We start from the raw sequence: 288358 nt of genomic DNA, 5'->3' as shown, positions 1-288358 counted from the left end.
AATTCTACTCAAAATTCCACCAAATAATTTGTCACTATTGTCAAACTAATTCTAAAGTTCATGTGAAAAAGACAAAAGACCTCAAATTGTTAATGTAACATGGAAGAAGAACAAAGTTAGAGAATTGACTCTACCTGATTTTAAGGTTTACTATAAATCTATAGTAATCAAGATAATGTGAAAAATTAAAAAAAAAATAGAAAAAAATAGAAAAATGAAACAGAATAGAGAGCCCAGAAATAAACCCACAAATATAGTCAACCAATCTTTGCCAAAGAAGCAAAGACAATTCAATGGAGGAAGTACGGTCTATTTAAGAAATAGTGCTGGAACAACTTTTCATCCTCATGCAAAGAAAATGAATCTAGATACAGGCCTTACACCCTTCACAAAAATTAACTCAAAATGGATCATAGAGCTAAGTGTAAAACAAAAAAAAAGCATTATTTTTAGGAAAAAAATCTAGGTAACCTTAGGTTTGACAGTGACCTTTTAGATATAACACCTAAAACATAATCAATGAATAAAATAATTGATAAGTTACACTTCAATAAAATTAGAACTTCTAAATTGCAAAAAAAAAAAAAAAAAAAAAAAAACCATGGTTTAGAGAGTGAAAGACAAGCCAGAGAGTGAGAGAAAATATTTGCAAAACATATATGTGATAACAAACTTGTATCTGAAATATACAAAGAAATCTTAAAATTGAGCAATAAGAAAACAATTCAATTTTTAAAAAAATAAGCATAGGATCTGAACAGGCATGTCACCAAAGAATGTACACAGATGGCAAATAAGAATATTAAAAGATGTTCAACATCATATGTCACTAGGGAATTGCAAATTAAAAAAAAAAAAACAAGGAGATACCATTATAAACTATTTTAAATGGCTAAATCAAAAAAAAATCTGATAATGCAAAATGCTGACAAGGATGTAGAGTAGCAAAAACTCTCACCCCCTGATGTTGGGGATACAAAATGGAAAAAGCATTTGGATGATAGTTTGGCAGTCACTTATAGAGTGAAAGATAGGCTTACAGTATAATCCATCAATTATGCTCCTAGGTTTTTCTCTAAATGAGTTGGAAAATTTTATCCACACAAATACCTGCCCATGAGTCTTTACAGCAGTTTTATTCACAGTTTCCAAAAACTGTAAGAAATCAAGATGTCCTTCAAAAGGGGAAATGGATAAACAAACTGTGTTGCATTCCTATAATAGAATATTATTCAGCAATAAAAATAAATCTATTAAAGCTATAATAAAACAGGGAAGAAGCTTAAATGCATATTGCTTAATAAAAAATAGTAAAAATGATACATATCTTGTCATTCCAACTACATAACATTCAGGAAGAGGTAAAACTAGAGACGGTAAAGAGATCCGTAGTTATAAAAGGTTTTAAGGAGAATAGAAATGAACAGTTGGCACACAGAGGATTTTTAGATCAGTGAAACTATTTTGTATACTACTGTACTGGTAGATATTATGCATTTGTCAAACCCATAGAACTGGACAACACAAAAAAATGAATCCTATGGACATTCTGGACTTCAGCTAATAGTGTATCATGATTAGTTCACCATTTGTAACAAATGTATTTCAATAATGCAAGATATTAATAAGGCAAAGCCTGAGAGGGGAGAGAAGGAGTATATGGGAATTCTTTGCACTGTTTGTTCAATTTTCTGTAAATACAAAACTGCTTTAAAAATAAAGACTGTTAACTTTTAAAATAAAATAAAACAAAAGCATGGGGGTCCAACCAAAGGCCCAAGTTGTTAGTATATCATAGTCTCATTTCTTCAAAAGAACATGGTTTCTTCATCATGACACTCAGTTACCACGGTTAATCAATACTCTAATGCTACACTCATCAGAAGAGCATCATTTACTGGGAGACCAATACTTTGAAGTGAGTAGAATATACAAGGACTCTGACAAAAAAAAAATTATAACATTCTATTCTTTGTGAGATTCCTGCCATGAAATAATTTTCATTTTTAAAGTTCATTTGTTTTGAGACAGTGAGAGAGATAGGGAGGGTCAGAGAGAGAGAGACAGAATCCCAAGAAGTCTCCATGCTCTCAGCAGAGAGCCTGATGTGGGGCTTGACCCCACAAATCGTGAAATCATGACCTGAACTGAGATCAACAGTTACACACTTAACCAAATGAGCCACGCAGGCATCCCGGAAATAATTTTAACTTTTAAAATATTTAAAATATAACCAGGCAAGGAAATAACTTCAAGTCCAATGTAGCTTGAGGTCAGTGCAAAATTACTAGTGGCAAGACTGATTCCAATATAAATTTCAGCTCAGGTCATGATCTCACAGTTTGTGGGCTCAAGCCCATATCGGGTTCTCTGCTGTCAGCACGGAGCCTGCTTTGGATCCTCTGTCCCCCAATCTCTCTGCATCTCCACCACTCATGCTTTCTTTCTCAAAAATAAATAAACATTAAAAAAAACTTTTTGTAGACATAAAGTGAATCACAACATTGTGCTGGAATTCTTAGAAACCTCAAGTGAGACAGATGCGGTATACATTGTTAGGTTTGTTTTTTTTTTTTTTATCTTCATGAGGACATCTCTATTACCCTGATACAAAATTTAATTAGATGAGCAGTGTTATAAGATTAAAAGCAGATATGCGTGCACATAAAAATGCACATTCCTAGAGACCAACTACTTGCTTTTCAAAGTGACTCAGCCTAGGATATATGTCTCTGGAAAATAGCAGCAATTTGATATGCACCTCATGCACCGCCTTTTATTTTTCCCTATGGCATAAGGACAGTTGTCAGGTTGGAGACCTTGCCATAATGCACAGAGCGACATTAGTATCTGACTTATGTCCATCAGTGATAGCAAGTGAGGTTCCTTTTTGATTTCATTCAAGAAGAGTCTATGTTATTTAGTAGGAAAGTTTCATAGCCTGAGAGAAGAGCTTTCTTAGGTATGGCTCTATATATGCTATCAAGTCTCACAAATATTGCTATCATCTGTACCAAAGGGTTGAGGGCTAAAAAGAAGTCAATTAATTATTTGGCCTCCCTGACCCCTAATTCATAAATTATGATTTTCCTAATGCTGTCCTAGTTTTTAGAGAGGCAGCGTTAGTTAAAAATACCATATAAATCTAACTTAGTTTTATAGAAATAGTCTGCAGTAGAGTTGACATCTGACCTCTTTAGTCTGTAAACTTCTGTAGTCAGTAAGTGTAGTAAACTACACTTTCCCCAAAGGAATATAAAATGTACTTAGAGAACTGGTAAAGCATACAAGAAGAGATGGCAAATACTTGGGATGCCTGTAGTATGTACACTAAAAAGAGAAACTACAGCCAAAAATTATCTCCTGCTTTTTTTAAAGAAAAATAAGACAAATTATAACATTTAATGTGCTCCTACAAAGTATTAGGCACTGTCACATAATTTGCCTCAATTAGAGCCTCAGTATTCCTGTGGAGAAATATCATCACTATTTTACTGTTGAGGAAGCTCAAGCCCAGAGAGATTAAAGAAAAAGAAGAAGAAGAAGGAATAGGAGAAGGAGGAGATTAAAAACAAGATGAAGAAGGAAGAAGAAGAAGAAGAAGAAGAAGAAGAAGAAGAAGAAGAAAAAGAAGGCAGCAATGGAGTAGGAGAAGAGGGAGAAGGAGAGGACAGGTGAAGTGGAGGAGGGGAGGAGGAGGAAGAAGAGGAGGAAGGGAAGGAGATGAAGGAAGAGGAGAAGAAAAGGGAGAAGAAAAAGAAGGAAAAAAAGAAGAACAAGAACGATCATTATTACCACCTAAGTGTGAAGTCTAGATGTCATCTCTTATGAATAAACCACACTGCCTCTGAATGGCATTGAATTCCCAGTCTTCTGTCTTTAGTATCTCTTCAAGATCTAGTCCTCATTTCCTATTAGCCATTTCCTTTGAATTTATTTCCCAGACCCCATTTTTACATATTTTACTCACTAGGAGAATGGGGTTAGGCCAGTTAATCTTGATCTATTCATTGTCTTAGAGAGGTGACAGGTAAGGGGGACAAATAGAAGGCAGGTGACCAAGTCTAATCTCCTTGTCATCTGGACCTTCAGGTAAATTGACCAATGATATTCTCTAGGAAGAAGAGACTTATGTGGGAAATGCCCTTAATATGATCTCTCTGGATACATATTATCTTTATTAAATAGGATGAAAGAACTATGAGGCATGGCGCTGAAGAGAATGTTGTATAAGCCTACACTTCTCTTTAAATGCCTCCTGCTGTCTGAGGAACTCCATGAACCTGACTTAGAAATCTCATCTTTTCTGGGCCTGAAGCACATTTCCAATACAGGAAGGAACTACGTGGGGATCTGCCTTTGAAGTTAAAGATTTCTTTCTGCTTTGTGTGAGCCTCTTGGTAGCAAATATTCTGGAAATTTTAAGTAAAACTTAATATACATTTCTAATTCGTGTCTGGGTTGGTAATCTAAACCCATGTATTATCTTACTCACCAAATTGACTATTACTTACATATACCCATAGTTGGTAGAGTATAATGGGGAAGAACTAGTAGATTGGGAATTCTAGAGTAGTTGTACAAATTCTATAATTATGGATGACTGGTGTGTCTGCATCTCTGTTTCCATGTCATCCCTCGACACCAAGGCTGGGTCTCTGAAAATTCAATTTATGTGATTCTCTACAGTAGCAACCATTGGATTGTAGGCTGGTAGACTAAGTAAGTGGTGGCATATCCCTATCAGCGGATAGCAGAAGAAAGTCAACATTGTGGAATTAAGCTCCAAGAAAATTTCAGTCAGGCACCTTAGAGCTATTCAATTTTATTGTAGTGGGAATTGGATTCTGGCAAATATGATGTGAGTAGACTGCTCACTACATTGCTCATTGCTCTGGGTCAGTCTCAGCCTATCAATAACCAATGCTGTGGTTGGACCAGCTTTCATGGTTCTTATTTTGATTGCAAGATGTCCTTCAGCACCAACCATCATAAAACTTTGAAAAAAATAAAAATATATTAGTTACAGAACCTGAAAATTGCATAGAACCCCTGGGGCCACACAATGAAGTTGCAGGTAGAGAGAGAGAGAGAGAACGGGCCAGTGGTTGTGATTTTATTGGGGTGGAGGGTGGGGGCCTAGGGTTTCAAGAGTTCATTCTTCATTGGTGAATTTAGAACGTAAGAGTGGTAATTTAAGCTTCAGAAGAGAGAGAGAGAGAAACAAAACAAAACAAGTGATCCAAATGTTCAGTTTTCAAGATTAACCAAGATCCCTAAAACAAAGGAAACTCAGTGAGGACTTGGGTGTTTTTTGTTATTGTTATGTTGTTGTTTTTGGGTTTTTTTAGTTGTGTGGCTGGCAAGTGTTTATTTGAGATAGTAGTTTTTGAAATGGATACCTCTTAAAAGAAAAAGAACAACTGTCAGGCTGAAAGAGCAGACCTAGGCCAGCCAACTAGTAACTATGTCCCCGACATGGCCTCAGAAAGAAGTTCCCACTCAAACCTCAGACCACGCCTCCTCCCCTTGAGTAACTTATGTTTTCTAAGAAAGCAGACTACCGATTGATGCATTCTTCCGAAGTCTAAGGTGGGAGGAAGGGGAGTGTGAGAGGCATGGAAAGTGTGACTAAAAGAGGGAGGGCATCTCTCAGGTAGGGGCCAGAGGCAGGAGCCCTCAACCCTGTCCAGGCTTAGAATGACCTGGGAGCATTTTACCCCTCCCCAAACCAATTAAATCAGAATCTCTGGGGATGGTGTTTGGTGCTAGGTATTTATATAGCACAGCAAGGCTGACAGCCAATGGTTAATAGGTGACCAGTGAGAAACGTTCTGTATACACCAAGCCCAAACATGTTAGAGACCCTCAGACACAGTGGTTCTTAAACTTCAGGTGCATCAGAATCTCCTGGAAGACTTGTTCAAACACAGATTGCTGAGCCCCACCCCCAGAGTTTCTGATTCAGTGGGTCTGTGACCACCAGGCCCAACATTTGCATTTTTAATAAGTTCCAGGTGAGCTGATAATTGCTGATCTGGGACCACACCTTGGCAGCCATTGTTCTATCCTTCCCCAGCCAATCAGCTGAGGCCACGACCCTTCCCCAGCCAATCGGCTAAGGCCAAGATCCCTATAAAACCTTTGTGCTCTTGAAACCCTCTCCCTCTCCCTCTCCCTCTCCCTCTCCCTCTCCCTCTCCCTCTCCCTCTCCCTCTCCCTCTCCCTCTCCCTCTCCCTCTCCCTCTCCCTCTCCCTCTCCCTCTCCCTCTCCCTCTCCCTCTCCCTCTCCCTCTCCCTCTCCCCTCCCCTCTCCCTCTCCCCCCCCCCCCCCCCCCCCCCCCCCCCCCCCCCCCCCCCCCCGTATCTCACTGCTGTGTCATTGCAGGTAGGGGATTGAGCTCGAGGTAGCTCGAATAAAGGCTCTCTGCCTTTGCATCGGACACGGCTCCCTGGTGGTCTTTGGGGATCACGGATTCTGGGCATAACAAGGCCTTACACTACACTCACCTTCAACAACTCATTTGTGAAGATTTGGCCCTCACATTTACTGCTTAAGAAGTTCAGATTTCTAAGCCTTGGAGGGAAGTAATGGCTTTGAAAATCAGAAATAGATAAGGACTACCAGCAGCTTATCGGTCTTTTTAAAAAAAAAACAGATTTACTTATGATTTGACATTTTCTAAAACTAATATTAAAATTAGCTCTGCATTCCTGGCCCCTTTATACAGGCCTCCAAATTAAGCATAGTGATAGTTTATTTAGATATTTATTGCACTATCTATGTCCTTTGGATCCTCTGAGAAACAGATGCCAGGATGGAATTCGATGTGCAAGGTATTTGTTGGGGGAGACACTTGTGGAAGAAGCAGAAGTAAACAGGGAATGGTTTAAGACGGCAGTAAGACTCTAACTCTCCTGAAGGGAGATGGGGAAAGAAGGGTTGCTGAAAAATTCATATGTTGAAGCCCTATCTCTCAATGTAGTAGTATTTGGAGGTGGGTCCTTTGGGAGGTAATTAGGTTTAGAAGGGGTCATGAGCATGTGGTCTCTGTGATAGGATTAATGTCCTTATAAGAAGAAGACACCAGAGCTTCCTTCATCATGTGAGGATATATGGAGAAAGCATCCATCTGTAAGACAGGAAGAGGGCCTCCTCTGGGCACCAAATTGGCTGGCACCTTGATCTTCAACTTCTCAGATTCCAGAACTATAATAAGTAAATTTCTGTGGGTGCCTGGGTGGCTCAGTCAGTTGAGCATCCAACTCTTTATTTCTGCTCAGATCATGATCCCAGGGTTGTGGAATCAAGCCCTGTGTCAGGCTCCATGCTCAGCATGGAGCCTGGTTAAGATTCTCTATCTCTCTCTCTCCCTCCCTCCACCCTTGTGTTCTCTCTCTCTCTCAAAAAAAAAAAAAGAAGAAGAAGAAGAAGAAAGAGAGAGGGAGGGAGGAGGAAAGCGGGAAGGAAGGAAGCAAAGATAGAAATTCCTGCTGTTAAAGCCCCCTAGTCTATGGTATCCCTGTATAGAAGACTGAGCAAAGTGATACGATTTAAGTAGGAAGAGCCTCAGGCTGCAGCAAAGTTCTGAGAAAGTTTCAGTCATGGTGATGGTAAATCAGCAAGCAAAACTTGTTCAGTAGAACCTCTCATTGGGCAGTAATGGGCCAGAGGTGTAACCCTGCTGGGCCCAGTTTGGCTGCAAGAGCCTTGGAGAACTGTGGTAATTATTTCTATTGTTTACTTATAATCTTCATTTATAAGTTCCACCACATTTTATCTAATTTTTAATTATATGTTAGATACGTGTGTAAAAGAATTGTAGAACCTGCAGTAATATTATTTTCCACAGGAAAGTGATTTCTTTGCCACTGCTAGCAAATAAGGTGATATGATGGTAACCTTAGCCACTTAGGAGTTGAGCTTAGGTTGGGTTGTAGTTTTAGTAAGATTCTGTTCACTTAGGTTTTTCCCTATTTCTCATCCATGGCCTTTCTGGGTTTTTGATTGTTGAGTTCAATGGTTTTTTATCTCCTTAGCCATGAATATTTCCAGATTGGGTTCTGTCTTTTGGATTTAGAGTTTAGCTCCTTAGCCTCCACCCACAGGCCTTTGAGTCTGGCGCATATCTTAAGGAGGCATTTTGTACTTGAAGCAGGTCCCCTTGTCTAATGGGGCTTTGATTCCTAAGCACCAAAGGCTGAAAGGGATTTTACTTTACCCTTTTAAATGTTTCAGACCTAGCCTTCCAGCATTCTGCTCTACCCCAAATCTTAAGAAATCTCTCATGGAGAATGCCAGGTGTGCGTCTGGGGCTCCTCTAGTTAGCAGTCTGTTATGCCAGCTTTCACAACCATGGATCCCATTGTTTCTCTGTTCCCTAGCAGACGCCCACTACTTCGGTCATGTCTGATACTTAGTCCATGCCCAGAACTGACAGATGCCTCCAGTGAAGAAAGCGGTTGGTTATTGTCATTGCCCTGATCAAGTGGAATTTTAATTTATTTAGTCCTTTCCCTAGGTGTGTTTTTAAACGGGTTTAAAATGTGATTTTGGTAACATACCAGTTTTCTAATTGTTACAATGAATCATGGTCTCAGTTGATTAATCAATTTATTATATTATGCTTTTTGGATTCTGAGACATAGAAATACATTTCTCTCTCTCTCTGAGATCATAAAGGAATTTCCCCATGTTTTATTCTCATATGTAAAAAGGTTTATTATTTTTACATTTAAATTTTTAGTCTAGTTGGAATTTGTTCCTCTGTGCAGTGTGAGGCATAGATCAAAATTAGTTTCAAATGCAATTCCAGTTTTGTCAATACTCTTTATTGGATAATTCCAGCATTTTCTTACCTAAGTTGAGATGCTGCTTTTATATTGTAGTAAATACCCGTATATATTTTGGTCTATTTTTGGAATTCTATGTGTTTACATTGGCTTTTCTGTTTGCTAATGAAAGTGTACACTGAGCCTTAATAGGCATGTCAGTCCCCGGAAGATACAGTCTTTCCCTCATTTTGCTTCTACTTCAGAATTTCCCAAGTTTTTCTTATTAGTCTATTTTTCCATATGAACTATAGATATAAAAGAACAAAAATAGCATTTTATTGTGGTCTCATAAAATAACTTAAGGAAAATTGATACCTTTATGATGGTGAATCTTCTTAGCTAAAAATATTATATTTATTTCCATATGTTCAAGAATTCTTTTGTGTCCTTTAGTAGTGCTTTAAAACATTCCATGCATATATCTTTCACTTTTCTTATTTACTGTATTTCTAGGAGTTTGATTTTTGTTGTTGTTGGGGTAAATGGTGAATTGTCTTTCATTTTTCCTTCTAAATGGTACACAGAAAAGCTGTTGATGTCTATGCTAATTTAATAGTTGAGTCTAACTTGTTAGATTTAGGTGCTTCACTTGGATGTCACACCTACAGAATTAGAAATAATTATATTATTATACAAATAATAAGAGTTTTAATTTTTTTCTGCATTTATTTTTAATTTTTAACTTCATTCTCCTATCTGAATGCATTGTATAATACCACTGATAAAAAGTGATAAAATAACAGTGTTAGGATCCTACTTTTCTTAGGAAATGTTCCATTGTTTTCTCATTAAGCATTCTGGTTTGGCAAGTGAGATAAATATGTTTTACAGGTTTAGAAGGATTTATCTACTTCTATTTCTTGAAAATTTTATCTTTTTTATTATTGAGTATTACAAATATATAAGAAGGTACAAAAACATAAATGCATGTGCTGGTAAATGAATTGCCACAAAACAAAACCTATATAACTATCAGCAGGGTCAAAGGAAAAATAATTGCCAACTTTTAAGAGCACTGTTCACATACTCTCTCAATCACTACCCCTCTTTTATTACTAAAGTTGAATACAATTCTCACTTCTAACTGTGTGGTTTAGTATTGCTTATAAGTAATTTTTAGGGTTTACTTCTTTTCTTGACATTAAATTTGTAGGATTCATGCATGTGGTTGAGTTCATTTTTACTGCTCTATAATATTGATTTTATAAATTTACTACAGTTGATATACCTCATTTACTGTTGATGGATATTTGGGACGTTTTCAATTTGAGGATATTATAAAAATGCCACTATGAATATGCTTATATACATTGTCTAGGTAGTCATGTGTGTGAGTGCATGTCTGGGAGTAGAATTGCTGGATCTTAAGGAATACATACACTCAGTTTTAGTTGGTTCATTCAAATATATAGTTTCCTTAGGTGGTTATAAAATATTCACTCCCATCAGCAATTTATGAGAATTCCAACTGCTCATGTCCATAGCAAAACTTGCACTTGTAGAGTTAAGTACATTTAAAAAAAAAAAACTTTTTCAATGTTTATTTATTTTTGAGAGAGAGAGAGAGAGACAGACAGACAGAGTGAGCTGAGGAGAGGTAGAGAGAGAGGAAGACACAGAATCCAAAGCAGGCTCCAGGCTCCGAGCTGTCAACACAGAGCTCTGTAATGATAAAAAGAACACCTGGTCAAAAATATATATTTATCCTATATATGCAGTACCCAACAATACAGTCTTAATCACATGAAGTAAAAATTGACAGAATTAATAGAATTGATAAATTGACATGATAAGGTGATATTTTAACATACTCCTCCTAAACTAATAAGTCATAGAGTCTAAAAAGATGAGTAGGAGTAGAAAAAATTTCAGTAACATGATTAACAAGTTTGATCCAATAGACATAAAATCCTGTTACTGAAATATTGACATACACATTTTTCTTAAGAACATTTGGAATATTTACAAGTGGATTTGAGGTATCATATACACATACTTCCAATGTAAACATTAATTAATAGTAATAATGAAGAAAAACAGTTTTTAAGTATAAATATTTCTTATATGATTACAATAGAAAATGATGTACAGAAGAGTGAAATGTCAGCAGTAAATATTTTCTGATTCTCAAATTCTCCTTGTTGCCACTCTCAGTGGTAAATAATATGAGTAGTTCCCGCTGTATTTTTTCAGAAATGTATAATTTTGTATGCTAAGAACTAATATAACACACTGTAAGTTTTTATTGACTTCCTTTATTTTTATAAAAACAGGTCACTTTATACAAATGATAACTCTATTTTTTTTTACCTAAGATATAGTATATCTATTATAATTATATATGTATGTCTTATATATATATATATATATATATACTTTATGTACATATGTTGATATTTCAATATATGTTGGATCTTAGATGAAAAAAAGCAATTTGCACAATATGTTTTGTGTATACACACATATTATTGTTTTTATAGCTGAATAGGGATTCATTACATATTTTTTTAATGTTTATTAATTTATTTTGAGAGAGAGAGATTGGGAATGAGCACAAATGGGGGAGGGGCAGAGAAAGAGGGAGAGAATGCTTGTAGGGCAGATCCCAATGTGGAGCTCTATCCCACAGAGAGATCATAACCTGAGACGAAATCAAGAGTGGGATGCTTAACCAACTGAGTCGCCCAGGTGTCCCATAGATTTTCATTACATATTATGTCATAATCATAATCATCTACTATAGAGTAAGGGGTAGGGAGCATCTAAATCAAGCCATTTAGAGAGCAGTTCATCCACTTTGTCACTTAAAATGTTTCTCTCAAAATTCAGGAAATAAATATATTAAGGCAGAAAATCAAGGGGACTGTACAAATGAATTCAGTCTAAAAGCTTAGATGAACTACTTATCTATGAATATATGTGATGTAGTACTTGTATGACACATGAAACAGGACAAATCCACAATTTGCTTATTAATTCCCTGCTTAAACATTGACTTTCTGACACAACTTGATAAAACACAAGCTCCTAATAGATTTTTCAAAATTGAATCTGCATAACTTTCCATCTGAGTCTGTGTTATTCCAGAACCACAGCCCTACTAAATGAATGGTATTTCCCTGGATGCATCATTCTCTATGGCTCCATGATTCCACATGTTCCCCCCCCGCCCCCGCCACCCCTGCTACCCCAACTGCGTGGAATGCTTCTCAGAAAAGTTTCCTCTTGACAGACTCCTATAAACCTTTCAATTGACCCCTGTAATATCACCTGCATTGACTCTTTGATGTCCCTTCACAAAGATTTTTATGGTTTTTATTTGCTCCACCTGACCTCCATTGTTATTTTTCTATTATTTACATTATTAAATATTATTATTATTATATAAACCTGGTAAGTAATTAATTATCCTTCCCCTTTATTCTGAATCCTTACAGCATGGGAATTGGCTCTTATTAATCTTTGTATCTATATTGCCCAGCACAGTGCCTTACTAAAAAATTGACAAGACATATGGAATCTGAATGAATAATTGAACACATTTACAGTTCTGGTGTAATATTTCACGTTCCCTGATGTTCTGCTCTTTCCTCAACCAGTATCGATTGGGTGGTCTCATTAACCAATCCTGTGAAAAAAAATCCAATTTCTTAAAAATGCTTCTTAAACTTCTTCAATCATATTAGAAACTCTAAACACTTCTGCAATATCCTCATTTATTCTTAAGAACAATCTTCAGTAATTTCCTTCCTTAAGATGCTAATTGTTTTTCACATCCTATGAATCAGAGTTGCTTTTCTCACCTTACCATCAAAGTTACTCACAGTTGCTTCCATAAGGAATATATTACCAGCCTAAAAGCCTTTGCATTGTCCCTGCTCTACTTACCATGCTGTGTCTTCAGTGACTTCTGATGTAAGAAGTACCTTGAGTTTCTCCATTCAGTGAGATTCTCCTTCCTTCATAAAGTATTCTTTATAAATCCAAGCTTTAATTTTTCTATGAGCAATGTGTATATTTCATTAATATAAAAGAACGAAAACATCACTTTGTTTTATAGATTGCCACTGCTGCTTGGCAATTCTTAGTAAGAATCAAAAACTACCTTGGACCAACAATCAGCTCAGTAAACAGGATATATGGATAAAGGCATGTATTTAGATGTTCATTATAATAGTAAAAAATTTAGAGATAGCTCAAACATGCAACGTAGGAACTGTTTTAATACCATTGCAGATGTAGTTTCCTGTTTTTCCTGTTTTTCTTTATTTTCCAAATATTCTGTAGTAAACATGTACTTTTTTATAACGAAAAGAAAATCCAATTTCAATTTAAAAATAATAGGAAAGGGGCAGCTCAGTCAGTTAAGTGTTCAACTCTTGATTTCCGCTCAGGTCATGATCTCACAGTTCATGAGTTTGATCCCTGTGTCAGGCTCTGCACTGACAGTGTGAAACCTGCTTGGGATTCTCTCTCACTCTCTCTCTCTCCGTCCCTCCCCCTGCTTGCTCGCTCTCTCTCTCTCTCTCTCTCTCCCTCTCAAAAATAAATAAATAAACAAATAAATAAATAAATAAATAATTAAAAATAATATGAGAAAAAATTTGTCATTAGTAAAAACACACAAATACAATCTCACTCATAATTTTTTCGGCTTTCACCAATGCACAGTGTTTGTTTATTCATACCACAGAGTATATTTTTATAGACACATGTGTATTATCTGGACTATTTTCTGCAATTATGCAGAAATTGCTTCATCTCTCACTTTCATTGTGACCTCTTTGTCTGTGTAATGCCAATGGCAAAACATCTTTGTAGTGAATTCACTTTGCATTAAAAATCCAAACAATCCAAACTATCACTAAAGAGACCAAACATTTGCCAGTTTTATTTTCTTTTCTTTACCTTCCAATATTGTTCAGTTATTTTGTGACAATCTTTGTCGAATCTGTTTTATTGTGGAAGACTCCAAATGTTTAGAGGCGATCAATTTGCGGGTTCTCTTTATTGCAAAGATACAAAAGCAGCAAAGGAAAGTGCAGTTTGGTGTCTAGACATCATTGTTCGAGGCGGAAGTCCCAAAATCTTTGAGATTTCTGAAATCTATTCCTGTGACTTTAAGAAATCTATTTTTAAAAATGTTAAGTGCCCATACAGAGCTTACAAGCAAGGTATTTCTCTAGCAACTAAAACTCTTATCCTTAGAAATACTATCACTTAGTGATAGCTGAGAGTTAATGGAGGTTAATGAATTATTAAGAGTTATTATTTACTAAAATAAAAACAAATCCCATGATGCACCATTATAAAAGCCATTGATACTTTTTGCATACTTATTAGAAGGAGGATATGTTTCTTATCATTAAACATAAGCTCGTTTATATTTGTGTACTCTTCGGGTTCTAAAATAGGTTAACTTCTGCTGATATTATGTTCCAGCTATGAATTTCTTTGTTAGGGTTTTATTGTTTGCTGTAAAATTCCTAAGTTACAGAATTGCTAGGCTGGGATTTGGCCTCCTTGAAACAGTAGAATCCAGATGGCATATAGAGGAATTGATACTCAATTACTGAGGAGAAATAGAAATTCGGTACTCACTGAAGGTCGTTAACAACTAGATTGGAGCCATGTTATTACTCCTGGCCAATGAACTGTGAGCAGAACTAACATGTCACTTCTTGGCAGGTGTGGTTAAGAACCTCTTACATCTCTCTTTTGTCCCTGCTGTCATAACCGTGGAGACGGCAAACTTCAGATAGCCAAGTGAAAAGATGGGGAAAGCCGATCTATATGAAATTTTAGAGGTTTATTTGACTCCACAGCAGACCAAACCTGACCCAATATATCCGTGCTTTAGAATTAATATGATCCCTGCAATTAACTTACTAGAAGTTGCATATATTAAGGTAGTGACACAGTCATTAAATTTAATCAAGGCTCTGCCAAGAGATTTGACTAGAAAAACACATATTAAGGTAAGATGGAGTCATTTCTCAAAATCTGATGCAAATATAAGTATCCCACCCAAAATTATTAAACCAGTTTTCTTCATTTTCAGTACCCTACGTCATTGAGAGTCCTGAATGAAGGAAATGGAATATAAGAAAGCAATACAGTACACAGATTTGGGTACCAATGTAAATAATGTGTCATTAATCTGAAGTATAACTAAAGGAGAATACCAGGAAAGGACACGGTTACAACCGAAAGGGAAGGGAAAGCTTTTGCAAAGTAAATAAACATGAATCGTGCAAAGCAGAGACTACCGTTTCCTTTTCACAGACGAAGGCCTTTAGGATCAGAGGACTCTAGACATTGGCAAGGATCATACAATTATAAATATATCAGTTGGTCCTACGTATTTAAGCTAATTATACTCAGTGCAGATAAGGATCCAGTTGAATCAGAGCAACCAAGCTCCCTTGAAATAGCAGGTAAAACCTCTGGCAAAGTGATAGTATAAAACTCAGAGGGAGAACAGATGTGCTGCGGGAGAACATGCTGTTTTTATAGGCACTAAAGTTTTTCTTAAAATAAATACAGTCATTTAAAGTGTTTGAGTCATGGCTGGAGAAGTACCACATGGAAGTGCTAGAACAATTAAAGAGTCCTGTGGGAAAAGGAGACAACTGGGAGAGATTATCTGTGGCGCAAATCTTGAATATACAAATTAAATTGTCTGTGAATAGTGGATTGAAACCTCTCTGAAACTGGTTCCGTAATAACACAGGGTTTTATAATACACAAATCCTCGTCTATGAGGAAGACTGATCAAAGGGAGTTGGAAAAATAAAAGTCACATTTCAGCTCCCATTCAATACCATCAGTCTTTGTCAATGCAGTATGAGTGGTTGGTTTATTTCTAACTCTGCATGGCTAGTGTCCTCACTCTATGGACAACCAAATGGGAAAGGTTTTAGTAGGATGGTTTCAAAAATTATAAGGGCCCTTGGGTTTGAACCTGCACTCTATTTGTTATTTGGGTATCTTTGCATAAGTGTCTTAGTGAGTGAAACGTTGTTTCCTTATTCAAACAGAAATAATAATTTCTTACTCATAGAGTTCTTGTGAAAATTAAAAGCAATTGGGTTTATAAACTATTAGCCTCACAGTAGAAGCTCAATATTAGTTGTCTTTCTTCTTTTATGCAAAAAGGAAGCTCATACGGTCAAGGTAAAAGGCCTCAGGAGTTAAGTCCTGAAGTAATTTTACATATTTAATATTTTGGTCCTATAGATTTACATATTGGATGACTTGTAGAGTCCCTAGTAAGAGATCCTTTAGAGATTACAGTTCTCTTAAGATATTTTAATATTTTATTGAAAATTTAAAACAGTATTTAATGTCATTCATGCTGTTTTTGGAGACTATAGCAATATTTATTTCTAAAATGGACATATAACCTTTTCAGGATAAATTCAATGCACTGTTGTACTTGTAGGTTCACTTGATGTCTAATATCATAAATCTGAAATGTTTCTACTACTCAAATAAAAACATTCCCCCGCCAGTCTCTGTAAATGTGAACTTCACCCTACCAGTTACTAAGAGCAAAATTTACTTTTCTTTTTATTTCATATTCCAAAACCAAATGAAAAGCTTAGTCCTTTCAATACCTTCAAAATAGTGGAGTCTTACTAATTTTCATCAAATCTTCTGTTGGCTCTAAAGTATAAGTCATCACTGAATTTCATGTGGATTTTTTGCAATTGTCCTGAGTGGTTTTGCTTTCACGTAGACTCCCTCTACAGTCTATTCTCAAATGACAAATCAGGGAAATAGTTTAGAAACAAACCGGATTACATCAGGCCACACGGCATGGAAGACTCCTTAGCCTTCCATCGTGTTCTAAATAACAGCTCCTGTCATTGCAATGGCCAGGGAGACCCCTACTGATCTGGCTTCTCATTACCTCCAGTCCCCATCTGCCAGACTCTTTTCCTCACCCAGTCCAGGCATTCTGGCCTTCCTGATGAACCTCAAAAAGAACAGTCTGTTCATCTATAAATTCCAGAACGTTCTTTCCCAGCTTTTTCTACAGTTCGCCCTCTTGCACTTCTACTCACATACTGTCTTCTGAGTGAAACTTTCCCTTCTACACTTTATAAAATAAAATAGCAACAAAAGCAACCCCATCTCAGGAATCCCTATCCTCCTGATCCTACTTTATTTTCTCCATTGCATTTATTACCGTTTGAAATTCTAATTACTTATTTACTTCCTGACTCCCCATTTATTTTGTGTCTTTCTATATCCTCACTGACTAGAACAGTATTGAGTACATACGTTTTCAAAAAATGTTGGTTGAAAGAGGAAAGAAGAAATTAAAAAAAAAAGTTTTATTTCCTTTTCTGTGTCTTTGGATTTCAGAAGAGAAACATGCTTCGGAGGTCATGATCTCTTTCTAGCATAGTCTTTCTAAGATTTCTTGTGTTTTTACAGAAAGAATACATCTACTGTTCTAATAAAGCCTCAAGACTTTTCTCCCCAAAACATTTAGAGCAAACTGAGCCTTGAAGGAATAATGTAATCTTAGCAGTTTGCCAAGATATTTTGCTGATTCTGCAAAGTATAACCCCTCCCATGAAGGGACCACTGACGGTTCTAAGTCTGGATTACCTCATTGGACATTAAATAACATGTCAAGTACACTAGGAGTCTTGTGTCCCTAGAAACATGAGGACCAATAGTTATTTTCTGTCCTGTGGAAATTTTACAGAGTCCTAGGGGACTTATTTATCTTGTCAATAGTAATCAATATTTGTAACAAATTAGCAGGCACAAATATAAATGTGATATTCAGCAAAACAATATTGGACGAAGGAACATTGAAAAGTAGCTATCTGTCTTCCATGTCCTAAGAGGAGAACTAGCATTGTTATAAAGAATTTGCAAATATTAATTTTACAACAACCTTACGAGGTAAGTATTAGCTTTTCTATTTAACAGGTAAAGAAAGACTCTGGATAAAGCAAAGCATTTGATCTGTGAATGTACACAAAGAATATATTAGAGTTGGGAATCAATCCAGCATCAATCTGAGTTCACAGCCCATGAATGCTCTTAAATATGCCATCTTGTTTTGGAAGTCTTGCCTGCAGTATCCCTTTAAACCCAATGAAATAATTGGCCTGACTGTAAGAGACACTCTGAAAGTATATTAGAAAATACATTGTTTTGCTGTTAAAATGAGACATGGTTAACACTGGTGTAAAGCAAAATAATCCAGAATAAGGTTTCCCTATGTGGTAACTTAGGTTCAAAAGAATTCAATCTTCTATCAAGGTGATCACTCCCATAACTCCTGAAATGTAACATGATGTAAATAAGCTAGGAATTACCTCTCATCATTTTATAGAACGAGGTTCTGCAGAGTTCATGCTGAATCAGAGAATGAACTCTTTGTAGCACTCATTAATTTTAAGGATTATTACAATCATTAGTTTCTGTCAATTCACAAGTGCTTTAAGTGAGTCTAAGGTATCTGAATTTTTCAGGTGGTGTTACATTTACATTTGTCTTAAAAATGTAGTGCTTTATCATCCTACCTGACATGTGTTTGGCTTTGCCCACACACAGCCTTTGGCAGTATGCATAGGATTAGAAAGTTTTTTTGTTTTTTTGTTTTTTCAAAACAGTAGATTATCTCCTGATCTTTTCAGTAGGATACTGTTTTTGCCTATGGAAACTTAATAAACCTTTTTTAACTAACAAGGTTAAAAATTGTAACATAATAGATGGTGCTTTACTCAGAATTGCTTTGCAAACTGGCAGAACTAGTATCCAAATCCAAGCTTGAATGCTCTAAACTTGCATTCACTGCCCTTCACGCAGTTCTTTCTGTGACTCGGTTTTATTTTTTATCCACCAAAATAAAAATAATGTCCATTTCATTTAGTAGACAAGACTGTGGTGAGGCTCCGATAAAATGAAACACATTTCTACACGTTTTTTGTTTGTGTTTTACAAATAAAAGATGCTTTTGGTCACAAGGAAACTACCAGTAGATTAAAAGAGGAAGTACCTGGGACGCCTGGGTGGCTCAGTCGGTTGGGCATCTGACTTCGGCTCAGGACACGATCTCGGGGTCCGTGAGTTCGAGCCCCGTGTCGGGCTCTGTGCTGACAGCTCAGAGCCTGGAACCTGTTTCAGATTTTACGTCTCCCTCTTCCTATGACCCTCCCCTGTTCATGCTCTCTCTCTCTCTGTCTCAAAAATAAATGTTAAAAAAAAAAAAAAAAAAGAGGAAGTACCAAATTGTTTAGGCTGCTTACGGAACTGCCTCTGCAACACCTTTCATCATCCCCAAAACTATGATTGCATTGCAACGTCTTAACCAAGCATTCCAGTGGGAGTCCATATTTGGCAAATGAAACTCCTAGTTAAAAGGCCTTACTTTTGGAGAACAAACTCTCATTACATAATAATTCTCCCACAGCAGGCCCTTCCTCAAAACTTACTAAATTCTGCCTTTTTTAAATTACCATTTTATGGGTTTCACATACATAGCAGAGGGAAGGTGATGGAATTCAGTCCTATCCGTGTGGCTCTGAATGGTAATTGCACATAGTCAATGAATATCCATTACTAGCATATTGCTTTCATTTCCCCAGTAAAGTGGGAAAGCTAAACCCAGGCAGTGTCACATATTGGAAGCTACAGAAATACATTTCTTAATATAGTAGAAGTTTGGAAGGAAAATAACTTGACTACTGCACATTCAAGCTTTTAACCTGGGTTAGTACATAATTCGAGACCAGATGTGAGAAAGTTCTTTGCATAATTTATTGTGTCTTTCTAGTGCCAAGACAGGGTAAAAGCATGGAAAGACAAGTAAAAGTGCAAGAGATAGAAACCCTCTATAAAAAAGTAGCACGAAAAACTAAATTTTGAATGAACTTCAACAAGGTATGATTCCTGTACAATGTACTCCATTCATTTAAAGTGCACAGTTTGGGGGCACCTGGGTGGCTCAGTTGGTTAGGTGTCCAACTTAGGCTCAGTCATCATCTCACGGTCTGTGAGTTCCAGCCCAATGGTGGACCCTGTGCCGACAGCTCAGAGCCTGAAGCCTGCTTTGGATTCTGTGTCTCCCTCTCTCTCTGTCCCTCACTCTCTCTCTCTCTCTCTCTCTCTCAGTAAATAGACATAAAAAAAATTAAAGTGCACAGTTTAATGAGTTCTAAAACATGTATTTACTCACAGAAAAGTCAAGATATATAATAGTTTATATTATCCCAAAAGCCTCCTTATACTCTTTTATAGTACATCCTTCTGTCTGCTCTCAGACACATACACACACAACACACACACATGCACATGCAACCTGTCAATCTGCTTCTGTCAGTATAGATTACATTATGTTTTTTTATGATTTTATATAAGTGGAGTATTCATTCTCTTGTGTCTGGCCTCTTTCCTTTAGCATAATAAATTCTAAATTTATTCACATTGTTGTTATCAGTGGTGGTTTGTTGCTTTTTTATTGTTGAGTAGAATTCAATCATGTAGATATTATGTATTTTTCCATTTAATTCTTAATAGACATTCACCATTTGATAAATTATTTCTACTTCTTAGCTATCATGAACAAAGCTTTGAGGAACATTTATATACAAATCTTCACGTGAATATATGTTTTAATTTATTGGGGGAAATGCCTACATATTAAATAGATTTCAATTTTAAGAAACTTCCAGTTAATTTTCTAAAGCTTTTGACAGTTTTAAATTGGTTCCAGTATTGAATGAGAATTACAATTGTTCTATATCTACATCAATGCTTGGTATACTCAGTTTTTATCATTTTAACCCTTCTAATGAGTATATGGTGGTAACTCACTGTGTTTTTCTTTTATTTTTTAAAACATTTTATCACTGTATAACATACATATTGAAAATGTAAAAGTGTTAAGTACACAGCGGGATTAATTTTCATAAGGTGAACATATAATATAACCATTGACCAGCCAGGTCAAAAAAGTGGATTATGTTAGGGTACATATAAGATAATTTGTTGAAGTGGGGCGCCTGGGTGGCTCAGTTGGTTGAGAGACCGACTTTGGCTCAGGTCATGATCTCACGGTTTGTGAGTTCAAGCCCCGTGTTGGGCTCTGTGCTGACAGCTCAGAGCCTGGAGCCTGCTTCTGATTCTGTGTCTCCCTCTCTCTGCCCCTGCCCCACTCATGCTGTGTCTCTCTCTGTCTCAGAAATAAATAAACATAAAAAAAATTAAAAATAAATAAATAAAAGATAATTTGTTGAAGTGATAAGTGATGTCAGTAAAAAAGAGTAAGGATTTGACAATGATGGGGGTGCTATTTTCATTCAGATAGGGAAAGTCTCTCTAAGGAAATGATGATGGAACAAAGGATACCTGCAATTCATTCTTAAATCTGGAGTAAGACAGTCTCAAGCAGGGGGAATGGCAAGGACAAAGGCCTAGAGGCTGGCGTGCTCTGGGCATATTCCATAAGCAGCAACTTACACTCTTCCTTCCTTTATGTATATCCATAGTTCCATGTAATAACATTTCTCTTCTGCCCGAAGGACTTCCTTTAATAGTTTTTGTTGTATGGGTCTGTTGTTGATGAATGAGTCATTCCTTCCAGCTTTTATGTCTGGAAATGTCATTTTTCTTTTCTTTTTAAAGATATTTTTGCTGGGTTAGGAATTATAGGTTGACAGTTTTCATTTGTTTGTGCTAAAATCTTGCTCATTGCTTTCTCACTTGCATTGTTTTCCACAAGAAATCTGATGTCATATTTGATTTTCTGGGTATCTTTTATCTGGCTGTTCTAAAATAATTTCTCTTTATGGGTGTCTGGGTGGCTCAGTCATTTAGGCATATGACTCTTAATTTCAGCTCAGCTCATGATCTTTCAGGTTTGTGAGTTTGAACCCCATGCCAGGCTCCTTGCTGACAGAGCGGAGCCTGCTGGGGATTCTCTCTCTCCCTCTCTCTTTATCCCTCCCGGACTTGCTTGCACTTTCTCTCTCTCTCCCTCTCTCTCTTTTTTTCTCTCTCTCTGTCTCTCAAAATAAATGGATAAGCATTTAAAAGTAAATAAAAATAAAACCATTTCTCTTTATCAATGGTTTTGAAAAATCTGATTATGATATGCCTTATTGGAATTTTCCTTGTATTTCTTGTGTTTGGAGTTTCTTGAGTTTATGGGTATGTGGACTTACAGTTTTATTCAAATTTCTTCAAATAGGAAACTATTTCTTCACATAATTTTTGTCTCCCTCCATCCTTTGAGGGCATTCCTTACATGTCTGTTAGGTCACTTATATCACTATTCACTGATGCTCTATATGTTATTATTATTATTATTATTATTATTATTATTTTCTTAATTTTACTTTTGTACTGTGTTTGGTTTTAGACAGTTTCTCTTGCTATGTCTTCAAGTTCAATAATCTTTTCTTTTTTAATATTGAATCTACTGTTAATCCCATTCAAGTTATTTTCATCTCACAGTTTTTGGTTTTCATTTGCAGAAGTTGGATTTTTTAAAAAATATTTTCTATGTATTATTTAATTTTATGAGTGCGTAGAATCAATCATAATTGTTTTAATGTTCTCATCTATTAATTCTACCATCTGTAGCAGTTATGGGTTAGTTTCAATTGTTTGATTTTTCTCCTCATTATGAGTCATATTTTCCTGCCTCTGTGTATGTCTGGTAACCTTTGATGTTGTGATTTTACCTTGCGAGGTACTGAGTATTTGTGTATTCCCATAAATATTTTAAGTTTTGTTCTGATGCACAGTTAATGTACTTGGAAACAGTTTAATCCTGTTAGATTTTGCTTTTAAGGTTTGTTAGGTAGGACTGGAGCATTGTTCCCACTAGAATCAATTATTCTTTATTCCGGAGGCAAATCTCTCCTGCTTCCTCTCCTTAGTGCCCCATAAGTCAGGAGGATAGCCAGTTTGGATGATGGAAACAAGTACTATTCTCAGCTCCCTTATTGAGCTCTGAGCACTATTATCTCTATTGCTGGTTCTTTCCCTGAACTTGATTAAATTTTCTCAAACACAGGCTAATCTGTACTCAGCTGAATGCTCAAGGTTAGCTGAATGCTAACCTAGAATGAGGTATTATGGAAAATAAGGTCACTTAACCCTCTCTTTTTAAATACTCATCTCAACTCACAACATGTAACACACAAACATCCATATATTACGTTAAATAAAATTTCTAAATAATTACATGGAGTGAAATTTATTTTCTAATATACTTTAAAATAACTCATTAAACATTTATTAATTTTTAATATGCAAATTTTCTTTTGGTAGGTTGGAGACAATTTTTTCCCAACTCAGTATTTGTAAGCCTTTGGAAGAATTTAGGTCCTACCTATATGATTAATGGATAGAATACACTTTTTGTGTGATACAAGAGTTTAGGTCACTATCCTGATCTTTAAGAAGTAAAAAGACACATCAAGAAAGTACAAGACATCATAAAACATGGTAGCTACGTGATAGAGAATATAAACCAGATATAAGGGTTGGTTTTCAGCCTGATGAGGTCATTGTAGGTTGAAGTGGTTTCAAAAGAAACGAAAAACATTGAGTGGACTTTCTATAGAAAAGTATGAATGGGAAACTAAAAAAGACAGTTAGAAGGAGGGAGTTCTGTGTGGGTTGTGATGAGTAAGATTGGGGACAGGGTGAGGAGGTAGATTGGGCATCATAATAGGAAAATGCTGGCCTCATCTGAGTGAATAAAATGAGTGGCCTGCCAATCCTATTTTAGCATATTATATAATATAAAAATACTTCTAAAAATAAATACTGCTCTTGGTAGTGTAGTCCAAAATAATGTAACGGTCTAAGAGGACAAGATAGTACAGAAAACAGACACAAAAATACATAGAAATTTGGAGTTTCTTGGAGTCATTTGGTTCAACTTCACATTCAGTGCAAAAAATCCCCACCACAACGCACCAGAAAATGGGTCCTCCTTATTCTTTGTCTGACAGTAGGGGGTTTGCTACCTCACAAGGTAGACTATTCGTGTCTTTGCGATGTCCCATTATTTACAAAGCACTTTTTTTTGTTTTTGTTTTTGTTTTGTTTTTTAGAGAGAGAGAGAGAGAAAACAAAAAGAACAAGTAGGTGAGGGGCAGAGAGAGGGGGAAAGAGAATTGTAAGCAGCCTCCATAGAGTGCAGAGCCTGATGCGGGGGTCAATCTCACAACCCCTAGATCATGACCTGAGCTGAAATCAAGAGTCAGATGCTTAACTGACAGAGCCACCCAGGTGCCCCTACAAAACATTTTTACGTAGTGGCCTTCCTTGTAAGCCCCTGTTGGGTCTACATCTGACCACTTAGTATGGGATGTTTCTTCTGTCTCATAGTCCCTCTATTTTTGTTTGTTTGTTTTTTAACAACTATCATAATTTTAAATGTCTTCCACTCATTAGACTAGTTGTAACTGGTTTTCAAACCTTGATTGTTCTTTTAACAGTCTACATTTTTTATCTGTCTCTCTTAACATGTATCATAGACCTCACACATAACCTGAGGTATAGCCAGATCACTGCAGAGCACAGTAGAATAGTTGCCTCCATTAATCTGGTCACTAAATGCCTATTAATGTAGCAGAAGCCAGCAATAGTTTTTATGATGATCACATTCTGCAATTGATCTTTATTTTGAGATAGCATAATACAGTGGTAAGGCCATAAACTTTGGAATTATGCAAACCTATCTTGTCATTCTGCTATGCACAAACTGTAGGGCAAGTACTTTAACTGAATTTAATTTCCTTTCCAGTAAAATGGGGCTAATACCCCATAGCTTATAGAGCTGTTCTAAAAATAAATTTAGATAAGATATTTATTATGACAATCATATGCTGAATAAATGTTAGTAAATTTTTCTTCTGCTTCAATGTGCTTACAAACAGCTGCAGTGAGACCTCAAGCAGATCTTGATAAATAGGTTGAACAAAACAAGGCCAATCACAGAGCATTGGAACATGGCACTAGATGGTTTCCACCTGCCCGACACTGATCTATAAATCACCACCCTGGGTATAGACACATAAGTAGGCTCACGTCCATCCAGTGCACTATCAGCTGGCCCACATTGCTCTGGCTCGTCCTCAAAGACAGCTGAGAAAGTTGTCAAATGGCTTTCTAAAATCCAGATGCATTATGCCTAGGGCATTTTTCTCATCTAGCAGTCTGGTAGCTGTATCAAAAAAGAAAATAAATTTAGTTTGTCATGTTTCATTTACTGAGATCACGCTGAGCCCAAATGTTATGTGCTTCCTTTTGCAAGTGTTCACAGACCATCTGTTTTGTAATCTGGACTAGACATTTTCGGGAGTTTACATTAGGTGCCATAATTTTGGCCATCCTTAGTGTTTACCTTTTTAGAAACCAAGGAGTTTCTAAAAAGTTTCCATCTGTAGTTTCCTGGTTTCTTTTCCTGGTTTCTTTCTAGAGACTTCAGACATTCTACTTCATAACTTCTGCAGTTAGTAAGAACTTTCAGATTAAAGGTTATTCTCCTTCCAAAGGAAAATGAAAGCAAAATAGAAGCTCGGTCCCTCCGCTTGATATCTATTGGCTATTAACCTTAACTTCAATCTCTAGATTTATTCCTTTCTTGTTCATTTTAATCTGAACACAGCCTCCTAAATCTTTCTATTTTTCTTAGTGTTTTGTCTTAGCCCATTCTTGGATTTGGAACCCTCTTTGCCTAGTGTTATAGTTCTACAACATGATTTTGTATTTTTTACTACCTGCTTGATATCCCTTCTTTTTGAACTCAAAGCTCACTGGAAAGCTTTCTTCTTCTTCTTTTTTTAATGGGTAAAATGATGCGTGTAGCTTTAACTTTTCATACTCTGATCGCTAGTGATTACATCACCTGCTTTTTTTTTTTTCCTTAGAATGCAATACATTTCCCCTGAGTCTTAGTCCCTTATAAAGTCTCTACCTAAGGGATTACACCTTTTTTTTTCTCCAAGAAATGACATTTGTTTTTCTAAACTCACAGATACTGCCCCTGAATAGGAGTAGTATTCCCTTCCTTGGATATTAAGAATTCTCAAATGACATTGTTTTTTTTAAACCAACATTCCCTTGACTTTAACTGTATCAATGAGTTCATTTGTTCAAAGTATCCATGTATACACTTTATACTTGAAACTAATATAACACTGTATGTTAATTATACTTCAACAAGAAAAATAGTCAAGTATCCATATATAAATGTATTCCTTCATTAACATACTGTAAGATAAGGGTAATAATAATAATAATAGTTATAGGAATAATAGTTATAGGAATGTTTCCTTTGTGCCATAGATATTTTAAGCATTTAACATATATTTCTGCACATCTTCTCCCCAAAAAACCCTACCTCTCTGAACTGTACCTCAGTTAGTTATCTTTCAGTCTGAGACTTAGCAAGTTTAAATTATATACCTAAAGTCATAATCAAATAAATGGTGCTGCTAAGACCAAGGTGACTTAGCCTGACTTCAGAGTCCACAGGCTTATGTCTCTATTAAAGAGTTGATCACTTTTTTAGACCTCTAATTTTTAATAGAATAAGATTATAGATATTTGAAGCTCTCATATAACTTTTTTTCTCCTCTCCAGTTTGTAAGGTTGGAAAATTTTGCCCATATTATTTTCCCACATTACTCTGTGTGTGTGTGTGTGTGTGTGTGTGTGTGTATGTGTTAGTGTGTGTAACACTATTTTCTAAATTTTAACATACACAAATAAAGTACATTAGATTTCCATCCATGTATCACTTTGGTTCTAATTGTCTGATATAAGTTGTCTTATGTTTTCCAAACTTTGTTCTAGATCTCTCCTGTCTGACTTGTAGCCCATTGAGTTTTATGGTGCTTAATGTAGCAGAAGAAAATGTATTTAACTATGACTTTTGAAAATTAAAAAAAATGTTTTCATACTTTTCCCATATCTTCTTTCAGATAGCCATACATGGATGACATCTTATTAAATTTTTAAATCATCTTGGTCAGTTACATTTATATTACTATGTAGTGACCACATTATCTCTAGTATTGCTTCTGTTTTAATGTCTCTTTTGTCCGATAGTAATATAGCTAAATTAACTTTATTTTGGTACATATTTTCCTACTTATGTTTTATTTTATATTTACATATAATAATACATATATTATTATATGTATGCTTCTTAAACACAGTATACAGGAGAATTTTGCAAAGTTTACCTTCAGTTCACCACAATTTTCCAAAATTTACTCTCAGTTCACCACAATTTTGCAAAATCATCCTGTATACTGTATATCTTTGCTATATTGATATCAGACATTCAAACATTTTAAGGTAATTTTAGACTTACAAAAGGCTTGCAAAATATTCTAGAGATGTCCTATATGACTTTCATCAAGAATCCCCTAACTGAAATCTTATATAAGCATAGCATAATTACCAAAACTGTGAAATTAACATTAAAATAATGAAATAATTAAATCAATCTGACAACTTCTCAATCTCCCCTTGTATTTCCTATTTCATACTTTTGAAGAGTACTGGTCAGCCATTTTGTACAATGTACCTCAATATGGGTTTGTCTGATGTCTTCTCATGATGAAATTCAAATTTTGTGTTTCTGGGATGCATACCACCAAGGTGAATACCATGCTTTCTCAGTGTCATACCTGGAGGTACATGATTGCATTATGTCTTATTACTGATGACATTCACCTGATCACATAGAGTAGTATCTGCCTGTTTTCTGCACTGCGACTTTATTCATGTTACCATTCCATTGCCACTAACATTCCTGCATGCTTCCCTTTTCTAGTCAAATCCTACTCCCACCCCTACTCAAATTCCTCACAATCACAGATGATTTTTCTTTCCCTCTGGTTATACCTTTTCCAGAATGTTGCATAAAAATAATTATACAATTTTGGAAAATTCTTGGCCATTGTGTCTTCAAATAGTTTTTCTTTTCTTTTACTCTTCTTCTCAGATTCTAAATATGCATATATTAAACTCTGAATATTGTTTAACAGGTCTTACTTTGTTCTCCACCCCCCTGCCTTATCTTTTTTCTTGGTATTTAGCTTGGGTAATGTCTAGTGACCTATATTCAAGTATACTGTTTCTATTCTCAGTTGTATTGAGTTTACTGATGAATGCATCAAAAACCTTCTTCACTTCAAACACTGTTTGTTTGTTTTTTTAATTTTTAAAGCTTATTTATTTATTTTGAAAGAGGGAGCAGTAGCCAGGAAAGAGCAGAAAGAGGGAATCCCAAGCAGGCTCCGCACTGTGAGTGTGGAGTCTCACAAAGGCTCAAAAGCACAAACCGTGAGATCATGACCTGAGCCAAAACCAAGTCAGATGCATAACCAACTGAGCCACTCAGGTGCCCCTATAACACTGTTCTTAATTTCTAGCATTTTCATCTGATTCTTTCTTATAGTTTCCATCTCTCTGTTGAAATTACCTGTTTGATCTTATAGATTTTCCACTAGAGCTTTTAATACATTATTTATAGTTACTTTAAGTTCCATGTTAGAAATGTCCAATATATATGTCATATCTAAATCTTGTTAAATCTTGTTCTAATGATTACTTTGTCACTAGGGAGTAGTTTTTGGGTTTGGTTTGTGTATGTACGTGTGTGTGTGTGTGTGTGTGTGTATACTTATGTAAGTCTGTGTATACACTTATATAATGTATATATAATTTCTAAAAGCCAAACATCTTCTGCAGAACAGAAGAGACTGAGGTAAACAATTTTTATTCCTGAACATAGGCATGATCTTCTTTCTTCTAAGCCTTAAGTATAGCCTGTGGAATTAGTTAGGAGTTGTGCTCTGTTTGAGATTTATTGTTGCTTGTTTATCCTCAATTCACCAGAAACTTCAAGTTTTTCTGACGTTACCTAGTATTTAGACTGATGGCTAGTTTGTTAGAGTTCTTTCTTAACATCTGCTTCACCTTCAGCCTTAGGGACTATAATTCAGAGTGGGTCCCTTCCCATGCTTCTGTCCTCCTTGCCCTTTCTCAGCGCTATCCCATAGTCATTTGTTACTTTCATGCTTATCAACCTGAAGTGGTGTGTGTGTGGTTGAGTAGGTAGGCACTACCTCCATAGGTCATGGGTGTGGCCTGGTCACTTCTCCTGCCTCTCTGCATGTGATTTCTCTGGGCTCACACCTATTTCTTTCCCACTCAGAGGGGGTAAACTCCTCCTCCCTCCTCCTGTTTTTCCCTCTTCCCAGCTGCAGTGGGTTTCTAGGATGAATGTTTGTTACCTGTCCTCCTCCCCCCACCCACAGAGATGTAAAATTTGCCCCATAAAAGAGACAGAGGAGAAGGGTCTTGGGACACCTGGGTGGCTTAGTTGGTTAAGCATCAGACTCTTGATTTCGGCTCAGGTCATGATCTCATGGCTCCTGAGATCAAGCCCTGTGTGGGGCTCTGCGCTAACACTGCAGAGTCTGCTTGGGATTCTCTCTCTCCCTCTCTCTCTACCCCTCCCAGCTCATGCTCTCTCTCTCTCTCTTTCTCTCTCTCAATAAATAAACAAATAAACTTAATTTTTTTTTTAAATAAAGAAAAGAAAAGGGTCTTGGCACTTCCTGTGTCCCTCCTTCACTGCTGCATGGCTGCCATTTCCCTCTCCCAGGACAGTACCACAACAGCACATTTTCTTACAACTTTCTCCAATCCTTTCTCTGAGTACTCAGTGGGGTTTATGAAAAAAAAAACCCTGAAAAAGGCTCAGATTCCCCAAGTTATGTGGCCCCCAGGGTTCCCACCCTCTTGCCGGTACATGGAGGGCCTCTACCAAATTTTCCAACCTCTCTACTTAACTCTTGTTATCTGCATCTTGTTGTGTGTACCCCAAATAAGTAAATATGTGTCTCATATGCCCCTACATTGGGTTCCTGCCTCTAGATTTTGGACGAGCTAGCTGCCAATAATCTAGACTCGGGTTCAAGAAAATTCATGGCTTGCATATGTCCAGCTTTTTTTGTTTCTTTGTATGGGTGGAAGTGATATTCTTTCTTACTTTCTAGATCCCTGAGAGGAAACCAGAAATCCTCCCAAAACCCTTGATTTTTTTCATTCCCACAAACGGCTTTCAAGTGTCTTTAAGTTACTTTCTCTGAAGGACTTATGTGTTGTTTTTGTTACTTGTGCTCTTAACTTAAGAAATGTGATTGGGGGGTGCCTGGATGGCTCAGCTGGTCAATTGTCCAACTCTTAGTTTTTACTCAAGTCATGATCTCATGGTTCATGAATTCGAGACCACAGAGCCTGCTTGGGATTCTCTCTCCCTCTCTCTCTGCCCTTCCCCTGTTCCTCTCTTTTTCTCTCTCTCAAAATAAATAAGTAAACTGAAAAAATAGAAATGTGCTTGGGAATTATTATTAGTATTTGTCCATCTAAGAACATTTTTTTCCTAGGTTGCTTAGTTAGATATAGGTAAGAATTAGGGACAGATAACTAGATGATAGGTGATAGGCATTTAAAGACTATATGTTTAGTTGAATCTATGCATAGACTTGGAAAGGAGGACAGGGATAGTACTTACCTTTATCAATTAACCATCAATTTAGTCTTTGTGCCCAGTGATGCAATGAATGGACATTTCAGTCAAAGGTAAACTACTTGCCACATTTTCCTGATTTTGTTGATGTTTATACTTGTTAATGTATTCATGTTTATTTAGTTTTAGTTTTTGAGTTTCTGCTTATTCATCTGTCAAAAGACTTTTGATTGATTTTAGAAATAATGTTTTGTGTTTGTAAATCTGACTTTAGTAATGATATGGCTATAAGCCATGAAGTTTAGAACATTTTGGCAATATCATCATAATAAAAAGTTTGTTCATTTATTCAACTAGGTAATGAATGTATAGTGAATATTTATTAAACTCCTCCCTTTTAGCACGTAACATTCTTGGCAAAGAGAATTTGGAAGTGACAAAGAGTCAAGGCTACAGGACTGATAGAGCTTCCATTTTAATTATGCAGAATGATTAAAGAAAAAAAAAACAAATGGATACATAAAGTTTTCTTATAAAGGCTTAGTGCAATTAATAAAATAAATTTGTGTAATAACCTTTGGGATTACTTTTTCAGTTAGCCACAGAAGGACTCTTGGATAGGATAATATTTGTGTGTGTGTATATATATGTGTATATATATATATATATATACATATATGTGTGTGTGTGTGTGTGTGTGTGTGTGTGTGTGTATGTTATAGACTATGATCAGTAAAGGGCTTGAAATAAGGGGATATTTTTTCTATTTCCACTCTAAGTCATTTAAAACTATTCAAGATAATCATTCATGTTAATCATGGAACATACCATAAGCTGGTGTGATCTATATGATTTGCTTTTATCTTCACATAATTTTAATATGATTCCCATAAAGTAAGGTAAATGGGATTCAACTTCTTTGTGCAATTAGAAAACACAGAAGATGTTCCAATCAATCAAAGCACTTGATTGCTCTTTATTACAAGAGGGGAAAGAGATGTTACTTCATGGTCCATTGCTAATGGGTTGTTCCACTGCGGTGGTTAATAGCATGAGTTTCTTCTACATCTAATTTAAGGTTTCTGAATTAAATAGATTAAAAGATTAGTGGGAGCTCAGTGATGTATTAGTATGTGTGCAACCAATTATGTCTCTTTTTAACTTCATTTTATCACAATCTGAGTTCGTATAAAAAAAACTTTTTGATTTGGTTTATGAAGGTCAATTTTCAACCACATTGCTCATAGTACAACAAAACTATTTCATGGGATCAGTGTCCTCTGGCACCTTTGATTACCTGGGTTGGCTATCAAGAACAGTAAAGATTAGTTAAAATAAATAACATACAAATAGACACGCATCATTTGTGGAGGTTGGAGTTTTAAATTCTAGTCCCACATATATTCCCAATGAATTAAGTGTCTCTAGTTACATTATTTGATATTTCCCATTTATTTTCTACATTACTTATTAAAACTACCAGAACTCATTACCCCAGGAGCCTGCTATAATTTAAAAGATTTTCAGGTTCTAAGGCTAGTCAAACACTGGGGAAATTTGTGATATCGAAGACCTTAGGTCTTGGGAAATAGGTAATATTCTTATCCATTCCTGACTTTACAAAATTTTTTATAAATTTCCAGTTTATAATAAAGTCCCATTGCTTTTTCCATCTCACCACAATAATCAGAACAACATAAAGGTGGGTGGGTGGTAAAATATTTTAGTAGGTAACTTGCTTTTGGAAACATTACCTGGGAAATTTGATATTCCACAAAATGATGGTCAGATTCCTTGGCACCCAGGTCATAGTAATCCGTTTTTAATCTTTCTCAATCCATATTCAAGTAGCTCTAAGTGAAAGTAACATAGAAAAGCCATTATGCAGATATACCCATTAAGAGTCACCTTTCTTTAAAGGCCAGTGTACATGTGTATTGGAGGGGGAGGGGTTCAAAATGCTTGTTTAAATCGTCTGATCTTACAGTTCTGTTTATAATTAATGTCAGAACTCTTGTTTTTACTCATATTATAACTCAGCATCTCAAGATCTGAGATTCTGTGCTAGTACAGTTCTGTCTTTACCATGATATTTACAGAGTAGCTATTATATGTAAGTCCCTGTGTTTATAGAATTTGTACTTGTAATACTCAAACCATAAACAGTAATCCTGGGATATAAAAATGTTTATTTATCCAAATAATTATGAAAGATATCCAGGTGTATAACAGTCCTGAGGCAATTACTTATTTTGTAAACTTCAGTTATTTGGATCTGAGAAATTTTAGGGAATTTTAGCCTAGAATATTTCAAGAAGTTTTTTAACTCAATAATTTAGGAAAATTCCAGTAAAAAAAGAATTATTTGAGAAGATAAAACAATTTTAGGAAGATTACATATAAACTTGCTTAACTGACAACTTGTTTCATAATCATATTAATTGATGACACTAACCTGACAAACAGGCTTGCTTTCTTCAGTTAACAGATCTGCTCTTCAAAATATTGGCTATTCTTCAGTCATGGGTTCACAGAGTTACGTACTTGGTTAACCTAGAGCATGAACCGCTATTTTCTGATTAGAGTAAAACCTTAGTTTGCGAGAATAATTTGTTCTGGAAACATGTTTATAATCCAAAGCACTCATATACCACAGTGAATTTCAAGAACCATTGACTCAATTGTGATCATGTAACATTCAGCATCAACTACTTGTATTGCAAGACGTCGCTCATTTATCAAGTTAAAATTTATTAGAAATGTTTGCTCATCTTGGGAACACTTGCATAACAAGTTACTTGCAATTCAAGGTTTTATTGTTCTCTTTTGAGTTCATTGTTATTCTCAGAGGTTCTCAACTTCCTTTGAAGGCTCTTCCTTCTCTTCTATCACCCTGCAATATTAAATATTTTACCAGTTTCTTTTTTCTTTCAGTATTCTTGAAAGATTCATCCACTCACATGTTTTGCCTATCACATATGTGTTAATGACAGAACATGTACACTAATCACTCTCAAAACTGCATCTCCAGACTAGATCTCTTTTCTTTAAATTTTTAAAAAAAATTTTAATTTATTTTTGAGACAGAGACAGAGCATGAGCAGGGGAGGGGGAGAGAGAGGGAGACACAGAATCTGAAGCAGGCTCCAGGCTCTGAGCTGTCAGCACAGAGCCTGACGTGGGGCTCGAACTCACGGACTGTGAGATCATGAACTGAGCTGAAGTCAGACGCTTAACCGACTGAGCCACCCAGGCACCCCTAGATCTCTTTTTTGATATCTAAATCCTTAGTATTTTCTACATATCTTTACAGGAATATCACACAGACATTTCAAAAAGGACTATGCACAAAACTCTACTCATGGTCTTTCCCCAAACCTCCATTTCTCCTCCATTTCTTATCTTGGTGAATTCCTACTAACAGTCATTTTCAACTCTAAGGCTTCACATTCACTCATACCCGAGGCTTAAAATAGATTTCTTAGGCACTTCTATATTTCAAATGTTATTCTTTTTTGAGACTCTAATTTACTTTTGTTTGGACCATTGCAATAATCACCTAACTGGTCTTCTTGCTCTTAATGGCTGAAGATACCACAGTGCTGCTAAGTTGATCTTTACTAAATAAAAACCATCTCATGTTATTCATCTATTTTAAATCCTTCAGTGATTTCCTGTTTTCTATTGGATAAATTTCAAACTGTTTCTACAATGCCTTGGCTTATTAATTTATTTTTAATAAAGCAGGCATTTTCTATGTTTAGGCACTGTCCTAGATTCTGGGGACATAGAAATGAACAAATCATGAATCTGACCGTTACTTACATCTCTAGACTTCCTTTTCCTGCATTTTTCGCTCCAGCCATGCTGAAATCTCTGCTATCCCTGAAAAGCAACATGATCTGCAAAATGTCTGTGGTCACATGCTTCTTCTTCATGTGATATTTTTCTCATTCACAGATCCATCTACCTACTCAACCTCTAATTATATTCTAAGACTTGGATTAACTAATACCTTCTCCAGAAAATAAAAAAGGGCTGATAAATTGCAAAAAAAAAAAAGTGGTGGAAGAATCATGGAGCTCTCAGATTAGTAGAATGGATAACTCCATCTTCTATGTTTCTCTAGTATTATGAACTTTCCTCTATTGTGGCACCATGTTTCAGGACAAAACACCATTCCAAAGATATTTATAGAATTAAGTTTATGACATGAAATCATGCATGTATAGTAGGAAAAAGCAGAATCATGGCATGTCTTGATTCCCAAGAGAATCACTCATTTAGGTACCAGAAAAGCTCTCCTTAATGTGTACCAAAGCCAAGTACACAGTGTGCAGAGAGTACACTAACAGAACATCTCTGTGGCCCTTCCAGATTTGTATCAACAACTGAGCATATTCACATTAATAAAAGCCATGTAGTAAAGGCTAATATAAAAATGACTTAGCTTTGAGTGTGCATTCTTAATTGAATTATATAATTTTTTATTATTGTGCACTTTCACATCTCTAGTGTAATGTCATTTTGGTCTTCAGATGACCGATTACAGCTAGGCTTCTGTACTTGTGGTTGACCTTGCGAGGCTTCATTGCTTCCTCTGTACTCCACACACCTGCAACACTTTCTTCATCTTATGTGTTCACATATGAATCTATCTTCTACTCTTAAGCTTTTCACTCCTTTTAGGCAAAGACAATATCTTGTTTGTTTATGTGATTATGACACTTAGAAAAAGTCTTAAAAATACACAGAGCTTAATGTTTTATGTTGAATAAATGACAAGTCATCTGTGAATATTTATTGAGCACTCATTATATGGCAGTCTCTGTATTAGGTTCTAGGGATACAACAGTAAAGAAAAACAAAGTTCATGCCCTCATGGGTATTAACACTCCAGTTTTTAAAGAATAAAGTGGGAAGTTTGCAAATTTGCAAAACAGAAGCTTTGCTACTGCTATTCTTTCAGTATCTTGTAAACTGCCCTAGATCACCCCTTGAAAAATTTATGTTTTTATTACTTTAATGTAGGATTGGTTTTGCTTATTTACATGCTACTCCATTTGTGATCTTCCTATGGTTATTGTCTCATTGAGAAGCCTTTTGGTTCGGGGCTCCTGAGTGGCTAAGTTGGTTAAGCATCTGACTTCAGCTTAGGTGATGATCTCATGGTTGGTGGGTTCAAGTGCTGCATTGGACTCTGTGCTGACAGCTCAGAGACTGGAGCCTGCTTCGGATTCTGTGTCTCCCTCTTTCTGCCCCTCCCCTGCTTGTGTTCTGCCTCTCTCTCTCTCTCGCTCTCTCTCTCTCTCTCTCTCAAAAATAAATAAATATTAAGAAAAAAAAGAGAAGCCTCTTGGTTCTTCATAAACAGGGCCACTGTTTATTGCTGTGTACATTGTGCACTTCACATTCACAAAGACTGTGTTGTGATTGGCACTCTTGAAGTTGTACAAATCAACATTTAAGCTTATTAACTTAGCAGACTATCAGAATCACCAGGAGAACTTCAAGTTACAGATCTCTTGACCCCATCTCTTAAAAATCTGATTTGGTATGTCTGGAATATAACCTGATACGTGATGTATTTTAAAGCCATGCCCCCTTCCCTCTATCCTTTCAATCCCTCCATCCCCATCTCATGATTTTGATGACCCACTGTGTCTGGAAACCTCTACTTTAAGCGGCTGATGGTCAGCTTTATGGGGACTCCCTAGAAGATCACTGTAACAATTCTGGCTATATTGTGTAATGCTCACTCTATTTCAAGCCTAAAATGCCTCTAGTATGAATTTAAATTAGCTTTGATCTCCATACATCTACCCAAGATAGACTACTCAAAAACAACTTTAACACATTTTTATGCCCCAGTCTCCATATTTAGTCATGAAGCCATTGATTTGGCCACCATCATGAATTTCAAATTCTCCTTTTATCTCATTTCTCATAGCCCCTGCCCTAGTTAATTCTGATTTGTGCCTTTCCAAAACTCTTCCAATTATTTCTTAACAGTTCTCTCTGCTCTACTCCCAGGACATCTCTAATCCAGTTCCTACATTTCCTCATGAGTGATTTATCTAAAAAATAAACCTCATCGCCACCCCCAAGCTTAAAAATATTAATTGGTTCCCCATTGTCTATAGCATTAAGTCTAAACTCTCTGACATGAAATCTAAGGTCAGTCTCAATCTAGTTGAATCTCTTTTTCTATTATGTCTCTAAATATTATATTTACCCTCTATTTGGTCTAGTGCAAGCTATTAGCTGTTCCCTAAATACATTATGCATTCTCCTCATTCTTTGTTTATGTTATTTCCTCTGCCTGAATGCCACCTTCTGTTTTACATTTTCCCCTCATCCATCAAGGGACAATTAAAATGTTACTTCCACTTCTTGGCTCCACTGTGACTTTTCTTGGATTTTTTTTTTTTTTTCTGTAGATTCATATAGAACTTGATGGCATGGGCACATGCTCATAATTTAAGTGTTAAAATAAAAAAAATATCCAAAGCTATAATTACTATACTAATCTAATTTTATAATAATTTTACACATACCCACAAATATAGATACCCAGTGTGGTGGACTGTGCTGTGACAATTTGGCTTAACTGGGAACTATGTGGTTCTAGTTTAGTATTTGATGAAGAGGAATTTAAGCAAATTTGGAAAGCACAAATGAAGTAGCAGTCATTCTGCTCTGAAATTCTTTTTTGAGGTCATATGCAGTGATGGGCAGGCACAGATTGCTTGGCCATTTCCAGTTTGTCCTCATTCTCCTCTGCTTTTCTTATAGGTCTTCTGATAACAGACATTTGTTTGTAAACCTACTACAAACAGGTAATGAGTTTATTACCTCCCATTATGGAACTTTAACTCCATAACGTCCTCCCTGTCTTATTTCACTCATATTGACTATGTTCCAAAAGTGACCTTGACTAACACATACAAGAAGAGAGAGAGGGAGGAAGACGGGAAGGGGATGCGGAAGCAGCTCTGAAGAGTATATATACAAGAATACTAAATGTGTATCTCTCAAAAAAGGCAACATACACATTAATTCAAAAGTGACTTTGTGACCCAGGTTGATCTAGTCTTATAATTCGCAAGAATTCTGTTTCCCATTAGGCAGTCTATATGTGACTCTTTGTTTTTGATTACCAAAAGGAGAGTACTTCCACCAGAGGACCACCAATGATTCCTCTTAATGGGAAGTTCAGTCTTCTTTCTGGCCAGTTTGGGATCTTCCAGAGACAGCATGAATAGTCAGACAGGAGATCACCGCGGGTGGAGGTGATTGACTATGATCATCAAAAAATTGTACAGTGAGACAAAGAAGAGAAATAAGATGTGAGCCAAAGTGATCTTCAGTGTACCTTATTGTGCCACACTCACCTACAGAGTCAAGACTGTTCAATGTCTGCAACCCTCATCAATTAAAGTTTGAGTCACTCACCAAGAAGAGCCCCCAACCCACTGAGATGCTAACTGAAGAGAAGGCAACAGATGCATGGAAAAGGATGTGGTGAAGTCAAGACATGGACAGACCCGCAAGACCAGTTGTGGAAATAATGACTTCAACCACTACCCACTTTCATTTTATTTTCAATGCACTTTTCCCCTTGTTTCCCACGGTCTTATATCAGGTGTATTGATGATTATTTCTACAATGTAGCCAGAAAATAGGTTACAAAATTTGAGATAGTATCATGAAATCTAAAGAGAAATGGACATCTATTCCAGAGCTAGTCCAGAGACAGTCCAGAGAGTCTGAGCACTGAGTTGTACAAATGATCTGATTAGATTTTGGGTTTTGTCTCATTGGAGATATGAAATATTAAACATTTAGAGGCTCCCATCAAAGTAAGACTGTTTCTCCAAATTAAATGTTTATAATTCTAATAGGAAAAAAGCATTTAATGGAATATAAAAGAAATGTTTCAACTTTTCTCTTTAAAAAAAAATCTCGTTACAGAATTACAGTTCCATTTAGGTTTCTTTTAATGTAATCTTTAAAGAATATTTTCATAGCCTTCTAGTATTTGTGACTATTGACAATACTACCATTCTCAACTCTCTCCCTTACCACATAAGTATTGTCTTGGTATCTTTAATTATTTTTCTAGTCTACTGGCAACTTAAAACCCTCTCCCCTCATTGGCAGCAGATACTGGATTAAAGTTCTTCAGGTAGAAAAACTGCTTTCATTTGTGTCACTCCCCAGTGCTGAAGACTCTAAGACGTCTACCCTACTCTTGCTGCAGAGATGGTTGGAGTTGTTTTAGTGGCTTCAGTCTTAGGGTAGATGACACATCCTTCAGCAGAGAGACCAAGCCCTGGGTTCTGTGAAGGAAGGAAATAAGACATACAAACTAAGATTAAGTCTTGTGAAGACTGCTTTGCTGAACAAAGAATTATTTTATTTTTAAAGTTTATTTATTTATTTTGAGAGAAAGAGAAAGCAAGAACACACAAGCATGGGGAGGGGCAGAGAGAGAGAACTCCAAGCAGGCTCCGCACCATTAGTCTGCCCCAATAAGGGGCCCAAACTCATGAAACTTGAGATCATGACCTGAGCTGAAATCAAGTCAGATGCTTAACTGACTGAGCCAGTCAGGTGTCCCAAAGAATTGTTTTGAAAGAAGTAGCAGTTGAAAACCCTTTAGGGCAGTATCTTATCTGACATAAAGAGAGGGAGACAGTGTGGCCCACCCAGAAATGGAAGACCACAATCTCAAAAATAAATCTGACCATGTCTTTTATTTCTTCAAAATTAAACATTATTAATATGTACCAAACCATAAAAGTATGTGTGCTTTAAGAAGATGAGATACTCCCTATGCTTATGTAACATCTGCACTTCACAGTCTCAGCAGCAAGCACCGCTCTGACTTTGAAGTCTGGAACTTCGAAAATGTGCAGTCATTTGATACTACCACCTTCTTTTCTGAATCTGCCAAGCAGTTTCTTCCTAAAGGTAGGTGCATCATATATACATTGAAACAGTTTTTTAAAAGTGAAGTTAGGACAAGAGTCAATTAGAGGTTTCTGCTTTTGATTTTTATTTCAAATGCTTATTCCTATTTCTGACCCTTGTTCTTTACTTTTTACTTAGCTTTAGGGAAAAATGAGCGCGGGAGTTAAAATTGAAATTGCACTAGTAAAGTCACTCCGACCTTAGAGCTTGAAAGGGATGTTGGCATTTAGTGACACTGACTTTGGACTTATCTGTCTCTGTTCCCTTTTATTCATTTTTGGAAGTGCTCAATCTTTTTTGAGACTTTCCCTTGAAAAACTCTCTCCTGCTTCCCCTATTCACTTATCCCATCCCCAAGTATAAACACAAAACTCCACCATATTAGACCTATCCTTGACCATGAAAATGACTTTTGAAACATTTTCACGATTCCTGAGTATTAGCAGAGGTTTACTTGAGCCCTGAAAAGTGGCATTGGCTGTGACTGCTCTCAAGTATAGATCTGATTATTTTCAGTCATTAAAAAAAAATTCTAGACAAGGGCAGATTCTCTTTCAAATCCTACCTGCTGTGCAAGCATGACAAAAGATTGAACGGATGGGAATGCGCTGAAGCAGTCCAAATTCATCCTTTGACCTCTGAGCTCAACTGGCTGTCATGCACAAATTTGATTTTTGCTAGAAAGATCCATTTTTCCATCCCTCAAAGGAAAAAACTAATGAGACTGAATGAGTTGAGGAATTATTTCTTGAATGATTTTTCACAAGTGATGTATAGCAAATCTAGAAGTTTTCTTTTCAATACATATTTTTGTTGGGCAATTTGGGGACTGAGGACAAACCATAGAACTTTTCCTGCTTTAGAAAATAAAATACATGTTATAGAACCCAACCACATGGGCAGCATGGTATAGTGGAAAGTGTCTTAAACTCTTGAGTTTGAAGATGTAGCCTAAAATCCTAGAATGCTGACTGTACCACTTCATAGACATGTCATCTTTTTCTCAGCTTGTTTCCTCTTTTTACCCTAAGAAGGTATAAGAATCCATCCTGCCCAATCTCTCTCCATACAGGAATTTTCCTGAAAAGGGAAGTGATTTATTCAGCCACAAAGGGTTAAGCACACATGAGTGAGGCTCTTACTTTATTCTAATGAATTTTAATTGAGTTAAACATTACAGCATGCACATATGAAATTTGTACAAGTTGTCATATAATATTTGCTTAAATTCCATAACAAGGAAATTTATTTGCAAGGTAAAATTGTAAAAAAAGGACAAGTCTGAGCTCAATAAATGGGGGAAGACTTCATGAAAGAACAGGACTTAGTCTGTGTTTTTAATTCTTGGTAGAATTTTCTGAGGTGAGACTAGAGGCCATTGTGAGATGATGAAAACTATACTGACATTGAGGTAAACACTGGTTTGAAAACAACTCTTCCATTTGCTAGCTGTACAGAAAAGTCATTTAAAACTATTTGATATTCAATGTTCTCATTTATTAAAAGAAGAAAAGATAACTACCTCACAAAATAATTGAGAGTATTTAACAAGATGATGCATACAGAAGAGGCTAGTGCTGTGCCTGGCACATATCAGGTACTCAATGCTTTGTTCATTTCAGGAGGAGGCAAACATAGAAGGAAAGACATGACAGTGGTAACAAGAATATCATACTTAGAGAAGAGTACAGAAGCTAGACTGGCTCAAGAAGAAGAATCATCACTTGAGACAGTGAGCTATAGTGAGGAGAAGACATTTTCTTTTGCATCATAGAGACCCAATATGACCTGCCTAAACTGATGCTCACGTCTTTGTGGAGTTGCCAATGGAATCTAAGTTTCTCAATTTTTCTACCTAATTTTGAATCCTTAGTTTCTTATCTGTTGAATTCACTTGAGCTGGTTGTGGTGATGCCAGCATAAAGCCAGACCAACAGATCAATCGAGCCAAAAAATTGATAAAGACAGAGAAGAAAAAATACAAGTGGCGATTGATTATGGGTTGTTGAATGAATAGATACGTGAATTCAGTAAGAGTGTTTGATATATTAAAGGCATACATTGGTTCAGTATACATTTATTTTTATTTTGAGGTCACGTATTAATTAGCTTTGCTAAACCATGCTGCGGTGACAAATGGTCCCCAAATCTCTAGACTTACAATAGTATTTATTTCCCACTCATATCTATCCATTGCAGTTTGATTTCAGTTCACTTTATTTGTGTTCTAATTCTGGGGCCCAAGTTGTGGAAGCAATCTGGTGGCAGAAAGGCAAAGAGTTAAGGCCATTCAATACAATTGCCCTTCATGTTCTACTAACAGGGGTGTTTTGGGCACTTCTGCCTCCATTGCACAGGCCAAAGAAAGTCATGTGGAGCAGGGACATACACTCCTGCCACAAGGGGACACTTCAAGTCAATGGAGCATGAAGTATGATCCTCCTACAAAGAAGAAAATGAACAATCAGGACCAAAAATGCAATCTAGACAGACCACAAATTTCTGAATTAAGGTTCTTTAAGAATTAACCTACAATTATTTTGCCCCCATTCTGAAGTGGAAAATAGATAGCCAAAAACCAACATGCTATTTGCACTTTTCTCAGGCCACCTTTATTTCACAGATGTACAAAATTGCAATTACCTTTCTTACCTGCTTGCCCTTCTATGGGGCACATCAGAAGCTAATGTCCATTCCTAGTCCATCTTTCAGTCAGACAAGGGGGCAGGCATGTGCTCATTCCCTGAGATTGCGTCTTGGATATGCATATTATTGTTCAGAAAGTTGAGTGGGCTTCACAGAATCCAGATTTATTGGTAAATTCTAGATGCTTCACTTAATATATTTCAGGATGCATTGTGGCATGCATTGTAGTGGCCATGTATTTAAAGAATTGACTCAAATAAGATGCAAAGAGTGTAATGGGTAAATCAGTAAGTGTCCAGGGGCTTTGGAAAGTGTGACTGTCATTATTTCCTGAGCAATGAGTGAGCTAGGTTTGTTTTTATTTTCACATATCCTTTTGAGCAGTCTCCATCTGTAGCTAATGTTATAAAGCCAGTGTCTGAGACATCTTTGTTTTTATTGAGGCAATATATCTGAGTCCTCTCTTTATCTTAAGTAATCCAGTACCCCTGAAAGATGATGCTGGGACTCTGAAAGAAAAAAAATCTGATAAGATAACAGCTTACAATGACATTTATATAATTGCCCCTGTCAGAACTCATTTCTGGCTGCCTATGTGAAAGCTTACTTCACTGTTGTAGCTAGGAAACAGGGGAAGCAAATAGCTGCTTCTCTTTGGCTCCCACTTTCTGAACTACTTATGCATAAAGGAAAGCTTTTCATCCAGGAATCCTGTACTTAAAATCATACATAGATTTGCCTCCTAAAATCCCAATTTTCTTTGAAACATAATTAGAAGGACCTGTCATTGAGACCAAATTGTCTTTATTTATACCCAACAAGTTTCTCTATAACCAGTAAAACCCCTCATATACTTCTCCTTCCAATTTGTGTATTATAGAGGTCCTCAAACATTTTGACTGAATTTTTAATTTCAAGTCAGTTGGGTTCACACTAGAATGGTAGATGACATGTCCCCCACTAGAGCTAGCAGGAATTTTCTGCAATTTGCAGGACTTATCTAGAAGCAGTTGCCATGAATCCCCATCTGAAGATTTGAGGCAGCTTTTCCTTGTTCCATTCTCCAATCCACACTCTCTATGTTCTTATTCCAGGGACCTCAAGACTCTATAGAAATTGAGAGTCTGCCTCAATGCTCTATCTTTGAACTAGAAAGACCCATCTATATATTATGTGAGAGATGACCAGTAAGGAGGAAAAAGATCCGCCCAAAACTGTTTCTAATATTCTACCTAGTTCAGTCTGATTTTGTTCACTGTAAAGTTTAATTTTATTTCAAAGTTTTGTTTGTCTTCTTATCCCCTGAATATTGTTTGTTTCCATGACTCCTGCTGGAATTGAGGTCTATTTACCTCTGGTTTTCACTTCCTAGAAGCCTTGGGGAAGCCATATTTATTCTAGACTCTGAGAAACACACCCTAGCACCAGTCCACGTGGTATTTGACCAGTAGCCTAGTTAGGTCAACTGAAAGCAAGACTAGACAATATCATTCCTTAAAAAGTTGAGGTCTTGAAGAAAAAAATCTCGCTTGCTTTCATTCATTTGGTCTTCATTGTGTCACATTAAGGTCAGCCAAGCAGTGAATTACTCAGGATAATCTTGCAACCTCTGTGTGACTTGGACAAAGTTAGCTTTAAGGAGTTTTCACTGCACTTTGGAAAAATATAATATTTGGGGGAGGGTCATCTAACATGGTCAGACAAAGGACACATACTGGTAACTTAATTCCCCCATGAAATATTTTTCACTGTGATGAATGAGATCCCAGAGAACAAAGACTGTCTTACTCATTTATAGTCACAAACTATAAAACACTTTCTGGACTACAGTGAGTACTTAATAAATGCCTGTGATATGAATAATGGATAAATGAATAAATTCAAAAAGAATACATTATTATACATTACTATAATACCATCAATATTTATCATTTATTATTATTATTTTTTAAAACTGAGTTGAATCCTCAGCAGCTTTTTTTTTTTAAGTTTATTTATTTTTGAGACAGAGAGAGACAGAGCATGAACGGGGGAGGGGCAGAGAGAGGGAGACACAGAATTGCAAGCAGGCTCCAGGCTCTGAGCCATCAGCCCAGAGCCCGACGCGGGGCTCGAACTCACGGACCGCGAGATCGTGACCTGAGCTGAAGTCGGAAGCTTAACCGACTGAGTCACCCAGGCGCCCCTATCATTTATTATTTACTAAGCTAACAAACTGTGAAAATGGGGCAAGAAGCCTGAAATCCATTATTCTTCATGGAATTGAATATTTTCAACCACCTTACAAGATGAGAACTATTTTATCTTCATTGTGTCAATAATAAAAATAGAGATTTTTTATTTGCTTGTGTGAATCTTATTACAGGGCCTCACATACTGTTATTCTGTGAAGTAAATATTTCTGAATGGAAAACAAAGGGAAGCAAGGAAGCAGGGAAAAAAGGAAGGAAGGAAGGAAGGAGGGAGGGAAGGAAGGAAGGATGACAGAAGTAGAAGGTAGCAGAGCCAGTGTACCAACCAGATCTGTTTTCAAAGCTTTTTTTCTTGTGGTTTTTTTTTTCAAAGATGTACATTGACTCAATATATAATTTTAGGTATATATTATTTGCAAAGATTCTGGAAACTGGGATTGTAATGGTATAGAAAATGGAACTTCTACCCTGAAGGAATTTCCAATCTACTAGGAAAAACGGTCAATCAACAAGAGGAATAGAATAAATTCAAAATATATTCTTGTATTTTGGAATAAAAGGAAAAGCAGACATGAGATCAAAAATCAAGGCCTTTTGCATGTCTAAGTGTATATAAGTCAACCCTAAGGAAAGCTGTAAAGTCAGAAATCAGCGATAGCTGTCTTAGTGTCCAGCAACTTCTCTTCCTGCTTTTTCTCCCCTTAGAGGCAGGTTCATCATCCACTTCTCTCTGCCTTTTTCAAAATTCCCCTCTTAAAAAGGGATATATTATTAGTATTGACACACAATGTGAATTTAAGTCATTATGCTCCTTCTTCATAGTGTATAAATATTTAAAGCCCATCCCCATCTGTGGACTTTAAGTCATCTGCAAGAAGGTGGATGGGATTTCTATGCAGTGAGCACCTTTCTACTCCACTGAAGATATCATAGTGCCCAAAGAGTCATAGTCTCTGCCAATATGTAAACCTAAAATTAGTTGAGACAATACTATTAAAAAACAGAGGATCATGGCCCTACAGTTCTGATTTGTTGTTTAGCTGATATTTATTCCTCAAATCCTGATTTTAGTGTGGCAAAACTCAATTGCTTTGGAAAATACCACATAGGAAACACCCATAGGCATCCCCTGAAAGTAACTACTATTTAGGTATGCACTTCCTTCAAATTTTATAGGTGTCTATAAGAGGATATGATAAAATTGAGGTTATGATATAGACATGAATATTTTTACCATTTTATGGCTATCAATATTTGATAACATGAGTATATATTAATTTATTTAACTGTTCTTCAATTGATGTTCTCTTAAATCATTTTCATAATTACTCTCATAAGTAGCACTGAAATGAGCATCCTTATTTATGAAACTGTGTACATGTGCCTGATTATTTCTTTGCCATACATACCTAGAAGCAGTTCTCTCTATATGTTATGCAAACCTTGGATAAACCTAAAATTATTTCAAAATAAAACGTTAAAAAAGTTATGTCAAATTACATGTATGTATATATATATATATATATATATATATATATATATACACACACACACACACACACATAATTACTTGGGTGTTTTCTTACACTTTTCTGATTATTTCTTTCAATAAATGTAGTTAGTGTCCTACAAGAACACTCCTAAAATAAGTAAATGAGTAATGTTGTATTTGGCTCATAGGAAATATTCAGAACTATTTCAGGAATAATTAATAAATGGATATAGAAAGAAAAGATTTTGTTCACAATGACTGGTCAGAAATTCATACCATCTTATATTTTTTCTTTTTCTCTGTCACCTTCCACATCTACCTGTATTGATGCATGACTCTTTTTTTTTCCACATAATTTACAGATAAAGTCAATAATATGAGAAATGTGTTCCTTCTGCTTGCAACCACAGCTCCCTGAATAGTTCCACTAATGGAAAATTAGTGACAAAAAATTACTGCTTTGGAAATAATAATACATCAAAGCTATATGACTCCTCTGTTGGGACAAAATCCTATGTCATATGTTAGATTTTCTCTGTTCTGCCTAGAGTTCCTATCTGAGAATTTCTTATGTTCATCTCATATTAAAGAAGATTTAAAATAGAACCTCTGGCCTATTCTATAAGAAAAAAGTGTGCATTATCACCACTTTTATGATACTTCCCAAACTTCTGTGGGACTCCAACATGTGAGTAGCTTGCAAAACACTTAGAATGCTTTCTGACAGTGTCAGATGAAGAAAAGAAACACTAAGCAATGTCTCTGGAAGCCAAAGGCCAAGCCCCATGGTTTCAAAATCTGTCTCTCTGGCTCTTGAAGCCCTTGAACTCTGAGAAATATTTCATTTTTGCTCCTTGTTCCTCTCTGAATCTAAGCTGTTGAACCTGCAGTCATTGTACAACTACTTTCCTTCTTTCCTTTGCCTGTTGTTATTAAAAGACCAGTTACTTTTCATTGGAAGGAGTTTCAATGAAATGTGACTGTTTACCATGGAAAATAATAAGCCATATACACATTCCTCTTCCTCTTTGTGCCTTTTTAATAAAGATGAGAGTCAGAATTTCAGATGCTCTACAAGCCAGGTATGAGTCGTTGACTTATTTAACTCTTCCTGTGAAGAAAATGTTCTTGTAGGATCAAGGCAACTTCCTTCATTTCTGATGACTATCAGGCAGCAGCAGAAATCCAAATAATAATCTAACAATTAAATGAATTATGGGGCGCCTGGGTGGCTCAGTCGGTTAAGTGTACGACTTCAGCTCAGGTCATGATCTCATAGTTTGTGGGTTCAAGCCCCGCATCGGGCTCTGTGGGGACAGCTCGGAGACTGGAGACCGCTTTGGATTCTGTGTCTCCCTCTCTCTCTGCCCCTCCCCTACTCGTACTCTATCTCTCTCTCAAAACTGAATAAATATGAAAAAAACTGTTAACAGTTAAATTAATTAGAATGTAGATATGCCCAGAAACAGAGAAAGGGCCTTCACAGAGATACACTGTGATGCATTTGAATAGATTATCTCCCTAGATTATTATGTTGTGTGTGTGTTTTTTTTATTGTTTGTTAAACATAAACACCTTTTTCTTTTCTCCTTCAAGAATCCTAGGAGCAAAATGTTACCCTCCTTTCAGTGAGGTAATAGTCCCAGAGTGACTCTGCATAAGAAACCTGACTGAAATACTTAAACTACTTTTTTTCCTGACATATCACCTCTTTCTTACATTTAAGGGCCTGAATTCTAGTACAAGTTGAGCTGTAATTCACTAATATGAATATGAACCTTGATTTTCAATGTTGAAGCTACCATTATCAAACTTCAAGGTTTATTTATATTTTAATATAGCTTAATTCGACGTGATAGTACCTTTAGTAGATTTTTTTTTTCCTTTCCAGAGTTCATCCACTCTTCTTCTTATCACCATATCCAGTTTTCCTCTGGAGAACTTCTCCTTCCCCTTACTTTACACTTACCATGTTCGGCTGAGGAAGTTCACTCTACACTTTGCTTCAGAGGCAGCCGTTTGACTGAGCAGCATATCTTCCTATTTGCTCTGATTGTACAGTGAGAGGTACAAGATGCAATCAGAGTAAACAGGAAATAATGAGGCATTGCCTAGGAATTCTGGGCAATGTCCCATGACATTGTCTTTTCCATGGGACTTGAGACTAAGAACTTATAAAATCAATAGCAATCTACTGAGTTTCCAGGGTCTATTCTTGAAACCAGAAAATGAACCCAGCTAAGCAAAAGAGAGACTCAACGGAGACAAAATAAATCCTGATGTAATCATTTGAGTTCCTATATCCCGTCATGCTTGAAGATAGAATACTTTGGAAAATCTCAGTTGTGTAAGCCAACAACTGCTTTTTTATGCTGTAGCCAGGGTATCAGTTTGGATGTTTTTCAATGGGAGTAAAAAAACTATTGCTGCAAATAATTTAAATAATAGATACAACCTATTGACTCATTTACTTTAAAAGTATAAAGGTAGGAAGAGTTTTAGGTTTGTTTCATTTTGGTGGTCAGTGGTGTCAAAACCCACTTTCTGTTGATGTATCTTATCTCTTTTCCATAATAACAGGTTCATACAAACACTCTCTTCCTTAAAATAATAAGATGGACAGTGAAATTTGATTTGTATGTTTTCTTGTCCAAGGCAAAAGTGATCTATATTTCTAGTAAATCTGTCAGAAAAGCATTTTTTAAAAATAAAATTCCACATTTTTGTCCCATTGACCAAGTTTTGTGCAATACTTATTCTCAGACAACCCCTGTATCCAAAGGAATACCAATGCTGGTAGGCTTAGAAATAGATTTCCTAAAGCATTAACTGTGGTTTTGTGGTTTTAAAAAAAAATCTGATCTCATCCACCCAGTTGCTGGAGTGGATCAGTGTACCTTCCTTACATGGGTATACATAATGAGGTGGGAGGGAGGTGAAAGAAGTGTTGGAAAGACAACCACAATGCTCCTCACAACCAGGTGAATATGTCACTTACAGTTTCACTTACCTCTTCGAGAGCTGTAGATAAAATCTGGGGGGCAAACTGGACACCCACACTTGCTCTATATCCTTATTCTCCTTGCTCTGACCAAAAGCTTCAGGCAACTCAGATAAACTTAAATGAGATAAAGGGGGATGATTGTATATAGAAAGAAGCTTTCTGGATAGTGGACTGGAAGCCAAATAGGATAGGAAAAGTTTTTGGAATCTGAAAGCTGAGGTCAATCCTGGGATCTATTCTCTACCCTGTCCCTTGGCCAGCCAGAGTCCGATAGATCTTGAAGCTTCATTAGGGTTTCAGGCAGTCTCGATCCTAGTAAGGTTTGAACATCCCTCTTTAGTAGGGAGGGATATTAGCTTCACCCTTAATCATCATCTACAATCCTGCTTCTGTGATGTGCAGTGTTCATCGGAGACCATATCGTACCAGTTAACCTTAATCCCTGAACAGAATAGGCTGGAACAAGAATACTTTATCCAGCTAATAAGTATTGGAACTAAGGAACCACGTTCTATGCCGTTAGAAACCAGATTTGTAAGTTACACCAAGTAGAGATGCTGAGGAGCTAAAGTCATGGTACAGCAGAAATTACAAACTTGGTGGAAGAAATTTATCTACCAAGAAAACAATAAAGAAGAGACCATAGAAAAGTAAGGAGAAGGGATCTTGTTATCTTGGAAGAAAAGGTGGAGAAAGGGGCTGTCCAATGATTTTCTCCTTCCTACAAAATAGAATTGTACTGAGGTCTCTAAATTCTTAAAATACCTCTACCCTTACTCTATACATATTTGCTAAAGCTCTTCAGCTAAACTGGATGACATTGTCTTTTAATGATGAATAATCTTAATTTAGACAAACCTCCTCATGACAAATTCCAAAAGTAAATATATAGAAGATTGATGCCTCCTGGGGACTGCTCTCTGACAATCTTAAAGAAAAAAATAACACTGACAGAATCATAAAAGCCTTAGCTGGGAAGAAAGTCAGAAAGCCATATAATTGATGGTCTGAAATGAAAACAAAAACTAGTAGTTACTTTGCTTATAACATTTCATATGACCTTATCTTATCCTTGTAACAACCATATGACATATATATTATTATCTGTTTTTTTACAGATGAAAAACTAGATTCAAGAAGCTTAAGAACTTGCATGGAGGAAAGTGGTGAAGTAAAAGTTTCCTCCATAACGTAGGGGGAGCCCGAGTCTGTACCTTTTCTCTTTCTCTTTCTGCCTTTCAGAATAAAGACCAGGAATCTTCCTAATTCTAAGTATCTTTGATTTTGCCATTTTATTATTCACACAAAAAGTATGAAGCATTCCAGGCAGAGGCAAAAGTAAGTGCAAAGGCATGTCTGTGTGTGATGGCCAAGCATTTGAGAAAACTATAAAATTCGATTTCTAGAATAAATGGTACCAAAAAAGTGTAGTTGCCGATGAAGCCAGAGAGGTGGGGAGGAGGTTTAGTTCATGGGTTCCTTTTATGGTGTTCTAATCTTCTTAGATGTGTCTGTAGATGATATAAATCCGCTCAAAGGTTTTAGAAAGGAGAGTTCTGGAAATCACCATTAAAAGCGTGTGTGTGTGTGTGTGTGAGCTATAAACTCACATTAAACAACCATACATACATCTGGAGAGACAAACAAAACAGCGCCTTGGAATTTTGAGGTAAGACAAAAGAAGCTAAAATGATGCAATGCTATTTCTATGTACTGAACTTTATTTCCATACATAGAGATTTGGGAGCAGAGGCTCATACACGTGTGATAACACTGCAATCTTCACAAGTGACTCCAGGCCTTTTTTGGATAAATTTTTTGTATAATTCCAATAAATTTCCCAGCAAGTTTACAAAACAAAATTCCTTAGAGAACAAGCGTCCACTTGATGAATACATGTGAAAATATCTTGCTCCCAAGACCCAGGTAACTTGGGTATTCAATTCCCATTTAACCTGCAAGCTGACTCCTTGGGCTCTGCCTCTCTAGACACTTGCCAGTATGTAGATGGATGGATTGGTTTCAGATGGGGAGATCCAGTAATGCTGTCCTGAACTCTGCAAACAAGGGCAGACATTTGTAAGAGGTGTAGCCCTCCAGGAAAACATGCGCCTCTTTATCCTGTCTGTGACTCTCAGCAACTGAAAAAGCAGAACGTTTCCTAGGTTTGGTTAGAGAGCAGATTGTCATTTGGCTAGAAGGTGTCAGCTGTCTGCGGGAGAGCTATTGATATGCTTTCAGGACAATTGGTCAGAGCGGTATGTAAGCTCTTTAAGAAGATCCCATTCCAATAAAAAACTGCAAAATAGATGACACATCTTTAAACACCTCCTGATTTCTTTTCACTCCTCCATACCCTCCCCTCCCCCTCATGTTTTTATTCTCTTACATAACTGAAGGGTGCTTGCCCTCGCGCTATCATCTAATCAAAATCAACCAGTATTTCTTAAGCAGCAGTTATGCACAAAACTGCTCTAGTTACTGTGGTAAAATAAGGTCATTTCCCTTAAAGAGCTGTTAGTTTAGATGAGGAGACAAGACATATAGGAAAGAAAAGTATAATAACAACAGGAGGTTTAATAATACTGTCAGGTAGCTGTGTGGCAGCTGGGCTCTTGCCCAAAGTCTGGATGATGTCCAGTGAGAAAGGACAATGTAAAACAATCAAAATTTATAGCTAGCATTATATAGCCTAATCCCTCTGTCGCCAACATGGAAACAGATAGAAGATTCAGAAATGACCCCAAGGTATTGGGTTTGGATGAGAGACAATTATTTCATTCTTTACAAAGAGGAAGAAGACAAAGGAGGTATTTTTGACGGGAAAATGAATTTCTAATAAAACTCCTCAAACAATGTTTCTCACTCATCTACTCAAAAAATTCCCATGACTTCTGCTGCCTGCTTATTGCATTTAGGGATAAACTGTTACCTGTATCAGCCGTCATGCTAAAGAGTGGAGACACAAGATTTCATAAATCATTTTCTGCCCTTGAAGTCAGTATAAGTAGAGGAAGTCCATGAGAGTGGATGAGTTCCTTGAGGAAAAAACGCTACGTATCAAGCAAATGTGAATTATCAGGAAGCAAACACAGCAGCCTTCTGGAACAGCATCAGAGGAGAAAACTCACTGAAATGAGAGTAGAAACAGGTGTGCAGGGCTCTGGGGCTTTTTGCATTCTGTGGCAGCACACAGAAGTCTGAACAGGCTGGGCAGTAGACTCCTGGAGAGGGACCCTGGCTGTTGGTTGTGGGTGCTTCTAAGCTCCTTGACTGGGGAGATGCCAGCATTTCTGTGGCATGATCAGGGACTGAGGTCCAAACACAGTGTGATATGGTGGAACCTTGGCTCCAAGCCTAATCTAGCATCTGAGCACTCATTGGCTGAGGAAATACCTTGGCTCCCTCCGTCTGGGGTGATCACAAAACAGAGGTCTGAGTCTTGAGGATACAGTTGTAAGTCTAGTAGAATTCTGTTCTATCACTCCAATATTTGTGTTTGTGGGGATTTTAACTGCTCCACTGGTATTACTAGGGACAGAAGTTCAAGTCAGTGAGCATGTATATGGTTTTAACTATGCACCTTGGCGGAGTCGTTGCCCTGCACTTACCTCGCAGCCCTCTTCCAGGACTGATTGCCCTTAAGTATTCAGTGTCTCCAGTTTCTATGAAACTTGCAGCCGCCAGTGTAGACAGAATCTATCTTGTAAAAGTTAACCCTAATCTTCAAATGTCAAACGGACAGATATCTGATTCGGGAAATGCTTAGTTTAGGGGTCAGGAGAAGGCAAAACTACTCAAAGAGACAGAAAGATGATCCAGAGAAGTAGAAGCAGAATGTCCATGTTGAGGGCCATGGAGGCAAAAGGAGATTAATTTCAAGTAAAGAGGAATATTTAAAATGCTAAATGCTACCAAGCTGGTAGATAAAATGAAATATAAATCAAAGATGTAAGACTTAGAAAGGAGGATATTAGTGGCTATATTTCAGTAGAGTTGTACAATCAGAAACCAGATTAAAAGTTGTTAAGGGGTACCTGGGTGGCTCAGTTGGTTTAGTATCGAACTCTTGATTTTGATTTTGGCTCAGGGCATGATGTCATGGTTTGTGAGATCAAGCCCTGGGTCAGGCTCTGCACTGACAGTGTGGAGCTTGCTTGGGATTCTCTCTCTCTCTCTCTCTCTCTCTCTCTCAAAATAAATAAATAAACAAACAAAAGTTATAAAGGGGCACCTGGGTGATTCAGTCATTAAGTGTGGGACTTCAGCTCAGGTCATGATTTCCTGGTTTGCAAGATCCAGGTCTCTGCTACCAGCACAGACCCCACTTCAGATCCACTGTCCCCCTCTCTCTGCCCCTCCCCTCCTCTCTCTCTCTCTTTCTCAAAAATAAATAAACATTAAAAAAAAGTTGGTAAGAAATGAAGGTGTGATTAGAAAGGTAGAAAAAGGCAGAGGGATGAGAGTGCAATAGCTTGAGATATGAAGAGGTTGCAAGCAAAGATTCTTTTTTTTTTCCAACACAAACAAACCCTGAGTATATGAAAGGATCTTCTGAGGACGGAGAAAGGTAAGAGGGTTGGAAAGAATTTGTGTTCTCTGCCAAATGAGTTCTAGTTCTTATGAGTTAGTATGTGTTGATGTTCAAGGATATCAATGGTGACTTATATCGGGTGATCGTTTTTATTTGATGAAGGCTACTTTTATGATTCTGTCCTCTAATTTGTGGGAATATCCCTAATGGTGGCTTCTCAGTCAAGTGAAGCTGAGAGCTGCGTTCTGGCTAAGCTACTTTTTAATCACCATTCACATTTCAGCTTTCTCTTATATACCAGACAGCTCTATTTTTTCCAAAACAGCACTTTCGTGCATCTTTCCTTCTCCCCAAAAGCATCAGTCAGAACAATTGTGGCCAGAATCAGTGCTGAATAAACCAGGCGGGGATTTCCCTCTCTTCCCAGAAAATTATATATCTAACTTCTATTAGTTACAAAAGGAAGAGCTAGGGAAAAAAATCAATTCACTTTTTTTTTTCTTGCTAGAGGATCAGCACAATCCAAATAAATGTATTTTATCTTAGTAAGACATTTTGAAGTATAATATTCGGGTACCAAATGAGGAAATTGAAGTACAGAAAATTTAAGAACATTTTCAAGATCACAAGAAAGCTGAATGACTTTAACAGTGCTAAATAGCCAGATGTTGCTGATTTTTTTTCTTTTTTACAATTCTAAACTTCTCTGTTGATACCATGTGGCTGAAAATGGCTCGTTTTCAAAATGCAAATCATCTTATCCCAATATTTGGACATGCAATCTTTGGTGGATTTTTTCTATTATGTATATTTCTATTTTGAGACTCAATAACCATCTTTAAGATACGTCTAGGCAATACCATAACAACTAGTCAGCCCAGGTAATTGAGTGCCAGTGACATCAAAATAATAGCCTGGTATCATGTAGAGACATTAACCAGTTGAATGACGGTTTTTCCTTTCCTTTATTTTTCAACTCATCATTCAGAAACACATGTACACCCTAAAAGATCATTTCACACATAGGATAATTGTTTAATTTCATCATACTGAGCAGAGAGGGCTAAGGCTGTTTCCTGCTTCCTGATTCAGATAGTTACACCTTCAGGAAGTTTCTCAGCACATGCTGAGGCTATAGATCTTTATTAGTTTATATCTAGGACTAGGGGATATTAACTAGAGCCTGTAATAACTGCATTCAGAGAACAAGCATATGGTCTTATTCACACTATCACTTTTTTCTCAAGATTGAAAGATGCTGGGTTTTTTAAAATACATGACCAACTCATCTTTTGGTGGTCTGCCTGCCAGTTTGAAGGTGACAGGTTCCTCACACACTAAAGTTAGAACTCATGAATACATTGTTGGACATTCCTTTGGAGGTAGAGATGAGGGTTCTGGGACCAGATGGGCCTTTATTCATCATGAAACACAGGACTAGGAAAACCATCCACTCTCTCTCCCATCCTATGGTTCTCATGAGCTTTTCCCTAACATTAAACGAAGTGCTAAAAATAAAGAAGTGCTGTCCTTAAAAGCCCATTTGATGCATTTTTTTTTCTTTTTTAAAGAAACATGTTTATGCTGCAAGGAGAATTATGATTTGAAAAAATCAAACATCTGTTCTCTTCAACTTATTACTATATCCCACTGATTCTACCTCAGAAATGTCTTTCCAGTTGCACTGCTAGTATAAACAGACCCTCAACACTTCCTGCATGGATTACTGCAAAGGTGCACTTCCGTTTCCCTCCTCGCTTTGCCTCTGCGCATGGATGTCAAGGTGTGTCACTGAAGTGGGCTCCATGCCTGGGACAACCTCTTTCCTGGGTTCAGATTTTGTATATGACTAAAATGTTCACTTTCCCTTTTCCAGTTGAGAATGTTTCTATTAATTCTTTAGGAAACAGCTCGAATATTGGGAAGCAAATTCATAAGATTTTATCTATAGGAGCATACATATTACCAACTCCATTTTAGCATTTGGCCCCAGAAAATGATTATTTCCTATTCCATTTTGTGATTTTGGTAAGTACTCAAATAATGTAACTATATACTAATTCCTGGATCTAGAGAAAATATTTCTAATACCTATACCCTTATCAAGTGATTGAACACATGCATCTCTGCTTTAGGTACATACAAAACCACATTCTTGGGTGGCACCTTGTTCTGCAATATCATTCCCTCCCCTCGTGTACCTGGTAAAACTACTCTTGGATATATTGTCTAAGAGCCCAGGCAGAGTTAGTTACCTTTTATTTTAGGCACATAAGGTATTTTTTTTCATACCATAATTATATAAAAAAGATAAACCTTCTGAATTTTTAAAATTAAAGTTTGTTACTCTCCTCCACCACAGCCTATGACTGTTACCTTATGACTCTCATATTGGGTCAGGCACACAGTTGTTTCATAATAAAATTTTGATCATTGTATTAAGTAAATATTCAAACCGATATTATGGTATAAATTTGTAGCTATTCAGGCACTTTAAAGAGGTCATAAGCACTGAATAAAAGTTTAAAACACTGCCTATGTGGAAATAAAATTAAGGATTTAGGCCCATCTTTATCAGGAAGGACAATGAGAACATTGAAATTGAGCACAAATTGTGAAGTTTAATCTAGGAGGCTAATGAGGCAATGCTCTCTTTCTCAATAATAGGAAAAGTTCTTGTTCTGAATTTGCATATGTGTGTGTGTGTATACACATATGTATACACACACATGCGCACTCTACAGATACAGACCTTGGCCTTCACTGCCTTTTGGTCTCTTGTGTTCATCCATAAGCTCCAATATCATATTGTTCACATGCAGGGAGACAGAGCTGCATAATGGTTAAAAGTATGGATTTTGGAGTCATCCTGTCAATGTTCAAATTTGGTTCAGACACCTAAGTATATAATTTCTCTGATTTAGTTTCCTTGTGTGTAAAATGGAATAGCAATAACATTGCAGCAGAGTATGTTGTTAGGATTAAAATTAAATAATATATAAACCTAGTCATTCTTGAAAATGAAGAACAGGATTGGAGGACTTTACTACCTGATTCCAAAATTTACTGTGAAGCTACATTACTATATTCACATAATGATAGACATCAGTACCAATGGAACAAAATGGAGTCCACAGAAATAGACTCATGCTTAACACAGTCAAATGTATTTTGACAAAGTTGACAAAGCAATACAATGGGGAATGTATATTCTTTTCAATAAATAGTGCTAAATATCTGTAAGGAGAGAAAAAAAATAATGAACCTTGACCTATACCTCAAATCATACATAAAAATTACATGAAGTTGATCATAAGCTTAAAGAAAAGAGCTAAAACCATTATACACCTAGAAGAAAGCATAGAAGAAAATCCTTGTGGTGGTAAATTAGGAAAAAGAAATTGAGCAGGACCCACAAAGTACAAAATATGAAAGAAAAAAAATGATAAAATTATAGTCATGGTATCTATCCAGATTAAAACCCTTTAAAAGACACAGTTAAAAAAAATGAGAAGAGACAGACTTATCGAAAATGTGTACACTGCATATAAGTAAGTGATGGGCCTGTATCCGATCCGAAATATATAAAGAACTTTTATAATGTAATGTTAAAAAAATAACCCAGTGAAATTTAAAAAAAAAAGGAAAAACAGGCAAAAGATGAACAGACATTTCACAAGGAAGATATATGAATAACAAGTGGAATTAAAATAACTAGTTGAACACCACTTTTCACTAGAGAAATGCAAATTAAAGCACAATAAAAAGGATTACACCTCTATCATAATTGGCTAAATTTAATAACACCAAGTGTTGTTGAGGATGTATATTAACCGAAATTCTTAGGTACTGTTGGAGTGAATGCAAAGTGGCCCATTCTCTTTAGAAATCAGTAATACCAGGATCTTATATAGTTAAACACACATCCATTACAGGACTTCACAACCCCTTTCTCAGGAATTTTCCCAACAGAACTGATAATGTATGTTCGCCCAAAGATTTATTTCCTGAAAGACGTGCAGGTAAATGCTCAGTATCATTATGCTTAATAGCCCCAAACTGTAAACTACCCGGATGTCCGCAGGCTGGCAAATATATAAGCAAATTGTTTTATATCCATATATACAATACTGCTCAACTGTAAGAAGAACAAAATATTGATATATACAATATGGATAAATTTTAAACTCATGCTAAGTGGATAAAGTCAAACATAGTAAACAATGTACCATAGTATTAAATTTGTATGAAATTCTCTAAAAGGCATAATTATAGGAACAGAAAACAGGGTAGTGGTCATCTAGGACTTTGTATTGAAAGAGAGGGACAAATGCAAATATGTTTAAGGGAACTTTTTACAGTGATAGAATTATTCCATATCTTGATTTTGGCAATAATGACACAACTATACACAATTAAAAAAATAGAACCCAATTGTGGGCTAAAATTTATTTTATTTAAAAAATTTTTTTAAATATTTATTTTTGAGGGAGAGAAACAGAGTGGAGCTGGGTAGGGACAGAGTGTGAGCTGAGAGGGAGACACAGAATCCAAACTAGGTTCCAGGCTCTGAGCTGTCAGTGCAGAGCCTGACGTGGGGCTCACAAAGGGCGAGAACATGACCTGAGCCCTAGTCAGCAACTTAACTGACTGAGTCATCCAGATGCCCCTATTTCTTTTATTTTCGTAAAGTTTATTTATTTTTTTAAGAGAGAGAGAGAGAGAGAGAGAGAACAAACAAGTGGGGAGGGGCAGAGAAAGAGAATCTCAAGCAGGCTCCACACTACCAGCACAGAACCTGATGTGGGGCTCGAACTTATGCACCCTGAAATCATGACCTGAGCCTGAAGTCAAGAGTTGGATGCTTAACTGACTGAGCCACCCAGGGGCTCTGTGTGTCTGACTCTTGATTTCAGCTCAGGACATGACCTCATGGTTTGTGAGTTTGAGTCATGCATCAGGCTCTGTGTTGCCATCACAGAGCCTGCTTGGGATTCTATCTCCCTCTCCCTCTCTCTCTCTCTCTCTCTCTCTGTCCCAACCCCGCTCACTCTCTTTCTCTCAAAATAAATAAAAATAAGCTTTAAAAATGGTAACTTAAAATATTAAATATTAGTGTTTCCCCTATCAAATAAACAAATTTGATCTTGATTTTTTGCAGTTGAAAAATTTTGACTTAAAACAAATTAAATCTTGGCATATACCTTGTGTGGGGAGCATACATGTAGAACAGCCATTCATAATTAAGGAAATATCATGTCACAATCAGCGTTAAGCCCTTTGAAATATTCTTTTACATGCCAGCATAATATAAAACCATCACCAAATTTTCTGCATTCTGCATAATGTGTTGATAATTAACCTTATAAACTAATTTTCTGAGCAACTCTCATAGTTGATAAATGCAGTTAAGGGCAAAATCCAACAAGGTTATTGAATAACAATCAGTGCATCCAGAATGAAAAATAACCCACCTTCTTCAGAAATAAGATATGAATAGACCTTACTCTTATAATTAATGTTGCTGCATTTTGCATGGAGATGAGGTATTTTTCATTTAAAGCCCATGTGTTAATTTTCCTTCACAGATAAGCCAAAAACCTTGACTCTGTCATCAGACCTTTGGCATCTCCTTCTGTTCCAATCTTGGGCCTTTGCCAACACAGTTATTCTGTATGTGGACTTCCGTGCTGGGGTTGAGGGATAGATATTCAGAGACATTCATTTTGTTTTCAATCAGATCCAGACTTTAGAAAGCCATATAAAAAACCAAATGCTACTCCTATTAACAAAACATTTGCTAAGTTTTCATCTGAAAGACAAAAAGCCTAAAAGCCTGTATTAATAAAACCTAAGATAAGAGCTATTGGAGGGCAATGATGGTTGGGACCAATCAGTACCCAGGGTTGGTATTTTGCAAAAATCTTTCCAAATCACAATGATTTTGATTCCAAAATAACTCTGGACAATTAATTGGGGAAACCTGTATTCTAGTCCAGGTCTTTATCTGGTCAGTGCTAAGACCTTAAAAATCTCATTTAGTTTTGAAGAAGCACAATTTCTTTCTCTGCACAATGTGGAAATTGGTCTAGAAAATCCCTATGGTGATTTCTAAAAATAAAATTTATGTCTTTGAGAAGATTCAGTTGTTTTCTTTTTTTCTTTTGGAAATACAAATTAAATAATGTATTTTTTAGATTTTTATTTATTTATTTTGAGAGAGAGAGAGAGAGAGAGAGAGAACGAGCACAAGTTGGGGAAGGGCAGAGAGAGAGAGAAAGAGAGAGAATCCCAAGCAGGCTCCATACTATCATGGGGCTCAAACTCACAAACTGTGAGATCATGACCTGAGCTGAAATCAAGAGTCATACGTTTAACCAACTGAGCCACCCAAGTGCCCCTTAAATAATATATTTTTTAAGGTGACAAGTAGTGTGTGTGAGGTGTGTGCTTGTGTGACTGTTTTTACCTCAATTTCTAGCTTTAATTATTTCTCAGTGGCTTGCCTATATCCACAGGATGAAAGAAAGTATTAGCACGGGTCACAGAATCCTGTAGAATCAGATCATGTCTACATTCCAGACTCATCTACCCCCTCCTGCTGTAAATCTGCATTTTGTACTCCAGGTTATTGAACTACATATGGTTTCCTGAATGGCTATTCTACATTTTTCTGTTGTCAACACCTGTTTTTCACCATCCCCATTTACCTGAAAAATTTCTACTTATAATCAAAAGCCCATTTCAAGCAAGTCTTCTTCTGCAAAAACTGTCTGGTCTCAAGAACAGTTAATCGCCTCCTCATCTGTACTATCCCTTTGTCTCATACCTCTTGGTTCTGTCATTTGTATTTATCAGGCTTATCATATTTGATTCTCCATGAAACAAGGTTTATATGTCCTTATATACATTACCTAACACCATGCCTTACGCATAAGGAATCTTCAATAAGTGTAAATGAATTTTAAATCCTTGAACTTTGTGATTTTTGGATGGCCACACTTTAAACATCCACCTTTGTTCTATCTAACTTAATAAACTTATTTGAGAATGTGCATAGGATTTGGGCCAGTCAACTTAGTAAATACTTTTAAACAATCAACTACTGTTTGACTGTTAAGTATCAGCCACTACAGTCAAAACTGCAAGAGTGGTAAGTACATTTCTGTACTGTAATTGGATGACATAATATATTTTCTCAGTAATCTTAAATAAAGTAAATAAACATCCAAAATTTTTAATGCATGGTCAAAAACAAATATTTTTCCTTCACATTTTTAAAAGTAAATTTTTTGATGGATAGAGAAATATAAATGAATAGATAAGTAGATAGATACAGAGATAAATAGATCTGTATGAGATACACACACACACACACACACATATATGTTTTAAATATTAAAACTCAATTGTTAAACATAGATGTGCCTTTTTTGGTGTAAGTACTATGAAACAGTTTTAAAGTTCTTCTTGATCTATATGATAAACTACAGTTGTTTCTAAATTGACTCATAGAGGATAAGCTTATCAAATTTAAAATTTTTAATTCCAATAATTTAAAATTTAACATGAGAAATTCAAAGCCTTATAAATAATAACCTACAACATATTGAAAAAATAGTCCGGTTCAAAACTATGAATGCATCATTTTTAGTCACAAAATTCAGTGACTAAAAGTGTGTCTTGTACATCATTGGTATTCAACATATACTTATGAAATGAAGAACCGTTTCAAAATGTATTGCTATTGTGGTGCAACATTTTAAATTTTACTTACTTTTATTCATTTAATTTTTACTTGTTTAAATATTTCCCTTTTTTAAATTTTTTTAATTTTTTTAATTTTTTATTTTTTAAGATATGAAATTTACTGTCAAATTGGTTTCCATACAACACCCAGTGCTCATCCCAAAAGGTGCCCTCTTCAATACCCATCACCCACCCTCACCTCCCTCCCACCCCCCATCAACCTTCAGTTTGTTCTCAGTTTTTAACAGTCTCTTATGCTTTGGCTCTCTCCCACTCTAACCTCTTTTTTTTTTTCTTCCTTCCCCTCCCCAATGGGTTTCTGTTACCTTTCTCAGGATCCACATAAGAGTGAAACCATATGGTATCTGTCTTTCTCTGTATGGCTTATTTCACTTAGCATCACACTCTCCAGTTCCATCCACGTTGCTACAAAAGGCCATATTTCATTTTTTCTCATTGCCACATAGTATTCAATTGTGTATATAAACCACAATTTCTTTATCCATTCATCAGTTGATGGACATTTAGGCTCTTTCCGTAATTTGGCTATTGTTGAGAGTGCTGCTATAAACATTGGGGTACAAGTGCCCCTATGCATCAGTACTCCTGTATCCCTTGGATAAATTCCTAGCAGTGCTATTGCTGGGTCATAGGGTAGGTCTATTTTTAATTTTCTGAGGAACCTCCACACTGCTTTCCAGAGCGGCTGCACCAATTTGCATTCCCACCAACAGTGCAAGAGGGTTCCTGTTTCTCCACATCCTCTCCAGCATCTATAGTCTCCTGATTTCTTCATTTTGGCCACTCTGACTGGCGTGAGGTGATATATGAGTGTGGTTTTGATTTGTATTTCCCTGATAAGGAGCGACGTTGAACATCTTTTCATGTGCCTGTTGGCCATCCGGATGTCTTCTTTAGAGAAGTGTCTATTCATGTTTTCTGCCCATTTCTTCACTGGGTTATTTGTTTTTCGGGTGTGGAGTTTGATGAGCTCTTTATAGATTTTGGATACTAGCCCTTTGTCCGATATGTCATTTGCAAATATCTTTTCCCATTCCGTTGGTTGCCTTTTAGTTTTGTTGGTTGTTTCCTTTGCTGTGCAGAAGCTTTTTATCTTCATAAGGTCCCAGTAATTCACTTTTGCTTTTAATTCCCTTGCCTTTGGGGATGTGCCGAGTAAGAGATTGCTACGGCTGAGGTCAGAGACGTCTTTTCCTGCTTTCTCCTCTAAGGTTTTGATGGTTTCCTGTCTCACATTCAGGTCCTTTATCCATTTTGAGTTTATTTTTGTGAATGGTGTGAGAAAGTGGTCTAGTTTCAACCTTCTGCATGTTGCTGTCCAGTTCTCCCAGCACCATTTGTTAAAGAGACTGTCTTTTTTCCATTGGATGTTCTTTCCTGCTTTGTCAAAGATGAGTTGGCCATACGTTTGTGGGTCTAGTTCTGGGGTTTCTATTCTATTCCATTGGTCTATGTGTCTGTTTTTATGCCAATACCATGCTGTCTTGATGATGACAGCTTTGTAGTAGAGGCTAAAGTCTGGGATTGTGATGCCTCCTGCTTTGGTCTTCTTCTTCAAAATTACTTTGGCTATTCGGGGCCTTTTGTGGTTCCATATGAATTTTAGGATTGCTTGTTCTAGTTTCGAGAAGAATGCTGGTGCAATTTTGATTGGGATTGCATTGAATGTGTAGATAGCTTTGGGTAGTATTGACATTTTGACAATATTTATTCTTCCAATCCATGAGCAGGGAATGTCTTTCCATTTCTTTATATCTTCTTCAATTACCTGCATAAGCTTTCTATAGTTTTCAGCATACAGATCTTTTACATCTTTGGTTAGATTTATTCCTAGGTATTTTATGCTTCTTGGTGCAATTGTGAATGGGATCAGTTTCTTCATTTGTCTTTCTGTTGCTTCATTGTTAGTGTATAAGAATGCAACTGATTTCTGCACATTGATTTTGTATCCTGCAACTTTGCTGAATTCATGTATCAGTTCTAGCAGACTTTTGGTGGAGTCTATCGGATTTTCCATGTATAATATCATGTCATCTGCAAAAAGCGAAAGCTTGACTTCATCTTTGCCAATTTTGATGCCTTTGATTTCCTTTTGTTGTCTGATTGCTGATGCTAGAACTTCCAGCACTATATTAAACAGCAGCGGTGACAGTGGGCATCCCTGTCGTGTTCCTGATCTCAGGGAAAAAGCTCTCAGTTTTTCCCCGTTGAGGATGATGTTAGCTGTGGGCTTTTCATAAATGGCCTTTATGATCTTTAAGTATGTTCCTTCTATCCCGACTTTCTCAAGGGTTTTTATTAAGAAAGGGTGCTGGATTTTGTCAAAGGCCTTTTCTGCATCGATTGACAGGATCATATGGTTCTTCTCTTTTTTTTTGTTAATGTGATGTATCACGTTGATCGATTTGCGAATGTTGAACCAGCCCTGCATCCCAGGAATGAATCCCACTTGATCATGGTGAATAATTCTTTTTATATGCTGTTGAATTCGATTTGCTAGTATCTTATTAAGAATTTTTGCATCCATATTCATCAGGGATATTGGCCTGTAGTTCTCTTTTTTTACTGGGTCTCTGTCTGGTTTAGGAATCAAAGTAATACTGGCTTCATAGAATGAGTCTGGAAGTTTTCCTTCCCTTTCTATTTCTTGGAATAGCTTGAGAAGGATAGGTATTATCTCTGCTTTAAATGTCTGGTAGAACTCCCCTGGGAAGCCATCTGGTCCTGGACTCTTATTTGTTGGGAGATTTTTGATAACCGATTCAATTTCTTCGCTGGTTATGGGTCTGTTCAAGCTTTCTATTTCCTCCTGATTGAGTTTTGGAAGAGTGTGGGTGTTTAGGAATTTGTCCATTTCTTCCAGGTTGTCCAATTTTCTGGCATATAATTTTTCATAGTATTCCCTGATAATTGTTTGTATCTCTGAGGGTTTGGTTGTAATCGTTCCATTTTCATTCATGATTTTATCTATTTGGGTCATCTCCCTTTTCTTTTTGAGAAGCCTGGCTAGAGGTTTGTCAATTTTGTTTATTTTTTCAAAAAACCAACTCTTGGTTTCGTTGATCTGCTCTACAGTTTTTTTAGATTCTATATTGTTTATTTCTGCTCTGATCTTTATGATTTCTCTTCTTCTGCTGGGTTTAGGCTGCCTTTGCTGTTCTGCTTCTATTTCCTTTAGGTGTGCTGTTAGATTTTGTATTTGGGATTTTTCTTGTTTCTTGAGATAGGCCTGGATTGCAATGTATTTTCCTCTCAGGACTGCCTTCGCTGCATCCCAAAGCGTTTGGATTGTTGTATTTTCATTTTCGTTTGTTTCCATATATTTTTTAATTTCTTCTCTAATTGCCTGGTTGACCCACTCATTCGTTAGTAGGGTGTTCTTTAACCTCCATGCTTTTGGAGGTTTTCCAGACTTTTTCCTGTGGTTGATTTCAAGCTTCATAGCATTGTGGTCTGAAAGTATGCATGGTATAATTTCAATTCTTGTAAACTTATGAAGGGCTGTTTTGTGACCCAGTATATGATCTATCTTGGAGAATGTTCCATGTGCACTCGAGAAGAAAGTATATTCTGTTGCTTTGGGGTGCAGAGTTCTAAATATATCTGTCAAGTCCATCTGATCCAATGTATCATTCAGGGCCCTTGTTTCTTTATTGACTGTGTGTCTAGATGATCTATCCATTTCTGTAAGTGGGGTGTTAAAGTCCCCTGCAATGACCACATTCTTATCAATAAGGTTGCTTATGTTTATGAGTAATTGTTTTATATATCTGGGGGCTCGGGTATTTGGCGCATAGACATTTATAATAGTTAGCTCTTCCTGGTGGATAGACCCTGTGATTATTATATAATGCCCTTCTTCATCTCTTGTTACAGCCTTTAATTTAAAGTCTAGTTTGTCTGATATAAGTATGGCTACTCCAGCTTTCTTTTGGCTTCCAGGAGCATGATAAATAGTTCTCCATCCCCTCACTCTCAATCTAAAGGTGTCCTCAGATCTAAAATGAGTCTCTTGTAGACAGCAAATAGATGGGTCTTGTTTTTTTATCCATTCTGATACCCTATGTCTTTTAGTTGGCGCATTTAATCCATTTACATTCAGTGTTATTATAGAAAGATATGGGTTTAGAGTCATTGTGATGTCTGTATGTTTTATGCTTGTATTGATGTCTCTGGTACTTTGTCTCACAGGATCCTCCTTAGGATCTCTTGTAGGGCGGGTTTCGTGGTGACAAATTCCTTCAGTTTTTGTTTGTTTGGGAAGACCTTTATCTCTCCTTCTATTCTAAATGACAGACTTGCTGGATAAAGGATTCTCGGCTGCATATTTTTTGTTTAGCACACTGTAGATATCGTGCCAAGCCTTTCTGGCCTGCCAAGTTTCAAAGGAGAGATCAGTCACGAGTCTTATAGGTCTCCCTTTATATGTGAGGGCACGTTTATCCCTTGCTGCTTTCAGAATTCTCTCTTTATCCTTGTATTTTGCCAGTTTCACTATGATATGTCGTGCAGAAGATCGATTCAAGTTATGTCTGAAGGGAGTTCTCTGTGCCTCTTGGATTTCAATGCCTTTTTCCTTCCCCAGTTCAGGGAAGTTCTCAGCTATAATTTGTTCAAGTACCCCTTCAGCACCCTTCCCTCTCTCTTCCTCCTCTGGGATACCAATTATGCGTATATTATTTTTTTTTAGTGTATCGCTTAGTTCTCTAATTTTCCCCTCATACTCCTGGATTTTTTTATCTCTCTTTCTTTCAGCTTCCTCTTTCTCCATAACTTTATCTTCTAGTTCACCTATTCTCTCCTCTGCCTCTTCAAGCCGAGCCATCGTGGTTTCCATTTTGTTTTGCATTTCGTTTAAAGCGTTTTTCAACTCCTCGTGACTGTTCCTTAGTCCCTCGATCTTTGTGGCAAGAGATTCTCTGCTGTCCTGTATACTGTTTTCAAGCCCAGCGATTAATTTTATGACTATTATTCTAAATTCACTTTCTGTTATATTATTTAAATCCTTTTTGATCAGTTCATTAGCTGTTGTTATTTCCTGGAGATTCTTCTGAGGGGAATTCTTCCGTTTGGTCATTTTGGAGAGTCCCTTGCGTGGTGAGGACCTGCAGTGCACTTCCCCTGTGCTGTGGTGTATAACTGGAGTTAGTGGGCGGGGCCGCAGTCCGACCCGATGTCTGCCCCCAGCCCACTGCTGGGGCCACAGTCAGACTGGTGTGTGCCTTTTCTTCCCCTCTCCTAGGGGCGGGATTCACTGTGGGGTGGCGTGTCCCGTCTGGGCTACTTGCACACTGCCAGGCTTGTGGTGCTGGGGATCTGGCGTATTAGCTGGGGTGGGTAGGCAAGGTGCACGGGGGGTGGAGGAGCAGGCTTAGCTCGCTTCTCCTTAGGTGATCGACTTCAGGAGGAGCCCTGTGGCAGCGGGAGGGAGTCAGATCCGCTGCCGGAGGTTTGGCTCCGCAGAAGCACAGAGTTGGGTGTTTGCGCGGAGCGAGCAAGTTCCCTGGCAGGAACTGGTTCCCTTTGGGATTTTGGCTGGGGGATGGGCGGGGGAGATGGCGCTGGCGCCTTTGTTCCCCGCCAAGCTGAGCTCTGCCGTCCGGGGGCTCAGCAGCTCTCCCTCCCTTTGTCCTCCAGCCTTCCCGCTTTCCGCGCAGAGCTGTTAACTTCTGACCTCCCAGACGCTAAGTCGCGCTTGCTGTCGGAACACAGTCCGTCAGGCCCCTCCGCTTTTGCCAGCCAGACTCGGGGGCTCTGCTTGGCCGGCGAGCCGCCCCTCCGCCCCGGCTCCCTCCCGCCAGTCCGTGGAGCGCGCACCGCCTCGCCGCCCTTCCTACCCTCTTCCGTGGGCCTCTCGTCTGCGCTTGACTCCGGAGACTCCCTTCTGCTAATCCTCTGGCGGTTTTCTGGGTTCTTTAGGCAGGTGTAGGTGGAATCTAAGTGATCGGCAGGACGCGCTGTGAGCCCCGCGTCCTCCTACGCCGCCATCTTCCGGAACCCTCCAAGACAGTATTTTAAAATCACCTATATCAATTACCACATAAAATATAATGTGTCTTAATACTTGAATTAAAAGGTAAATATTGTCCAACTGGATAAATAAGGGAGACCAAACTCAATGCTACCTATGAACGACCTATTTTAAATGTGAAAATAAAATTGGTTTAAAAAAAGAGAACTAGTAAAGATATAGCATATTATCACTAAGTAAAGGAAAGCTATATTAAAATCAGAGAAATTAGATCTCAGAACAAAACAAAGAACATTTTTAGAAATAAAAGGAATTATTCCATAATTTGAGAAAATTCATCTACATTCCTAATTTTAAAGTCGCAGAGAACTAAGAAAGAAGGGAACTTCTTAAAGCTGATAAATTACAGCTAGAAAAGCAAAATAAAAACAAAACAAGCACATAAGACGAACAAAACCCCAAATTATTTCTAATATCACACTTAATGGTGAAAAACTAAGTGATTTTTCCATGAGTTTAGGAATAGGAAAAAATGTTGTCTTTCACCAGCTGCATTAAATATTGTGCTAAAGTTTCTAACAGTATGATCAGTTAGGATAAGAAATAAAAGGCATTCACATTAGAATGGAAAATGTAAAAATCTATTTATTAGTAGATAATTTAATCATTGATGTTGAAAATTTATGGAATCAACAGATTACTGGAACTAATAAGTATGTTTAGTCCTGTTGCAAGTTATAAGGTTAATATACAAATATCTATTGTATTTTCATACACTACCAACAATTAGAAATTAAAAATTTTAATGCCATTTGTATAGCAACAAAAAAGAAATATTTAGAGATAAACTGTGCAAAATATATTCAAGTCCTATACACTGAAGCCCAGAAAACATTACTAAGGGGAATAAAGAAAACCAAAATTGTTGGAAAGTTATAGTATATCCCTGGACCGGAAACTATAATATTGTTACAACATTGATTCTCACAAAATCGGTAGATAAATTCAGACTAATTTCAACCAAAATCCCAGAAGGCTTTATTGTAGAAATTAACAAACTGATTTTGAATTTATATGGAATTTCAAATAAATTCAGAATATCCAAAACAGCATGAAAAAACAATAGAGAACTTATATTGTCTGACTTCAAGACATTTTTATGGAGCTATAGTAATCAATAGAGTTTAGTATTGGCAAGAGACATTTAAAAAGGTCAATAGAATAAAATAAAATATCAGAAATAAACTCATACCTAAATGGTTAATGGATTTTCAACAAAGATGCTAAGTCATTTCGATAGGGAAATGATAGTCTTTTGAACAGATGGCAAAGTAATATATCTATCTGCAATAATAAAAAATAAAATTTGCTCCATAACTTGAATCACATACAAAATTATTCAAACCAGAACAGAGAGCTAAATTTTAAACTTAAAATAATAAAACTTCTGGATGGAATACATAAGAAAATTTTTGTGACCTTGGGCTAGACAAATATTTTTTAGTTATGATACCAAAACTATGACCCACAAAAGCAAACATGGCAAATTAGACTTCATTTAATTTAAGAACTTATGATCTTCAAAAATTACTTTTGGGGAACCTGGGTGGCTCAGATGGTTGAACATCAGCTCAGGTCATGATGTCACAGTTCATGAGTCTGAGCCCTGCATCAGGCTTTGTGCTGACAGCTCAGAGCCTGGAACCTGCTTCGGATTCTGTGTTTCCTTCTATCTCTGCCCCTTCCCTGCTCACATTCTGTCTCCCTGTCTCTCAAAAATAAATACACATTAAACATGATAAAAATAAAATAAATACATGTTAAAAAAAAAAAACACCTTACAATTCTACTGCTCATAATCTTGGAATTCTGCCTCAAAAGCACAAATAAGCTCATGCTAAGATGCCAGACAGTGAGAGACTAGAGTGAGGAGAAGCCCCAGTATGCTAGCTGTTCCAGCCATGGCTATCATAAAATGGCCAGCACTAATTGACCCTTCAGTTGATTGCAGCCACATGAACAAGCATAGACACAATCAGCTGAGCCCATCCCATGTGAGTAGTACCAACCAGCTGAGTCCACACTAAATCGCTAAGGTACAGAAACTTGAGTTGAATACATTATTCTTCCAAGCTCAGGGTACTTTGATCAATAGTAAAAGCTAACTAACACAAATGTGAGCAAATTACACAACGTGCAGCACAGAGACAAGAAGACGTAGAGAGGGAGAATATGAGGTTGGCCATGAGACTTCAAAGATGGTCTGAAACGATCTCACACTCATTTAACTGAAATTTCAGAGGAAAGCAATAGAATAAGAAAGAGACAATATTTGAAGAGATAATACTTGCATTGGGTTGAATCATGTTCCCTGTCCCAAAGATAATTCCTCTCAGATTCTCAATATGTGACTTCATTTGGAATAAGGATCTTTGAAGATGTAATTAAGGTAAGGATCTCGAGAGATAATCATTTTAGATTACGATAAATCCAATGATGGCTGTCCTTCTAAGACACAGAAAACAAGTAGACACAGAGAGGAAGGCCACGCAAAGACAGGAGCAGGAACTTGAGTGATGTGTCTACAAGCCACAGAACATCAAAAATTCCTGAGCTTTACCAGAAAGTAGGAGGGGTATTGAACAGATTTTCACTGAGAGCTTCTAAAGGAAACCAATGTGTTGATATGTTAACATCAGACTTCCAGCTTCCAGAACTGTGAGAGAATATATTTCTATTGTTTCCAGACATTTAGTTTGTGGTAATTTGATATGGCAGCCCTATGAAACTAGTGCACTGATTACGAATTTTTCAAAATTAATGAAATAATTTTTTAAAACTATGAACTCTCAGATTTCAAAAACATAACCAATGTTAGACAGTGAAGAAAAAGAAAACTAGGGGCACCTGGGTGGCTCAGTTGGTTGAACATCTGACTTCAGCTCTGGTCATGGTCTTGAGGTCCATGGGTTCGAGCCCCACGTCGGGCTCTGGGCTGACAGCTCAGAGCCTGGAGCCTGCTTCAGATTCTGTGTCTCCCTCTCTCTCTCTCTGTCTCTGACCCTCCCCCCACTCACATTCTGTCTCTGTCTCTTTCAAAAATAAACATTAAAAAATTAAAAAAAGAAAAAGAAAAAAACTATATCTAGACAACTAAACAAAACTTTATCTAGGCAAACAAAATGATTAAACTCATTGTCCAAAATAATAGTGTAAGTGAAAACTGTGTCTCATAGCTACCCACCTCTCCTCCTGGAGACCAACTGCTTTACCGTGTCATGTGCATATATATATATCCTCTCATAGATTTTGTATTTTGTAATTTTTTTAATATGAGAGAGAGAGAAAGAGAGAGAGAGAGAGGGAGAGAGAGAGAGAGAGAGAGGGAGATCACTCACTAACAGGGGAGAGGGGCAGAGGGAGAGAGAGAGACAATCCTCAGCAGGCTTCACACTCAGTGCAGAGCCCAACACAGGCCTTGATCCATGGCCCCCAGGATCATGACCTGAGCAGAAATCAATTATTGGTCACTCAGTCGACTGAGCCACCCACATGCCCCTATTATTTTTTTGTAAAGATGTATTTCAGTAGTAATTGTGCAACTCTAAAAAATTTAATAGACTAAAAACAGTTTTAGGTCTTAGGAAATACTCATTTCTTTTTGCCTCTTATTTAGGGTAAAATGGGGGTATCTGGGCATTCTATACTTGCTTAATTTTGTTCAATTGTCTTTTATCCATATAAATTTCTATAATTAGTTCATTAGTCACTTTAAAGGGTGACAAAGCAATAGTCCTCAGGCAACATTTAACCAGTGATGAATTTGGTGGTCTGGCATTGTGATTTTTATCGCTGTTTTAATTTTAAATTAAAATTAAAATCCATTAGGCTAGGCTTGTGTTCTGCTTCCCAGGCCCCTACTGTCTTATTCAGAGATTTAAATTACTTGCTTGGGCCCTCTTGGGCATTTAAATTTCTCTCTCTTAGGGCGCCTGGGTGGCTTGGTCAGTTAAGCATCTGACTGTTGATTTCAGCTCAGATCATGACCCCAGGGCCCTGAGATGGAGTCCTGCGTCTGGCTCCACACTGGGCGTGGAGCCTGCTTAAGATTCTCTCTCTCACCCTCTGCCTCTCTCCCTTGCTCACTCTCTACCTCTAAAAATGAAAAATGAAAATAAATTTTCTTTCTTAATATAACAATTTAATAACTCATTATTAATTCACAAACAGATTAATAAAACACTATTACAAGCAATAATGGTGGGCACTTTTGTAATAAGAAAACACGTTCTTGATATACGGATTAGTGGAAAGAAAGTAATCTTTCCTAATCTTATAAAAATATTTATTTAAGGGGAGCCTGGGTGGTGCAGTCGGTTAAGCGTCCGACTTCAGCCAGGTCACGATCTCGCGGTCCGTGAGTTCGAGCCCTGCTTCAGGCTCTGGGTTGATGGCTCGGAGCCTGGAGCCTGTTTCCGATTCTGTGTCTCCTTCTCTCTCTGCCCCTCCCCCGTTCATGCTCTGTCTCTCTCTGTCCCAAAAATAAAAATAAAAAACATTGAAAAAAAAAATAAAAAAAAAAAAATAAAAAAAAATATTTATTTAACTAATAATATGTAATAAAAAATCTGGGAGAAACTTTACTAAATGTGAATAATAGTTATCTCTAGAAAGGAACATAAATTTCCCAATTTTTTCTTGGCTTATGTAAATCTTTTATATAATATTTTTCATATTTTTATATAATGAAAATGTATTAGTAACATAATTAAGTATTAAAAAAGTTAGAGGGATACAAAGATAGCCATCTTTCCTTTTTTCAGTGAACTCTGAAATGTATTTTTATTTAATTACCTTCCATTCTGTGTTCAGGATGACGTTTTGATAATTAAAACAACCAATTTAAAAAAAGAACTGCAAACTGAAATACAATACTTCTTGTAACATAGAAGACAGATACAGTTACTGACACAATTTTTCATTTCTGATAGATATTAAATGAAAATCTGAGTGTTATAAGAGACTTCCGTTTCTCTGGATGTTTAAAAAGAAATTATCATTCTGTGTGATAGATGAAGACAGTTCTCAAATGATCCTGATGACATGAGTATATATTGCAATTTTTACTTACTTTCTCATATATTTTCTTATTTTTAAAGGTTGGAGACCATGTTTCTCTTTTTTCTGCTTTCCCATACATTTTATACATATTAATACATGGGGAATTTTTACCCATATGGTAGGCATTATATTGATGTAGCATGTAAGCACCTCTCCAGAGTAAGACCTAAATTTCCCTCTCCCTTTATTCTTTGTATCTACAATATATGCATATCCAATAAAGAAAAACATTTTTAATCATGAAAACATTTATTTACCTTCTTCTTGGCTCTATCTACGTGGACTTTTCTTCTCTTCTGCAGTTTAAAAATCTCATATTCACGGCAAAGCGTCAATATTTTGAGTCACACTCTTAGAGGAAAACCAAGAAGCTCATATTCAGTTATATGTACAATCTGGTTACTGGAACTCATGAATACCCATTCATTAATGATTAAATTGAATAATCTCTGTGACATAAAAAGACATATATGTTTGGTATCTGTCTCTGGTTCCTGCCACAAAACTCCTAAAATCCTTAGATTTTCCTAAGTGATAGGGGTGAGAAAAATATTTTTTCTTATTCATAATGAACCCCTTCTAACCACATCTGAGTGAATGCTAATGAAGTGACTGTTTGAGATTGGGGACTGGTTTCCAGAGGAAGCAACCATGAGATTAGAGGGTTAGAACTTTCAGCCCCACTTCCTGACTTCTCGGAGGGGAGAAGAGCTGAGATTGAGTGAATCACTGAAGGCCAGAGATGTTAACCAAGTATGCCTACATAATGGAACTTCCATCAGGGCCCTAAATGAGACAGGTTGGAGAACGTCAGTGTTGGTTAACATGTCTAGGTGCTGGGAAGACAGCTGTGTAGAGAAGGCAGAAAGTGCCACGTTTTCCACCCATACCTTGCCCTATGCATCTCTTCCATTTGACTCATTCTGTGTTGCATCCTTCAAAATAAATAAGTCTTATCAAGAAAAGTGTTTTCCTGAGTTCTGTGAGTCACTCTAGCAAACTATTGACTCTTAAGAGGGGGTCGTGGGAACCCCTGATTTATAACCAATCAGTCAGAAGTATAGGAGGTTCAGAGTTGAGGTTAGCATCTGAACTGGGGGCAGTCCTATGAGACTAAGCTTTTAACATGGGGGGCGTCTATGCTAACTCTAGGTAGTTAGTGTCAGACATGTGAGCACAGGAACATGTTTTTCTTCTGGCCTTTCATAGCTGGTAAGAAAGAACTGTACTAATACATGGTTCTTAAATTTTCACCTACCCTTTTATACTAATTTGATTCATGCTGTGTTTGACCTTCTATGATTTGTTCATAGCCTCGGCATTTTATTGTACAAAGAGCTAAGCTATAAGTTCCTATTATGTGCTTGACAAATTCATCATTTGATGAGGGCAAAGATGCTTTAAACAAAACCCTTGAAATAATTAATAACCTACAAAGTTTTCTATTCTATATCTACCCTACTAGCTAGGTACCAGAACCAAGAAGAGAGGAACCATCAATATGTTTTCTCAAATAAATGAAACTACATAATAGTTTTAATGGTACCACAAAGAGTAATTGAGATTTAGTAGCACATTATGGTTTGAACTTTTATTGACTTTCTCCCAACATAAACTGGCAGAGATATTTCTTCATAATGTTCAAATGTGCTGCTCTTTTTTTTTTTTTTGCAATTTTACTCTAAGCATTGATTTCAGCTTACAGACAATATGTTGGTAACATTTATGTTATTCAAACTATTGTTGCTTTAATAAATACATCTTTAATCTGTCGCTCTTTCTACATAAACCCTGAAAGAATTTCATTCCTTTGATTTGAAAATCCTAGAAACCCTATGTCTTATTTATATAGTATTGGCAGAGGTCATTCCCTTCCTGGAATCATGGACATCTATAAATTATAGTAAGCACAGGGTGTGTAATGAGTTATGCTGAGAATGGGGATGTTTAATAGGAAACTAAGAAGAGTTTGCTGAGAAAATCAGGTCAAGCATTTATAATGAAAGAAACAATAAATACTTTCTTAAAACTGTAAATGTATTTTTATTTTCTCTTGAGTTCTCACTTTCACTGCTTTGTTTTATTGCATTTTAGGTTTGTAATTGAAAGTTGAATTGCAGGATCCTAGTCAGGACAACATTTTGGTTTAAAAGGGTTTGTTATAAATACAAGCAGTCAAGACCAGAATTTTGCAATCTCATTTTGAACCTTTACTAAATCATACACTTGTAGTGTGACTTTGGCAAAACTTATTTCTTAACATGGGTTCCTCATTTGCAAATGAAACATACAGTCACTTCAAAAAAGACAGTCCTGAGAAAATGTCAGGCATATTGTAGATGCTCACTATGTTCAACTTCCTTTCTTCTGGTTGGATTTATTTCAGGTTAATTAGATTTTATTGAGGACATGGAAAAGACTGATTTCCAATTATATCAATCAGTATTCCATTCATTTCAACATCCGAGCATTCTATCCCCTGAAGCCCACCATTCCTTGCCTAACTTACTCGAACCAATCTTTTAGTCAAACCAGAGCATAAGTTTTTCCCTTTAAATGGTGAAGTCTGCAAGGCTAACAACTGTGTCTTATTCACGGTTACTACTCTGAGATCTATTAATAGTACCTGACACATAGCTAGCACTCCTTATTCAGTTCTCTCTCTTTCTGTCTCTCTGTCTCTTTCTTGTTTACTCTTCCTCCCCCCCTTCTCTTCCATTCAAATTAGGTATTCATGATAAGTATTTTGGTAGCACTAAAATTTCAGTGGCACAATGCCATGACTCTGGTAGATATCTATATATCTATATCAGTATCTATATCTATATCTATATCTATATCTATATCTATATATAAAATCATAGGGCAGCAATTGAAATTTTGTGATGTTGCTGTGTTGAGCCCACTTGCACTATTGAGCACACGATAGACATTCAAAACGTAGCTATTGAGTGAATGGAGAAGTAAATTAAAGAATGATCTATCTGTTAGTAGGATTTCAGAATTCAAAGAAGCTCAGGCACTAAAGAAAACATGTAACAAGTTTAGCAATAACTAGAGATAGGGGAATGATTATTTTTGCCATCCATCCATCCATCCATCCAGCAATCAACCAACAAGCAGTTATTGAGAACCTGTTTATGTCACTAGTACTGGGCTTTGAAAGATACAAATGAAATATATAAAATACATGGGAAGTAGTTCCTTACAGCAAATTATTCATAATACTTACAAATATAAACATTGCATCACTTATCCAGAATTTTGAGGACTGCAGGGCATTCCTTGCTTTTAGACCACTCTTAAGTAAGTAAGTATGAAGAAGTCACATCAGATTTGTGCTACAACCCTTGGGTTTCACTGTAATGAAATGCTCTTGATTATAGTTATTTGAAATAACAGAATTGTCTGTAAACTAAGACCAATTTTAGCACCGACGAGCATTCCGGTACTCATTGCTTCTATAAAGAGACCAAATTCAGGAATAAATAACATAACTAAGTAAATGTGATTTAAGATAAATAATTGACTAAATTTACCATTTAATAAATAATTGATACCCATTTGCTTCAGGAATATGCCATCCCTCAGAAATGTGCCAGGTCAGTTCTGACTCCAATTCTAAATGTCACTCTGCTGTCAGAATATGACAGTCACCAGTGTTGGATGTTCCTTCCAAGAACAAATTATTTCCGGCAATAAAAGCCCATCTGTTTATCTAATTTGTGGATGTGCTCTGCCTACATTATCATTTGCCCAACTAGCCTTGAAATGATCACTCTCATATGACAAAGCATTACAGGCGCTGCATGACAGCATTTCTCTACATAGCCATTGGAAGAGACCAAAAGCTTCAGCTTAGAGAATGAGACTAACAAACTAGCTTTTGAAACTAACAAACACTCTGCAAATATTAGGTGCCAACTTTGTCTGAAATACTATGCTAAGTAACCTGGAGGATTTCAAAGGTGAAGGATATAGCCTAAGCCTTGCGAAGAATGCAGTTTTCTGAATAATAATAATAAAAATAACATGTAAATCTTAACCGACTGAACCACCCAGGAGCCCCCTAAATAACATGTAAATCTTTCCAATAATTCAACTGTAAGAAATGGTCCCATGGGGATTTAAAAAATGCTAAGTACAGCAAAGATTTATGGACATTATACATAATAGTAAAAAACTGGAAATACACTACTAACTGACCAATAATAGTGATAAGTCCATAAAATGGAGCCTTTTGAACTCATGTCAATGAAGGTTAGAATAACACACACAAATATTTCATTTGTAAATAGTACCAACTAATATATAGACACTAATTCACCTATCTATTATCTATCTATCTATCTATCTATCATCTTTATCTTTAAAATCCAAAATATAGCAAATGGGAAGAGAGATTGAAAAAAACCCATATTATCTTTAATTGATAGGTCTACAGATCAATGAATTATTTTTTTAAATTTCTTCTCTGAGGTGCCTGGGTGGCTCAGTTGGTTGAGTGTCTGACTTCAGCTCAGGTCATGATCTCACAGTTCGTGGGTTCGAGCCCTGTGTTGGGCTCTGTGCTGACAGCTCAGAGCCTGGAGCCTGCTTTGGATTCTATGTCTTCCTCTTTCTCTGTCCCTCCCCCACTTACACTCTGTCTCTCCATCTCAAAAATAAATAAACAACAACAACAAAAAACTTCTAAAATTTATTCTCTTCTGTGTTCTCCAAACTTTTAAAGTTTCTATATAATAAAATATCAGAGTATTATGCCTCACATGACCTTAGTCTTGACCTGCCTTCATTGAATTTTTTATAAGCTAGGACCAAATGCCTCCATACTAGAAGAAATGTATGAAAACAAAAAGGATTTAAATAATTATAGATGGAATTTTTTTTACAGAGCTTCTCAAATAAAAACCAGTATCTTATAGTACTTTATACTATACCATATACTTTCAGAAATATTACATCATTTTTTTTCCACATAATCTTCCTGGACAATAGACCTCTATTCCTTGTTTTACAATAAGGAAATTCTGACTCAGAGTTTAAACCATTTGCCCTGAACCAAAGATTTAGTAAATGTCAAATTCGAGCCTCAAATCCCCACTTTATAACTCAGGGTCTAAGATGCTTTTTCTGCACATATTGTCTTGCACTACAAGTATAGCCTCTGACTTCACTTGAATGTTGAGACAAGTTCTTTGGGAAAAAATATTTTTAATATTAGTTGGCAAGCATGCTTTTCATCATCAGCTATATGCAAACGATTTGCTTTGCCTTTAAATTGAAAAATTGCTTCATTTAAAATAGTGTATCACAAAAAATAATACGAGTATTACAAAGAGGCTGAAAGACAAAAAGTAAAGGTGAGTGTACGTTTTCATGACTGACAAAGTTCAGTCTTATATAAGGCATTTATGTTAACTACACCCACTCACCTCTAAGCCAAAACAGAAATTATCTTCCAACAAATTCATATAAGGCATGTATTTTGGGTCCTGCTAATTAATTACTTCTGTATCTGCATCACCTTATGCTTGTGCCACAGAGGATAAAAACAGCCAATTAATTTTACATGATCTAAATGGTATAACTTTAATCAAAAGAAGTTGCTCAGTGGCCAATATACAGCTAATTTTCTGACTTTGATTTCCCAGAGTTCTTTCTAGGCCAATGATTAGCAAACTTTTCCAGACAAAAGACCTGAATGTCACAAATAACTATAGAAACAAGAAATCAAAGCATTAATAGTATCACTTTTTCAGCTTTTAAGAAAATATTAATGATGGTGTGCCTTGTGGGCCATAGTCAAGCCCTTTATTTGTCTTTGGCCTGTTTTCTCCAATATTTCTTCATTTGTGTTCTAGACTTCTATTTCCCCACCCTCCTACACAGCAAACAGAAAACTGAATCAATCATGTATCATGTTTCTCAAATACAAAGCCTCTTCCAGACTACATTTTTTCTCTTCTTTTTTTTTAAGTTTATTTACTTATTTTGAGAGAAAGAGAAAGAGTGTGAGTACAAAGGGGCAGAGAAAGAGAGAGAGAGAGAGAGAGAGAGAGACTCTCAAGTAGGCTCCGTGCTGTCAACACAGCCTGAGGTGGGGGATTCGATCCCACAAACCTTGAGATCATGACCTGAGCCAAGACCAAGAGTCGGTTGTTTAACTAACTGAGCCACCCAGGGCCCCCTATTTTTTATCTTCTTAACCCTTTTCTCCATTCCCAGACATTGTCTTCCTGCTATTTGAAGGCAATCTACCCTTCTCTACCTAGAGCACTTGACTCCACTTCCTAGGTCTTGCTTTTAGATCACTCTCTCTCATTGCAATTTATAAACATCCTATAAAATTGTCCTTCCCTGAGCTAAAGTCATCTTCCAATAACTGAATCTCTGTTCCACGCTTTTCATCTAAATTTGTCAAAAGAGCCATCTATTCTCATTGATACCACTTTTTCACCCCATATTCGCTTTGCAATCTGTTAAACTCCAGCTCCTGCCCCATGACTCTGTTAAAGTTATCTCTCACTAAAATCACAAGGAGCTTTCAAATTCCAAATTCAGTGGGCATTTCAAAGTCTTTATCACACGTGATCTCTTCACTGAATTTCTTTTTAATTACTTATTTTTTGTTTAAAATGTCATACTTTCTTACTTCCATGGCATCATACTCTCTTTGTCTTCTTTGTGATCTTTAGGTATTACTTTCCCTTAGAATGTCAATGCCTTTGTAATTGTTAAGAAGTAATTTACCAGAAGCATCTCATCAGTACCATTAAATAAAGATCTATAGAATCAGACAGTCTAAAAGTCTTCTAGGAGTTTAAAATGGAAACATGATATAAGAGAATTTATTGAAAACCAAAAATTCTTTTAATATAAATTTTGATTTTTGACACTGTGCTTATGTAATAGCCTACAAACAATAGGATAGATGCATTTTGATTGTTTTATTTATTTTTCAGAAATTTTATAACTACATTGATTGGCTGCATTTCTTCACCTACCTCCAGGGTTTTACAACCTTGGTTTTAATTCCAATATTGCCGCTAGCCTTGTGGCAAATATTTAACCTTTTTGTACTATTTTCTAGATTTATAAGTAAAATGAAATACTATTCATGATCATGTAGATAATTAACAATAAAATAAATTATCAAGAAAGGAGGCACTAGGATTAGTAGAGACTGGAAAATGGGCTAACTTCTAATTTTAATCACTTTAAAGAACTAAAGCATGTTCTGCCTCCTTCTGGGAAGCTACTTTCTTGTCTTTATTTCCAGATAGCTTACTGTCTATGCAACCCATTTATCATTTATTACCTTGGTGTATTAGGCTTTAAATCTGTGTAGGTCCTATTTTTTTTAAACTAGATTGTAACTTGCTCAGGAACAGAACAATATTTTATTCTTATTAGCATTTCTCGGGTTGCTTTTCAAAATTAGATGTTCAAGACTATTTTCTTACTACTTTATTATATAATTGATCTATTAAAATACAGTAATTTAGATCTCCATTTCAGCATTAGATTTTTTTTTCTGCCTGAGGAAAATTACTGCCTGATTATTCTCTCTAGGATGTGGAGGTAGAGAGGAAATAGCTGTAAGAAGGCATTTGTAAATAAGAAGACATGCGTTAACCACAGAAACTAATGTATTTTTAAATATCCTGGAGAAGGACCATTCAAATAGAACTGTTTGGGAAAGAAAAGTGTGGTGTGGATAAGTTTGCATTAGTTTTCTATTACTACATAACAAATTACTCCCAAACTTAGTGGTTTAACCAAAAACTCGGTAACATTTGTTATACCACAGTTTCTTTTCATCAGGAATCTGGTTCAGAATCTCTGGCTTTGTGTTTTTTACATAGCAGAGACTAGAGTCATCTTAAGGCTCAACTGACGTTGAGTTCGCTTCCAAGCTCAGTCAAGTGATTGTTGGCAGGATATAGATCTTCATAGTTTATTCGACTAAGGGTTCTGTTTCTCATGAGCTGTTGGTCATAAGGGTACCTCAGTTCCTTATGGGTTGAGATATTCCAAACAGTAGCTTTCAAAATGGGAATTGATGTCATCAGAATGAGCAAGCCAGAAGAAAGGAGAGAGTGGGACAATATGAATTCACCAGTCTTTTGTAGCCTAATCCAGAAAGTGGCATCTCTGTTGAATCACTAAACCGTACCTGAAACTAATATTACACTGTGTGTTAAACACCTGGAATTTAAGTAAAAGCTTAAAAAAAAAGTGACATCTCAAAACTTTGACATATTCAATGTTTTAGAGCCAGCCACTAGGTCCTACCTATATTTAAGAGGAGGAAAGGATTACACTGGGGAGTGAATACAAGGAGGAATTATTAAAAGCCATCTTAGAAATGTGCCTACCACAGTTATTTCTTTATTTCCTTCTAATACCTTGTATGAGAGAGACATCATTTGGGGATGATGAAGCAAGGAGGAGATAAATTGGAAGAGACTCTCTCTTTATGTGGAAAGTTGAAATGGAGAGATAAAGAAAAATGAAAAAAAAATACCTAAAATAAAGAATAATAAGAATAATAACCACCACTTTATAAAGTAATGATTATATCCAGGCTTTGTGATAGACTTTATATATGTTGCTTCCAAGCCTCTAAAATTCTTTGAAAGTTAGACAACATAATTCATGTTTTATAGATGAAGAAATGGTAGGAAAGAAAGTGGCTTCTTAAAACCTCATAACTGTTAAGTGGCAGGGGCACAATATTAGAACAATATTGAGAATTTTTCTGGTCTTCAAAACTCACAAATTCAAATTCAAAACTAATTTAGAGTTAGAGTATTTCACTTTTTATGAAATGTGAAAAGTCCTATTATTCAAAGATCAATTGCATCCTCTTTTTCTTTTTTATAATTATAACTCAGATTCTTTAAAAAAATGAGATTCTTCTGGAAAATGCATTAATCTGTCATTCAGTTCTCATTACTCTACTTTGATTTTTAAATCATATTTTAAAGCCAATTTTGTTTTGAAGGGACTACTGAGATGCTGCTTAGGATGTATCTGCCCCAGATGTGTGTGTTTGTGTGTGTGTGTGTGTGTGGTGGTTGTCAGATTCTGACTCCCACAGTGGGAAGACACAGTACAAAAATGAAATTCATGGTTCTAATTCACTCAATTCACTATAATTCTGGCACATTGATCTATCTGGGCAGGGAAGATATACATCTATATCTATCTATATCATCTATCTGCCTGTATAACCAGCCTCATCCCACATTCAAATATTGCCTAATAACCTGTTACTTTATTAATATCAACTGTCATAAAATATTGACCTTAAGCTCAGTAAAATATATTCTTTTCTAGGTTCACCCTTATTTCCAGAAAGTGAGTAAATTTGCATAGCATACTATTACTTGTGAACATAATTAGACATCTAAAAAAATTGTATTGTGCAAGCTACTGCATTTATAATTGCCTAATTGTGTTTGCATGTATCCAATTATCAGCATGATTGGCCACTTACCCTATCCACAGCAAAAGTGGTTAGCTGCATGTACAATTACCTATATGGTTAATTCAGAATGTTCAGTTGCCCCTACATTTAGGTTTCTTGAAACTGTAACTTCAAATAAGGAAGCAGTGCAAACTGCTAGAAACAGGTCAATAGCAAAAAAGTAAAAATAAATCTGGAATTTAGTCGTTTTATTGGTTTTGGTCATAGTATGATTAATTAACTTGTAATTTGTATTATACTAACAATACTCATTGTATTACAGATTTTTTGAAATCACTCTTCCTCACATCATCTTATGAAGAATTAATGAGGGAAGTTTACAAATGCAAAAATAGATTTTTAATGGTAACTAATGATAAGTAATTAAGTTACTTGGGTATCTAGTATGTAGTATGTTGTTTGTGGTATGATTTCAGAAATCTTAATGGACCAGGATAGAAAATAGTCTAGGAAATACAATAGACTAAGGGTAGTTGAAGATGCAAATAGGTAAAACTAGGCTTAATTTCTGTATTGGGATTGACACAGGTAGAACAGATACAACGATGGGAAGAATTTTATATCTGTAGTGTATTCAGGCACAGGACTAATGAAAATCGGCAGAGTGTTTGGCAGGTAATTAGAACTTGATAAGGACTTCAGGAATAATGATTTTCATCTTTATAGGGAGGTAATCAAAAAAGGTTGAGAAGTCAACAGTAGAAGAATATGGGATTCTGAAGTGGAGGTTTGTTAAATAGAGCAGCCTATCTTTTAGAATGAAAATAAAAAATTACCATTTTTTTTAAAAATAACAGAGTGTGAAACAGCAGGTACCAACAGAGGACTCATGTTATTATTATTATAAACTTGGTTTGTTTGCTTTACTTTATTTTCTACAGGATTTAAAATGTAAACGCAGAAAAATAATTATAAATTTATCTTAATGATTACAATATATAAAAATATAATTTGTGACATAGTTACCAAAAGTAAGGGCGTCTGTGTTGTAAAAGAGTACAGTTTTGTATGCATTTGAAATTAACTGGGTATTGATTTAAGAGAGATTGTCATAATTATGGATGTTATAAGTAATCCTCATGGTAATCACAAAGAAAATATCTATAGATTATACACAAAAGAAACACGAAGATAATCAAAGCATCTTGCTAAAGAAATCACCTAAACACACACAAAAAGCCATAATGGAAGATATAAGAATCAAAAAGGAATAAGACGTTAAAAAGAGAAAACACACAAGCTAGCAAAGTAAATGCTTTCCTACCAGAAATTACTCTAAATGGAAATGGATTAAACTCATAATCAAAAGACAGAGATTGACAAAATTAATATAAAAAGTAAAGGAGTTGTGTAGCGTATATTACTTTAGGGGCGCCTGAGTGGCTCAATTTGTTGAACGACCGACTTTGGCTCGGGTTATATTTCATGATTCCTGCATTTGAGCCCCACATCAGGCTCTGTGCTGACAGCTCAGACCCTGGAACCTGCTTTGGATTCTGTGCCTCCCTCTCTCTGCCCCTCCCCCATTCATGCTCTGTCTCTCTCTCTCTCTCTCAAAAATGAATAAACGTTAAAAAAAAGAGAGAAAGACCTACTTTAGATCAAAAGGCACACATAGATTGAAAGGATAGAAAAAGATATTCCATGCAGAAATAACCAAAAGAGACCTGAAGTGGCTATAATAATATCTGACAAAATATACTTCAAGTCAAAAATTAAGAGACATGCAATGGAATATGATCCCACCTCAGAAAGGAACATCTCACACACACTACAACAAGGATTAACCTTGAAGACATTATGTTAAATTAAATAATTCAATCACAAAAAAAGACAAATACAATTGATTCCACTTAAAGAAAATACCTAGATTAGTCAAGTTCATAGTCAGAAAGTAAATTAGTGGTTGCCCAGAGATGGGAAGAGGGGATTGCCAAAGCAACCGAAACTGGAAAAATCAAGATTTCAAAGAGACAAGAAACACAGAGAAGTGAGTCAATAATTTGTCAGCCACTTTCTCTCTATGGGCATTTCATATTTCGTGGCCATGATGTAAAAAATAAGAGCCCAGGTAGAAGCAAGGGAGAGAGCACTTTTGCCAATCTCATGGAATTTTCTTATCAAAAATTAAAGGTTATCACTGCGATGGAAGCCAACAGGTGAGAAGCAAAGACATTGGTGAGAAGGGAGGAATAGAGAATGAGTCCAACATTCAGTTATTTCTCCTTGTAGCATCTGCTGGCATAGAAATGAGCTAAGAAGTTAAATGGAAAACTGTTGAAACAGAAAAGCTTTTTCTTTATTCTTATGATATGAAAGAGGCAAAAACTGAAGTTCAGGATCTACAAAAAATAGGGAGCCTCTATTAAGCACACTAAGCTCTCTGCAGGGATCCTTGAAAAGTTGAATTTTAAGAACAGAGCAAACCAGTGGTAAATTGGAGACTTACAAAAACTACAACTCAATTTGAAGAATTTTAGATTTGGTTAATAACAGAAAAGTGAGCAGTATGGTTTATCACAGTAAACGATTAAAGTAGAAAATCACATGATTATCTTAACAAATAACCAATATTTTTTTTGAAAAATTTAAATACCAAATCCTGATAACTACTTTTATCAAATTAAATTAAAAAAAAATTCTTTAATCTGTTTAATAGGACCTATGAAAAATCGGCAGCAAACTTCAGGTGAGCTATCAGCAACTTTTCTCTGACATGAGGAATAAGTCAAGAACACCTGTTATCAGCACATCTATTCACCTTGAATTTGAGATCTTAGGTCTATGCAGTAAGGCAAGATTTAAAAAAAATGTAATATGAAACAAGTAATAATTGGAATGGGAACTAAAACCTGTAATTGTTTATAAATGACATAATGATGCATATGTGAAGCCAACAGAATTAATTTGACTATATTGAAAGGTCAGTAGACACACTGTTAAAATAGAGAATTAATTATATTGCTATGTATTAGTCACAAAAAGGAAATTTACTTTTAAATGATATCACTTATAATGCCAAAAGAAATAAGACTACTAATTTTCCAGTGAAAAGTATGAGCCATCTACACTGAAACAAACTAACAACAACAAAAATGCAGCCAGAAATATAACTGAGATTAACTGAAGAAAACCTAAATAACATGAAAGGAAGTGCCATGTTCACAGGTTGGAAGGTTCAATATTGTAAAGATGCCAAAATCCCACAGATTTACTTATAAATGCAATACAGTCAATCAAAATCCCTACATCATTTTCTTGGAAATTGACAAGCTTACTTTAAAATGTATGTGACAATATAAAGAGCTAAAAACAGCCACAACAAACTTGAAAAGAAACAAAGCTGGAGCACTTATGCTACCAGAAATCAAGATGTATCATAAAGCTACATTAATTAAGATAGTATAATATTAGCACATAAAAAATACAGTAGAACAAAGATATGGGGAGGAAAGGGGGAAGGAGGGAGGGAAGAGGGAAGAGAGAGAGACAGAAAAATAACCCAGATCCACATAGATATAGTTATTTGTTTTATGATAAAGTCACTTGTATTAGAACACTGCATTGTATAGGGATAAGGATGACCTTTCAACAAAGGATTGCCACATGGATGGGGCACCTGGGTGGCTCACTCGGTTGGGTGTCCGACTTCGGTTCAAGTCATATTCTCACAGTTCGTGGTTTGAGCCCCATGTTGGGCTCTGTTCTGACAGCTCAGAGCCTGGAGCCTGCTTCCGATTCTGTGTCTCCCTCTCTCTGGCCCTCCCCCGCTCACGCTCTGTCTCACTCTCTCTCTCAAAAATAAATAAACATTAAAAAAACAACAACAAAGGATTGCCACATGGAAAAATAATTTAAAAAGTAAGTCCTTACCCCTACCACACACCATAGATGAAAATCAGTTCTAGTTGAACTGTAGATCTACACTTAAATGGTAAAACAATGAGCTATTTAGATAGAAATAGGATAACATCATCCTGTGTCTGAAGAAAGTAAAAATGTCTTAAACGACACACAAAATGTACTAACTATATTGGAATATATTGATTAAGTGAACTTTACTAAGACTAAGTCTTATGCTCATAAAGGACAACACTGGGAGCATAAAAATTCAAGCCAGTGTGAGAGTGGATATATATATATATATATATATACACACATATATATACCTCACAAAGGACTCATGTCCAGTATATTTATAAAAAAATTTTACAAATCTGTAGGAAAAGTACAGACCATCAAAATAAAAACTGGCAAAAACTTTACCAGACACATTCAAGATATTCATGACTATTAAATACATGAAAATGCTCAGCCTTAGACATCAGAGAAATATAAATTAACAGTAGAGGGAAATACCTATCAGAATTGCTAAACATTAAAGAGACAGACATTATGAAGTGTTGCTGAGGCTGTGGAAAAACTGAAATTCCCATACACTTATGGAGATGATGCATCTTTTGATACTGTGCAGTACTGTCTCCTAAAGCTGATCATAGGCAAAAGTTATAAAATGACCTTCCTACTCCTAAGAATATACGCAACAGAAATGCATGCATATGTTCACAAAAAGACACATAAAAGAATGTTTGTAAACTGCCTTAATTATAACAATTACCCATTGTTTTTCAACAATAAAACTGATTGATAAATTGTGATATATTCTTATAATGCGATGCTATATATTAGTGAGAAAAAAACAAACTATTGCTAGAACCAAGGATGGACACAATTGAAAAATGTAATACTGAGAAAAACAAAGTAGAAACATACTCTATGATTGCATTTATAAAGATTTCAAAGTAGGCAAAATTAATTTATGATGTCAAAATACAGAATAAGAGTTGTCACTAAAGGGGAATAATGATAGGAACAGGCATGAGGGGGACTTGTAGAATGCTGGTAGTATTCCAGATCTTAATCTGAGTGTTGATTACAAGGTTTCTTCACTTTGTGTGAATTTATGAGGCTGTATTTTTATGATATGAGCATGTTTACCTAGTATGTGATATTCTAATAAACTGTAAATGAAAAAGGAAGATGTTACACAAGCAATCTCCCTCTTTCTCCTTCCTGCTACTTGCAATGTAAATATGATGGTTGGAGGCCAGGCAGCTGTTTTAAGCCAGCAGGCATGTGACAACGTTCTCAAGAGGGCAGAGCGAGGAGAGAGGAGCTCCATATCCCAGATGCCATGGAACAGCTACACCAGCCCAAAACTGACCACTTCTGGGCTTCTCTTACATGAGAAATGTATTCGATCTTCTTACAAAGTAAAGCACGGTCATTTCCTGAGCACCAAATAATATGATGAAATTAGTGCCCATACTACCAAAGAGTTTTGGCTGGATAAACTTCATGACAGAAACAAGTAACAACAGGAATTTAAAAGTTAACCATTCTGCAGACTCGTTCTTGAATGTCTCGACCATTTCCCTTAGAGATAAAATCTCCTAAACAGATTGATAGGAAATATATAGATTTAATTCTTTTCTCATGTACATGCACAAAAGCGGAATAGTGTGTTTTATTTATTGGGGCTGTTCTCTGCTGTCACAATTCTTTGGAGGACTTTTCCTCATCAGCATTCTTTGCCTAAGAAGAGTGATGACTTTTCTGCTAAAGTCAAGGTAATTCCACAACTCAGCTTTAGTGAACACCCCTTAGCACATTAATGAATAATATTTGTGCATTAGCAAACATGCTCCAGAGACAAAATCAAATCAAATGGGCTTGGATGTTCATAAATTCTGACACTTCTAAGCTCTCGGTAAGAAACTGCTTTATAATGAATCGCATGGGTTACATGCGTTCCACAGGGAGATTTAGGCTCAACTTTGCTTAAATGGAGTGAAATTTAGCTAAGGATAAAAGAGCAACAATAATTAAGAATTTTCACAAATCCATGAGGATTCTAATTAAAATCTGACTTTCTAATCATCAGCTGTGTATATTCAGTGCTGATGTAAACTACCCAAACTTTGGCGTTGTTCTAGGTACTGTGTTATATACAGTGATCACAGTCTTAAAAGCGTCCTATCCCCTCCCAGTTATGTGAATGCCTTTTTGGTGCTGTGATGATGGTAGAAGAGTCTCCACAGGGTGGCTTTGAGATTCAGTTAATCTCACAATGAGTAGTTTGCAGTTCTTATTGCTTCCTAAGAGGAACACATGAGATTTATAAAAATAAAAATAAATAAATAAATAAATAAATAAATAAATAAAAGAAGCCAATAGCTGAATACAGGTCTAGACACATCTGTGGTTTTGATTTCTTTTTGTATATTTTCCCTCCCACTAATGATCTCATCTTTTCAAAGCCTCTTCTTCATATCCTTTCCTGTTCCTGTCTTAACTTCTTCTCTGTCCATCCAAACTTCTTGCAGAAGATGCTGATATTTGCCATCCTTTTTTTCACACCTGCCATTCCCATTTGGATTACAATCTGATTTACTTCCCTACCACTTGCAGAAATCTAAATTTGCTGAAGTCTTCCATACTCTCTTGCTACTGAGCATGATAGATACGTTTCAATCTGACTCAAACATTTGATACTATGAATACTCTTTTAGTAGAAACTGCAGTCTCTTGGCCTCCTTATGGCCTTGGTTTGCCATGGTTTCAATGAACCATATTTCCTTGGCTCTGTGAGTTCTTTTACTCCAGATATCACGTTAGCTTTTTGTTACTTAAGTTTCTCTACTAAGTTCTTTCACAGTCCAAGTTGGTTAACATGCCTAGGAGAAGCTCATCCACTTTCATGGCTTAACCTGTATTCATGCCATTAATTCCAAATTTTTGAAAATAATTTGTAATGTTTACTTTTGAGAGAGAGAGAGAGAGGAACAGAAGATCCAAAGTGGGCTCCACACTATAACAGTAGAGATCCCAATGTGGGGCTCCAACTCAATGAACTATGAGATCATGGCCTGAGCCAAAGTTGGACACTTAACTGCCACCACCACCCCGGCAACCCACTAATTCCAAATTTAAGTTCCCCATGTAGCCCTCTCTTATTATTATTATTATTGTTACTATTTATATATAGAGAGAGAGCCAGGAAGAGGGGCAGAAGGAGAGAGAGAGAATCTTAAGCAGGCTCCACACAGCGCAGAGCTCCATTTGGGGCTCAATCCCATAACTCTGGGATCATGTCCTGAGCTGAAATCAACAGTCAGATGCTCAACCGACTGAGCCACCCAAGCAACCCTAGCCCTCCTTCTGTAAGCCACACTCCTAGATACAACAAACTAGACACCATTTAAACATTAAAAATCCCCCAAAAAGAAGTTAATTAAAATCTGACTTTCTTGTTTTTATCTGAGTATATTTGGTATTGATTTTAAACACCTAACCTATGGCAATGTTCTTTTTTCTCAAATATCCTAATCTAGTATTGCCTATTTGAGAAAAAAAAAACTATATCAGACTGAATTCTACCTATAAATCAGGTAGTTATCTTTAATTTTCCTTTTCCCCACCACAACATCCAACCATGTCATCACCAAATTCTTTTATCTTTTAAGTAGCTCTTGAATATATCTACTTATTTTTTATCTGTTGACCTACTTCAGTTCAATTTACCACTTTATCTTTTCTAAATTGTATAGTAACACATTATGATATGTACTGTTTTTAAAAAATCATTCTAGGGGTATCTCTGTACTTTCTAGATGGAATGCTGCCCAATTTGTGACTCACTTAATAAAGCCAATTACATCTTCAAATTTATATATACATATATGTAAATATATATATAAATGTATATATATGTATAAATATATATGTATGTATATATGTGTATATATGTATATATATGTATAAATATATATAAATGTATATATAAATATATTATATATATAATGTATGTATAATGTATGTATAATGTATATATAATGTATATATATAAATATATTATATATAAATATATATAATGTATATATATGTATAAATATATATAAATGTATATATATGTATAAATATATATATGTATGTACGTATATATATGTATATATATCTATAAATATGTATATATATGTATACACACACACACACACACACACACACAAACACACACACACATACACAGGGCACCTGGGTAGCTTAGTTGGTTAAGTGTCCAACTTCCACTTCGTGAGTTCAAGCTCCTCATTGGGCTCCACAATGACAGTGACAGCTTGCTTAGGATTCTTTCTCTCTCTCTCTCTCTGTCTCTCTCTGTCTCTCTCTCTGCCCCTCCACTGTGCACACGTGTGTGCGTGCTTTCTCTCTCTCTCTCTCAATCTCTCTCAAAATAAATAAATAAATAAGCAAAAAACATTTACACAAATGTTAAAAAATAAAATAAAATAGCACCTGGGGGATCAGTTGGTTAAGTGTCCAACTCTTGACTTCAGCTCAGGTCATCACCTCATAATTCCTGAGTTCGGGACCCACATCAGGTTTTGCGCTGACAGCATGGAGACTGTTTGGTATTCTCTGTCTCCTCTCTCTCTGCCCCTCCCCAGTTCATGCATGCACATGCACTCTCTGTCTCTGTCTCTGTCTCTCTCTCTCTCAAAATAAATAAACTTAAAAAAATAGCAAAATGAAAACAATAAATAAGTTCTACTAACCATATTGGATATGGTTTCTCTTCCTCCATGGATGCATCACTTCATTTTGTTCCTCACTCTACAATAAGGGTGATTATTCTAAAACTATATCTGACCATGTCACTCCTCTAATTGAAATTATTTATTAAATTATTTTTTTTCCTTAAGAACTGTTAGGAGTTGAAGTCTTTCTGTCCATTAGTTCTGCAGATACATTTCGTTTGGCATCCTTTAGCTTTTTAAGAATATTGGATTTGAATGTATTCAGTCAGTGACCTCATTCACCCAGCTCTGTACTGGCAGTATGGTTTACAACCCTTTGTAATTTTGCCCCTGCTTAGGCCTAGTCCTAACTATTGCTTCACTTTTGGTATACTTTATAATCAAGGCAAAATTACATTTCCCTTCAAAAGGATACACCAGTTCATAATGCTATGCTTTTGTATATACTGATCCCTCTGTTTCGAATGCATCCTGACTCTCTTTCATATTTAAGGAATATGCACTCATTTTAATGCTCAGCTCACATCACAGACCACCAGAAATATTTATTTCTACCTGAGAGGTACATGACCACTTCCTCTTTTGTGCCACTACTGTGGCACACTTCATCAACACACTTCTGATTTTGTTCTTGAACCATCGTCATGATGTTTAAAGATATGTCCATCCATATACATCTAACCATAAGGTTCTTGAATTTCTTATAGTCTCAGCTCCTAGCACAATGTCGGGCATACAGTGGGTGCCCAATGAGAGTTTGTGATTAAATAATATATAAATGGATCATTTAACACCCTTTTCTGCTAAAATCTTATTATTCCAAGCTCCAACTTCTGGTCACTTCCTCAAGCTATGGGTGTGAATCCCTGGAGCTTCAGAGGAACTATTAAGAATTGTCTTTGTAGAATCAACTTATAATGGATTTATCACGACCACAAAGCTCCCTGTAGGAACTCTGAGTGCAAGGATGAATGCCACAAAATTAAATCACTCAAATGTCTCTAAAACCAAGCTTCTCCAGCAGGAATGAGTAATTATTTAAACTCTTCAAAATGTGGGCCATAGACAAATTTAGTAAGTTAGGATTTTACAACTTAATTGGACTCAGTGCTGGAAAGCAAGTCTTAGGCTCTTTCCTGACAGCTGTTAGCTAATGGAGGAGTCATATGGATATCATTTGCATGGTTGAAACGGTGTCTCTTATAGCATCGAATGGCACACAACTTTACAACTTCCAGACACTTTTTTTATTGTTTTCCCCACAGGAAACATTATCCATATCCAAATAAATGCCCTGCCTTCCACATCTGATTGTTAACCGGGAAAAGTGTAGATTTACAATAATTGCCTAAATAATCGTTTCTTAATTAGTTACCTGTTTTGTGTGACTTAGTGTGAGCTTATGTTTTCCTGCAGAAATAATGTTTTATGCAGTCTCTTCTTGGCGTTCTAAAAAAGCAGCAGGCTATGTAAATAAAAAAATGTTCTGTGCATTTTGGGTTTCACCTGACTATGAACATTTCTTGGTGCTTCTTAGGTATACAAGACACAGGAGTCAGTTTGGGCAACAAAAATAAGTACAATCCTTCTTCCTAAATACATCTGGAATCTACTCACTTTCCTGTCTCTCCTGGCAACTACTCTACCCAGGCCAATTTAATTTCCTGCTTGGACACCTGCTATAGCTTGCTAACTGGGCTCACCAATTCCTATTTTCCTGCAATCCATTATCCAATAATCACAAAGTCCTCTTTCAGACATTTTAATGGTTCTTAAGATAAAGAGTATTGTTCTTTACCTGAACTCTGAGCTATTGCAGTATCTGGCTCCCACCTCGTTCTCTAGCCTTATTGTGATGCCCACCAGCTTCTCCCTCTGCCTAAGTTCTGCCAAATTCTACCAAAAAACAAATTGGTGTTTTTGAGATGGGTCCAAGTTCTTTCCCACTTCAGGCCTTATACCTTTACTCTTCTTTTTCTTAGAACGCTCTTCTCACTCCACCCCTACCAGCGTGGCCATCCTTAGCTACTTGTCATGTTTCAGTTTAATTATCACACATTCAGAGAGCACTTCCTGTTTGCACACAAAAGGCAAGGCCACACTGGCATTTGCTTTAATAACAGGCCCTGCAATCATTCAGATGACTAGAAAAAAGTTAGTTAAGCAAGTGACAAGGACTTAAACATTAATATGACAGTTATCCAATACCAAAGCCCTTGTTAAAATTAGCAACTTCTGGGGGTTCCTGGGTGGCTTAGTTGGTTAAGTATCTGACTCTTCATTTCAGCTCAGGTCATGATCTCCACAATTCGTGGGTTCAAGCCCCATGTTGGGCTCTGCACTGACAGTGCAGAGCCTGTTTGGGATCCTCTCTCTGCCTCTCTCTCTCTCAAGATAAATAAATGAACTTAAAAATTTTTTTAAATAAAATTAGCAATCTCCGGAAATTAGTCAAAGTAACACATAAGCAAACATTTTAAACCTTTGCAACTTGTTGATTTACATGATACAGACTTTTATTCTCATAATTTTGGATGGAGTACATTTTAAATTAAATTACACTGCATGTGCTTTAAAATAAACCATATTGAGCAAAATTAATTGCTGCAGTAATTTGGTGCTACAATATGAACTGTTATAGAGAATACTAATAGTTGATAGGATCTCTTAGGGATCCTCCAAGAACTATTACTCTTCCTTCTTGACAAGGTCCTAAAAACTTGAGTAAGAAAGAAGAGACATGAAAGAAAGCCTGAAATATCAACCTTATGACCAATCATTGCTAAAGTATCTGATGTCAATTTGTGTTAGAGCCAGTTGAACCTGCTTCCTGACCCCCAGAATCTGGGCGTGCTTATTAACTCTCTCAACTAGGATTTTCTCTAGAGCTTCAATGCTCCCAGTTGGAAACGACACTGAGAAAAAGGACAAAGCTGAACCCAACATGGTAAATTATTCTCCCCCAGTTTACCAATAGGTAGCTGTTGGGAAATAATTCTCCATGGGTTTTTCATGTGTCTTAATAGTTAGGGACTCCTCAGAGAAAACATGTTTGAATAACAAACAGCTTTGGAAGTCAGGTTCTTCCAGAAGAATTTGAAGATGTACTTCCCCAGAAACATCCCAGGATAATAATTATAATGTTTCCTCATTCCCCTTCCCAGAGCCATTCTTTTTCATTCCAGGGTGATGAGTATTCTCTCTCAAGGGCCGAAAAGGGTGGATGTGCCACCAGCCCCATGCAAGTTCAGCCTCCTTTTACTTACTTACTTATTTTTACTGAATTCTACTAGTCAGACTAATATATGCTATGTATAGCCAGAGGAATGAGATAGATTACACAGGATATGAATAAATGGAGGCAGGGATGGTGGGGAGCCATTCAGAAGCCGTCTACCACAGGTAGTAACAGCACACCTTCCCATTACTGAGAGGATACTTGGTTCCTGCTGCAAAGCAGAAGGCATCATACTCCTGGCTTAGTCTTCTGCCTCCTGCTGGAGAGAGGTAGAGGCACCCATTATCTCTGGGCACTTCTCTATTCTCCCGCTTTCATAATGGACTCAGAAGCCGCAATTTTACCACTTTAACCGTACTCTCCTCTTGCATCCTTCTTGGCTGTCTAAAAATAATTTCTAAGAAAAAAAATTATAAAGAGTGCACAAAAGTTGTATTCATTCTATTTAAATTGTACTCCCACTGGACTAACCTTTCAACCATTTCTTTAAAGAAATTTATTTACCTTGATTTTTTTTTTTTTTTGAGAGAAACACAGTGCGAACTGGGGAGGGGCAGAGAGAGAGAGGGAGACACAGAATCCAAAGCAGGCTCCAGGCTCTGAGTTGTCACAGCCAAACTTGTCCACTTAACCAACTGAGCCACCCAGGAGCTCCTCAATCATTTCTTTAAAAGCTTAAGCACATTCAGGGGCACCTGGGTGGCTAAGTCAGTTGTCCGACTTTGGCTCAGGTCATGATCTCATGGTTCGTGAGTTCAAGCTCCACGTTGGGTTCTGTGCTAACAGTCCAGAGGCTGGAGCCTGTTTTGGATTCTGTGTCTCTCTCTCTCTCTGCCTCCCCTTCTCATGCTCTGTCTCTCTCTCAAAAATAAATAAACATTAAAAAAAAATTAAAAGCTTAAACATTCAGTAATTAACCAATAGTGCTTGCTGCAAGCCGTAATATTTTTACTTTTTAATTTGGTGGCAATGATCCACAGAAAAACTACATATATTGCTACTGAGTGCATGTGTGTGTACGCCTTTGTATATAATAAATGTGGGACGATGAGCTAAATGAAATTACACCACAAATTCTTCCTGGTTGAAGACTTATAACTTGTTCTTTCACCCTAAAATAGAAGTTTCAGTTTGATTTTCTTTTTCAAACACTTCAGTTTTTAGAATAATGAATGTTGGTATTTATTTAAGTAATCTCTTCACCCAATGTGGGGCACGAACTCACAACCCCGAGATCAAGAGCCATGGGCTCCACAGACTAAGCCAGCCAGGTGACCCAAATGTTGGCATATATTTAATGCCAGTTCATGATTTGGTTTGACTTTTTTCGTGCCCAATTATGAAGCTGTCCCTTACCGAACAGAAACAACAAAAGTGCAATAAAATAAAATAAATAAAAAGTACTCTCGGTGGGAGAACTGTATTTCAGTTTTGCTTTTCAAGTTTGCTCTTTTATTCTGTTGCTTGCTTTCAAATGAAAACATGCCTTATGCAACCAGAAAATGGATAATTCTGGGAATTCATTTGTTTTGGTTTTAAGTAAATTACCAAGAGCTAGAGGTGCACACTAAAAACTGAGGTTTGGGGAAGTTCTAAATTGACATGAGCCTCTAGTCTGTGTTCAGTAAGGGGAAGTCTGTCAATCAGCCTGAGTCCCTAGTCACTCATGAGCAAAATTCATCAGAAGAAAAGAGGCTGGGTTACCGTCACTGAAGTCAACTTGGCAGTCAACCTCTCTTTTCAAAGGAAAACAAAATTCAGTGAGTTTGGGGCATGTAAATGGCTATATAAACAATTATTTTTAAATGCTTTCTGGGCTTTTTTTCAGACATGGAATACTTCTAACATATTTAAGATTTAATTAAGCAAGCAACTATCTTTCCTCTGAATGTCAATGACTTTAATAGGACATGAGGTCTCATAGCTGCTTTAATTGCTTTTATTATCAGAAACTAACCTGATAATTCAGATAAAATCCTGACAATCTCAAAATAAAGAAGAATAAAATTTTTTGAAAGCACTAATTCTGTATAAGCTAACTACATTCTATACAATGTATTATGCTTGGTATTGGAAAAAGAAAGATAAACATATACTTTTAAGAAGCTCGCAATCCAAGGTGGGGGCAAGAAATATACACATATAACTCTGCTACAAACTTCTCTTCTTCTGGAAAAAGCCTTGCAGAAAGTTTTTACTTCCATCAATCTCAAATTCAGACCTATGAAAAGTGGGACTTAGAAATAGTTTAGGTCTTAATTTTTCATTAGAATTTTGTGACTGAAAATTTTAAATTCTACTGTGTCTCACTTATTACTGTGCTTTTCTAAATCATTCTCTTTGGAATCAGTTGGGTTGGCAGAAACTTCCAAGGTCTGCTAAATTAATTAGAAAGGGTAATGTGGAAAGAAGTGGTAGAGGATTGGGTGGAGTTCTAGTCAGTTTCATCTAGATAGTGGGTTAGACAACCAAGATTTGTCATCTAAATCCAGCCAGCTATAAGTTCTTGTAAATAAACTCTTATTGGAACACAGCCATGCTCATTTATTTACATACTGTCTGTGGCTGCCTTATGGTTCGGCAGTACTTATGAAAAGTTGCAGCTAAGACAATTTGCAACAGAAATCAACAATATGCAAATCCAAAAATGTTTACAACTCGTCTCTGCCCAGAAGAGTTTTGCCCACCTGTGACCTATACTCAGTTTCACTCATATTTGGTGATTTTATCTGTTTTACATATTGGATTTAAATATATAAGTACAGGAAAAAATATGGGAAAAGAAAATACACTACATTTGCTTCCATGATCAAGAGGAATTGTAATAATTGCCTTAGAAGTAGAAGGTGCTTATTTTAGAAAATACCTTAGTAAGTTATTTTGGTTGACAAAGTGAGGGCGATTGGGCCTGATCTAAATGAGAGTTTTATACAAAATATGCAAATTACACTGCATTATATAATACAAGAAGTGTTCAGTTTCCTTCTGTGATGGCTGTGAAACAGAATGTGGCCTGTATGGTGGGGGGGAGGGTGCATAAAGAGAATAAAAGGATAAATGGAAGGGTAGACATGGGAAGTTTACTCCGCGACATCAGGTATCAAGTAGAACCAAGTAGAATCTCAGAAGCTGACCAATAATTTCCTGGTGGTGGAAATGGTCAGTTAATTTTAAAACTCATGTTATTTTTTTTTATCAATTTTTTGCTAAAATTATCCCACCACCACCAGCCATGATCTGAAAACTTCAATAATAGCTTGATTCTAACAGCCACATTTATGTTAGAGGGGAAAAGAAGTAACAACTGATCTAATTTGGGTGAAATGGATGTATGGAGTGGATATTTCAGAGGTGTTGAGGCAGTGTCTATGAGCTGGGCAATTGAAGAAAAGTAAACTGCAGACACTCAGGAGGTAGACTCCAGGCAAGTCCACTTTTCTCCCAGGATAGCAAAGAAGAAGATAATCAATGGGAGTTGAGATAGAGAATATAGATCCTAATTTTATGTGGGGCAAACCTTAAACCTTTCCTTCATTTTTGCTTCTTTATTTTCTTTCTTTCTTTCTTTTTAGGTGACAGGATTTTGAACTATAAATGTGAGAGACTGAATATACAAAGGGAAAATGGTCATATTATATATAAAAATAGAACTCTGACCCACAACCTGTAGCAACCTGACCAGGAAACCGACCTCCTTATCTACAATAAACAACCCAGGAAGGCATTCTGCTATAAATGAGAATTACAGGCTGCTATAAATGGGAATTACAGGAATTCAAATTGTTATCTCTAATGACAATCCAAGAAGCTAAACCACAACTTCTGTAACAATTGGTCTCAAATGTCCAGGACTTGATTAATAACTAACAGCTTCCCTAATTTTTGTCTCTGTATCCAACTCAAGATCAACTTGTACCCCCCTAAGCAATCACATATGATGCTCTACTTCTAGTTAACCCCACCTATAGCTTCTCCAGAACAACGGCCTACAGTTAGACTGCACCTGAAGCCTTCCCTTTTTCACTCTAAAGCTTTCCCACTCTCCTGCCTGCTCTTGAGTCTTTACCAGAATTCAAGTGAAGGTGGCTGACTACCTTGCTGTACGGCAAGCTCAGAATAAATAGCCTTTGATTTTTCCATTTGATTGGTCTTTGTTTATTTCCACAAATTTAACATTGCGTTTGAAGAATAAATTGAGATTTATGGCTCTTTCCCCAAAAATATTGAAAACCATTATGTAAACCAACATTTTAGTTATATAGATGGGAAACTTGATTTTGGAGAGTATAAGTAACTTGCCTTAGACCAGTGATTCTCCACCTCCTGAATTTTAGAATCACCTGGGGATTTTGACAATATCTGATGCCTAAGCCATATCCCTAGAGAAAATGAGGTGAAGCCAAGTGTAAAGCTATATTTTGAAGCTTCCTGGATAATTCTAGCGGGCCACAAGAATCTGGAATCTCTGTCTTGAAAGTTGGTAAAAATCAGATGCAAATGCAGGAAATGGAACTGTTCACCTATTTCCAACTCTCTTGTGGCATTTAAAACCTTTCATCTCAACGTGAAATAAGAAAGGCGATCCAAGGAAATATGGTAACATTCCTCCTGGCTAGAATCTAAATCCCAAGCAGCTTCACCTGTCTAACAAATATGACAAAGAAAAGCGAAAATGACCTCTAGGTAGTCAAAATAGTGTCGCTTAGTCATAGAGGATTCCCTCAAGCCTTCACTCAGAAAATAGGTATTCTTATTTTACACACACTTCTGACAGGTTTGGAAATCTCGTTTTCAGATTTACAACTTCTGCGAAAGGGGTGATGTTTTCTACAGGTTATTTGATTGCCATGAGAAATGACACCCAAGAGCAATCAAGGAATTGGGAAACCTACAAAAGCCACGAAACCCAGGCCCTGCATAACCACTAATGCTCCACATCACAGTACGTCCTGGAGTCACAAAACAACCAGAGATCCTATATCTGGAAAAAAGAAAAAAATCCCAACTGTAATGATTGAGATATATATCTACTATAGCTTGACTAAAGACATCAATTCCTAATTATTCAGAAACTTGGGTATTTCAAATGGCACATTTCTTCAGATTTTTGCACAGCAGAGAGCTTTCGAGTTTTACCAATACAATGTTACATTTAAACTAAAAGAAATAAGGAAAACTGTTCCAGCTTTTGATCCAAAAAATGCTCACCCACTGAGGTATATATTGCAAAGACCAATATGTCAGTTAAAGCTATATGAACTTTGCTCCTTCTTAATGTTCCATCTTTAGCAACTACCACTTTTGCAAAATGTTTTTCTCCTAGAAGTATTTCTAAAATGGGTTTTAGCGATCTACAGCAAGTAAAAAGCCCTTGGTTATGAAAGTCTCACTCCCTCTGTTTAAATAAAATCCTTAAAGATAAATCACAACTGAAGTCAACAGTTCGTACAGAGAAAATGTCCTCTACTGAGACTTGGGTTTCTGTCAGTTCTAATCTTTGCAGTTTGCAGCCTAAACTAATAAACCATTGCCCTTGACTATCCTCCTTGAACAGTGTTCATCTGAATGACACAAAGGCAAATGCAGACAATATGTATGTTCATTTAATATTTAATGTTCCTTCCTGCATATACTTTAGGGAACACTTAGCATACTGCCTATAATGGTGCTTGAAATGAGGTGGCAACTCCAGAAATAATAAATGTAAAAATATATGTTTTCATGGAGATAAAAATAAATTTGAAACATTATAAGCAATGTTTACAAAATCCCTCAATCCAGGTATGGAAAATATTTGTGTTAGTGTCTCTCTTCATTCAAATGTCTCCCATCAAAAGACACCTCTGAGACTCTGCAATTTGTAGCATTCTAAGATAAGCATCAAGTGTCACCCTTCTTAGCCCATAGACCGCTCCCAGGCTAACCCAGAGGAATAAAATTAAAAGGTATTAATTATTTACATTACTTACTTTAAGTGACTTTCAAAGGGATAATTTAAACTAGTTTGAGTGGCACCTTCTACTTGAGGAGTCCTGTTCCTGGTTAAAAACCTTCCCTGATTTTTCAGGCCTGACAATAGGCAAGTACAAAGGCTTTACCTGACAGATCTCAGGATGGAAAGCTTTCTTCCCTACACAGACTTTGTGCATGGCCAGTGGGCCAGTGGTTTGCAGTCTTTCAAGGGAGATACGATAAAAGGCACAGGACCTCTCGGCCAGTCACACTCCGACACATATGGTGACCCTGGAACAATGGGGGTTGGGACGCCAACGCCCTACACGGTCAAAAGTCCTTGGATGACCTTTGACTCCTCCAAACTTAACTACTAATAGCCTACCATTGATTGGAAGCCTTGCCAATAACATAAAAAGTAGATAAACACATACTTTGTATATGTATTATATACTATTTTCTTATAATAAAGTAGAGGAAACAAAATGTTATTAAAATTATATGAAAGAGAAAATACATTTACAGTACTGCATTGTGTTTATGAAAAAAAAAAGGATATAAGTGGACTTGTGCAGCCCAAACTTATTTTGTTCAAGGACCAACTGTATTTGCATTCTTAATCTTGAGGTCCTCATTTCTAGGTCTTTTTATCCGAAGCTTTTGGCAAGGGTCCTGTTCAGATGCCTCTGCTGAGATCTCCTTATGGGGGTGAGGGAGAAAGAAGAAAACCTTGAAGACACTTGCCCCACTCTGACCATTACCTTTTATTTTCCCACTTCTAGCCTTCCCTCTTCCCCCTATTTCCCACCTCAAGGTCTTTAAAACAGCCAGAACTTCTGTTTGTGGCTCCCTCCACAGCGAGACTACCCTGCGTCTGTGGTAATCCACTGACCCTCACCTGGTGCTTCATTCCATAGGGGAAAATGGAAGAGGAGAAGCTGGAGTCATCTCTGGTTTTAGACCTTTTCTTATACCATCATACTAAATGATTAAAGTGATTAGGCTCTTTCATTTTTGGCTTGTTTCACTACTCTGACACCAAACAGCTCAGCTGAGCTCCTGACTCTAACCTGTATTAGTTGCAATCCATATTGTTATCCAGTCCCTAGAGAAGGCTCATGACAAAACATTTCCACACTATTGATAACCTTTGAGAATTTAGTGTTGGTGTGCTTCCTTTCTATAATTTTAGGGGAACACATCGTATCGAAACCCATAATGCTTGAAGAGCAACTGGATGCCTGAAATGTGGGATTTCTCCAGCCTTCACTGAACAGCTTTATTTTTCTCTTTTATTAATCCTTCCACCGCATACTGAGTAGTCTAGTGTAACCCCTGAGCAAACCAAGACTTGCCACTCTCATAATCTACCATTTTTGGCATTGCCGAAGCCTGATCTTTGATTAAGTGTGTCATTTCTGACACAACTTTCCTCTTTAATCTATGCTCTTCTCTCACTATATACCCATTGTGTGACAGCTTAATCTTACTGAGCCACATAGGACAGCCTGGTGGAGAATTTTATTTCAGCAGCCTTTCAGCAATATTTGCATCCATTTCTATAGACAAATACTCCTCATCTTTCTATAATCCCTATATTTGGATCCACACCTTCCTGGGAAAACCTCCAGCATGGTTTATATATAATGACTATTCCAGATTGACAAAAAGCTGTTGGATTCCAGGGAACTCATTCCCAGGGCTCTGAGTCTATAACAGAGAGGCTGCTCCACACATTTGGGAATCAGAAATGGATTATATGGAAAAGCGAAAATAAAATACTGAAGTGCTGATGGTGTTGGTGGTAGGGAGTGTTCGTGTTAGATGCTAAGACCTGACAATGAGTACTTTGTATCAACAGGCAATTTCTGCTGATAGCTTCATTTGCAAACACAAAAATAGTTTCACAAAGCTCTTATAATAAAAGAAAACAGCTCCAAACTATAAAGAAGCAGCTTACTTGCTTAAGCAGAGATTTTCTCAGGACAAGAGATGACAGAGAAAAGGCCGTGAAGCTTCCTGGTCCCTGAGACATGTCCTCAGTTGTTTTCCTCAGTTCTGAGAATTCATTGGGAAGGGACATCATCATGTCAGGGTTGAGCCTTTTTTCGTGGGGTAAGTGAGCCAAGTCATGTGTAGTACAGCAGGATCTTTTGAGAAAGTAGTCATTGCTTGTTGTTCCTAACACTCCATCCACTGGTATTATTGCCTCAAATTGGAGTGTACATCAGCTTACAGCATAGAGGACACAGTAATTTCGCAGTCGACTTTTTTTGAATGCATAGGGAAAAAAAAGTCACAGCACTTTTTATTAGCAAGCGCCTGGTTTTAATAGAGTAAAAGATTTTTGGAATTCTCAAAATGTGGCTTTGAGTATTATGAGGAAATTCTAAAGGAGTTAGAGTTTTGAAATGATGCCATAAAGAAGAAAGAAAAAGTTGTTGAGTGAAGAAGAAATTGTGATGATAGAAGAGCAGTTTTCCCAACCTCAAGCGAAGAAATGATACTTTAAAGATCTCTTCAGGATTCTGCATAGAGAGGTGACTCAGTAAGATTGAGTGATAAGAGGTAAAGAATTTAGAAACCAATTAGGGAGTTGTATCAATACCGATGTGTTCTCTGTACTTGAAACCTTGTTTAAAATTTCATTAAAAAAACAAAAAATGGAAATGGGAAGACAAAATTATCTGTCATTGGACTAAATAGTGCCTCACAGGTTAGTTTGAATTTAATTATAGTGACATAAAACAAGTTTCCAAAATACACCTGACTCTGGATGATATACCTATTTATATTTAATATATAATTAAGTATATGTTTGTATGACATTTTATATATTTATATTAAATACATTAAATACAGAATATTTAATATAAATTATAAAATGTTATAAAAACCTATAACTACACAAAATAAATATATAAATATAAAATCTTATATAAAGTATAATTAATTATATATTATATTATATTATAATATACATTTATATGTATTTAAGTCCCTATCAGATATTATACTTTCACTTTGGGTGACAGAAACAAGGGAATAATTTGTCAGGACTTGTGTCTAATGACCAAAGAATATATTCTGTGAAAGTTTTCCAAGGATAGCTACATGTATTGGTTTTCTAATGCTGCTGTAATGAATGACCACAAACTTAGTGTCTTAAAACACATATTTATTTGGCATGTCAGAAGGTCTAAAGTCAAGGTATCAGCAAGATCTCATTTTTTCTGGGGGCCCCAGGGGAGAGTCCAATTCCTTGGCTACTGATTCCTTTCATGCTCAAGGTCCCCAGCTTAGCCTCTTCAAATCCTCTGTCACTCTCTGAGTTCTGCTTCTATTGTCATATCTCCTTCTTTGAATCTGATCCTTTTGCCCCCCTCTCACAAGGACCCTTGGAGGCTCAGCCTCATGCTCCATGATCATCTGCCTATCTCAATATTTCCAAAGTCTGAAAAACACTTTTCTCATTTAAATTAACATACTCACAGGTTCTGGGATGGAGAAGAGGCATATTTGGTGGCCCATTCTACCTCAGTATACTTCAGAGCACAGTGCATAACCCTCATAACAAACCATTGATCAGAATCAAAGGTGTATATTTGGCATCTTACAGCAAAATCTAATGTCTTCTTAGAGAACATGAGGTTTTTGGAAAACCCAATTAGTCATTTCTAATTTAATTCTTATACCAATTTATGGTTTTATTCTTCCCAAACAGGCACATAAAGAAAATTAGCTATATTGGTAATCATTGAGGAACAAAAACATTTTCCTCCATAGATTTAATTAATGTGAGAGAAACTTTGAAATACAGGGCTGAAGAAGAAATTGTGATGATAGAAGAGCAGTTTTCCCAACCTCAAGCCACCCTCATGCCATTGATACACTACTCATTTATACTCACCCCATAAATGATACTCATTTATCATTCACCCCATTTGAAAGCAAAAAAGGTAAAAGGCAAAACGATCTCCAAGTGTCATTAAATATATAGTTTTTGCTAAAATGAAATCATTTTAAAATTAAACTTCATAAGTTTACATGTTTTATATAAAAGATTATTTTAAAACATTCTAGATAGTTACATGGTAAGTCATTAAATAGAATGATTTACGCTTTTACAAACTTATTAAATTTTTGACAGCCAATCTTTTTCCATGAAAGCTTAAAGCAGACCATACGTTCCATTGGGCACATGACATAACTATTAACAGTGTCCCCTTTAACTTTCAGAATGGTTTGATGATAAATCATATGGTCACCCCACTATTAATTCTTCCTATATCAAAACACAAATGGGAGATGATTCCATTCATTGTCTTTCTTCTCCACATTACTATACATAGAGGATAAAAAGGGAAAATGTGAAAATGTCTATAAGTAAAAGGGGATGTCTTGAGCAACAGGTGTTGTTAAGGACACGAGAGACTGCAGGCAAATGCGGTCTGACACAGGAAGAGAAAAGCAGCCTGGGACTCTTGCTGACACCTGGGTGAGGCCTTCGTACTGAAGGACTTCTTTCTTTATTTTTTTTAATGTTTATTTCTTGGGAGAAAGAGAGAACACACAAGCAGGGGAAGGGCAAAGAGAGGGATACAGAGGATCCCAAGCAGGCTCTGTGCTGACAGCAGAGAGCCCAATGAAGGGCTTGAACTCATGAACTGTGAGATGTGACCCGAGTCAAAGTCAGACATTTAATTGACTGAGCCACCCAGGCCCCCCAAATACAGAACGATTTCGTAACTGTAAACATTAATGAAGAAAAGACCAACAGACATCCAAGAAACACCAGCACCTAAAGAAATTAAAAACAGACAGAAGACATCATATCCAAGGAAACAGATGACTGAGTAGCCAGAATAGGAGTCAAAGTAAATGAAACTGATGATATCAGAAAAGTGAGAAGAGGTACTTAATCAACAGAACGTCGGTAGGAAGTGTCAGCAACAGTAAATAATAAATATACAAACTTTTCAGAGATCTTAAACAAGAAAAAGATACCATTTTAAGTTTATTTTTTTTAGTAATCTCTACAATCATTGTGGGGCTCAAACTCATGACCCCAAGAACAAGAGTTGCACACTCCTTTGAATGAGACAGCCAGGTGCCCTGAGAAAATGATAACATTTTAGTTTAAAAAATAATCAGTAGTTGTGCTAAACAGTAGACAAAGCCAAATTTGGATTTAGGTATTACTTTTCAAAGTATCATATCAGAAAGGAATTGTGAGATGAAAAGTATAATATAAACATTAGAAGGAAGAAGGTAAAGAAGTGGAATTTATTTATTTAAAAAATTTTTAAGTATTTATTTATTTATTTATTTACTTTTGAGAGAGAGAGAGAGAGAGAGAGAGAGAGCATGGGAAGAGCAGAGAGAGAAGGAGACAGAGAGAATCCCAAGCTGGCTTCTCACTGTCAGTGCAGAACCCAGTGTGGGGCTCAAACCCAGGAACTGTGAGATCATATCATAACCTGAGCTTAAACCAAGAGTCAGAGGCTTAACCAACTGAGCCACCCAGGTACCTCAGGAAGTGGAATTTAAAGACAGAAAAGAAAGAGTATAAAAGGAATTACTAATACAATCACTACTACTTTTAATATATCGATCTTGTATTCAGATACCCTGTTAAACTTTTGTTGTTGTTTTTGTTTTCAACGTTTTATTTATTTTTGAGAAAGTGCAAGCGAGGGAGGGGCAGAAAGAGAGAGGGGACAGAGGATCTGAAGTGAGCTCTGTGTTGATAGCACAGAGACAGATGTGGGGCTTGGACTCAGGAACCGGGAGATCATTATAGGAACCAAAGTCAGATGTTGAACCTAATGAGTCACCCAGCTACCCTACCCTGTTAAACTGTTTACAAAATAATTCTTATTTACCTAAATTTACCCATTTATTCTTTGGATTATCTACATAGATGATAATCTGGAAATAACAAAACAAAATATCTTCACTTCTAATTATTATACTTTGACTTTTAAAATAATATAAGACGATATTCACAATAATCATAATAGCAAAAAAAAAAAAAAGAAAAAGAAAAAGAAAGAGCCTCCTTTCCATTAGTGAGGAGATAAATCGACAAAAGTATGATGAAATGCGATATAAACAGTTAAAATAATAAACTGACTTGTAAATAGCACATGCATGGATTTAAAAAAATATGATATTGAGGACAAAAGTTGCCAAAGGAAACATGTGTTGGGATACATTTTAATATAACATCTTAGACTAAACATTAAGTATTATTATTCATGGTTTGTGGATTTCACACATATAAGTAACAGCCAGAGAAAGGATGAGAAACATTTACTTTAGATATATTATAATGGATGTTTGTTGGAAGAAAGAGAAAGAACTGGGAATGCGGGATAAAGCACATAAAAATCAAAAATAAAAAGTGGGGCATTTCTTGGACCAGTGTAGATGTTATGCTACCAACTAAGGAATATTGATTAAAACAGTGCAATCCTTCCCATCTAGAGCTTGGTGCCTCAAGACAAAAAGAAACCAACCCCAAACTAACAAAATAGAAATACATACATACATACATACATAGGCAGATTCATTTAAAAAAAAAAGGAAAACCAATGATAACACATTGACTGCCATTTCTAGGAGACACTGGCAAAGAAAGTGATATATGTGATTCTCCACGCTTTTATAACTAGAAAAGTGGCTACAGTGGTCCCTCCTCAGAATAAACTCTAAGAAATGCATGCTCTATGGGCTCATACCATAGGGATGGGTGAACACTTTCTCATTAACACCTCCAAAGCATAAAGAAATGGAACTCAAAATTAATACAAACTTTGGATGGCAATGTGATTATAAATAAATCTAGATTATTATGATAGATGATGTTAAATGCTGGTTCTTATAGTGCTGTCTGATAATTATCAACGTCTTGACCATGAAGCATAATGTAGTGATGGTCATTATGTGAGCAATAGCATGAAAGGTGCCAAGCTGACTCATTCCCAAAGAAATGTGCCTTGTTGAAGATTACCTATAATGCAGCAACTTTAAAATACTGGTATGCAAATATTTATGAATTTAGAGGAAAAAGGCACCCAAATCTCATAGAATTACCTGAAACTAACAAAAGTAAATGACTTAGTAGGGTGACCGAAACTTGTATTTAAGTAACTTAAAGTAAGGTTTATATCCAAGAATTGGAAGGAGGGAGTTCTAAATGTGAAGACCTGCTTAGAATAAACTTCATTTCAGATCTAAGATACATGACTTTTAGAATAGGAATTTTATCATATTTGTGGTTTAGCCCTCCTCACCTTCTGACTCCACGGAAAATAATACTGTAGTGATCGGGAAAGTCTGAACACACTACTTGTGTTCAGTATTAGGAGTACCAATATTCAACATGCTATAGAGTTGTTTGCTCCCAATTTAACTTCTGTCTTTCAAATAGTGTTTGTATTCATTGGCTCATCTGATGATTTCTGGGGATTTAGATGCCAGGCTTGATTAAGTCACTGCCAAAGCTTTGCTCATAGACAATCTGGACTGGGACTATTGTTTCCCCAAGGGCTTCTCCTCAGTGTTCGCTATGTGAATCCAAGAGGAAAACAACAGGTCTTGTTGATCAATAGATAGAATCAAATACAGCTGAATGGCAGCCTGTGGGACAAATCCAGGCGACATTTTGCTTAGATAACTAACTGGCTGCCTCTTTTTTTTTTTTACAAACTCCACTTGTCAAAATCTCTGACCTGGATAAAATCTCCATGATGCTCAGAATTAGGGAAAGGAGATTGAAAAATTCCCTTCGGTGTTACAGGCTGTGTTTCTTAAATTTCAGTCTGTGAACCACCTACTTTGGATTCACAGAGACATGTTTTTTTTTGTTTTTTTTTTTTATTAAATATTCAGTTTCCTGGGCATTAAGGCCAAATAAATTATCTGAAGTAGACACCAAAAACATACATTTTAACAAGTTCCTCACATTCTGAAATCATAACTTAGAAGACCTTAATTTTAATTCAGTAGTTTTTGTTTTTTTGTTTTTTGTTTTCTTTGAAAGAGACAGAGAGAAAAAGAGAGAGAAAGAGAGCATGGGGAAGGGCAGAGAGACAGGGAGAGGGCGAATCACAAGAAGGCTCCATGAACCTTAAGATCATGACCTGAGCCGAGATCGAGAGTCAGATGCTTAACTGACTGAGCCACCCAGGTCCCCCTAATTCAGTGGTCGTGATAATTCCTTATCATTTCTTATTAGAAGTTCTGTCAAAGTCATTGTTTATTATAATGCAATGAGTTCTAAAATTATAATGAATTTTCCTGAATAGAAATCTACCTTTGAATCATTGCTCAATTGTGCAGCCATCTGTTTTCATGTATTAAAGAACAATGGGTAATTCCACTGGGTACAAACTGGATCTAATCCCATAGCTCTGTGTAAATGACTAAATGTTTTAATATGTGAGAATTAAGAAACTTTTCAACAAATCTCATAAAATGATGTTTTGGTTGAGTCTACTATTAGTTCAGAGAGAATTTTGGTCAGGTACTTGATTACATTATCAATCTCATTAGGAGATGAATTAATGGTTTAGCTTTGGAAGACTAGGAGACTAGGAGCATCCTAAAAGAATAATTGAAGGAAGGAAAAATACACCAGTCTTGTTGTTCAAGATATGGTTTAACTCTTAGGGCTAAATTGAACATGCCCAGGTGTTCTACTTACCTCATTATTAAAAACAAGAAGAAGAAGAAGAACAATAAGTTTAGACTAAAAAAGAAAATGAATTCAAACAAAACTTTATAGTTATAAAAAGTTAATTAGCTAGGCTAGTCTCATAATCCTAAAAAATAATGTAAAAAAAATCTAAAAGGTAGGAGAAAAAAAAGAGAGGAATAAGATAAAACAAGATAAAACCATTAATGAATACTTAAATTGGAATAGGGTTTTTAAAAAGGACTAGAAATCTGAAGAATAAAATAACAGAATAAATATATAAGAACACAAGAACTGCTTAGAAGGATCCGAACTAAAAGAAAATCTCTTTTGTTGATCTCTCATGATTTAGGGCTTCCCAGGAATATTTCCCGGAGCTCCAGACTTGAATATCAAAGACTTCCTGGCAACTTTGACCCCCAAATTTTATCTCACATTAGGGGACAAAGTGGGTAGATACCATGTTTTCCACCCTCTGATACTCCAAAGTGAATCTTTTCCATCCCGCTCTGTCCCTGGGATCCTTATATTCATGCAATGCAAAAACCTCTATCTCATTTAACAGTCCATCTGGAACAATGGTCTCACAATGAAAACTTTTAAAGAGATTTTTGCCAGTATTATTAGAATCTGATATTAGTATCAGAACTATTTGACATTATTTGATTTCATTTCTTATTGGACTACAGCTATATATGAAGCAAATATATACCCAAAATAATTTGGCACTGCCACCATTTCAAATCTTGTACCATTTGTGAGACATCAATCAGATCATGAGTCTCAATTTGGGGTTATAAAATATGAATGCCATAAACAAATACTAAAAATTAAAAGTAAAAAATTGGGTACCTATTATGTGCCATTTATTTATTTACTTACTTATTTACTTATTTTTGAAGTATAGTTGAGATGCAATATTTTATTACTTTCAAGTGTACAACTTAGTGGTTCAACATTTGTATTCAAATAAACTAAGACTAAAACACGAAATAATGCTATAAGCTACATATTATTATTTCCATTGAATATATGAGGAAATGAAGACATAAAGAGGTTAACTAACATGTCTAAGACAGCATACCTAGAAAACACTGGCAATCTGAACTTAATTTTAGGTTTCTATGACCACAAACGCATGTTCTCTTCTCAGTAATGCATCTTTCTAGGCTTGTAAAGGCAGGCAGCCTGGGCCAAGCAATGCTAATTTCATTCTCCATAGAGCATTTCTTAAATCCTTTTCCTTCTGTGCTACATAAGGCATGTGATCTGGTACAATGGAGAATAACAAATATAGGAATACAAATGAAGTGTGCTTATATCAAAAACCAAACTTTCCTTAGGGTATTTTCCTGTTACACGAAACTAACGTTGCCTTATATAACACATTTGAATGTCATGTTTTATGCAAACTGGATTTTACAGCATGTGGATAATAATGCTGAGTTTAAAAATAAACTTTATTTTGCTTTATCTAAACTTTGTGAGTATAATAGACAGATAAGTGTTAAATAATAAAGAAATCCCCATAGTCCTTTTTATACTAAGTCCTACACATATGTGGGACTGGTTTTATGTTCTGCAATATTACATGGTTGTTATTGACACACTGCTCAAATATCACAATTACCATAATTTTAGCTAATTTTGAATTAATTTCTCTATTTTTGATAAACTTCATTTACATTGGGTACATATGAAATCATTGCCACATTTTCAGATAAACTCACAGCTTGTTCATTGGTGCCCAATACATGAAGTGTTGGTTTGTTATTGTTTTTTGTGGGTTTGGTTTTATTTTTTTGCTTCTGAGAAAAATTCATATCACTTTGCGTCTTTCCGCACTCATGCTTTTCATTGTATATTTTAAGAACACTAGTAGTAAGCTGCATGGCAAGTTAATTAATCAAGCTTTGTACAGTAAAACATAAAGGCCACATTTTGGGATGTTTACTAGTTACAAAAAAATGTTAATGGTACATAATTGCATTTCACCTTATGGCACATTTCAGGCTCTTAAATAAGGAAAGATCACTCTAAGAGCATTCCATATTCCAGAGGGGCCATTTCTTCTTAAAAGGAAGTTTGATGCACAAGTTTTTCTTCCAAAAGAATTTCACCAGAAAATATAGTATACTGAGATGGGCAAAATATGGCTTTTTTGCTCTCTCTCTATACATCATTAATGTCAGCTGTTTAAAAATGGATGCCTCTGAGCCAGTTTGCAGCATGTTTTATGGCTGCAAAAGTGTTTAGTGTGGATATAAGTCAGAATATGATTTGTTCCTGACACCAGATGCTGCCTGTGACGTTCTGTGAGTAGAGAATAATGAAGGGAGGCTGCTGCATAGAATCTGTTCATTAGGCTTTTCGTTTTAATCAGGTCACAGTTTGGGACGTTCTGACAAAGGAGTGCCACTGCTGTACTGATCCAAGCATCATCATGTTTGACGGACAGTGAGTGCGCCACCTCACCATCCTTTGGGCGGCTGACTTTGGCTTACAGTTTGCTAATGCGGCATTTGTTTTCGTATCAGAACATGAGAAAGTGGAAGACTTCACGGAGTCATTTGCTTTTGGTGATTAATTCAATACAAGGAGAACTCTTACAAGTTTTCCTGCCACTTGTCGACTCGTCTATTAACCAGAAGGGAGAATGAATTGATACAGTTGAAAGTGAATAGGTTTAGCTTCCTAAGTTTGAAGACTTCTATTTAAAGAGCTGCTACAAGACTGTTAGATTTCAGATTTGAAAGCCAGGGTAATATGATGAAGGGGGAGGAGTTGAGATCAACTACAAAAACTAGTGCGGATTAAGGACAGCAATGGCTCACGGCTAGAAATTTGCATACAGTAAGAAGAAGTTATTTCTTTTAATACACTGCAGTCAAATCTGAACATTCTGTTCAACACCTTAAGACTTAGCTACTTTCTAAGGGAGGTCAATCCTGATTACTTGGAAGCACTGATCATTCCTCTCCCCTTCTCTCTCCCTGAATAGGAAAATCCCAACTATCCTAATCAGCTTGCGACTCTTTCTCCACTCAGTTATAAGTTTTTTACTGTCATCTTTTTGGATAATCATTTATTAGATATGACACTAAAAATACAAATGACAAGGGACACCTGGGTGGCTCAGTTTGTTAAGCATTTGACTCTTGATTTTGGCACAGGTCATGATCTCATGGTTGATGGGATCAACCCCAGTGTTGGGCTCTGCACTGACAGCGTGGAGCCTACTTGGGATTCTCTCTCTCTCTCTCTCTCTCTCTCTCTCTCTCTCTCTATCTCTTTCTCTCTCTCTCTCTCTGCCACTCCCCTACTCACATTCTCTGTCTCTGAAAATAAATAAACAGTAAAAAAATGGCAAGAAAAAGGGATAAATTGGATGTTACTACAATTAAAATCTTTTGTGCTACATTTGATACCATTAGAAAAGTGAAAAGGCAATCAATCCAAAGAATGGGAGAAAACATTTATAAATCATATCTGATGAGGAACTTGTATTCAGAATATGCAAATAGCTCCTCAACTCAGTAATAAAAAGACAAATGATCCATTTTAAAAAATAGGTTATGTATCTGAATAGCCATTTATCCAAGGATGTACCAATGACCAATAATCACATGAAAATGTGTGAAAACATGTTTAGCATAACTAGTCATTAGAAAAATTGCAAACCAAAACCACAACGTCAATACAACTCTACAAGGATGGCTACAATAAAGAAGATGGACAATAATAAATGTTGACAAAATGGTGGAGAAACTGGAGCACTCAGACATTGCTGGTAAGAATGTAAAAGGGACAGCCGCATTGGAGAACAGTCTGGCAGCTGCTCAAAATGTTAAACAAAGAGTTACTATATGACCTAGAAACTTCACTTCTAGGTATATACTCAAGAGGAAAAAAAGACATGTTCACACACACAGAGATTGACATGATTGTTCCTAGCAGCATTATTTATAATAACCCAAAATTGAAAGCAGCCCAACTGTCCATCCACTAATGAGTGCATAAAGAAAATGTGGCATATAGTTAAAACAAAATATTACTTAGCAATAAAAAGGAATGAAGTGCTGGTACATGCTATGACATGGTTAAATTCTGAAAACATTATTTGACATGAAAAAAAGCCAGTTATAAAAGACTATAGATTATTTATAGGTAATGTCCATGAGAGACCAAATTATAGGGTCAGAAACTAAATTAGTGGTTAGCCAGCCTTGGCACAAGGAAAGGAAGTTGGATATGGCATGACTCTTAATAAATAAAGGATTTATTTTTGGTGATGATGAAAATGTTATAAAATCAAACTGTGGTGATGGCTGCACAACTTGAAGATTATACTAAAAACCAGTTCATTACACACTTTAAATAGGGGAGGTTTGTGGCATATCATTATATTTCAACAGTGCTGTTTTCTTTTTTTTTAAGTTTATTTATTTATTTTAAGAGACAGAGAAAGCACAAGTTGGGGAAGGGCAGAGAGAGGGAGAGAGAAAAAGAAATAGAGAGAGACTCCCAAGCAAGCTCTGCATTGTCAATGCAGAGCCTGATGTGGGGCTCAAATTCATGAACTATGAGATCATGACCTGAGCCAAAATCAGACACTTAACCAACTGAACCACCCAGACACCCCTCAACAATGCTGTTTTAAAAAAAAACCTGCTAGCAACAAGAGTATATTGACTTTTAACTGCTTCTTAAAAATAACTGCAAGTGTATAAATCAATCTATACCAATTGATTGCAATTCATTTCTGGGTCACAATATCAATATAGTTTGTTTACTCTACTAGCATCTTTTTCAACATGAAACAGAATAGAATAAATTAGGATGGAATGGAATGGAATGGGATGGGATGGGATAAGGAAGAAGAAGAAAGGAAAGGAGAGGAGAGGAGAGGAAGGGAAAAAATCAGAATATATTAGTAAATGTATACTAAATTATATTTAACTGTGGCTCATGATCAAAAAATGTGTGAAAAGTACTGACCTATATATTCACTATTAATTTACTGCCACTTCCCCTCCCTGCCTAGCCAAGTACATGAAATTATTTTATCTTCACAAGAACTGTCAGACTGAATTTAAATGACCATTCCCCTTCACATTTGCTCTTTGTTATCAGTGAATGGGATTCCATCTTTCTAAAATTCTAAAGGATTTTGGGAAATAGAACACTATACAGGACTGTTACCAGAGACAATAACCTGGATTTCAGCTCATGTTCATATGAGTGACAATACTTAGACCATATCCTTTGATAGGAAATTTAATTGTTCTTGTTTCTTTGTTTGTGTGTCTGTCTGTTCTTTTGTTTAACTTTGATGTTCCTTCAAGTGTGATACTTTTTTAACCAAACAATACAGATTTATATTTGGCTGTGTCATTATAGTCTACAGCATAGCACGTGTGAAATTGTTAAACAGCAGCCCACTATATCTGGCAAGTGATTTATTCTAATATGGAAGTATTCTCTATTTTAAAACCAGGATAAAATGATCTTGTCTTGGTATTCCAGGGAGCACACAGACAACAAAGGAAACAAAAATTAACTCAAAGAAGGTACTCCAGTTGGAGACAGAGGTATCCAACATCACAGCTCTAAATAGCTATCTCATTAATTCATAAAGCAGGCAGGGTTTTATAGAGTGTATTTGAGGGGGAAGAAAAATATTCCCCCATAAATCTGTTAATGACAAGGTCTTACATAAGATTAGACTTTGCACAAGGGCATAAGCAAAGTCCAAAATCTCTCTGGGACTGGTTGTAAAGCTCTCAAGCACAACCTGGACACTTCATTAGCTCCAGATGGTGTCAAGGAGGAGTCAGCCAGAAACAAATACAAGGAACCTGAAATCCATGAGATGAAACCAGGGCAGGCAAGACACTCACAGACTGTGTCTCGCCTCTATCACTCCAAACCACAATTATTTCATTTAAGAAAAAAAAAAAAGAATAGACAAATATCACAATCCAAAGCATATCCTTTTGTATTCATTTTAGCATATTAACCTTATTTTTTCAAATAACTATCAAATTTAGAATAATGAAAGCTCAGTTACTCACAAGGCTATTTTTTTTCTGCATTGAAAGGTCCTAAACAGGGTGCCTGGGTGGCTCAGTTGGTTACGTGATCAACTCTTGATTTTGGCTCAGATCATGATCTCACAGTTTGTGAGGGAGCCCCGTGTCAGGCTCTGTGCTGACAGTGTGGAGTCTGCTTGGGATTCTCACTCTCCCTCTCTTTCTGCCCTCCACTCTCTCTCTCTCTCTCTCTCTAAATAAATAAATAAATAAATAAACTTAAAAAAAAAAAAAGAAGGAAAAAAAAGCCCTAAACAGAAAAATAAAATCCCACCCTCCCCACCTTCAACTGGCCATTGAAAATGTTATTTGTCATCTTTGGGTCACGTGGCTCTTCAGATTGTAACTATGAATATAGACTTAAATTCAAACAGTTTGCCCATCTTTTAAAGGCTGTCTTCATAAGGCTTATTTCCCCATAGATGTTCTACTGAGAATGGCACAGACCCTTGAGATAAAAAAACTACTTCCACGCTTTTCAGTGCCCGGTCCATATCGTTCCATTCTTCTCAAGGTCAGAACAGAGCAACACCTACTGCCAACAAAGATCTTAACTGTGACACAGTAATTTGAAATATTTTCAATCAACAGCTTGATGTTTTCCATTAGCCTGTCTCTGCTGTTTCACACAGCCTGGGAAGTGCTAGACAAATGCATGGGACCAGACAGATCTGGGTTCAAATTTTATTTCTTCTGTTCCTCACTCATATAACCTCAGGCAAGTCCCTCAAATTCTGTTTCCTCATCTGCACAATGAACATAGTACTACCTGGTAAGTCTTGTAGAGTCATCACAGAGCGTTAAAATATGGTAATTTAGGTAAATCTCATTATTTAATGAATTTTTTGCTTTGGATTAATAGAAGTTTTCACTGTCTGTGTCTTTGTATCTTGCTGATTTTCCCCTCTTGTTACCTTTTTCCTCTAAGATCTGGTTGTGATCTTTATTCAACCATGAACAGAAAGTACTCTTACTTTTCCCTCAGATAAAACAGAAAATATGCAGAAATTAAACTGAAACCAAACACAAAATCAGCTCTTGGAACTAAGATGTACAGAAAGAGAAGGAAAACTGAATAAATATATTGCTGCTCTCAAACTCTGGTTGTTGCATAAGCCTAAGCTAGAGTTTCTAAAACCTCAGCATGCTATTGACATTTCAGGCTGGATGATTTGTTGTGGGAGGGACTGTCCTGTATATTATAGAATGTTTAGCAACATTTCTGGCCACTTTACACTACATGCAAGCAGCACCTCCCCTCTCCCCTGTATGACAACCAGCTTACTTATTGCCTGAACTTACAGCCCAGAGAAAGCCTCCCAACTGCAGCGCAAGGAGAAGATGTCAGGCGGGGCCCACTGGAATTCATGAGTTGAGGAGATGGAGCTGAGGTTCCAGAGAGACCAAGGCATTTAGAGTTTGCAGAATAGAACAGCTAAGAATAGAGACCTACGCACAGAGCAGAGAATACATGGAAACCTGAGAGTCAATCAAGTCACTGAGCTCAATCGATCAGAGTTCTTCGGAAAAGCCACAAAGTAAATTGAGCAGATAGAGGAAGAGAGTGAGCAGAGTGAGACCACAGTCACTTGAGAGCAAATCAAAGATGTAGATCAAAGAAAAGACTAATTTTGTTTTTAATGGAAAAGTAGGGTAAGCCAGGATCTAGGGAAGTAGCTGGAGCAAGAGCCTCGAGACACCAAATGCAGGCAGGACACTACATGATAATTAGGCTATCATTTGAAGCTCAAAAGGAGTCAGATATTCTTCTCACTATTCTAGAAGTAATCTAAGGGTCTGCAGTGGCAGCAAATGAATAAACTGATGGGACAGCAAGCCTCTCAAGACTGTGATAGATCTTCACACTTAGCCAATCATTGATCTATAGAGTTAGCGGATGATTGAGATACATGGTGTTTCTACATAGCACATAACAGAGTGATTATTATTATAGGGGTCAAGCCAGCCCTTAGATCTTTCTTCCATTAGAATGCATGAACCTCAATACTTTTTTTGGTGACTCTCCAGAATTTTTAATTTTTATTTATTTTTTTGTTTTTTGTAGATCTGACACTTCACTTTGCTGCCCTGTCTGGTTATATAAGTGTTCCTGTCAATATGTCTTGCCTCCTCAACTAATTTCTATGTCCCTTAAGGTCAGCGATTTCATCTTCTTTGCATTTCCCATGCTGCCATGAAAAATGCTAAGTATTTAGAAGATGTTCTGCTAACCTGTCTAGAATGAATAATGAATATCACTACTCCCCAAGTGTGACCATCTGTTTTAGAGAATGACACGAGACAATTGAAGGGTTTGGGAACACATTTGATGGCATTGTGGGTGTGGGGGGTCATTGTTATGGCACTAGAAATAATATTAAGTTGGTCGTCAGGGTCTAATTTATTATGTAAATCTTAATGAATATAAAATGATATTAAATTGAACAATGAATTTAAATGAGGAGATTTAATGAGAAATTTCCATCTGCATATTTCATCTGGGCCACTGTTTCCCAAACTTGGTATTAAGGTACTCAAATAGATGAACCATAACATCCTAGACTTTCCCAAGCAATTTAGCCTTTTTAAGATGACACAAAATAACCAGTGAGTCAACAACAAAACATAAAAAAAAAAGGTGGAACATGTGTGTGGGGGTGGAAGAAGATTCACAAGGGGTATGTGATTGCATATGTATGTGAAGACACGTGAAGTCCTTTATGATTTCACATATATTTAGGAACTAAATCCACTTCCCTAGTAATTCACCAAGAAGTTTCCAAGAATAATGTACATGTTTTCTTAGGCAAACACAAAATACATGTGCTCAAATCTATCTTATATAACTTGTCTGTAATTAGACAGTACATATGTTGCAAATGGTTGGGAAAAAACTGACTTTGGGCTACAAATTTTAAGGTTTTATGGGAATGGGTAAAATTGATTTGAAGGTGAAACAGGGTCATTCTCACTAGATCAAAGTTTCAATGTGAGTCATGGCTCTGACAAACTAGGCAAAACCAGTGACAACCATAAAATTGATCCAACAATTAGGTTAAAGATATTTCATTGAGTAAAACTATCCTTTAACAATAGCAACAAAGTCCACAAATTTGCTTATAGTTTAGCTCTCTTCCTCTCCTAAACTTACTTTTTTTATTACTTGTATGCTAAAAAGGAATTTAAAACATATGAAGAATGTGTAGAAATGTGAATGAAGTTTTAATTTATTACAAAATATTAAATTATCACATGGTACACATGCTATGGTTTTAATGATATGAAATTTTATAGGCAAATGGATAAAACATTGGAGGTATAAGAACTTTAGTCATGCTCTGTTGATAAAGTTATAGGTCATTTGAAATGTGCTTAAATATGTTAACTTGTAGTTTGCCTTGTTAAAAACTCTCAAGTAAATGTTAAAAAAGAAAAGTAGATCACCACCTATTCTAACCAGAGACCATTACAGTTTTAATGGAACTGCCAACACTAACACATTAATCAAAGAGAATGTCCATCACCCATCATTGGTGTCATTGCTTTGTCTTTTTATTTGCTTATATTGAAGGCAGAAGATCAATTTTAAATTGTGCCAAGCCCTTTGATAAATACATTTAATTTATATGGGGACATTTAACTCATAACTCTTCACTTCTTTTTTTTTTTACCCAAGGAAGTGGCTGATAATAAAAAATGTTCCATTTTCATAGTACAAGCTCTATGAATTTGAGCTTGTTGATAAATTTAAGTGCAATGACATTAATTACACTGGCAAAAGCTCTGAAAGTGCACTTTTCTTGTATAGCAAAATGTCTTTTCAATGAAACATTTTCAAACCTAGCAAAAAAAAGTTGGGGGGAAGGGAAAGATAAGCTTTCTTGTTAATTAAAAGTATTATAAATATTAAACCATTTTGTGTCATAAATTATGGATTCTTAAAAATGAATTACCAGCTTCAAGCTAAAACGATTTTTACTTCATAGTGATACAGCCCAGAGTGATGTGCGTGTAACTATAACTTCTGGTATGTTTTTAGAGTTAAATTTTGATTTGAGAAGTTAAAAAAAATCTTTCTTTTGTCAATCTCACTTAAGAGTTCTCCATTTTCTTAAAAAAAAAAGATTGTATATTTCATCACCATGCAAGTGATGATTTAGAGCACAATAATTTTTGATCTTTGGTAAAGAAACTCTTGTCAAAGAATGAGTAGAAAGCCTGTCACAAAAATATAAGCTTTTGAAAATGCCAACTCATATAATGAAGACAATTTTAGTTCAGAGGAGGAAATAAACTAATGTGTTTATATTTCTTCACTTCCTCCTACTCTATGTGTATAAAGAGGAGGGTCAATTTGCCTTCTACTAGCATTCAAAAAAAGAAATAAAAAACAAAAACAATTCACAAACATTTTGTTGGATTTATGAGAGTTAAAGATTAGAATTTATCTGTAGAAATACATATCCCCCTCTTCCCAACACTATCAAGCACATCTCTCTTCTCTACTTCCCAAGCTGGTTCAGGAATTACCATGCACTCCAAGGCCACCTACCTCTGCAGTGGTGAGGTTTTGACACAACACTGCCGAGAGAAACCACAGTTCTTTTACAAGCAATGTGTACCAGAACAATTTACCTCAACTCTCTTAGAATTAGGATCTTCTTTCATAAAATGATGACAATGGTATCTATTTTTTATGTTTGTGTTAAGAAATAATCCTTAAGTAGGTAATCAATCAAATTTATTTTAATACTTGCCTGTCCTTCATCCTTAATATCCAAAAGGCAAACAAATCATTTGTGCTCTAACTTAAGCAAATGTCTCTCATAGCTAAAACCTCCTTTTATTGCCAAGTGTGTCTCATCATCTTCCATCTCCCCCTCCTTCTATTCACCTTCTGCAATATTGCTAGTGTTCTCTCACTCTCTCAAAATCTATCTCTTCATGTCACTCCTATGCTTAATTATATTCTGCAGATTGCTCATAGTTTACATTCAAAAAGTCAAACTCTGTGTGCCATTCAGAGCTCATTACTGTCTGGACTCATCCTGCATGGTAGGTCTTATTCTGGCCACACCACAGTTAGTGTTCAGCAAACACTCATATATTGATCCTACCAAGTAACAGACTTAACTATAGAGAACAAACTGATCATTATCAGAGGGGATGGGCAAAATTGTGATGGGGATTAAGGAGTGCACTTGCTGTGATGGGCACTGAATGATGTAGGGAAGTGTTGAATCCTATACTGCATACCTGAAACTAATATTACACTGTATGTTAACTAACTGGAATTTAAATAAAAACTTGAGGGGCGCCTGAGTGGCTCAGTTGGTTGAGCGTCTGACTTCAGCTCAGGTCATGATCTCACGGTTTGTGGGTTCAAGCCCCACATCGGGCTCTGTGCTGACAGCTCAGAGCCTGGAGTCTGCTTTGGATTCTGTGTCTCCCTCTCTCTATGCCCCTTCCCACTTGCACTCTGTCTGTGTCTCTCTCTCTCTCAAAAATAAATAAACATTAAAAAAAAACTTGAAAAAATTATTATTTCATCCATACAAATCTCTCTACCTGAAATACTATTTTCCAGTGTCTCATTCTTCATGCCCCAGATCAGTCATCTCTGTGGAACCCTTCCTTATTTGTGTTTCTATAGTATATATTTCTAAGATAAAAATTTTAATGACATATTTGAATTTATAAAATATTTTCTGAAAAATATTTCCAATAGCCCCTGGCGCTAGACAGTGAATAGAAAATATCAACGCATAGAAGTTTTTAGCTAAATAAATAAAACTAGTTACAATATACTTGCTAAAAGAAGAGAAAGTTTTTTTCTTTTTGTATTCTCTTTCCAAATAAAATATTAATAATAAAAATTCTTTATTACAAATTTATTTATTATAAATTTATCATAAATTTATAAATTATATTTATTATAAATTTATTATAAATAAATTAATAATTTAATCATTTATTAATAAATTAATAATAGGTAAATTACAAGGGTGTCTGGGTGTCTTAGGTGGTTAAGTGTTTGACTCTTGATATCGGCTCAGGTCATAATCTCATAGTACTTAAGGTCTAGTCCCAAATCAGGCTCTATGCTAAAAGCACAGAGCCTGCTTGGAATTCTCTCTTCCAATCTCTCTCAAAGCAAATAAATAAACATTTAAAAAAATAAAGGTAAATTACACCAAATTGTCTTATAAGTGAAATTTTAACCATTTTTAATTATTTAATACTTGTTAAAATTAATATTAGGCAAAAATCTAAACTGCAATTTCAAGTAATTGGAAAATAATGGACATTATTAAACTCAAAATATATAAGGATTTTATTCTAGTTAACTATTGTATTTTTTAATGAAACCATCTATTGTTTATCTTCTGAAATCCTGAAGCAGCAGTTCTTAACCGATTCCCAGTCATCTCTCTTTGAACAACATCCAGGTTGTTCAAGGAACACACACTGAAAAAATTACATCACTGACAATCGGTTAATATGTACATAGAGGAATACTGGTAGTCTTAGAATCATTTTTTTAAGGGATGAAAAATAAATTACACATTGAGGTTAATACACTTCATAAAACTCAAACTGAAATCAAAGAAAACATAAAAGAAAGAAGCAAAGATAAAAGAAAGATTAAGAAAATAGAGAATAAAAGGCATGCCAATTAATAAATAAAATAAATTCCAATGCTTCCAAAGTATTAATAAAACAGCCGTAGCTGACCAATTTGTTTAAGGAAAAAATAGAAAATGAATATATGATGGAATTCAGAGTGAAGGACAATGAATGAGGTTAAGTAATCATAAAAATAGTTGTGATATATTTTCACAATGATTAATTTGAAATTTTAGCTAAATTTTAATATACATATTATCATAATTTACCCAAGGAGCTGAATTACAACTATAGCAAAGAAAGAAAAGAAGAGAAAAAAACAAAACAAAAACACAAAAAAACAAGAGAAGTGAGGTGAAGGCAGAAAGAGAGGAGAGGGAAAAGAAAGAAAAAGAGAAGGTAGAGAAAATACATTTAAGAATATACTTTTTCTCAGGGGAATGTAAAAACATTATTATTTTACTTTAAATTGCCTTCCAATGGAAAAAGCATAAATTTATCTTTGCATATTGTTTTTGAAAAAGAAGAAAGTGGTCTATTTGAATGGAATCAGGTTATCACAGTTATTTTGACCATCTACAGGATTTCAGAATCCCCAGAAGCCTCAAGAATAAGCAGTGAAACACAAAGGACTAGTATCCTGGTAAAAGTTTCTTTCTAGAAGACAAGGGGACACTTTCAGCACTTGAACTCAGTGGTGAAAATTGGAAAAGAGAAAAGTAATTTCCTGTGAGAAAAGTCTAACCCTCTACCATACTCTAAAAATGTCTTATTCTTCTTTGGGTGAAATTTTCTACAGTAAGACAAAGGATGTCAAGAGACAGAATTGAAACAGCATATAACCCTGATCATGTCTGCTACCACCTCAGGAATCAGGCGTTTAAAGCCTACATGAAGAAGGAAATTGATCCAACGGACAATAAGTAAGCCAACTTACCAACAACACCAGATCACTGTCATGAGATGCTTCAAGATGATCATGTTCCTTGCCCAGTATTGCCCTAAAAGAGATCCTCCTATGTCATGACTCTTCTTACCATGCACAATTGCCCTTCTTTTCTGACAGGACATCGTGATCCCAAAATGGGCCTTCAAACCCATTCTACTGGCTTCAAATGGGTCTTATTCACAACCTATTGTTAGAGTCCAGTCTGATTACTACCTATGGTCATACTTATCAGAATAAGATTACTAAAGCAAAAACGATTTTATAAACAAAAGGCAAGCAGTCAGGTGCAGGACAAGGACAAGGAGTTTTAGCTCCTTTCAGAGGGCTTATTTAGGAAAGGAGTATCATCAAGCATTCTAGAAGTGAATAGAGCTCGCAACTGTAACATAATCTCAAAGAAACATGACTTAGGATATTTCCTTTTTGGAATAGTCTAAGCACAAAGCTAATACTTTAGGATGCTTTTCTTACTGTTATTCTTTAAAATGCATGTTCCCAAGTAAATTTCACGTTTTATACAACTTTAGGAGAGTCATGTTCTGCCAAAATTCATCCATTAATCTATTTCCTTTGATAACTATTCTGTTTAAATTATATATAAATCATTTATACACACATACATGCATACAATGGAAAACAGTATGGAGGTTCCTCAAAAAATTAAAAATAGAACTACCATATGATCCAGCAGTCCAGCTTCTGGGTATATATCCAAAGAAAATAAAATCACTGTCTTGAAGGAATAACTGCACCCTGATATTCATTGCAGCATTATTCACAATAGGCAAGATATGGAAACAACGTAAGTGTCCATCAATAGACAAATAGATAAAGAAAATGTTGTACATATAATCAATGGGATATCATTCAGCCATGAGAAAGAAGGAATCCTGCCATTTGCAACAACTTGGATAAATCTCAATGGCATTATACTAAATGAAATGAGCCAGAGCAGAAAAACAAGTACTGTATATAAGATATTACTTATATTTGGAATCTAAAATACCCAAACTCAGAGAAACAGAAAGTAGATGGTGGTTACCAGGGACTGGAGAGTGGGGGAAATGGGAGATGGTGGTCAAAAAGTACAAACTTCCAATTATAAGATTAACAAAATCTAGGGATCTAATGTACAGCATGGTGACTATAGCTAATAATGCTGTTATATATATGAAAGTTGCTAAGAGAGTAGATTTTATATGTTGTCACTACAAAGAAGAAATAGTAGTTATGTGACAAGATACAGGTATTAGGTAATGCTATGGTGGTGATCATTTTGCAATATATAAATGTATCAAGTCAACATGTTTCAACTTTAAACTTACACAGAATTCTATGTCAATTAAACCTCAATAAAGGTGGGGGAAAACAAATAAATAATTGTCACCAATTTAATACATTAAAGGAAGAAACTGAATATATAATAGATATTAAAAGGTTCTTTATAAGATATAGCAAATACTCTTGACATAATTGGTAATAAACTTAAAATAAATGAAATATTTCTGAACATTATGAGACATATTTATATGAAATCATTATCAAATATCATTTGTTTTTTCTAGTATAAAAACATTTCCATTAAGTCAACAATAAGACAGTGGTATCTGCTTCAATGATATTAGAAACTCTACCAGGTCTAGACAAATAGATAAAAAAAGAACTATGCACATATGATCATTTAAGACATGATAAAGGTGACTCAAATCTTCCTAGAAGAGATTATTTTTTTCAATAGAATGTTGATACAATCAATTATTCACTAATTATATCTCAATGAGTGTTGTGTATGTTGTATATGGGCCCCTTTTATGCCCATACATGAGCAAGAATTCCAAATGGAATTAATATGTAAATATTTAAAATAAATAATATTTTCATTAAGAGGTGTCTGGGTGACTCAGTTGGTTAAGCATCTGATTCCTGGTTTTGCCTCAGGTCATGATCTCAGCGTTCGTGGGCTTGAGCCCCGCATTGGGATCTGTGCTGACAGTGCAGAGGCTGCTTGGGATTCTGTCTCTCCCTCCCTCTCTCTGCATCTCCCCTGCTCTCTCTCTCTCTCTCCCTCCACTTCCCCCTCTCTCTCCCTGTCTCTCAAAATAAATAAATAAACTTGAAAAAATAAAATATTAATTAGAAGAAAACACATGACTTTAAAATATCTTTACGAGGATAACAAATCTGACCAAGACCCAACATTAAGGAGAAATTTAAAAAATAGCCAAGTTTTTAATAATCCATATGACAAAAATTATCTATACACAAAATTAACAAACTATAGACAGAAACAAAATATTTCGGGCACACATGACAGAAAATCTCCTTGACCCATAGTCATGTAGGGCCCGATATACCAAAAAGAAAATGGCAAGCATCACTTAGAAAAGGTAATGAAGGCTACTAATGAAACTTTTATAGGAAAAGAATTTTAAATGCTAAATAAACACATGAAAACTCACCAGTTGTTAAATATAAATTAAGTATCTTTTACAAACCACTAGGGTTTGCAAAAACTTTTTAAAAAATGATATCCAGTGAAGAGACACTTAGGAAAATGTTCTCACTTTCCTACACTGTTCTCACTTTCCTACACTGTTTCATGGACTGTAAATTGATGTAAACATTTTGGAGGTTGACCTGGAAATGTCCTCTAAAATGTGCTCATGCTCTCATCCCATAATCTAAAATAAAAGAGGTTATAAATGTGGAGTTCAAGTAGTATTGCAGAAATAAGTAGACTTGTCCATCGGAGGAATACGAGCTTGGATCAAAAACACAACCACAAGCACCAGGATCCTTAAAACACACATAGATCAATTTAATACCAACTGAAAATAAAAATGCCGACTCTTTATATATTTTGGGCAAAAAACACATAGTATGATTTTCACTTCCCTGATGGGGAAAAAAATTATAATTAGCTTTCTCACAGGGAATGACTGCACAGGAGACAAACAAGGAAACATAGACACCCAGTTACAAAAGCATGACCATATAAAGAGGATATAATGTTGTAATTTGTAAATGGAAATGGGCAACAGTATGAGACCACTCAAAGGACAGCCACTGGTAAGAAATTAGGATAGAATCAGAAAGGCAATATTGACAACCATAATGACAAAAGAGGTTTTTAGTTTCCCCAAAACTTCATATGTGTGCTTAAGAACATCTGGATTATCTGGGGCGTTTGGGTGGCTCAGTGGGTTAAGCGTCCCACTCGATCTTGGCTCAGGTCATGGTTTCATGGTTCGTGACTTTGAACCCCAAATTGTGCTCTGCATTGGCAGCAGAGAGGCTGCTTGGGATTCTGTCTCTCCCTCTCTCAGCCCTTCCCTCTCCCTCTCTCTCTCTTTCTCAAAATAAATTAAAAACTTAAAAAAATACTTTAAAAAAAATCTGGATTATTACAGGCCAATAGCCCCTTGTCCCGTCCCCAGTCTAATCACTGTTCAAGGTAAATTAATCCATAGTAGTAGATCCCCATTGCTTTGTTTGGTCTAACTACAGATATCACGGCTAAGGCTTGCTTGAGGCATGGGAGCCAAGAGAGGTTTCTCCCTTCTCAATGCCAGGGAGATGCATTGAGATAACGTAGCCACCTATGAAGAATGGCATTACCACACAGGGATCAACCACCAAACCTGCTTTAGTTGGTAAGATGCTGGTGAGGTGTGAAACCAAGTCCTGAAGGAACATATTTATGCTTTATCATACAGAATTTATGATAAAGATAAGGTTTTGGGGTTAATTTTTGCATTCTTATTTGAGACTTTCAGATTTTAAAAGATTAGCCAGGATACATTATAGATCAGAAAAAAAACCTGGTATATTTTTACAGTAAAATCTGAGACATTAAATGTATTCATGCTTTTGACATGCTGCTTCAAGCCATATCTCCAGGCTCATTTGGAACAAGTCATACCCTGGTATCTTTTTGCTTCTAGAAGTATTTTGGTAGACAGGTTTAGATGGCCGCTCACAAGACGGGAAACATTACAGTGCTTTACAAATATTGCTTACCACCTTCTCAACTGAAGAACTAAGCAGTGTGCCACTGATTTCCCTTTCATCCCTACCCCCTTTCTGTATTCATCTTTCTTGAAGCATCATATTTGTTGGGAGCACACAATGACTTTTCGTTTAGTTGTATTAATTTTGAAGGCCTCTAACTACCCCCTCCCCTACACAGATGGTCTTTGCACTGCTCTTGAGCAAGACCTTTTTTCTTGAGGCCCGTCTCTTCATGCCCACAAATAACCAAGCAATTCTTCATGCCACAGCTTCCCTTATGTCGATCTGCTGCTCAGCCCTGTTCGCTTTTTGCTTCACTCAGAGTCCGATCTGCCCTTTCAGGTCCAATTCAAATCACCCTTGTCCTTAAAATGCCTTCATCAGCCATGTCAGCTCACAACATTATACTGTACTTTGAAGCAGTGGTATCTTCAATTAGCACAAATTTAATCTTCAACTCTTTACTTTCCCTTGTATTACAATTCTTCCTTTTGACTAAACTAAGATACAGACCATGGTTATAACTTTGTAATATTTCCTCAGTCACTCTATGTTACACTCAATTACCCTTCAATATTTCCCATGCAATGCTTACCAAAATCTTTATTATTGAACAGTTGATATTCTAGCCAAATGTGCACTTTAAAAGCAGCAATATTTACAGTGAGAATTTCACTCTGTTAGAGATGTTTTAATAATGTTTCTCTGCATTGATCATCACCTTCCATTTTTCATATTGGTCAATGAAAAAAAATGCATCGCTTGAAAAGAAAACAACCACAAACTTCAAACAGCAGATGTTAACCATGTACAGGTGGCTGAATAGCTCATGGGATGGCTGATTGGATTTGAGACTTTTCACCTCATGGTAATCAGTCTGGATTTGGCCCATGGTTGACAGGTCACCCTACAGCTGTTAAAAGGATGCCAGGTGTGATAAGCTCTCATTACCAGCATGGTGGGCAGGTGTTTACATCACAGTGAGCGCCCTTGTGGCCACTTTTAGGGGCAGCGAAGGCCCTGGTTCCTGGAAGGTACAGCTACCTGTCAAGAGTAATGTGGGTTGCTCTGCATAATGGCTGCAGCATTCCTCAATTGTACTAGAAATGCTATCAAGTGAGAAATGGCGCCTCAATGTGACTTACTAAGATGTGATAAATGCACATTTGGAAATAATCTGGTGCATTTTGAAATACGAATATCAACTCCAGTTTAAGCCCATTATTCTTTCTAAATGAAATGGCTTTTTTTAGATGACTAATTTACATGAGCTATTCACTTAATAATATTTAGGTTGTGTTCTTTAATTCTCCTGGTTATATCTGCTTTGCAAGCAAGGGTCTCTATTTTATGGAGTGTCATCTGGGAACATTCTGTAAACTTGAAACCACAAAGGAGGCAGAGTCAATGTGGTAAACTCATTCATTAACCACTAAGATTTCTGGGTAAAGCCTCTTAAAATTGCGTCTCTTGCCAATAGAAGCCACTGAATAAATGCCCATTAAATTAATGTATGAATACACTTAATTTCTATTTTAAATAAAGGGATTGGACTTAATGTCTAATAGTTTTCTATTCTCACATGCTGTCTATAAATGCTCAAAAGGAAGTAGATTCCTACAGTGTATAACCGAAATTATGCACAGTGATTCATCCTGCTAGAAGCAGAATAATTTCCCAAAGAAGGGAGATTGTAATTGGTTTTTTCTTCTGCCCCCAGAATTCTTTCTGCCACTGTCTCCTTTATAGTCCTCTGAATTTCCAGTGCCTCAAGGTAAGGTTCATTACTGTGGCTCCTTCCATTATAATTTTCTCTTTAACTAATGAAACTTAAGTAAAGGTGGAGGCTATGCCCAGAATAAGTGACAAGATGAGTATTATATGCTAATAGCAGATCGGGAAAGAAAACAGTATATGTATAACAGGATAGTCCCAGTTATCTGGCAGTCAATGTCTATATATCAGGTATAAAGTAACCATATTCTCTATAGAGAGCTTCCAAGGACATTCTTGAATCCCTCCACGCTTGTTAAGAAGCTGTTGCATGAGTTTGATTGTCTTCAACCATCACCCCATCCTCTTGACCCCACACCAGTATATATAATCTGAGTGGGCACAGGAAAAAGAATAAAAAGTAATCATTGAATTTATATACATACCCTCAACCTCAGAGTGGTCTCCAGATAGTCAGAGACGGAGAGATGAGGTGTTTCACTCTATAGAGGGATACTGGCCACGCTGTGGAACCCCAGATTATCCAAGGCTCTAATGACAAAACACTGCACAGAAGAGAATTATTGTGTACCTGAGATGTGTATGTCCTAGAATTGGGTTCACAAAGAGTTCTCATGTCTGTTTCCCTCCAGGAAAGTATTGAGGAAGCCAGTTGGCATAGGCCACACCAGTCGAGCAGTAAGGGACCATGTTATCATATGTCTGGGAAGAAGACATCAGCAACTCTCCACAGCATCTAAGAAACCTGGTTACTTTGAAGAGCACAGAAGAGAGGCTCAGCAGTCCAATGACCCCCCTCTCTGAAAATGCCCTCAACAGAGACACATGAGACCAGAGATTTTTTCACCTTACTGAAAGGAACCCCATTATAGGAGTCCATTTTGCCTATTTTCTCATCCTAGTCTCCAATGCCAGAGAATTAGAAAATGGAATGGACAATCAAATTCATTCTCCTAAACATTGGACCCAAGATACAGGTCAAGTATGAGCTGGGAGGGTGAGAGATGACAATGAAATTTTAAGTAGTCTTGAAGTGGTCATTTTAATAGCTGAAAATGGCTAGAAAGTTACAGTGGCTAGCCAGAATGCCATTATGGATCCAGGAAAGAGAGAGTCAGAAGAGCTTATCTGAAGGCAGCAGTTAATGAAAAAGCATAACTATTTTATATTTGTAGCCTGCTGGCTTCCAGTCGTTCAATAAACTAGCTGCACATATATGGAGTGAGGACACAGTGATGTGGAGTAGGAAACCAATAATGGGGGGGGGGGGAAGAGGAAAAAAAGAGGAGTAAAATCCCAGAATTAGTATGCATCCATTAGAACCTTAATATCCAAATATGGCATATGGACCAGTATCACTGGCATAACCTGGGAACTTGTTAGAAATGCAGAATCTTGGGCTCCTACACATCTAAACAGAGCTTTACAAAATTTAAAGTGCATCAAAATCCCAGGGAGACCTTGATAAAACAGATTTCTGGGTCCACTCCAGAACTTTTGAATCATTAGGTCTGGGGTGGACCCAGAGATTCTTAATTTCTAATAAGCTCCCAGGTGATACTGATGGTACTCATCTATGGGCCACATTTTGAGTTAGTATGGCAGGTAGAAGCCTAAAACTTGTGTTTATCTACTTGCTTGATTTTCCCAATAATTAAAAATTATCTGAACAAGAGGGATGAAGGGATATATTTCTCTTTACTTCCTTCCAAAAATCATAACCACTTTAGCATGCAGCAAAGAGCTGTTCTCCTCCCTTATCTTGTAGAAATGTGAAAGAATTGGGGAACAGATATCTAACTAAATGCAAAAACAAATAACATATATATAAAAAAGCAGATAACAAGAAAAATCATATCTTTTTAAAATTTCTTTCACTCTTCTGTTCTCTTATTAGACTTTTTGTATGTATATACAGATCTTCCATGGCTTATGGTGACATTACATCCTGATAAACCCACCGTAGACTGAAAATATCATAAGTCAAAAAAGCATTTACTACATCTAACCTACTGACCTAGCTTAGCTCAGGCTACCTAAAACATGCTCAGAACACTGATATTAGCCTACAGTTGGGCAAAATCACACAAAGCCTACTTTATAATAAAGGGTTAAATATCTCATGCAATTTATTGAGTACTGTGCTGAAAGTGAAAAACAGAATGGCTGTATGGCATAGAATGGTGTAGAGAAAAAGAAAAAAAAGACAGTGTAAGATAAGAGCATCCATTGTCTACCCTCTTGCTCATGTGGCAGACTAGGAGCTGTGGGTTGTCTGCTGTTGCCCAGTGTCAGGAGAGAGAATCGTATGCATATCACTAGCTGGGGAAAAGATCAAAATTCAAACTTGGAAGTGAGGTTTTTACTGAATGCACATTGCTTTTACATCATTGTAAAGTGAAAAAATTGTAAGCCAAAGCCTTGTAAGTTGGGGATCATCTGTAGTGCGTTCTCTCCACCATTTCTTGTGGCAATTTCCCATTATTTTACTGCCTTATTAGGCTCTGAGTGTATTCTTTTAATGTCTCTCTTTTCTCCTTCATGGACTCTAAAGGAAAAAAAAATAGAGCTGAGAAGTATCTAATAGAACTGAAAAAATTACATAAAATCTGCCATGTAATTTGCAAAACTCCCAGTTCTATTGTTTTATGAAAATGTAAAACTTGCACATTTTTTCCATCAGGCTAGAGAATAAAAACCCATGACAAATAATCAAACCATGTCTCTGTTATGAAATCTACTCCCACAAAGAAAGAAACTGCCATTTCCTTTTTGTGTGAGGAAATGTTCAAAGAGAACATTTTGATGAGGAGTTGGATGAGGTATCTGAGAGAAAAGATAAGATAGAAAATCCTGCACTGCCTACCCTTACCCCAACCGGCTTATCTGAGATTCTCCCTGGGGATCAGCTAAAGCTTCCTCCGCTCTCAGCAGGGAAGCTGTAGGAGAAGCATTGTAAAAGTTCCTCTCAGCAGCTTCTTTCCCCCATGGCAGTCATTACCATTAACAATGGCTGAGGGTTTCATCACTCTGCAGTTTAAACTCTTTGAAATAAAGTTCACAGATAAACATCTAATCTGCTGCATAAACCAATAATTAGATGATGATTCCAAATAGCATAGCTTACCACATATTGGATGGAAATCTGAAGAACAAAACTAAGGGGAAAATATCGGTCCCCAACATTTATTTTCTATACAGTGCTGAACAACCACCTGGATTTTTGACATAGGAGAATCCCTGTGTTTTGTTTGTGTGTGTGTATTTGTTTTAAGGTTAGAAATTAAGACTATATTTTTCTTTTAGTTAATATTTGCATTTCCCTAAGACACTGTTCTTGGGCTTAGAACCAGTGGCTATTCCATAAGTAGTTTCTGAACAAGCTTGATGTCTCTCCTCCTTTGTCTCCTTCACTTACAAAAATCATTTATCCCAAAATAAGATGTCAGGTCTCCAAACTGTAGTTTCTACCCCATCTAGGTACCAAACTAAATGAAATCCAAGATTCAGACTTCTCAGGGTCAAGTGTCAATGAAATTCTCCACAAAGACTGGTTGACAAAATAAAGCATCCCTGTGGAAACCTTATAATTTTTAGAACACAAAGAAGATGACTTTTTCTTGTCTTCCTGAACCAAAGGTACTGTTAGAATAATCTTCATGAGTCTCATTATATGTTATTAGCTTTAAAATGCAAGCTGTATCTTCAATAACACGATTGTGTTTTTCTGTTGCCATTTTATTTTAACTAGAGAATTACTCAAAGTTCTGTTAATGGTAAACAACTTTATATATTAATAGATGCATATTACTATTGTGCATTCAGAGCCCTGGTGCTTTTAAAATAGGGTATGCATTGACTTGACTCTCATTTGATCATAGAAAGAATAAAGAATGCAGCCCCTTGAAACATGCTTTTTGTGGTGTTTTTTGAGGGGGTGGAGGAGAACCATAATATGTCTTTCACCACTCTCACTTTGACCAAATCTACTATAGAACTAATAATTTTCTAAGGAAAATAACTTTTTCCCATGCTATTCATATACAGTTCATACAGCAGACAGAATACTTTGTTAAGAATGTGAATAAGGTCGTATCACTGTCATGTTTTCAGTGTTCCAATGACTTCATATCACTTATTACAATCTAAATATCTTACTAGGCCTAACATAATCTAGGCCTTGATTACCTGTATGGTCTCTACCACTGTGCCCTTTTTTCTGCCTCAATCCCACTTGTCTTCTAATTATTTTTTGAATATGCCAATTGCAATCAGCGATGCCTGGGGTGTATTCTCAGGGCTCAAGAACTAAATAAAGATAGTAAACTTAAAAAAGATAGATTGACAGCATTAGTCTGCTCATAGATACCTTTTTTTTTTCCAGTTGTGAACTAACTTACCACACCCTCATCTTGAGAAATGGTGTTGAATTACTATTATTCATTATTTCCTAAAAAATTCTCAAAGCCAATGCCTGAATAGATATTTGCCTAAAGGACTTGCACATTGAATACAATGTGAAAGGTCTCCCATTGTACCCATTGTCAGGAGTCTTACATGTCTGGAAAAAGGTAAAGCAAATGGAGTATAAGATATATCCATACATTTGATTATCTGATACAGTTCAAATAAATAAATAAATAAATAAATAAATAAATAAATTTCCTTCCCTTTCCAGTAATAGCTTGTATAGCTTGTATCATACTAGCCCTTCTTCTAAAAACAATTATAAACTCAGGACAATATATGTAAAATAAGACCTATAAAGCATTGGACAGCAACCAAAATAGGGAAAAATAGGCAAAACTTGAGACAGTGAGAACATAAATGAGGGTGAAATCATCTTGGGGAAAAACTCCAGTCCACAGGGCATGCAGCAGATAAAGATCAAGCAGAAAGCTGTGGTCCCTTGGGTTGGGTAGTCAGATATTAAATTTTAAGGCAGCCTTTGTAGCTGGAATTTAAGGGAAAGAAATCCTTGGAAAAGAAGAATCTATAAAGTGCACACATAAACTCACACAAATTTGTGACTGACATCTGAATTATTTGCACACGGGATGAGATTCCATACAGTCCTGGAGAAACAGCAACTCTAATGAAAGGAAGATATGACTAGAGATTTGAATTGTACTGGCTGCTGGAGAGACAGATTTTTATGTTCAATTCATGCCAAACTAGAGGGCCTTGGTAACCATGTCAGACTTCCCACTGAATTCCCAAAAAGGCCATGTCTTATAATTAGAACCCATATTCCAGAACTAAGCTATTTTCTTTAGGGCTAAGAGAAAACAAACAAACAAACAAACAAACAAACAAACAGATTGACTTATAGAAAGTACAACCTAAATTCAAGTCTCCATAAAATCAAGATAACTCACTTGTAACAGTCTGCTAAAAAAAACTCAACACAATTTGGAGGGAAATAATAATCTTCTGTCTTAGCACATCACTTAAAACACATAACCACCAGACATGAAAATACACAGGAAAATATAACAATGTATGATGTAGAGGAAAATAGGCAATAGAAGCAGATAAATGACCCAGATTTTGGAATTAGCAGACAAGAATTTTCAACATAATTATGCTAATTCTGTTATTGACCATCCTGACGTAATTGGAGTAGTCATGCCTATTGCTGTAAACATCTAAAAAACTAGACACAATATTTAGACAATTGCTTTCAGACATTGGAAAATAGTCATTGCAGAACTTTGATCTCTGAAAAGAAGAGAAAAGTGAGACAAAATCTCACCTAGCATTCTGTCTGAAATACATTTCAGAAAACTGTGCGGATAATACAAGTAATGTATGGAAATTTCACTAAGTTTAGGAGTGAGAGATCAGAGTTCAGGGAGGATAAAGTGGTTAAAATTTCAGAGTAATGAAAATGAGGTGGCTAAATTGAGAAAAAGGTCAAGAAAACTGCTCAAGATTCCCTTTGAGTTGATTGCTAAATTGTATGCTGTGGATGTTCAGACTGAAACTCCATAAGGACAAGAAAAGAATGACAAGGAAGCAATAGACTAAACAATTTCCCCTAGGCTGGGAGAAACTGAATTCTAATTCATCAGAGTGGACATTCCTTGTTTATTATAAAGGGTGCTCAGTAGAGACTCTGGAAAAATCATGCTTTCGTAATGCTAAACTAGACCTGGATTAAAAGCTTTTCTGTGCTCACCATAACTAAATTGCAAAGATAATTTGAAAGGGTCAAGTTGCTTGGTATATAACTGAACTGCCTGTCAGAACCAAGTCTAATATTAAAAAAATAATAACAAACTATATCACTCAATAATGTAGAATTCACAATGCACAATGTCTAGCAAAAGAAAATTTCTAGTAATAATAAGGAGATGTACATGAACAAGTCAGTCAATGGAAAAAATGTAGACATGGTAGAAATATAAAATTAACAGAAAAGGCTTTTTAAAGCAGCTACTAAAAAAACACATTCAAGGAGGAAAAAATAAGGAGAGAAACGGAAGCTTAAAAAAGAGCATAAAACATAGTAATATAAAAATACAATGTGTGTAAAGTATAAAATGAATTAGAAGAGTTAATAAACTTCCAAAGAAAATATCAACAAACTTAAAGACCTATTAATAGAAATTATAAAAGCTAAATCACAAACAGAAAAAAACCCAAGAGTAAACAGAGTTTACATGACCCATCTACTAATATGAACAGGTCCAACAAATGTATAATCAAAATCCAAGAAAGACAGGAGAGAGGATTTAAAAAAATAAAATTTCAGGCATGCCTGAGTGGCTCAGTCAATTAAGTGTTCGACTCTTGATTTTGACTCAGGTCATAATCTCCTGGTCATGAGATCAAGCCCTGTGTCAGACTCTGCACTGAGTGGGGTGCCTGCTTGAGATTCTATCTTCCTCTCTCTTTATCTCTCCCCCACTCACACATGCATGCACACTCTCTCTTAAAATAAACATTTAAAAAAGTAATAAAATTTACAAATTTAATGAAAAGTATACATCTACTAATTCAAAACTCTCAATGACCTGTAAACAGAACAAACAAAAGAAAACCACATAAAATCATGTTGAAATAAAATTTCTGAAAACCAATAATAAAGAGAAAATTTTAAAAGCACTGAAAAAAGACACTATGCAGAAAACTCTCAAGCAGGAATTCTACATCCAGGGGAAAAAGTTAATGAAAAAAATATAAAATTCTTTCAGACAAAAGCTAAGAGAATTCATCTCAAGCTGACCTATGCTATATCAAATAATTTTTTAAAAATAAAAAAAAAACTATGCCAACTGAAAATTTGAATTTATACAAAGAAATGAAGAGCACCAGAGGGATGCATCCATGTAAAATATCAAGTATTTATCCATTTAAAAATATGATTTAAAAGATAACTAAGAACTTCTAGTTGCGTCTCTGACAAGTAAATATTTGGAACGTGTCATTCCTAACCCTACAAAAAGAAAAAATTGTATAAATTACAAACCACAGTTTTTTCACGGACTTATCGGAGGACTGAAGTCGCAGGGAAAATATCCCCGTTCCATCTAGAGAAACTGGAGGAATATAGCAACCAAAATCTGCTTACCTGGAAAAGAAGCTGCTGAAACCTAAAATGGGAGAAACACTTATATGGTCTTTTGACTTTGTTGGGGGCTGAGTGTACATTAGTGTACGAGTGAGAAATTCCTGGGAGTTGCAGTCTTAGGGAGGGCATACATTTTTATAAGTGTTTCTCCAGGAGCTCCACTGCGTTCTCACAGTGAGGATCCAGAAAGAGCTCCACATGGCCTTGACAAGGAAAAGGAAATAGTAAACATTTTAAAGTCTGGCAGTAATAACACGAAGATGAAATTACAAATATTCTGGAAACTTCCATATCATTCTGTTAATAATAAATCAAAACAGCAGAAGATCAGTAACTTAAATAGCACTGTAAATTAACAATCTAACTGACATTTATAAAATACTCCATCTAGCAATACTGATGAAAGAAAATATACTCATACACAATATACAAGATATAATATACAAGATTCACTGTATCAAAAACAAAAGAGATTTATTAAAAAACATTACAGATTATATGAACCTTAAAGAGGACAATAAAAAAATATAAAATACTTTATGCCAATAAATTCAGTAACTTAGATAGACCAGAAAATACCCTTGAACAATACAATTTACCAAAATAATATACACTCACAACATTTTAAAAATGTGAATAATTTTATAACTATTTAAAAAAGTTGAATGCACAATTAAACTTTCAAAAATAAAATTCCAGATCCTGCCCCAATTTTTTAATTGGTGAACTCTATCAAATATTTGAGAAAAAAAAATACCAAAATTATACGGACTGTTTCTAAAACATAGGAGAGAACTATTCTCAACATGTTTTATGAAGCCAGATTACATAACAAAACATGGGAAAATATCATGAGAAATAAAAATTACAGACCAATATTCTTTGTAAATATAAAAAATAATACAAAAATAATTAAAATAAAATACAAAAAATTCTCAACAGATATTAGATAATTAATTTCAGCAATGTATAAAGCAAATAATATACTGGGTCCATGTGTGATTTATCATAAGAATGTAAAGTTGATTTTACTTTCAAAATCATATATAATTTATCATGTTACTAGGATAAAGAAGAACATAATTATGGTAATTTTGACAAACACAGAAAAATGGATTTGACAAGGAGTCAACACTTATTTATCTTCAAAACATTCCTACTGTTAGAAGTAGAAAAGAATGCACTCATTCTTTTAAAAAACACACATACACATTAATTAAAATGTCACTGAATGCTGCAATACTGAAGCTTTTCTGAGTTTGGGAACAAGGCAAGGATATATCCTCTATTTCTTTTCAACCATGTACTGGTGACGTTATCCAATGAAATAAAATAAGAAAAAAAATTAAGATTAGAAAGTATGTAATAAAACACTCTTACTTATAAATGATGAGATAAATTGGACTTCTACATAACTAAAATTTTTTGCTCATCAAAATTGCTGCTAAAAGTAAGTTAATAACATACACTGTCAATATTTAAAAATTTAAGGATAAACAAAAATAGATTAATTGAGCCAGCTGAGCATCCAGGAATAGAACCACATTTATATAATAAATTGATTTTTAATAAAGGGCCAAGGTATTTTGGAAAGGAAATTCTTTTTCAACCAAGAGTTGTGGAACAACTAAAGAGCTTTATAAAAAATAATATGTGTCAACACTTACATCAAACCATACACAAAATTTAATTGGATGGATCATACACCTAAACATATAGCTGATACTATAAATCTTCAAAGCAAAAAAAAAAAAAAAAACAAATCATAGGAAATATATTTTTATATTGAAGTAATAAATATTTCCTTAGAACAGAAACAGCACTAGCCATAAAAGCTAAAGATTAATTGAACTTCATCAATAAAATGTTCTGCTCATTAAGAAAGTAAAAAAATATAAACCACTATTAGAGAAAAATTTGTAATACATTTATCATAAAAAACTAGTATCTGGATTATACAAGGGACTTTCAACTCAATAATAAAAAGGCAAACAGCACAATAAAAATAATAGTTAAAAAGTGTTAGACACTTAAAGCAAAATTTGTGAATTTTCATAAAATACTAAGAAGATATTCAAATTTAATAGTCCTTAGGAAAATTAAAGTTGCAAGTTAAAATTACAGTGAGATACAACTATGTATTTACTAGAATGGCTAAAATTACATAGAATGACAGTTTCAAATTTTGGTGGGATGTAATTCAGCTATCATATATTACTGACATTAGAGTGCATTAGTTTCCTCTTGCTGCTCTGAGAAAGTACCGTTTGGCTTAAAACAACACACATTTATTCTCTTATAGTTATGGAGATTAGAAGGCTAAAATCAAGGTATTGGCAGGACTGTGTTCCTTCTGGGGGTTTCAGAAAAGAATATGTTTCTTTGCCTTTCCTATTTTCTAAAGACAACCTACATTCTTTGGCTCATGACTCTTTTCTCTTTTCCTCTTTAAAGTGCATTCTTCTAACCTCTTCTTTACCATATCTCCTGTACCTGTTTCTCTTCCCTTCCTCTTATAAGACATTACTTGGAATTACTACTTGGAATCATATTGGGCCCATCAGCATAATCCGGGATCCGAAAATCCTTAACCAAATTACATCTGCAAAATCTCTTTGTCACCATGAGGTAACATATTTACAAATCCTGGGGATTAGGACACAGACATCTTTGAAGGTCCATTATTCTGTCCACCAGAGAGCATATAATGTAAATTTATTTTAGAGTACTATTAAGTTGAGAATATACCTATCCTATTAGCAAATATGAAAGCATATTTTAGGGGTGCCTGGATGGCTTAGTAGGTTGAGTTACTGATTCTGAATTTCAGTTTAGGTAATGATCCCGGGGTTGTGGGATTGAGCCCCCTGTCCGGCTCCATGCTGAGAACGTAGCCTGCTTGAGATTCTCTCTTTCCCTCTGCCCCTCTCCCCTGCTCACTCATTCTCTCTTTCTCTCTCTTTCTCTCTAAGAAATAATATTTCAAAAAAATAAATGAAAGCATATTTTTATAGAGAGTTTCATTCAAAAATGCTCATAAAATCTTTATTTATGATAAGCCCAAATTAGAAACAGCACAAATGTCTATCAATAGGTAAGTGCAAAGATAAATCGTACTAAACTCATAATAGAACACACTTATCAGGAATAAACTTGCTTTAGCAATACAATACCAATACAATAATGGTATTGTAATAGCAATGTATAGTCACAGATGGCAGCTTCACTTGTGATGAGCACAGTGTAATGTATAGAATTGTTGAATCACTATGTTGTACACCTGAGACTAATATAACATTGTGTATCAGCTATACTTCAATTAAAAAAAGCATTATCAAAAAGGAGAATCAACTAGTGATACATAAACAACACTGACAAATATTTAAAAACAAAAACAAAAATATTATGCTGAGTGAAAGAACTCTTACATTGTGGATGGTTTCATTTACACAAGTTTCTAGAAGTAGCAAACTAATACATCCTGATGTAAATCAGACCAGTGGGTACCTTGCAATAGGAGAAAGGCAGGTAGAAAAGGAGATCAATTGAAAAGCGCACAAGGGAAGTTTCGGGGTTTTGAAGATGCTCTATATTTTGTTTAACATGGTGGTTATATGGGGATTTACATTAATCTAAACTCATCAAACTCTGTACTTAAAATTGTTACATTTCACCGTATAAAAATTAAAATAAACTGTGTGTTTCCCAGTCAAATCCTTAAAATCCTCAAAGGGAAAAAAATCTTTTAATAATGTTTAAAGAAAGAGAAGAAAATCCGTTTGTAAAAATTCTGAACCGTTCTACACTTACATTACCAAAGCAGACTGTAAAGGGATGTGGTTACGGTACAAAAGGACCAAATAAAGGGACCAGGGATATTGCAGAGGCACTAAAAGTTTATTTTATATTTACTTTTATGTGTCTGACTGTTAATTTTAAACTCTTCTGAAGGTTTTTGGATACTGTGAAGGAAGGACACTGTACCTCTCAACTGACTGCCTGAGGAGAATGCCTGGGACAGTGTGTGCCCAGGTAAGGAAAAGAGAGAAGAGCCCTTCTGGCTCTGAGGCTGAAACAGTCTGCTCAGCAAGACCCTCTGCCAGTTCCACTCCCCGCCACAACCCCCCTACCTTCCCCATCCTGCCTGCTTGTAGGTACTGTTGTGATGTCCTCATGAGTCTACATATACTTAAAAGTGGTCAAGAGATGGAATTTTCTTGTAACCACAAACTATTACACCCTACCCTTTTACTGTAAGTTTTTTTTTACTAAACCAAATTTCATCTCATTATATCTTCTTAATTTTATAATCTTGCTCTCATTTCCCAGGTTACCATTTTTTACTTTGTCTGAGCCTCATATGTAGATAATTTAAATGATACACCCAATGGTATTTCAGAAATTATTAGATTCTCAATATTCTAAGGAAAACACTGGTAATCTCCACCCTCAGAGTAGCACTCGTAGTGTATTTTTCTACTGCAAGCCTAATAACCCTAACTTACCTTCTTACTATTCACATCTTTACACATCACTTTTTTTACTTTCCAGCTGCATCTTCCCTGATAAAACTGTAAAATACTTTTATTCTTTTTTTCTTTCTTTTTGCAGATTTTCCTTCATATATTTACTTCATTGCTTTAATCTCAATACCAATGGCCTCACTTTTCAATTTATTCATATCAAGGTAATTTGACATGGATTTCCTTGATTTTTTTGCATTTCTGAAAACAAAAAACAAAACAAAAAAATGTCTATTTACCAATTGTCAGTTTGCTTAATCTTTCCTTTGTTTCAACGTTGCTTCTTACTTGCATTGTTAACTATTAAGTTTTTTTAAAAACGAATAGAATATTTTTCACCTTTTTTAAATTCTAAAACTAGTGTATTTTTATTACAGAAAAATAAAAAATTCAGATAATCAAGATGATTCATTTTTATACAACATATATTACCGAGTAGCTACTATGTGCTGAGTATTATTCTACAAGATAAGATACAGTCATTGCCCAAATATATAATGAGCTAATTCTAAAGGGATTTATCTTTTATTTCATTTGTTATTAGCACTTTGTCTCATCTCTTTTTTTTTCTTTGTTATACTCACTGGAGGCTTATCAAATTTATTTTTTTTCTCAAAGACCCAATTTTTAGTTTAATTGATTTTTTTAATGTTTATTTTTGAGACAGAGAGAGACAGAGCATGAGCAGGGGAGGGGAAGAGAGAGAGAGGGAGACACAGAAACAGAAGCAGGCTCCAGGCTCTGAGCTGTCAGCACAGAGCCCAATGCAAGACTCGAACTCACAAGCAGTGAGATCATGACCTGAGCCGAAGTCGGACATTCAACCGACTGAGTCACCCAGGCGCCCCGTTTAATTGATTTTTTATATTGATTTTTGTTTTTGATTTTATTGATTTCTACTCAAATTTTTATTATATCTTTTCTTCTGCTTAGTTTGGATTTAATTTGCTCTTCTTTTTCTGGTTTCCAAAAGTAGGAATTTCAATTATAAATTTTAGATCTTTCTTAACTTCTAATATATATATGTTTAATATAAATGCATTCACCATAAATTTCCCTCTAAGCATTGCTTTTGCTCCACCCCACAAATTTTGATACATTATATATTTATTTTTATTTAATTAAAAATATTTTAAAATTTCTCTTAAGACTTCTTTTGTGGCCATGTGCTATTTTGAAGTATGTCATTTAATTTCAAACTGTGTGGGGATTTCTAGCTACCTTTCTGTTCTTGATATACAATTTAATTCCACTATGGTCTGAGAACATACTTTTCATGATTTCTATTCTTTTAAATTTATTAAGGTGATTTTTATGGCCCAGAATGTGGTCTGTCTTGATGAATGTTCCATATGAACTAAAAAGAATATGTATTTTGCTGATATTTTACAAAGTATTCTATAAATGTCAATTATATCAGTTGATTGACGGCACTGTTCAACTCAACCGTATCCTTATGAATTTCTGCCTGCTGGATCTGTCAAGTACTGATAGAGGGGTATTGAAATTTCCAACTGTCATAGTGAATTGTTATGTCTTCTTGGAGAATTGACCCCTTAATCATTATGAATTGTCCATTTTTATGGATCTTATTTATCTTCTGTTGGGAAAAATAGATAATAGTCAAGGTAAGTAAATATCAAGATAATTTCAGGTAAAGTTAAAGACTGTCAAACATAATCCAGGACAATGTGCAAATGGATAGGGAGACAGGGAGATATGAAGGATAATTCGAAAGGGTGGTAAAGAAAGGTTTCCTGAGGGATGGTAGTTGAATGTGAAGGAGGCTCTTTATGAAGAAAAGGAGGAGAAAGTATCCCTGGCACATTGAACAGAAAGAACAAAGGCCTTGAGAGCGAAGCAAACTTCATGAATTCAAAGAACAGAAATTCCATGTATGTGGAGCTTCATAAGCATACAAGATTGTGGTGTGAGTACAACATACTTACAAATTCCCACTGTGCAGGTACGTCACCGTTAGTAACATTCACACATTTTCAAGTGCAATTTCTGTTACTTTCAAACCACAGAAACACATTCTGGCTAAAGTAAATAGAACATATATTTACTGGGTATTCATGGGGAGCTCAGAAAAGTGAAAGTGAGTAAAGAATCATAGACAGAAGAGATAGAACCCTGACAAATCAGGGTGACTGGGTAACAGGAAGAGATGGCAGTTCTCACTTGGACCCAAGTAGCAGAAAATATCCACTATATGTAATAAATTCACTTTTCTCCTCTGTATCTAGAATGGTATTAGCTGTGTACCATCTTTAGAAGAATTGAGGAAATACTCACATAAATCAGTTTCTGTAAAACTAATTTGATTACAGACACTTGGTTAAGAAAAGATGAAAGGTGTGCCACTGAATAATTATTTTTCACCACAAGGCTTAAGATTCTCCTCCCTGAGATTTGAGTTAGAAAAGCAGAATACCCCCCATCATCCTACAACAACTTTGAAGATTAGAAAAAAGTAGTTTCCTCAGGAAAATTTAGTTAATCTAGAAAGAAAAAAAAAGGAAATGGATTCAGAACAACAAAATGTACACATGATTCATAGTTATATATGCACATAACCATTTTCATTCAGACATAGATGGAAATTCATTAATTGAATATTTCACACAAAAACCCACAAATCTTTATTACTGGATGTTAATGTAGGTTTAAATATTCTGAAATCACACAAAACATGGCAATGAATACTGTCATGTATCTGAGTCCACAAATGCAGCCTTACTTTTTTTCCTAAGGAATGACTATTATTCAATCTTTGTATTTTAGTTGTTGGTTTGTCTTCCAGAATTCAGTCTTATTAACCAAGGAAGAGACTCCTTGTTTCCCCATAATTTCATTGTTTACCAATGTATATTTGACAGATATCTATTGTTTCACTTAAAGTCAAGCAAATTTAATTTTCATTTCTATGTTTAGAACTAAAATTAAATATGTTATTCAAATATAACATGCTTTTTTTCCTTAGAATAAATTTCCTGTTCATGTCTGTTATCAATTTTCCAATTAAGATCTTCATCTTTTTATTGCTTTTAAAAAAATAGACTGTTTTTTAGAAGTTGTAGAAAAATTTGTAGAAAAATTAGAAAGATAGAACAGAGAGTTTCCACCCACAATCATTTTCCCCTCTTAATAACATCTTACATTACTATGGTACATTCTTTACAAATAATGAAGAAATATGGCTATATAATTATTATTATTGACTGAAGTCCACAGTTACCCAATTTCTTAAAATTTTGCTTAATGCTCTTTTTGTGTTCCAGGATCCTGTTCAAGATACTACACTATATGTATTTGTCATGTCTCCTTGGACTTTGCTTGGCTATGGCACATTCACAGTCTATCTCTGTTTTTGATGACCTAGATGGTTTTGAGGAGTATTAGTCAGGTGTTTTATGGGATACCCTCTATTGGAATTTATGTTTTCTCACTATCAGACAATAGTATTGTTTGCCAGATTACTCCCCTGTTAAATTATTCTGCCCTCCTTATTTTTTAAAATATTTAAAATAAAAAATATTCCTACATGTAGGCTATTTGCTTTTTATTTGGCCTATGATTTGCAAACATTGCTCCAATTTACTGTTTTGATCTAAATTTTATTGTTGATATTTTTATTGAATAAAAGTTTTAAATACTTGGAGAGCTCTTCTATTTGATGCTCTTTACCTTTTTTTTTTAAATTTTTAAATGTTCATTATTTTTGAGAGAGACAGAGCATGAGCAGGGGAGCGGCAGAGAGAGAGGGAGACACAGAATCTGAAGCAGGCTCCAGCCTTTGAACTGTCAGCACAGAGCCCCATGTGGGGCTCAAACCCACAAACTGTGAGATCATGACCTGAGCTGAAGTTGGACGCTTAACTGACTGAGCCACCCAGGTGCCCCTGATGCTCTTTATGTTAAGATTTCTAGCATGTAAAATTTTACATTCACTTGTTTTCTCTTCATAATTTTATTCTTTTCTCCATTTATTTAATGTATCAATTTAAATTATATTTGAAATGTATGCATTCTCAGCTTATGATTAGTACTCTCTTTCCTCCTGGATGTCCTTAACTTTCAACTCTATCTCCTGATGTCATGAGTTTTCAAGATCAAACTTCAAGTGGACATTTTATGAGTTTTCCTAAGTTACTTCCATTAAGTTTTAGGTACCCTGCCCCTGTGTTCTGGCTGGTACCTCAAACTTCTGTAGTACTTATTGAATCAATATTGTTTTTTAAAGTTATTCATCATTATGTTAGTCATTCCCTCTAAACTCTGAGCCCTGGGAAGCAAAGGGCATGTCTTATTCATGTTGTGCACTGCGTGATGCATACAATCGTGCAGAAATTCCATAAATACTTATTGAATTGGATCCTGTCCTTGTCCTTTACTCTTTTTTGTCCCTCATTAAAAAAAAATGTTCCCTACTGCCAACAGAATATATTAAAATGTGTCAGCCAAACCTTCCTCAATTGGTCCAAATACAACTTTCTAATTATTTTTCCTGCTATTTTCCATTATGTGCATAATCCACAATGGGCTATCTATGGGTCCCCAAACTCATAGAATTTTCCTACTCTCATCTCAGCTGTTACCTGGTAAGTGTGAATATTGTTATAAATCTCTCAGAAAGCAATTTGACAAGGTTCAAGAGTTTGCAAAGTAACTTTTGTGACCAGAATTTTTCCCTTTCAAATCTAAAAAGGAAAAATAACCCTAATTATTGTAGGGGGAAAGGAAAATCTCTAAGACAAATAAACAGAAGATTTATATATACATTAAATTTTCATTGCAACTTTATTTGTAATAAAGTAATTCACAAAACAGAAAAATGAATATAAAGCTTAAATGTTTATTGTCATACAATTTAGATAGACTTTAAATTTGGTAAATACTCATTTTTAACATTCCATTTTTTTCCTCTGAAAAGAACATCAGGTAAAGTCGTACTGCTTTCTCCTTTGTTTTGGAACTTAGAGCAGGTTATGAGATCCTTTGAGCTGGTACTTACAACTATCTTATTTATTATTAGTCTCTTTTTCCTTTATTTATTTTTATTTTATAGAGAAAGAAAGCATGTGAACTGGGGAAGGGGGCAGAGGGAGAGAGAGAGAGAGAGAGAGAACAAGAGAGAATCCCAAGCAGTCTCCACACTCAGCATGGAACTGATCAGGACTTGATCTCATGACCTTGGCTGGGATCATGACCTGTGCTGAAATCAAGTCAGAGGCTCAACCAACTGAGCCACCCAGTTACCTTGTTCATTAATCTCTTTTCTATGCAGAGCCTAAATTACACTGTGTTGAGCTAATTCCCTCTCTTTTTGTCTCCTATTGTCCCAAATGAAAGCATTAGATGCAAATTATTTTTTAAAAATCACAAAACTATAAGAGATTTTTAAGAAAACAATTGTCTTTCCTCTCCTTCCTACTGCATCCCACTCTTCAGATACAATAACATTTAATTCTTCTTGTATTTTTTCAGATATACATGTTCATATTCTAAATAATAAATGTATACTGTTATGAGATTGTCAAGACAGAATCGTGATATATTTTAGTGAGAAATGCTAACCTAGTAAGAAGGTAGTGAATTGTTTAATGGGAACTTATGAAGATGGTGTCACAAAACAGAAGACACAGCAGGATGCTCCCAGGTGAACGCATGACTTTGCAGTTTCTAGGACATAGAGCTGCCTATGACACTATCCTAGGCAAGTGGAGAGTCCACCAAGAGGCACAGGGACACTTTTATTTCCTTCTGGGAGTAGCCTGTCCATTCAGATGCAAGAAAAGAGTCACTCACTATAAAAAGTTGGGATTGAAATCTCTGTGTGATTCAGCAGTGCTGATCAAGGGAGCAGGAGGAATTCATTACACAATGGCCTGCAGCTTTTTGATCAGCAGCCTCCACATGTCAGTGTCGTTAACTTTAAAAAAAATGTTTAATGTTTATTTATTTTTGAGAGAGAGAGACACACAGAGACAGAACACGAGCAAGGGAGGGAAGACAGAGAGAGGGAGACACAGAATCTACAGCAGGGTCCAGGCTCTGAGCTGTTAATCCAGAGACTGATTTGGGACTTGAACTCACAAACTGTGAGATCATGACCTGAGCTGAAGTCAGACACCCTACTGACTGAGCCACCCAAGTGCTCTAGTATCAGTAAGTCTTAAGAAAAGGGCTTCCTGTCCTTCTTCTTGATATTTACCAGCCCTGCTGTTGGTTTTCTGGAGTTGTGTGGGAGAAAGTGCTAGAAGGCTTTACTAATCAGAAAGCAGAGTTTTATTCAGATCCTCATTTGCCAAAATGAGTCTTCAATTTTCCCTCTTTAATGACTAATAGCCCAAGCCAGAAGTCCCTTTGATTCAGTTTCATAAAGGAAAATAAAATCAAGTCTAGAAAGTTAGGGAACAAAGGCTGGGAGCCCAACTGGCTTCATTCTACACAACCATTCAAACTCTTAGTTTTTAGCCCTTGTCTCATTTCTACTCTCTGCAGTACCAGCAATTCCTGAGTCTGCGATATCTAAGTCCTAAAGGAATTCCAGAAGAGAAATCAGTGATCTCTTCATTGGTACTTCCCTGATAAGCACTTGGGTTCCTTTCTCTGTAGCCATTTACCACTCTTCTTTTTGCATTCTATATAGTGCAAGTTACAGAGGGCTCCTTCTCTTCATCAAATGTAAAACTTGTGTATCTTATTCTTGTGTAATATATAGTAGAGTGATTCTGAAGCAGATAAGTGTGGCCTTGTGGGATAATATGATTTATAGTAAGAAACATATTTGGGGCACCTGCGTGGCTCATTCAGTTAAGTGTCTGACTTTTGATTTCTGCTTGGGTCATGATCTCACGGTTCATGAGTTTGAGCCCTGCATCAGGCTATGCTCTGACAGTGTGAAGCCTGCTTAGGATTCTCTTTCTCCCTCTCTCTCTGCCCCTCCTCTGCTTGCTCTCTCTCTCTCTCTGCTCCTTCCCTGCTCACTCTCCTCCCTCTCTCTCCATTTGCCCCTTCCCCACTCATGCTGGCTCACTCACTCTCTCTCTCTCTCTCTCTCAAAAATAAAAAAAAACTTAAAAAAACAAACAAACATATATTTGGTTTCATATCCACTTCTGGCACAGACTTCCTAAACCTCTGGAATTTCTTAAGTCATGAGAACATAAAGGTGTCTTGCTATGTGAATGAGGTGACTTTTGGGAAATGCTTAAAGATGAAGACTGGTTGCCAAGAGAAGCAACCAATAACAATTGGAAGATTGGAATTTTCAGTTCCATTCCTCTGAGCTCTGGAGAGGAGGGAGGAGCTAGAGATATAATCAATTATGAATGATCAGTGATTTAATCAATCATGTCTATGTAGTGATACCACCATAGAAACCCAGAAGAAAAAGATTGGAAACTTCCAGGCTTGTGAACACATGGAAATTGGGAAGAGTGGTTCATTCAGAGACAGCATGGAAAGTCCACATTTTTTTTCCCCATACCTGTCCCCATACCTGACCCTACTCATCTTTTCCATCTGGCTGCTATTCAGTTATATTCTTTTATAATAAAGTGTTCGTCTAGTAAATATGGTTTTTTGAGTTCTGTATTTTTCTCTGAGTTCTGTGAGCTGCTTTTAGCAATTTAATTGAAACCAAGGAGAGAGTTGTTGGAACATCTAACCTGTAGCAGATTGGTCAGAATCCCGGGTGACATCCTGGAATAGCAGTTGGTGTCTGAAGTGGGAGAGAGGCAGAGTCTTGTAGAAATAAGCCCTAAACCTGTGGGACGTGACCCTACCTCCAGCTAGATCATGTCAGAATTGAGTTAAATTGTAGGACACGCAGCTAGTGTCTGAGAAGTGCTTGGCGGATGGTGTGGGACATGCCTCCCCATCCCTTTCCAACACCCCCCCCACTTGCCCCCACACACGCTGGAATTGGTGACCAGACCCTTTAAATTGCCTTTACATTGCTAACTTGAATCAGAAGTTGGCACAGTCATATTTAAACATGTGGATACTGACTCTGAGATTCCCATCTAGACAAAGTAGACATAATACCTCAGAGTACTGGACATCTGATTATCAGAGGTCCTGAAATGCATCCAGTATTTTCATGGTCACAATGCTATAGTAAGAGCATCAGATGAAAAAATCCAAACAAAATTAAAAGCTTCTTCTCTTCTTTTCTCTTCTAATGGTCCTTGCTAAATAATGTGGGATATAGATTTTTATAATGGGATTGAATTAATAAAGATAAAAAAATAAAGTCTTGACTGAAACTCAGATGATATATTATTAGGAAAACTGTTTTAGTCCATTTTGCTGGGGTTTAGAAGTTACATTGTCTGTCCCCATTCATGCCAGTGGGCATTAGGAGTTCAATAAAGTTTTCTCAGTTTCTTCAAGACTAATTGGTCTCTATCTTCTCTTTATTACCTTTGGACCCCCAGGGAGACTTCAGCCACTAATGGAGAAGAGACTCCAGGGTCTATTAATAATGCATTTATAACAAATCAGTTTCATTAAAGCTGTGGAAAAATGTGGGAAGATGCTTACAGAAGAATGACAAGGAAAGAAATCAGAATAAGCTACATAATCAAATATTATTATGTATAAGAAGACTTGAAGTAAATATACCAACATACTAGTCATAATGTTTTGTCATCTTATTTTTTCCATATTCTTGAAATTATATTTAATGAGTATATATGACTTTTAACATGCACATTATTTTGGGAGGACACCTGGATGGCTCAGTCAGTTAAGCATCCAACCTCGGCTCAGGTCATGATCTTGCAGCTCCCGAGTTTGAACCCCGCGTCGGACTCTGTACTGACAGCCCGTAGCCTAGAGTCTGCTTTGGATTCTGTCTCTCTCTCACTCTGCTCTTCCCCCACTCACATTTTCTCTCTCTCTCTCTCTCTCAAAAATAAATAAACATTATAAAAAATTTTTAAATGCACATTATTTTTATAAAGGGTTTGACTTTACATATTTCGAGGTCTGATTCAAATATAACTTCCCTTTGTTTTTCTGGTAATATCCTCAGTAGAAATAATGTTTTGCTCCTTTTAAAATCTACAAATTTGATTTGGTACAGCTTCTGCGCACTTATCACATACTGCCTAGTATTTTAATTAGCTTTTTTTTTTCTTTCCATTTAAGAGCCAGCATTCAGTAGCTTGTGTATTAGCTATATTGGCCAAGGCTCCAAGCAGTGTTTAGCATAGTAGTTACTCAGAGACACAGGTATAGATGAGTGAATGAACTACCTTCCCCAGCTCCACGGTCATTTTGGTAACTTGCTGGACACTATGAGCACATTGCCTAACACTGATTTTCCTTCCAAAGCATCATGCAGTGAAAGCTTCCCATTACAAAACTCACCATATTTATTACACCCTGAAGGTAGAGATTTTTTCCCATTTGCCTTTATCAAATGTTTATCCTCTTTTATCCATGTCTGTTGCCATGGTAGCAGCTCAAGACAGGGCTGAGCAAACCATAAGAATTCTTACACACACAGACTGGTTACTACAGTGGTGGCAGCTTGCTTACGATGCCGAATGAGTGTTTTCACATGTCCTGGACTGCCCTTGTTTTCAAGGCCAGATGTCTTACTGCCTTTGTGAAGACGCTTGCCTTTTAAAGCTGTAAATAAGCAATCAAGTAGAAAGATCCACGTAGCGTTGCTAAACTCCGAAGTCCATTTGTTTTGATCTTTTTAGACACCATAATAATTATAATTTTTTTAAATTTTTCATTAACTACACAAGTTCTTTCCTTTATTTAAACCCTGTACATGGGGATAGTGGCTGCTTCTACATTTCCTAGGGGAAAAATAGTTACGTAGTAACAAAACACTCAAGGTCCTGTGGTCTAACCTCACATGTCTCCCAAAAGTACTGTACTCTTCGTAACCAGATATATATCTATTGTTTTCCTTCAATTTTCCTGAGAAAGCAGTACTAAAGCCATCCTAATATGTTATCTCTGTGATATGTTCCTAATGTCTTTCACTTTGTATTTTTCTTCTTTCTTGTTCAGCCTATTGAAAATGGCGATTTTAGAAGTTAAGAGTCAAGGATCATAGAATGTTCTGTGATGAAAAGGACCTCAGAGAATATCTACTGCAACATTTTCACTTTATTTGTGTGAAAATTGAGGCATAGAGAGGAAAAGTTAACTTTCAAAGGCCATGCAGTGATTTAAAGGTATATTTTGTTATAACTAGAATGATCTGATTTCTAACCCAGCGCTACTCACTCCTTATGACTGGACATCAACATGAGTTTCAAGCAAAGAAATTGGATCTGCTTTAAATATAAACAACAACAACTACAAAACCTTCAATGTTCAGGGAGATCTGGGAGTTTGTCATGAGAGATGCAAGGTGGGTTTGGGCTTAGAGAGAATTATACCAGATCCCTCACAGTTCTAAAAGGTGCCATATGACAAGACAATGTCATTTCTTGGAACATCTTCCTTCTTTACTGCTAGTCCCTGTCCCTTGTCATTTGAGCACCAAGTCAAAGTCCAATATCTTTTTGTGAGATGCTTTTGTTATGCCCCTTCATACCCATCTGGTTCCTTTCCATCTAAGCTTCTCTATTGTAGCAGCACTTCATCATGGCACCTTATTCATTCATATTTTCGTACATCCATTTTTTCAAGTGTTTATTAAGAACTTACTGTGTCCCTCCCCCCCCAGAGTTGTAGGTGCTACAAATACCATGAAACCATGATGAATAAAAAAAATCACTGTACTCAAGAAATTTCTGTTTAGTTGGGAAGTTCATAGCCCATTTTCATATGTTTCTGACATTAGACTGTGAGATTTTTCAGAACAGCAATTGATCTTTCTGCATTATTATATTCTCAAAGTGCAATATAATGCTTGGAATTTAATGACAATTTATTGAAAGAACAAGTGAGGGGCACCTGCATGACTCAGTTGGTTGAGTGTCTGACTCTTGGTTTTGGCTCAGGTTATGATCCCAGAATCGTGTGATCTAACACAGGGTCAGGCTTCACACTGAGTGTGGAGGCTGCTTATAATTCTCTGTGTCTTCCTCTGCCCCTCTCCCCTGCCCGTGCTTTCTCTAGGAAGAAAGAAAGAAAGAAAGAAAGAAAGAAAGAAAGAAAGAAAGAAAGAAAGAAAGAAAGAAAGAAAAGGAACCAGTGAATGAATAAATCAGGTACAGGATGTAAGAACCACAAACTACAGAAAAAGAAAATGTTGATACATGCCAAAGCATTTTTAGATAACTTCATGGGCCACTGGAAACTATAACTTTGTATTAAAAGTACAGGAAATATTGGAAAGGAAGTAAAGGAGAAGGAAAAATTCAAGGCAGAGGAAGAACATGAAGGCTAGAACATGGTGCTTTAGATTCAAGTGATATTCATGGAAACAGATGACGACAGTCAATGCTGTTAGAGAGATGACAATAGAAAGATGGATGAAAGCAATTTGAGAAGAAATGGAAATACTTATTTTATTAGTATTTAATGAAAATTACTTTATTTGCAACAAGAAAATGCCTGGCTTGTTTAGATATATTAGGTAAAAATAAACAAAAGCCTATTTTTAGATCATTATTTTAATATGTGCCTTGTGAAGAGGTGTTAAGTTTGGTCTTTCTAGTCACTCATTCAAGTCATTCTTGTTTGTCTACCAAGATCAACCTACTGACAGATAACTCATTCAATGGGCAGCCATTCTATGTGAATTGTTTTTTCAAGGATTTTAGATATATTGGTGCTAATCAACATCATTTGATGTTCCAAATTCATTTTTGCCAGGAGTTCAAATTTGGTAGCAAATTACAGACATTGTCCATGACCAATAAAAAACAAAACAAAACAAAACAAACATCAAATCAACTGACCACCCAGGGAAAGAAACTAGACTAGATATTTGATGGATGTATATATATATAAGAAAAATTATGTAAAATCCTAAAGAGTTAGAAAAAATAATCAACAGTTTTGTGTTAGGCAGAGAGACACTTATTTTTATTTCTTTTTCTATTCTAATATTTTTTTCTTCCTTACTTAGAAAATAAATATAGAAGAGAAACTTCACTAGGACACGAAGTTTCTCAGATCCTCTTATAGCCAAGTATAGTAACCATAGCCAAGATCTTGTAACATTGACTCATTGTATGTCCATCTGCTCTTTTCCCTGGATATGATCTAAGAGTTTATGTGAGAGATGGAATATTTGAAATAGGGGAGGATTATGTTATTTAATGGTGTATTCACAGAATCCTCATAATATAACTAAATTATTACCCAAACAGGTTTAAAAGTTGCATGGTCAAACACACACACACACACACACACACACACACACACCAAAAGCAGTCATATTAGCAACTCAAATGAAAAAGGTAAGATGATGATTTTATACCTCATCATGTAACATTTAAAAGCAATTAAATTACAATCATTTTATGTATGTTTCACGGGAGAAATACCTCTGAGATAGCACACTGCACCAATACATAATGTCTAAATAATTGAACTGGACCTAAAACACTCATTTGTGGGGCAAAAATGCTTCAAAAGCTTGAAAGAAAAAGAGTTAAATTATCCGAATTGTATATCTTTATTAAAAACTCTTAAATGTCAATATGCATGTCTGAAAGTGGAAGAGGAGGGTAATTTTTCCTTCTTAAAAAGGTAAGATTAAACAAAAATTATTTACATAAGGTTAATAGTTTTAGAGGAAAATTCTAGCTTAATGTATGTAGCTTTGATTATGCAAAAGACCCCAAATGGCTTTGCCTGTGGTTTAATTCTTTAAGTCTATCCTTTTAAGAGCACAAAAGATTGACACATTCTTAGCCTTTAAAAAGATCAATCCCAATAAACTGGACTTACCAAATTTAATGTGTTGTTTTCATTCTTTAGTAATTCTTTTTATAATTAGTGCTAAATGGACATAAATTACTAAAACACAATTGTAGTAAAGTCTTGGTTATTCATACTGAATTTTCTACTTAGTGATTTATTTATGGGAAAGTATTAATCCCATAATAATTTCCCCTAATGCCCCAAATCTTTAAGCCATTCTCTCCTTAGGTGACACTGATTTTGAAAATGAAAACCAATTTTGGTCTAAGTTCAATATAATTTGAAAAGTAACCTGAATCTAAAGAAGTAATGTTATATTCTATAAATACCACACATACACATACATATGTGTACACACACATACACAAACATACACACAAAACCTCCACAAATTATGGAAAGAAAAAAACAGAAATAATTTCCTCTCCCAAAGCTTTCTCAAAACACCGACTGCCCCTGTAAACTATGTTGATTTAGACCAGAGTTGAACAAGGGTCTGGTAGTAGATTTGAGGGGGTGGTTAATGTTATTGTAAGGAAAATAGGGGAAATGGAAGGTTAAGAGAAAGATAGATGATGGAGAAAAGTCAAATATAAAATCTGGAGGTAACTAGTGCCTCTCTTCCAATTCTCTACTCATGAAACTGAAGGGTGGTTTAATAACTTGAAATGGAAAACTATGACATTATCCTCTTTTTATCTTTCTTTTTTTAATCTACTCTCTAATCTACCAAAATCACAAATAATTTGGAATTCACTTTACCTTTTCCTTAAAATAAGAATACCATAGGTGACATCTCACAAATGAATAGACTGTCTCCTTGGCCATAAGGCATTTTCAGTCTTCAGGATGCAGCACAGGGCTAGAAAGGTCAAGGTTGTATCTACCACCCATAGGTGGGGAATCAGGAGGCTGGGATTTGTTCATTTATTAAAAATTTTTATTTGTCCCAGACATTATTCTGGATGTTAGAGTAAAATAAAAGACCAAAATGAGTCTCAGAAGAGCTTGGGAGAAGATAAACTTGAGAATTACAGGTAATTTTTTTGTTATACCAGTTTAATGGTGACATCCGACACTGTCACTCACACGTCACTGGTTAGAACTGATCACTCAGCCACATGAACATGCAAGAGTCCTGAGAGAGCATATGAATCATAGAACAATTATGTCACACTGCCAGTGAACCTAAAACCTCATCTGTATATTCCAAGGACAGAATTCAGATCAACATTTTAAAAATGCACTGATTAAAATCAATGACAACCAACACAAACAAACAAATTAAAAACATAAGATTGTATCCTAACAATTGATGATTTGCTATTTGTTTGGAGGAAGAGAAAGAAGATGACCTTTTCAGTTCTGTCACATTAAACATTACTGATGTGCATTTCATTAGTAATATACATTCCTCAAGACTAGTCATTAAGGGTGTGAATAGAAATAACCCACAGAATCAAAGCAGCAGAGTACGAGCAGGATCATAAAAAAGATATTTGCATTCTGGGGAGAGGAAGATACTTACAGTACAATGGGTATCTGATTTGACAGGCAAATATTCCTTAAACCACTGATAAATTGCTCATTAATCCAACAGTTTGTGTCATTGCATGGGAATCTTTAGTGAATCATAATTCTCTTAAAAGAATGCTGACATGAAGTACATTATATCATAGAAATGTTCTAAAACTTCTCATTTTCTTATCTGTGGCCTCTTTGTTAAAGGGGATATGGACGATGCTGCAATGTCAGAGGGATTGGTCTCAGTGCCTCACAATGATAATTCTGGGAAAAGTTCTCTAGAAACTTGCAGAAACTACCCTGGGTTCTTTATACATTATTGACAGTCTGATGTACCATTGTGGGATTAATAAGGCAAACTGGGGTTTAAACCACAGCTCTTTTGGCAAATTACTTAACCTCCTTCAAACTTACTTTTCTCATATGTAAAATACGGGTAATTATCCTTATCTTTTAAAAAGGTAATGTTTTTATTATAAAATATATTTAAAGTATATAGCTAAGCACCTGATATACTACAGATCCACAATCTCTTATAATGCAAATCTGAAAGTCAAAAGCTCTGGAAACAGAAGTTTTTGTTTTGTTTGGTTTTCAATTACTCACTTAGTGGCAAAATCTGACCTGACCTGAACTGCTTTTGGCAGAGAAACTTGACCTCAGTTGATGTGTGGCTATTTATAGTCTATTAATCCCACTTAGCATGAATGCTCATATTTTTACTAGAGAAATCTCATATTTGATTTTAGGCTGCTGTCTATATCCCACTGGCAGTATTATATAAAATACAACATTTTCATGTATTATCATTCTGAAATCCAGAAGGTTCTGCAAAGGATTATGAAACTTTATAAGGTGGACCTAACAATTATAGAGCTAGCAAGCAGACAACTAGGGTATCATCTGTCCTTGTTTCTGAGTTCCTGTTTTACATACCCTGTGGATACAAAGGTTTGACAGGAATGATAAAAACAGCCCGGAAGAGGGAGTTCAACAAAATTATTTTGTGTACCATAAGTTTGAATAAGCTCAAGGAAGCCTACAAGAGCAGAGAGGAGAGGTCCCCTGACCTAGAAGGGGAATAGAATAGTAAATATTTAATACTTTGGTAGCTTGGGGCACCTGGGTGGCTCAGTCGATTGAGAGTTCAACTTTGGCTCAGGTCGTTATCTCATGGTTCATGAGTTTGAGCTCTGTGTCGGGCTTTGTGCTAACAGCTCAGAGCCTGGACCCTGCTTTGGATTTTGTGTCTCCCTCTCTCTCTCTGTCCCTCCCCCACTCAAGCTCATTCCCTCTTTCTCTCTCTCTCAAAAATAAATAAACATTAAAAAAATTAAGTAATACTTTGGTAGCTTAATTCATTATTGTAAATATTTAGATATAACGGAAGATGAGCACTTATGTGTACTTTTGGCCAAGATTCTACAAATCTGTTAGAAGTGGATCTGAACAGTGATTAAATATGTTACCTTGCATCAGTTGTGTAGAAAGTTACTGCTAAAACAGAGAATGTGAGTGTGATATCGATGCTGTAAGACATTCTGCTGTTTATTTCCGTTAATGCTGATCTCTGATGCCTATCAACTTTAAATTAGAAGTATTTAAAGCCTTTAGAGAGTATACAATAAATATTATTCTTCATATGTAAATGTATTTCAGCAGATAATAATGAATAATAATTAGCTTTTTTTTTTCTTGTTAGTAATGCCTGGAGCTGTTGCAGCCATTTTGACTATAAGCACACAAGCATGAGAGTGAAGTCAAACTGAGATTGGTAGAGTAAAATATGAAAAAAAAAACCTAGTTTTTTTTAAATGAAATATATCACCTCAAACTGTTTACCATGCAATCTTGCTTACATCATTGTTAGTGGGTTACCACAAACTGAATTCATCCTACTTGATTCGAACAGGAAGGCCATTATTGACTAAATGTAAGAAATGCCATATGAAATCAATTACTCACTTACAGCAAAGATGTTGTTGAAGATATTGCTGATTCCATTTCTCTCATGCCCTCTTTTTAGTAACTTCTGGGACAAATCACTTTTAGAATTCAGGGTTAGGAAAATTCTTTCTCCTGGAGAACTGTTATCCTTCCTATTTCAATATTGCACGTGATAGGTACCCTTTAACTGTTTGTGAATGAATAAAAGAACTACTAGAAAACAGAGAAAGACAGATACCATATGTTTTCACTCTTATGTGGATCCTGAGAAACTTAACAGAAACCCATGGGGGAGGGGAAGGAAAAAAAAAAAGAGGTTAGAGTGGGAGAGAGGCAAAGCATAAGAGACTCTTAAAAACTGAGAACAAACTGAGGGTTGATGGGGGGTGGGAGGGTTGGGAGGGAAGGTGACGGTCATTGAAGAGGGCATCTTTTGGGATGAGCACTGGGTATTGTATGGAAACCAATTTGACAATAAATTTCATACATTAAAAAAAAGGAACTACTAGAAAGCTTATCACTGCTCTTTGAAGGGATATCTATGTCAACTCACCGGTAAAACTAAGACAATTATAAACCCTATTTTAGTCTTTATTGCCATTGTATTTTTACTTGTGTTTCCTTTGATCTTGAATTTTTACTTATGTTTATATTTTGCTAACTATTTGTATGTTCTTATTGTTTCAATTTGCCTGAATATATTTTATAGAAAGGAAGTAGGGCAGAAAATTGAAATATATAAATAAACATGAATAAAAGCATTTTTTTTGTAATTTGGGATAATGGAGTTGCAGACATTCTGACACATAATTATGCACAAAATAATTTATATTGAATATAAGGTTCAATATATGGGTTCTCTTATTGCAAATTTATCATTGTATTTTTCCTTTTGCTGAGGAAATTAATGTATAATTGTCAGAATTCAGAAAAGAAAGTGATCAAAATAATCCCACAAGAAGCAGAAAATACATTTTTTGTGATTAATCTTAAATAACAATAACTAACATATTTTGAGTGCTTATTATGCCCCAGTCACCAATCTATTTTTTTGTATATTAATTCATTTATAAGGTAAAAAATATGATTTTCATTTTCAGATGAAAAGAGTTAGGCCTACAAAGGTTAAGTAGATTTCCTGAGATCTCAAAGCTAAAAAAGTGTTGAAATTGGAATTCAAAATCAGGCAGTCTAAGACCAGAGTTTAGAGTTTAAACCAACCACACTACCTCAGATGAGGCATAAATTATTGTATAATGTATAAATTATTTGTTGATGGCCTACTATGTTCCATGTGTAAAAAAAGGCACTAGCAACATATCACTGAACAATAATCCACAGCTGAAAAATTGAGAAATTACTTACAGTTTATAAATTTGGTATCACTGCTGGTCTATTGCTATGTGTATCCAAATGCAGGCTAAACATGATGAACAATAAAATAATGTTCATTAGATGTGTAATTGAGATTTTCAGATTTTAGCTATGTGTTTGATCACAGAACAGGCATAGGCACTCACCATATACAAGTTTAAAGAATGTGGTTAACTTGTTTCACAAATAAAACTTTCCTTGTTTGTTATAATGATGGATATCAGAGTACATTTTTTTTTTTTTGTCAGCCTGCTTTGTTGGTCTTATGTAAGTGTACTTGCTTTGAGTTTTTATTTGTTTACCTATTATTTAATACATTTTTATGCAATACTCTCCCCAATTACATGATAAACTATCAGAGGGCAGGGACCCTTAATTTGAGACAAGCCTAATCCATGGCCCCAGTGGATGCTTGGATAGCAAGTTTAAATGTGACTTGTGTAAACTGGCGGAGGTTGGAAATAAAAAGCTTTTTTTGTTCAGACTGATGGCAACTGAGTGGTAATACAGATTTAACAGTTAATATAAAAACCAATTTCCCTTATGACGAAACAGTAAGAGACTCAAAACTACGGTGACAGCTTTGAAATATCAGTTCCCTGAGACAAACTCTCAAATGATAAGCTTGCTTATTTTAAAAGGAACTTAGGGAGGAGTGATTTTCTTTCTTTTCCTGTCAGATATTCACACCATTTGAAAACTATTAGTAAGCGACTAGAGTACTAACAGTAATGTTCAAAATGCTTAGTGAAACCAACCAAAAGTCCATTTTGGTCATTAAAACACTAAGTAAGGATGTTTTGTTTTGTTTTGTTTCCTGTCAAGGTGTTTTTAGGGAATTTAACTCACTAAATGTTATATTCTTAGCTGCTATTAATTTTTGGGATCTAATGTTGGCAAGACAGGAATGAGGCTGAAATTAGACCCTGCCGCATCAATTTGAATACGTTCAAAGGCCATCTTGGCATACCAACCAATAGTCTTAATGATGTCTACAGGCTAGAAGATTGCATCCTACCTCATCTGGTGTCATATTTAGTAAAAACTTCATTGATTTAGTTGATTAAGATAGAAACAGAAAGATGCATAGATGCAAATCATATATGCTTTCCATGACTTTTCTGCATTAACTCTTAATGATCTAGTGAAAAACCCACATTGGAATATTCTAAAGGCAATGCCAGGGCCTAATATTGCCCAACCATTAGTACATGTTTTCTTTTTCTTTTTTTGAAATTTATTTATTTATTTTGTAAAGGAGTGTGAGCAGGGGAGAGGCAGAGAGAGAGGGAATCCCAAGCAGTCTCCATGCCCTCAGTGCAGAGCCCCATGTGTGAGATCAGACTTGAGCCAAAATCAGAAGCTAGATGCTTAACCTACTGAGCCACCCTGGGGCCCCTAGTGCATGCTTTCTACCATGCCACATATAAGTGCACACCAGACAGTTCCATAGCACTCAAGGATTCTCTCACAAATTTTGCCCTCAAAAGCTGCCAACTTCATCTTCAAAAAAAAAAAAAAAACCAAAAAAAAAAACCCTGGGATATTCAACCATTTTGGAAAAAGTCCATAATTGACAGTCAGGTTGGAGAAATGTCATTCAATTCCCTCTTCCTGACATTCTTTTGTGCTAATTGCACTTCCTGAATATTAAATAGAGATTTCCTCCATATGAGAGCAATTACAGAACTTGTTAAAAACACGCAAGTGGCTTGTAAAAGCAACGCACACATTAAAGACAACTTCCTAAAAGGACTTTGGAAAGGTCTTCTGAAAACATAAGGAGATGAGTAGGTAATGAAAATGCACAGGATCTTTGATGATTATGCTGTTTGCTAGAGAATGGTATGAAGTAGAAGGCAGAACAATGTCAGAGCGAACATTAGTTACCGAAGTCTGAAAACATCTTCACTGTGACTATGAGGAAGTTACACTTTCAGGTCCCATAACACAACATGATCAGAGGCCTTAGGGTATTGAGGGAATAAAAAATGAAGCAGAATAATTAACAAGTCTCCTTACTGGATGAGAAATTTTGTATTACTACTGCAAAAATTAAATACACATCTACATATCTAAAGTATATTTTAGCAAGTCGCAGAATTGAATACTTTATTCATTTCTCTATTCAACAAATACTGCCAACCTGTGATCATTTTATTCTATAGATTGGGAAATAATCATTTGTTTAAAAAAATTATAAATGTACTTTGAATTCAGGCAGATCTCTGCTGTCTTAGCTCTGCCACTTACTAGCAGTTGATCTTGGGCACATGTAGAAGATTGAATCATTGGCCCCAATACTTTACTTGTCTCTGTATCCATCCCCTGTGCAGAGTTATATTTTATCTCACTAGAGGTAGGATATATCACTCTGTCCCACTGCTGCCGGGCTATGGCATGTGCCTTGCTTTTGCCAATGAGATATGAGCAACTATGAGACAAGCTGAGATTTGGCAAGTGTTTGCATGGTTAGGCTTGCCCTCTTATACTTCTTTCATATGATGAGAACATACTTCTGCTGGCCCCTGGTCAAAAGCAAACAATATGGAAGAAAACTGGATTTAGCGTGTAACTTAATCTAGCCCAACCAACCTAGATCAATTGATTCCCAGGTAATCCCCAGGTGATTAGCACATGCATAAAAGAAAAGAAATCATTGTTTTAAGGCACAGGAAATTTTATTTTATTTTATTTTTTAATGTTTATTTATTTTTGAGAGAGAGACAGACAGACTGCGAGCAGGGGAGGGGCAGAGAGAGAGGGAGACACAGAATCCAAAGCAGGCTCCAGGCTCTGAGCCATCAGCACAGAGCCTGATGCGGAGCTTGAACCCACGAACCATGAGATCATGACCTGAGCTGAAGTCAGGCTCTCAATCGACTGAGCCACTCAGATGCCCCAAGGTACAGGAAATTTTAAAGTTCATTATGTAGTAGTAGTAAGTGATATGGGATGTAACTCAATCATTCTTCTACTCAGTTTCCATATCTGTAAATTGATGTTAAAAAAACAAAGTATGTAATAGGGTGCTTGTGTGGCTCAGTTGGTTAAGTGAATGACTCTGGATTTTAGCTCAGGTCATGATCTCAGGGTTGTTAGATCAGGCCCGGTATAGGGCTCTGCATAGGATGCGCAGCCTGCTTGGGATTCTCTCTCTCCCTCCTCCCCTCTACCTGTGCATGCTCTCTCTCTCTCTCTCTCTCTCTGACAAATAAAAAAATAAAAATGAGAATAAGTAAATAAATAAATGTATGTAACATATAAGGTTGCCATGAGGACTATTGATGCTTTAAACACCTAAGTGTAAATATAAGAAATCAATTGCATTTCTATATACTAACAAAAAACACATGAAACTGAAATTAAAATTAAATACCATTTACAATTACTACCAAAAAAAAATGACACTCTTAGATGTAAATTTACCAAACACATGCAGGACTTGTATGATGTAAACTATACCATGCTGATGACAGAAACCAAAGAATTTCTAAATAAATGGAAAGGGTAGGGCACCTGGGTGGCTTAGTCTATTAAACATCTCACTCTTGATTTCAGCTCAGGTCATGATCTCACCTTTCATGAGACTGAGTCCCAAGTTGGGCTGTGTGCTGACAGCACAGGCCTGCTTGAGATTCTTTCTCTCCCTCTGTCTCTGCTCCTCCCCCACTCATGCACACTCTCTCTCAAAATAAATAAATAAACATTTTAAAATAAATTAAATAAATAATTAAATAAACAAATGCATACGCATATTGTATTGATGGATTGGAAAACTAAACATAACATAGATGTCAATTTCCGCAAATTAATACTCAGATTTAACATAATTCTTATCAAATTCCCTACAAGATTTTTTGTAGATATAGATAAGATAATTCTAAAATATAAATAAAATTATATATGCATATCCGTCTTTATATCTATATGCTTAGATATAAATATATAAAGAAATTGAAAGAAAAAGAAAAGCCAAAAATTTTTGAAAAGGAAGAATAAAATTGGAGGAATCAGTCAACCTGATTTTGAGACATATTATATAGCTACAGCATTAAGACTGTGCAGGGATAGGTATAACAGATGAATTGAACAGAACAGAGAATCCAGAAATAGACCAACAATAATGTGCCCCACACAAATATGACAAAAGTGCAAAAGCAATAGAAGAAAGATAGGTTTTTCAGAAAATGGTGCTGGAGCAATTGGATGTCTGTAAGCAAAAAAAAAAAAAAAAAAAAAAAAAAAGGAACACTGACCTCAGTCTCAAACCTTATTCATAAATTAATTTAAAATGGACCATAGACTTAACAATAGGATGTAAAACTATACTTTTTATTCTTTTTAAGTTTATTTATTTACTTTTGAGAGAGAGAGAGAGAGGGAGGGAGAGAGAGAGATTGTGCAGGGGAAGAGAAAAAAGAAAGAGGGAGAGAAAGAGAATCCCAAGCTGGCTCTGCACTGTCAGCACAGAGCCACACATTGGCTTGAACTCACAAACCATGAGATCATGACCTGAGCTGAAACCAAGAGTCAGGTGCTTAATTGACTGAGCCACCCAGGCGCTCCTATTTTTTTTAAAAAAGGAAAAGAAATCAGGGTCTAAGACTAGGAAAATAATTCTTAGACTTGATACCAAAAGCTTAGTCTATATAAGGAAAAACTGATAAACTGGACTTTATCAAAATTCTAATCTTTTGCTCTGAAAAAGAAAATCTTGTTAAGAGTATGAAAAAACAAGCTATATAGTATGAGAAAGTATTTGCAAACCACATGTCTGTTGAGACCAAACTGTGATGTCTCTATATATCTATCATTAATGGCTAAAATATAAAATAGTGGCAACTCTAAATGATGCAAGGACACAGAGAAAGTAGGTCACCCACACATTGCTGTTGGAAATGTAAAATGGTACTGCCACTCTGGAAAACAGTTTGGAAGTTTCCTTAAAAGCTAAATATGCACACAACCCCTATTGAAATAACACCAGCATTTTTCACAGAGCTAGCACAAACAATCCTAAAATGTCTATGGAACCAAAAAAGACCCCGAATAGCCAAAGCAATCCTGAAAAAGAAAACCAAAGCTAGAGGCATCACAATTCCAGACTTGAAGCTGTATTACAAAGCTGTAGTCATCGAGCCAGTATGGTACTGACCCCAAAACAGGTACATAGATCGATGGAAGGAATAGAGAACTCAGAAATGGACCCACAAACATATGGCCAACTAATCTTTGTTTGACAAAGCAGGAAAGAATATCCAGTGAAAAAAAGACAATCTCTTCAGCAAATGGTGTTGGGAAAACGGGACAGCAACAGGAAGAAGAATGAACCTGAACCACTTTCTTACACCACACACAAAAATAAACTCAAAATGAATGAAAGAACTAAAAGTAAGACAGGAAGTCATCAAAATCCTAGAGGAGAAACCAGGCAACAACCTCTTTGACCTCATCTGCAGCAACATCTACATGTCTCCAGAGGGAAGGGAAACAAAAGCGAAAATGAACTATTGGGACTTCATCAAAATAAAAGGTTTTTGCACAGTGAAGGAAACAATCAGCAAAACTAAAAGGCAACTGATGGACTGGGAGAAGATATTTGCAAATGACATATCAGATAAAGGGTTAGGATCCAAAACCTATAAATAACTTATCAAACTCAACACCAAAAAACAAATAATCCAGTGAAGAAATGGGCAAAAGACATGAATAGACACTTTTCCAAGGAAGATACCCAGATGGCTGACAGACACATGAAAAAATGCTCAACATCACTCATCATCAGGGAAATACAAATCAAAGCCACAGTGAGATAACACCTCACACCCGTCAGAATGGCTAACATTAGCAACTCAGACAATAACAGATGTTGGTGAGGATGCAGAGAAAGAGGAACCCTTTTGCACTGCTGGTAGAAATGTGAACTGGTGCATCCATTCTGGAAACAGTGTGGAGATTCCTCAAAAAATTAAAAATAAAACTACCTTACGACCCAGAAATTGCACTACTAAGTATTTATCCAAAGGATACAGGAGTGCTGTTTTGAAGGGGCACATGCGCCCCAATGTTTAGAGCAGTACTATCGACAATAGCTGAAGAATGGTAAGAGCCCAAATGTCCAATGACTGATGAATGGATAAAGAAGGCATAGTGTATATATGCGTGTATATATATATATATATATATATACATATATATATATATATAATGGAATATTACTCAGCATTTAAAAAAATAATGAAATCTTGTCATTTGCAACAACATGGATAGAACTAGAGAGCATTATGCTAAGTGAAATAAGTTAGAGAAAGACAAATATCATATGATTTCACTCATATGTGGAATTTAAGATACAAAACAGATGAATATATGGGAAAGGAAGCAAAAATAATATAAAAAAAGAGAGGGAGATAAACCATAAGAGACTCTTAAATACAGATCAAAAATTGAAAGTTGCTGGAGGAGTGTTGGGTGGGGGGATGGGTTAAATGGGCAAGGGGCATGTGGGAGGAAACTTGTTGATATGAGCACTGGATGTGATATCCAAGTGATAAATCATTAAATTCTATTCCTGAAATCATTATTACAAAAAAAACCCTGAAACATGAAAACATATACATGTATGTAGGTATAAATATATATACATGTATATATGTATTTCAAAATGGAGTTTTTACTAACATTAAAAAAAGGAAGGATTAATTTAAAAGTATGCATTTTTAAAAAATACTAAAATTAAAACCTATTATCTCTTTTAAACAAATAAATATAAATAAGGGCAAGGAAGATGATTAAAAAAAAAAAAAGGAAAAAACTATACACTTAACATATGACCCAATAATTGCACTCTTGTTCATTTATTCCAGAGAAATAAAGATTTGTGTTCATACAAAAATCTGTATACAAATGTTTGTAACAACTTTATTCATAAGACAAGAACTAGAAAGAACCCAGATGTGCTTCCACAGGCAAATGAGTGAACAATCTGTGGTACCTCCACAGATTATCAAATACTAAGAAGAGCTACTGGTAATATGCAATGATTACCAGTATACATATACATATACATATGTATACATATACATATACATCCAGATGTATATCCAGAGAACTATGCTGAGTTAAAAAAGGCAATCCCAAAAGTTCTATACTATATGATTCCACTTATATAACATTCTTGAAACAACAAAATCACTTGAGTAGAGAATATTAGTGTCAGGGAAGGGGATACTCAGGAAAGAAAGTTTTAGTAAAAGAGCAACATGAAGGATCTCTGTGGTAATGGCACTGTTCTGTATCTTGACTGCATCAGTGACAATATCCTCTGTGATATTATAAGACAGTTTTGTAAGATGTTATCGTTGAGGGAAACTGAGTAAAGTGCATATGGGATCTCTTAGTACTATTTATTTATTTATTTATTTATTTATTTATTTATTTTTGAGAGAGACCATGAATGATTGAGGGGCAGAGAGAAAGTGAGAGGCAGAAAGAGAGACACAATCCCACAAGGGGTAGAGAGAGAGGGAGAGGGGGAGAAAGACGAAATCCTGAAGTGGGGCTCAAGCTCACCACAGACAGGACTCGAGCTCACCCAATATGGGGCATGAACTCAAGAACCATGAGACCATTACCTGAGCCAAAGTCGGATTCTTAACTGACTGAGCCACCTTCATGCCCCAACTCACTGTATTATTTATTATAATTGCATGTAAGTCTACAGTTATCTCAGAATGAAAGTTTAATTAAATGTTTATTTATTATTTTTTAATGTTTATTTTTGAGAGAGAGAGACAGACAGACCGACAGAGCATGAACTAGGGTGGGGCAGAGAGAGAGAGGGAGACACAGAATCGAAGCAGGCTCCAGGCTCTGAAATGTCAGCACAGAGTTCCAGGCAGGGTTTGAACCCAAGAACCACTAAATCATGACCTGAGCCAAAGTTGGATGCTTAACAACTAAGCAACCCAGGCACCCGTAATTAAATGTTTATTTAAAACTTGAGAGCAAATGATACCTTTTAAAAGTTTTCTAAAAACCTTAGTAAATGCGACATAACTATTTTTTTTTCTCAAAAATGTTTTCTGTTCTTCAATTTAAATGGTTTGTCCAGGTGCTGAACAATCTGAGTTTTGTTTTGTTTTTTGTTTTTTTTTTTTTTTTTTTTTTTTGTCAAAGAGAGATGCATCAGCTCACCAGGCTGCTGTTAGCCTAGTGGATGCACTATGCTGAAATCAACATGTGCAACCAGCTGCAAATTTCGTGTTCCAAGGCTCTAATGTGCCAGCCGCATTTACTGGACTCATTTAAGGCAGGCACATTGCTTATTTAGGCTCATTTCCAATCTGAAGGGTCACAGCTCTGCATTTGTTCCAGTTTACACCAAGGACTCTAACACATTCAGGGTTTGCTGAAGAGAAAGTTGTCATTTAAAACAAATCAGTGATTTTTTTCTACTCCTGAAGTAATTGGAATTTAGATATAGTAAGAAACTGCCTTTGTGTGAGTTATATGAAAGGATAGAAATCCTTGCTTAGCATATAGTAAGTACTCAGCTACATTTCTTTCCCCTTAATGAATGGGATATGTTTAGGAAGTCCTTAAATAAGAACACATATCTCCAATGGACTGAGATGATTTATTATATCAAATTCATTATCAAAATGAACTGATAGCATCCTTCCTAGAATTCTCAGATTAAAGTAAAATTAACAACTTCATTTTAGACTTGGACCTTTTCATTGTCCTTGAAAGAGTCTTGAGCCAGGAATCTACATAATTGATCACATAGTCACAAATAAGTCCACAATCTTTTCCCCTCCTTCCTTTTTTTTTTTTTTTTTGGAGCATATTTTGTAATCATTTTTTAAGAATATGAATTCCAGGGGTTTCACTTTACCATAATCTAACCTAGATGATCTCTGACCAAATACAAGGTACTCTAAAGCCCTACTATCAGAAGGTAAAGCCCAAGTTAGTTCCTATTGAGTCCATATGATGGATCAGCTTTCTCCAATGTTTCTAGATGTGAGAATTTGAACAAGCCACTTACTTCTGTAAGCCTCCCTTTCCTAAAGTATAAAAATGGATTTTGGTGACTACACCAAACATATTTTATTTACAATTTCACTGTCTGTTTTTCCATTATGGCTCTTATTTCAGCTGCTTATTCCATGTGAGCTCTAATCAATTTCATGCAGGTGCACCAGACAGTGCCTTTCCAAATGCCCATGATGCAACCTTCCCACTTGCATCATAGAGCTTCCAATTTTTGTTGATCTTGCTCAGAAACCATACAGGTATAGTATAGGAGAGGCAGAGTTGATAATAATAACCCTGGGGAAAATTCTGACCAACGGGAAATAGAAATGCAATTGATAAAATCTTCTTTCCTTCTCCCCATGGGTAGATAGGCCTGAGATAACATGTCATTCCTTGAAAAACTATCACAATGGACTGAGGAATTAATTGTACCTGGTCATGTCAGGGCTTGATAATGCCACTCTTCCTATGGTCTTAATTCATTTTTTATTCTCACTTCCTGGGATTGCATTTCCTAATAAAGTGGTAACATATAAAATGTTGGCACAGGCTCTGCTTTCTGAGGGACCCAGGTTAAATGGTTAGAGGAGTAGTGATTAAGAAAATCTCATGATGAGGGGCACCTAGGTGGCTTAGTCGGTTAAATGTCCAACTTCAGCTCAGATGATCTCACAGTTCGTGAGTTCTAGCCCCACATCGGGCTCTGTGCTGACAGCTCAGAGCCTGGAGCTTGCTTCGGATTCTGTGTCTCCCTCTCTCTCTGCCCCTTCCCCCACTCATGCTCTACCTCTCTCTCTCAACAATAAATAACTGTTAAAAATTAAAAAAAAATCTCATGATGAGATTTTTGGAGAAAGATTCCTCATCAGTAGAATGGCAAAAGTCTCCATCACTGGTGGCATCACAGTGACTAAGGCTTTCGCCTGAGATTAATTGGAATAAGGACCATATGGGAAATGTGATAAGGGGATGTGCAGTGGTTGTGACATGTGAGCTATATGAGAACAATTATATGTTTGAGGATTTATAGTAGGCTTTTTAAAAAAAATTTGTTTAAAATTACCTTGAAAATATCAATTTTTAAAAATCTCTAGACGTCACCTGCCAACTAAAGGCAAACTGGAAGATAGAAAGTCTTTGACTGCAACTCATAAAATGCACTTGTTACTTTTTAAAATCCTCACATGCTGCCCTCCTTGACTTCAGACTAGCATTCAAAGTCAGGTATCAGCAGTAGTAGCATTGGTGAGACAGTGGTGAGCATAGCTGCCTTCCAAAGTGAGGTATCAGCAAAACCTAAGTAGTTAAAAACAATTTTTGTTAACAAAAGAAATCACTCACACAGTGAATAAATTATACACACTTACTTTCCGTACTGCCAGGGACCATAAGCAGATGCAACAGTGGGTCTTGTGGGTTAGGAAATAGAGCTATACATGGGATATGTAAAAATTTATTTACATGAGTCGCTCCCCCATGACTTGGGCTTCAATGCTCTGGCATATTAAGTTGGTTTTTGTTGTTGTTGTTGTTGTTGTTGTTGTTGTTGTTGTTGTTTTTAACATTTTATTGAAGCACAGTTCTGAAGATGGTCAATAGTGATAAAAGACTTCCTGAAAATAATACTGAGAAAGTAGTCAGTAGGGTCAGAGAAGGTGGCCATGTTATGATGGATTTACTATATTAGACTTGAGAACCTGCCACCTGTCTATGTTTCCTTGTTGGCCCAAAGACACTCTCATTACTAAAATAAAAGAGGAATTTTATCATCTCTGAAAATCTCCATATTGTCTGTTCTTTGTAGCACAACAATGAAAAATGCTGCCTTGGAGCTGGGCTCCCTGGTAACAAATATGGGTGATGGATACCAGAATTATGGAGATCCAATGGCTGTATGTTACTCTCAGGGGAAAGATGAACACAATTGCCATAATGGGCAGCAAAGCTAAGTGGCAAGGAGGGCTCCTTGGCCCACAGGGATCTGTGGCAATGAATAATAGCACATGGTATTCCTAAGAGTGAGAGATAAATGGACAATAAGCCCAAGTGTTGTTAGACTTGTGTAATAATACTAATCTTTAAAAAAAAATACCGATAAACAGAGGCTGTTGTCAGCTGCCACAATGGAAACTGAAGTATTCCATCCAGATTCTTATCTATCCAGATTATAGTTCCAAGTTTTCCAGAGACAGAATCCATTCACTTAAGTATTTTAGGTTATCCCCTCCAGTGAAAAAAATAAGTTATTGCCCCGCATACCACCTACCATGACGAAACAGGACTCCTTGGTGATGTTTGCTCGTTTGTTTGTTTGTTTGAATTTTAGAGGTAGCATATACCACTCTTGGGAAACATCACTGATCCATTTATAGGATGACATGGGAGACTTCTAGATTGGAGTCAGGCCCAGAGAAAGTGAGAGGTCTGCAGCAATACCAGGCTGTTCTACCACTCAGGCCAGGTATCTTAGCCAAGCTAACGTTGCTAGACATGGTCTCTGTCAAGTCTTGGTAAGAGTCTCAGTGAAGACCCCTAAGGCTCTGGAGCAGGGCCAAGTATTCTGATGGATGAGACAACTCTGTATTTAAAAATGTGTCCTAGGGGTGCCTGGGTGGCTAAGTCGGTTAAGCATCCGACTTCAGCTCAGGTCATGATCTTGCAGTTCATGAGTTCAAGCCCCACGTTGGGCTCTGTGCAGACAGCTCAGAGCCTGGAGCCTGCTTTGGATTCTGTGTCTCCCTCTCTCTGTCCCTTCCCCGCTCATGCTCTGTCTCTCAAAAATGAATAAATGTTAAAAAAATTTTTTTTAAATGGGTCCTGATATGCTACTGGGACCTGGGTAAAGCTGATCACCTGACCTCGGGACATCAAGTGATAGGTGAACTGGGGCTGCCCACCTTTGGCTGTGTAATAACAGTTCCACTGTGTCTTTGTTGGGCAACTATAACAAAATATCATAGAGTAGGTGGCTTAAACAACAGACACTTATTTCTCACAGTTCTGGAGGCTAGGATGTCCAAAACCAAGGTGCTGGCAGATTCAGTTCCTAGTGAGAGAGCTCTCTTTTTGGCCTGGAAATGGCCACCTTCTTTCTGTTGCTCATGTGACTTTTCCTTCCATGCAAAGAGAGAGAGAGAGCTCTCCTGTCTCCTATCCTTCTCATAGTGGCACTAATCCCTTCTGAGGGCATTACCCTCATGACCTTTTCTAAACCTAATTACCTCTCAAAGGCCCCACCTCCAATGCTATCACATTGGGTATTAAAGTTTGCAACATATAAATTTGGAGGAAGAACAAACATTCAGTCCATACTAATAAGGCAGAGCCACAGTCCATAGCATGGAGGAAATGCTTTATTTGGGATTAGGCCTAAGCACTTTCAAAAAGTGGAATAAATTACATGAAGTGTTTCAGAATCCCATGTTGCCTACCCCCACCGCATCACTGTGTCTCTTCAGTTTACTGTTATAAACTTAGTGAGGATTAACAAAAACTAGCTATTGAAGGAGGAAAGAACTTACACTGGCTATTGATGTGGGAGCAGTCCCAAATAGACACAGTACATTCGAGTCCCACTTATGGGGATAAGGAGTGTGGTGAAGAGAAATTCTCCCAGTGGATAAAGCTGTGAGGAATATATTCAGTCATCTGCTTTATATATAGATAAAAGTGGTCTGAATTGGGTATACACATAAACTCTTGGGAAGTAACACCTAGTTTGGCTGGTTACTCAGGCAGGAGTATTCCCGGAAGGGATAAGATTCAGAGACTAGAGACAAGGAGGCCTGGAAAAGAGGTTTCAAGACTGACCCATGGTAATGAACCTAAAGCATGTAGATTTTTGTATCTCAAGGCAATGCCCTCAAAAGAATGCCTAGGGTAGAAAAATTTCTTAACAACAAAAAAAGGATAGGGTAGTTTATCTTGTGGAAGCCGAGAAGTCTCTCTTCTTGACCATCTCAGTGGTCCCATGAATAGAGTGATCACTGTGGTATGATTGGAGATTATATACAGACTCAATAGCATGGTCTCCTTCTAGCTGAGATTGATGTAGCTCCTGCCATTGAGGAATATCTAACCTTCCAGCAGCAGAGACCAACAGTGAGCTCTCTGTGTGTCACTATTCTTCAAGGAGACCAGCCAGCCCCTTGGTATTAGGTTGAATGGATTGGACCCTTACCGTCCTGGGGGAAAAATGCAGTTATTTTCCATACCCAAACTGACATCTGGTCTGATTACGATATTTTTCCCAATTCCAGTACTGGCACAAGAACAAACTTCAGAGGACTTACAGAATTTTTGATCTATCGGCATGGTTTCATATGTAATATTGACTCATACCAACAGATCCATTTATAGCAAAAGGAGATGCGACGGAAGATATGTGACCAAAGGATTCATTGGTATTGCCATGTAGTTCCCACCCCACCAAAATCCATAAAAAGATGGTTTGTTCAAAGCATGGAATGGCCTATTAAAGGCTCAATTATAGCACTATTTCAGGGGCAATAGCCTTAACATTGGGATACTGGCCTAAGGACATACTAAGATACAACTGATATAGGGTGTTAGATTACATGGATACTAAACCAAGGGTAGAAATAAAAATAAAACTTCTCACCATTACAGCCAGTGATCCAATTTTCTTTTTGGCTCTGGCAAGTTAAAGGTTTATTTTCTATCTTAGGGGGCTATACCTTCACTGTGCTGGGAGCATCTTTAAGTCGAACTTTAAGCTGTAAATCCTTCTTGGTCTTTTGGGATTCCTCTTTCCAGAAAAGCAACAATGAAAAGAGTGTGGAAACTAGTGGGACTAACTCACCTTGATTAGCATGTGGAGCCAGGGTTGCTGCTACACAATGTGGTAGGGAGGATTAAGAGAAGAACACGAAGAATCATCAGAAATCAGTTAGTTCCTCCTTCACCAAGGGAGGGATGAAAACAGTGCATGGGCAATTACAGCAACAATGGCCCAATAAGAACAAAGTGACCATAGGCTCAGGCCCCTTGGGAAGGGAACTCTGGATCATCCCGCTTGGACTAGCTGCAGTGCTGACTGAGGGTAGGAAAACCTCACATGCTTGTTGTGGGTTATTACAAATGGCATTATGCCTTGTGATCAGTTACAGCAGAGTGGACTCTAGTTGGTTCCACTAACCTCGTTTTAAGTCTTTATTTTATTTACATTTTTTAATGTTTATTTTTCAAAGAGAGAGAAAAAGAGAAAGAGAAAGAGAGAGAGAAAGAGAGAGAGAGAGAGAGAGAACATGAGCAAGGGAGGAGCAGAGAGAGAGGGAGACACAGAATCCTAAGCAGGCTCCAGGCTCTGAGCTGTCAGCACAGAGCCTGATATAGGGCCCAAATTCAAAAGCCTTGAGATTATGGCACTTAACCGACTGAGCCACCCAGGTGCCCCTCAAGTCTTTTTAGAGATTATACTGAAGAAAACTCTAGCTCATTGTACTTGGATCTCCTCTTTCAGGAAAGAAGAGAGGACATCTTATTCTGACATGAGTGGGAGTCTTATGTTGAGGTATGAGTCTTATTTTGAAAGACGAATATAAAGGAAGATTTGACCATATTTAATTGGTGCCAAAAGGAGTCTGTTCAGACACCTATTAGACACCATTTCCAACTCTTTTACCTAACTTGTCTCTTCTTTGTTGTTATGGAGCTATATATGGACTTTAATTGACTTCACGTAGGCCCACCTGTTAAGTTCTCACCTTTACTCTGACCTTCTCTGTGGCTTCCAAGATATGATAAGTCCAAGACTCCCCTATTCATCTTTTACACATGACAACAAGGGAACACAGGGAAGTTAGTATTTCATGGTAAACTGTCGAGCAATGGGTTGCAGATAGTATCCTGAGGATAGATGGTTCTCAGGTGCAGTTTCAATCACTTCTTTGAGAATGACCTTAGAGAATTGAGTAGTCAGTTATGTATTGATTTCTGTTATCAGCTTTACCTTCATCCCCATCTCACTGCTCCAGCCCTTAACTTTTTTCCCCCTGGGATTGCATCCCTAAAAAGTACTCACAAAGGTTCCACTTTCAAGGACGTCAAAGCCAAGACAGTGGATTTGATCAATGGTCTTCGGAAGTTCTCTCCATGCATCTGAAAAGAAATTGAAAATGATTTATCCTCTGCACATTTTAAAATATTTTCATCACAATAGTTGAAAAGATGTAATTTCTCTTATATTACCGAACAAATTTTGTCATTACATAAAATAGTTTTATACCTTAGAGTCATTTATTGATTAACCTATTACATTTGGATAGATAGATGATAGTGTTTGTACATATGGATTTAAATACACACACACACTGACATTTTAAATTTTACTTCATTTTTTGTGACCAAACGGTCTGATTGCTAATTTTTTCTAATTTATCATTAAATTTATTACTTTTTAATTAATAAAAAATAATATAACTAAATTATAAATTATGATAAATGATGAAAAGTGACAATAAAATTTATTGATAGTGCATATTTTAATGAGATAAATTATAATCAAGCATCTTTATACATTTAATATAAAATAAACAAATACAAATGTTGCTAAAATCTAATTATCATAAGAGCCAGCATTTTTAATAGGAGTTAAGAATACTAAGCACTGTAAATAATAAAATAAAATGAGTATTGCTCTAACTGGAATAAAGCTTTAATAAAATAAGTCCTAACTACTTTAATGAATAAAACACAAAAAATCTGAAAAAAAAATCAAAAGGAATTTTTCTCCATGGGTTTTTCTTCACTATATTTTGAAATGTTAGCAGCTTAGAAAATAGTACTGTAATATTTAAAAGATTCTGTGTTGCTTACCCGTTCAGCAATTCAATGATGTTTTCTTTCCAATTAGTGCCTCTTTCTAGTAATTCTTATTAAGTACCATTAAAAACAATTTCTTATATTTATATATGAAAAGTAATTTAGTGGACATTTTTTCCTACCAATATTTCTTTGCTTTGTCTTCACAAGGTTGTTCCTCAAAAGCAGCTCACCCTTTAATAGAGGTCAAGAGATGAAAAAGACAAATGTTTTAAAGGAAATTATCAACTTCATTCTGAATTAGTTTTCTATTTCTATTAGAACAAATATCACAATATTAGTAGCTTAAAACAATACCCATTTATTATTTCACAGTTTCTGTAAGGCCAGATATCCAACAGGTTCTGCTGGGTCTCTGCTTAGAATCTCACAAGACCAATAATGAGGTTTCTGGAGAACTAAGTTCTTTTTGGACACCCTAGGGGAAAGTCCACTTCTTTGCTCGTTCAGGTTGTGGGCAGCATTCATTATCCTGCAGTTGTAGGCCTAAGAGCTACTTTGTTTGTTGGCTGTCAGCTAGGGAGGATTCTCAACCTCTACAGGCACCTTGCATTCACTGAGCTGTGGGGGGCTCCTTTACCTCAGAACCAGTAAAGGCAGGTTGAGTCTTTATCATTCTTTGAAACTCTCCTACCTATTTATTCTTCAGTCACTACATCTCTGATGGGCTCTTCTGACTCCAACCCTTGTTGGAGAAGGGTTGAGAAAAAAGAGCCCAATTAGGATCCAAGAACATCTAGTGCTCTTCCACTGTTAAAAAGATTATATTAGGCCCACCTAAATAATCCAGGATAATCGTCCTATTTTGGGGTCCTTAACCATAATTCCACTTGCCAAGTCTCTTTTGTCCTGCAATATAACATACATGTGCTTAACAGCAGGTGACAAAAATCACAGAGGCTAAAATTCTGTCTACCACATGCACCACACCATTCTATCGTCCAAAATCTCACATCTCATTTCATTCTTAAAAGAAATATATACTCTAAAACAGGAAAACAAGTCCTATGCAATTGTAGGATCCTCATGAAAGGAGGATTCCCCTCTCTTTAGTGACCTGGAGATTTTACACACTAAACAATGCACCATAGTAAGATTGACAATCAGTATATAATATCTTTCTTTTGTAAAAGAAACAAAAAGTTGTAACAAATGGAATAATGTACACATACATGCATTTTTAGTTGTATGTATCTGTTATTGAGGATGGAAAAATTAAACTTCTTAAAAACTGTGTCCTGAAAACTCTTTAAGTACCTTTCAATACTTGAGTTCTCCCTGCAATCCACACCTCCCTTTTGAAGACCACTGAATGACATCTTTAGAACCATTCCACTTCCAAGTATTCTAGAATTTTGCAATTCTGTCCCTGAATGAATGAAGCATTATTATTTTTCAAGGCAGTTGTTCAAACCAGGGGGGAAATAATCTGTCAAGCCAAATATTTTGACGTGGGTAGATCTAAAGCCCTTGTTATATGGGAATCTTGTAGTTATAAATCATAACTGAAAAGGCTATCAGATAAAAACTATCAGTTGAATTCTCTGGTTAGGTAATGAAATCACTAATATGACTAAAAGTTTTATCACTGAATAGGTGGTTCAATTGAGCTGATTAGAGTTGAATGGGATTATATTAATCCACTGGTGGGTTTTACATTTAATGTTACAACTGCACATTGTATTACATGTAGGCAAAGCCCATTTGAGCTTTTAAGATACAGAATATTTTTCCAGACAATCAAGTTGGCTAAAAGAATTAGCTCTGGAGACACTGTTTGTTCTTGTTTTCTCTAACCTAGCCACACAGTCAAACAAATACAAAATTCATAATATCAGGCATTATAAGGCTAGAAAGAGAATTATTTATTGAGCTTATCATAAAACAAAGATGTAGCATTAACTATTTTCCCAAGTCATAATAGTTAAGCAGTCTGTTTATTTATTTAGCATTAGAATAGATACAGCCGGCACTGGGTGTTCTTCTTGGACCATAATTGGGCTCCTTTTTTCAGCTCCTTGTCCAACAGAAAAAGTTATGACATCTAGGCCTGTACTATCCAATAGGGAGGCTCCAGACACATGACTTATTAAGCACCTGAATGATGGTTATTCTGAACTAAGATGTGCCATAAGTTTACAATGCACAGTGGATTTGAAAAACTTAGCTCAAATAAAATAATTGAAAATATTTCATTAAAAGCTTTTTACATTATCATATAGTGAATAATAATTCTATCTATATTTGGGTAAATAACTTATCATTGAAATCAATTTCTTTAGTTTCTTTATATATCTTAATATGGTTATAAGAACATTTAAAATTACATATGTGGCTCATATTATATTTCTCTAGTATGGTGCTAGTCTAGACCATATCCAGCCTCAAAAAGTCATTTAATCATGCTACACATGTGGCTGGAAGTTTAGCTTTATTAAAAATGTTCCATCTTCATAAAACGTTTTCTCCTTCACCTCTAATGTCCCAGAGAAGCACAGCCATGCTGGTCCATCCCCACAAGTCTAGTAGTTCAGAAGAGATTTCTAGTCTTTTCTTACCCTCCTTTTTTCCAAGACTCACTTAGAGAATCAGGGGCTCAGTTATTATTGGTACACAGCTTTCCTGGGGAGATAAATAAAGTTTAGCGATACTAGAAACCAAAATATTTCTGTGATCAAATCTTCCTGACCAGTGTGAGGTTTTTGATCTTGATTTTTATTCACAGTACTTGCTCTTCATAAACAACCTGACACTTGCTCTCTTTTCTTCATTTCCCAAGGCAAGACAACTATATGTGATTAAAAATAATAATTACTACAGAACTGCCTACACTTTCAGCACTAAGTTGCGCTGAATTCATTTTTGATTATCGTCTGAGCTTCAGAATAACTGCTTCTTAGACAGGAGGTCAGCTTGGAGCCTTGGCGCTAGCCAGGAGCATGGACAGCAGCAGCTATGCTGTATACAACTGTGACCATTGGACTACTGAGATCTGTGAAGCAAAGAGGAAAAGAATTGTAGCCAAACCATAGCCAGATTTCGTTCACTAATCTTTTTGGTAATCAGTCAAAATTCGTCTGTGAAGAAGAAATGGCAAAACAATGTCAAGTAAAAAGGATGTGAACCCAAATCACACAGTAGAGTACATCCTGCACATAGTAGTGTACATAAGGATTTGTGTTTGGTACAGAAATGTTACCAGGTCAAAAATTTCCCTAATTAAAAGAAAAATCGAGAAAAATACATGGCGGAACAAGTCACCTTCAGTAACACTGGAATCTGTTGAATGGTATTAACATTGATCTATGTACATATATCCATATATCACGGCAAGGCTAGAGTCAGATCCAGGCAAGCTGGAGAACAAGCACATGCAAGGAAGATGAGGCAGAGTGATTATTTGTCAGGAAATAAGTGGGCAGTTAAATAGGTAAGATGATATAAGCAGAAGGGAAAACAGGAAGGTAACTGAATCTCCAGAACAAAAACAATCAGCCAATCGAACAAACCCAAAAACATTCTATAGAAGCTGACATGACAATTAAGGCTGGAATATTTCATTTAAAATTCCAAAGAAATTTTCAAGTAACTAAAATTGAAGGTGATTATAAAACCAATTACCAAATAGATAAGAAGCACTATTATGATGGAAGAATCTTAATAAAAAGGAAATTCTTGCAGGACAGGTGAAGTGCCATCAGTCTGAAGACAGAGATTGAGGGAACATGTGGATGGAACAGCAGGAGGGTCTAAGATGGGCTGATTGTGAAACTTGAAGCTCGAATGACCTGTCACCTGCAGGGGTTTCTCTGTGTCCCACAACTTCACAGTAGTTTTGAATTTTACTGGATCATGAAAGCATTTGGGATCTGGGAATGGTGTGGGTTTGGGGGTAATATCTTATGTTGCCTTTTTTTTTCTCCTTTAGCTCAAAATATTTCAGGTGTTCATGTACTTACGGACACCATTCCCTGTGACAATTTAGCTCAAGAAGGAAACCTGTCTAGAATGCTGTAATCCATGGGCTTGTTCAGCAGCTCAGTGACGGGTGATGGTCATGAAGAAAACCAATAAGGGCAAACAGATCAGGCCAATATAAAGACAAAATAGAGAATAGAACCACAATTTAGAGAGCGATCAATGTTCCATCATCAATCCTTGACTTAGGCTGAATAAATATGAATAAAATACTTTCTCTTTCAAATTTGGTCCCTTCTATGGAAGCAAATAATATCAAAGGAAAAGATAAAAACTGAGCCATCAAAATGGTATTTTACGCTATAACTGAATGTAAGAAGTACAAGTTAAAGCTGGTGAATCTTTAATGGTTATCTTTTTTTAAGCTTTTACATTTAAATTTTTTACAATTTTATTTTTTATTATTTTAAGGTTATCTTTTATATAATAAATGAATAGCTCAGATGTTTTAAGAAAATAGGCTAAAGACATACAATGTAGTTAGTGCTTTGCAAACATTACTGTGCATCAGATTCACCTGGAAGTCTTCTTAAAACACAGGTCACTGGGCCATCCTCAGAATTTCTGATTCAGTAGCTTTGGTGTGGGGCCCAAGGATATGCATTTCTAACAAATTCCAGATGATGACAACGGTATTAGTCTAGGAGCCTGACTTTGAGAATTACTGATCTAGTCACTGGGCCCATCAAGACTGTGATCATGGCTCTGTCTAAATGTATATATTTATGTATTCTAAGAGAAATTTTTCATTTTTCCAGACTTGACAAATAAACATTACTTAGTACTTAAGTACTTAATTACTTTAGTAAGTAATGTTCGTTTGTTTCACTGGGGAACATTCTGGGTAAGCTTGTTTGTTTTTTAACAAAACTCAAGATTTCCCCATGTCCAAAGGAACATTGAGAAGAATAACACCTGTCAGTATCTCTGTGTGAGCTCTCTGCCTCTTCTCTTGGTGATACAACACTTATTGTGCTCCTCTCCTGCAATTTCAGGACTGCCATTAGGATAATGTGGATTACACTTTGGCAAGCCCCTGTCTGGATATTACATTCAAATGTGTCGCTAACAGGAAATAGAATCTGTTGTAAGAAATGATGGGAAATGCTGGCCAGAGTCTGTTGAAAATAGATATCTGACTTAGCCAGACACAAAGGAAGATAACCCTGAATGTAGATTAAGTCTGCAGTACACACAAATTCTTGATTCTGTCAGGTTCATTAAAGACAGTAAATCCAGAGAGATTTGAAGCAGAACTGATTATGAACATTTACCTTCTATTGAATTCCATGGTGCCTGTGAATATTTACCCTTTGCTCTATGTTAAGGCTTCAGGCAGAGCAATTTGGAAACTATTCTCCTGAATGTTACTCAGAAATATATGGTCAAAGTTTCCTAACATAAAGTCTAAGTGGCTTTATTGTCATCATTATCATTAAAAATGCATGTGGCTATATTCATGTGGTAGGATGACAGGTGATATGCAAAACAAAATGCATTCATAATCCATGCCCTTGAAGACCTCTAACACAAAGATGAAGAGAAGCACTAATTTACAGACAATAGCCTAATGCAACAGATTAAAATACCATTTTTTTTTTTTTTTGCACAGAATATAAGTGAAGAAAGGCTGTTTTTGTAAAGCAATTAGTTGGAGAAGTTGATTTCTCCATTGGGTAGAGTTTGTTGATTATCTGATACATGTGTAATACACAAGTATATACTCAAGTATGTTTTATCCTCCACTTTTTCTTCTAAGTAGCCTGCCCAGGTTCCTTGTCCTGGAGTGAAGGCATGAAGAAAAGGAGCGAAATGTTAGGCAATTTTAAATATATATACATATATTTATATGTTATATATAAAGGGGTTTATTATGAGAAATTGGCTCATGTGAATATAGAGTCTGAGAAGTGAGAAGTCCCACAATATGTTATCTGCAAACTGGAGATCCAGGAAGGTCAGTGGTGTGGTTCCGGTCTGAATTTGAAGGCCTGAGAACCAGGGGGGCTGATGGTGTAAATCCCAGTCTGAGAGCCGAAGACCCATGTCCCAGCTCCTCCAGGCAGGCAGGCAGCAAATAAGGAGAGTCCTCCTTCCTCCTCCTTTTTTTCTATTCAGGTCCTCAACAGATTGGTTGATGCCCATGTAAATTAGGGAGGACTATCTACTTTATGAAGTCCACTGATTCAAATGTTAATTTCATCTAGATACACCCTCACAGACATACCCAGAAATATTGTTTAATCTGGCACTTCTTCTCCTAGTTAAGTTGACACAAAAATTTAATCATTACACCTGATTAGGTCTTGCCTCAATCTCCATATGCAAAATAGAGGAGTCTACCCATAAATTTATGCTAACTTTTTGGGAAGTAATTTCTTAAACAAAATACCTAGCATAGTTTTTTTATTATATATTTGGAGTAGAGCTGTTATGAAATAGTTCTAAATACACTTAGAGAAATGTAAACTAAAGGGCATTTTGGAGTCATCAATTTTTTAAATTTTTTTTAACATTTATTTATTTTTTAGAGAGAGAGAGTGTCAGAATGCGAGCGGGGGAGGGGGCAGAGAGAGAGGGAGACAGAATCCCAAGCAGGCTCCAGGCTCTTGAGCTGTCATCACAGAGCCCGAAGGAATCATCAATTTCTAAGGCTTCATTTTACAAGGCTGGAGAGAGGAAGTCCTATGGCCAGAATGTGAGAAGCTAGTCAGTGAAGAAATTATAATAGATTTCCAGACACATACACCCCTGCCCAGCCAATTTCGTTTTCCATTCAAGGGGCTAGATCAGTCACAATTAATCTGTATAAAGGCATAAATTGAGCAACTTTTATTTCTAAGACAAAGACAATCAAGACACATTAGACAGAGAGTTCAATCTTCTTTATAATTAGAATTTGTAATGGTTTGTCCTCTAAATCAGCAGATATAACTGACATAAGAGATAATAAGCTAAAACTACCACAGTCAAAATTTCTCAGGTTTTATTATTAAGAATATTCAAAGTATTTATTAATGATGCAAGTCTTTTTCAGACATGAAGGCATTTCTTACAGCAGTAGAAAATTCTGTTTGTTCCATCCCTGTCTTTTTTCTTGAAGCATTAGAGTTATTAAGTACAACATCTGCACAGAACAGGTTGTTTGCTTTTCAAATAACTTTAGCAGAAAGAGATATTTGATGAATTAGTAATGTGTTTGACCTTGAGAAACTGATAAAAATATCTGGTTCTTTGGTCCTTTGCTTTGATGCCTCAGTACCTTTTTAAAGCTGGATTTTACAGGCCCCTTAGCAAATTGGTTTTGCAACAGTGTTTTTCCTTGTGTGTAGTATATTACTTGGATGCTGAAAAACCTGCTGGAAAAGGGAAAAAAATGAAGGTCTGAGTAACTGGTACCTCTGCGGTCATTACAGATGCCCAATGAGAATTTCAGGGTCCTTTAATTGAAAACAAATTATGTAAATCTATTTACGTGTGATGAAAATTTATAAAAATAACTCTAAAGATTGAAGAACCAGACTTACTAGCACAATTGAAAGTTAACTTGTAAGACGTTAAAAGATGTTCGTAGGTCTGTAACTTCTTGTTCTTTGTCCAGGAAATTTATTTTCTAGACAATTACCTCTATGGGGAACACCCAAGCCTAGAGGGAACAATTTTACAGAATCTTACTGTTATTCAGTCAGCACTGCTAGCTATTAAATAACAGGTGGCAGGCTGTGATTTATATGCAGAAGTCACATGGTACAGGCATCCAGTGGACACCTTGGCCCTCAGAGAAAAAAGGCGAAGATGGTATATCAATTACCATAAAACTAAAGCATTTTGCTTCTTAGTCCAAATGTGCTTACCTACTAAGCTATAAAAAATATAATCCATGAGCTAACGTACAAAATCACAAGTGTACACTCACTCTACATACACATAACATTCTTCCGTCCTTACATCACATTTTACTTGCTCGTCACACATCTAAAAAATAAAAGAAAAACCTATGTGGCTTCTTCCTGAAGGAAAACTTGGCATTCCTAAGTGCTGCTTATGGAAGTGAGCCACAAGGAACTTGGATCAAATGTGTTAATTGAATGGAAGGGGCCCAAAAATTTATTCAAAGAATGAATTTGACTATTTTGAGATTTTTTTTGGGGGGGGTTGGTTTTTATTGGTATTATTAGATTTGGCATTTGGTATTCTTTTAATCTTCTAGGAATGCTGGATATATTCCACAATCTGTGCAAATTTTCAGTTCATCTGTGCTTTGGGTATTATAAGTAATTACTGTGTAGATTAATTTTCTAACCAGATACTGCTCCTAACCAGGGAGCATTTGGAATCATGTGGGAGTGTTCTGGTTTTTGGAGATGATACTTGAATTTGTGGAGTGAAGGTCAGGAACACAATTCATAGGACAGTTCTGTGCAATGAACAGCGGCTTCCCAGGAATATCTAGAGTACCACTGTTGAGAATAATACCTGAGAAACCAACCCTCTGAAGAAAGAAAAAGCGATTGACTCTGGCATCTCATCTCACTAATGGGCCCTTTCCTATCATTATGGCATGAAGGCCCATTCTACCCTATAGCTGGGAACCCATTGTTTCAGAGTAAAGTAAAAACAAAACAAAACAAAGTCAATTAGTGATGAGTGAGCAGATTCCTAAGAGATGTTACTGGCCACCACATATACTCCATGCCATAGGAGTCAAAAACACCCCAGCCCAAGCTTAGAGAGGAATTTCTAAAACTTACAGAATGCATACTTTGTGAGACTCCTTCCTTTAGTCCACATTGCCTCTCACTATATGACTTGACAAGGGTAAGGAATGATGAAGAAGCATTATAATGAAAAATTGCACTCTTCATCTTTTGTCCTGAGATGTTCCCTCCTTCTTTGTGTAGTTAACTCTTGCCACACAAGATGACTTCTAGTATCCACCCATAAATACCGAATTAGTATCAGGATGTTATTAGATATTTTCTAGATGTTTTGTGATAATGCCATAGCACATTCTCTATAAAAGAATGAATGAAGGGTAGCAGATTTTCAAGTTGCTGGTCAAGTTGTTTTTTCATCAATATGCAATAAATATTAGTGATTCTTCATATAGAAATCAGTATGCACTAATTGTGCCACCACCAAGGTCTAGCAGGTGTAGACCCTGCCCCTTGCTCTTCCCTCTGCACTGTCTTTGAACTCTAGGTCCAGGTGTTCAGGCTTTGGTGTGGACAAGTCTTTCATTTTCCTTTTTCCCTTTTATCCAGGAGACTAATTCCAGAAATTTTAGATGAAATTACCAAGAAACTGACAGTATAGATTTCTGAGTCTGAGAAGCCAGATATCATTTCTTTTTTTGATCCAATTTATTAGGCACAGAGAACATTGTCTACTTTCTCAGTATGTCTAAGGAAACCTATACCTGAAACAATAGTTGTGTGGCTTCATGTTTAGAGCTCATGTTCTCTCAGTCTCTCAAATATCATTCATGATGATTATGTTCTACCGTAAATAGCACAGCTGTTGTAATACGAAATCCTTGAGAATATTCTTGTCTTTTGAATATTTATTGGCTGCTTAATATTTGAATGAGAATGGTCCATCCAAAGTAAGTTCACCTTATCCAGTGACTCACTTCATCCTAATCTATAAGCACCTCAATTTCCCCTTCTGAAATGTCCAGGTTCTAGGAAGTATTAGTTTAATCTTTAGTATGTTTTGGTTTTACAAAAGAGTCAAAGATGCACAATTTGGGGAGAAATGAATTTTAAAATATTTTTTATAACAACCTTCTCAGCAAATTACCATATTCACTTTAAAATATATCTGTTATACAAGAATTCAGCTTCTTGTTTGATGCTATTAGTGATGATAAAGTCAGAATCATCTAGATAGTTCAATCTTCTGTGTTTTTTTTTAAAGTTTATTTATTTATTTTGAGAGAGAGAGAGCTTGCATACACAAGTGGGGGAGGGGCAGAGAGAGAAAGGGGGAGAGAACAAATCCTAAGCAGGCTCCCTATTGTTAGCACAGAGCCTGACGTGGAGCTCCATCTCAGGAACTGTGGGATCCTGACCTGAGTCACAGTCAAGAGTCAGACACTTAACCCACTGAACCATCCAGGTGCCCCAACGTCTATCTTTCTTGATGTCATATCCAAACTATTATAACCCTTTATAGAAAGGCCATGTGGTCAATAGAACCTTAAATTAAGGGTTTTTTTTCTCTGAAATGTTTGCTACTTGCAGATGATAGATGGGATATAAGTTATACATATATGAAGTCTAACACAAAGTCTAAGCCTTTTGATATTAAAAGTAAATTAAAATAGTTGGTGAAACTCTTCCACTATTCTCTTGTGATAGTTCACACTGTGATATTTGGGTTTCCCAAGGATGCTGTCCTAGAACTGACCCCACACATTCTAGACCTGTTTTGCCTTTGATACCTCTTTTGGTTTTGCTCTAATTTCAAATTTCTAACTTTCCACCAAAAAAGTAAGATTTTAGGAGCTCCAAAAAGGAAAACCAGTTTTGCAGACCACTGATCAAAGTCACGATGGACTACTCAATGCTGCAGAAAGAGCTCCCAAATCATAGAGTGACAGAACACAAAAAAAATTTTTCTCACTCTTACTGTATATTCCAATATGGGCCAATGGGTCTCTGCTCATTGTAGATCCAGATCAACACAGACTTCATCTCAACACAGGCGTCATGTGGGAAGGGAGAACAGAGCATGCTTTGCTTCACAGGGTCAATTAAGTAACCCATCTTAGAAGAGAAAGTAAACCATCTCTGGTATTTCCACTCATATTTCATTGACCAAAGTAAGACCCTCGCTAACTTCAAAGGGGGTTGGCAAGTACAAGCTATAGAAGAACAAGAATGTCTGTGGAGAGCCCTAATTATTAGCTCCCCACTGAATATTCTGCCTCCCAAATCTGGTTCGTAGCAGCCTGGTGCCTCAAGACACTTCTGAGAGCACTTTCCCAGCTTCTGTTTCTGTCAAGTCATATCACACAGACAGAACAATAACATCCATGAAACGTGTATTTTGAGACTCATTTCAGACACAATATGAGTTTTAAGTATATTAGCCCAAAGAGTAAGTGTTACGTTTCCATATCGCTCAGGGTTCAACTTTTCATTTGTTCCCAATCATACGTCTGGGGCAATAAGAAAGTATATTTAAAAATCTATTCAAAACATATGGTAACTAGAAAGAAAAAAAGACCCCCTCTTTTCAGGTTCTCTTTATACTCTGAGGAGTCTTTTATAACAAACTCGTTATAATTATTCTCCGTGATCGTGTAGTTGGCAATTTCTTCATGACCCCTTCCATCCCCACTTCCAAACTCAACTGGCACTGGTTTTCCTTATAATTGTTTACATTACCTACATTCAGTGAATCTCCCAAACTCAATCCTATCCCAAGCCCTATTATCCAAGTTGTCTCCTCCTCTACTTCAACATAGCGCTACTTCTTTTCTATGTTAAATACGGCTTGTCTGAGAAAAAAGAAACTAATTGTTGTAACTCCCAGGTGGAAGCTGCATAGATTGTTAGAAACTGCTCTCTTCTGCTCCAGGCTACAAGCACTGCACTAGGTCTTACATGTTTGTTTGACAACCTCACAGCAGGAATAGCTGTGGGGAGAGGAGGAAAGTGAAATAACAAGGAGATGGGATGTCAAACTCTTTTTTATACAAGATCTCCTAATAAGAGTATTACCTCATTGTCTGATGTTAAAGAATTTAAAAATGTGTCTGACCCACACCTTTGACAGCCTTGGAATATGGCCCTCTCTCTCAGTTAGTGTATCTCATTAATTTATTTCACAGAACGTCACCTTTTATCCTGGGCTGGGCCCTCAGCAATCACCTGTGGATTACTGCCACAGCCTTTCAACCATCTTAGTTCCAGGTTGCCCCTCATCCAATGCATCCTGCTGACAAAAATTAACTTGCTTAAACACCTGTGACAGAGTAATTATTGAGATGTTAATTTTACTTTATTCTCTCTATTACTGGAGATGGGAAATAATTAGAGGTAGATTTTCTGTCCAATCCCAAAAGCCTTTTGTGTTGAGCCTGGGCTGTTTAGGTTAGAGATAATTTCTGTGAAGTAGGGCCACAGACAGAAATTCAGAGAAATCCAGAGCAAAATCCAGGTTTTTGTGAAAATAAGCTACTTGGCGGGGGGTGGGGGGGTGGCGAGCTAATGCTTATGATGAGGAAAACGAAACTGGTTCAATAATGAAGCAGGTATACTTTGTTTCAGCAAGATGGTAGAGCGGCCAGAGTTGGCAGGCTTTTAGAGTGACATGGAACTAATGTCCCACTCCCACACAGTGCCCCAAATGTCAAAAACAATCATGATAGAATAACCAAGGTGACAAAAAGCAAAAAGGTCATAGTGTTGGAGGCACAGAGAAAGTGCACGTCTTCATCCTTGGAGAAAGGGGAACAGTAGCAGGCTAATTTGAAAGGACCACAGGGGCTTGGACAAGAGCATGTCAGGAACCATCACTCTGGTTTAAAGACTAGAAGACTCCTTCCCATCTTACAATTTGTACATGATTCTTAGGAAGGCTCTCCCTGCCAAAATTTTTTTTATATATGTGATCGAGTTAGAATTTCTTGCACCTCTGGTAGATGTTCAAGAGTTCAGAGTTCAAGTCTGATTTACCTTAGAAAGTAAAATTAGGTGAAGTTTTCCTCATTTGGGTGATGTACCCTAAATTTATAGCCACTATATACTATTCTCAGCATTACAGTGTCCTACTCAGAAACCTTCACAGGCTCAGAGTACTTGCTGTGTTAAAGCTACACCCTTTACCTACAAACCTACAACCAAGTGAGTGTTCAGACACCTTTATACTTGGTTCCCACCTTAGCCACCAACATTAATCTCCCCTTCTTCCAAATATTGGTTCTCTGCACTAGTTTGCCTCACATGTTTACTTTAGCCTCGTGACCATTATTTACTTTTTCCTTGAACTCTGATAGTTCTTTATCCCCATGCAACCCTGGCATATAAAATAAACCACTTTATTTATGCAGTCGAAAATTATTTATGGGTACTTCATTAGAGTTAGTATTCTTAATGAGATTAAAAGCTCCTTTGGAGCAAGAACCATGTCTCATATTTTTGTTACCATCTAGTGTTTAACAAAGGGCTAAGCACAAACTAAAGACTTGTTAATTGATTGTATTATCTGTAAATGCCTCTTGCATGGAATCCTGTATCTCATTCAGGAAGAAAGTGGACCATTCAGGATAACAAACATATACAACAGAAGTTATCATAGCAAGAAGGACTAAAGACAGTTGATTGGTAGCTTCATCTGCAGAACACAGTTTAATTGGTTCAGTTCCTAAAAGTGCAAGTTGCTTGCCTGGAGTGGGAGTGTGGGGGTAAAAGTTGTTATGCCTGTTCTGAGAAAAGAACTGAAGCTCAGTGAAAGGTGTCAGATGTTCAAATCCCCTAACAGTAAGTCCAAAAGTCTGACCCTTATTTGCTCTTGGCGCTACCTTAGTAATTACTATATCAAGAGAAGTAAAGACTTAGGGATATAACTACAGGTATGATAGAAAGGAAAAGACCAGAGATAAATAACTCTGATAAATTACTTGGTTATCTGTGTTGTTTGGAAAAAAGACAATAAGTAAGTAGCCTCCTTTGCATTGCAAATGCTAAACCAGAGAATTACTATTGTATACTGATGCCATTTTTATGTAGGATAATACTAAAAACACTTGTAGACTAGTAGACTACTAATATCTAGCTGTGTCGCAGCATGAATAATCACCTTTCAAATATGCCCTGAAAAGCAGAACCAGAAACCTGACTCAGTATTTCCATAGACAGAAGCATTTAAAATATGAAATCAAGTAACTTGCCATTGTCTTCATATTGTAATTCAATCTTTATTAAAATGCAGGCAATAAAAATTAGTATTGCCTTTGAATCTGCTTTTTGCTATACCCACTATATCACAGGAGCTCTGTGAAAATGACAGGCTCTCCCAGGCCTTCCTTTTCTGCTAACCTTTCTTGTTATGAAAGGCATAAGACAAGAACAGTCATTGATTGGGGAATTGAAGCTCTCCCATAAAAGATGAGTATGTCGACAGAAATTCCATCAGTTCCCTGGCATGCAGGTCAAATATTCCTTAATCTCACTTGTGTCGAGGGATTGCATGACCACCCTCAGACAAGGGCAGCCAATATTACCTGCACTGGGAATCAGACCTGTTGATACGTGGGGAAAAGGGACAGACCAAACTAAAGAACAGCAGTGCCTCCCACAGACACGTGGAATCAGGTCTGGCTGTATTTCAAACCCCAAACAAACTATATTTTCAATTTTACTGTCTGACATTTACCAGAGGGGAAAAGATACATCAGTAATGAGGCAAAAAGGCATGATGAGCTGAGTGTGTATTTTCCCATTACATTAAGAACTAAGCCTAGCAAAAATTGTGTTTAGAATTCAAAATTAAAAATAAATAAATGTTTTTCACATTTGTCAGAGCATCCTTAACAGTTTCAACAATTCTAAATGTATACAACTGTGGTTGATATCTTTTTATGCTTTCCTCTAGCAATATTGGCCATTTGTTTCCACTGCTATGCTGCACATTATTTTAGGTTGTTGTGTAAACACTGGAATCTGTGTCAGTCTCCTTCAACCATGTTATTTTCTTAATAACAACAGCTGTTGTCATTATCAACTGCGTAATATCTGCTAGGCACAGTCTTAGTACTGTACATGCATTCTATAACTTAATCTTTAACAAAAATTCTACAGAATAAGTGTTCTCTCCATCTTTTTATTAAGGTAAATAAGTTCAGCAAGGAAGCATAGCACATTAAGTAGTAGAGCTAGTCTCAGGAGTACAAAATCAAATCTTTCTTCCTTTCAGCCTCCCCTTCAGATCCCACCACAAATTCTACCCCTCTCTGAGTTCTTGGTAAATATGGCGACTGCCTGAGTTTACTTTCTTTCTTTTTTTTTTAAGTTTATTTATTTATTCTGAGGTAAAGAGAGTGTGTGAGTAGGGGGAAGGGCAGAGAGAGAGGAAAGAGAGAATCCCAAGCAGGCTCCACGCTGTCAGTGCAGAGCCTAATGTGGGGCTTGATCTCTCCAACCATGAGACCACGGCCTGAGCCAAAATCAAGAGTCAGATGCTCAGCTGAGCCATCCAGGTATCCCTGAGCTTACTTTGACACATGAACAAAACCACATGTTAAAGTATCATTAACGATACTGTGAGTGTATAGGTAAATTATCAGACCAGCCACTTTGCTGTGGAGTTACACACACACACACACACACACACACACACACACACATTTGGACTATACATTTTGGTCTTAAGCACACAGACTGATTCCTGATCACGCAGAATGACTTGAACTAGAATTATTTCTCTCTCTCTCTCTCTCTCTCTCTCTCTTTGTTATTTGCAGTTGGGCAGTCATCTGTTCATGATACCCAAGAGGGTATATGCAACCAAAAGGATAACGGATTCTGATCTAACGTCTACAAATGTTTCTTGGTAATAAATAGATGTTTAATTTTCTAGCTTTAAAATCCCAAAACACTAACTCTCCTCTCAGGATTTCCTGGTCCTGGGGTGGTTGATGTGACAAAGAGTAGTGCAGGCCATCAGGGCTGTAATTATGCTCTAATGAAAACTGCTATTTACAGTTGAAAGGCACCTCTGTAGTCTGGCACAGCTCCAAGAAGTTAGACTTTCTTAATGCTGTTTCCCATAAAAAAAATAATAAACCTCTCCCAGCACCTGTATAAGGTGCTTAAAATGTCATTACCACCTGTAATTACATGGCGAATCCAATTACCACAGCTAAGGAATCAGATTGGTATGTACTATTTGTACATGTTGACCGTGTTGACTATACAATTGTAACTGGAGAAGCACACATAGTGGGAGATTGTGTGCATGTTGTATAAAGCTCTGAAGAGCAATTAGAATATAAGAAAGTAATGAGGAATAATAAGAATAAATGAGTTTCACTGAAGTAATGGCATTTTATAAGCTTTAGTTGAGAGTTTCTTTGGCCTCAGAAAAGTAGGAAAAATTATCCTCAAATGAAAAAAAATCATATAACATATTGGAATAAACAACAAAGAAATATAATAATTTTCTAATAGAGATGTATTATAGTTTTTATGTTCACCGTGCAGACTTGACTTATGTTACATAATAAAATTGGAAAATCCTTCACGTTCAGAGAGGTTTCCGGGGAAAAACAGGCTGGTTGGACCTATCTGAATGTTGGAATCAGTGAAACAGAGCCTTCCAAACCCCTTGTGACATTCATCATAGCGGTTACACGAGTTACACTAAATTATGATCTTTTTTCTTATAGATGGAAGAGTGATAAATGCAGAACTGTCTGCCAGCTTATTATACGGTCGGTAGTGGTGAAAGAAATGGAAAATGACAGGAATAAATAACATAATCTGATCAGTTAGTGGCACACAAAGACTTCCGGGGCTCTGACTTGTATAACAATCTCTGGTCTCCTGAGAGCCACCTTAGAAAGACTGACTGTTGCCACAGATAAGTTCAATTGTGTGAAGGACAGAAAGCATTAAGTTTTAGTTGCTAGTTGGGTTTGCTCTATACTGCTTGCCATATGAAGTCAACGGACTCCATATCATTGCTCCTTGAGATAAACTAAATTACCATGCCAGATTGGAAAAAATAGGCAGGTTTCCCGATCTAACTGTAACTTCCTTATGGGTAGGGTTTGTGACTATTAGTTTCTTTTTATTTTTTTTTTTAAATTTTTTAACGTTTATTTATTTTTGAGACAGAGAGAGACAGAGCATGAGCGGGGGAGGGGCAGAGAGAGAGGGAGACACAGAATCGGAAGCAGGCTCCAGGCTCTGAGCCATCAGCCTAGAGCCTGACACTGGGCTCGAACCCACGGACCGCAAGATCGTGACTTGAGCTGAAGTCGGACGCTTAACCGACTGAGCCACCCAGGTGCCCCTATTAGTTTCTTTTTAAAATATCTACAGATATTCACAATTTTATAGGAAACACGTGATAAATGTTCTTTGCTGGATTTTTAGATATACATTATATGACGATATGAATAATTGTACATGTTGTCTCATGAAGAGTTCCCGGTCCGGACACAGGAAATAATCTGACTTTTCAAAATTGAAATAAGTGGTAGATACTGAGATTACACGGCCCAATTTAAGTGCCAATTGGCTTATTACAATAAGCTTCTTAAAACCCTTGTTTGATACTCCCTGTGTATCCTTCACATTGTCATGCACTGGTGAGACTCTCTTTGAAACTCTGTACTCTCTTTTCTCATGACACAATTTTCTCACAGTTTTCCCCCCGAACTTCAAGCCATTCTTTTCAGGCTTCTTTACTGACTTTGCTAGTGTCTTCTGTCTCAGAGACACCTCTGGCCAATTTCATATACTTCTCTGGTCTGAACCTCATCAGCTTAACCTTATCCTCTTCCACTTTTGGATATATGTTTCCAGCTGAGTCTTACCTCCCACAGAAAAATATTTATTACTGTTTGCTAGGCAGGTCCTCTTAATTTTCTAGAGCTGGGTGAAAACCAGACTATATTAAACTAATTGTTTTTCTTTCCCATACTATATCTTCTTAATCTTGATTCTTGGCATTACCACTTATTAAAAAAAAAAAAAAAGGAAAAAAAATGCCCTAATCCATCCTTTCCCACCCTCTTCCCATCACCCAGCCTAAATTTCCACAATCTGTATTGCTTTTTTCTGTAAGTCCCGTTAACATTGCCTGGGTTAAGGACTCAAGCATTTCCCAGATTGCCTATAGTATCCTAACTAATCTTCCTCTTCCAATTTTGGCTCACCATCTTAATTTATTCATCAACATTCTGTAAATTTGATTGTGTTCTTTTCCTACATAAAAGCTTTAGTGGCTCTCCATGCCACTTTAGGCAAAAGCCAAACTTGTAAGTATGGTTCACTGGGCCCTTCCCAACACTACTGACCCCTGTCTTTCTCCATAATCTTTTTTATCTCTGTAAACAATCGCATTCTGCATTTTACCAACTATGTTTACGTTTTTTTTCAAGTGTCAGAAATCACGTTTTATTTTTTATCTGCTTGGCAAACTTAATCTCCAACCTTCAAGATTCTAAGTAAGTGTCACTTCTTCCCTGAAAAATTTAAAATGCCTTTTGTCAAACCTAGATGTGTCTTTCCCTGTGCTTCCATAGACCTCTCTGTAGATAACCTATTATGGGACTTAGCAGACCATATTGAGATTATTTATTTATCAATGCACTGTAAGATCCTAAGTCAAGAACTATTTCTCACCTGATTCTTCATCTTCCTAATTTAGTACAGGACCCGCACATGGTGAGGCTCTATCACTACTTGTAGAACAGGTAAATGCATATTGGTGATTCCAAAGTTGTTGTTGATTGTTAGTAAATCATTAGATGGTTATTCAAAGATCTGCCCTATCCCTTTTGGTAGTTATGTCAGCTAAAAGCAAAGTATTATTGTATATTTTCCTTTAGAAAGGAAAAAACAGTGCACTAAATGTCATGTTTTTTACTCATTCCCATTTTTGAGAATTTGAGAATTTCCTCCATACAATAGACATGGAACTTCAAGTTGCACAGAAAGATCTGTATAATGTATATGAGGTAATTTCTACAAGTTTGTATGTAGTGTAATGTAATGTATGTAATGTAATGTACATTGCAATGTAATTACAAGTTACAAAATGTAATGTAATGTTACAAGTTAGTATCTGACCAATATCATAAGAATATAACAACTTAAGAGCTGCAGAAGTTTGGGAAAAGAGGAGCTGGGATTTACTCTGAGGAGGTGGGGGAGTTTCCATACCAGTGGTAACACCAAAGTTGGGTATTGATATCTCAATAAAGTTTCCATAAAAAGAGAATCGCAGAAAGATCTGCTAGGCAAGCCAATCATGAAGGCCAAGGGAGGAAAGTGGGTAGCAAAATGTATTAGTAAATCCACAGTAATATGCCCTCAATTGGGTATTTGTGAACTAAGGGAAATGTTGGACCTCCAAGAACAGGAAAGACAAGAGGGCAAGAATTGCAAAGGCCTTCAATGCAGCCTAAAATTGAGTTTCTGAAAGCATGGAATGTTGTAAACAGGAAAATGACACCAGAAACATATCATTTAGAACCATTAATATACTAGTTGTTTATAATACATTCAAAATGCAATTAAAATCAGTTAAAAGCTATATTAGTCAAGATTATAAAGTTATAAATATTTGCATTAAGCTGGATTCTTAGGTATGAACGCAAATAAACTTAAATCTACTTAATATAGACATAAAGATTAGTTTAAAAGAAAAATACTTACTTGCATAAGATTTAGGAAATATGAGTAAGTTAAGTTCTTTCCTTGTATCTGTCACAGAGTAGGAATTAAATATATGGTGCCTCTCCAAAGTTTATTTAAACTACAAATAGTATAATTTCTACTGTGTCCTGTAGTTCTACATTTTTCTTGATAACCAATTACTTACAGAGTGACATGCCTACAGCAAGCAAACCCTTATCATTGGATAGTGACTAACACAAAATTTTCTACGAATAAAACAAAAAGCCTTTAATTAGCATTGTTTGATTAAATCTAACTTCTTTTCTTTTAACCTATTTGCCTCATTGGTGAAATGTTCTTTATGATCATAGGTAACAGAAAAACATGGGGCATATCATCAATAGAGACTTGTGCCATATTCCAGTTTTGTGACCTTGGATGAGCCAGTTCCATGATGTCTGGTATATATCAGTTTCTCAACCAATGTTAGTAGCATTTCTCTTCCCCTGTCTAAGCCTGTGTGAAAAATTTTAACATTTGGTAAGTATGTATGTCTAGAAGGAATAGAAATTCAATTCTGAAGGCTTTCATCAGGGTAACCACTCCATTGTCTACAATTGAAAAATGACTGAAAAATCGTGAATGAATTTAAAGCTTCAAATTTCCCTCAGGGTATTGTTAAACCGAAAAGGGGTTTGTCATATATTAAACATAAGCCACAGCGTATTTAAATTTCTTTTCCTGTAATCTCTTAACAATGCAAAAGTTAATGTTGCATTTCTCAAGAATAGGAACTTTAAATTTCACAAGAGGATTAAAAGAATGAATACCTGTAAAAAAAACTTACATTAGTGACTGGCACATAGAAAACACTAGAGAAAGATTTGCTATTATCATCATCATTACTAATATGGAACAATTCATATTCCTTAATAAGCCTTAGAGAAATCACCTGTTATATTGTGTTTATACATAGGTTAGAATATTCTAGAAATAGGTTCTCAGTCAGATGCCAGATTGTAAAAACTACTATAAAGAGAAATGGTATGTTAGTCACATTTGAGTTAAACTAGCCTTAATATAAGCTCTGTGTTTCAAAAAAAAAAAAAAAAAAAACAGGTTTCCTGAGGTGAAATAAAAGTAAATGTAGGGAAATGGCCTCATTGTCTTCATTGAAAAGCCAAAGGAAGCCAATCCAGAAAAAAAAAATAAAATTTACACTAGTGGTCATTCTCTCTTTTTTGCTCTCTTTGTTCTTCATATTTTGTTTTATTTCATTTGTCTCCAATGAAAGAAAAATCTTGAATTCTTGAATTGAGGAATTTCAGAAACGCTGATTTTTATGGACCATTTTGTGTCCCTTTAACATTCATATGTTGGAATTCTAACACCCAGTACTTCAGAATGTGACTATTTAGAAATAAGACCTTGAAAGAGATAATTAAGATTAAATGAAGTCACTGGAGTGGGTCCTAATTCAATATAACTTGTATCTTTGAAAGAAGAAAAGCTTAGGACACAGACATACACAGAGGAAAGATAATGTAAAGACACTGGGAGAAGATAGTCAACTACATACCAAAGGGAGAGGTCTTAGGAGAAATCAACCTTGCTGACACCTTAACTTCTGACCCCTAACCTCCAGAACTGTGAGAAAATAAAATTTTGTTGTTTAAGCCACCTAATCTATGTTACATTGTTATGGTGGTCCTAGCAAACTATTATACTGATCTAAGAATGTTTAGAATTAAGATGTAAATTAGTTTTTATTAGAATAATTAAAGTCTCAATAGAAATTAAATAAAAAAGTGAAACTGTTAAAAGGCCTCAGAGCTATGTTGAGACAAAGTAAAAACAACAATAGTCATAGTAGTTTTGGTAAATGTATGCATCAACAGACTCAGATAAGCTCAGAGAGGGTAAATATCTTGCTCAATGTCACACAGGTCGGAAGTGGGGAAATGCCAATTAAATGTGTTTTAATTCCAGAGTCCATGATGCTAACCAAGACAAATAGAAATATTCTAATCAATTTGGAGTTCAGAATGAATCAGCGATTGTTGGAAAGATGAAGTAAGCACCTGAAAAGAATATTTCAAGATCCAAAAGAGAAAATAAAGGGTGTGTAATTACAAGGACACAAAATAATGCAGACAGGTCATTTCTATACCGACTTATAACTATAAGACATAATGCTGATTATACACCTTTGCATCATTTGAATTAAAGAAACAACGCAATGTACATACAACTTGGAAGAAAGTCAAGTGACAGAAAAGAAATGCATGGGCACTGAATATGGGACACAGTGAAACAGAACCTCACCTAGTTGTTATGGTGGCATGGAGACAAGGAAGTGACATAGGCAATGCTGGAAGAAGATTCTTGTTGTGATTATCACCATGCAGAGCGAGGTCCTAGGTGAGAACCTGGCCAGAATCAAAACAGGAGACAAATAAAGTGGGGTTTGAGGGTTTTACAAGACTATATAAACTTGAGCATGCGTGTTAGAGACCTTCTGAACAATGCAGACTTACTGCTTTTGTTGATTGTGACCAAATCAGTGATGCTGTTCTCTGCATATGGGGCAAAGGCAGCCCTCTGAAATCATGGCAATGACAAACTGAGCAGTTTAAATAGCAGCATCTTAGATCTCTGTAGTCTCAGTCTTGAACTTTCTTATACAGGGAGCTAGGAGAGATCTTCCCCATGCATTGTTGTCTCAATATTCAATATGAAGTACATTTGGAGCAGATGGAGTCACGTGGCATCATCTGGTTATAATTCAAACTGGATTATATGAAATTCAGTAAGAATGATTTCTACTCAGTCATGTATGCAGAGTAATTTGTGGAAAATGGAGGGGGAGAAAAAGTAAAGGTAATTAATTACAATACTTCTTATGGACAAAATAAATGCATTTTGTGTGTATGTGTGTGTGCAAATAATATATATAAATTACTCATAATCCATATAAATCTATTTTGCAAATATTTAATAAAATCATTTTAAGTGATCACATAGACAACTTGTTATTATTCAATGAATAAGTTTATTCCAGGGTTTTCTTTTTCCCTTGAAGATTTTAGCTAATTTATTTTTAAATTTTGATCCCATTGTGTCCCTAAAATACTGTTTTTCTTTATGAATCCTTGTTCGTGATGAACAGAAAAATATATACCTAAAAACAGGTGTTACTCCTTCATGGTACCAAATGCTATTGAGCACTAAAGAGAATTTGCCTGTCACTCTCCCCTTAGCCTTGAGCATCATTGATAACCTTTCAACACCCCATTTCTGTTCTACACTGCCTTTTATCTCCTAATCTCAAACACACAGCAAACATTCATTTTCCACAACGGCTTGGTGAAAGCAAGCGTTTTATCCACAGTATTATAAATGAGCAAGACGAGCTGGAATGACTACCCAAGGGGACTCGCAGAGAAGGGCAAAATGTAGAACAAACCTCTATTGCCAAAAGCTAGCCTAGGTAAGAACTACCATCCATATGTTATATTAAATCATGTCTCATATTAGCCTAAGATTTGGGGAGGCATCTTTAATTTTTTTTTTCCTGGAGAATCTTCTCTCTTTTCAATTCACCTTGTCCAGCAAAGTTCTAAGTATTGGGTATATTTCGGTAAAGAAAATGTATGTGAGCTCTAACTAGTGCCAATGTTTCTTTCCCAAACATTCCCTTTGTGTGCCAGCATTCATGATTCTACATCAATATTCCTCGGATAACATTTTCCCCTCCTAAGCACGAGGTACAATAGTTTTCTCAGTTATCAAGCAGTGTGAGAGGTATCTGAAGTGGAAAACTGGGACTATATCCTTTCCGGCTTATAAACTGTGTAAGGAATTTTGGACTTGACCTCAAGAGCAATGGGAAGTACATTGAAGGATTATACACAGGAGATCTCCAACATCAGGTTTAACATTTTTTAATGTTTATTATTTTTGAAGAGAGAGAGAGCACATGTGTATGTGCATGAAAGCACAGAGGGGCAGAGACAGAAGGACAGAGGATCTGAAGTGGGCTCTGTGCTGACAGCATTGAGCCCCATGTGGGGCTCGAACTCATGAACCATTAGATCAAGACCTGGGATGAAGTCAGACGCTCAACTGACTGAACCACCCAGGTGCCGCATCAGATTTAACTTAAAAGAAAAAATTCACTCCCACCTTATGGAGAGCTGGCTGGCATAGATGTGGAGAGACCACTTCAGAGGCAGTTGTGGAAGTTATGGGGATAGAGATGATGTTGAAGAGCATAGAATTTGTGCCGTAGGAAGATGTAGAGAAATATTCAAGAAACAACCTTTTCATAACTTAGAGATTTATTGAACATGGGGCATCTCTATCAGAGAGGAGATAGAAACAAGGTGCTCAGGTTTCTGAAAGTGAAACAAAAAATATATATAGGCTTTGATATTGTGGCAGTAAACAAAACCTGCATGAGCGAAGTGTATGGTATGCTACTATATAGCAAAGTCATTGGCCTTTGTACACCTTATTCAACCAATTTTTCTTCAATTTCCCACTTTGAGAATGCCTTTATACAGTAGACAGAATATTATCTTGCCATATTTTTTTCTTTCTACGAAAAAATCACAGCTGAAGGAAATTTGACAATTTTGAGCCAGTGATATAGAGAGGCATCAATGAGCAAAGGGGGGGGATAATTTTAGTTTTGGTGCCTCTAATACATATGTGGGACACCGAGTTAAGCAATGGCAACCTAATGTGATTTGTGACACTGCATGGACTCAGGATGCTCAGGATTCACTTACAATTTTTGGTGGCAGTAAAATGTTATAGTAGGATTAAACTGAATGTATTCCACATGCCAATTTGTAAATTCCTACTCTCATGTTCACTTCTTAATATAGTTGAGGTATTTTTAGCTACCCAATCATGTTTTTCAGCCAGCAAGCAGAAGGGCGAGCCCCGTGATTTTCCAGAGAGTAGATAAACTTTTTTTAAAAAAATGAATCCGTTGGATATATATGAAAACTATATAATCCTTAGTAAATTATGGAAGTTTAATTTCCCTATCTTGCTTTCATTCATCCTCTCAAAACCCTCATGATAACTCGACATTATGCTCAGCTTTCAGTATGTTCATGTTGCTACAAAATTCCCCAACATTTGCCATAAAATTCTACCAGGTAACAGCCCCTTGAGGCATATTACAGACTTGAGGAACCATATAATTTTCCTCAATCAAAACTAGACCTTCTCATGCCTTATTTGCTCAAGGTTCTTCTCTCTCTTTTCACAATGTGTGATAATTAGAAAAAGTAAATCTGAAGATTAGAAAAAGAATTCTTAATGCAATTTAAAGCTGCACCTCTAATGACTCTCCTATGAGTTCATCTGTTAAGAATTGAAAATATGAAAGAAAAGAGTTAGTGAAGATATTGTGAAAAAGATAGGGTTTTTTGTTGTTGTTTAAAATAGAAAATTTGTGTGTGTGTGTGTGTGTGTGTGTGTGTGTGTGTGTGTTATTGCGTCTTGTTTTTGTTTTATGGATGTTATGGGAATTGGTATGGTTAAGCTATTGCTAACCTATTAAGGATTTAAAGAATCGAGTCCCACCCTTGATAGAGGGAATGCATGGAATGAGTGTCTCTAAGGGCTCATCATAAAGTCCTACTGATCATTTGAGAAATAGGTGTATCATTAAAACAGAAATCACCCTTATTCTTCATTAGGAAATGGAATCTTATGCAGAGCATGTATGTTTACAACGCAGATATTAAACAGGAGGAAATTCCTGTGAGATGCCTGTAAAATATGACTAGCCCATGGCAACCATCTCCCTCTCCTGAAAATCAGAAAGTAGAATATTAAGAGGATCTCAACCCCTAGTAATAACCCACCTGTGTTGCCTTGTCAGCTAGGTTATAATTAACTTCTTAAATTCATTTTACTTCCCTCTTATTATTTTGCAAAGTGCTTATATTTGATGTCTACCGTCTCTTATATGTTCCAAAGTAAATGAGTATTTTTGTTCATTAGCAGAGAGTGTTACAAGCAGAACAGTAGACCTAAGAGGCGACTTTAATTGTTAACAGCAATGTTTCAACTAGGAAACACTCAAGGAAAGATAAAATGTAGGCACTCAGATACAAGCGCAGTTGGTGTACCTCCCTGCTTATGAGGATATTTCTGTTCCCAGAGTAAAGATTGTCATTTCTGAGGTTTATATTATAAGAGTAGGTTACAGGAGCTTTTGTGTTCCACCTGGATTTGGTGCCTGTCATAAGTACCCGGAAAGCTTTCTGCCCTGATTGTCTGAGAAGAGTTCTTTGCTGAGCTGTAGTTGCTTAGTTAATTATTTTCTCAGAGTTGTGATCTAGGAACTGAGTTGGGTTTGCTTTCAATTTGCTCAATTTCAGAGAAACCACAATACCTACTGATTTCACTGTCACCTCCTGCATTGTTCTTTTCTGAAAGAGCTGGAGACTGAGCTCTAAAACAATCAAAAAGCAGTGAATTTTTTATATTTCTGGTCGGTATGGGAAACTGCCTGTGATTGTTTTTGTTGTATCTTGTGTTGATATCGCTTATTCTTTAAAGAATAAAGTCTAACTTCCAGAACTCTGGTCAGGAGGAAAAAAAAAAAAAAACAGAGTTGTCACAGAACTGTCATCTGTATGCTTTCCCGAAGTTCTCCCACTACCTCAGAAGTGCCATTCTCGCTTTTCACTTCTTGAGCTTGGCAAACACCACTCCCTCCACTCTGAGCCCACCCTCCTTTCCTAGATACCTTCTACTCGTCCTCCAAGTTCTTTTTTGTTCTGTTAGAAATGCTGAACTCTAAGACCTCCTACATCAGGGTTTTTTTTAAAGATTATGTATTTACTTTGAGAGAGAGAGAGAGAGAGAGGTAGGGAAGAGCAGACAGAGAGGGAGAGAGAGAATCCCAAACAGGCTCCATGCTGTCAGGGCAGAGCCTGACTCAGGGCTCGAACTCATGACTGTGAGACCATAACCCGAGCTGAAATCAAAAGTCAGATGCTTAACTGACTGAGCCACCCAGGAGCCCTTCCAGGTTCTGCTAACAGTTAAATTAGCCTGAAAATTACATGCATCATCATCTAATGCTCATAGAACCTCTTTTAATCTTCAAAAGTAAATGCTATTTGCATTAATTTCCCAGGATTGCCGTAACAAGTCATCACAAATGTGGTGGCGTAAAGTCACAGGAAATTGTTCTTTCATAGTTCTGGAGGTCAGAAGTCCAAAATCAAGGCATCAGCATGGCCACACTCCCTACAAAGCTCTAAAGGAGACTCTGTCCCTTTCCTCCCCCAGTTTCTGGTGGCCACTGGCGTTCCTTGGCTTGTGCTGCATCCCCTCACACTGCATTTTCCTGTGGTGTCTCCCAACATTCCTTCTGCTTCTCACAGTGATTGCAGACGGTATTCACAAGGATAATCCAGGATGTTCTCTTCCTCTCAAGATCTTTCATCTGATCACAGCTTTTTGCAGTAAAGGCAACACCTGCTCTTTTACCATGCAAGGTAATATTCACAGTTTTGGGGGATTAAGACACAAACATATCTTTTGGGGGGCTACCACCAGCACTATTAATATATCATTTTTAAAGATAAGTTAACTAAATATCAGAAAGCTGAGCTAACATGCCTGAGACCACACACCTAGTAAAACGATAAACCTAGAATTTGAACCAACATCTAACTCCAAGTCCTTAACTACTAGATATAATTTCCCCTCACCTCGAGGCTGATAGAGATGCCCTTCTCGGTGTGCCCTGTACTTACTTATCCTGATTCTTACACACTGACGTGTGTGTGCCTGGTTACCAGTATGTCTTCTCTACTATACAGTCAGTTCACGAGGCATGTCTCCCCTGGTCTACAGTGGCTCCCTGGCACCCATCACAATGCATGGCATATAACAGTTACTCAGCAAACGTCAGACATACTTACCTCTTCATTGTGACCAAGGAACCCTGAAAGAAACTTTGAACATCACAACCTAGTCTTCTAAGTCACCTCCTTTCTGCTATTAAATTATGTTTCATTTTGCCACCTTAGCTTTATATGGGCTTTTTAAGCTACATTTATTATGGCAGTAATATTAAAATGTAGCAATATGAAAAACATTAAAAATGAGCTAATCTGTACACATTAATCTCTTTGATATTATTTTCTGAAAACAATATATAGATTACTGAGTGTGTAATCTTCTCTCAGTCTTATGATAAATATTTGATATTCTTTTAAGTTCAATTCCTACTGACTGTACAATTGTCAGACTAATACCTTCACTATAACAGGTTCAGCTTGGTGCTTTCAAATAGAAAATAAACACATGTTAAAAATGATAGATTTTAAAGTCTTTATTTTGGTGACATCAAAACCTGCTTGTTAAAAAGATTTTATTATTATTTATATTCCTATTTAATATCTATAGGATGAAGAGGAAGAGAAGAAACAGTATTTTAATGGGACAAAATGAAGATGAGTTTCACCACTGACATCTGTTTGAAAGATTGGACATTTAATTTAAATCATTTGTTCCATGATCTGGAAATGGCATCCATATTTCCTAGACACAGAAAAACATGAAATGAATGAAGGGATTAGACAGTGGGCAGTCCTGGAAAATACTCACACTCCATGCCTTTCCTTTAGAAGACATATCCAAGTAACTAAGATAATTCAGGATAATTAACTCAATTTTTCAAATGAAAATAATAATTATTTAAGAAAAAGGGATGTAAGAGCATGCTTGTATAAAAATGATTTATAACAATGATTGGTAAGATTAAGGGACACCTGGCTGGCTCAGTCAGTAGAGCATAAGACTCTTGATCTTAGGGGCATGAGTTCAAGCCCCCCATTAAATGTAGAGTTTACTTTAAAAAAAAGAAAAATGTGGTATGAATTATCAAACTATAAAGAAAATAAGCTTCAGGAAAAGGTCCAGATGGTAATGCAAGAACACGTTACTAGATAGGATTTACATCAACAAAAGACATTTTGTTCATACATTTCCCACAATATGACCATCTAAATCCCACATGGATGATACACATTTTTCAATAGTCCTGCCTAGATGCCAACATGTTCACAAAGTAAAAAGGTTAAATATTATCAAGATGTTTGATCTACTTGATGCAAAATAAGCAAATTTTTAAAAATACTTTCAGTGTTTTATTTAAAAAACTATTTAAGTGAAGGGTCAGATACATAAGGTACTTTACTTAGAATCAAATACGGTAAGTTCCCATCTTTAAATCAAGCCAGTTATGTAAATTTCAGGAAGTTCTGTAACCTTTATGTGCCTCATTATGCTAGAGTCATGAAGGTGAAGGAGGACTCCAGGCTTATCTTGTCAACTACCAACCTAATGTCTGACAATCAATCAGCGTTCAAAACTCAAATGCCTTCAATAATTAAGCAAGGGACATAAATGTATAAAAGTGTGCAATTGCTTTGTGTAATAAACAAGAAGTGATGGAATCATTGGCTAGTTTAAATTTGCAAAATTGGCCTAATTGTCATCCAATGTGAAATTTGAAACGTGGTTGCCCAAATAATTGCTCTGCTGTATGATATTTTAATTGGTGGTTTTCCATTCTGTGTACTGTGCACAAAGAAACAAAATACTCAATTTTTTTGCCATCCAATACTCAAAAAAAAAAATCAATGAATACACGAAAGAAAGACAGCGAACTATCTTTCAAAGTGGATGAAGTCTTTTAATAAGGAAAAGTGTCAGACTAAGTGGGCTCTAAGAGTACTTCTAGATCTAAATTTCTATGTTTTCTAGACCGGTGCTATTCCGAGTATGGCTTTTGGACAAACGGCATCAGCATCACCGGGGAATTTAAAATAAATAAAAGACCTGAGGCTCCACCACAAACCAGCTCAATCAGAAACTGCATTTTTAATGAGGTCCCTAGATGATCTGCATGTATTTAAAATTGGAGGGTCCTTGTATTGAAAGATATAATACAAAAAATTAGACTCAACTTGCTGAGAAATAAGTCATCTGTTAGTATTTGTATAAAGAATTAAGAAGTGATGCTCTTTGTAGGATTTATGGAATCTTCGTTATTTTGAGATTTGTAAATTATCTCACAGAGTCTTACCATTTTGGTGTGGATTCAATACATTCTTTCCCAAAATAAGGGAACAGACTACCTGACCTCTTAGTTTTGGTCCAGCCCTGAATTCTTAGGATCACATGTGTTCGCTTGAAATTTGGCATTGTTTTAAATGACTGCATTCACAGAATGGTTTCAATTTCTTCCTTTCCTTGGGGGAGCGAAGAAAGGTTGAAAGTTCAGCTTTCATTTACACATACAATTTAAGCTGAACACTTCATAAGTCTATTGGTTTTAAGGAGAAATATTTTGCAAGCAATGTAGATAAAATTGAATATTCTTGGTAAATATGAATTTAGACCATTGGTGAAATGAGTGCTTTTTTATCCATTAGCCAGTTATAAGCCTAAAATAGCCATGCTAGCATACTTTCTCAATTCTGAATTTTTTAGGGTAGTTTTGTGAATACAATTTTCCAATCCTTTGCAGAGAAATCTTTTCAGGCAGTTCTGAAACACATTCTTTCAGTATTAAGTACAAGATAAGTCTTAAATATTCCGTTTAAAAACTGAGCACATTATTTTAAATATTCACTGGGGAAGTGCTCAATTCTAGATAAATAATGATCTCCCCAGTTAATTGTTCAGGACCAAATTTTCAAATGTATTATTAAGTGTCATTAAACATTTTAGGCATGTTGTTTTCATCCGTGAACTGCGTTTCCCAGAATAGTGGTTGAGGTTACCTGCCTAAGTGCCTTTTAAAGTGAATAAGGATGGCCCATGAACCCACCTCTTCTCTCTGTTATAAGAATACATTTTAGGTGGAGGGGTAGGAAAAATGGGTGGAAGTGATCAAAAGGTACAAACTTCCAGTTGTAAGTTCTAGAGACACAATGCACAGCATGAGTCATATACTTAACAATATTCTATTGCACATTTGAAAGTTGCTAAGAGAGTAGATCTTAAAAGTTCTCATCACAAGAAACAATTGTAACTTTGTGAGGAGATGGCTGTGTTAACTAAACTTGTGGTAATCACTTCACAATATGTGTGTATACATCAAATCACTATGCTGTATACCTGAAATTTATACAATGCTATATACCAATTATATCTAAATAAAGCTGGAAGAACAAAAAGGAATGTATCTTATTGTTGGTATGTTGACTATATTGGAAAGTGAGTCTCACCCTTTTAGTCAAACTGGGTGGTAATGGATTACCAAATAAAAAGTTAATTCAATAAAGATATTCAACCATTATTTATGTAAACGTAACTTTTAGAAAAGTCTTCTAAGTAGTCAAACAGGACAGTTGCACATGAATGCCATCCTCATTAGGAAATGTCTAGAAGCCAGCTGGAAAGATGGTATTTTGACCTTGCAGTTACATTAACCTTCTCTTCTCTTTTATCATCTGCTCATACCAGCAGGAAAAATACTACTTATCACTCCCCAATTTTCCCTATATTAAAATTTCTTAACAGTTTACTGGGCATTGAGGAAGAGATACAAAGAAAATTATTACTTTTTAAAATGATAATGAAATTGTAGACTGGCATTACCTTTTATGGAAAGATTGTTATTGTTCAGAAAACTAATTTTGGAAAGAAATTTTAACTTTCGTCATTCTGAAGAGGAAATGATTTTTGTTAAGCAAGGGTAAGACAATTTGATACTGCAAGTCTCCTAAAAAATACACAATTTATTTATCCATTCTTATTCAAAATATGAAGAGAAAAAAATCAAAATAGTCATATGTCTCCATCCAAACATAAAGTGGCCAGGAAATGCAATCTTGTACGTGCACACACACACACACACACACAAATACTTTATACTGAAAATTATGAGAATCCTGGTCATCTACCTAATTTTCTCTATGCCTTTATCTGACAGGTACTTCAGCCAAGTGACGAAGGAAAGGAGAGTGTGAGCCATGAATGACAATCCACACGAGGTGCATAATCTAGAATTAGCTATAATAATAATTTGGCTTAGGGGCACCTAGGTGGCTCTGCTGGTTAAGCATCTGTCCCCGGATTTTGACCCAGGTCATGGTCTGCTGGTTGGTGAGATCAAGCCCTGCACAGGGCTCTGCATTGACAGCACATAACCTGCTTGGGATTCTCTCTCTCCCCCCCTCTTTCTCTCAAAATAAATAAGTAAAAACTTAAAAATAATAAAAATAGTAATTTGGTTTAAAAAATTCATATACCCTGAGAATGCAAGCTGGTGCAGCCACCCTGGAAAACAGTATGGAGGTTTCTCAAAAAACTAAAAATAGAACTACCCTACGACCCAGCAATTGCACTACTAGGCATTTATCCAAGGGATACAGATGTGCTGTTTCGAAGGGACACACGCACCCTCATGCTTATAGCAGCACTATCAACAATAGCCAAAGTATGGAAAGAGCCCAAATGTCCATCTATGGATGAATGGAAAAAGAAGATGTGGTATATATATACAATGGAGCATTACTCGGCAATCAAAAAGAATGAAATCTTGCCATTTGCAACTACGTGGATGGAACTGGAGGGTATTATGCTAAGTGAAATTAGTCAGTCAGAGAAAGACAAAAATCATATGACTTCACTCATATGAGGACTTTAAGAGACAAAACAGATGAACATAAGGGAAGGGAAACAAAAATAATATAAAAACAGGGAGGGGGACAAAACAGAAGAGACTCATACATATGGAGAACAAACTAAGGGTTACAGGAGGGGTTGTGGGAGGGGGGATGGGCTAAATGGGTAAGGGGCATTAAGGAATCTACTCCTGAAATCATTGTTTCACTATATGCTAATTAATTTGGATGTAAATTTTAAAAAATAAAAAATAAAAGAAATAAAAGAAATAAAAAAATTCATATACCCACTGTTTGTTGACATGCCCATAATGAGCCATTCAGCTATTTCTACTAGAAATGTTAATTAATTTGAATTGATAATGGTGCTGTGGGTTGAATTGTTTTCCCCAAAAGACAGGTTGAAGTCTCAATCCCCAGTACCTCAGCATGTGACCTTCTTTGGAGATGGGGTCATCCTTGATTACAGAGGTAATCAAGTTAAAATGAGAGCATTAAACTGGACTCTAATCCAATATGACCAGTGATTTTAAAAAGGGGGAAGTTTGGACACAGAAACAGACACACATGTAAAGGAGAACACAATATGACAGACGAAGGCAGAGATCAGAGTGTTGCCTCTATGAGCAAAGGAATGCCAAAGATCGCCAGCAAACCTTCAGAAGCTAGAAGAGAGAATCTTCAGAAGAAAGCAACACTTCTGGCACCTTGATTTCTAACATCATCTCCAGAACTGTGAGGCAATAGTTTTCTGTTGTTTAAGCCACCCAATTTGTGGAACTTTGTTATGGCAACTCTAGGAATCTCATTCAGACAGACTGTGATTCACATGAGTGTATTATAGCATGAAGTTGGATCTCTTGGTAAACAGAAAAATAATACAATATAAACTTATGAGTGAAAAAGTGGTACTTTTTGAGGAACCAAAAATATATATGAAGATTTTTGAAGCTGGCTAGTTATCAGTCTTGGCCAAGGATAGATGACTGTATTTGACTCAAAAAGATTTGTTATAGAACTCCATAAAATCCATATAATAGAGCGAACATAAACACTCTATTCTAGTGGACCTCTTGAAATGTATCAAGACCTTTTTTTTTAACATGCATAATATTGATAATTTTAAAGGTTCAATATGTTCAGTAGACCTTAACAAAGTCAGTGTAAGCCCTACAAGCCTTTTTTATCTGTTGTATAAATTTTAAAAATTTATGAAAATGATACTTCTTAGAGATAGTCCTTCAATCTTACATTTACGAGGCTCTTGCTATGGATGAAACACAATTGGTGGGCTAGATTATGCTGCAGTAAGGGACAGCTTCCAAATGTAAATGGTATATCATACCAGGATGTCATTACTCCTCATGTAACACACCCATCATAGGTCAAATGAGATACTAGCTCAGGTCTCTTCATATCTGGACCAAGCCCCACATTAAAGCCACGATCTACATTTACCTTAAGAGAGGGAAAGGTATTCAGGAGAATGTCCTCAGACAATTAAATGCTCTAGCCTGAAATTGATACATGTAACATTTGTTCATAAGCAATTTGCCAGAAATAACCATTTGTCCCCACCCAAACATAAGGGAGCAAAAAAGTGCAACCCTACCCTATGCTTTAGAAAACAGCATTAGTAACTATCAAAATGATATCATTTAATTTTTATGCATTTATGAATTACAGAATTGTAACCCTTAGCCAAGATTATATACCTGGTAAGTGGCAGTTCTGGTCTTTGGACCCTGATCTACTTAACTCAAAAGCTTCTAACAAAGATACTACAATGTGTTTCTAAAGTTGTTTTTTTCTCCAGATCGGAGCTTTTCTATGAAATCTAACTAAAGTTGAAGTAGAAATAGAACAAAAATGAAAGGTAAACAGTGGAAAATACAATTTGTGAACTTGTAAAAAAATAAAATTCTACATTTATTAGTGATCAACCTCTTCCGTGAAATCTCAGTTGGTTTAATTTTCACAATGTGAATATTCTTATACTTGATATTTGACATGTACAGTATATTTCATTCTTTTCCACATCTATGAAGGAAAAAATGCTTTTTTCCCCTCTAAAATCACATCCTGTGCCCCACAGTATTCCATGATGATGTGGCTTATTTCTGTAAAACAAATGACTCCCTGCAGTATTACTTTCAGATGAGATCATATCAGATCTCATAAGCTGAGCCAAGCAGGGGTTGTGCACAAATGAGATCTCTAAGGAGAATCTAAATACTGTAAGAAAATATTTTCAGGGACTCAATAAATAACATTTGGAGGTGATTAAATAACAAAAACAAAAAGAATGCCTCACCCTTAGCAAGCTGTTAAAATTCAACATCACAGCACTTATATTAGATGAAATTAAACCAAAACCCTGGATTATAACAACCTTTGTGCTCATTTTCATTTGTGTAAGTTAAGAAAGCTTTAGGACCTACCTAGATTTAAATATAACAACAGAACATCATTATTTGCCTTACACTAATTTCTTACTTTTTCCTTCAGGTTTTTCTCCCCTTTGTTTTCCAGGAAAGTACAGCAGTATACCCTTACCTGCAGGGGAGACCCAAGACTCCCAATGCATGCCTGAAAATGCAGATAGTACTGAACCCTATATATACTATGTTTTTTTTTCCTATATATACATAACCATGATAAAGTGTAATTTATAAATTAGACACAAAAAGGATTAGCAATAGCTAAGAATAAATTAGAACAGTTATACCAATATACTGTATGTAATAGAAGGTGTGTGAATATGGTCTCTTTCTCAAAATATCTTGTACTGTACTCACCTTTCTTTTTATGATGATGTGAGATGATAAAATGCCTATGTGACGAAATGAAATGAGATGAGTGATGTTAGGTGCAGTGATGTAATGTTAGGATACTACTGATCCAGTGATAAGAGGATCACCGGCTTCTGGACTGCAATTGACCATTACTAACTGAAACTGTCGAAAGCAAGACTGCAGGAAAAGGTACTACTGTATTTCTCTTTCTCATTGTCTGTACACAACTGAATTAAGAACTAGTTTAAATACAGATATCTAATACATGCACAATGCTCCTACCATTAAACTATATAAATGCAACAATTAATAAAACATTATGTGAGGACAGTTTTATATCTTACAAAGGCATTTTGATTTGTTTTTTTTTAATTGCCTAAACACAGAAATGGGAAATTGTAGTTCTTGATTTTCCTGCTCCATATAAGAAGATCTTTATAAACTTACAATTGTCCAACAATACAAATGACTTCCATGGATATTAGTGAGCCCCACAATCTTAGACGGGCTTTAAACAGAGATTAAACACCTCCAGAGAGTTACTGGAGAAGTGATCATGACATGGTATTGACCAGATGACATGTAAGTTGTTTCCATCTAAGATTTTATGATTTAGATAATAAATATGCAACCTAAATACTCAATAAACACTATTCAGCACTTCTGTGACTGAGCAGCTGGCCATCAATGAAAAGACCTAATCAATTATAGGAAATCCTTTGAGGTAAAGGGCAGGCATGGTTCCCACATAAGGTGACGTCAGTTTACTTAGCACCAACAACACCTGACAAAACACTAATGGTGGAGATGGGGCTTTGAACACTCTGAGCCCCCACACTCTGAAGACAAAAAAGTGATCAAATTAAAGTGTGTAGAAGTTGGGAAGGAAAAAAATCACATTAAATGAGAGAAAGCAGGAAGTGAAGAAAGCAGATTTCTGAAGTTGAGAAAAGGGACATCCAACTGTCAGGTTGTACCCTATTATCAGGGAAGGGCTTTCTGAAGAATAATGAATAAAAGATTAAAATCCCCTTTCAAAGACTGAGCTCATAGTAGCCCCCTAGGGAGGGGAGAAAGGGACTTAGCTATTATGATGGCAACTTTGAACATCTCAGGCACTTAGCTAGCACCCTCCTGAGCCTTAACCACCAAATCAAGTCCATTAAATACTTAAGTTTTTAAAGCTCCCTAAATTTTATTCTCTGAATGCATGGATTTTAGTGATGGCTTGACAAAGTTCAATAAATAGTTCCTAGGGGTACTCAGATATACAAAGTACATAAATGTATTGTTATTATTCACAGTTTAAAGTACCTAAGTACCTCTAAAATAAATGCATTTGCACTCTGGCATTTTAAAAGAGCTTGTTTTGAAAAAAGACATTTATATTATTTTAAGTCAAGAAGAAGGAGATTTATGAGAGCCATAAGTCTAGGGAAAAAATATTCTAGTAAAGAATCAAAGAAAATACCAGTATATTATTAATAAATTACATAGTGCCTTCATTTCAGAGATAAAGTCCTCAGCACCAAGGACAGAATATGTATAGAAAGAGATCAATTTACACATCATTTTAATTGATCCACTTCCTCAACATTTAGTAGTGTCGGTGACAGGTGAATAAAGGAAGCAGAAGAAAACTTACCTGGTAAATCTACCAGACCATGTACAGATAATACATAAAAATACCTCTGGTAAATCACGTCCTTTCTTTTCTCTCTCCCTCTTCCTCCCTAAATGACTAAGCTTTGATTAAAAAAAAATTCTAGAAGAAAGGAGGAAGTGGGTATGATTCAATATGAGAATATTTTCATAGGTGCTGTGTATTTCTCTGGGTGGTGTGCAAGGACCTAGCACCCAGGAGCCACAGCAGAGAACTACAGAGCCCCCCACCCCTATTGCAGTCACTGAAATCCCGAAACCCTCACCACTACTTAATATGTATCAGGCATATCTGCTTCTGTGTTGTTCATTGTCCCACTTCCTGACACACAAGCACTGGACCCAAGCGAGAAACCAAGCCCCCGAAGTCATCGCTCAGAAAGCTGGCTTCAAATGTACAACTTATTATTCATGACATCATCTAGTAGGTTAAGCAAAGTCATAACTGTCATGGCCAGTTTCTGTCTCTATAGGTCATTGCAACTACCTTTCTTTCCCATTACAACTACAACTTAATCTTTTATTCATATTCCCTCATAGATTTCTAATCATTTAAACTCTGTTAGTGTTTGGGAATCAAAATATCCTTATAAGATCAAAAAGATGATCAGATTGTATATTCTTTATATTGATACATAGGTATTGACTGTTTAGTAGTTTTGGTCTCTGAGGGATCCTCAACTCAATCCTTATGTTAAGTGGAATAGAGCTCAGTCATAGTGAATTTTGAATCTTAAAATAGGATTTACAACACAGAAAAGCAAGGGAAATGATTATTGCTGGATTTGTTTCCTTCAACACTGAGATATCTTCTTTCTTTTGTATACCCTTCCTGAGTTCACACACCTAAGAGCCAGGCAGGATCTGGGTGATTAAGAAATCCCCTTGGTACCCAACTGGAACATATTCAAACAGAGAACCTATGGATTCTCTTGTTTCTAAGTCAGTCAGGTGGCTAAAGCAAGTATCATAGTAGTTAAAATATGGGGACTTCATCATACAGAAATGCACGTTTTCATTTACTGCTTCTAAGAAAAAAGAGTGAGTTAAAACAATTCATCTATAGTCATTTATCTGGCAAGCATTTAACAATTGTTTAGTTCAGAATTTCTACACCATAGTTCAGTGAAGCTTGAAATCACAGTACGATTTCTCATTTTGCTCATATGTTATCTGTATGCTTGAATGTATTGCTAAATAGATTTGAATGTGAACTATCAGTACTAAGTAGAAAGTTTCTTTTGAATGATTAAAGTATCTTTCATGTAAATATTCTGGGTTGTGCTAGAACATTTTATTATGTGGTTTAGATTATTGTGTCATACTGCTTTCTTTAGGATTTTTGAGAATTAAAGAGGGCTCTACAGTAACAATTTAGATAATGCCACAGAGCATTTTCCCCGATAGTTTGTGTTACATTAATTAATGGATTAAAAATGACATGTTTTTTTTTTTTTTTTTTTAATTTTTTTTTCAACGTTTTTTATTTATTTTTGGGACAGAGAGAGACAGAGCATGAACGGGGGAGGGGCAGAGAGAGAGGGAGACACAGAATCGGAAACAGGCTCCAGGCTCCGAGCCATCAGCCCAGAGCCTGACGCGGGGCTCGAACTCACTGACCGCGAGATCGTGACCTGGCTGAAGTCGGACGCTTAACCGACTGCGCCACCCAGGCGCCCCAAAAATGACATGTTTTTTAACAAGCTTGAAATATTTCTCTGCAGGTGAGACACTCTTTCAAAAAGGTCATGTGTTGGATAAAATTTAACTTCAAATTATTAACATGCATGGAGGTCTCACTCTTGTCTCTTCCTTAACAACATCAGTAGACACGAAGTCACAAGAAAGCTGCAGGAGCTCAAAGGTGCATGATTCTAATTTGGGATTATTAAGCTACCTCCTTTCTACTGGGATAGGTATCATCCAATGTATCACTGAATTGGGGATAAACCACTGAGGCATATTCAAAGGCAAAGCAGCAAATCAAGTTGGAAGAGCAGAGTGGGAGTTATAGTTAAATACTGAGACACCTAGTAAACCCCAGCTGACCAGTAGATTGTGAGCTAAATAAACAGTGAGCACTACTGTGGCAAAACTCACTAAAACAGCAGCTTTACTGATGCTGGGGAAAACCATGTTGTTCTAGCTCCCTCTCTTACCTACCAAGAAGATGATATCATCTGGCAAATACCAAGGATAATATGGGCTAGAGGTTCAGCCTCTCAAGCATAGGATTTTCTTCTGGACAGACTTGTAGATACAGGTAGGCTTAAAAAGATGGAGTGATCAATCAATTAGCGGATGTTCCATCATAGTTTAATACAATTAGATTTATATAATTCTGGTCTGAAAGCACAAAGTAACTACTTTTTAATAACTAATTCTAGTAAATCTGGTAGGGAAATATGAAGATATTGTTAAGCAGAAGACTGTTGCTTAATAGCACATAGAAACTTCTTGTGTTTTTTCTTAATCCTCGGGGCACAAAAATGTCACCATGGATTCTTTGCCTTTACCTCTGTTTGGTGAGCGAATAGAACATCACTAGCTTTACACATCCCTTTCTCTTGAGTGCCTTTATTATTTTAATAAACCTTCAATGAGAAGGGTATCATACATTAATGATCCTCCTGTTAGAAAGAGAAGAGAAGAAAGATTATTTGTTTGCTGATATATGCTAAACATCTACAACAGTACCTATCACAATGAATATTTGTGGCATTCATTATTTAATTAATTTTGTATTGGACATAGGATCTATATATTTAAGGAGACATCTTACTTTTTACATAGCCACAACCTGGAATTTCGGGAAGGTATCAGCTGTGTAATATTTTTGCAATGTAAGAATTTTTTGAACTTAGTAGTATTATTTTTGTTTAACTTTCAATAATTTTATTGGGCACCTAAAGGACCCTCAGTTTATGGCACATCCCTCATGCCTCAGAACCTCGATGGCATTAGTTCCAGACACCATATTTTCACCCATTGTCCTTCAGGTGGTTGTCTTGTGGATGGATTACATGTAGTTGCAGGTGAGAGCAGTACATCTCTTCCTCTGGGTTCAACAGGAGCCTATTTAGATGTTGTGTCTGTGTGGCGTTCATCTCCCACAGGCTATTTTCTAGCCTGGTCTTCATATTTGTCATTGAGTCAAGGTCAATCTCCAAGGTCTCCAAGGTCTGTGCATCTTGGTGGTGTTTCTGTTATTTGAAAAATGAACCCTATGGCATTCTCCTCAAATTGCCTAATCAATTACTTGTCCAGTCTTTCCCAAGTCCTTTCATATCAAGTAACAAGAGACCTGAATACTGGTCATATTCATGCAGACATCCTCAGATTTGGGGGCATCTATACCCATGGTCATCCCAGAGCTGGCAATATGGACGTGAAGACTCTTCCCTCTTCACCGTGGTTCTTTTTCATGAAAAATAGTTCCTTCAGAGCCTCAGTCATCTCCGTTTGAAATCTGTGGAGAACAGAGACATCTCTTTCCTCAAAAAAGGTACAAAGCCAGCTTGGCCTTGTACTTGACTCTGAAATTGCCAGCAGCCACATATGTACTATCAGTCTGTAAGATGATATAAGCATTGTATAAAGTTTGTAGACATCTGATCTACAGCTCTTAGCCAGTCTAGAAATTATGTCCCAGTTCCGCTCTAGAGTCCCTTTTCTATTTTTTTTTTTTTACATATTTTTAGTTATTTCCCCTTCTATTTCTAGTTACCTATCTCACTTATTTTCCCAAGTCCAGGGAGAAGACTAGGTTGTTTTTCAGATATTCCAGTGATATTCTTTCTTGCTTTGAACACCCCCTGTTGTTCCAGCCAGGTTCTCAGTCTACTATACTCTCACCACACCAGAATCTGGTAGACTGAAGAGCCTAAGATCCCAGTCTCAGCACAGAATCTGGCCATGAAGCTGTAGCAATGGATCAGGACTATGAGCTCAGCAACCAGTAACTGGCGAGGAAAGTGATCGAGTGTGCAGGGAAACTCACTGAGAGGAAGGAAAAAGGCAAGTGACACGCTATCTTAGGCCACAGAGTTTTTAATCAGAAGTATTATTGAGGCCTATTGCAAGAGACAATATGATAAATGTTTATAAAGAAACATATACATATGTATTATATTTATATTCATACACACACATTGAGCTTAAATTAGTTGTATAAACTATTTAAAACATAAACAGAGTCAAATAAAAAATCGTAAGGTAATGAACACTATTGCTTCATCAATTATGTGTTACACAAATGTTAGTTAATATTTTATAGTCGCTTCCACATTTGTAAATGATGTTGCTTTCCCTTTCTACTGCAGTGCTGATAGCAGAAAGGACATGAGCTTTGGAGTGAGAGTATCTAGTAAATAGTAGCACCCTGGCTAATCACATCTGTAAAATGGGGATGACATCATGTGCCATGTAGAGGTGTGCCAATAAGAAACAAAATTATAAAGTGCCTGAAAATTAGCAAATCCTGAAGAATTGTACTATTATTATTTTATTTTGTTAAACAAGTATTTAATATATTCTTTATAATAAATTTGAATGTGTTTAGGATTTTTTTAAAGATAACTCAAATATTTGACATTACAAAGTATTTTATTTAGATGCTCTGATATTCTGTCTCTCATCCTACACTCACCACATCGCTAGTTTCCCTTTTTACACACAGTTTTCACAAAACTATGCAGTTGTCTTTTTATCTAGGCACTAGGAGATAAGTAGCCTTTGATACAAACACTTACTTAACTTAATGATCATGTGAATAGCAATGTGTAACTTCCCAAATTCTCTAACATCTAATATGCTACTTGAATCACACAACAGCTTCAGGTAAAAAATATTGAGACGTCAAGGAGTTAGCAACCTTGACAAAGGTCACACATTATAATGTACAAAAACTAGAGTAAAAAGTAATTGTCCCCAGCTAGCGTCCTGCTGTCTTCTGGTAATGTTCCAACAACTGAGGGTAGATTTTTTTTTCTTAAAAATTATTAAAAAAAATAGCAAAACAAGATTACCATCTCCCATGTTTTGGGAAATTAGTCTAAAGTCTTACAGTTTGTTTAAATATTTTTTATGGCATTGTTGAGAAACGGCTCTGACTTAAATACAATTAGACATAGCATTCATTCACCTTCCCTCAAAATACCTCTTTCCATTGTAAATGAGTATGGCGACCAGAGAATGGGTTCCTCATAAATAACTAAAATGAGGCTCTGGATCAGGTATTTTTACATCAAAAAATTTAACTCTATTGCTTTTCTTAGTATCCCAGCCAGATTCCTGGGTTTATTTTTCTTCTGCCTGGATAAATTGGCATCTTCGTTAAAGTTTTTAAATCTATATATAGAGTCTCTGAACTGTGAACTACATTATTTTAACTAGTCTCTTGATTTCACCTATTCATCTATTTAGTATCGACTACACATAGCATCTTATGTTTACTATGTATTTACTATATACAAATCATTTTTCTAAGTGCTAAAATTAGATGGAAGAACTACCTTGTCTTGTAGTTTATAGTTTTACTCATGATTTCGTTTTAATACAGGTGACCTGAAAAATATTAGCACCAGTACTTTCATTTCATATTCATTCAATAAATTATTTTGGTTTCTACGGCAACAGCCCTATGGCAGAAGAATTGATAGAATTAATAAAATGTCCCCCAAATTCAACTCTCATTTTCAAGACATAGTTTATGTTTATCCTTATGCAAAATATCTCAAATCTCAAAATTGTTGCTACCATAACTACCATAGGGTATAAATATTCTCAAATCTCCTTCTTATAGTTAGGATCCAAAACTCTGTTTTCTTTTTACTTATCATGTCTTAGGGGTGTATGTATCCTAAATGATCAATACGCATATCAATAAGCTATTATTATATGTTTTGGCTCTTGCCAGTAGCAACAATTAATATAGATTTTCTAGATTGTCCTCAAAACTCTTTAATAGGATTTTTTAAAAGTCAGATTTTATTCTGACTTCCAGCTGTTATCTCTTCTATCTGCATAAATTCTGTAAAATATTCAGATCTCTGTCTTTTTCAGTTCAGTTCAAATACAAATAGTATTTAAACACTTTCCCTAGGAAAATACATACATATATATATATATATATATATATATATATTATAGATAAATCACATATATTCACATATATAATATATAAATCATATATATAATATACATATATGATGAGTGTGTATATATATATATATATATATAGAGAGAGAGAGAGAGAGAGAGAAAGTTTAAATACAATTAAATGTTCTCTCAGGAATAGACATCAGACAATTTATGACCTAGCAAAGTGTTTCCAAGCAAACCATAAGGGTAGTCATTCTTTACACATTTCCATATTGAAGGGTATAATATAAAAACAAAATTGAAAACTATCATACAGGCAGCAGAATGATTATCTTGTAATCATTTATGTGACCTGTAGTATTGTGAGTTTTCTATAATGCTAAAGCAGTAGGATATTTTGTTTTAAATGTATTTGATCATTTTCAAGGAAATAAAGCGTGTCCTATCTACCCAACCAAAGAAGATACTTTTTTTCTAAAAAATCTCAGGAGCCCTGGAGGACAAGATTGTGCAGAATTTTGAACATGAGATATGAGATACGCTTGTGAAGGATATCTCTAGAGATTTTGAGATAAATAAAGATGAACTGTGGAGAATTTTCCAGCTCCCACGAGTAATTCCATAGTCTCAAGCATTCATGTGTCTGAAGGTAAACCCTTTTCAGTCTCATTATCCTCTAAAAACACAGACAAGGAGTATGAGACAGAGTGCACTATCAGGAAAGTTATTTCATGAATAGAAAATGATATTTTTATTTTTTCCCCAAGTACCCCTAAATCTGAAGCCCTCTCATACATATGGCCAGAAAAAGAAAGGCGCTTCCCTGATTTCAAAATACACAACCACCAAGTTAGGCTGATATTAGCAGAAAATGGAGGGTCTTAAAAGGAAGTATTTACTCTCCTTTGTTTTGGAGAGACATGTTGTCTGATGCCTACAGAGATGCATATGCAATGAATATGTAGGTTAAGGAGAAGGGAAAATGACCCTCACAGTGAAAGCTGATCCCTCAATCTCCAAGCTGCTGCCCTTATAAAAGTAATCATAGACCTTATCTAATTGGGATTGATGTGGTTTTTTTAATGCGTTTGGTAGTGCTTGAATCTGTGTGTGGTCAATAGCAAACATTAAGCAAAGGGGCAGAAATAATTTTCAGATTCCTTAATCACAAAAGCTATGTCTTATTTCCCTTTGAATTAATTTAATGAATATTAATTGGGCACATGCTAGGAGCCAGATATAGTTTTAGGTTCCAGAAATATAGTGGAATACAAAATAGACAAATTTTGTTCTCATGAATATTGGATTCTAATGAAGATGATTCTAACAAAAATAAGCAAATAAAAAATAATTCCAGACAGTGATAAGTACTATGAAGAACATTAAATAGGATCATATAATAAGAATCCGTATGGTTGGGGAAGGTAGCAATATGCAGGACAATCAAGGAAAGATTGAGCTGTCAGCCACGAAGAGCAAATGAGGTAAAGATACAGATATTGCAGTGGCCTACTTGAAAAGATGTTCAAAATGGTCAAGGGGCTGAAAGAAGCCTAGTGTGGCTGGAGCACAGGAAGCAAGAGGAGTGTTAAGGGCCAAAGTCAGAAAGGCAGGAAGAGGCCAGATTCTATAAGACCTTGTAGGTTATGGTAAAGGGTTGGAGTTTTATTATAAATGCAATGTGCCATGAGTCTCAGAATGAGTGCAGGCACAGAGTAGACAATTAGGCATTGCTTAACATTGAAATAATGCTGGAAATCTGCTTCCATGTACACCTGCATTCTTAAGCCTAGTTATTTTTCCATCAAAGTAAAGTCTTATGCCTGAGTTCCACTACTCTTGAAAGTAGTCTGCTTGGGGCACCTGGTTGGCTCTCTTGGTTAAGCATCCGACTATTGGTTTCAGCTCAGGTCATGATCTCACAGTTTGTGAATTCCAAACCCCACATTGGGCTCTGTGCTCACAGTGCAGAGCCTGCTTAGGATTCTCTCTCTCCCTCTCTCTCTGCCCCTCCCCTGCTCTCTCTCTCTGTCTCTCTCTCAAAAATAAATAAATAAACCTAAAAAAATTTTTATATAAAAAATATAGTCTACTTAACAAGCAAACCATCTTAATTTTTACATCAAGACAATTTGCTCAACCAAAAGTTATAAACACTTTCATTTTTAAATGAAGGTTATTTCTCATTAAACAAGGGGAAAATCCATGAGTTTTTCCATCCATCTTACTTATTATGCATGTTTGCTACAATTTAGTCATTAATCATAGCTTATATGTAGTTCTAGACAAAAAGGTCATGTCAACACTATTTTTTTGTTTTATGTCTACTGATGTGTACATCAGTTATGGGACATGAACTTTGTAATAGTTTTCTGATTTTCCCCAAGGCCAACTTCTTTTTCTTCCTTTCTTACAGGTTCTAGACATTCTATGCTATAGCTGAACTTTTTTTTAAAGGCTGCATCATCTTTCTAAGAAAAGTATCTGTAAAGAAATTTTAAAAAATAGTTCTAAAATGGTGTTCTTACGAGTCAAGATTTATAGACTCTTCTTCCCTTTTAGTCTTTCATTTTTGAGACTTTATATTCATTTATTTAAGAGACAGTCATATATCCAGTTATTTTCTAGGTGCCAGCTACTGTCTTACATACTTTACACATATGAACACATTAAATAAAATGTAACAATAGTATTGAAGTGGCATTCACAGTGTATACATAGCAGATTCACTAAAGACAAGCATAATTTTCATCAGATCATTCTAGGAATTCTAACTCATTACTAGCTAATATCATCATTAGCTTTCTTGGAGAGATTTTATTTTTTATGACAAATATAACTTGCTAACAAGATAGAACATTTTATAGAATATAAAAATTATTTAGTGTTTATTTATCGAGAGATACAAATTTACTGAGAAACACTGGTTGAAGAAATAATTGGTTTTGGAGAATATAATGTGTGTGTGTGTGTTTTTTTTTAAGTTGCTAAGTTTGAAATGGTCATAGGACATGCGGGTAGAGATGAGCTCCTATCCTTTAATGAGCTTAAAAACCACCGACATCTCAAACAATGCCATCATCAGGATATGTAATTATTGTTATCTTCTTAGGTCAGCCAAAGTTCAGTCATGAACATGCTAAGAATGGATTGATTGACAGACTAGCACCTAACTACAATTGTCAACATAGTGGCTAATGTCAACAGAAAGGGAGAAAATTTTCAAGTAAAAAAAAATTTTTTCTGCTTAATGAAGGTTAAAATATCCATTTGTTAAACTGAGTATTTCTGCTTTGAATAAATCCATACAGATAATGTATATTCAGATTTCACAGTGTTGCTGAGGTTGCATATTACATGAGAAAGCAAAATTTAGAAGATCTATTTCTATATATAGTCAGAAAACAAGCTCTGACTGAAAGCAAACAGTTATGACAATAGAAGGCTAATAAGAAAAACAAATTCTAACTGGCTAATAATTAAATTGTGATCTATTATTTACAATATTTTCTACTTAATCAGATAGAACTCTGTCTCATCATGGACCTTCTTCATATTTTTTTCTTTTCACTCTTTAAGATATCCCAGGACTCCATGGATATGTTTGGCATTAAGGTAAACTGTGCCAGCCATGCTCTAAGAGCAAAGAATAAGACACAGTGTACTTTTATTGAACATGCTGGTGATATTTGAACCTATAATTACTCCAAGTTGGACCATATTTTATTTCTTTAAGTTTTTATTTACTTATTAGAGAGAGAGAGAGAGAGAAAGAGAGAAAGAGAGCATGCACATGCAATTACAGGAGTTGGGAAGGGGAAGAGAAAGAGAGGGAGAATCTCAAGCAAGCTCTATGCGGTCAGGGGGGACCCCAAGATGGGGTTCAGTCCCACTAACAGTGAGATCATGACCTGATCTGAAACTAAGAGTCCAACACTCAATCAACTCAGCCACCCGGGTGCCCAGTGCCATATTTTAAACCTATGTCTGCACCTTATTGGTATTATAAAAGAGTTACTATGCTACATAATATACTATATTACTTAATTTCTTAGCCCACAGGAGGTAGAGATGATTCTGGGAGGCTCTCTTCCTAGAGAATTGCTAGAACTTCCATTTCCTACTCTTCCCAAACCTATTACCAGAGGTGGAATATGAGCCAGATCCAAGCTGGATCAATTGGCCTCACAAATTTGGATTTAAACCATGAAAACTGAGTCAGGTAACAATGCTTTAATAAGCTTGAAAAGGTGTTTTGCATTCAGGTGTTGAGGCTGCCATGAACAAGCATATTGGAGACTTGTGCACAATGAAGAATGAGCATAGAGGCCATCTTTAAAAAAAAAAAAATATAGCTCCAGCGAAACATACAACCAGAGATTAAGAACACTGGAGTAGGTAAAGTGAGTAACTTTTATCTTTGACTTTCCTGTTAAATGTGTAATTATTTTTTAATACATGGGTTTTTTTTTATACCTCTAGATCTTACGTGCTTCGAGATACTTTTGGGTCTATTCATTAGCTTCTCCCCAACTCTTGCCTTCCTTTTATGTTTGCAATCAAATGATCCATAACTGAGACCTGTCCCTGTGTTGCATTATTCTTCATGGGCAATAAATTAAGTACGTTTATGGAGATACGAGAGAGGAATAAGAGAAAAGTAGAATGCATGATTCAATTAAATAAATGTGAAAATACTTGTGAAATCTAAGATTAGTCTCTCTGTCAAGGAGATGATTTTAATTCCAAATAAAATTACCACTTGTAAAGTCACACTGGAAATGTTCTACCTATTTATTACACAATTTAAAATTGGAAGTAAGCCATTTTTTGTTTTGTTTTTGTTTTGGTAGAGACACTAAATTCTTACTATTGGTGCTGACCCATCCATATGAAGCATATTAAAAGACTATAAAGTTGCTTCAGACACCTTTAACATAGCACCTACCACCAGATCATTTAATAGAAGACTAAAGATTCCTTATACAGGATAGTGAGGGTTTTTTTGAAGAGAGTTGAAAGAGTCCTGAGCTACTTATGTAGGCCAAATTTGAGGAGGAACACTATGTCAGTAGTTCTAGGGTTTGGACAGTGCAGAAACAAGGGTTTACCTATGACCTAAAGGTATTTATTGGAAAAAAAAATTAGATAGAATTGTTGGTGATGGCAGAAGAGATGAGCATCGTGCATGAAATGCACCCATGGTACAAATATGTAAGTTTCTTATCAACAAAGAGAATCCCTAAAACTATAGTAGGCCTTAAAACACTTAGGAAAAACCCTGACTACGGTTCTGCCTGCCAGATCTGCGTGACCTCAACAGAAAGAGCCTGTATGGGATGTACTCTAATCAATGGGAGCTAAGGGAGAAGTAGTCAGTGACCTTGTAACAGGCAAGTCACCCACTGGACACAGTGAAGTGGAAAGCTCTCACAGAGGAAGTAAGGTAATGGACACTGAGAACCCCACAAAAGCAACCCAAGAGAGAAAAAATAGCACGTCAGCAATCTGACACATCGAGAAAACACCACACTAGTCAAATAAGAAATTGCTATTGCTTTACCTCTTCTACTCCCATCTTGGTTGAACAACAGACAATAGGGTAAGTAAGAGAGTAACAATAGAAGAACAAGACAGATTAATAATAAAATATCTGATTAGTTGACATTCCCCACTATTGGTTTCTTAGCCTATGTCAAGCCTAAAATGTGCTGACTTCAAATTGAATGAGAAATTATAAAACTTTGACTCATATTAGACTTGTCCATTCTACCTAGCAATGTGACTGCCATTGACTGAATTAGTTAAAATGTTATCCTTCTACCAGAATAGCACTCAAGGACAATGAAGACAAACTCAGAATAGCCTGTTTTTCAACTACTGATGTGAGAAAAGTAAAGCTATTTCTGGAGTGTATCTTCAAAAGTCCATATTATTCAATAAATTATTTACAGAATTCAGAAGATCTGTTTTCCAATACAAATTTTCAGGAAAATTTCCCGCTAAAAATATAGATATATGATTATCCAGGGCTCCATGAAACTCCTTTGTAAGATTTCACTATAATAGTGGGCACATTCAGATGGATATTTCACTTTATATTATTTTTGTCCACAAGCTACGCTTACATTCTGTGTATTTCTCATTGAGTTTTTATTTATTTTTTAAAAATTTGTTTAATGTTTATTTATATCAGAGAGAGAGAGTGTGCAAAGTGGGGAGTGGCAGAGAGAGAAAGAGACAAAATCAGAAGCAGGCTCTAGGCTCTGAACCATCACTGTTAGCACAGAGGCTGATGTGGCTTGTGGGCTCAAACCCACAAGCCGTGAGATAGATCATGACCTGAGCAGAAGTTGGACGTTCAACCAACTGAGCCACCCAGGTACCCCTTTTGTTGAGTCTTTAATTATTGCTCCCCTTTATTGGATTATTTTTATCAACCCAAGCTTGCATGAAGACTGAACTATCTTATAATTTATTTCATTAACAACCTGTTTTAGAAATAGAAATTTACACTGACTGGCAAAAAAGACAACAGATCGCAAACTCCAGATTCAACTCTGATGGCTGTGTCATATCTTTCAAATGGCCACTTTTAGTTACCTAATAAAAGGGAGTCTATTCTCTTACTTCATGAACTGTGACATTATTCGTAAAGAAAAATGTGTCAATGTGAAGATTTATCATTTCCTCTCTGACTACCACACACTGCAATGGGATGGGATGAGAATGGAAGGAGCAATTAGTTCAAATCACTCTAAGAGTCTGGAGCAAAATGGAAAAGCGAAAATGTCTTTTCTTCTCAGGGATTCATTTTTCTATTATCTGTGAGTATAGAAATTAGTAATGTATCAGATAGCCTCTTCAAATCCCACCCCCCCCAGTACCCCCAAGGTCCATTACTCCATGGGGTTTTTCACTTGAGTAGTACAGTACCAGATGTTTTGGTCCTCCATTTTTATTTCTAAATTAGACTGCACCTTGTTTTCCAGCATTTCTTTTCAGAATAAGGTTAGTCAGGGTTGCAAAGGATCATACCTGTCAGATTAAATCCACTTACATTCATTTTTATTCATTATGATTGCTAATGTTTATAACTATTTGCATGCAAAATCTAACATTTTAAGGTGCCTGGAAAAAAGAATCCCATTAAAAAGAAAGCTGCGGTGAATGTAGGTGTTTTTCCTCTTCAGAGAAAATTTGATTTGCAAATATGCAACATTTTTAGAAATAAAATTAATGGGGTTATCTAGTCTCATGTATGAAGTTCTTTGTTCTTAATTTGAAACACAAGGTCATTTATCTCCCAAGATATAAACATTTATACTCTATCTCATGAAATTCAATGTTTGAAGAGTGCTTGAAGTTTTAGTAAAAATGATAGTTATAAGCATTCTTTTCAATTACAGTTCTTCGGAATAGCTTTTTCTTCACTTCCAAATTCAGATTTCAAATCCTCTATGAATATAATTACTAGAAAAAAAACTTGGTGTATTTCTGTTTCCAAATGAATAGAATCAGAATGAAATATATTGTTGAACTTAAGACAATTGAATGTCACATTCTGAGTATGCTTACTTCATTATAAATCATGTGACTTTCCTATTTCCCAAGATGATTAATGGTCTTTGGCCAACTTGTCAAATTTATCTATGCATTTTCCATGCTTCTCTCATTTGATGTTTTGTTTTATGTCCTTGAAGGTAAATTGAGTTTTTGAGAGAACACATATAAGTAATTTTATCTTGTTAACTAGATTGACTGGCCTATCACACACACACACCACCACCACCACCACCACCAACAACAACAAATGAAAACAATAACAAAAATAACAACAAAAAATGAACAAACTTAGAGTTTGAAGCCTTCATCAATGTACTTTATGATGTTGTTAAAGTCTATGGAAATTAATGCCACTGTCTGGACAAAATGTAGTAGTGACGTCTCATGTCAATTTTACCTCAATGTAACTGACAATTTCAAATAAAATTTCTATGTGGTCTGGATGTGGCATATGATAGACTATCATGATGCTAAAACTAAATATATGGGGTGAAGAATAAAGAAAATGCTACTGTCCCAGGGAAGCACTAAAAGACAACTACAGTGATCATCATACTGCAATCATGCAGCAGATGGTAGAAGAAAATTAAGTAGAATTTATTTTCTTAAGAATGTCACTTTTAGACAAGAGATTAAGAAAAACAAACACCAAAAAGCATGGACATTTCTAACTTTGAAATAACACATATGTTTATGCAGTCAGAGGACTTGAGGATTTGCTATTAATCAATGCTTTCCATCTTGTACAACGTTATACATCTGCTTATTGGCAGCAAAGTGACACAGAAGAAGTTGGATTTTTTGCTGCTGTCACTGCTGCTCTGTTTTCTAGAATTCTGAGTCAAGAATGTACGAAGACAGAACTCAGGAGAACTGGGCAATACCCATTTGCAGGATTATTACTGAGCACTATGGTTTCAACATTATTTAGATACTAATGATTTTTTGAAAAGCCATTCCAACATTCTGAGCTTTGGGGGACCCACAAATCCCATCCCACTCCACTCTGTGAATGAAAATAAGGGAAAGGTTTATTTGAAAGTTTAAGACAGAATTGTGCATTAGCAAATCCTGTCAAAGTTCTTCATTTCCATAACCCCCTCTCTCTCTCTCTCTCTCTCTCTCTCTCTTTTTTTTTTTTTTCCTGAGTAAGTCTGAATTGAAATGACTTACTTAGTCTAGGACTCTTATTGATAAGTGCAGAACTTTTTTTTTAAGCTTATTTATTTATTTTGTGAGAGAAAGAGACAAAGCGCACATGCATGCGCATGAGTGGGGGAAGGGTCGAGACACAGGGATAGAGAGAGAACCCCAAGTAGGCTCCATGCTGTCAGCAGAGAGCCTGATGCCGGGCTTGAACTCACAAACCACGCATGAACCACGAACTCACGAACTGAGCTGAAACCAAGAGTTGGTCACTTGACCACCGAGTGACACACCCAGGCACCCAGATAAGTGAAGAACTTGTTAATCTTTGGTTTCCATTACTTCCAGTTTGCGCTTAAGACGATAGCATACTAATCTGAAATTCTGTAAGGGAAAATGCTCTCCCCTGTAATAATCTTCAAACACCTATTACTAATCATCTGCAATTAGGAATGTTGCCTCCCTATTTGAATGACATTGCAGCTTTCCGATTCTGTCTAAAGATTCTTTGCCATATGTCCGTGTGCATTTCTTTCACAATAGAAAACAACTTGTATACTTTTTTAACACTGAGAAGCAAAACTTCCTCCCACAGAAATAGATTTGGGACTAAACATGAGTCCTATATCTGGCAAATAACACATAGAAACATGTATGGGTGAATAGCATAAAAAAATCATAAGTAGCTAATAAACAATATAAATTTATCTCTTATGGTCCTAGAGGTTGAAAATCCAAAACTAAGATAGGAGTTTGGTTGCCTTCTGGTGTGGACCATCTCTGATTCAGAACCAGAGCTTTCTCACTGTATCCTCACATGGTGTGAGAGATGAGGGATCTCTCTGGGGTCTCTTTTATAAGAAGGCTAATCTCATTCATGAGGACTCTTTCCTTATAAAAGCCATCACATTGAACATTAAGATTTCGACATATATATCACAGCACTGTTTAATCATTTTACTTCTTTTTTCATACCTACTGCAGTAAGTGTTTAAAGAGAAACACCAAAATTGGAAAATCCAGCTTTTATTTTTAATGTAGCTTTAGACTGCAGTGGTAGGGGTAGATTTTACCTCTGACTCCACTTTTGTCTTTACACCGTTTTATAAAATAAATTTATTAATTTATTTTCATGCTTCTTGTCTATGTTTACTCAGTGGACTATAAGCCATACCAGAGCAGGGACCTTGCCCTGCTTTTTCCCCACTCTCCCTTGCATGCTTTCTGCCTTTAAGGAGATTGTAATACTGCTGTGAAGGGTACATACACTCTTTCATATTTAGGAGTCAATATTACATAGTATTTTGTGAAACAGTGTAAAATAAACTATATACGTTTAGCTTGTTTAGAAGAGTCAGAAATTAGTGCTCTTAGAACTACTGAAGTATACGGGTCTATACAAGTGAACAAAATCCTTTACTTTACCTCCACAAACTGTTTTATGTGCTTGTTGGAAACAACCTCATAGGCCTTTGGAGGAGTTAGGTCATTTCTATTCACCGGTGATTAATCCCTTCTGTGATTTCCTGGAGATAACATTAATTAATTAATTAGCTGATTAAATTTCTTAATACTGTAAAGCAGGAGTATTTCTCTTTGATATTGTTAGATTCTTACTTAATATATGTTTACTATAAAAATGTGTACAAATAGGGGCACCTGAGTGGCTCAGTTGGTTAAGCGTCCAACTTCAGCTAGGTCATAATCTCAGGGCTCATGAATTTGAGCCCCACGTCAGGCTCTGTGCTGACAGTTCAGAGCCTGGAGCCCACTTCGGATTCTGTGTCTCCCTCTCTTCCTGTCCCTCTCCTGCTTGTGCTCTGCCTCTCTCTCTCTCAAAAATAAACAGTAAAAAATTTAAAAAATGTGTACAGATAATAAAAGTTTGTTCTTTTCACAATTTTTGTGCAAACATTATATGTATGTTTTGTGTGTATGCGTGTGGGTGTGTGTGTGTGTTCATGTGTGTATGTATGTGAGAGAGTGTTATGAAGAACTGAGAACTAAAAAGACAAGGTATCTTTCCCCATGCAAATGTCTCCTCCCACACAGACAATATATACCATTGGGGCAGCCATAGGATAAACGTTACAGATGTTACTTTCAAAAGGGAAAAATGGAAGGCCACAGAAGTCACTCTTCTATAGTAATTCTTAAGTCTCATCAGGCACATGCTGCCAGTTCCTCTATTAAGACTCAGCCTACTCCCTGGAGGTTCTTGTCTACAGTTCCTGACTCCAACCTTAAAGCTCGTGGTTCCAATCTCTGAGTAGCTCTTCCTTTTCCTTAAAAAGTGAGTGAGTAGTTTCCTCAGCCTGCTTCCTATCTGAAGTGCTTAGAGAATCCAAAGGCATCCTTTTATTTTCTGTGGTATGATGGTTCTTTCAGTACAAGTTGATACAATTCCTTTAAAAAATTTGTAGACTTCTTGTCATTCAATTTACAATCCACTCCTTTAGAGAAAGGCAAACTCACAAATGTCTTCTACATAAATACTTCTCTGTCTTCACCTCTTCTTCTGTCTTGGAGACTACTATGGAATATGACCTCAAGATTCTTAGAAATCTTACTATATAATAGAAATAATTTATGAGACATACTTGAAGGTTTTTAGAACATCATCTGTTTGAAATATTAGGCGCTATTTTAGATATTTCTTAGGTATTAACATAACAAAGAGCCTTATAGATCCAACCTGTATTTTATCTTTTTTCTAATGTCATTTCTTAATTTGAAATTAGTTTGCCATTTAAAAATCTGTAAATGATAAAAAGGTTAATTTTCCAACACTGCTATTTTTGGCTTATATTTTCTTCATATATTTATTGAAAACAGAATAGTCAAGAAACCAAAACAGGTAGTTTTGATCTGGAAATAATTAGGTGCTTTTTTCCCCACCTTACCACATGCAACAGTGCTTCCAGGTTTGCTGTCACTACATAAGAAGAATTCTCTTTGCTTTATCTTCAATAATAACCTCTCACATTCCCCTAAGTGCGCAGCGATAGACTCTTCCAGGCCCTTTAGGTTTCTAACATGCAACTCTAACTCTTGTAGGCATTTGCCAACAGTATCCTTACTCATCTCATTTGTCAACAGCATCCTTAATGGTCTTCTAAAGCCTCTGCCCGATCCCAATCCCAAAGCCAGTGACACATATATTAAGTTTCTGTTACAGCAGCATCCTATGTCCAAGAAACCACATCTGTTCCAATTATCTACTGCCACATAACAAAGTGGCCCCCAAAGTCGGGACTTAAAATAATCATTTATTTTGCTCACAATATGCAGTTTTGTCAGGACTCAACACGGGCAGCTTTTCACTTTTCATGGATGTTTCTATTATGTCTGTATCTGTCTCTATAACTCTATATAGATAATGAACTAAGTAGATAGTAGATAGATGCATAGAAAATGTGTAGAAGGATAAAATACTCATTTTTCTGCACAATTGTTATAATAATCTGCATTATCTTTAGAGTGAGAATTTATTAATATAGAAGGTTAATGTCACTATTTTATAAGAATGATTATTATCAGAAGATCATACAAAATGTAAAAATTAATAGGGAAACCTCACTAAAATGGAGTCAGAAGTTCCAGCAGAAGGAGCTCTCATTACCTACCACTCTTAGTGAATTGCAGAGAAGGACTTTGAATGTAGACCCTACTTTACTATCCTAGCAGGAGGAAGGCTTCCTCCTCCCCAGCAACAGCTCAGTCAATGAGAGACATTCATAGCTCAGCCAATGAAAAGCCACTAGACTTAGAACTCAGAATTACTGCAATGGACTTTTAGTTTATAATAGTGCCTCCCAAATTCCTACCTTCCTCTAGAAAAGAGGGGTCCTCTACTTCGTCTGGGGGCCTTGCATATGGTTTTGCCATAGCTTGGTTGGCCCAGGTTGTAATTATTTGCTATTCTCAAATACACACATCTTTTGATAGTAAAATAAAGGGCAATTTTATTTTTTTTAAATTTTTTTTTCAACGTTTTTTATTTATTTTTGGGACAGAGAGAGACAGAGCATGAACGGGGGAGGGGCAGAGAGAGAGGGAGACACAGAATCGGAAACAGGCTCCAGGCTCCAAGCCATCAGCCCAGAGCCTGACGCGGGGCTCGAACTCACGGACCGCGAGATCGTGACCTGGCTGAAGTCGGACGCTTAACCGACTGCGCTACCCAGGCGCCCCCAATTTTATTTTTTAAGGTCAGCAAAAGTAGTAATATCTGTGGTCAGGAATGACCAGATTCCTACAAACCTATCAAGATGTTTCTAACAAGTGACCCAAAGATGTTAATTTTCGTCACTTATGGGTGACAGAGGAAATACCTAAAGTCATGGACAAGGTTTTTCATACATATATATTTCAATTGCTTTCAGTGGTTAGACTACTCAGTTTTATAAACAGAATCAAAATGCATGGATTAATTCATAAATGTTTGACAAATAGCTTGTACTATCCACTGCAAAATATGAAATATAATATTTTCCCATTTATGTTATAAAATTTTAAAAATATGCACTTCTTCCAGTGCATCTTGCATACTCATTAATTTGACAACTATTTGGTGATTTGTTGTGCTGTTCTTGACACAGAGGTATAGTGAGATAAATGGCAAGGTCCCTGCCCTCAAGGAGGTTATATTCTTCTGAGAAAAGCATCTATGATCTTCCAAACAGATATAGTAATCAGATAATTTTAGACTATAGTGACTGCTTTGTGTAAATTACTACAGGATAAAGGTTTAAAAGAGACCACCCAATATGGAATGGTGCCTCTGAGAAGGTGATAATTAAGCTGAGACCTGGTAACAAGAAGTTTCCTAACAGTGTTGCAGACTACCTAATGATGAATATAACTATTGTAACATTATTTCTATTTATGACATTGTTTTTACTATATCTATATCCTTAGATCTTCATGAACACAGGCACATAACTCTAGAATGTTAATCAATCCTTTAAATTTCAGTTCCCCAAAATGCTATTTTTACCTCCTACTCTCCATGTTCAGGGTTAAATCTTTAATGAAAAGTTCATCTTGCTTCTTTCGAGAAGCTCATATGCAATATTTACATTGAAGTGACTAGAATATCCAAATGCCTTCTGAAAGGCAATCAGTTCTCAAATAATTAGAGGATTTGGTTCGTAATCCAATTCTAATAACACTTACTTATAAAATTTATCCCCTCAGGTTTCACTTTTTTTAAAAAAGATTTATTTGTCTTTGAGAAAGAGAGAGAGAGAGACAGAGCGCTAGTGGGGGAGGGGCAGAGAGAGAGGGAGACAGTATATGAAGCAGGCTCCAGGCTCTGAGCTGTCAGCAGAGTCTGACATGGAGCTTGAACCTATGAACTGCTAGATCACGACCTGAAGTCAGACTCTTAACTGACTGAGCCACCCAGGCACCCCCACTTTTTATTTTATGAGATGTGGGGTTGAGTCTATCCTCAAGTTAAACTTTCAAAAGCCTTCTGTGAGAGTAGACAAAATTTGACCTATAGTATTCATGTCATTTAGAACTATAACTATTAGCAAATGGGGAGTTGATCTGAAAAAAAACGTAATTCTGTAACACTTATCCATTTTAAGATGTTTTGTAGATTCTCCAAATATGTCATATGATGCAGGTTACTTGATCTAACACATCTAGAATAATCTAAGAAAGGTTCATTGATATCATTCTCCTTTTTTTTTTGCCAATGTCTTTTACCATTTTTCCCACAGAATAGGATCAAATTGGAAAGATTAAATCTGTGCATGCCAAAGCGTGGATAACTTTCCACCTCCTGAGCTCTCAATTTCCTACCTTCACCTCAATAACATTTTCTACAACTCAAATTTCCCCAAACCATACAAGATATTCTCCTTCTCCTGCTCCAAACGTTTTTCCCTTCTCTCTTCTACTATGGTTTATGAATACACCTCCCGTTCCTTATGAGTTTGGCTGCAATTACCTACCTATAGGTCTGTGCAGTGGAATAGGTTATAAGAGGCAATGTAAATCTCTAAAACCAGACTCTTGGATTTATGACAAACTTCCCATTTCTTAAGAGATTTTGGGGAAAACTAAATAAGATGATTTATTCAAAATATACTTTTTACAATGCTTGAAACAGGGAAATTGATAAATGTAAACTTATTTTTATAAGTTAATCCCAATCACCATACACATACATTTTTTAAGTCCATTTGTTTATTTTGAGAAAGAGAGAAAGAGGAAAGGACAGAGAGAGAGGGAGAAATTGAATCCCAGGCAGGTCCCTTGCTGTCAGCATAGAGGCCTACATAGGGCTCAAACTCACAAACTGGGAGACCATGACCCGAGCCAAAATCTAGAGTCTGACACTTAACTGACTGAGCCACTCATGTGCACCACATGCACATTATTAAAGAAAACTGTATTCACCTAAATTAATTTCTGTATAATGAAATAATGGGGGTATATTTTTAGGAAGGTGAACATTCAGATTAGTAGATAGTGTATCTGTGAAAGAAGTGTGGTCTAATTTAGGATTTAGTAGCATGCATTTGATGATCCTAAAAAAATTTAATTACACACTTGAACCTGAAGTGTCTTCATTTATGAAATTAAGGAAATAGTATCTTTCTTTCCTGTTTACTATAAGGACAGAATAAATTAGTGTTTATAATGTAATTTCAGAGAGAAGTTTGAATAAAGAAAACAGTAAGATGAGGACTAGATGTAATTCTATTTTTATATGGAAAATTAAGCCAGCATTTTGACATAAGCATCTCATGTAGACTCAAAGGACATTACTGAAAAATTTTGCAGACCCCTTTCCCTGGCCACAATATGAAATAACTCTTTAAGGACAAGCACATATTGTCCAACATATATATATTCAATATTATAACAAGACAGTTTGTGTTTTGAGAGAAAACAAATATAAACTGAATGGAGCTCTCCACTAACATGGGCATTTCAAAATTTGGCACCTGAACTTCTTTGTAAGATGATTGTAATGGTTAACTTTATGTGCCAATTTGTTTGGGATAAGGGATGCTCAGATAGCTGGTAAAATGTTATTTCTGAGTGTGTCAGAAGGTGTTTCCAGAAGTGATTAACATTTGAATTGGTGAATTGTGTAAAGTAGATCGCCCTCCCCAATGTGGTCGTCAACCAATCCTTTGAAGGTCAGATCCAAGAACAGGAAGGGAGCATTTGCTCTCTGTTTCAGCTGGGATATTCAACCTTTCCCGCTGTCAGGCATCTGTGATTTCTAGGGTCAGGCCTTAAAATTCTTATTGATATAGGGGTACCTGGGTGGCTCAGTTGGTTGAGTGCTGGACTTCTGCTCAGGTCTTGATCTTGCACTCCATAAGTTTGAGCCCCACGTTGGGCTCTGTGCTGATGGCTTGGAACCTGGAGCCTGCTTCAGATTCTGTGTCTCCCCCTCTCTTTCTGCACCTCCCCTGCTTGCACTCCATCTTTCCCTCAAAAATAAATAAACATTGGGGGGGAAAAAGATTCTTACTGAGACAAACACCATTAGCTCCCTGGTTCTTAAGCCTTTGGACTTGGACTGAATTACAGCCACCAACATTTCTGATTCTTTAACTTGCAGAAGACATATTGTGGAATTTCTCAAACTTCATTATTGCATATGATCTAATTCCTATAACATACACTTATAATACTTATATATTATATGTTATAATATATAAACACAGACACATGTACACAAATATATATGTGTGTGTATATAGAGAAACAGAACCAATAGGAGATATATCTATACCTAGACTTTAACTATATTTATATCTATGTCTATATCTGATTGGGAAATGGTCACTATGCTAGTCAAAGATATATATCTATAGGTATATAAATCTATCTATCTATTATCTATCTATCTATCTATCTATCTATCCTATCATATTGGTTCTGTTTTTATGGAGAATACTGACTAATACAATGATCATTTCTCAGTTTGTTTACCAAGTAAAAATCAATAGATCGGTAAAACATTAAAATAAACATGTGGAATGTAACCCTCGACCATAAATTATTTTTTTATCTGATCTTTCCTCAGAAATTAGCATCATTATTTTTCACAATCCCCCTTTCATGTCTGAAAATAGCTATATTCATTTTGCTACAATACTAACATGGTAGTATGAAGAGATGAGTCAAGTACAATGAGTTTCAGGGCATGGCTGGTTGCTAGAGCACACTAACAGTGTTAACCATGGCTCTGACACAAGCTCTGTGACAGGTGACAAGTCGCCCATCTCTGTTGGTTTCAATTTGTAAAGTGAAGTATTAGACTAGATGATGATTAAAGTTCTTTCCATCTTAAATATTTATTAAGTGCTTCAAATATTCTGTGTTTTTATGTAGACCTAGATGGTTAGAAGATGAAGGCCCCAAGGACAAGCTTTTACCTGAAGCATGGATAATATCAATGATAAAACAATGCAAATTCCAGTTGGCTACTTTTTGGAATGGCGCAGTCCTGATATAAATTAGCTTCTTTCATCAAAAGTCTTTTATTCTCAGCAAAACCCTCTTTAAAATGTCATTGCCTAAGGAGTGTGGGTAATTCTGAAAGGATCATGGAGATAAACTGTTCTTGATACTTACAAAGTGTGACAATGATATTCTAATATAGAATGAGTACCTCCAAGCTTTTCCCCTTAATTTGTGCAGTGTGTGTGCGATTCTTTTTAACTTGGTTTTAATAAGACCTTAAAGATGTCCGCAAGGCATTTCACTGAATGAAAAGATAATTATTTTAAAGAGTTATGAAGATATTCATCAATGGGCAAATGTTTAGGGATATACTTTCTTACTTTTGTAGTCTGAACACATTTCAGAGATTTCAAAGCCAGTATCTTTCAGATTTTGTCTTTAATGAGTAATGAACAGAAATCCAGACTCTATATCTCTATCATATCATCTATTTATCTATCTATAATCTATCTATCTATCTATCTATCTACCTATCTATCTATCTATCTATCTAATGTATCTAATATAATTCTGGCGATTCTTTTCACTGGACTATATTTTTCCACTTAATGAAATCTCTCCTTTGGTCTCTTTCATCTGTTTTTTTTTAAATTTTTTTTTTACATTTATTTATTTTTGAGAAACAGAGTGAGACAAAGCATGAGCAGGGGAGGGGCAGAGAGAGAAGGAGACACAGAATGCGAAGCAGGCTTCAGGCTCTGAGCAAGCGGTCAGCACAGAGCCTGATGTGGGGCTCGAACCCACAAACTGTGAGATCATGACCTGAGCTGAAGTTGGACGCTCAACCTACTGAGCCACCCAGGCGCCCCTCTTTCATCTATTTAAAAACATCCTATTACCCTTTTCTCTGTTAGCTCACTGCATTACAGGTAAGAGTTTAGGTTCATTGAATCTACATTTCTACATATGAGTTCTTCTGGCAATGCTACATTTTATATGCTCAATAACAATATATTTGAAAAATAATCTTATGAATAAATGAATGCTTCTGAAGCATCTGCCCTAAATTCTCCTTTATTCTTCTCTCAAATTTTTGAAATTCTCACTAAGAGGCAAAGCTAAGATGAGAAAGTTGTTTTGAAATGTGACTCATTAGCTGTTCATTCATCAACATCTTGGTATAAATTAAAGCACATCCTGATGAAGTGCATCCTGCTTGGATTACATTGGATGTAGGAGAGGAGAAAAGGCAAATTTAAGGCTTTATGTATTGTCAAAAGTGAATGGCTCATCAGAGTGGGGGGCTTGAGCATCTTGGCAGCAGCGTTAGTGTTCCAGGGTTGTTACAGCGTAAATGAAAAGAGAAGGTTGATCCTAGGAGAAGAGAAGGGAACCATAAAGTGATCTATGTCACAATCATGTCTACACTACTTTTGGACTAGTTTTTGCTTTAATCTAGGGACATGGAGTAAATTTAAGGAATTCCATCACCATCACTTCCACTTTTTAATTTTATTTTTTACTTTAGAGAGAGAGAGAGCATGCATGTGCAGGTGGGGGAGAGGGGCAGAGGGAGGGAGGGAGGGAGAGAGAGAGAGAGAGAGAGAGAGAGAGAGAGAGAGAGAATCTTAAGTAGGCTCCATGCTCAACATGGAGCCTGATGTGGTGCTTGGATACCACAACTCTGGGATCATGACCTGAGCTGAAATCAAGAGTTGGACTCAACCAACTAAGCCACCCAGGCACCCCATCACTTCCACTTTTAATGTACTAAGCAAAGAGAAGAGGACACTCCAAATGGGAGAAAATGTGAGGGAAAATTTATCCATTTTTTTAAAGTTTATTTATTTTTGAGAGAATGTAAGTGAGGGAGGGGCAGAGAGAAGGGGACAGAAGATCCAAAGCAGGCTGTGTGACTCTGTGCTGACAGCTTCAGTGCAGACAGGAGCAAGCCACTGTGGGGCTCAAACTCATGAACCACAAAGTCATGACCTGGGCTGAAGTCTGATGCCCAACTGACTGAGCCACCCAGGTACCCCTCTATCATTTTCTATGCTTTCATTTTAATTCTTGTCCTCTGAAGAAAACAGGATCTAATCACCAGGTAACTTTCAAAAGAGAGCCCCCAAAAGTACTTTTGAGGCCTTAACAAATCATGTCATTAAAATTGATTTGTTTTTTTTTTCTTTTTAATTTTTTATATTTAAATTCCAGTCATAACATATAGTGTAATATTAGTTTTAGGTATAGAATTTAGTAATTCATCCTTTATATACAACACCCAGCACTCATCACAAGGACATTCCTTAAGCCCCATCAGCTATTTCACCCATCCCCCTGCCTACCTTCCCTCCTGCAACTCTCAGTTGGTTACTTCTCTATAGTTAAGAGTCTTTTTTATGGTTTGCCCCTCCCCTTTTCCCCTCTATGTTCATCTGTTTTGTTTCTTAAATTCTACATATAAGTGAAATCATATGGTATCTGTCTTTCTCTGACTTGCTTATTTTTCTTAAAATTGCTTTTGATTTAAGGCAAAACTAAATCTAGAGAACAGACCAAAAAGGTGTGTGTGTGTGTGTGTGTGTGTGTGTGTGTGTGTGTGTGTGTTAACAGGAAGTGAGTCATGTTTTTCCTTAACCAAATTAAACTTCTGTAAATTATTGTAGATAATTTTAAGTGTTTGTGCTGGAGCAGTAGGAGTGGTAAGAGTGAGAGAAAATAAAACAGAGAGGATACACAATGATACAAAATCTAATATGATAGTCATGTTATGATTTTGCTAACTGCCTGCTCTCTTTATTTTCACCAATACTGGGGCAAATCAAAGCACACAGATATTTTGTATCATCTACATGATAATAATAATAAACCACATGAAAATCAAAATAAACAAGTTAAAATGATTTCCTTCTAAAGAATACAAACTATGTATTGTGTATTTAAACATTTATTTCATTTATCCTTATGACATCTATGTGGCCACAGGAATTAAGGTTGAAAAAGGAAACCACTTGCCCAAACTTCCAGGGATACTAGATGGAGGTTGGTTATTAGATTCCAGAGATTCTGTACCTAACTACTCTAATATACTCTTCCCTTAGGAGAAACTTACGACCCAATGAAGGATTATGAAGAACTTTGGTTTTTTCTGCATTGCCTGAATCAAGATAAACTAATTGAGGAGCATCCACCTTTACTCTTGGGACATGATTCTTTTGGGAATACTCAGCATCACAGAATAATATATTTACATGTTAACAAATTTGATACACTTTCACAAGATATGTTTGGAAGAATTAAGTATTTGAATCTTAATTAAACCATCAAGTTTAACCACCTGGGTTTTTTGTTAAGTTTATTTACTTATTTTGAGAGAGAGAGAGAGAGAGAGAGAGAGAGAAAGAGAGAGTGCAAACAGGGAGGGGCAGAGAGAGAGAGGGAGAAAAAGAATCCCAAGCAGGCTCTGCCCTGTCAGCGCAGAGCCCAACTTGGGGTTCAACCTCACAAACTCTGAGATCATGACCTGAGCCGAGATCAAAAGTCAGAACTTCACCAACTGAGCCAACCAGACTCCCCAGCCTTAACCACCTGTTTTAAAGCTCTGCCTATAACTGTTTTATCATTGTGTTTCCTATTGCTCTGATGACCTTTCCCAAGTTGAGATTCATATAACACTCCCAAGGTACTACATCCCTTCTAAGCTTTTATCTGCCCCTGGAGAATCTTGCTGCAGAAGTGAGAGGAAAGTAGGACAGGTTTTTCGGTCATTGTCTTTGGACTTGCTGTTTTGTCATGCAATTTGGAAAGGTTTCTCTATTTTTACTATAATAAAGTGCCAAAACTCTCTTCAAAATGAAACATAGAATGGAAATAGATTTGGAAAAAAAAATGGTACACAAGTAATGAAGTCATTGGTGGATTTCCCAACATATACTTTTTTTTTGAGATTGTAATGTAAGGATGCATGAAGCAATCATTAGAGAAATTATGGCAGCACTAACAGCATATTATTATGTAGAGCTCATGCAAGAAAGCCTTTTTCTGGGGTGGAAACTGGCTCACTCTGGTTACATCTGTATTTAAACATTCTTGTTGCTGGCAGAGAGCGAATATCATTTCCCTGATGGCTTATAAACAGTGCTACAAAAAACGTACTTTGAACTAATTGGAACCCAGTAGGGAGGAGGGCAAAGCAGAAACTGTGAGATGTTAACTTGAATTTTTCCCAAGCAAGTTTTGCAGCCATTAGAACAGGCTGTTTTCTGAGTCAAGCCTTCTCTCCACCTTCTCACCCCTATAATGAGAACAGGAGCCCCAGAAGCCTCTCATATTTGCAAGTGCCCTCACCAAGATAGAGCAAAATAATGCTAAGGCAGAAGCAAGAAACTCTGGAAAGGAGGAAGACTGTTTCAAAAATTATCTGAAGAAAAAAATCAAGTTAAAAATACCCACCCAGGGAAGAAATCTAAAGTCATTGAAAAATAAGAAGTAAATAATTCTCAAGGAAACAAAGGCTGGAGTTCAAAAAAGGAAAGAAAAACAAAAATAAATGCAAATTTATTTTATGAGAAAGATGCCCATAAATAATCCAGGTACCAGCCAATAGCCCTCAGAAACAACACTAAGCTTGGGAATGTGATTGTTAAATTGATCCAGTGGTGTTAGCAGGTCACAATAAGTTAATTTTGAACAAATGTCTACCTTTCCATTGAATACATAAATTTTTGTTTGAAGCTAAAATCTCATGATAAGCCAATTTAGTTCTTACATTTCATAGTAAATACATTCTTTTTTAAATTATATCCTATTTTCACCATGTTTGACTTGCAATTTATATGATCAATGCCAGCACCTGAATGAGCTAAACCAGGGCATAAAAACCCAGAGAATATCGGGGCGCCTGGGTGGCTCAGTTGGCTGAATGGTCTGACTCTTGATTTCAGCTCAGGTCATGATCTCATCGTTCATGAGGGCTGACAGCACAGAGGCTGCTTGGGATTCTCTGTCTCCCTCTCTCTTAGCCCCTTTCTCTTAAAAATGAATTAATAAACTTTCAAAAAAAATAAAAGGGCCCAGAGAATATTAATAGTGGGCTTCAGACTTTTCCATGGCTCTTCATCTCTCACTCAATACCTAACTTTCTTGCCTGCAGAAAGAAGCTGTGGCTCGAGAAGAACCTTCCAGGGCAGTGGAGATCAGAACAGATGGAAACAGAAGGAAATGATTGTGGAAGAAAGTGGAGGCAGCTCTGACAAAAAGGAATGTTTTATGGTCATTTTCCTATTAGTAAGTAATTGTAACTTATGAGAAATACTTAAAAGCTTATTTGAACAAGTGCCCAAATATTGAGGTAATTTATGGAATTAAATACAAGAAAAGTGTTAAAATTATAATTGTCAAATATCGAATGTGCATATATGGAGTTTCAGTTACTCATGAATTAATTCACCTTTCAAATCCTTACCTCTTGCCCACTAGCTTTTGAGATAGTCTATCATTTTTCTCTGTGGATTCTATGATGTTTTATAGCAATAAAAAATGTGATTCTAGAAAAACTCACATGTTTCTTAAATATTAATGTGTAGGATTTGGTATATAATTCTTGTCATGTACAACAGACCGGGTTACTTCAGTTTCCAGTTAAAAGTAGCTAAATTTATGGCCTACTATTGTAAGGAGACAGTGGGTGAAGATGTGATGGGCTCAGGTCAGCTTGAGCATTTAGAAGAGTATGATCTCAGAGCCCTGCTTCTCTCCCAGCTGTTTGACCTGGCCCTTACTTTTCTACCTTTATGTACAGTTTCCACCTGCCTTCACCATCCTTCCTGCCTGCTCCAAGCTTCTATGTTGGTGCTCCTATATTTGTCTCTCTCTCAGGCACTACCTCCTGTTGGCTTCTGGGAAAGATCACATCTACCCTCTTCAGAGTCTCTTCTCTGACTTCCTTCCAGATGAGACATTTTCCTTATTGCTGTGTCTCAAGTTGAAGGAGTAGCATAAGCCTTGCTCCTACAGATGAGATTTTCTCCAAATCTTTATTTTTTGGTGCATTTTTTATGTTGAGTCCTCACCTATTTCCAAAGGCCGTAGGCTTTTGGAGCTCAGAGCAAGGAAGAGATTTCCTCTTTTTCCTTCCTTTTCTTTTGCTATATACATATGCTAAGGCAAGAAAATCCAAAACTTACCTATGCATTCAAATGAGGAGAAGGATATGGGAAAATATTAATGTTTCACAAACATTCGTGGATCATTTGTTAAAATCTGCCTTCATTTAATTCCAGAGATTATTTTAATAAATAAATTCATTTTTATTTTCCAAAATGCCTGATGACTCCTCTGCTAATCCTCTCTCAACCCTACCCACCATTCCCAAGGGGACCCTTCCAAGAATTGCACACAATGTCTGCCCTTCCAGTCCTAAACTCCAGATTATTTTTTCACACTCTTACATTTTACCCCTCCTGAAACCTGATCTGGAACTCTTGTCAGGTCAAAATCAGCCAATTTGATGAATGTGACTGGTTTAAAAGGTGCAGACCTCATCACATTGGAAGTCCCTTTGTCCATCCACATAAAATATGCACTTTTCATAGAATTGCCTTCACCCATGACCTTCCAACAATTTTAAGTCATTCTGTGAGTTTTGAGATGATTCAGAAGCCCTTTGGTGCAAAGATATCAATAGCCGTGTATATAGTCTTTGTATCACTGGATTCAGGCTTGACTCAGATTTCTGTTTCCTGAGAGTCAGCTCTGAAGAAGATCCCACTTATTATCACTACTTCAAAGGCTAATAAGTATGTCTGGGAAAGATACAGTATTGAGGTGGCAACAAATCTTAATAAATAAATAAATAAATAAATAAACAAACACACACACACACACACACACACACACATCACACAGAACAACTTGTTTCTCATGCTATTGCTTGAATGCAATTTCCACCATAGCGAATACTTTGTTACTGTCTTAAGAGCTAAGGCTTCAACTATTTCCTCACAAATGCATATTATCCAGCATGACAGTATTGATCAATTAATCAAATAAATATTTCAGAGAACACAGAAACTATATATATAGTGGGGAGGGAAGGAACTGCTGATTGTCATTAGAGAGAACACTCTTGCATAGTCTGTTAATGGCTCATTAATCTGCTTTCAACTCCAGAGTGCCTTTGAATTCTGGAGGGAAAGGAGCACATGACAGCATAAAAGAGCAGGTTTTAGCTACAAAGGAGAGATTATAATTCATGTGCAGTGATGCTTTCAGAGGCTTCTCTGTCTACTTCTGTGATCTCTTCCTGAGCTGCCTTTTGTGTCCAATGATAGCATGGAGCTAAGGTAGGTTGCAGATTCCTGATATCAGAGTAATTGTTCCTGCTTACAAATAATATTTCATCATTACTTCTGTGATAAAACTCGTGAAACCAGTCAGTGAAATAACAGTAAGACTTAAAAGCACATGTTTAAATGCAGAGTTAAAATTTTAAAAACTTTTGTCTTTAAGAAGAATTGATATATATCATAAACTAAACAAAAGAAAAGGATACACACTAGAGGCTGATATCCTAAATCTCATGAGAGAATGTATTGTAGTAAATAATAACTGATTACTAATTATTATTTCATTTAAATGTGCAAATAAAATGTATACTTTACATGCTAGCAAATACGCTATATTTCAAAATGCAAGCAGTTTATAACTGAACAAATGACATACATGCCACTTCCTTTTCCTGTTACATTTTCAAAGAAAAGTTGTTGAAAGACTAAATTGTGCTCTCAAGTGACTTTTTAGTTTATTTCTTTGGGAAGAATTGAGATTAAAAAAAAAGCTGGGGGAAGGAAAGTTCAGAAATTAGTTCTTTTGAATTTGAGAGGAATTTGGCAAGAAAACCATCAGTACCATTGATTAATTCTCTGTGGAAGACCCAGAAGATGAGATGATATGAATGGCACCTTTCAGAACATGACATGTTTCATTCAGTCACTCCTGTATTAGAAAAGAGTTTTTATAAGAAAGAAGCAGGTATCTTCATGGTGTTTTGTTTATTTGTTTTATTTAATATATCCATTTAAGTTGCAAATAAAGGAGGAAAATTGGACATTTAATTCACACAGACTATGTTGAATCTGTATTAAAACCGACCATACACTTCTTGGGTCATAGAATCTATTTGTCACAGATATTACACATATTACATAAGGTGATTTCTTACAAGGAGATAAAATGTAAAACACTGATGTTATTTTATTTATTTATTTATTTATTTATTTATTTATCTTATTAATCTTATTATTATGTTTAAAATTTTTTAATGTTTGTTTATTTATTTATTTATTTATTTATTTATTTATTTATTTTTAATATATGAAATTTATTGTCAAATTGGTTTCCATACAACACCCAGTGCTCATCCCAAAAGGTGCCCTCCTCAATACCCATCACCCACCCTCACCTCCCTCCCACCCCCCATCAACCCTCAGTTTGTTCTCAGTTTTTAAGAGTCTCTTATGCTTTGGCTCTCTCCCATTCTAACCTCTTTTTCTTTTTCCTTCCCCTCCTCCATGGGTTTCTGTTAAGTTTCTCAGGATCCACATAAGAGTGAAACCATATGGTATCTGTCTTTCTCTGTATGGCTTATTTCAGTTAGCATAACTTCCTCCAGTTCCATCCACGTTGCTACAAAGGGCCATATTTCATTCTTTCTCATTGTCACGTAGTACTCCATTGTGTATATAAACCACAATTTCTTTATCCATTCATCAGTTGATGGACATTTAGGCTCTTTCCATAATTTGGCTATTGTTGAGAGTGCTGCTATAAACATTGGGGTACAGGTGCCCCTATGTATCAGTACTCCTGTATCCCTTGGGTAAATTCCTAGCAGTGTTATTGCTGGGTCATAGGGTAGGTCTATTTTTAATTTTTTGAGGAACCTCCACACTGTTTTCCAGAGTGGCTGCACCAGTTTGCATTCCCACCAACAGTGCAAGAGGGTTCCCGTTTCTCCACATCTTCTCCAGCATCTATAGTATCCTGATTTGTTCATTTTGGCCACTCTGACTGGCGTGAGGTGATATCTGAGTGGTTTTGATTTGTATTTCCCTGAAGAGGAGCGACGTTGAGCATCTTTTAATGTGCCTGTTGGCCATGCTGATGTCTTCTTTAGAGAAGTGTCTATTCATGTTTTCTGCCCATTTCTTCACTGGGTTATTTGTTTTTTGGGTGTGGAGTTTGGTGAGCTCTTTATAGATTTTGGGTACTAGCCCTTTGTCTGATATGTCATTTGCAAATATCTTTTCGCATTCCGTTGGTTACCTTTTAGTTTTGTTGGTTGTTTCCTTTGCTGTGCAGAAGTTTTTATCTTCATAAGGTCCCAGTAGTTCATTTTTGCTTTTAATTCCCTTGCCCTTGGGGATGTGTCAAGTAAGAAATTGCTGCGGCTGAGGTCAGAGAGGTCTTTTCCTGCTTTCTCCTCTAGGGTTTTGATGGTTTCCTGTCTCACATTCAGGTCCTTTATTCATTTTGAGTTTATTTTTGTGAATGGTGTGAGAAAGTGGTCTAGTTTCAATCCTCTGCATGTTGCTGTCCAGTTCTCCCAGCACCATTTGTTAAAGAGACTGTCTTTTTTCCATTGGATGTTCTTTCCTGCTTTGTCAAAGATGAGTTGGCCATACGTTTGTGGGTCTAGTTCTGGGGTTTCTATTCTATTCCATTGGTCTATGTGTCTGTTTTTGTGCCAATACCATGCTGTCTTGATGATGACAGCTTTGTAGTAGAGGCTAAAGTCTGGGATTGTGATGCCTCCTGCTTTGGTCTTCTTCTTCAAAATTACTTTGGCTATTCTGGGCCTTTTGTGGTTCCATATGAATTTTAGGATTGCTTGTTTTAGCTTCGAGAAGAATGCTGGTGCAATTTTGATTGGGATTGCATTGAATGTGTAGATAGCTTTGGGTAGTATTGACATTTTGACAATATTTATTCTTCCAATCCATGAGCACGGAATGTTTTTCCATTTCTTTATATCTTCTTCAATTTCCTTCATAAGCTTTCTATAGTTTTCAGCATACAGATCTTTTACATCTTTGGTTAGATTTATCCCTAGGTATTTTATGCTTCTTGGTGCAATTGTGAATAGGATCAGTTTCTTTATTTGTCTTTCTGTTGCTTCATTATTAGTGTATAAGAATGCAACTGATTTCTGTATATTGATTTTGTATCCTGCAACTTTGCTGAATTCATGTATCAGTTCTAGCAAACTTCTGGTGGAGTCTATCGGATTTTCCATGTATAATATCATGTCATCTGCAAAAAGCGAAAGCTTGACTTCATCTTTGCCAATTTTGATGCCTTTGATTTCCTTTTGTTGTCTGATTGCTGATGCTAGAATTTCCAACACTATGTTAAACAACAGCGGTGAGAGTGGGCATCCCTGTCGTGTTCCTGATCTCAGGGAAAAAGCTCTCAGTTTTTCCCCGTTGAGGATGATGTTAGCTGTGGGCTTTTCATAAATGGCTTTTATGATGTGTAAGTATGTTCCTTCTATCCCGACTTTCTCAAGGGTTTTTATTAAGAAAGGGTGCTGGATTTTGTCAAAGCCCTTTCTGCATCAATTGACAGGATCATATGGTTCTTCTCTTTTTTTTTATTAATGTGATGTATCACATTGATTGATTTGTGAATGTTGAACCAGCCCTGCATCCCAGGAATGAATCCCACTTGATCATGGTGAATAATTCTTTTTATATGCTGTTGAATTCGATTTGCTAGTATCTTATTGAGAATTTTTGCATCCATATTCATCAGGGATATTGGCCTGTAGCTCTCTTTTTTTGCAGGGTCTCTGTCTGGTTTAGGAATCAAAGTAACACTGGCTTCATAGAATGAGTCTGGAAGTTTTCCTTCCCTTTCTATTTCATGGAATAGCTTGAGAAGGATAGATATTATCTCTGCTTTAAACGTCTGGTAGAACTCCCCTGGGAAGCCATTTGGTCCTGGACTCTTATTTGTTGGGAGATTTTTGATGACTGGTTCAATTTCTTCACTGGTTATGGGTCTGTTCAAGCTTTCTATGTCCTCCTGATTGAGTTTTGGAAGCGTGTGGGTGTTTAGGAATTTGTCCATTTCTTCCAGGTTGTCCAGTTTGTTGGCATATAATTTTTCACAGTATTCCCTGATAATTGCTTGTATCTCTGAGGGATTGGTTGTAATCATTCCATTTTCATTCATGATTTTATCTATTTGGGTCATCTCCATTTTCTTTTTGAGAAGCCTGGCTAGAGGTTTATCAATTTTGTTTATTTTTTCAAAAAAACAACTCTTGGTTTCGTTGATCTGCTCTACAGTTTTTTAAGATTCTATATTGTTTATTTCTGCCTGATCTTTATTATTTCTCTTCTTCTTCTGGGTTTGGGGTGTCTTTGCTGATCTGCTTCTATTTCCTTTAGGTGTGCTGTTAGATTTTGTATTTGGGATTTTTCTTGTTTCTTGAGATAGGCCTGGATTGCAATGTATTTTCCTCTCAGGACTGCCTTCGCTGCGTCCCAAAGCGTTTGGATTGTTGTATTTTCATTTTCGTTTGTTTCCATATATTTTTTAATTTCTTCTCTAATTGCCTGGTTGACCCACTCATTCGTTAGTAGGGTGTTCTTTAACGTCCATGCTTTTGGAGGTTTTCCAGACTTTTTCCTGTGGTTGATTTCAAGCTTCATAGCATTGGGGTCTGAAAGTATGCATGGTATGATCTCAATTCTTGTATACTTATGAAGGGCTGTTTTGTGACCCAGTATCTTGGAGATCTATCTTGGAGATCTATCTTGGAGAATGTTCCATGTGCACTCAAGAAGAAAGTATATTCTGTTGCTTTGGGATGCAGAGTTCTAAATATATCTGTCAAGTCCATCTGATCCAATGTATCATTCAGGGCCCTTGTTTCTTTATTGATCCTGTGTCTAGATGATCTGTCCATTGTTGTAAGTGGAGTATTAAAGTCCCCTGCAATCACCACATTCTTATCAATATGGTTGCTTATGTTTGTGAGTAATTGTTTTATATATTTGGGGGCTCCTGTATTCAGCGCATAGACATTTATAATTGTTAGCTCTTCCTGATGGATAGACCCTGTGATTATTATATAATGCCCTTCTTCATCTCTTCTTACAGCCTTTAATTTAAAGTCTAGTTTGTCTGATATAAGTATGGCTACTCCAGCTTTTTTTTGACTTCCAGTAGCATAATAAATAGTTCTCCATCCCCTCATGTTTATTTATTTTTGACAGAGAGAGAGAGAGCATGAGTGGGGTAGGGGCAGAGAGAGCTCCCTCAGAATCCGAAGCAGGCTCCAGGCTTCAGGCTCTGAACTGTCAGCACAGAGCCTGACACGGGGCTCGAACTCACAGACCGCGAGGTCATGACCTGAGCCGAAGTCAGACCCTCAAGTGACTGAACCACCCAGGCACGCCTGATCTTATTTTAAAACACTTTAAAATGTAACAACAATGAAATCTTGAGCAAATTACTTTGTCTACCTGGTACTCAGTTTCCACTTCTGCAAAATGTGAAGACATCTAAAGATTCTTCCATCTCCAATGCTTTTTGATTATGTCTATGAAATGTAAACCTATCTCCCCACTCTCTCTTTCAAAATTTAAAATACTGTACTTTGTGGGGGATGAAATACCATTCTGTTGCTGATGTTGGCTATAGTAAGAGCAGGTGGCAGTCACTGATCTTAACCTTAAACATCTCCTATGGTGGAAGGGAATGGAAATATCTATCTTCAGTTTCCCTTCCTATATCCTACATTAGGTATACTAAGTGGGGTATGTCTGTAGAACATATATGGAAATGACTGTTGGGCCATGACTTGGTAACAGCTCCAATTTAAACTATTTCATTTTGTGAAGATAATTTTGTGCCCTATTGTTCTTCCACCCTCTTTCCAAAAAATAAGAGTTTGAAATAAAGCCCAAGTAATGGGGGAACTTCAGGAAAGTGAAACAGATTGAAGTGGTCTCCAGTGGGTCTTTAGGGAACCAAAGAACGTGTAACAAATCACTCAGAAAATTACTATACAATCCTGGATGAAGTTCTTCTGCCTTTTATAGTGTCGAAACACAAGGGAAACAGAGATAAAGCCAAAGCAGCTAGTTTCATTTTCTTAACCTTTGGCTGTCCATCGTTAGACTTAAGTTGCCCATGTGAAATTGAACATGTTTATGTGTTTGGTGAGGGAAAAAAAATGGTAAAAGAACAAAACACTGAACTCTCTTTCTTTATAAGATAGGGTAATATGTAAAGACCCTCACTACTGTAGAACTACACGTTTTTAAAATGTGAATTATTTAAAGTTGTGTATTTTTCATGTTATTTTCTGATTCTGTGCCTGTGTGTATGTGTGTGTGTCTGGGAGTGTTGAGGGGGTAGAAGGGAGAGAAAAAGTGAGAGAGAGAGAGAGAGAGAGAGAGATACACAGTTATTTTTTAAAGACATTGAAACAATTTAGATGATTATTTATGTCTGGATTTCCCAGTAGCTTAATGACTATGTGTAAATAAAGGGGAATGATTTATTTGTACACACAATTTAGATAGCAAGGGTAGGAAAAGGGGTACATTTCTCATTCTGAAACTAAAACCTAGTCTGGTGGATTCCCACAAAGTAATGAGAGAATAATTCCATTTGCCCTCCAAGAACTTACTGCAGAGATTGTAAATCTGGTGCCAATTACACTGTGGATACCTGACTCTAGGAACTGCTATGACATCACCGACTCATTTCACCCAGGCTAACTGGAAACTGTCAGACAAAAAGCTCACTGCTTCTCCCACCTCAGGCTATATCTAAACCAGTTGCCTAGAGGTGAAAGATTCAGTATATCCCATTACTGATAATTTCACCCATCTCGTTTCCCTGTACTGAACTCATTCCAAACTGTAGAGTTTGAAATAACCTCAGTGCCATCTCAAAAAAACAAACAAACAAACAAACAAACAAACAAACAAACAAAAAACAACAAGTAGCAGTGGTCAAATTTTAAAAGAATAATCCAAACATCCTAGGAAATTTTTCATGTGTCAGACCTCTACAGGATTTTATCTTAAAGAATTAATGTCAGTGACAAAGGAAATATTCAGCATGCCAACATATATAGCTAAATAATGATTTCACTAGAAAAATGCAAAGACCTGAAATAAAATTTGAAATTAGTTTTAGCCTGGGGCACCTGAATGACTGAGTTGGTTAAGTGTCTGACTCTTGATCTCAGCTCAGATCTTGATCTCAGGGTCATGAGTTCAAGTCCTATGTTGGGCTTCATGCTGGGAGTGAAGCCTACTTAAAAAAAAAAAAAAGTGGGTGTAGCTTAATGATGTCCTTCATATTAAAAATGGAGTTATAGGAAAAATTATGTATTCAGGGTAGATTGCCTCGGAAATGGGGAAACCTTTAAGCCAGACCACTTGTGCCATATATGTCTGGTGCTGAGAGCAAAGTGTTTAAAATCAGACTAGTGGACTTGAATCCCAGCATCACCACTAACCGATTAGCTAATTTTGGATAAATTACATACACTATCTGTGCCTTGGGCTTCCTCATCTGTATAATTGGGAGTGTAGAGGTACCAAACTAATAAGGTTGCATAGGAATTGCAAATAAAATTCTTAGAATAGTGCTGGGGCACCTAGTGGGTGCACATACACAGGAAACAGGAAGCGTAATTATTAGCATTCAAGCTATCAGTTTTAAAGAGAAAACATTTCCAGACAGTCATGGTACTTTAAAAATTTCAAACTATGGTTATCAGAGTCTAGTTATATTGTTCTGTCCTTTTTCTGCCACCACCACCAAATCACATGCACTAGTGATACCTAGATCCAGGATAAACTGGGATTCTCTTCCTTTGTTCTGACAAAGTGAGAAAATTCAGAGGCCTTGTCTGTACGTAAGTGTGAGTTTCATGTACTCTGGGCCTCTAATGTAATGGTAAATGATCGTTGTTCTCTACTTGTTGAATTCTTGCCTTTGAATTCTAGTATATGTCAATTAAAACTATCAATTTGTTAACCTACAAAGCCCATCAGGTAATCACATGTGATGGGAAACAAACAGAATGGAGTCACAACAAAGAAAGGAGTTTCCTACAGCTATCTGCAGTGTAATAGATAAACCAGGGCAACTTCTATTCAATTTCATTGTATATTATTTGCTTTCCAAGAACCAATGAGATATAAATTATCCTCCAGCACCAGCAATAGAAGTATTTATGCATTCTTTGAGCATTTTTCCATCCTACAACAACTAGAACATTTCTAGGAATCAATATTTATTAATTACTTATCTGAATTAATAATTCCCAACTGCCAAAGAGTTATTTTCAGATTAAAGAAAGTATTGTGTTACCCAATCTTTGGAATAACAAGTTAAAATTTGTTAAAATGTCACTCTGTTAAATTAAACTGGAAAAGTAAATAAGATGTTGCTATTTTGTCTTCATTTTAATAAATGCTCACCTATATAAAAATTCTCTGGGTTACGGGTTTTTCTTTTGCTTTATTTTATAACCTAAGAAGGTAACAACTAAATAGGAATATGATTGAAGAGCACAGGAATGTAGCTCAGTGTTTTTGTAATAGCTGAGAATTTATGTGCAAATTGAATAAGGAGCTAACCGGGATATTAGTGATGTACTTTAGGGCAGGTTCAGTCACACAGCAGCAAAATCTTATCCTTAGATCTGTGCATATGTCTTAATCTTCTGGAAAGCCATTGATAATCTTGCAATCATTGCAAATAATTCCAGATATTTAGAACTTGAAGAAAATAAGTTTGAACTCTTTAAATAGTTTTACTGTAAGGAGGACTGACCCTTTGGGTTAACTGCCTATTCCATAAAAACATTCTTTGTCTATTCTCTGAAAATGTTCCCTCTCCCATCCATATGCTTCCAAGAGGAACAACTGTTCTATGATCCAAACTGCCACATAACTTCCACTTTCTTCTCCCTATTGTTTTTTTTCTATTTTATGTATTCTCCATGATCCTATTTTCCTTTCCTTCCTAAATCACCTCATTTATTTCCTTCATAGCACAGATTATAATATAACAACCTCTTCCTTATTTGCTGTATACTTACCTATAGTCTGCTCATGAATTTTCCTAGTCTTGAGGTTTGTGAAGAGAATCTATCAAAAGTAGGCTGCCCATAGTATAATTTTTAACAAATGATTGAAAGTGCTGATCAGTTATACAGATAGAAAAATAAAACAAGTGCCTTTTTTTCCTCCAATATGAGGTAATAACTCATAAATTAAGATGAAGACTTCAATAAAATATAGAAAAGTAAAAGTATTTTTTATGAATAATATAAGATTCAAAAATTCATAAATGATTACATATTGGGTTTAAAAAACACAAACCACTTAAGGAGCTAAGATATACACATCATAAAAACACACAAAGAGCAACATGGGACCAAATAACTGCTTGAATCCAAGAAAATAGCTTAAGAATTACACCCAAAGTTCTATTCTTAGGAATACTTTGTGTTCTTACTTTTTGAGTAATAATAAATCAAGAGTATGAGCAAGTTATATGAAGGACAAGAAAGGGCCATTAATCCTTAACTTAGATAATTCAAGTTATGTTATAGTAATTTATTCTAATCACTCCTTTATTATTCTAATCTTTGATGTACTGTATTTTAAAAACTTTTTTTTTCTTTTAAAACCACTGATCCCTTCTTCTCATGCAGATTTTGAAATCTTTGACCTATATCTGATGGATAATGATAAACAGCAGTCGAGGCCTTGAAGGTAGACTTCTTTCTCCTGTGCTCAATAAATATGCATAAGTGCATATTTAACACCCTTTGGCCTCCTTTGGCTTGACTGCTCAGTTCTCAGACTTCTTTCCTGTTGCTGCTAACAAAAGCCTAGACAGTCATAGCTATTCATAGTCTTGCTGTCTTTATTTCTACATCATTACTTGAGCCTCGCTTTTCTCCCTCAAGCTACACCCAACTCCACTTGGTCTGATACAAACCCTGGACTTTGCCCATGAACTTTGTTCCCACCCCCCACCTGCCTGGACTGAGTACCTCTAATTTCCATCCTGAAGGAGGTACATAGACCTTTTAGCATCTGGTCTAATAAATAACCTAGCAGAAACTAGATAAGGCATTTTGCAAAGGTCTCTTGGGTCAATCATCTAAATGTTTAATTTCAATCTTAGGAACGTTGGCAACATTGAAAGTTGATGGCAAAGGAGGATGGTTTCAGTAGCATTAATTTGCTAATGTGAACTGTGTCTCTTAGATATTTTAGGGGTTTAAGACAGCACCCCCCACCCCAGAATGTGCCTTTTTGGTATGTGGACTAATTTGACTTGAAAACACTTGAGAGCATGTGGGCTCAAGAGAAACTCTTGTCCTCCCTTAAGTACATAGAAGAATTTAAACTGGAGGACTTTCCCAAAATAAGGGTTATTCTCAGAGATAAATTTTATCTGAGTGACTCATTTGTATGGCAGGATGAACATCTAATCACCAAACATCTACTCTTCTTGTCTTGTGAAGTGCATTCCTTCCCCCTGAAGTCCTAGACCCCTATCCCCTTCTCCTCAGCTCAGGATGACATGTACACCTCTTTTTTGCCTCATTGTCCTTGGAATCTTCCATGTCTGTATGGATCCCCCATACTTGCACTATGAAATTTGATCTCCCCCTGTTAATCTATATCATTTCAATTTCTTAGTCCAGCTAGAAGGACCTCTGAGGGGACAAGAGTTCTTGCTCCCTGGCTGATGTGTTTCAACCCCCTTATAATTTGACTGAGCATACATTTGGGTAGCGTCATTTACTTATTCAGTTACTTCATTTACTTTTATTTCATTGCAGCCTCCCTGAAAATTACACATTAATTATGAAGTTTAAAAATAGTCCCTGTAAATTCCAAACCAGATTATCTATACCTTATCTCTTGACTACCAATGTGGAAAATATGGGTTTGTTGTGTAGAAAAATTTTAGACAGAAAAGATGGTAAGAAAATGTATCTCAAATCAGTGATAAATGAGATCAAGGTTATTAAATAAGTACTATGATTTGATTGGAAATGTTTAGGGGAAAGTGACATCATGCCAAATTAGAGACAAAACGCCTCTATATTCCTCTTTCATCTTTTGAGATGTCCTTGAGTTGCATCTTTATGTAAACCAGTTGTGTTGTACCTCCACATATTCTAACATGATTGACTTAGCTATATCCTCCCAATCATTTCAAATAAATAAGTATTTTTTATTACATGAAGTTAAAGTATGGATTTTGCTTTCTGGGCCCTGTACCCTCGGGCCAGCCAGTCCAGCTCTTTCTCTAAGACAGTATTTTGGGGTCCCCCTCATTGCACCAAAATATTCTAGGGCAACCCTTTGCTAGGTCCCTTCTTCCCACATGTTCAAAGCAGTTGGTCTAACTGCTCCAGGCATTGTTTCCTGTACCAGAACTTTCTTCTTCCAAAATTAGGATTTATTTACCTTTTGTAAGTATCATTTATTCAGCCAACTGAAATGACAACTTAATTAGAATTAAAGTGGCAGTAGCTAAACAGGAACTAAAAACATACCTTGATAACACAAATAAATATTAATGTGAATTTTAATAAATTTAATATTGATTCAGTTTTAAAAATACAGGCCATATGAGAAGCTGGTTTATAATCTTTTAGGATTTCTTCAAACACAACACTTCAATGACTGTACCCATTATAAGACCCAAGGCCACCACACACAGCTGTATATGTTGTTCTCTGCATAAGGAAAACAAACTGAGGGAGTAAATGAGAAGTGGAATTTAGACTACACTCTTCTTGCCAAGTACACACCCCAGCATGGGGCTACATCAGTCTAGAATATGGAAGACTTTTTAATCCATACAAAGATACTAGCTGTTTGCCAAGTAGTACATTCTTGAAGGAAAACCTACCTAGAGAGGCTACTGACTGTCTCTTAAATTTGCATAAAGGGACAAGTAGTGACCCTGTTAAGACCAGTTCTGTCTCCTTTGTATAATTGATACTTCTTTCACTTGATACTTTTACAGATATCATCAATATGTCCAATTTTCTTAATTATTTATTGCTAAATATCAGATTTGGTGGTCTTCACTATTCTACTTAATACTTTATTTGAATCATTTTTAAATATTTACTTCCTAATTCTGAATATTTTAGGTTGTTTTAACACAAGAACTTTCAATTATTAATAGATTTGGAGATATTTCAAAGCTGAACCTAGACTACATATCCATCTTGAGAATATTGATTTTACTCTATGAGAGAGGTATGTTTAAAAAACCATTGCCAGAACAAAAGTTATGTAATAATTAAATTATAAGAGTGAGGACTTGAAAGTACTATGACTAAAAAAGAATTTTATAGTGGGGTGCCCAGGTGGCTCAGTCGGTTGGGCATCCGGCTTCAGCTCAGGTCATGATCTCATGGTCTGTGGGTTCGAGCCCCGCGCCAGGCTCTGTGCTGACAGCTTGGAGCCTGGAGCCTGCTTCAGATTCTGTGTCTCCCTCTCTCTCTGCCCCTCCCCCACTCATGCTCTGTCTCTCTCTGTCTCAAAAATAAAAATAAGCATTAAAAAAATTTAAAAAATAAAGAATTTTATAGTATAGATGCCATAATGGTATGACTGTTATCCAGAAAATGATGTAGAAGTTCTAATTTTTTCAAGTCCTTTCATTAGTATTGCCTGTTATTGTTATTACATATATGCCTGTAAGAAAGAATGCCCATAAAACTATAGTTTGTTAAATTATTCAATTACTCATTTTATCCAAAGTTAAGAAGAAATCCAGGTACAATATAGTCATTGACATCATTGTTCTTTCACCACCAGTGTAAAAAGTACCTACAGTGGAAGCTATGGATGGAGACACTCCTCATCTCCAGAGGGATTAGTTGCTGATTACCCAAAGCTGAGTCCCATTCCAGAAATTATTCTCTGTCAGAGAAAGCTTGCTGCCTCCTAATGGCTGATTAATGAAGGGAATACAAAGACCTCAATTCAGGACAACTCTAAAAAACACAGCCCAGTTCCAGAGCTTCTCTTTGAATCAAGTCAGGTCTCTGTTATAGCTGTATTATAGTTCAACTTCTCCTTCTGCATACTCTTGCTTTCCTCAACCTTCACAAGTCTTATTCCTGGAAATTCTCCCCAGTAAACTTCTTGCACATGAATTCCAGAAACCGCTTCCTGAAAAATCTGACCTACTAAAGTTGGTGCCAGGAATGGTGCTAGGAATGATCCCTGACTGGCTGGCAATGAAGACCTTATCTCTAGCTGTAGGTAGAAGACTGAGAGCTCTTGGGATGATCTTAGGGTCCCTGTTAACATGTTCATCAGTGGTGAAACTTGTTCTGAACCCAGCAGATGGGAACACAATGGCAGGTGCAATATTATAGGCATTTAAGAGGTACAGGAGTAATATGTAAAAGGACTGTGAAATCAGATGGATGGGATCATCAATGCATTGGTTAATCATTGATATAAGGTGAATTGGAAAAGCCAGAGGGTCTTCTTAGCAGTGTACCACAAGTGTGTCATCTCATTAGCTGGAGGACGAAAATAGTTAATGTTCCATACTAGGACTCAATCATAAAATCAGCAGAACTCCAGAAAAGGATAAACTATCCACCTTAGCAGACCTGCTATGATGGTTCAGGGCCCCGTTGTGAAGGAATGAGACCCAAAGACCTGAAATGGTTACTCTGGGTTGATGAAGTTGGAAGTTATGAATTCTTAGATATTTCTGAACACTTTTGGTCTACACTAATCTATCTCTTATAAAAGCTTTAGCATTGTCTCCTCAATTAAATATGATGCAAAGAGATTTCCTTGTTAGATAATGTGTACTCCCCCCAGGATCTACCCCCATCTACCTTCCTGTCTATCAAACCAATAAATGGGTCAACTCACAGCATAACCCTGTCATGCCCAGGAGTTCTGAACTCAAAAGGAAAGAAAATGAGCCAGTACGTAGAAGAAGCTTCAGGATATAGTCAACATATTGGGCCAACAACATGGAGAGTGTTTGTGGGACTGGATGCTGAGAATGCTGAATCAAAGAGAAGCAGAATGTAAAGTAAAATGAGAGAGAGTATCATTGTGGGAGAATTCATATATAATACAAGATTTTAAATTCTGGAATTATGACCTATAAAAGTCCCCTGGGAGACAGTGCTTTTACACACTGACTGGTTTTTAGAAGCTTGGATAGAGGTGGCTCATACTAAAAGAAGCAGAGATACCAGATCTATCATGGAAACAAGTGGAGGAAAGGATCAAATGCTTCAGACAAATGAGCATGCTAGAGAAGATACACTATCTAAATCCAGAAAACTGAATACCTGACTACAAAGGAAGGCCTAGAAGACTATTTATCAAAGTGCTAAGGGAAGTGTTACCAAGATAGGTACCAACACTGTTAGTAAACTCAGTGAAGCTGTCCTCTGTAGACCAGAGATGCTGCTGAAGGACTGGGCTCCTTGAGAGCAATGTGATAGCATACTCCCCAGATCATAGAGGCCATATAGGAGCACATGACCATCAGAGACAAGTAGGATGCAATTGTCATCATAAGCATCATGGATAGACATAAAAAGCAAACCTGTAATCCCTACTTTAAAAGATATATAGGGGCACCTGGGTGGCTCAGTCGGTTAAGCGTCTGACTTTGGCTCAGGTCATGATCTCACGGTTCGTGAATTCAAACCCCACGTCAGGCTCTGTGAGAGCCTGGAGCCTGCTTCAGATTCTGTGTCTCCCTCTCTCTCTGAACCTCCCCTGCTCAGGCTCTGTCTTTCTCTGTCTCTTGAAAATAAAAATAAACATGAAAAAAAATTTTTTTAAGCATATATAAACCATGGACTTTGTCTTTTCATCACCCTAGTCAATAGCCATGAAGATTCACAACTGTACTTGATACTACAAATGAACCACATTTTCGATAAATCATTCTTGAGAAAGCAAAAGAAATTGAATTGAGGGCATCTGGATTCCAGGACCATGTCTTTGTCCTTGATCTATAAGATGTAATTCAGTAATAAAGCCTATTCAACATGTAGAGGGTCATATCCCAGTAAGAACATTTATGAAGAGTAACATTATTTCTACTTACAAGAGGATAAGTAGATTCTTCTGATTCTTCGAACAGATTTCAGCTTCCTTTGGAAAGACTGACATGTGCACAAAACATCATAATTTGGTAGAATTTTCAGAAATGGAAGATAAAAATACTATAACCATTACAAAAAATAAATTTGAAATGACTTATACTAGCATCGTAATCCAGGTGATTGATTGGATCAGTGGTGTATACTTCTCTGCTTCTCTACATCCATTTTCCTCTCTTCTTTGCCCTAACTGGTCCTTGGGTGTCATTTGCTATGGACTTCATCTCTGAGGCTCTCTTGCCTTCTGAGTTCAGTTAATGAGAGGTAATCCTAGAGATGAACAGTGAAAAAACGAAGGTTGGGTGATTTAGTCTCTTGCCCCTCTCATTCTGGCTTTGGTTTTTAGTTCTATGTGTGAATCCATTTTCATGTTGGATGACCACTCTATGACTAAGGATATAATTCTAGTTAAGTTTCAGTAACACCCTTCCCTCCCCATGCTCCTCTAAGCAGAGATATGATGATGATTTCCCCTGATATTAGGCTCTGGGTTCTTTCCTACCCTTCTTGGGTTCTCTTAACGCTGCCCACACTCCTGTAAATAGTCACGTTGTCAAACTGCCTTCCATTAAATAAATTCTTCAAGCATGCCATCTGTTTTCTGCTGGGACTCTGACTTATAAAACAAGTGAATTTTTGTTATTTATATGTATTTATTTTCATAATAAACATGTATATTTACAATGAAAAAGCAATAAAATTTCAAGTTTCATATTATAATGTTAAAGTCACTCCTCAATGAGAAAAAAAAGAGATATTGTAGTTGTTTTTTGCTCATTTGATTATGGGTTGGCTTTGATGGTCGATTTCAAGTGAAAACATTTAGGGAAGATGGAGATAGGGAAAGGAGGGATTATGGACTTCAAGTTTAGCTTTGTTATGCCATTGATCACAGCAAAGTTCAAACTCATTTCTTCTCATGTTTCTGTTTAGTGCTCAGGCCTGTGCTGATGAGTTAAGAGCTTATATGACTGAAAGTCAAAGCTATAAGTGAACTAAGATAAGCAGGGCAGATATCCAAGATTGAACACATTAAGTTGTTTAATTCTTTAAAAAAAGAAAGACAGCACCTGCAAGCGGTTTGTTCTCATAGCATATTGCCATATATATTCATCTATTTCATGTTGCTGTTCATCTGAGGCAGTGCTTAAAAAATACCCCATTGCCGCATAACAATATATGCAAACACAATCTCACCATTTTGTTTTCAAGCATTTTACTAGAAAAATTAAGTTGTGGCTATATTTAATGTTGGCTAAATTAGGAAATAGTTGCCTAATTCAAAACCTTAGCTTGGATTTCAATACCTGGAGACACTCTCCCTCCCTCATGTACTATGAAGAGACAAGTAATTAAGTTCCTATATTTAGAAAGAATTGGTTTGCTGTTTAGACACATCATTTACTTTTTACTCAACTGCTCCACGGGAAGGCAGACAGATACAGCATCCTATGCGTGCTTCTGCATCTGTGCAGTTTGTGCAAAACAAACACCCAAACTCTTTGGGGACCACTCAGTTAGAGAGTGAAATAATGAAAACATTTTGTCAAGAGGGAAATATCCGTTTCTGACAAGCTTATCTCTGTGGCACCCCTTCAACTAAGGTATTAAAGAAGAAAATATTTGGGCATACGTCTTCTTCAGGATTCTTAATGTCATGCTGCTACCATCCCAAGGATAGCTTGAAATGAGGCCCCTCCCCTCTACAAGGTAAGACAGCATTGTGTTGTGTTAGGAGAGACAATAGGGATCGTGTTGTCCAATACCCTCATATTATGGTGGAGAAAGTGAGACCCAGATTAACAGCCTTCTCCAAGGTTAAACAGTTTCTAAGCACCAGCCCTCTTGTTTCTCTGACCAGTTCACTGAGGACATTAAGATGCATCACTGCTATCCTTCATTTAGTTTGGCATGTTGTTAGATCTTATTGTATATCCTCTTCATTTCCATTCAACAAAAATTTATTAAGAACTTACTACATGCCTGTTCTGTGCTCATTGCTAAGGACTTTATGCCAGACATTGGAAACTGAGGCTAAATTATTAAGCAGCATTATTAGGAAGGCAAATGTTAAAAGAAATCAACACTTCTTAAATCAGATGAGGAAGGAGGGTGGACTCAGGACTGCAGGTGCGTATGAATTTTGATATAAATGGATTATATGTTGAGTGGCATTCACAGGTACGTTATGCTCTGAACCATCTAGATGTTATGAACAGGAAAATCAATGTTGAGGGAAATACTAATGGTTTAGCAAAGAGCTCTTACCAGTGAAACTTTAAGCCACAGTTGTTGGTAAAGCACCTAGGGAGTTTTATAGAATGAGGAAAACTCCGGGAAACATCAACATTTAAACTGTAATGTTGGGGCGCCTGGGTGGCTCACTCTGTTGAGTGTCTGACTTCGGCTCAGGTCATGATCTCACAGCTTGTGGGTTCGAGCCCCGCATTGGGCTTTATGCTTACAGCTCGGAGCCTGGAGCCTGCTTCGGATTCTGTGTCTCCTTCTCTCTTTGCCCCACCCCCCTCACCCTCTGTCTCTCTCTCCTTTAAAAATAAACATGAAAAAAAAATTAAAATGTAGTGTCAAGAACAACTGCCTTAAACACCAAGAAGCCACAGCCAGGAAAAGGTAATTACAAATTCAACTGAGAATGATATATCCCAAGACAGGATTAGAACAGGATTGGGTTTTGTTTGTTTGTTTGCTTGTTTGGTTGGTTGGGTTTGTTTTAGCTTTTTCAAACAATGCAAGAGATGAAATAGTCATGGTATTTACCAGCATCCAGTAGGTTGGGCACTTATTAAAAAAGGTATTGTTTATATGGACAAGAGTAACTTCAATGAAAGTGTAAAAGTGGAACAAGAGTTACAATGAGAAAAGGGCTAAGAGTTGGGGAGAAAATGCTGGCAGGTATTAGCCTTATTTTCAAAGAAATTAAGCAGAAGAAGTAGCCAATGAGAAATGTAGTTGAGAGTAGATTCTGTCTGTAAGAAAAAAGAGGTCTAGAGTCCTGGATTCAGAGGTGAAGTATGTTTCTTTTGTTTTCTGTTCTTTTTCCACCTAAACATCCCTGGTGAGATAGTGACTAGGGAGCTAGATTTCTTGTAAATAACATATAGACAAATGGGTGAGTGTGGGAGTGTACTGAGGACAAAATGAGGAAGGGAAGAGTGGTTCTTAAGTCAGTCTGTCACGTCACAGCATCCTAACTGCAGGATGCATTAGGCTTGATGAGTTTGAGAGTCAATTGGGCTCTTACATTCCAGCTACCACAGATGGGAGTATTACCAAATCTAGCCGTGGTGATTAGCCCTGACAACTCAGTTCTGACAGATTCACTCAGAATCACTGTTGCAAAATGACTCAGAGCTTAAGAAAGATATTTACCAACAGAGAACTGCCAAAATGACACTGAGTGATTGAGGTTAAAAAATAAATTGCAGTTCCTTCACCTGAGTCACTCATCTTAGACTGATTCCTGCCAAGTTAAATGGTCACTCTCAGTTGCCTCAAGACAAAATATAGGTCTGATAGTTGCCCCAATATTTCTCTGGTTAGTGCAAGGCACACCCCTCTCAGGAAGAAAATCACAGTATTTCCTTAAGAAATGTTGGGATCCTTCTAGTCACATATACAGGTTAAATTAAATCATAATCACTTTTTATCAAAATGAGTTGCATGCTTGGGAATAGTAAATTTTTCAATGAACAGTGAAAATATTCTTGGCATGGACACATTTCATGCAAAGGCAGATTGCTAGACTGTTTAAAATTAGCTTTCATTATTATTCAATGATGTGTCAAATGAAATGAGCTAAAATTAATGTTGTTACCTGGTCACTGGCATGCAGTGTGCCACATCACAGCAGAATCAGATGGTGATGTTAACATAGCAATAGCCCAGCATTCCCAAATATTTATCATGTTGTGTCAGTGACATTGCAATGTGTCTAGTGATTATGGTCACTACCTGCCACATTCTGTGCCTCCCTGCCCAGTAACAACACATAACCCTTCAAAATTTAGAAATCCCTGGAGTCTCTCAGGGCTTCGGCTGAGATCTTAAAGGTCTTACTCCTAATCTAGTTGTAGGAAAGAAACAGGATATTTCAGAACTTCTTTGTGTCTTCAATTCCTTGGATGATTATTAGCTTAACCTACACTTCCCAAGAAAAATAACAAGGGCGAGTCAGATCTTTCTTGAGATCTTTGGAACTTTCCTCTTGCTTCTCATCATCCCAGAGACTCTCCAAACTTTAGGCCATCCCAGTCCAAAAGTGACCTAAAGTTCAAGGTCACTCCCTGGTACAAAGAGCTATTCTGGTTGTCCATAAAGTCGTTCTTCAGTGAAGAGATATAAATGGAGGAACAGAAGATCCTGCTCATGTCTCAGCCTTCTGTTAGACTTTGTTTCTACAAGGAAGGCTCTCCACTTCAATTCTAGCATTGGGAGAGCCAGGCAGTTTTGAAGCTTGCCAACTTCTCAGGGATCAGAATAAACCCCAGGTCTAGAAAACAATGAAGTAAAATTTAGGATTAAGGAAGATATAATGTCATTCCTTATTATTTACTAAATATGTCATTCTGGACAGATGATAGGACTGTAAAGGGTGCTTTGGTGCCCTGCTCTGGGTCACTGTTCTGGACCACACACCAACTCCAGCTGCTGTGAGTGGTATTAACCACTTACTGTCCCTCACCTTGCCCAAAGGCAGCCAGTGACTGATCAGTGAGGAATGAAAAACACCAACTTCCTTGCCTTAAGTTAGGAAAAACTCCGTGGTACTTTCAATGCTGCAGAGCTTCCTGTGGAATCATGTCGACACTAGTCACCAGCAGAGATAATATTTTGCTTAGTTTTTTGTCACAGTTCTGTCCTGCTTCTCTCACTTAACCTTCTTGGAGAACATTTCCTCAATTAAGTCACTATCTCAAGAACCTTTGCCTTAGGCTCCGCTGCTGAAAACCCCAACCTAAGACAAGTACCTGCTCAATAGGCTCAGTTCAAAATAAATAAGGATATATATGAAAATCATACCTTTTAGATAAATTATGCAAATTATAATAATAAACAGGAGGGCAAGAATGCAAGGAATCAAGTGTTAGAGTGAGCATTTGTGCAAGGTCTGAAATTTTATGCAATCACTAGATGTTGGCCAATGGGCAAAAAGATGAACCTGCATTTGAAGAAATGGTGGTTCTCTTCTGGTGATTCCTTAAATCTCGAGTAGAGTAAGAAGTGACATAGTCTGTAGGACTAAAAAGTAAGAGGATTAGACTGGCCGAGGACGTGAGCAAAGCAGAGGAGAGTTGTTCTTACCATTGACAGATATATTTATTTTTTAGAAACCATAACCAGCACACTATGATAGTCCCTAAGCAATAATGATTACACAATATTTGCCATATGTTAATTAAACACTGATTTTGAAATTTGCATTACATTGCACAATTATAATACACAAATCAATATTTTCAGTCTTTTTTCTTTGTTACAAATTGTACATGGTAAATATACATCAATCAGGAGGTAACTATAAATCCTACAGTGAAAATAATTGTACTTTGGATCAAGGCTTGTCATAATTAGGTGATGTAGACACCATTTTCCTACTAATTTCGTTTAAACAGAAATTAAGCTTCAGGTTTGGAAAACAGATACAAACTTTAAAAGTATTATTTGGATATGAAAAATCTGGATTCAGAGTGAAAACTCATGATAGTTATAATTCTAGGTCCTGAAAACTCTGATCACAGGCCAGATTAACTTTCTGAGAATAAGTTTCTTTTTAAATAAGCCAATAAGTAAATAAGAATTGATTGGTGTAGAGTTTCAATTTGGACACCTTTCCATTTTTTTCTTATTTTTTAATGTATATTTATTTTTGAGACAGAGAGAGACTGAGCATGAGTGGCGGAGGGGCAGAGAGAGAAGGAGACACCGAATCTAAAACAGGGTCCAGGCTCTGAGCTGTCAGCACAGAACCCAATGTGGGGCTCAAACCCATGAACCGAGAGATCATGACCTGAACCGAAGTTGGATGCTTAACCGACTGAGCCACCCAGGCATCCCTGGACACTTTTTCATTTTGGGGGGGCTTCTAGATATTAAAAAGTTTGCAGTATTTAGTTATCTAGTTATGTAAATACCATTTAATCTACCTTCCAAAGATAAGCAAGCATTTGGATTTATTCCTCTAATTTTTACCTAAGCAAATATTTTAATGAATAAGTTTTTATTATTTTTTTTATCAATCTCAGATTTTCTATAGGATAAATTCCTAGAAGATACATCCCTAGGTCAAGGAGCATAGATATGGTTAATTTAAATAAATATGAACATAATTTCAAGTGTCTTTTTAATATCTTATTCTTTTGTTTATTTCTGCAGAGAGTTTGTAAGATTGCCTGGTTCCTTCCATCCTCCACAGCTCTGTGTATTACTTATGACAATCTTCAATTTTTTTTTTTTTTTTCAACATTTTTTATTTATTTTTGGGACAGAGAGAGACAGAGCATGAACGGGGGAGGGGCAGAGAGAGAGAGGGAGACACAGAATCGGAAACAGGCTCCAGGCTCCGAGCCATCAGCCCAGAGCCTGACGCGGGGCTCGAACTCACGGACCGCGAGATCGTGACCTGGCTGAAGTCGGACGCTTAACCGACTGCGCCACCCAGGCGCCCCACTTATGACAATCTTCAAAAAGATCCTCTAACAGTTCCTCTCATCTCTGTCCACATGTGTCACCCCTTCTGTCATGAAAGGACACTAATTCCCTCCCTTTGAATTTCCCCTGATTTTGACTTGCTTTGACCAGTAAAATGTAAGAGAGGTGGCAACATGTTGGTTCTGGGCCAAGACACTAAGAGGTCCAGCAGCTTCCACTTTGCTCAGAAAAGCCAACCATAATGCTGTAAGTAAACTCAAGACTGGTGAATAAATGACAAGGTACTGTGAGGAGGAACAGAAAGACCACAAGAAGGAGCATGATGAACTGGACGTCTAAGTGAAGACTTCTTAGGCTTTCCAGTCCAGCCAGTTCCATGTGGCACAAGTTAACTGATTCCTGCTCAAATGCCTGAAGTACAGAAACATGAGGAAAAATAAGTAGTTGTGTTAAGCTGCCATGTTTTGAGATGGTTTGCTATGCATAAATATATACACATATGATAAAAATGATCATTTTAATATTTACCAATATGACTGCCAAGAAGACTCCTTTATATTAATTTTATTTCATTGGATATCAGTGAGGTTGAGCATCTTCTCATATCTTTGGCTATTTTTATTTCCATTTTTAGACTTTGCCAATCTTAGTGCTTTGACTACTTGTATTCTGTCAAATTTTGTTTCATATTATTCATCTTTTCCTTGTGAATCACAATAAGTCACTATAACTTTGTGTATTAAGGATTACATTTTATGTCACCAGATTTGAAAAACAACCCACTTTTCTTTCATTTTTTTCCCTCAGTTGTGTGGCAAGTGGTGTGCGTGTGTGTGTATGTCTTGCAGACGTCTTTATCAGTTGTTTCCTTTATGATTTCACATTTAGTATTCACATGGGAATTTTAAAATATTCAACCAGTTTTAATCCATCCATATTCCCATTTTTTAAGTTTATATTTACAATGATGTGAAAAGTTAGTCAAATATCTCAATGTTATCTATTTAAAAGCCTGTGCTTTCTCCATGTTTACTATACATTAATTTTATGTGTAAATAGGGCTAATTCATATCATGACACTTTCTTAGAACTTTAAAAATAGAAATATTCTTTTTTTCTCAATAATAACAGAAATTTACTAAATCAGAGAATTAAAAATGGCAGATTGTCTGATAATTGATTATAGATATGGTGACCTTTTGTGCTAGAAATCTTACAAGATCACAAAGAATTACTTGAAGCCCCATCCCTTAAACGCTTCAAATTTTGTTGAGCTTACCTATAAGTATAAATATTCTAATCAGATTTTTATTTGAATTACATTGGATTCATAGATCAACATAGGAGGATTTTTTAAAACATATTTGACCTTCCTATGTATACTCCTTTCAAGTTTCTTTTTTGTTTGTTTAATAATGTCTGCTTCAATGAGAAACATTTCTTTTTTTAACAACTTTATTGAGGTATGGTTGACATACAAAAAGCTGTACATATTTAATTTATAAAAATTGATGAGTTTGAAAATAAGTAGATCGTCCACATTTCTTTTAGTATTTATTCCTAAAGAGCTTATGCTTGGTTTCTAATGTGACCAGAATAGATCTTTATTTTGTTTTCTAAATACTTATTGATTTCATACAGGGGAAATCAAGCACTGATCTTCAGGAGAATATAGGAAAAGGAAACTTTGAGAGGTCAGGTCAAGTTTGGAATGATGTTTATCTAAAAGTTATTAATGAATGCTCTCAAAGGAAAAAGGAACAAAGATTTTAGCAAGAAGAAAGGCCAAGTTCAATATGAAAGAAAGGTGAAGCCTGTGTGGAATTGAAGAACTACAACCAGGGTAAATATCAAGGTCTTCGGCTTTAGAGAACAGAAAGGAGCCACAGGAGGGTGAGATGGAGTTAGGTAAATCATGAACCAAGTGCGTGAATTCTGATCCTATGCCAGAATGATCTTTGATTCAAAGAGTCCTGTCTATCCTGCCAGAGTTGGGAGAATCTTGATATATGGCGAGCATTGTTAGATACCACTTAGCTAACCAGTCATCGTCTTTAAATTAAATTGAGCAACCAGTGAAGTGACCCAAGCAATAGTCAAGTTGCTACCAACATATCCTTGTTCATCACTATGGATAACAATAAAATTAAATAGTCAACTATGAAACAAATACTCTAGATGATAATATAGTCCTTGGTTAACAGTGTGAGAGACACAAAATTCAGTACTTTCATTAGTATTTACACTCAAAAAATGATCATTTCTTCCAAAGAAACTTAGATTTGCACGTTGTCCTAATATTTAAATTTACAGATGAGAAAATTGAGGCTGCACAAGGAAAAGATACCCCGTACTGCTTTTATTTACAGTAACAAGGTATTCACAGTATGAATTCCAGTCCTTTTTTTGGAAGAGGAAAGGATATAAAAAATAAATACATTCATAATGAAATGGAACAGTCAGTAGCATTCTGAAAACTACAGGTATGTGGGTGCACGAGTGTGTTCACACATGTGTCTCATATGAAATTGCTGGAGGTTGTTGGAGGTGGATAAACATGTTAACAATAGTTTGATGGGGAAACTTTTAAAACATTGTTTGATTATTTAATTATTTAATTACTTAATTATTTAATTATTTTGAGAAAAAGACAGAGAGTGAGCAGGGAAGGGACAGAGCGAGAGGGAGACACAGAATCTAAAGCAGGCTCCAGGCTCTGAGCTGTTAGCACAGAGCCTGACTTAGGGCTTGAACTCACAAACGTCCACAAGTTGGATGCTTAACTGAGCCACCCAGCGGCCCTGATGGGGAAACTTCTAAGATAGTTCTTAGATTCCAAGTATGTGTTTCAAAATACTACCTAGGCTAATAACCTCTTGGTAGAAAGACTAAAGCAATGAGTGGAAAGAATGGAAATATGATGAAAATCTCTACATGGCATGTGGAAATCAAGGTAGTAAGTGAATGAAAGGCTCAAAAGTCAAGTAAGAGATCATGGGTGTGGTCTGTTCTGCCAGGCCAGTCACCTGAGGACTTTTCACAGAGGTTTCTGTTATTTTTGAAGCCCTATATGAGAATACCCAGAGTGGGATTTTTTTTATCAACATGTATTTTTGAAAATTTAAAGAAATAGACTGAAATATTAGTGCAAACTTCTCAGGAAGTTTGCAGCTGATGGAGTACTTGAGAAGACAAAGCCTCCCAAAACGAGGAATTAAAATGAGCCTGAAGTGTGGGGACTTGCATCCAGGTCATGGATGTGATAAGGCCTCCAAATTCCACCCATTTGGGATGACGCTTCAGTGTGACTCCCAAACACCTCCAAGAAGAGAAATCTGCAAATTCCTCTAGGTGCCATCAACCCCTCTGAACAGAAAATTGATTTTAGCTATTTAACTGCATTTAGAGATCACAGGACCACAGCTAGCAATAAGTCGGGGAAAATGACAATATGTTGCTAAGTAGAGACCCTAAATCAGGTGGTGAATGTGAAGTCTCAGAATGAGATGAACACAGAAAGTAATCAGGAAGTGCCAAAACAAATTAACCTTTTGGGGCTCTTGTTACTAATGGAAAGTTGAAGCCTACAGCACTGTGTACACTTGTCAGGTCGGACAGGTGCCCTTTCATAAGTCATAATCAACAACAGCCTGGGAGAAATTCTTTGACTCAGACGCTCTGAGCTGAGCAATATTCTTGAGAAATAAGCAGCTGTGTGCCCTCATTCTCATTTTCTCTCCCTCTCCATAAAAAATAATTTAAAATACCCACTTTCTACTTTTCTTGACAACCCTAGCTCAGAGCAAATAAAACAAACAGGGCCAATTCCCCAAGTGGAACTTCCAAATGTAGGTGAGCACTAAGACTCTCCTCTCTCTCTCAGGTCTTCCTAGCAGTCAGTTGGCAATTATTCAATGGCCCCCAGGACGTTCCAACCACAGCCCACACTCCAATCTTGTTTCGTCACAAGCATAGGAAATATTCACAGCGACTAGGAATGGCACTCGATAAAAAGCAATCCTTGCTATATATTGCACTGAGTTATCAGAATAGAAAATGTTTCATAATATTCAGTGCCCTGTCTATAAATCCAACACCATATATTTTCTACCATCTGCAATTTTCAACACCTTTATGTTCATAGAAAGAGTCTACCTGGAAGCTATTTTAGTTAAAAAAAAAAAAAACAGATTTAGAATCTGAACACTGGGGGTTATAAGACAAAAGTTGTCATCTTTGATTGACCTATTGATTCATTCATTCAGCTGTCATGAAGGAAGCATTATGCCCAGAAATACAATGTCTTCAATGCCACCTGGGTTCTTTTCCTAAACTGCAAATCGTATCCATTCATGGGTTGTCTACAAGATGAAGAACAGCCTCTTAATATAGTTTACAATTTGCTACTAAAAGGGGGTGTTAAGGGAGTTCATTAACACTTGCAGAATCTCAAGCTCTACCCTAGACTCTCTGAATCAATTTCATTTCTACCCAGCTCCCAAATTACGCTGCAAGTGCCAGTGTGCTAACTATACTTTGAGAAATTGTGGTGTAGAAAGCTCTCTGTGACAAACCTTGCTTCCTTCTCCCATGTCCTCTGTGCCACCCGACCCTCTTCCCAGATATGCTCCAAGACCCAGACACACCAACTTATTTGAAGTTCCCCCAAGGCAGGGACCTCCACGACTTTATTTCTTTATAGGAAAGGCTGATGCTACTTCCTTCCTGAGGCTCTGCCCTGCATGAGCTACCCTATTCAGTCATTCCCTTTCATTTTCAACTAGTTCTCTTCTTCCAGCTTTCACATTAGATGACATTTCTTTCAAGATGCTTTCCTTAATATCCCCAAATTGGATATGTTCACTTCCCTTTCACAGCCATAACATCCTTTTCTTACCTCCATTGGAAAAGTAGCCCTATCTTTCCGTATCTGTTCACTTGCTTCTTTATAACTACTGCAGTCTTTAGGTACTATTGAGTTCTTATTATTGTTTTTATCTTTATCATCAGGACGTGGTAAGGTACCTGGCCAATAGAACATTTTGAAGTGGTTTAATATATAGTTGTTGAATGAATGCTTAAAAATATTTTTTAAATTTTTTTATGTTTATTTATTTTTGAGACACAGAGACAGTGTGTGAGAAGGGGAGAAACAGAGAGAGAGAGGGAGACACAGAATCTGAAGCAGGCTCTGAGCTGTCAGCACAGCGCCGGACGAGGGGCTCTAACTTACGAACCATGATAACATGACCTGAGCCAAAGTCAGATGCTCAACAGACTGAACCACCCAGGCACCCCTTAAAAAGACTTTTAATACATCTTTCCTAGGATTATTTGCAGGTTAGACATCTTTAAGTCTTAAAATCAAGAGATTTTACTTCTGTAAGGGAATTTAAAACATTAAAAAACATGAGAGGAAAGTGTTCATGGAGGGACAGGACAGATTCAGCAGGCCCCATTCTGAGGAAAATTCTCAGGCATGCCCATGTTCCACTGATACTCATTTTGATAAATTGCTACCCCAAGTCTCTGGAGATGAGAGGCACTTCATGGGCTAAAACCACAACTATTTTAGAATATGCTGTATTTTATTTTCTGTACGAAACAGAAGGCTTTAAACTCACAGGCTTATTTTCCTCTGCTGCTTTATGGCTGCTTGACCAAGGAAACTGGCAGTTTGCTTTGGATAAAAAAGTCTCAGCAAGGGGGATATTCCAACAGCAACATATTTTTCATCCAATGATATAAATGCATTGAACTCACAATTCCAAAGGTATTTAGATAGATGTGTATGTTTGCCTGATTTCTTATGGAGAAGGTTAATGTAGTGTGTCTTATCTTTTTCAGACCACATGAACCTCTATTATATTCTTGTGTATCTTTATTGAATCATTTGTCTAGATTTCAGTGGCAACCCGGGTGCCCTCATATAGCTCCACAAAAATATATTTCAAGGTAATAAGAAAGTAGTTTCCTTTATTGTTTAGAAACTAAAAAAAAAAAAAAAAGAATAGCTGTGGTAGAGGTACAGCCATCTCTTTTGAGATCTGATATATATTTGTGAGCCTATTTATCTGGTGTAAGTTTCTTTCAGCGCAACAGTGGTCCTTTAGCAACATGGAATAAAAAGGCTTGGGTAAGTATGAGAGCAGAAAAAGAAATGTATACACTTCCAAATAAAATAATCCCCCCCATGAGTGATGACCACCATCATTTATTTTATTTATACATCTCTTATTTTATTTTTAAAAAAATTTTAATGTTGATTTTTGAGAGAGAGAGAGAGAGAGAGAGAGAGAGGGAGATGGGGGAGGGGCAGAGAGAGAGGGAGACACAGACTCCGAAGCAGGCTCCAGGCTTTGGAGCTGTCAGTACACAACCCAACTCAGGGCTCATACCCACAAACTGTGAGATCATGACCTGAGCCGAAGTCGGATGATTGACTGAGCAACCCAGGAGCCCAATCATGTCTTATTTTAATCTTCTTTACCTTTGCTGCAAACTATGGTCCAATCAAATTTAGAAAGATCTTCCTCCATATGAAAGTATTGACCTACTATCATCATGGTCTCTCATTTGCTATTCTCATCAAATCTACTTTCCTTCTAACCGTAATTGTCTTTCCTGCTTAAACCTTCATGGTTTGTAAGAGTCTAACAAAGGATTAATGGTAGCTTAGTGTATTTTCTCACAGTACTATAGAATTGTTCCTCTCCACCCAAACCACATTTTCAAACTTTCTATAAAAATAATATATATATACTTAAGGAGACGGTTTTTAACTTCATTGACAACTTCAACAGCACTGAAATTTTTGCAGTGTTTATAATGTTTTAAGTGCTTGTCTATTTCCGTGTATTGACTCTGACCTATAATTCACAGAAATACTGACATTTTTCACCTGAGGAAACTGAGGCTGAGATATTAAACAGTTTGCCCAATTTAAAAACTGAAACTAGCAGAACTGCCCTTTGAACTTGTATTGCCTGATGTCAAACTTAGTTCCTACCACAGCATTACTTTGATTAAATATTTCAGTGTACAAGGAGACCCTTGATTTGAACTACGTGTTTCACTTACCATGCCATATTTACTTCCCATAAAGAAATAATGTGAGTCTACATCTTACACTCAGAGAAAATATTGTTTAAAAGCAAAACTTTGTCTAATTGTAGAAAGAGAAAAATTATCAACAATTTTTCCCTAAGACCCATAAAACAGCAGGTGATGCAGAGATTTCCCATTTAGTGTAAATCTCATTAGCTCTGTAATTTGTTCAATAGCATAATAAAAAGAAAATTCCAAGCCATTAAAGCCTTCTCAATCTTCACTGCTACAAGTGCCTGATGAAATAAGTAAACGATCCATCCTGCTTGAAAAGCAATTTTTTTTTTAATTCAAAATCGCAACTAACTTAACACATACAACGTCAGGACCAATAATTGTGTGTCTTTACTTTGAAGAAAAAAGGAAATGGGCCAAACATGAGTCAGTAGTAGCTGACGCGCGAAGCATAAAGATACACCCCACAGGAAAGGACAGAACCTCATTGCCAAGGTGTGTGGCCAACTATTCCTATATAAGTTTTAATGGATCTGAAAGTAGATATACGCTATATATTCTAAAGGGGAATGACTAAGTATTTCTCTTTATGATGGCAGGTCCATAGGGAGGTATTCTACTATAATGAAGACAACATACTCTGCATCTGTCTTCTAATACAACTTTAGGGCAAATGATCATCTTCCGAGAAGCAATTTCCACATCTACCAAATAATCCGTGAGTGCACGCTCAGCTTCATGTTATTATGAAACAATGGTAGAATATCCTTCAACTTGTAGCTAGTGCTAAAATGGGTTTGGGTAGTTAGCTATACTTAGTGGGAAAAAGTCAAAAGTCTTATGAACAACACAAGTCCTTGTTCAAAGTCATAAGAACAACACGGGTCTTTAAGTCATTATTTTTTATCAGATATTTTTTGAGGGTATAAACTAAAACACATCACGTTACTGTGTGACATGATTGTTTTCCATAATAACTGTTTATTTTGTTCTTAAATTTATTATGTATGCATGTTGACATAAGCTTAGGGCATAAAACCAGTGTACTGGGATGAAGTAACACATTTTATTTTATTATTGAGTATGCAGTGTATTCTGAAGGTATTTGGAGTAATCATTTTCCTTGATTCTCATCTGACAAGTCAATACTCCTCATGTCCAGGTCTCACACACAAGTTCCAAATTGGGAAACGCTGCTAGGCTGAATTCTAGGACCTGGATTGGAATGAGTAAGATATTAGAGACATGAAGACAGTTAACAAATGGACTGAGCCACAGGTAGTATCAGAGAAGGGAAACCAAGGTTAGTTTCAAAGGAAAATAATCAAATCCCAGCTTTGCATGATGATAGTGAATGTTTCCTTCTTTAAACAAACCAGCAGCCGTGGTTCTATATGTTCCAGGTGCTCCATTATTAGATATTAAGTACCCCCTGGCAAGTAAAATAAGTGTGATTCCTGCCTGCACGAAGCTTAAAAATCTAGTAGAGATGGTTGAGGAAGTAAGCTAAACATGAGTCCCCAAAGATCATTCTACTGCACAAAATCCATAAAAAGAAAAGCAGTTCACTCTTTAGGAGCCAGAGAGATCAGCAGGAGGTCAGGAAGTATAGCATTCTACTAGAGTTACTGAAACAACTCATTCAGCAGGGCATGGGAAATCAATGGGAGGAAAAGGTCACTTCTGATCCCATTACCGCCTACAGCAGAGTAGAGGCAGCTGGCCTGGTCAGAAGCACCAGGCTAGGCTCTGTACTTCTGCAGCTGAGTTCCACTCGAGCCTCTGGGAGTAAGAACAGTGGCTAACACTTTGTGCCATTCTGTATTGTGCCAGACGCTACTCTGAGAACCTACGCCGTTAGTATTACGTCATTTGATTCTAGAAGCACTCTTTTGAAGCAGGTGCCAATATTATTCCCAGTCTACAGATGAGGAAACTAAAGCAAAGAATAAGCTTAAAATCAAATAACATGCCCAAGGTCACAGAGGTGATAAATCACAGAGTCAGGATTTGAATCAGACTCTGGCACCAGAATTTGGCTCTTACCTGCTCTGCTCTTATGTGTCCCAAAGTCATTTTAATTAGGTCGGATTTAAAAAAAAAAAAAAAAAAAAAAAAAAAAAAAAAAAAAAAGCAAGTTCTGCAGGATGTGTAAGCAAGAATCGGAGTGTTTATGGTTACTATTCCTGTGCTTACATTTTGTCACATCCAGTGTGATAACTCGGCACGTGCCTTGTGGCTGGAACCAAATGCTCACTTTAAACTATGGTTCTGGTACTTAGAGCCTGCTTCTTCTGCGTTTGAACCACTGCCTTGAACCTCCCTGGCATTAAGTTGTCACAAAATCAAGACCTTGTCTGGTTCTCACAAACCTTCCAGAATCATGTGTCCTGCCTCTGAACACAGAGTGGGTGGTGGGACTTGCAATAATCATTTGTTTACTTACACACTAAATATTTTGTAATTGTTTACCATTTAGACATTGCCTGCTTGCCTTGTTCTCTGCCCACTAATATTCCTACAGTGTCTCTTACCAGGCTTGGGCTTATTACTGGGATAGTTTAAACCTCTTTGATGATAATTATTCAGAATATTCAGGAATCGATGTCACCGAAATCTCAATTCACCAAATATGTCGGCTAGCCTGAACCTCTGACTATTGTCCACAACTGGATCTGTTCCCTACTGCACCGGTGGCACCAGTGGAAATGTCGAGGGTCCAGATTATGGTTTCCCCTCATTTCTCTTGCCTCATGTCCACCATAAACTAGTATAGTTTGTGCCCTACACAACAAGCAACTACCATTAAGGACAAACACAGACAAGTGAGCAGCTCACATTCATTTGTTACACCTTATGTCTCTGGAGCTGTGTTTCCTGAGGAGGAAGCTTTTTCTTCTTCAGATTACAGCAAAAGGGTACCTTTTTCAAATTCCTGTGCAAGTGCTGAGTAAGAGCAAGCCAATGTACAGGCAGCCCAGGTAGCTCTGTGCATATCTCCACCAATATCTGGGACCATGGTACTGACCCTTGGAAAAGACCTGGATGGAAGTTATTAGCTAGTGATTTATATAGTAATTTTTAAAGACCAAACCCCCTTGGTAGAGTATGAGCTTCACTTATATTGTTTATTGAAAATGTGTGGGTTGATGATTGCACCTGATTTATATGGTTACCCAGTTGGATTGAGTGATGTTTACTAGGACTTTGGTTACCCTGAGATGAAAGTAACTTGCATGTTTCTTTCAGGTTCATGATCTGAAAATAAAGTATTTCCTGTGTTACCAGGAAAGGTCTCTGGAGCTGTGCCTGGGCGTCCTGGACATTTCTGATATTTGCCTGTGCTTTCTTTTCATTTTTTCTCCTACTGTACTGTATTCTTCATTTTTATTAAAGCCTCACATGGAATCTCATGGGTCCTTTCAATTATTTGACCTCATGTAATTGCCATAAGGTGCCATATGTGCAAGCCACAGAGCTGAACGACTATTTTCATAATTACAAGTTGTTATTCTAGTTCTATTTCTTGATATACATTAAGAGTTATAATGTCTCCCATTTATTAACCAAGTATTACTTGGTAGGCATTGAAATATGTGCTTTACAGTTGTTTAACTATTTAGTTAATGATTTCCAATACATATTGAACACATTTGATGTGCGGGATAGTGCGGTAGATGTTTGGAAAGAAGCAGTTAACAAGAAAGTATCTCTGGCATCTGCAGAGCTTCCAGTCTCCCAGTAAACACAGATGACATTACTTTCCTACTCACTTTTTTACAGAAATCACTCACAGATATCTTACTTTTACAAAAATTAGACTGTAACTAGTTTCACAAATTGCTCTGCAGCAATTGCTTTGCCTTCCATACACAGCATGAATGTCAATAAATTTACTTCACTATTTTCAGTGATGTCACTCTATGCCTCATATGGATGTGTTTCTAATTACCCGTTTAAAATATTTATTATTGAGGGGCGCCTGGGTGGCTTGGTTGGTTTAGCGTCCAACTTAGGCTCAGGTCATGATCTGGAGGTTCGTGAGTTTGAGCCGCATGTTGGGCTCTGTGCTAACAGAGCTGACAGCTCTGAGCCTGGAGCCTGTTTTGGATTCTGTCTCCCTCTCTCTCTGCCCCTCCTCTGCTCATGCTCTCTCTTGCAAAAATAAATAAACATTAAAAAAACAAAACAAAATTTGAAATACTCGTTACTGGGTATTTAGATGGGTTTCTGCCTTTGTTTAGCTTTTGCTAGGAACAAGCATACCCTCATAATTTCAGTGCATGGAGCACTGTTTCTGGTTGGAGGTGGGAGTATACTTAATAATACGATCACTGATAATATCACAACATCCCTACGCAGAGATTATTAGGTATAAGTCTTAATAAAGCCAGCAGAAATAATAGACAAACTTGTTTTGGAGATCACCCAAGAGTGGTAGTTAATGGCCTTTCTATTGTCATCATTTCTTGAAATTTTCTGGTGGTTTATCTCTGAAAACTACCAGATTTCTGTCATTAGGTTGCTTGTGGGGAGGAGCAGATTTCCCAGACATTACTTTTCAGTCTGACAAAAAGTCCAAAATGATTCTACTAGCCTGTTCCCTCTTTCCTGAATCTTACAGAATCCATGAAAATCGAGAAAACTGAGGCAAGGTGCTGAACTCTTCAAAGTAATTAAAGAGAAAAATGCAGAGAGCAAGACTGACTCCCTAGAGTCACTCTGTCTTCCCAGAGATGTTCCATGTTGGAGACAAGAAGCAATTCTGAAAACAGTCTTCTTTTTTGTGATCTCCTTTTCTCTTTTCATACACATCACCTATATAAGCACGTGGGCATATGAGTCTGCAAGCACGTGCACACACACATACAGTATCACCTTTCCAGTAATAAAATCCAAAACTTAAACATTAGAATGAGCTTCGTGATACCAATATAACACCTAAAGTTGCCTAGTGGGGAAGAGTTTGTTTAAGTGATTAAAAAGATGAATAGTTTCTACTATGATGATCTGATCTAGGATCAGGTCTACGTAATTAGTCTAGGATTTGCTAAGTTGCCAAGTACTCAAAATTCTAATGATATATTTAGCAAATGATGTAGTTCAACAATAGAACACCAGTGAAGCCCAAGGTATAAAGCCACCAGGGAACAGACTAGGCTCCATGCCAGGAATAATATTCAGATTCAATCAGAACATCAGGTCTGTGTATATGTCCCTAACAAAGATAGCGTTTTTTTCCTCTCCATCAATCATGAATACCTTCTGACATTTATAAGGTAATAATAAATCTATTTCCAAATAATTCTGCAGACAAAACAGCCTTTAGATTTTACAGTTACATGACTGGATTATTTTCCTTTACGATGTTCACGTTTTTATCAAGTGTCTTGTAAACCTGATTTATTTCAACTAATATACAATAAAATCCTCATTACCTCAAATTATTGGCAGAATAAATAGTTCAGGCTGTGTAACATCTGTAATTTTTTTTAAATGCATATGATTGACATCTTCGTAACATGTAACATCTTAAAAGAAATGAGTTGAACACAATTCAATGTTTTCTTTTCCATGGATGCTCACCAGGAATAATTATGTTTCCCCCATATGCAAATGATATGGGCCATAAGGCAGAATGACAACTTGCTATCATACTGAACTGAACACACAGAGACAACACTCTGAAAGTGCTGGCATGTACCATTTGGTCAAACTTGAGTCTGGTGCATTGATACCTTTGGAATCTGATGAGGCACAGGTGTCTCGTGGATGAGAAAGAAAGTGTGAGAAGAAATAGAAATTAATAAATCCTTATGTCTTTAAGGCTTTCAATGATTAAAATCAAAAACAGCAAAAAAGATATGTCTTGAAATGAACCTTCCCGAATATATATTGCGGTGATTCCACTTACTGGTTGGATAACTATTCACCCCAATAATTCATTATCTTAACTGTAAATGAAGTAAACACTTCCCCAGCTACTCTTGATATTTTTAATTTCACAAATAGAACACTAACATATTCTTTCTGAAAAATATTCAAATAATTACAGAAAAATGTGAACGTTGCTCATTACTTTCTTCCTTATTGCTTTTCTATCCCCTCCTCAGAAATGTCTAAAGTTAAGAATTCAGTGTCTAGACATTCGGTCTTTTTCTAGGTATTTACATGAGAATTTTATTTTTTCCTATAATTACTATATTCATTTTTCTGGAACTTTATTATTGTTATTATTTTTTACTTAACCATAAATGTTAGCAATGCATTCATGTCAGTATAGGTAGGTTTAACTAACGATGCAGTAACCATAATTGTTTGAAGTACTCAATTATTTTCCTATTGATGGGTGTTTACAGTCTTTCTGAGTTTTCACTCTTACAAAGAATGCTACAGTAGCATCTTTGATACAAACATACAAATGTTGCATTGGGATAGAAACATGGGATTCAAGCTGCTGTATCAAAAATTGAGTGTTTTTAATTTTAGTGTGTACTGGCAAATTGCTTCTAAAAGGCTTTATTAATTATGGCCCACTCTATATGATGTTATTCATTTTCTGTATCCTCAGTAACACTGAGCATTATCACATTTTTAAACACTTGATAATGAATTTAAAAACTGTTTTATGGGTGGCTGGGTGGCTCATTCGGTTGAGTGTCTGACTCTTGATTTCAGCACAGGTCATAATCCCAGGGTTGTGGGATTGAGTCCTGAACTGGGCTCCACCTTGAGTGTGGAGCGTGTTCAAGATTCTCTCTCCCTCTGCCCCTTCTCCCCACTCTTGCTCTGTCTCGCTCTCCCTCTTTACCTAAAATAAAAATATTTTTAAAAACTAAAAAACAACTGTTTTACAATATATCTCCTTTATGACTAATTCTTCTGTACATGTATTTAAATGTTTACTAGCCATTTCATCTGGATCCTCTGCCATTGTTTCCTCACTGAAGTGACAGCCCCAATCCAAGCCAATGATGCAGGACACCTGAAAGTGATATTGGTTCCTGTCAGTCTATTTATGTCTCAGCTGGACTCTGAGTGGTGTAAATACTTGTTATTTCCTTCCAAAACCACTTATGGAAAGAACTCCAGTATCATTTCGTGTCAAGAACTGTCTCCACTGAGAACTCTCCAAACTACAATCTCAACACTCCCCAACTTAGATTGTCAAGGATTTTGAAGGTTTCTTCACCTTGTAAAAATGCTCCTGAGCCCACACTGCTGAGGTAATTCCCTCACCAGGGGTGCCAGACTCTGGCCTCCTCTCTGTCTTCTCCATAGCAGAATATTGATTTAAATATTACATTAATTTTTATATTTAAGGAAAACACAGTCTTTTTTTAAAAAAAAGAATTACTTGTTTTAAGGCAGCATTTCTTTAAATCAACCATTAATAAATGTTATATTTAAACCAGAAGACATCCGTGATCCATTAAAGTCCTATAGTTAGATTAGAATGACTCTGTTTCTTCTTTATTTGCCTAATATATTTCTTTTTTTTTTCCTTTGAAATTCAGCTCAAGTATCACATTCTCTAAGAATGTCTACCTACCACCCAGAGATAGGTAGGTAGGTAGATACGTAGAGATAGATAGATAGATAGATAGATAAAAGAACCTGTATAGAATGCAAGCATACACATTTACACAATATATTCTATTCAGAGTTTAAATTTTTTTTTAACATTTATTTATTTTTGAGACAGAGAGAGACAGAGCATGAACGGGGGAGGGTCAGAGAGAGGGGGAGACACAGAATCGGAAGCAGGCTCCAGGCTCTGAGCTGTCAGCACAGAGCCCGACGCGGGGCTCAAACTCACGGACCGTGAGATCATGACCTGAGCCGAAGTCGGCCGCTCAACCGACTGAGCCACCCAGGTGCCCCAAGAGTTTTAAAAAAATCATAATTCTGATATCTGAAAAACAAGATGAAAAGCAACAGTCCCCACCCAGCATGACTCTTTTCACATTCTTCCTTCTATTCCTGAGAATCAATCTTTCTCCAGGTTATTTATGTTTTTCGTTCTTCTGATAATTTCACCCATGTTCAAAACAATTAATAATCATATTCAACACCCTCTATGAATCCCTTATTTTCTTTTTCCTAGTATTTGTTAGAGTAATGTTTTTAGTTATCTTGTTTCCTTTGCAACTTAATATATATCTTTAACTTGTTCTTTCGACTCCGGTCAGCATTTCTGTTCTCCTCTGTATAAATGAGCACTGTATTTCTTCCAACACTTTTTTATCCCCTTTTCTGTATTTCCCCCTTCAAAACAATTAAGGGCTAAATTTTGGTCTGCCGTGGTAATCTAGTCTTTGTTATTTGCCAATAATTTAACATAAAAAAGCAATGTTTATGTGATCCTACTTTTATAAATCTGACTCAGTTCAAGAGACTTTGTTACAGAATTCCACACCTTTCACACAGTGTCCAGTGTCATACTTCCTAAGTTCCGTGTTGAGAATCCTAGAATTAATGGCATATGGATTCTTGTTTCTGACATTCTATCAGTTGTTAAAATCATGGCACATTTTAGTTTCCTTTATATTTGAACCATGATTTTATTGTGCAGCTTTTATCTAGCATATCTGCCTTTCTTTTTATTATTCAACTTTGTATCCCCAGTGCATAATATATTTTCAGAATGAGATAAAATATTATAGAAGGGAATATGAAATTATTGAATCAATGGGCAGAAACTAAAGAAAGCATTTATATAAATGTTAAGTTTGCCACTGTTTCATCATGGACACAGCATTCTTGCTATTATTCTTCAGGAATGACCTAATATAATGCCATTACTTTTCATTTAAGAAAATCAAGGCATAAAGAAGTTAAAGCTCTGGGACAAGATCAAACAGATGGTTAGTGGGAGTTCTGGGACCTGAACCCAACCTACTTATTCTCAGTCCAATGCCCTGTCTGCCTCACAACATCTCAATGTACTCACATAGGATCCTCACTTACTGCACTACATGCAGCCCTCACTTAGACCAGGAAGTCTCTGGTGACAATGGAGTGTTGGTCTTAAGAAAATAAATGGTATTCTAACACTGGAGAAAAATTACCAGTCAGTATATGCTTTGCAAGAAACCAATGCTAATTGAGCATCTCACGTTTGTTTTGATTATGGAGAGTTAATAGAGTATTATTTTTTATCTCAAATATTGATATACTGAGGTTTCCACAGACATCATCTTACTAGTCAATTAAGTCTAATTAAGAGTTTTTTCAAAAATCTATTTAAATTACATCTGTTTAATAAACTTGTGGGTGAATAACCAATCAATCCATGATTTCTCTCATTTTTCTTTTAACAAATAAATAAATACTTTGTGATGTCTTAATGGGTATTATATGAGTTGAAATTAGGTTGTTCTGCTTCATTATCCAGTTAAGACATTTTCAACATTTATATCACAAACTGTAAAACTTACACTTTGGGAATCATAATTCTACATATGATCTTAAGAGATGATAAACTTAGTTAATTCTTGTCATTCATTTCTGTTGGCACAATATTGCTAGTGCCCACCCAAAAATAAGTTGGATTCCCATATCTGGGAAAATCCCATAATGTCTTCATTTCATATGATGGTGAAGAAGTTCCTTCAAAGGATGTGATCATTTTAGGCCATAACCATTTCTCTTTCAGGCCGTAAAAAACTTCTAAAGACATTTTGACCATGACAGAGCATGCCCTTCTCTACTCAATCTTTAGATACCATCTGTGTTAAGAGTAAGTTTGAGGCAGGAACAGAATTGAATAGTCTGAGGTCTCGATAGAGCTGTAGTGGAGAATGTACTCAGACAACGACTTGTTCAAACTGGGGAGAAGTATGAAATAAATGTCCTCATAGCCAAGACACTAAGGCTTCAGGACTTGTGAAACATCAGGGCCAGTGTGACTGATATTCTAGCTCAGAAATTGTATATGACTACTCCAAAAAATTGCACGTTTTGTATACAACAGAGGTTCAGAACTCAGGGTGGACATGGGGAGTCACTTATTTATGATATACAAATATATAAATATGAAGAGAGATATAAATAATTAATATAAATATGACACAAATTAATTAATTAATATAAATATTATAAATATATAGGAAAACTTAGGTAATAGGGACTTTGACAAACGAAGACTCCCATACTCTCAGGTGCTTAGGGCCAGAGGGAAGCTCCAACATTAGATCAAAGAGGAAGAAAGATGGGAAATGAAATCAGAATATTTATTACCCTATCTACCTCCTTTCAGAGTTGCCACTCAGTACATTCTCCAAACCACAAATGCAAATGAGTTGAGGTCAGGGAACCTTGTGCTAGAGACCAAAGGTTTGCATTTCTCCAAAATCCATATGTTAAATCCCTAAACTCAATGTGATGATATGTGGAGGTGCGGCCTTTGGGGAACAAATTATATTTAGATGGGATCATAGGGTGAAGTCTCCATGATGGGATTAATGACCTGATAATAATAAGAGAACAGAGCCCTCCCTTTCTGTGCCATGTAAGGACACAGCAAGAAGGCAGCATTCTGTAAGACAGGAAGTAACCTCTTACCAGAAACTAAGCAGTGTTGAACCTTAATATTGAACTCTTCAGCCTCCAGAATTGTAAGAAATTACAATTGTAAATTGTAAATTGTAAATTACAATTACAATTACAGTTCTGTCAGTTAAGCCACTCATCTATGACATTTTATTATGGCAGCCTGAACTAAGATGTTTTGGCTCCACCCATGAGTTGCACCTGTTCAGACAAAAGCTAGGAACCACAAGAACTTGGGTATTACGTGGCAAGCTGCAGCAGTCCTTCTAGCTGCAGGGTTCCATGCTAGTGTATCAGTGATCCAAGCTGTGGAAGATGAACCCTGAGGTAGCACACTGTATCACCACTGGACCAGTTGTATGGCAGGATTTTGAGGCTTCATCACTGGCAATAAATGCTCTGAGCCTGGAGTTCTGGCATTTTTCAGAACTTCCTTTGAATAAACCCATTTTTGCTTAAGTCAGCGAGAGTCAGTATGTATTATTTTCAGCTAACTGTCCTGACATATTTCAGTAGCTATTTTTAAATATAGTTGTCATGATTATGTAACTATTATAGATAGTGTGTATAATGTAGGCTATTTTTATACTATCCAGAGAAAAATAGTTGAATGCATTGGTTGACTCACTCCATGCTTTTGTAATACATAGTGGCAAACCACTTCTACTTTTCTGAAAAAAATAAATAATAATAGGAGAGAGAGAAGATAAGAAAGAATGGAAAAAAAAAAAACCCAAAACCCTGATATCTACATCTAGTTAAGTTTGGTTGTGTGTCCCTAGCTCTAAGATGATTGGTTAATTTGGCTAAATTGGTAAATTCAACCCAACCACACAGATGCACCACCACATACAAAGCCTCTGCCTGCAGAGAACAAGGTTAATAAATGGCATCCCCTGTGTTTTTATCTGCTAAAACAAGTTAACACATAACTTGCTCGTTCTTAGGATAGGTTCACCTAAGGCCATACTGTGGTTTGGCTCATCGTTTACCTGACTCTGCTAGGAAATCACTCGATTTAAATTACAATATACTGCAACACAGTGAAAGCTATTTTCTAAGCTTTATTATGTTAGGGAACCAAAGATGGCCTAATCAATTTCAAGCAGTTTTTAAAATCTTCTAGAATTTAATAAAGGAAGATGCTGTGTAAAAGCCATTTAGATGGGTTTATGTGATATTTAAGATATCCCTCATTATTCTTCAACAAAGCATAATGCAGATCATTTTTATGCTTTCATATGCAGAACTGTCATTTTTATATATTTACAGATCAAAATATCATAATTATACTTTTATTCTAGTTAGTGCTTGAATTAAACTAAAACCTGTTAAATCCTTTCTTTTTGTCCTTAGGGTGAAACCTAAGCATTTTCCACAAAATTCATTTTCTACTTCTCTTTTCTTGTACATTTATATCAGCCGCTGTCTATATGTTTCCTTCTACTTCTACCTCATTAATTCTATTTCCCGTCTACGCCCACTCCCTATATACAAAGTATTTACATGTGTCTTCAACCTTTGTAAGATTTCTTCCACCTTCCAAATGTATGCACTTCATTCCTGCAGAGTCCTTCACTCACTGGGAACAGCTAGTCAAACTAGTAAATTTACCTCGTGATGTGACGTTAAGACATCCTAGGTTTCCTGTGTATGTGGTAAAGGGAACTTTCTGAAGACAATGCATAATCCAAAGATGGGATAAGAGAACCCTTTTAGATGTCTGAGTTCCAACTGAAATTTGCTATTGACTGTGCATTTAACACGTGGATTTCCTTTTTTTTTTCTTCCTTCTCATTGTTTGAGAGAATCAGGCAAAGAGAAGTTTTTCCTCTAAAATTCAGTGACTGAACATTAGGTACTCTGGGAGGCTATTGTGAAAATTAATCTGAATATAAGAAACATCACACTGTGTTGATGGCCACCTGCTGTAGCTTTGCATATGGGCAGAAGCATATTTATATTCTGAGATTCCAAATTTGGCAGAATACATCTGTGGTGATTTAAGGAGGCCACAATGATTTTACATTTTTTCCAAAGAGGTAGAGTCAATGTTCCTTTTCCTTGCATATGGGTAAATTCTGAGTGCTGAACAATAAGACTATAGTGAAAGCTGGCTTATGCTAATTTCCAGATCTATGAGAGACTGGCAGCTTCCACTTCCTAACCATTGGAACACTCACTTTCTGAATCTATGTGTTGAAAAAGTAAAGGCAGCACTCTGTAGAAGTCCAGGTGGACAGAAAATAGCCCCTGGCCAATGGGCCTGACAAACCTCCCAATTGACAATCAGCAACAACTTGCCAGCCTAGTGAATGAGCCATCTTGGAAATGGATCCTTTCATCATGGTTAAGAAATCCCAGTTGAAAAATTAACGACTCAGGACACAACAGACATTGGTGAGGATACAGAGAAAAGGGAACACTTTTGCACTGTTGGTGGGAATGCAAACTGGTGTAGCTATTCTGGAAAACAGTATAGAGGTTCCTCAAAAATTAAAAATACAACTACTCTAAAACCCAGCAATTACATTTGTAGGTATTTATCCAAAGGAAACAAAAATGCTGATTCATAGGGGCATATGCATATCAAGGCATAAAGAAGTTAAAACTCTGGGACAGGATCAAACAGATGGTTAGTGGAAGTTCTGGGACCTGAACCCAACTTACTTATTCTCAGTCCAATGCCCTTTCTGCCTCACAACATCTCAATGTACTCACATAGGATCCTCACTTACTGCACATATGTTTTTAGCAGCGCTATCAACAATAGCCAAATTATGGAAAGAGCCCAAATGTCCAACTGATGAATGGATAAAGAACATGTGTTATATATGTGCAATATTACTTATTAAATCTTGCCATTTTCAACAACATGGATGTAACTAGAGGGTATTATGCTAACCAAAATAAGTCAAGTCAGAGAAAGACAAATACCATGCAATTTCATTCATATGTGGAATTTATGAAACACAACAGATGAACATAGGGGAAGGGAAGGAAAAATAAGATAAAACAGAGAAGGCAAACCATAAGAGACTCTTAAATACAGAGAATAAATTGAGGGTTGCTGGAGGGGAGGTGGGTAGGGGAATGAGCTAAATGAGTGACGGGCATTAAGGAGGGCACTTGTTGGGATGAACACGGGGTGTTATATCTAAGTGATGAATCACTGGGTTCTACTCCTGAAACCAGCACTACACTGTATGTTAACTAACTTGAATTTAAATAATTCAATAAATAAATAAATAAACAAATAAATAAGGAATCTCAGCTCATGCCTCATAGAGCTAAGACAAACATTTCCAGAGACCTGGCCAAACTGAAGATTTATAGCAAAATGAATGACAGTTTTAAACAACTAAATTTTGGGATAGTTTGTTACAGAATAGATCATTGAAATAATGCTCAAGTACTCTCCATTACTCTCATTGTTCTCAACTTCCTATATTATCTAATGCATCTGTTTATATATATATTTGAACACAGGAAATTAGTTTCATTAGTGGGAGGTCCAAAAAAGTACCAGAAACAGGGGGACAAACAAACAAAAGATGGCAAGGAGGTCCAGTGGCATTTAAACAGTAAAAGTATAATCTCAGGAAAAGTCATAGGAGATACATTGTTAATTTTAGCATTGTTTTTCATCTTCTATTTCATATTTCTTACTTCTCATTCAAAGTTGATAATACATAGTTACATTGACATAATATTCTGTAAATAGGTAAGACTAAAAAGCAAAACCTGAGGAAAGTCAATGTTCTGAATTTAAATACATACACTTAGTTTTGAGGACAAATGGCTATTCTATCTAGGATTTAACCAAAAATTGTAAGATCTACAGTCTTAAACTTCACAAGCACCTTACTGTGCCCAACCTTCAGCAAAGCACAATGTTTTAAATTGTATATCTCTTAAAAATGGTTAACAGCTGAAATGTTTAATATAGTTTTGGAAGTCAAATGCTCATACTAAAACAAAATAACTGTTTAATGTCAAATGCTTTACTTTTATTATTGTTCTGATTTTCACTGAACTCAGCCGAACGATTTTGAGTACATTGGGTCAAAATTAAGCAAGAACACTCTAAGCCTATTGTCTCTTTGCCAGAAATACCTTTTCAGAAGCAAGGACAGACTGCCAATGGCACAAGGGGAAGAACTCACCAGTCCCCACCTCCTCACTCCTCATTTTTTTCCTAATCCCCCTGTCTCAGACTCCAGAAACTTCAAACTGGGTCCTTCAGAAAAACCAAGACCATTGCTCATCACTAAAAGGTCAACTGTCCCCTGGATTGTGATATTTGCAACTGTAAGTCCATAACAATTTTATTGGCCATTTTGAGGACAAAATTCCAATCACAAGACTGCTGATTGGCTACCAGTGGGTCAAGTTTCCATTCATATAGGAATCTACATGTTTGATCTCATACATAACACTAGTAGAATAATAGTAAAGTTTGGATCAGTTTTACTCACTTGCATTTATTTTTCTTTAAAAAAAATTTAAGTTTATTTATTTATTTATAGAAAGAGAGTGCAAGTAGGGGAGGCGCAGAAAGAGAGGGAGAGAGAGAATCTCAAGCAGGCTCCATGTTGCTTGCACAGATCTCAACGTGGGGCTTGACCTCACAAACCATGAGATCATGGCCTGAGCTGAGATCAAGAGTTGGACACTTCACCAACTGAGCCACCTAGGTGCCCCAGTTAAATTTATTTTTCATTAAGAGAGTTGGAATTCAGAATTCGAGACTTTTTGTTCTTTGTTTTAAAATACATTTTTGCCTTACTCTTTTACTTTTCCATATATAATGCCATTGCTCAGAATATTAGAGTAACTTGAAAAGAGGTGTTGATACACTTTTGCAAGACAGTAATCATTGCTGATTTCCTGTCTGCTCACAGAATTGTTTCTTCCTAGAAGAACCCATTGATGGGGTATTGCTATTGTATTCACATTTATTGTTACTATTTGGCAGTGACCTTCACTTATTAATAACTGGAATTTAAACTGTTCAATTCTATAAAAAACTCAACTGTTATTTGTTCTTCTATGGTTGAGCTACACTTACTGTTTCTTCTATTCAGCACAGGCCAGAAGAAATTTTTATAAAATGCCTTCCACATTGATGGAAACTCACCTTTTCTCTCTCAGAGATTCAGAGATTTGTGTCTAACGAAGTTCCAAATTTTCTAAAAATTGTTTGTTTTTTCCTGTTTTAGAGTTGGGAATTCTGTCTTTATCTTTCAAAGAATTAAATATCTACCATTGAGCAATAACTTTGAGAGACAGTATTTAGAAACTATAGAAACAGTAGAACCATTATCTAGAGTTTTTTCCTTATGTAATTTTCAGAGAAATCCTATACCTTAAACAAATGCAAATGTTTGCAAAGCAGCTGAATTTGTTTCATTCTTTGTACTTTTTATTTTGTTTTTGAGAAAATTAATTTAAGTGACAGTTATGCTGTTCTGAATGTAAACAATTACCTCTTTAATATATTTCTGAGAAAAAACAAATAATTTTTGTAAAGAGATACAAAGAACATTTGCAAGGACATACAGTTCTCTTACCTACATTTAATCCAAGGCTTTCATTGTAAAATAACATGACTGAAACATCATTTACTTTAACTTAAATAAAAATTCCCTGTATGTCTAAATGTCATTTCTAATGGTTTTGGAAAACTTTTTCACAACTTTTCTGGAAAAGTAGCTGGATTTTCATAGGACAACTTGGGGAAAAGGTGAAGCTCTCTTATCACTCCTACCATACAACATTATCAAAAGATGCTATTCTTACACACATGGATTCTCATATATGAAGATCATCAACAAACAGCTTTTTTTGTAACTGGATAACTTATTAAGGATGAAGAAATTAGAATATTCTATTCCAACATAATTTTGGTACCAGGAAATTTGACTTGTGCAGAGTCAGAGTTCTGTTGACCAAATATAAAGTCACTTTCATGAATTACATTTGATGCATCTCAGATGGAATCACCAAGATAGATGCATACTACATTTACATATCTTGTTGAGGATCTTGAGTGTGGCATTACTTTGTATCTCTATATACAAATTAACATAGAGTCCAAGGAGAAAATATTTTATTTCCTGAAAAATTTGGCTTGTTTTCTCATTTCTGATGATAATCATAAAATCAATAATGTTTTCTATTTTCTCTGGTTATTAAAAAGCTCAAAGTCAAATTATCTTGATCTTCATGATAGGTATAATTGAATTCTTCTTTTCTTCAGTCACAGTTTTTACCTTTCATATTATTATTTTATTATTAAAGGCACGTTTGTACCATGCTGTTCCTTATTATTCCTAAATTATGCACTGAAGGTTGGCATTATACTCCACCCCTTTACTACATTTACATTAATTAATGTATACTTAATTATAAATTAAATTATGTAATTTAATACCCTTGCATTAAATTATAAAATTTAACTAACGTAGGATCCAAATTAAAGAGTAAAGGAGTGTCATGGAAAAGAAATTATGTTCTTGAAATATATGAAGTCAAATAATCTGCCTTAATATCTCAAGGTAGTTTTTTTAATTGGCTTTTGATCTGAGCCCCTCAAGGCTGGCACTTGTAAATAGCATATTTATCTTCATTCTGTGATATCAGTTCTTTTTATCACCTTTCATGTGTTAATTTTGTTTGGGGATGCAGCTCACATGAAAAACCAACAAAGGGAGTACTATCTTTCTCTAAATCTACGCTTGATTGTATTGCAAGAAGAGTGTCAGAGTGAGAAATCACTTGGACAAAACCAAATAAGAAAATGAATATATATTTATAGTAAGGTAATTCATTTAGCATTTGTTTCTGTGGGTACATATCAGCTCTATTTCCTTTTCTTTATAATTCATTTTGTAATGTTCTTGTCATTATAATAGAGAGACAAATTATTTCTTGAAGTATTATCATTACCTTAACTATTGCATTAGTTGCGTATAGTTACATCAACTATATTTTTAGAAAAGGCAAACTGGTTGTCCTTCCAATATCTTAATGAACCCCTATAGTACTCTTAAGATGTCACTGCATCACTGACCATTCTTTTCTTTTTTGTTTTTGTTTTTGTTTTTTGTTTTTACGTGGGATAAGAAAGATCACTTCTCCATCTGGAGGGGGTTGGGAAGTAGTAAAAGTAATTCTTCCTGTTCTACAAGTGACGTTTGCATGGTAGAACAAAAGCTCACTAGTACTCCAATTGTCTGCCACTGTGAGCATAAGGAAACTATATGATTTGAAGATCCCTGCCTATTGCCAGAGAAATCATAAGTTACTATTGTTTCAGAAAGCTGATAGTCATTTTTTATATTGTTGTATTTGAAAAAGAAACTTCAAATATTGAACACCAAAGAAAACCTTAAATTGGAATGTGGCTTCTAAGTAAGGACACTAGCAATGAAGCATTTCCCATAGGATATGTCAGGAAGTTAACGTCCATGGCACAAGTTGACATCACACAGATAGTTTAAGAAGTCTTTACTCTAGTTAGAATAATTTGAATTTCCCTTTTAAAAATCTGTATTTCAGTGGCATAAAGTACCATACAGCTGTATTTTGTTAAGGGTCTCCTTTGCTCCTGATGCTGCATCAATGTAGCAAGGCAATCAGTGGCAGGACTCCTGATATTTGTCCTGCATTGGTATTCAACCTTACCCCCCAATTTTCTTCTCTCTGCCAGCCATTCTCTGCCTAACACATGTTATCTACTTGATCTGGCTTTGGCATCTTGACTGATCTCCTCCTTGATTTGGTGTGGACCTGTTAGATTTCTGATTAGTGACTCATCTCCTCCTCTCTGAGATGCCTCTTATTTTTATTAACCTGAAAACTGACCTCAGCCACCCTCCTGGATTTTTCTCATCCATACAGTTTCTTTACTAGAGCCACAAAACTACCCAAATAAAATCCTGATGAACTTCCAACCAGAATCTCCTTTCTTATATTTTTTATTTGTTGGCTTTTGACCATAATAAACCTTTCCTGGATGTGCTTACCAGAGCAGCGCACCATGCTTTACCTCATTGCTGCTGGCCATATATTCAGAACCTACCTTCCTTCTTTCTCAAAAATAGTCAGTCTCAAGAATGTGCAGGAGCCTCATGTCATAGACTCACAAGAGGTAATTGTTAAATATTCAGAAACTTAAAGAGATAGCACTTAGTCCGTTAGTATCTTGAAATGGGTCTTATAAAGAATTTACACCATCAAAATTGGCAAATTCTATAAAGTTTTTTTCCACTCAATCCCCAAACCCACTGCCCACCCCTACTTTACCCACTTTGTCAGCACACCGCTGGTCTTGTTCCAGGAGGGTCATTCTATAAGGCAGCAACAAATCAGAAAAACAAAGCAAAACTTCAATCTAGCACATAAATGTATGATAATATCTTATTTCCTAGGGGTATTTGTATTTTACATGAGTCCACTGAAGAATTACTTGAACTTAGTGTTTCCCAAACTAAGTGTCTATGAGAATCACATAAGAAGTGGGTAAGGGGCGCCTGGGTGGCTCAGTCGGTTAAGCAGCCGACTTCGGCTCAGGTCATGATCTCACGGTCCGTGAGTTTGAGCCCCGCGTCGGGCTCTCTGCTGACAGCTCAGAGCCCGGAGCCTGTTTCAGATTCTGTGTCTCCCTCTCTCTCTGGCCCTCCCCTGTTCATGCTCTGTCTCTCTCTGTCTCAAAAATAAGTAAGTATTTAAAAAAAAAAAAAAAGAAGTGGGTAAAACTGCAGAAACCAATGCTCTATCCCAACTACTTGCAAACAGACTCTTTTGCATGTGGGTTTTGGGCATCCAAAAAGCTTTTTTGTTAAAAATCTTCCCTGGGAAATCAGAGTCCAGCAGAATTTGAGAACCACGGAAAGAATAAATCTCAACTGGTGACAATCACACTCTCAAAAG

The sequence above is a fragment of the Panthera tigris genome, chromosome C1, assembly GCF_018350195.1.
Source record: "Panthera tigris isolate Pti1 chromosome C1, P.tigris_Pti1_mat1.1, whole genome shotgun sequence".
Lineage (NCBI taxonomy): Eukaryota > Metazoa > Chordata > Mammalia > Carnivora > Felidae > Panthera > Panthera tigris.
This window is presented reverse-complemented; position numbering follows the sequence as displayed.